The sequence below is a fragment of the Rhamphochromis longiceps genome, linkage group LG10 (assembly GCF_057381845.1).
Source record: "Rhamphochromis longiceps isolate RC_006_pf linkage group LG10, R_longiceps_female_GT1.1, whole genome shotgun sequence".
Classification (NCBI taxonomy): Eukaryota; Metazoa; Chordata; class Actinopteri; order Cichliformes; family Cichlidae; genus Rhamphochromis; species Rhamphochromis longiceps.
This window is the reverse complement of record NC_140566.1, coordinates 5524587-5812944: the sequence shown is the minus strand read 5'-3', so window position 1 is coordinate 5812944 and position 288358 is coordinate 5524587. Positions and strand designations below refer to the sequence as shown.

Sequence of the window (288358 nt, the reverse complement as noted above, 5' to 3'; positions counted from 1 at the left end):
GATGAGAATCTTACACAGGTAAAATATACATGATTGACATTTATCACTAACCCAGCGGTCCCCAGGCCACGGGGACTGGTCCGTGACTCATTTGGTACTAGGCCACAACAGTTGAGACTCGGGTATGAAATTTATGGTTTTCAGTCTTAATTTTTTTTAATCATTTTCATCATTAACTCAGTGTCCCTGGGTCTTTTCCCGTGTGTTATGAATAAATCTTCTTCTTTTTTGGTAACAGTACTGGTTTTATTTTGTTGTATTTATCTGCGACACCTTAAAGACCAGTCCGTGAAAATATTGTCGGACAACCTTTTTTTGCGGGGACCGCTGCTAACTTTTGAACTTTATGTGAAATGTATTATTTTACAGTAGAGCATGTGCAAAAGGGTGTAACTATCGTAGTAGTGTAAACACGTGTTTAGAGTGTATTAGACGGAGGAGATGTACAGGGAGATGGCCAAGGAGAGGAATGATTTCATGTGTCATTCAGTGGTGCTTTTAGTAATCTCAGTCTCTCACTGAACGTGCTCCTGTAAATAGCCAGCACATCATAGAGTGGTTGGGAGGTATTATCCAGCATTGTCCTTATCTTGGACAACATCCTCCTCTCAGACACCACTCTAAGGGAGTCCAGCTCCATTCCCACAACATTACTGGCCTTGCAGATCAGTTTATTGAGTCTGTTAACATCTGCAACCCTCAACCTGCTGCCCCAGCAGGTTGAGGGTCGTTCCTCTTCCTCTTCTTTTCTCTTTTTTCTGAACTGAGGACCTGATGGCTTTGAACTTTTCTTGTCCATCTTCTGTTGGTTTTAATTTTTCACTCCAGTATGAACACCCATCCCTCAACCCAAGGATCACCACATAACCTAACACACCTACACCTTAGTTCACAGATTCACTTTGTCTAGGGTGCATTTTTGAGATTTCACACAACCCAGGATTCAAATCATGAATACATAATGGACTTGGATTTACAACATTATAAATGAAATGTGCTCTATGTGGAAGCAGCCCCCCCCTCCCCTTTCGACAGGTTGTGTGTGAGACTTTAAATCATCAAACTGTAAATTTTAAATTGTTATTGATCCCTTTACCCCGAGTCCTAAAGTGTATATTTATTTTCTTACTCTTCATATATATATTGTTTGTTTACTTGCACTGCTGTAACTGGAGAATCGTCGTCTCGTCTCTCTATATACTGGACTGTAGCGGAGATGACAATAAAGTTTACTTTGACTTCAGCAGCAAGCAGGCGCACCGAGGGCTCTCACGCTCACTTTTCGTGTATAGAATTTCAAAAAAACATCGGTGCAAATTATAAGTCTGTATTATGTCTGGTGTTTTCGTGTTTGTTGGTTTGTTTTTATTTTGTTTTATTTTGGTTATCAGATGCTGCTCCGGCCGGTCAGAGAATCCCCCCGCCGCCTCGCCCCCTCCTCTCTGCACCGCAAGCAGCAGGCGCACCTCGCAAACGAAGGGTGCCCCTACTTCCACTAAATGGGCAATAGAAAACCGATCGGTGCCTATGCCATTCCCAATATGCACTGGCTGACGTCGGGGCAACATGAGTACAATCTTTTTTTAATTTATTTTTTGCCAATACCCATGATGCCGCCCCCCACCACGATGCCGCCCCGGGCAACCGCCCGTGTCGCCCGTATCTAAAACCGCTACTGACCCAAGGTGAGGAATATGATTTCTTGTGGAAGCAAATCCCAATATGAGAAATTCACACACGTAGGGTAAAAGTTTTGGATTTTGGATTTAGTTTAGACTAATCTGCTGAAGACTAACCCATGTGGTGGAGAGCCTGTCTTGGCAGACCCCTGGATTTTAAACCCCTGATCACTGCTAGTATCTCATGATCCGGCTCTAGGCCTGCGCACAAATCCCAGGAAGTGCAAGCTGCATCCTTCGCAAGTCATGACCTTTCTGGGCAAGTCCCTGGACTCCATTACGGCCTCTGTGTCCCTCACTGCAGAATGACGACAGGTTCTCAGGCCATGACTAGGCCAGTTTCGACTCCGCTCTCGGGTCAGCTGGGGATTGTGCCTACACCTCATGAGCTGCATGGCCAACACGATGCAGGTGGTACCACTGGCGCTCAATTCAACATCCTCTACTGAACCTGGGTCTGTTCCTCACAGGCTACAGTGGTGGTCTTCCGAGGGCTCCACTGGGCTCTCAGTTGGTGGAGGGACCTGTCCAATCTGGAACAGGACCTGTTGAATAAGTCCAGTAACTAGTTAATTTCCACAAACACCTCCCCAGTAGGGTAGGATGCCTGCAGTTCCAACAAATTGATCTAGCGGAATGCCCAGAACCCAGTCCACAAGACCCTATGGACCTCATGGACCAGCTTCTGCCTCGACTTCAGGGGATCCATGTTATCATTGGGATGGACAGCACGGTTGCGGTGCTGCCCAGGCCCTTGCCTCTCTTTTACAGGACAGGCATGTGGCAGTGGGACAGGGGTGACCTTGCTCCGCTTCCGTTAAGCCCCTCTCAACATGAGATGTTGAGGGCCCTGGCACGGAAATGGCTCTGAGCTCAGGGTAGCAAGTGGTCGACAAGATCTGGCCCTACTTCCAGAGGGCGAGGACGGTCTCTTTGCCTCCAGGGAGTAAACACACAGACGGAGAAGGCCTGGTGGCCCCTCTGGCCCCACATGCCCTGATTTTCAGCCATCCCGCTGCTTTTGGACAGAGGGACCTCCTTGGATACGTAATAAAGCAATAAACCTTTCAGCCTGCTCAGATTTGAAGTTTCATTTTTTGCTGTAGAAAGAAGTTTTCTTCCCACGTAGAGTGTACAGCAGACACTAATGTTTTTGTCACTTTTTACAGACTAAAACTGTTATGGTCCTTGTGCCTGGCCCAGTGTGGCCACAAATGTTTTTGTTTTTGCTCTGTCTTTTCTCTCCCTTCTCCAGCTCGATTTGCTCTCCTTCTCTCCTGTCTCTCTGCCTGGCTCAGATTGAGCTCCCACCCTTGGCCCCAGCACCTGCAGCTGATCACCTGCAATTCTGCATTTTTTTGCTGGCTCTTCTTAAGGCAGGGGCGCTGAGCAACTCGTCGCTGGAATATTGAGCAACTCCAGTTAGTATTGCCCGGCTCTGCAGAATTCAGTCGTTTCTCATTGTAACCCTCGTTTCTTTGAATAGGTTTCCTGCAACTATCTTGTAACGTGACCCTGGACTCCTGAGCGTTAGAGGAGATGCTTGATGTGGAGTTTGTGTGGACGAGGAGTGGCGCGAGTGTGAAGGCTTTGTGTTTCCCAGACCCTGATAGTCGTACTCTCTCCCACACTACATATTATTGTTATTATTAGCCATTGTTGATCTACACACGTTTGTTGCTGCCACGAAATTGCACATTCTTATGTCATTGTCATGAGACACTCTCACAAACAAAATCACGACATTTTATTAACGCAGTAACGCAGCTTGCTTATGGGAAAGCAATAGTAATCTAACTACTTTTTTTGCTATAGTAATCCCTTACATTACTCGTTACTTGAAAAAAGTAAAGGGTTTACAGTAACACGTTACTGTCTATCTCTGAGTGAGTCACTGTTCCACCCCTTCCCTGCAGAGCTCCAGCTGATGGCCTTATCCCTGAGAGGGAGAAGCTCCACGCATTAGGGCTGCCTGCCCCAGTCGCCTGTACAATGCACGAGTCTCGCCCACCATTCAATGGGGCTGGGGACTGTTTACTTCCTGGTGCGCGGTCCAGGGGTTGGAACCCATAAGGCTACAGTGCATGATATCCTGTAGTTTCTGCATTCTGCAATCCACAGGGATTTTTGACAGACAGGAAAGGGATGGTCTTCCGGCCCAACGCAGCTCCTCTGCCAAAAGCCCTGTCCCAGTTCCACCTATCCCAGTCAGTTGAGCTACGATCGGCTTCCCTTAAGGGCTTGGACTGGTAGGTGGCTCAGTGGCAGGCACCCCTGTGCCCTAGTTGTGCCTTGGTGGCATACATCAGGCTGATTAGGAGGAAAGACCAGCTGTTTATTGTCCTCTGGTATCCAGGGAAGACCCCTGTCTTGGTCTTGGTTGTCCCACTGGGTTTTAAAGGCCATTCAGCAAGTTAATCCCTCTACAGGGCTCCCCTTCCCTCTGGAGTGCGTGCCCACTCCACCCCGTTTGGCATTGTCAAGGGGCCATTTTTGATGTGACAACATGGTCATTGATCGACCTTTACTGGATATACATTCCCCGTACATACAGTGTTGCCAACTCCTCAGTAAGGAAAATCGCTATCCTAAAAGTCGCTAGAAGTCGCCAAATGACGTCATCGCCTAATTTGCATAATTGGTCATGCTAATCTAATTGTAACCTATGTTGTTGGAGAGAGAAATAACATCGTGGAAGAGACATAAAGTGAGTAAAAAACGTCCTAAATGCATTTAGAGTTTATTTAGAACTACAAATTAAATTTCTTTTAGCAATTATTGTTTTTTTAATGTCACAATTCCAACCCTGCTCCTTTACCCGGGCTTGGACTGGCAAAAGTGACCCGAAATAGGCACTCTGGTGGAGTTACTTTGTGTGTGTGTGTTTATAAGTAGTTTTAAACCTTGTGATCCACAAAATAGCATAAGAGTAAAAGAAGAACTGACTGCGTTACAGCACCCGCTGCTTGTTGAGAGTAAAAGCGATACGCACTTTCACGTCATTTTTTAGCGACTTTTTTTCTAAAAAAAGGGGTCTGAAAACTCGCTAAATATAGCGACAAAGTCGCTAAGTTGGCAACACTGCGTACATATGCAATACGTAACGGAATGGAGAGAGAGTCTCTCAGAGAACTAGCCACATGTTCTGTGTTCACATTTGTAAATCTGCAACACTCACAAAATACAGATACTTGGTTAACAAAGTACTGTTTCAAAGGCGCTTGTAATTAATATTTTTTATATAATCAACAGTACTAATTGAACTAATTATAATTAATGTCAAACTACAACCTAAACATGTAATGCAAACAGTGGTTCTGATATAATAATATAATATATAATATATTTATTTAAAGGCAACAATTATATTGGTTCATCATAAGGCAACTTAATAAACTAAAAAGAAATTGATATGTAAACATAAATACTTCTAATTATCTCATTAATTCAATATAAAAAGCCTTGACATAAATGAAAAACAAAAAATCCGTGTAAGAATCATGTTAATTTAACAATTAAAAATGTGCAGTTGTAACATAGAAAACTAATGTTGACTAAAGAAAATGTTCTTGCAATGACTGTTTGGGGTGAGGGGGGAAGACAGGACTATTGCAGTGTAACTGAGGGAGGCTTCAGGGTCACCGGATCCAGCCCAAGCTATGTGCTTTGTAAAAAAGGAAAGCTTTAAGCTTAATCTTAAAGGTTGAGCGGGTGTCTGTCTCCAAAATCTCTCTTTGTTGTCCCTGTCAGTAGGGTTAGGGTCAAATAAAGTTTTAGGAGATAATAAATTATAGTAGTCCATCCAAGAAGTAATAAATGCTTAAACTAATTTTTCAGCCTCACTCCGAGGCAGATGTTTCTAATCTTAGAGATATTGCAAAATGGAAGAAAGCAGTCCCACATATTTGTTTAATATGCATGATAAATGACATATCCTTAAGGGAAGCATGTATAGTCTAGACCGACTTGGTCCTTGCTATGAACCCTGTGGAACTCCATAATTAACCTTACTGTGTGAAGGGGGCTAGCCATTATCAAGAACAAATTAGAGTCTATTATATGTAATTTAAACCACAAAAACAGCTTTAGGAGTTAATTCTTTTACATTTTGAGAGAAGCCAATTGAGTCTAATAATATATTAAATTTGTGTTGAGGTTTTCAATCTTTTGGGTCTCTGGGTGTTGATTCATTGAAACTAACATAGTCATCCTGCTGTAACCACGTTTTTGTAAGACATAAAATCAATATATGGTGATCAGTTAATTAATTTACTAACAGGGACTTAGAAGAGGGAGACGCGCAATAACATTCAAAATGTGAAACCAAGACTAGACTAATTGACTAAATTGGGAAAACTAAAGCAAAACAAACACACAAAATGCAAGGAAACCAAGACGAGGGAAGTAGACCATTACGCGGGAGACACTGGGATAATACAACACCTGACAAAGGACAGCAGAAAACAGAAACAATATAAGCAAGAGTAATTAGGGAGAGTGGACACACACGCCGGACAAAGGTGGAATGAGTTGACCTGACAACACAGAGGAAGCAAAACTACACAGACTGAACAGAGGACGGGACACTGTCAAAGTATAACAGGAAATACCAAGACACAGACTAATTCACACAACATGACACAGGGAACGGGAAGAAAGAACACTCAGGGAAACTAGATGGACTTGGAAGACAACGGGAGGAGACACATGACGGGCTGGGGAGAAAGTACATGAAGCAGGGTAGACGTGGAAGATTATGTAAATCACAAGGGAGACGAGACAGAGGGAGACACGAGCATAATTTAAGAGACATACACAGAGGACAAGACAGACCTACACAGGAAACAGGGAATGACACATAAACAAGCAAACACGCATGATGGGATAACCTAAAACATAACTAAGACATGCTAACAGTAAACACTAGAACTTAACATTTCTCTACTACAGCAAAATAGGAATTAAAGTACAAAAACCACTCAAAATGCTGGGTCACTGATCTACACAGTTAATCACATTGAGTTAAAAGCAAACGTGTTTCTTAATAGAGCTATATTAAATTAAAAATTAGTTGATCAAGCTGCTTCTTGTGACATTTTTTAGGACATTCTGGTCGGTCTGTGGCAGAGGTGTCCAAACATACAGCCCGTGGGCCAGTCTGCTGGATAAATTTTGAAAGTAAAAGTTCATAAAAGTCGGAGGAAATCGGACAATTCATGGAGAAAAAAAGGAAATCAAGTGATGGAATTACAGCGTCAGGAATGGCTGCAGGATCTTGCATTTCTGATGGATATTACAGAGCACTTGAATATTCTGAAGAAAATGTTCCAAGGCCGCAAAAAAGTTGTCACACAGTTTATGAGAGCATACATGACATTCAAACTGAAGGTGACTGTAACAAACCCACAGTAGACCCGGGTGCACGTTCATGCTTTGCAGCCTGGTTGCTTGTTCACACAACTCAGCTGCAGCATTCCAGCTGCCAGCCATACACCAAAAACAACAACAACAACATGATAGAACCCCATTTAGTCTTTTGTCCCGGGGAGACGTGATTGTGGATGCCCGGCAGGTGCGTTCACCTACCCTGCAGTGGCGCCCCGCCACACTGACTTTGTGGGAGACACAGCTGTCAAGTGGTGACCCTGCACATTTCCCTTGCCTAAGAAAGGTATGTGTAAAAGGGATTAATGATGACATGAAATAGTATAAAGAAGAGATTTCAGGATTGCTGTGTGAGTTTGAGAAACGGTTTTAGATCTTTGGTGAATTCGAGACAGAATTTGCAGTTTTTCGCTCAATCTAAATGCAAAGATAGTCATCACAGGTTCAAAGAGTGGCGTTCCAGATAGTTTCAGCCAAAAAAAAAAAAAAAAGTAAACAAAGCCAGCAACAGAATGAGTTTTTCAGCAAGGCATATTAATAATGTAACACCATCCTCTCTCACACAGTCACAGTGACACACACACACACATACCATAAATTCTGTAAACAATTTTCTGACCAAAACACAACAACACAACACTTTTCAAATTCAACATAGCTGTCTCTATCAATACTGACAGTCAAATAGCTGATTCTGATACGGGTATGTAGAGAATACATATGAAATTGAACCAGGGCAATACTTTAAAAAGACATGTATATTCAGCAAAACCCAGCTCTGGATGAATAAAGTGGGGAAAGAAGTATGGTGGGGGGCGTTTGTGGGATGAGTTTTTTGTTGCTGTTGTTTTTTATGCACTATCCAGTAAAGCTATATCATATCAGCAATGATGTATTTTTTTTATATTTATATTTGTATCTTTTTAACACACACACACACACACACACACACACACACACACACACACACACACACACACACACACACACACACACACACACACACTTTTTGTTGTTGTTTTTGTTGTTGCTTGTTTGTTTATGTATTACATTATTTCCACATACACAATAATCCAATTAACATCAGGGCAAGTGAGGCGAGCAGTGCCTGTCAGATGAAATCTAAAAATAGATATTGATTAAAACATATCACAGTGAAAGAAATCTCTGCCCTTTTATCTCAACTAACATTCTGACATAAACCTTTTCTCATGCTATTTGCATCTACCATTTAAGATCTCTTGACATCTGCAGTAAATTGCTGCATATGTTCTATGGTCTGTGGTGGCAAATCTGCTTTTTTATTCTGCAGTGTGCTGGGGAGGCAGCATCGGAAACAAGGATGCAAAGAGGCTGGACAAACAGAGATACAGATTTCATTCAGCTATGGTTTAAAAAAAATTTTTTTAATCTTTTTTAAAAGCTAATGTAAAGCCAGTGACAGTAATATTTGATGAATAACTGTAATGTGATTCTTCTATTTAAAGAAATGCATTCTGATTATTCTGGTGTGCCAGAGAGAGGTTTCTTTAAAATGTTGTAGAACCTAAAATGATTTTTTTTCTTAATAAAATGCAAATGCACTTAGTCATATATCACATATTTCCCCTGTCAAATACCTCGCATAATCCAGTTCACATAATCCCTTTGAGGGGGGAAAAACATTTCTCTCACTACAGGTGCTTTGGGAGCATATTTGCATTTTGAGATGTCAGGCTGATTTAACATAATTTTACTACATCACGTTTCCTGACATCACAAGGAAGTTCAGTCAGTGGGACCATGTCCAGGGTTCGCTGACAGGAAAGTGTCATGTGTCAACGCACTAAAAAACTACATGTTTGCCTAATACCCCTGCAGCTATTTAAGACACTCTAAGACAACAACAACTTCTGCAGTCTAATAATACTGCAGATCCACTCCAAACATCTCCAAACATTAAAAATATTGACGTCTGCATACATTCTTTGGATGTACTAATTATTTCAGCTGAACAAATATAAAAAACAAACACAAAAAATGTAATTTTATTGGTGAGTGTAAAAAAAATTCTCTGTTCAACTCAGTCTTATACGTGTAAAGAATCATAAGTGTCTGTGGTGGAGGGAACTTTTTCGCTCTTTGTGCATGAGTATTCTTGAAGGAATGCAGGAATTTTTTTTCTAAATTTCTGATCTTTAGACTTCCACATAAAAAAACCTTACAAAAAGTTTTACTGACAGAATTTATTGACAAAGATGAGTAAGAAAGCAAGAGAGAAAGGGGCTATGACTGAACAGTGGACACCTGTGTGTTGACAGGAATAGGAAAGCCACATAAAAAACAGCAGCATGTAAAGACATACGGAAAACTGGAGAAAAAGAAGGTGCCTTACCTGGGAACACAAGCGCAGCAAACACCCATGACAGGATGATGAAGCATACCGAATTATACATGCTTCCCAAACAGCGCTGATTCTGATCTCTTTGGTTCTTATGTAGACACTCTTTTTGTATCTTCCGACAACAAAGCTTTCAGAAAGCTGCCCACTTTGCTTTTTTTCCCCTCTGCCTTTTCTTTGACTGTCAGTCAGAATAGCTTTTCATCCCCATTTGCAGGTTGTACTGAAGATTCACTGCAAATACTAGTTGGCGCCCTCATGTAGGGAGGCAGTGAGAGAGAGAGAAAGAGAGAGGCTGGTTCTTCAAGCAATGATCGCTCTCCCCCTCTTCCTCATACTACAGCGCATACAAGGATCACTACTCTACAAGACTGGGTGAAGAGGGGGGGGGGGGGGGGGGGAGGACAGCAGCCTCTGCTCATCCATAATTGGCTGATACCTCTGCCGATCAACAGCACTCAGTTGTAGCTCCGTGGGGTTTGTATTTCCTCACTTTGAATCTTCTATCCCCAGTTCTTTTTTCTTTTTATGAAATAATCAGAGTAGATTAAAATATAAAGATAAAAAGATAAGATGAGATATTTACAAAAAAGGATAAAAGATAATAAAGGACTGCTATTTAATACATAAAAAACAAAGCTGCCTCCACATGCAAAAGGTAATCTGGGAGTGGGTAATCTTGGATGCAGTATCTTCAAGAAATGTGATGTTATATTTCAAGTGATGTGACATTTATTTGAATGAGGGGCCATAATGCATACAAAAGCATAGCCAGACAAAAATGACCCTTCAAGATATGCTCCATAAGCGTTGTATTTCTCTATATAATTTTATGAATTTAAGATTTGTTGGAAATATGTGGCTCTGCGGAGGTCATCTATCGTCCATATTGCCCTTCCCCTAGTCTTCATCTACAAGCTTCTATCATTGTTCTATGGCTATGGCTATTGTTCTACAGCTCAATGTTACAGTTTGTGTATTTTGAAGCTCTATAGTAAGTTTGGTTGGTTCAAGGTCAGATCACGTTCTCTCCATAAGTTCAATCGGAGGACCACATTGAGTAAAACAACCCTTGTGTAGGTACATGTGCAATTACCATTTTCAAATCTACACACATTTAATCCCTCACATTTAACTAGGCAGGTAAATAACCATCATCTTGCAAAGAAAAAAAACACACCGTTGTTCCTTTCTGCAAGATTTATTCCATTTGATGCATGGTATGGATTTAATGAAAGAATGAATCGTTAAACTGTAAACAAGACACAAAATATCATGTGTGAGCTGACATGTGCAAACATTTTTTACAATTAGAAACATACAACAATTGGAACAGTGTCTTTGATAATCTTGCTAAATTTCTGGCAAAAAGCAACTTAGTTGCAGATGGTCTAACAAAGTTTACAGACAGAGCAGAGAACTACTGGGCATGGAGAGCTTTCTTTTGTAATGCTATTGAAGGGTTAAGTTTAAAGCCTAGAGAAAAGTTAGATGTGCTCACCCAGTGGCTAGGAGAAGAGTTGTCCAAAAACGCCAAACGTATACACTCTATCCATCTCAACAATTCAGCAGAGGGCCAACGGCAAGTTTGGACACGGCTACAGAACGTTATAGCATTCCAGAGGCTATTTAGAAGTCACTCCTTGAGAGACTTGAACGTTTTCCTAGGGTGTCAAATAAGACCCCAGAACCTAAGAGAACTTTGTGACCTGATGCAGCCAAATCTGATGGCTCTTTATCTGGACTAGTGTATTTAAAGTGTAAAGTGTAAAGTGTCCCCATAGGGAAATAGTTCCTCTGCATTTAACCCATTCACCCAGTGAAGCAGTGGGCAGCCACCAGTGCAGCGCCCGGGGAGCAGTGTGTAGGGACGGTACCTTGCTCAGGGGTACCTCAGGGTAGCCGTTCAGTGGAGTCGAACCCCCGACCTTCCGATCATGGGGCCACCACTCTACCTACTGAGCTATCCCTTTGGACACATTACGTGGCATTGCCCCAATAGTTGATAAGTTAACACTAATAGGGGGTGGCTGTAGCTCAGGCGGTAGCGCAGGTCATCCACTGATCGGAAGGTTGGTAGTTCGATTCCTGGCTTCCCCTAGTCTGCATGCCAAATATCCTTGGGTAAGATATTAACCCCAAATTGCTCTCCGATGCATCCATCGGAGTATGAATGTGTGTGAATGCTTCTTAGAAAGCACTTAGAACAATGTGCTTGTGTGAATGGGTGTGAATGGGTGAATGCACAAGTTGTGCAAAGCGCTTTGAGTGCTCAGAAGAGTAGAAAAGCACTATATAAGAACCAGTCCGTTTACCATTTACCACTAATATATGGATGTTTGAGCCATCTTTATTTAACATTTGCATCACACCACCACAACCCCACACCAACCCGAGTCCCCGTGTTTTAGCACGGCGGGCGTGATTGCAGATGCCGTGCAGGTGCGTCCGCACTGCACCGCAGACCACGCCCCACCACAACCTGGTACCTCATTATAACAAAGGACTTATCAACCTCTTAGATACCTTGGCTGCCTGGAACGTCTCTTCAGGAAAACGGGACTTACTATTCAAAAGGACATGTTTCTCAGTCATACACAACATTATAAAGACGCTATTTGTCATGCTGTCATGCTTACTACACTTCGATTATTGAATCGAAGAAAATTGAAGGAAACAGTTGCACTTTGTTTTCTACATTACACAATATTGTTAAACCTCCAGATACCTTAGCCACACATACACACTCTGCTGTAGCCTGTAACAAATTTATGGACTTTTTTTATACCAAGATTGTGAATTTTCATCAACAATTGCCCTCTTCTTGTGATATGGTCAGTTGTTCTATCTGCATTTTTTTCTCCTACTCAACTGTCATCTTCTCTATCCAAATTTGAACTTCCTACAATTATTCAGCTATCTGCCATAATTACTAAATTAATTAAATTACCTCCAGTAGTAACCTTCAAGTAATATGTATAATATACAACAATGTAGATGCTATTGAACCAGTGTGACAAAAATCAAATTTTAGATGTCTTCATGACTGTGCAGTTCTTATGACAGAAAAATTCTCCAGACTCATACCATTGTTTTGCCTGATTTGCTATAAGTGGTGTGGAATTTTTTTAACCATTCCCTTTGAAGCAAAAAGAAGAAGCAATAAAACACAACTCACCACACATAAAACTATGCTAATGGAAAATTGTGCAAAAGAAATATCAAAAGTAAAGATAATCATTCTGCATCACTGTTATAGGGATTAATGTGTTTATGATAGAGCTCATTTGAAACGCTATTCAGCATAACATCTAGCATCATAAAATATAAAGGATATGTTTTTAGTGGCTGTCCCTAGGGGACAGCCTCGCTCTAAAATAATAATAACAATATTACAATATTAATAATTTTTAAAAAGGCAGATGAATTAAAAGGCTTGAGGAGCGTGTGACAGGGTTAACTGTCAATATCTACAAGGCGAATTCAAAATATTAATGAAAAAATGAACGTGGAGTTTTGGCAAAACAGCTTGTTAATTAGATTACTTTCTGATATTCACATAGCTGTTAATCTGAAATCAATTTGTCTGTTTCACTAGATTGGACCTGTTGATAGTAGTGATGGGATTTCCGGCTCTTTTTGGAGAACCGGCTCTTTCGGCTCGGATCACTAAAAAGAGCTGGCTCTTTCGGCTCCCAACCGGATCTTCAGGTTGATTTGTTGCTTTAATTAATTAATTATCAACAACAATATAAAATTCTGCACAAAAGGAATTAGTAATGTAAAAAAACGTGGTTCTCTTTATGTATGTTTATATATAAATATTTATGGGGGCCCCTAGAGACGAAACACGTACAAACTCCAAAACACATTTCTAGCGTTAACTGAACTTCCAAAACAGAGCTACCTAGATCACTTAAATTACACAATCGAATTCATATGTCTATTGTTTTTGTATTAATACACAAACACTCATATTTATATATATATATATATATATATATATATATATATATATACACAAGTGTATTCTTGCTAAAATGGAGAGAATGTTGTCTCCGGGAGTTTAGCTGATTTGATTTAGAGCGGCAAGGTATGGTGGGTGTGTTCCGGTTAAAGAACACGGAGGCAGCTTCCAAGTTTAGGAGATTTATTCAGCTGTGGTCTGTAGTAACGATACATAAAGCAACTATCAGTACAGCACACATAAAACATTCAACATGCCCAGACATTATTCTAGCACAGAGATAGCACAAGGAACTGTATTCAACACTCACATCTATAACAACTTCAATAATTACACAAGATTTATAATTAGCATTAACTAGCTTAGTAGCTTACATAGCGTCTTAGCGCATTAGCATAAGATAACATTAGCATAGTCACGAGGGAACAAATACACACAATAGCATCTGACATACGGAACATCATGTAAACAGAACCCACCTTCCGGCATTCACACACAGCAATAAACCAAAACCCACGAAATGCTGATGAGAGGACACAAGGAGCAATGCTGGCTATCAGCAGCTACAAGGCAGACTAGCAGCACACGGCACAGAGTGGTGCATTCAAGGAGCGTCAGCATAGATATGGTGAGTTCAATGACGTAGGACATATCAATTTCCGCAGCGCAAACACTATCTATAAACAAACCACTACACTTCAACCAAGCAAATAATGTGTAAACAGTGGGCTTTCTAATACAGCCGCCCCCGACTGTCTGCACAGACAGTCGAATCCAAGGTAGAAAGCCACTCAGGTACGTGGATCCTTATCATCTTCAAGCATAGGGAGTGAGACCAAGCGGGCTACCGGTCGAATATACGTTCGATCTTCGACCTTAACGGCAGCAGTCCGGATGCGTCCATCAGCTCCAGGGTAAGTAGTCGCTATCTTACCAACAGGCCATAAAGCTCTTGGGAGCTGAGGATCAACTATGAGCACCACTTGGTCCGGTTTGAGGCACTCCGAATCCTTCTGCCACTTCTGTCTCTCTTGCAAGTTAGGCAGGTAGTGACGGATGAATCGGGACCAGAAATGGTCGACAAGAACTTGACTATGTCTCCATCTCCGACTCCCAATAAGGTTACTGGGATCGTAAACCACTTGAGGGAGTGATGCATCATAGCGTCCCATCAGCAGGATGTTAGGTGTGATGGGGTCTGGATCTGCTATGTCTGATGAGACGTAGCCGAGAGGCTTAGCATTTACGATGCCTTCCACTTCCACAAAGACCGTACGAAGCACAGTTTCAGGGACCGTCTGCTCCTTGAGTACGACCTTAAGAGCGGTTTTTACGGACCTGACCTCTCTCTCCCAGGCACCACCGAAGTGAGGAGCACTGGGAGGGTTGAAACGGAAAGCAATCTGCTGCTCTGCCAAACGCTCCCTCAACTGAGGCGCCATGGTCTCAAAGGCCTCATGGAGCTCTCGGGCTCCACCGACAAAATTTGTCCCATTGTCACACAGGAGCTCAAAGGGTTTGCCTCTTCTGGCAATAAAGCGCCTTAACGACAAGAGAAAGGAGTCAGTGTCAAGGCTCTCGAGGAGGTCTAGATGCACACAGCGGGTCGTCATGCATTTGAAGACTATGCCCCAACGCTTCTCTGTTCGACGTCCAATTTTCACGGTAAAGGGTCCAAAACAATCGACTCCAGTCGAGTAAAGGGGTGGTTTATACAGACGCAGACGAGCTGGTGGCAGATCTGCCATCTTTGGGATGGATGGATTGGCACGCCAAGCCTGACACTGCCTGCAGTCCCTCTGATACCGTCTGACTGCTTCCCTCCCCCGGAGGATCCAGAACCGGCGACGTAGTTCAGCCAACACTCTTTCTGGTCCAGGATGAAGGAGGGTCTCATCAAAATCTTGGATGATGAGCTTAGTCAGAGGATGTTTTGGGTCCAGTATGATCGGGTGGATCGTGTCTAGCTCCAGCTGTTCAACTCTTCGTAACCTTCCACCAACTCTGATGAGTTCCGTATCCTTATCATATTCGGGTGATAAGGAGTTCAAACGGCTGTTGGTTGGCAATGGTCTGCCAGACCTGAGTGCATTGGCCTCATCTGGGAATGACTCTGACTGGGCCTTCATCAGGAGGAGTTTCTCGGCTTTGATGTAATCATCTGCTTCACTGTGCGAGCTTGAATTTGGGTCAGCCGCCCCATGTAGGGACCGCGCTGTTGTCTTCATGAGATCCTTCCAGGTAGAGAACATGCTGATTTCAGGAAGTTGAGGGCAGGAGTTAACCCTAACCTGTCCACAGAAATATGATTTCTTCAGCTCACCATCCTCTGGCTCTGGATATACTGGTGGGCTGGTCGGCCAATGTTCCTCGGATTGACGTAAAAACTCAGGGCCTTGGTGCCACCGGTGTGGTCGTGACAGCTCCTTTAAGGTCTTGCCCCGGGTAATGTCATCGGCAGGGTTATTCGCGCTATCCACATATCTCCAGGTACTCCCATCTGTAAGACTCTGGATCTCTGCCACCCGCGTGCCCACAAAAACTTTATAGCTGCAAGATTCTGACTTGATCCAATGGAGGACGGTAGTAGAGTCCGACCAGAGAACAACCTTCCGAATGGGCAGCGTGAGCTCAGCTTGAAGGAGACCAGCTGGTTGTGCACCAGTGAGAGCGGCACTTAGCTCCAACCGTGGCATGGACAACTGTTTCTTTGGGGCCACTCGGGATCTAGCCATTACAAAGGCAACATAGACTTCCTTCTGAGCAGTTTCTGTCCGTGGGTAAGCGACAGACCCATACGCTCTCTCGGAAGCGTCGCAAAAGATGTGGAGATCTCTGCTCGAGGCAGATGAATCAGCAGACGCTGGTGCATAACATCTGGGGATTTCCATTTGGATAAGATCAGGAATCTCCTTTTCCCAGGCAAGCCATCTGTCACGAAGGCTAGGTGGCTGGATCGGGTCGTCCCAGCCGAGCTGGTCCTTCCAAAGATCCTGTACCAGAATCTTGGCCCGTGTGGTGAACGGTACTATATAACCTAGCGGATCATACTGACACGCAAGTTTTTTGTAGACGTTCCTCAGTATGGGTTCAGTTCTCTCCCCCAGTCGATGTCTGTATTTGAAGGAGTCACGAAGGCAATCCCATGTCAATCCCAGAGTTGGCTCCCAAAGGTCCGTGCTAGACTGAGAGAGCCATAGATCACTACTCTCAGATCTGACATTGGATGGAAGATGTTCAATGACAGCAGGGATGTTGCTGGCCCATTGATGTATCTCAAAGCCCCCGGTGTGGAGCAGCTGGCGCAGACTGTCGACTAGGGCCTTAGCCTCCTCTTGGGAGTGGGTGCTGCGGAGACAGTTATCCACATAGAACGACTGCTCTACACAATGGACGAGGTCATGATTGGACCTACAAGTGTCCCGGACGTGCTGCTGCAGTGCATAGATGGCGCAGCAAGGACTGCATGTAGTGCCAAATGGTAGCACTTGCCATTCATAGATCTTCGGCTCTTCATTCCTCTTCATGTCCCGCCAGAGGAAGCGCAGCACTGGTTTGTCTGCTGGCAACAGGCGTATCTGGTGGAACATACCTTTGATGTCGCCACTCACAGCAACTGGATACTGTCGAAACCGAAGAAGAACTCCTAGCAAAGATGGACCTAGGGCAGGTCCAGGGAGGAGAATAGAGTTGAGGGACTTCCCTTCGTACTGGAAAGAGCAGTTAAAGACGATCCTGTCCTTGTTATTGTGTCGCACCATGTGGTGAGGTATGAACCAGGATTCTGCAGTGGTTCTAGCTATCTCATGTGGCACCACAGCTACATAGCCCAACTTCTCTAGTTTCTGAATCTCCTGACAATACACTTCGGCACGTTGTGGGTCTTTGACAAGTCTCCTCTCTGTACTGCGCAGACTTGGCAAGACTGCTTCCATAGGAGCTTGAAGCATGGCGGAGTTGGCGCGACGAAGCAGTGGTGTGGCATACCTCTGTGTCCCATCGACAGTGACCCTGATAGTGGATGTCTGGAGTAGGTTCAGAGCTTGCTGATCTTGCTTTGATCGGGTTACCTGCTTCTCGCTCACATAAGGGAGCGTATCAATCTGCCAGAGACGCTCAACATTCCTGAAAAGCTCACTGGTTGGCACAACGGTTGTTGTGAACAGGCACTGCTGCTCAGTTGCAGGAGTCTGGTCGATACTGATGGGACCTTGGAGCGACCAACCAAGCTTGGTATGGACAGCGATGGGTCCCCCTGTCGGGCCCAGATGAACTGGTTCTGTGGGGGCCAGGAGATGAGGCATGTCAGAGCCGATAAGCAGCAGAGGTTGAACATGGTCTACCAAAGGCAGAGGTAAGTCACGCAGGTGTTTATAGCGGCGTTGGAGAATCCTCACCGGATAGGAATGTTCTGAGAGACCAAGGGCATCGGCGGTGAATGCCTTTTGTATATGATACTTCTCCCCAGGTTTGTAGGGGGAAGACACTTGGAAGGAGACTGAGGCGCCACGAAGCTGCACTACCTCTTGGTGGACAGTCCGCAGGGTAAGCGTCTCGGGCTCTGGGGTGAGTTTTAAGCGTCGAACAGCTTGTGGTAAAATGATGCTTCGTTCTGAGCCATCATCAAGTATTGCATGAGTCTCCAATGTTTGGTCCCTGTTGTACAGCAAGACCTTTACAACCTTCAGCATCACCTTGGGGGAACGGTTCGGCCTATCCAAGTACACTGTTGTAGTCGGAGCAGTCATCATGAGCACACTCTTCTGGATCTGCTGGACAGCATCATGCAGTACAGTCAGGTGTTGTTCTCTGCAGGTATTACAAGGTCGTTTGAGGGTGCAAACCTCCGGCTGGTGAGTTCTTCCACATTTCCAGCACCGCTGTTCATCAGTTAACCACCTCACCATCTGGTCGGTGGTCAGTTTCTTAAACTCTACACAAGCGTTCAGGAAATGCTCCTTATTCTCGCAGCGCGGGCAATATGGTTTTGGTCTGGATGAGGTCTTTGGTTGGAAAGAACTCCCTTCTGCGCTGGGGGTTTCCTGGGAAGTCAGGAAGAAGGCTGTAGATTTCTCCTTTGGTTTATTGGGAAGACGCTGGTCTTTCTTTGTCAGCTTATAAGCTTCAGGACTATAGAGTGAAGCAGCTCTACCTGCGATGCGCTTCGCTTGGGATTTCATCTGCAGCCAGGAACTCAGATCAGGCAGGGTATAGGTTTGGTCAGTACCTGTCCGAAGAATGCCTTGGTTCAGGCAATGCTCTACAAACCCATCGCGATAACTGGGTGGCATCTTACTCAGTAGTCGGTCGACATGAGACCCACATCTTAGCTCAAAGCCGTTCTGGCCCTCCAGTGTCCTAAGCATCCCTACTAGAGATTGGATAGACAAGGCAAATGCATCAAAGGCTTCTGCGTCGCCGAATTTGATAGCTGGAGCATTCAGAATTATGCCCAATTCGCTTTGGACGAGCTGACGGGGTTGCCCATACTTGTCCTGCAGGGCGTGCATGGCTGTGGTGTACGGCGTTGGGTCGTGCATGTATGCCTTAGCTAGCTGGATTGCACTAGGTAGCCGTAGGTGCCCAAGCAGCACTTGATATTTATACTGCTCATTCAGGTGTGGATGACTGTTCAACAGGTTGTCAAGGGCCATTTTCAATAAGGCAAAGTCACTTTCACGGCCACTCTCAAAGGAGGGAATCATAGGTTTGGGAATGCCATGACCTGTGGCGAGGAAAGGGTAGGCATTAGCTGTCGGTAGTTGATGTAGCTCGGACTTAGTCCGGGTGGGAGTGCAAGATAACTCTGCTTTGGCAGGGTTAGTGCAGGCTGCACGAGCGTACTGCGATGGCTGAACTGAGAATAGAGTAGATGCCTGGTAAGAGATATCAGGTGCAAAGGTAGTAGACCGAGGTCCAGCTGGAACAGTTGGGTGCAGCACTTGGGGCATGCATTGAGAATGCAATGGATGCGAGGCCATGGTTACTGGAGGTGGAGCTACCACAGGCGCTGGAGGCTGAGCCACAGTAAGTGTTGAGGGTGGAGCGATTAGCGGTACAGGAGGATGACCCACGGGACCGACTGAAGGTAGAGCTGCATGGGTGCTCGAATTACTATTCTCCGATGGGCATGATGAGACTCTGGAACCACTGGGTTCTTGTGCCTTCTCTTTAAGGAGAGAAGTAACCATCTTGGCTATCTCCAACTCGTTTACCCTCTTCTTTAGCTGTCGTCGCCTCTCCAGCTGTCTGCTCAATGACTCTTTGGTTCTAATGGCTTCTTCCTGTAGCTGCTGGGCCTCTCTGGCTTGAGCTTGAAGTCGTTGACACTCATATTCGACTTGTTGATCCTCTTCTAGGTGCTGTTGGAATTCCTCAAGTTCCATCTGCTTCACTCGCTCTTCGAGCTGGGCTGTTTCCAGGTCTGATAATGCGTGGGAAGGGAATCTGCCTATCGACGAGCGTGATGCTCTTGTGGATCTGGAGCTGGAGCTCCTCTGGGATGAGCGTGTTTTACCACTATGTGAACACTGAGAAGCAGTAGCAGGTTGCCTGGTTTGAGTTTGTCCCTCAAGAGGGAGTGTTGAAGCCTCATAATCGGTCAGGTAAGTAGGTGGCCGTCGCTCTCTCTGCGAAACACGTGGGGGTGCTGAGTCAGCCTGGACATCTGTCTGTTCCATACCTTAATCAGTACTCTACTCCGGCTCGAAGGACCATAAAATGGAGAGAATGTTGTCTCCGGGAGTTTAGCTGATTTGATTTAGAGCGGCAAGGTATGGTGGGTGTGTTCCGGTTAAAGAACACGGAGGCAGCTTCCAAGTTTAGGAGATTTATTCAGCTGTGGTCTGTAGTAACGATACATAAAGCAACTATCAGTACAGCACACATAAAACATTCAACATGCCCAGACATTATTCTAGCACAGAGATAGCACAAGGAACTGTATTCAACACTCACATCTATAACAACTTCAATAATTACACAAGATTTATAATTAGCATTAACTAGCTTAGTAGCTTACATAGCGTCTTAGCGCATTAGCATAAGATAACATTAGCATAGTCACGAGGGAACAAATACACACAATAGCATCTGACATACGGAACATCATGTAAACAGAACCCACCTTCCGGCATTCACACACAGCAATAAACCAAAACCCACGAAATGCTGATGAGAGGACACAAGGAGCAATGCTGGCTATCAGCAGCTACAAGGCAGACTAGCAGCACACGGCACAGAGTGGTGCATTCAAGGAGCGTCAGCATAGATATGGTGAGTTCAATGACGTAGGACATATCAATTTCCGCAGCGCAAACACTATCTATAAACAAACCACTACACTTCAACCAAGCAAATAATGTGTAAACAGTGGGCTTTCTAACACTTGCGCCTCTGGCAAGAATACCAGAGGCGCAAAACACCAGCTACTGGTAGACAGAACAATCAGCCAAGACTGCAAGACCAGACTGACCAACCTGTGCACTGCCTGGATTGATTACAAGAAGGCCTATGACTCAATGCCCCACAGCTGGATACTGGAATGCCTAGAATTGTACAAGATCAATGGGACCCTAAGAGCCTTCATCAGGAACTCAATGGGGATGTGGCGTACAACACTAGAGGCCAACTCCAAGCCCATAGCACAAGTCACCATCAAGTGCGGGATCTACCAAGGAGATGCTCTGTCCCCACTGCTGTTCTGCATAGGCCTGAACCCCCTCAGTGAGATCATTAACAAGACTGGCTACGGATACCGACTACGGAACGGAGCAGTTGTCAGCCACCTCCTGTACATGGATGACATCAAGCTGTATGCCAAGAGTGAACGAGACATTGATCTCCATCATTATCATCCCACCGTTCCTTGCTAATGTACGAAATACATTATTGACAACTTTTTCATCTTTCGTCTTATATACATCACACATGTTGATCAAGGTGGCTAGAGAAAGGAAAGTGTCTGTTACATCTGTTACTATTCTAAATCACTGAAGCTCATTTACTTGGTAAAGCTAGCTGTGTTTACATACCAATTGTTGGCCATAAGTGATGTCAGAGCAGTGAAAATGAAACCAGTGATAGCTTGCCTCACGTACTTGTAGAGCTTTGAAACAAGGACTGCTTTCAATGACAATAACTGAATGCAGTCACAAAATTTCAGTTATGTAAAGGATGGATGCAAATGTTATTTGACAGGTAATGAGTTTCATGAAGGCGAAAGACTGCTTTAGTTTGGAAAGTATTAATTTATGTCTATTTTTAGATTTGCATGTCGTGATGGAGTGCCCCTGAGACCAGGGGTATTTAATTACAATTTAAGGAGTTCAAGTTAGAGAAAATCTGCTGCTGCAATAATAGTTTTGAGCTGAATTGTTTTTGATCATTTTTGAGTGTTTTTGAACTCAGCCCTCTGTTGGTTGATCATTTTCATTTTCATCAACCGATGTAGCATCCTTATGTTCCTAACCCAGTACACAGTCCATATCAGTATAGATATTCAGTATGATTTTTTTTCACCCATTGAACTCTGATCTGATTCCCAAGTGTTTTATCCCTAAGTTCTTAAATTTTTTTCAGCTGTATATTTTGAAGTAGCCTAATAGTTTTATTGATCTCTGTATGTATTCAGCAACAGGGTCTCAAGTATATATAAACTTGAATTGTCAAATTAAATAATAACGATATCATTATAAAACAGATTCTTTTACTTTTGAAAATAAAGACCTTTTGAGAAAGTTGTCTTCAAATAAAGTGCTCAATTTAAAAAAAAAAAGAAAAGGGGTAGTTTCACTTTCCGTTTTCTTCTTTCTCCCTTTACAATTCAAATGTAAACAGTGCCTGCAAGTATTAAAACGTTCATGGTCCATGGGAGTGTCCACGGTGTTTGTGTTTTGTGGCTGTCGGTCTCCTGTCCACCCCTTTAGGGTGGACCCTCCTATGTCTCACCTGGACCTCGTGTACGTGCAATCAGCCGGAGGGCTTCTTAAACCCAGAGCAGTCTGCCATACCTTGCTAGTCTCTTGTGTGCCATCTGGCAGTAATTAGATCACTCTTTCTTGTAGTTAAAATAATTGCCTTTTCCTTGAGTAACCTTATCCTCCCTAGGGTTGACGTATCCATAAATCAAACCATCAGGAGTGAACTTACCTGCCCTGGTGATCTCTGGCTCCTTCTCCTACCTGGTTGCCTGCCCTCCAACCTGCCACTACACCCCACATTCTCGGACTGTGAGCTGACTTCCACTGACCTACCCTCCTTAGGACTCTCTAAAACTGGATCTGCAAATTAAGGAGAACAAAGCTCACCAGCAAACTCCCTTCAGTCAGTTGCTCCTAACCACAAGACAATAGTGTTGTGTTTACAAGGTTCTATAATAAGGGAAGAAAATTAGTACATGCTGTTACCCTGTCAGACCAGGGGTGTCGCTAATGAGGCTGGGTAAGAGAAAGAGGAAAGAAGAAAGTAGAGAGCGAGAACAAGATGGAGCTCCGCTGTAAAGCCTAAAATAAAGTGTTGAACCCAGACGTCGCCTCCGCTGCCTGATTACACACCCAACAAATAGCTGTTTCTCCGTCTCCTTGCAGAACCCCCCTTGTCCCTCCTTCCCTTGTCGCCACACTCCTCTCCGTAAATCCAGTGTCAGTCGCCGTCTTGTCACCTCAGTTATTTCCTTCCCCCTAAGTCTCCCTCCTTGTGTTTGTTTGGTTCCCCGGTTGAATAAAATCTCTGTAAATAGTTCACCAGAGTCTGTGTTTGAGTCCATCCCTTGGGCAAAACTGCCAGGTTTATGACAAACAGCAGCTTTAACCCTACTGTTCACTTGGGATGAGTTAGAATGCACGTGACTGGTTGGTGTGTTTCAAATGTGCAGGGAAAGAACTATGTAGCCTGGAATAACCCAGCCAAAAATATGAGAAAATGTGTGCAAATTAAAATAGGAAAGGTCTGTCAGACTCTAATAAGTCCAAAATGGCTTCTGAGCCAGGATCTGGACCATAGTCAACCTGATAACCCAGAGTCTATAGTGTTATTGTAAACCTTTGATACCTTGGATTTTTTTTCCTGATTTTGTTAAAATCTCTAAACTTTCATTGCATTATATTTAGTGTTCACTGACTATATTTACAAGCCAACAATAAAAGAGAGGCCTGCTATAACCTGTCACATGTAAATATTCATATTCACTTATGGATTTTATTATGCTTTAAATCTAGAGGTAGTAAGGAGTTATGGATGAAGTTATGTATTGAGAGTTCTATACTAGGTGCTAATGCAAGAGCAATGTCATCCATTGCAACAGCATCTATGTAAAACAGTAGGATCACAACAACAAGAGGGCAGGGATAGCTCAGTAGTTATAGTAGTCGCCCCATGATCGGAAGGTCTGGAGTTCGAATTCACTGAACGGCTACCCTAAGGTACCCCTGAGGGAGGTACAGTCCCTACACGCTGCTTCCCAGGCGCTGGATTGGTGGCTGCCCACTGCTTCACTGAGTGAATGGGTTAAATGCAGAGGACTTATTTCCCTATGGGGATTAATAAAGTATACATTATTATTACAATGGTTTAGCTAATTGCACACAATGCATTTTTACTGCATACCTGCTACAGTTAAAGTAAAAGTAAAGTACATAATACATATACTTGCTTTTGATTTTGGTGATCAAAAATATATTTTTGACCTGTTATCAACAGAGGAGCGTTAATCTCCAAAAGTTGATTCTGTTCATCTGGACGTCGCGTTTTGTGGGAGAAACGTTTCGTCACTCATCCAAGTGACTTCTTCAGATTAGTGTTAATTTTATTCAAAAACTGATTGGGTTTTTTTGTTTTTTGGTTATGGCAGTTGTGGTAGATCGGCACCAATTTAAAGACATTACTAGCCCCAAGTAATATGAACTTGTCTGAGAACAGTTTTGCTTTTTTTCCTGGCATGGCATCAAACTGTTGCCCATCTGCTGTAGTGCAAGTGACATATTTCTTGGTCTTAAACCCAAGTAAGAACAAAGTGCTGCAAAATAAACATACAAAAGTGACCACTGTGCAAATTAGCTGGTTTCCCACGGGGGATATCAAACATCAAGTGATGCAATTAGAGGAGAGATTATCTTTGGTTCAATAGAGAATGCCTGCAGAATTTAATCTGTCAGATATCGAGTCAGAACTGACTACAGGGGATGTCTAGGTCTTCACAATTAGTCTAATAGATTATTATCTCTGTCTTTTCATTGGGAAGCTCATTTGGTTCCAGAAGCTGATTATCTGGAGAAATAAATTAGCATATTTTGAGTCAAAGCCTTTTTCATAATATCAGATGCACTTATTCTTTGGGTGGTGAAGTTCAGGCCTCCTGTCACATAGTTAATATTGTCTTCTAACTGTTTCTTCACTGAAAACCCCACCCATTTAAGTCATTGTCTGTGAAATTCACACAGCTCACAGCAACACAGTTGAATGGATGGCAATAGACTTAGTATCATCATTTAGCAAAACAAGGTACAGTTGTGGTGCATTCAAAATGTCTGTATAAATCTATCTATCCACCTCTACTAATATTTAGTTAAATATAGTTACAGTGTTCTAGGAAAACTTGGTAGAGTTTGCATATTTTCCTGGAGCAGACTACTGCTTGGTGTAGCCTGCTTCACTGATTCCAAAACCAGTTTTGATGTGTATTTTTGGGTGGCTGTGGTTGAGATAGAGTGAGTTGTCTACTAATTGGAAGGTTTGTGATTCGACCCCTGGTTGCTCCAGTTTGCATCCCAAAGTATCCTTGAATTGAACCTGAATACCAAGTTGTTCCCAATGTGTTTAACCAAGACCAACCAAATTAGAATTATTGTTAATTAATTTAAAATGTTATTTTTTCATTCACTCACGTAGTTGTAAAAAGCATTATATTATATTATATTATATTATATCATATTTTATCATATTATATTAACTAATTTGTGTCTTTTTCACAAACACAAACTGGCTGGCTCATTTCATTTCCTCACCCCCCCCCCCACCTACTTTTATTTCTTACCTCCTATATCTAAGTCCTCTTTCATCTCTTTATTTAGTAGATTTGAGCATCACCAATAAATAAACTTGGATTCAAAGGATACACTATAGTTCTTCATACAGTACACAGTTGTCTACTTGGATAGCACGGTTTAATGTAATGGTCACAGAAGGAATTAGCCGGTGCAGTAAACCAAGGAAAATCCAAATCTTTTACCAGGAGGCTGAGGGCATATAGAGTGGGCAGTGTTGGGAAGGTTACTTTTAAAATGTATTCCATTACAGAATACAGATTACATGCCCCAAAATGTATTCTGTAACGTATTCCGTTACGTTACTCAATGACAGTAACGTATTCTGAATACTTTGGATTACTTAATATATTATCATGCTTTTTACAACAACGTGAATGTACTATTGCTGTGTGATTTATTACTGTTACTGAAGATCCGCGACTCCGAACTGTAGTAAAGGGACCTCTGGCTAATACGGCGGGGTCCCTGTCGGCTCGTAGCCGAAAACTAGCTTTACTTTGTTGTGTGGGTCAACTTTTCTTGCGAGAGACAGAGAGAGGCGTTGAAAGGCTGCTCCAACGGAACTTATTGTTTTCGGAGGAAAACACGAACACGGCGTACAGTCGAGTCTTAATAGCTTACTTACAACTGGGCTCGTCAGGCACTCTTCTTGGCTGCAGTGGTTATTATTATATTTACATGCTTCCAGCTCCCGTTTTTCCTCGATGACAGCTCGTACCTTTCCACTCCCCTTTTTCTCCCTCCTCGCTCACAGACACATAACGTGTATGGCAGTCCATTCTCCCTGCAACACGGACTACACTGCCCATGATGCTACATTCTTTAGAGCTATGCTTGTAGCATTCTGCCTGTTAGCTTAGCACAACAACAACAACAAGGAAAAGGCGCTCTCTCACCCAGGAAACACACAGTCGCAGAGAGAGAGAGAGAGCGTTGCCCTGTAACCATGGCAACTGCCGCCTGGAACAACAGCTGTCAAACGAAACCCAAACAGTCCTGACCCGCAACAAAATGAAACAGGAAAGTACCGCAGTGTAATCCATTTATTTCAACAAAGTAACTGTATTCTGAATACCACCTTTTTAAACGGTAACTGTAACGGAATACAGTTACTCATATTTTGTATTTTAAATACGTAACGGCGGTACATGTATTCCGTTACTCCCCAACACTGAGGGTGGGCAATAAGAAAAGATGGGGAAAAGCAAATCGAGATAAATTAAGGAAATTCCTGGACAGTGTGACTACTTGGAGGCCGAGAAATTTGGGAAGGAACCAAGGAAGTGTTTATTGATGTGGCCAGAGATGTGCATGGAGTAGCATGAGATGATTTTTATGTTTAAACTGTTAATCATTACCTGTAGTGTGGGAAATGCTGTAATTATTTAATCTGTACTGAATTTCTAAGTATGATCACTTACAAAGAAAAGTCTCTAACCTTCTCTAATTTTTATGATAGTTTCATTTTAATGGAAAGAGACACAATATAATTCACAAATTTAGAAAAAAAAACACATAAAAGTTAGGAAGGCACATGACACAAAACATTGGGATTGCGCACATCTCAGGAGGCATTTTGACCCATTTTGCTTTGTAGAAGCTGACTAAGCTTTGGGTTTCTTGGTCACCATATGGCAGGAACTGATGTTTTGAGCTGATGTATCTATGGGATTGACCCATGTAAGTGAAAATAAAGAGCCTTTCCAACCTTTACCAGAGCCTTTCCCAGATTTATTGCCATTAAGCAATGTTACAAAAAGAAATAATTGATCAAATGCACATTTTCTTACTTTTTTGTGCAAAATTTATGATAATAAATATTAACTTGTTGTTGATGTTTAAGATGAGCTTATGATGTTAAAATACATATGAATCCTTTTTACTTTAGCTTTTACTTATGTATACAAATATTTAAGAATATATACTATATAAAGTGTGGCATAAAAACATATTCCAATTTCCTGCTAAGCCATTCCAGGATCTAAAGTCTACATGAATGATGTGATGACTCCACATTCTGAACCCTTGCTGGCATGACTCTGAGGCAGATGACAGGAACATCTGGAACCAGTCAATTTGGAAAACTCCTCACGTAAGCATGGGAAATCACAGCTCTTGCACTTGTACGCCACTGTTTATAAATCAGTAGTTTTGTACTGTGGGCAGGAACAGGAAGTAAAGCACCATGGGAAAAGCATGTATAATCCCTTTGGCATGTGTAATTCCTTGGGAAAGATTTATTGGATGACAAAGACTGAGATAATAACTAGGCCGGCTTGAAGTGTACAACACTTAAATGCTATTAGTATTAATTTACTTATTCATATTGTCATATTTATTCATTACATGACCTGCATTTTGGGAATGTCACATTTTTGAATCAGGATAAAAAAAAAGAAGCATAGAATAAAAAGTCCACCCACCCATCCACCCATCTTCTTCCACTTATCCAGGGCCTGGTCGTGGGGTAGCAGCCTACCCATATGGAAAAGATATATATAAATCTTATAAAGTTTGTATCTGTCTTGTGTGAAACTTGTATGAAAAGCATAAAAGAGTGAAAATAGATATAAGATCCCTTGAAAAATTCTATAAATGAAACTTGTATGTTTTGGATACATACTAAAACAATATATGAAAGTGATGAGAAAGTAGGCACTTTCATGAGTAAATCATATAAGCCTTATATGAGTCACTATATGAAGTAGGCCACATCTTATGGAAGTCTTTTTTACTATTTCTTTTCCATATGGGTAACAGAGAAGCCCAGACCTCCCTCTCCCTAGCCTTTCCAAGCAACACCAAAGCGTTCCCAGGCCGGCCGAGAGATATAATCCCTTCAGCATGTCCTGGGTGTGCCCCGGTGGGACATGCCTTACTCTGAACCTCTCCCAGATGACCAAACCCCACACCCTATCTCTAAAGAAGAAGCTAGAGGGAGATCATTTCCACCGCTTGTATCCGCAGTCTCGTTCTTTCGGTCACTACCCACAGCTCGTGACCATAGGTGAGGTTAGGGACATAAATCCAACAGTAAATTGAGAGCTTCACTGCAGCCACAGCACCAATCCTCCCGGTCCATTCTCCAGTCACTCGTGAACAAGACCCTTGTTAAGATACTTAACAGTAGCATGGCTCAGATTTGGAGGTGCTGATTCTCATTCCCACCTCTTCAAACTCTGCTACAAACCATTCCAGTGCAAGCTCGAGGCCATCGCCTGATGAAGTCAACACAAGCACCTCATCTGCAAAAAGCAGAGATGAGATTCTGAGACCACCCAAGTAAAAGCCTTCTACCACTGGGCTAGCCTAGAAATTCTGCCCATAAAAAAATTAGTTCAGTTAAGGTCAGGAACAGAGATGTAATCCGATTACTTTTTTCAAGTAACGAGTAAAGTAAGGGATTACTATTGCAAAAACTGTAATTAGATTACCGTTACTTTCACGTAGGAACGCTGCGTTACTGCGTTACTAAAACCGTGATTTTTTTTGCGAGAATGTCTCATGACAGTGACGTAAGCAAGTGCGACGTTTGTGAAAACAGCTGTGTGCAGATCAACAATGGATAATATATCGAGTGCGGGAGAGAGTATGAGCGTGCAGCGTTTAAAGCGTGGAAGTACTGACCTTAGTTTGATTCCAAAAAAAGTGACAAAAACATTAGTGTCCGTTGTGCGTGGGAAGAAAACTTCTTTTTCCAGCGAAAAAAACCCCTAAACTTCCAAGCAAGCACCGAGTGCGCTATGATGTAATGGGAAACTCACAGAGAAACTAGCGGATTCTTCCACTGACCGCTGCGGCACACCTGCACCAGGGTAAACCTCTGCCTACGCCACTCCTGCTTTACAGGTGAAAATAGAGCAAAAGGGCCGCTAGTCTTTGACTTTATTTATTTTCTGCTGTGTTTTACTTGCATCTATTTGAAAGAGTGAGTGTAAACACACAAAAAAACAATTATTTTATGTGCTGGAATGTGCAGAAAATAGGTTTAAATATTAAACAAATTTCTTCCAGTCAGAGAATGTTGCATATAATTAAATTTTTCCTTGATGCATAAAGTTAAAAGATTAAAACTAATAAAACAAGTTTTAAAAAAGGAGACTTTTCCATTTGATTACATTTTGTATGATGGATTATGTAGAAAAAGTGGAATTGGGCTGAAAGATCTATCGCTTTATCACCTATTCAGGTTGTAAATCGTGTTTTTAAAAAGTAACTAAGTAACTAAGTAATTAATTACTTTTGAAAATAAGTAATCAGTAAAGTAATGGGATTACTTTTTGGGTGAAATAATTAGTAATTAGTTACTGATTACTTTTTTCAAGTAACTTGACCAACACTGGTCAGGAACCATGGCATGTCGTTGCAAGAACAAAAATAATTGATTATGCCATTAGCACAAAGACTATTTTATTTCCAAAAGACGTCTACATTTACATTCTAGATGTATTACTTTAATTAGTCTGTTAAAAAATGAATTATTCTCATTTACTTATGCAAAAACTTGGTAATATCACAGAACATAAAACATGTTTTACACTGAAATAACAAAATTTTGAGGTCAGTACAGTCAGTCTGAATATTACTGGATTAGTTATAAGTTATTATCTATAAATTTCAATTATGTTCTGGCTGGCAATATAAACTGCATCTGAGAGTGTCATGTATTGTCTGTATTTGTTCCATCTCCAGTTTTAATTGTTCATGAAGGTTGTAAGACAACTAGAGCAATTTTCCTTTGCATTAGTATGAGGCTATCAATGACAAATTAGACAGGACAATTAGGCAACCATCTAAATACAGCACTACAGATCAATTGGGTCCAATTTTGCAGCTGAATGCAGCTGATTATCAGTCTGAAGTAAACAAAATGTTTCCAGGGAAGCACTGAGGCATCCTTCATCTTTTATGAAACATCACTACAGCAGAATGATTTTCATACCACATTAATAAAGGTGATGATTACGATTCTAACTTTGCTAGATCAGCACCTCCTCTCATTCAACTCTCCAGTTGTTTTATGCCATTCTCAACTGTAAGAGCATAAGAAAATGAGAATAAAGAATTATTGCATCTTTATGCATTAATTTATGCCACATTTCAAATACACGTTTCTCACATCTATAAAATGTAGAACTGTTTTTTTTTTCATGCATTAAGCGCTGGTAATTTTTACATAAATGGCTAAGCAGTAACTGTGCATTCTTTAGTGTGCTTTTGAAGAGCATACAATATAAACCCGGATCACTCTGTCCAGACATGCATTATAGTTTGCAAACACTGTTCAAGATTCTTCAACTGTGACTCTCATTATGAAGAAAATACATTGAAAGTGGCCATAAAACAGATAAAACCAGCAAACAGTCAAAACAGAGTTACAGTCACCTAACTAAAACTGGATTTAAAACCTCTCTTACTCTGCTGTTGATCCCTGTGCGCTTTTCTAGAAACATTGATTTTTCCCTGTGGAATGAACTCTCTGTTAGCATTTTTTGTGCTGAGATTAATAATTTATGGTGGCCCCTAGAGACTAAGCACATACAAACTCGAAAACACTTGCAAACTCGAAAACACTTGCAAACTCCAAAACACATGCAAACTCCAAAACACTTGCAAAATCCAAAACACTTGCAAAATCCAAAACACTTGCAAAATCCAAAACACATGCAAATTCCAAAACACAACGGAAGTGCTCCAGGACGCTAGGGGCAGTGTTGAGCTTTTGTTACCTAGTAACTACACAAGCCAGGAAATACCAATGACCGGATTTGGGCTGTATCCCAATTCAGGGTCTGCAGCCTTAAAGGCCGCATTTTAAGGCCGATTACGGCACAGCGACACGACGAAGGCTGTCCCAATTCAAAGGCTGCTCGAAATGCGGCCCTCAAATGCGTCCTTAATTTCCCTGAATTTTAAGGATGGGCCCAACATATCCCAGATTTCATAGTGCGGTGGTGGTGTGGATAATTTTGCCGAAAAAAACGGCAGAAACGGAGCCGCCGAAGAGTAAGCTTTCAGAAGTAAGTACTGAATATTATGTCACTTATTTATGCGCAAATGTTTTTATAATGAAGAACATTAAAACATTACTGTTGGCCACATGTTGGGAAAGTTATGTGACATTAGCAATGTTTGTACTAACTTGGTTTTAAAGCCTTTACTTCAAAATATACGCCGTTCAATAGTTGACTTTAATCTTACAGAGAATGTGATGATTTTATGGATAATTAAAGTCAGTCATATATCCACAAAAACAACAAGCTGAAAGTCAGTGATGCTGCTCGGTTTGCAGCATCACTGTTATATTGCTGCCTCTGTTCGGTGGTGTCGAGCCAAACGGACTTTAACGTGTGTTTGAACGAGCTGATGGTTCACTCATTAAGCTGAAAGAAAGATGTTTTAATCACAGGAGCCACACGTGTCCACTGTACCATCTGGGAACTCTTTTTGTTTCGTAATAACACAAACACTAAATCCTTCTTCTTTTGTGCTGTTTTGTAGCAGTGTGTACACCTGAGACTGTCACCTGTCTGTCTGTCCTGCACTCTCTCTCTGTTTCTTTCTCTCTGATTGTGGAATAAAAGTATGAACATTCATTTATAAGTTACACTTGTGTTTGAATCCTGCAGCTTATCACACATTTGATTTCCATGTGTGACAACTGCAAGTGTCTAGAGTGAGGACAGACTGAGGGACCCACTGCTGTACATCATCTGTGAGGCTTTGCACCCATGATGATCCACCAGGACAAACTCAGCAGTGTGTGAGGAAGAGGAGGGAGAACACACATGCATCAACACTACAATGAGCGGGTGGAGGGAGGTTTGGAGTCTTCTCTCACCCTGTTCTCTGCGGCCTGCTGGAGCGGGGGGGCTAGGAGGAGTTGGCCGTCCGACTGCGGTCTGGAGTGTGGGGCCTCCCTGCTGCTGCGGAGTCGGGGCGGTCTGCCTCTCCCCACCGCAGGGAAAAGGGTAACACCACCTGGGTCTGGGTGCAGTTCCCCCCTCCAGGGGCAAGGGTACCTAGACCCGGTTCGTAGAGTACGCTTGGGGAGTGTGATCGTGTGTACAGCATGTCTTTATGTCTGTCTCCACGTTGGTTGAGTGTGGAGTAAGTGCATATGAGAGCATGAGGGTGGGAATGGATGTTTGTGTCTGTGTGTGCCTGTATGTCTGTGTCTATATGTCAGGTTGGGTATCAGACGCCACCTCTCTGTGGACATCTCAGGCCCTCCAAGGTTTGGAGGCCTATCTCCACCCACCACCACTTCCCCTGCCAGTGGCGGACTCCCTCAGGTGTCGGTGCGTTGGTGGGTCTTTGTGTCTGGGGGTGGGCGTCCGGGTACACACCGGCTCACTCCTTGGCGGCCACTTATCGGGGCCTGGAGCCTGGGGCTCGCTCGGGCCACTTCGGAGGTGGGGTGCCCCCGGCCTCTCGGCCTGGGGCTCGGTCACTCAGGCACAGCTGGCTGCCGGCGGAGCTCACGGGCACGTCACTGCAACTCCCCCTGGCTTCTGCTCCGCGGCTGCTGAGTGAGCCCTCATCTGGGACTCTCCTCAGCTCTTACTGAGACAGTGACGCGGCTGCCCCTCTGTTGGTCTTCCTTGGTCTCTTGTGTTCTGGGGGCCTCTGGATGTCTGGAGTTTTGATCTCCTCCATACCTGCTTCATACCCTGGAGGACGGGGCTGTGGCTCCCCACACTCCCTAGCAGATCGTTACATGGAGAAACCTTTGGAATGCAAGCATGCTGATCCACACAGGTATGCACACAGGTGTACACATGGGTATTCACAGACGCGGACTACAGCTTTCTTGGCTGCTGCCTCAAAGCACATTGTGCGCTGTCTATCTTGCGTGCTGCACAATATCGTTTATTACTTAGTATCTACTGATATTTACTGCTAGCTAGTTTATTGTGATGGTGCCGTTTTTTTTATTATGTTGCTCTTTGTTGTTTGCTTTCTCTTCTGTTTTTTTCTCCATACAGGTGACCCAGGTGTTTTGTTTTTTTTTGTTGTTTGTTTTTTTTCTTCTTTCTTCCCCCCCTTCTCACCGTCTCTTCTCCCCTTTGGTTTTCTTTCTCTCCCTCTCTTTCTTTCATTCTTTCTCCCTGTCCTATCCCCCAGTCATGTCTGTCCCGTTTGTAGCAACTGAAAATAAAATAAATTCATAATTATAATAAAGGTCAATCAAATGGACCAATATGGCAAGGCCATGATGATCCACTTGGTAAAATAAATCCGCTTGGCATCTTTCTTGGCCTTAAGACAACAATTCTGATGGCTAAAGATCCAAACGGGACACAAAAAAAAAAAAAAAAAAAAAGAGGAAGAGGAGGAGGAAGAGCCAGCAGCAGCTGACAGATGGAGAGAATAGACAGACTGTTCCCTGTTTGTGAAGGACTGAAAAGTTTAGAATCACTAATTGTCTGTCCTGAATCTGTCTTATTAGGTAATGTTCAAATAATTTTATCCTCCCAGTGTTTTCAGTGTGGGAGAAAGTACTCAGGGCCTTCAAGTTACACACTATGAAAGGCAGCAACAAGTTTAATATTCAGAAACCTAAAGTATGTATCAGCAGCAGAATGGACCTAAAAATCTAAGTTAAAACAACAGTAACCAAAAGTTCAAACTACATAAAATATTAATTAGGAAATGCTGAAATGCTTGGCACATTTAACCTACACCATTACAATTATTTGTTTTTAAATAATGGTGCAATTTACTTAATATTTTTAAGTTAATTTAAGCAAAAACGTTAATTACAATTAAGTGTTTATTTTATTTATACACACACACACACACACACACACAGGAAAAAAGAACCACGTCAATTCAACATTGTTCACAATGATTTATTTTAAACAGCTTTTTTGTGAATCACACATTTAGCAGATTCCTTCTCTGAACACAGTGAGCTGAAATCTGTTCTACATTCAGTGGATAAAACTTGGATAAAATTTCAGTCACAACAGCCTTATATAATAAAATTGCATCCAAATTGGCATGCTTGATAAAACTCTGTAAAACTGGCATATTGATGCTAACAACAAGAAAAATGTACCTGCCATACAAAGAATAAAAGTGGCTCAAGTGAACGCAGTGCTTTACCTTTTCAGAAAAGGTCAAATGACAAAAATAAAATTAAGATCCCAAAAAGATATAAATCCTGAAAAAAAAAACCATTTGCACTGTGACATAGTTTTTGAACATCTTATTTTGATTCCAAAAAATTGGGAAGATTATAACTAAAGAGTGACCAAAAAACATCCATAATGATACTCTCCCATTTACACCTTAATGTGAATCTGGAAAGTTAATACAAAAACACAGTTTATGGTACAAACATTATTTATGAACAGGAATGTCAAAACAATGTAATGTCGCAACTGAACCTTTTGATGAGCATTACATGTCACTTAACAAGTCTAACACTTTAAGAACAGCCCTGTGAAATTTTGTCTACAATGAACAGAGGTCATTTTTCAGTCTTTGAACCTTGACAGAAAGGTTTCCTGGATCCAGCTCCATGAACACTTTTCGAAATGCTTCAAATGTGCATTTGAAATTCTTGGGGTATTTCAGATCCAGAGCATAGCACAGTCCCAAAAGATAGCAACAGGCTTTGCTCAGATTCCCAAGTTTGCCCAGAACAGTAACGCCTTCAATAACAATACCCACATCAGTAGGTTCGCCTGACCTGTCTTGATTCTGCAGCAGGTAAATCTTCATCACCTCCTCAGCCAAAGCCTCTTCAACAAAGACAGCATCAGCACCGTCCTTTAAAAAGAGAAACAACTGTTTTAAGCTCACATATTTCCAAACATTGAAACAAAAAGTTTCATTTGTATGACATCACCGGTACTCATAATATGTAGACACTGTGCTCCAAAATCTTATAGCAATAGCAAATGCAAATGCTATTCTTTTGTATGCTTTGAAGTGTTTTTTTTTTCTTTAGAACAGTATCTTAAAACTTTTCTATGATCTCACAAGCTAAAATAAACTACCGTAATTGTCGGGCTATAAGCCGCTACTTTTTGCACCAGCTTTGAACCCTGCGGCTTTTAGTCAGGTGCGGCTTTTCTCTGGATTGTCCATGATTTTTGTCATATCGTAAGATTTGTTTTGTTTGTTCCGCTGTTGCCTGGCGGAAGGGCATGTGATCAGACACACAGTATCGGGGTTCAAGAGTGGTATGTTGGTCACATGTCCATCCGCCAGGCAACACAGTGCCGTACAAGTAGCGCGAAAAACAAACTTCAAAGTAGCGCTACGCGTTCAGCGGGAGGCGTGGATGACGAGCGGTGATAAACTTGCGAAAAGCAAGTTATGCTCAATTCCACCGGTGGATTCTGACAGCGTGGAAAAGTGTGAAAACATCCACGATCACCAACGGATTTGAAGGGCTGGACTGTTGCATGATGGAGAGGAGGACACCGCCACGGCCCTTCTGAGGGTGTTCGACTCTGACACTGACAATGAGGATTTCTTTGGTTTTGAAAGTGACAACGAAGGAGAGAAGCGGAGAGTGGATGACGAAGCCATCCTGAGCCTGTTCGTTTCCGACACTGGAGAAGAGGACTTTGGTGGTTTCAGTGCGCAGGAAGAAGAGAAAGATGGTGGTGAATGACTGACTTTTCTTCTTGTTAAAGCCGTGTCGCTGCACCTGAGCCTAAAAGGTAGTCTGAATCTATTTTTCTGGTGTGCTGCAGGTTATTGTTATGTACTACATTTGTTACTCATTTATGAAGCACAGTACATGTGTCCTACTTGTAATTACCGCTACTTGTACATATACCTAAAAAGTTATGCAAATATGTACCCATAACTTGTTTTTCAAGATATTAATAAAAGGGGTGTGTCTCCAAACAGCCATCTCTTTCCTGACAATTCCCTTTGTGCATATTCTCTTACATATGATAAGTCAACATTGAAACACCTGCGGCTTTTGGTCAGGTGCGGCTAATGTATGTACAAACCAGGATTTTCCCCTGATTTTAGCTTGTGCGGCTAATATTCAGGTGCGCTTTGTAGTCCGGGAAATACGGTACTAATATTCCTAAAACAGATTTATTGCACCAACCTCAAAGGTTTTGATTAAGGCACTTGGATCCTCTCCCAGATGGTCAATGAAACATCTGATGATGACTTCTCGTTTTTTCTCGATGGAATTTCCACTCTGTAAAACAGGAAGTCTCAACTGAGGCAAAATTTGCACATTTAAAACATGACTTACCATTTCTAGCTTAAACATAACTATTTTTTTTCTGTTGTTGACCTGTTTTCACACCCACCATCAAGGTAAGAACACCTGTGGAGCTAAAATATTGAACAGAAACCTAAGAAAAGCCGTTTTTAGTGGAAGGGCCTCTTCAATGCTGTGTTGGAACGTTTTTGTGGTTAGAAAATGCAATCTTCCTTACCTGAAGCAGAAGGTTTAACTGTGCCCTGTGGCGTTGTCCAGCAGCACCTTTCTTGGCTTGAAACAAGGACAGGAGTTTGGATGAATACAAGTCCAACGATGACATGAACTTTGGTTCAAGGTTCAGGGTCGTGATCCTATGAAACGCTGCACTGACCTGGATGGGAGAGGACAAAAAATCTGAAGGCCAAAATTCTGATTCAATCAAAAAAAAAAAAAAAAAAAAAAAAAATCTACCATTTTTTGCAACCTGGACCTTATTTTCTAACATGCAAAAGATTAATTTACACATCCAGACATAAATCCATATAAGTGGAGTTGTTCAGTATGCAGACTAAACCCTCAACATAAAGTATTATCTTCCACTAAGCTTCTAAATTTTATGTTATGAATTGCTTGCACTATTTCCCTGTGAGATTGTATAATCTTAGAGGGAAGAGGCGGAGCCAGGTTGCCCTCTGAACCATCGTCTGCCAGGCAGCGATGCGAGAGGAACACACCGCTGAAGTGGCGCACATATTCAGAATCGTGTCAGCGGCTTTACAGAGAAAGCCTTTCAGCTCCTCTGGCAGCTCTGCTTCCTCCACCTTCCTGGAGATGACAAACGCTAGCAAATCAGTGTTGTTAGTCAATGCAGCTGACTGAACAGTGCATTGATGTGCGCGATCAGTGAACCTTGCTATCAGCTGGTCAAGTTTGGCGGAATGGGCCGGTCGCTGTCCAATGACCTTGGTCATTTTGGTGCCGAAAACTGAAGCGAGGCTCGGCTCCAGAGGGGGAACAGGCGGAAAACTCCGGTCTGTGAAGCCCTCTGTGAAGCCCTAGGTAGAGACCGGCGCTCTAATCTTCGCTGGCTCTGCTGCTGCCTCAGAGAGGTTGGTCATCATCCCTGGGAACTGAGGCCAGATGGGATCTGGGCAACGAGAGTGAGTGGAGCCATACCTTCCCGCCAGATCATGGCCTGTATTTATATAGCGCTTTACTAGTCCCTAAGGACCCCAAAGCGCTTTACATATCCAGTCATCCACCCATTCACACACTGGTGATGGCAAGCTACATTGTAGCCACAGCCACCCTGGGGCGCACTGACAGAGGCGAGGCTGCCGGACACTGGCGCCACCGGGCCCTCTGACCACCACCAGTAGGCAACGGGTGAAGTGTCTTGCCCAAGGACACAACGACCGAGACTGTCCAAGCCGGGGCTCGAACCGGCAACCTTCCGATTACAAGGCAAACTCCCAACTCTTGAGCCACGATCATCAGATGGGGGTGGAGCAGGCTGAGGGACGGGAAGTTCCTTCTCACCAGCTGCCTCCTGGATGATGCCAGGCAGATCCAGGAGCAGCGCACCAACAACTGGGAGCGGCGTCCTTGCCGACATGTGAAGGCCAGGGGTGGATGAGCGTCGGCTCATCCACCCTTCTGTCACCAGGCTGCCCAGCTGGGAGGCAGTGGAGCTGCCACCACTGCCGTTTTCCTCACGGTGGGTGGAATCATCCAATTCCGGCCCACCATCGAAGAACTCGATGGCTTCTTCCAGCGAGTGCCTCTCTTAGTGGGAACGCCTCCTCAGCATCAGCCTTGAAAAAGGCTGACCTCCGCTGCTTTTCCTCTGGCGGGAGGAGCTAACAGGAGCAGCAATAGGATTAAGGTGTGAAGGCAAGGTCCGCATGGTGAGGACCGAGGCAGCCCACGCAGACGGCATGTCGGTCATACGACATGATGTAGCCGGGTCTGGCAGGATGGACACAGACGGATGGTCTCGCTGGACATCTTCTGGCTGGCTGAAGAAAAACGGTAGAGCCGATTTCCTGGTCTCACCGTAACTTATACTAGACCAGGGTGAGGCCCACACAGCAGGTGGGCGTGGACTAAAATACTTCAGTGCTGCGCGCACAAGGGGAATACCCACTTAAAGGGCTGCGCCTATACTCATGGTGACACTGGATGACAGGCCATGAACTCATCAATATATTTACCGAACTGAAAAATTCTCAAAATTTAGATTTGGCATTTGTATGACTAAAATAACCCACCACAAAACCAGTATAAATATTTAGGTGGTATCACCATCCACTACTCAGCTTGTATAAAACAATATCATATCCTTCCAAAATTTAACACATCAAGTCCTCTGAGTAAAATTACCTGCTTTACTTTGTAGTTGATGCAGATTTTTTTCCTGGTGGTGAAGATGGTGCTGAAAAAATACAAATCAAAACTTTATCATTACAAAACATGTCACTGAGTAATCTGCCATAACACCAATCTCTTATAAGAAAGTTTAGCTTGGATTGAAATAAACATTTATTTATGTAAATTGGGAGTAACTAGGCAAGGCAAGGCAAATTTATTTGTATAGCACAATTCAACAACAAGGTGATTCAAAGTGCTTTACAGAGAAACAAAAACAAATAAAAAGCATGATTTAAAATTGATTAAAGCAAGCAAACAAACAAACTAACAAACAAAACAGTATATAAAATCAAAACATAAAATCACAACAGTAGATAAAATCAGTAGTTAAATGTAAGTTTTGAAATTTAAGCTTAAAAGTGTGGATTTGGTGCTTTATTCAAATGCAGCAGAGAATAGGTGAGTCTTCAACCTGGATTTAAATAAACTGAGTGTTTCTGGAACTATACTATACTAACTATATACTAACTATACTGGAAATGATGGTACTTTTGGCTTGACCAAAAGGACCAAAGCTTTTTTTTTTCATTATTTTCTGGGATCTGAAAGGAAGTAGGGCCCCCAGTCTAAATTTACTTAAGGCCCCATAGTACTTTGGACCGGCCCTGGATGAGGTAATCTGCTGACCCGGGCGGTCCTGTCAGTGTTCTCTCAAAAACTGGCCCTGTTCGGGACAAAGCTGAAAGCAGCGTCTTATATGCTCTGAAAGACCCCACATAGAACAAGAAAGCTAAGCAGCATGGTTGCTGCTATGAACTGTTCCGCGGGCAGGTCTTCTTAGTTACCAAAGCCATTGATGACGTCTGTTCATCTCCTCCTGAACAACCTGACAGAGTGAGTCAGGCCGCGTGACTACCGCAGCTCCCGCACCGCGACTCAACAGGGCCATTTTCTAGAAATGTCTGAGCACACCTGCTTTCACGTGGTTCCTAAAATGCCCCCAATTAAACGGTCAGGTCGCTGGTACCGGGACATTCCGGTCAAATTACCCGGAACGCAGATAGCGACTCAGAACGTAAAAGGATAAAAGGGTGCGGTTTCCCGCCGCCTTGACTGGAAGACGGGTGGAAAACTTAAATTAACGTGCACAAACACGCTGCGAAAAGTGAGCCACCATGACAAACGCTTTCTTCAGAACATGTTATAAAAGAACGGTGTGGATAAAGACAGCTAATGTAAGAATTGGTCACTTACCTGAAAACGTTACCAAGTCTGCAGTGGATGTGTGTCTGTCTCGTTCAACGTGCAGAAAATCTCCCATGAGGCCATGCTCCTCGCGTGCGGTACATGCCAAAGGTCATTAGTCTTACTCAAAGTTTTAAGTTAGTATTGGGGGACAAAATTATATTGATTTTTGAACCATTAATAATTAAAGTTAAAGACAATGATAAGTATGAATACCAGTGTCTCAGTTATTATGAGTACTTTCTATGAGATATATTGAGTAGATTTAAATAATGCACCCTGTGTTTCAAATACAGAATTTTTTCTTTTAAATAAACTTGAACAAAAGAGCTCAGTTCAACTCAAAAACTGGTGTTGAAAATTTAAGCATTCTTTTCAGTATTTTCAACTCAAGATAACACTTTTGTGATTTTCAAAGATTTAATCAAGGTCATCTAACTTAGAATTATAATGATATTTACTAAGTCCCTGAATAATTTTTTAGGGTGTATTTTGGATTAGTAGTACTGCTGTGTTTGTTGCATCATATTGCTGTAATTGTTTATATGCTTTATATATTCTGAGGTAAGTTGATCTATAGTGTTATATCATATTTTATAAGGATGTTATGTGTTTGTATACTTTCTGCCCAGTTTGACCCATTTAGCAGAAGTCAGCCTGTTTAAGGCTCTGATATCTATTCTGTATGACTTAAAGCAGTTATGACATGGTCTGATTTTCTCACCCAATAAAGGAATGATTCACACTGCTGTAATAGCTAATAATGATTAATATAATAACTAGAATATTGGCCATATTATATTTACATTACCAAAGTGATATGACTTTAGTCTCATGAACAACATTAGCTAATTGTTATTTACTAACTAATCTTAAATGACTGTTCAGTACAGAAATGAAGCCCAAAAATCATGTTTTACTGTCCTGTGGTCTCAGCCTCAGATACTTATCAAATCACACAAAGCTCTTGTAGAAACAAACAAACAAATTAACAAAATATGTTCTCCTTCATTTCTGTCAAACAAAGTTGTATGACACGTTTCCAGTGGTTAGTATCATGGTTGCTAGGCAACCTGGGAAGCGAGACGGAGACTAGACCGTCCCATACAGACAAACTTGCCATTTATTTTGCAAATCGAGCTCAACACTGCCCCTAGCGTCCTGGAGCACTTCCGTTGTGTTTTGGAATTTGCATGTGTTTTGGAGTTTGCAAGTGTTTTGGAGTTTGCAAGTGTTTTGTCTCTAGGGGCCACCGTAATAATTAGATTGATGTTTATTGTATCTCACCAACAAGCTTGTTAACAGGTTAATTAAAAATGTTCACACCTTTTACAGTACATCGCATATGCCATTCTGATATTTGGCATTGCTTTTCAGAGTCATAGTTATGGCCTAGGAGTGTTATAGCACCTATAATAATTGAAGTACCTTCCTCTGTTCAACACTTTATACACTATATTGCCAAATGTATTCATTTGTCTGCCTTCACATGCATATGAACTTGGATGACATCCCATAGGTTTTAAGATAACGTCAGCCCACTCTTTCCAGGTTCAGCTCTTCTGGAAGGGCCTTCCACAAAGTTTAGGGGTGTTGATGAGAATTTTTGACCATTCTTCTAGAAGTGCATGAGATGGATAAGTGTGGATAAGAAGGCCTGGCTTGCAGTCTTTGCTCTAAGTCTTTGTTCCCAATGGTGTTATGTCAAGTTGACACTCCATGAGCACCTAGCAGTATAAATGAACCAGCTGCTAGTCAATGAGAGACACCCAGAATCGCTAACTGAAGGCCGGACGATCCTGATCCCCAAGGACCACCACACGGGATCGGTCCCATCCAGCTACCTGCCGATAACCTGCCTCAGTACCACATTGAAACTCCTGTTAGGCATCATAGCGACTAAGATGAATAGGCATATGGCTCAATACATGAGTGGGGCATAGGAAGGTATTGGCAAGAATATCAGAGGAGCGAAACACCAGCTGCTGATAGACAGAGCAGTCTCTGGAGACTGCAAGGCCTATGACTTGATGCCCCACACACAAATCCTGAAATGCCTGTAACTGTACAAAATCAACAGGACCCTAAGACCCTTCATCAGGAACTCAGGAACTGGGGATGTGGCATACAACATTATAGGCCAGCTTCAAGCCTATAGCACAGATTGCCATCAAGTGTGGGATCTATCAAGGAGATGCTCTGTCCCCATTGCTGTTCTGCATAGCCATAAACCACCTTAGACGAATCATTAACCAGACTGGCTACGGATATCGACTATGGAATGGCACCCACCTCCTCTACATGGATGACATCAAGCTGTATGCCAAGAGTGAACGGGACATTGATTCACTGATCGCCACAACGAGGACATACAGCAATGACATTGGAATGTTGTTCAGACTGGAAAAGCGTAGTCAGATGATAACAAAGAGATGGAAGGTAGTCAGAACTGAAGGGATTGCAGACATCGAGGACAGCTACAACCTGAGAATCCCACAGGCAAATGGGAACCACGAAGAGGCCGCTGGGAAAGCTGCAACCACTAAGTACTTGCAGGGGGTCCGGCAAGTCCTGAGGAGTGAATGGTAAGAACAAGATTCGAGCTTTCAACGCCTACACCCAGCCCTTGATCAGGTCCCCTGCTGGGATAATAACCTGACAAAGGAGGAGGTAGAAGCCACTGACATCAAGACAAGGAAGCTCCTGACCAAACATGGAGGGTTTCACTGCGAGTCCAGCACCCTGAGGCTGTATGTTAAGCGAAAAGAATGAGGCTGGGGACTAATGAGTGGCAGTACCACAGTCCAGGATGAGACAACGAACATCCACCAGTAGATCAGGAAGGAGGAGTAACAAGCAGAAGAAGACAGCCATAATAATAGATGTGGCTATACCAAATGAAAAGCAACATCAGGATGGAGGAACATGAGAAGCTCAAGAAATACCAAGGGCTGAGAGAGGCACTCAAGAAGATGTGGAGGGTGAAGTCCCTGTTTTTACTCATGTGTTTATATATTGTTCTGCATTTAATTATTAGTTGTCTCTGGCTCTCTTTCACGGCATGTTTCTGTCCTGTCCTTTATCCGCTTTATCAGTTACAAGAGATAGCCACTGCTCCCACGGCTAGTTCTGCTGGAGGTGTCTTCCGGTTAAAAGGGAGATTTTCCATCCCACTGTTGCCAAAACGCTTACTCATAGGTGGTCATCTGATTGTTATGGTGTTCTTTGTTTTCCTTTATTATTTTAAGTTCTTTACCTTACAATATAAAGTGCCGTAATGCAACTGTTGTGATTTGGTGCTATATAAATAAAATGAAATTGAACTGAACTGGTAGCGGACCTAAGCTTGAAGGAGAAAAAGACAGTCCACAGGTAAAATGGTAGTATACATACATGTCTTGACATCTTTAACATCCAGACAGAGACAACGAGATACACACAAATCTAATTACACTTGTAGACACACACACACACACACACACACACACACAAACAGATATTACTTCAGATGTAATATAAATTCAAACAAAGAATCAAGCAAAAATAGGGAATGACAGAAATTAGTACATATTTCTCAGTTCCTTTTACACTTGCAATAAGGCCTCAGCAGTACAAGAGCATGGCACAGTAACAAAAACAAGTTTGATGGTCTGAAAAAGACAAGTCTAAAGGTATCAGAGTAAACTGGGTAGCAGATACTGGTGAAAAGAAAAGAAATATATGAGAGGAATAGAAAGATGGAAGCAGAGAAACAGCAGAAGCGGCATTGCTGTTTTCCGCTTGTCAGAGTTAAAAGTGTAATATAAATGCAAAATGTAAAGGCTGTCTCCTGTAAAATTATACCTTCTAGATGTCTGGAGAACTGAGGTAAATTGTGTGTTATGTCTATTGCAATGTGTCCAGGCTAGAATCGGTGCAACCACAGTGGAGCAAAAGAACAGAAAAATCATGCTAAAGTTTTCAGCTGGAAAATAATGAGGTATGAGGAACTTGGATTAACCCTCTGATGCATAGCGGTCACTGGAGTGGACAGCTACTAAAACGTACATATCTCTTTAATGCATTGGTTTCTATGGTGGAACTGCATATTAGCCTCTAGAGTGCTCTCTGCTGCCATACTCCATTGAGGTCAATTCAGTGTTCAGTTAGTGCAACTGCAAGTAAATTTCCTCTGAATCAAAGATGGCAGACAAACTGCCACCCCTGCCGACCACTGCTGGCATATCCTATCAGTGCTTCTATGCTAGAAGAGCCCAACAGGTTAAAAAAATATGATGATATGCAGTAACATCTAGGGAATGATATTATCTTTTTGGAATAAGAAATTGTTATGAAAACTACGAGTAACCATGTGTCAAATAAAGTGGACATCATGCATTACCCACTATATTTTTTTAAGATTAGTCATAAATTGCTTCACTATTTCTTGGGACTGTTTTGGTTCTAAGTAAGCGTATAATTGTTACATTTATAAGCTACTCATTTAAAATATATATATTTTTGAGCAGATCAGCTGTAGGTTGAGTTACTGTAATAATTATTTTATCATATTTTGTAGACTTCAAATGCAGCAAAGAATAAGGCAGCGTACAGAATAATCCAGGAAATTCCATCCAGCTCCAGTGATGATGATTTCATTGATGAGTGCAGTGATGATGAGTTCAGTGATTAGTCCAGTGATGATGGGTGGCTGCCAGAGACGAACAGAGACATAGGAACAACGGATGATGAAGACACAGACAGTCAGGATACAGAAAGTGAGAATGATGAGGGGCAGGATGAAGAGGAAGTTCCGCAGATGGGCACATGGCACCTGACCATACTCGAGCTTGCAAAAATATTTGGAAAGTCCAAGAGAATGACTTTGATGGAGACTTGCCTCCTTTTCTAGCAGAGTGGAAATTGAATGTGGAGGGGAAGGATAACAGATTTCTTCAGACATCTGTTTCCAGCAGATCTAATTGATAATATAACATACAATATATAACAAGAAGAAAAAAAAGATGATGGTCCAAAAGCCCTTCTCTGTGGCCCTTTTCAATCAGCACATGGGTGGGTGTTGATCTTGTTGACCAATGTCTGGCAATGTACCTCCACAGACGTCAAAACAAGAGGTGGTACATCTGAGTATTTTTTTAATTTTTTGGATGTGACCATTGTAAATGCCTGGCACCTCTACCAGATGTCTGGTTTGGAAAAGATGATGAGACTCCTCTGTGGCTCGTGCACTGATAAATAGTGGCACCCTCCAGCAATGCAAAAGAGGGAGACCTAGTGGGACCCCACAACCCGTGAAGCGGAGAGCAGTCACCAAAGTAGCCCGTGAGGTCAGGTTTGCCACAGGATATCAATGGCCCCAAGTGACCGAGGTGAAAAATGCAAACAAATGCCATGATGTTGCGTGCACACGGAAGACCAAATACATCTGCATGCAATGCTGTGTGCCATTGTGCCCTGGATGCTTTGCAAAATTTCACACAGCCTAAGTGTGATGAACATAGAAGAGTTCGGAGATGCAGAGACTAAGATGTCAGTTTGTGTTTTCTTCCAGCATGCTAATAAGGGCTTGGTAATACTGTCCTGCATCGTTATAGAACTGTGTAGACTCAAATGTTTGTCTTGTTGGAGATAATTTGCCATATTCAGGTGTAGGATTCACAGCTAGGACTGTTGATTGGTTTTGTTGTTTACGCCTAAACATTGGGGCTATATGAGTTAAAAGTTCCAAAAAATTGCTGAGATGTTTTTCAAAGCATACAAGTGTTTGTATATTTACAATAGAACACAAGGTAATTCATTTTTACAATAAGTTCACAGTATTTCATGCTGAGTGCTCAGGTGCATGTAGTCCACTGGATTGGACAGATCTATAACTTTATAAATAAATAAATTAAAAAAAAAAAAAAACATATTTTGGAAAAAAAAAAAAATACAAAAACAAACAAAACAAAAGACTTGAACATTTTTTTCATGTCCTGAGAAGAATAAAAGCACTTAAGAAAAAAAAATCTTGACCAAGGATTTTATAATTCAGTCAGAGGGTTAAGTAGAGAGAAGAAGAAAAAACCCATTACGTACAATCTGGGGCTTAACACTAGGATCTCCAGAATTCCAAACTTCCAAGAGCTGCTGCAACAACAGCTGTAAAGGTATACAAGTCATATGTCTGTGAAGGTTCTCAGTCATCCAGGTCATCGTAGTCAAAGGAGCTTGCAAAGAAAAGCGTCTGGACTTCTTTAAGTTGCTTGAAGACGTTTCACCTCTCATCCGAGAAGCTTCTTCAGTTCTAAGGTCAAATGGTGGAGAGTCCCAGATATAAACCTAGTGGGAATAACCCCCCACAGAGGGACAAAAGGACCCCCTGATGATCCTCTAATCGCCTGAGCCATGGTGTGAAACTGGGCGTGGGTCCCAATCAGCCAGAGTTTCGGGTGTGTTCATTGTGAAACCTGGCCCCACCTTATCATGCGAATTCCTGAGGTCAGATGGCCCAGGATGTGAGTGGGCGTTAAGGCGTCTGGGAAGGGATCTCAAAACTAGATTATAGATGGCAGAGAGTTGGTGTCGTAAACCACCGCCTCTGTTCAAAGATGGTCTCTTTCAAACCATCTGTCCTCTCTGTCCAAAATGTGAACATTGGCATCCTCGAAAGAGTGTCCTTTATCCTTAAGATGCAGATGGACTGCTGAGTCTTGTCCTGTGGAGGTGGCTCTTCTGTGTTGTGCCATGCGCTTGTGAAGTGGCTGTTTGGTCTCTCCAATGTAGAGGTCTGGGCATTCCTCACTGCACTGTACAGCATACACCACATTGTTAAGTCTGTGTTTTGGCGTTTTGTCTTTTGGGTGAACCAGTTTTTGTCTGAGCGTGTTGCTGGGTCTGAAATACACTGGGATGTCGTGCTTGGAGAAAACTCAGGAGAGCTAAAATAACGATAGTGTAAAACAGTATGCTCACTATGGAATAAGATTAAGCAGCCGATTGCCTGCATGTTAAAAGTGACCTCACAGCTAGCTACAAAAACATAAACACATTTTAAAATATTTTTTGTAAAAGTCAAACAGTAAAACATTATAATCTCATCCACATCTGTAGCCCATCAACAAGCTTCCACACTGCTTCACCTCAGTCTGCAGATTCACCTCCTCAGCTTTCTGTGGCCTGAAACTCTTGGATTTGGTTCTACCAATAACGCCAAAGGAAATAATCACAGCAACAAAGGAAAAACTACCAAACAAATAAGGGAGGCACCTCCCACTTCATATTTTACTTCTCACCACAGGGAGACATTTCCAGGGCCCACAAGCCCATCTACTCACTACTCGCAAGGACGCTGTCTGTCCAAAACCTAGCAGAAAACCATGTAGCGCCACAGAGGGGAAAAACCACACTGCTCACAGCTCATCCCCAGCTTATATAGCCTCAGAGATGATTGCTGACTGGGCCCAGGTGGCAAACGAGGCTAATGAAAAGCAGCTGCCCTGGGGAGAGAGAGGAGAGTAGTTGGTGGCGGTAATGCACCTTTCAATTGTTTGCCAACCGCCAATATAACTGTAAGAAAGAAAGAAGAAAGAGAGAGGAGAGAATTGGACCACTTAGACATATGTCGGCAAGTGCCGAGGCCTGCAATCAGACCATACTCCATACCAGTTGGTGGCGGTAATGCACAACAACAACAACAATCTTTATTTATAGAGCACATTTAAAAGCCAAGGGCATGCCAAAGTGCTTTACATAAAAGAATAAAACAATAAAACAATTAACACTATAACATCAGAGTCATATAAGTGTGGAATTATGTTCACAGGTAAAAACCACTAATAAGAGTAAACTATAGCACATAGCTATAGCAAAGTAAAGCTGTACCATCAAACACAGTGATAGAGAACATAGACAACGCAAGACAACGCAAGACAAACAGAAAAATTAATAGAATAACTCACTGCAAACAAGGCCAGGATTTAACTGGTAGAAAAAGCAAGTTCAAACAGATATGTTTTAAGCCGTGATTTAAAAGATTGAATAGAATCAGACGCCCGGATGCCAATCGGGAGATTGTTCCACAGCTCAGGTGCAGCTAGAGCAAACGCTCGATCACCTCTAGACTTCAAACGAGATCTGGGCTGAACCAACAATAACTGTGAGGATGATCTTAAAGCCCTCGCAGGAGCATATGAGTTTAAGAGTTCCTTAAGATAGCTTGGTCCTGTGTTATTAGTAATTTTAAAAGTAAGCAACAGAATTTTAAATTGAATACGAAATTTCACTTTATGGTAAAAATTGGGAAGAGGATTAATAATGGATTGTCTGTGTTTACAGGAGAAATGATAGCGATTCTATTAGCAGTGCAGTGGGTGGAAGATTTGAGGCCATTGAACACAATTATTTGTTCAGATTCCAGTGCAGCCTTGGTTAGTCTACAGAATTGTCATTCGAAAGGTAGGTCAGATATTTTATTAGAGGTTCAGCAAACTCTTTACAGGATACATATGATGGGTCTATCAGTAGTGTTTGTATGGGTCCCGGCTCATTGTGGGGTAAGGGGGAATGAAGCAGCGGACAGGTTAGCAAAGGCAGCCACTAATCATGAGATAGTTGATCTGGCGGTGAATTTTGGTCAGGAGGAAGTAAAGAGTATTATTAAGCTAGAAATGAGGGGTAGATGGCAGAAACAGTGGGACGAAGACAGGAGGGGAAGGTGGTTATATAAAATTCAAAGGGGGGTGGGAGTGAGGAGATCCACAAGAAGGAGTAGGCGAGAGGAGGTGGTGGTCACACGACTGAGATTTGGGCATATGGGTTTGAATTCCACACTGTTCTTGATAGGGAAGCATGCCTCAGGGAAATGTGATTATTGTGGAGCGGATGGAACTTTGGAGCATGTTATTTTGAAGTGTCGGAAATATACGGTAGAGAGGAGACGGTTGGTCCGAAATCTCAGTAGCATTGATATGAAACTTGATCTTGTAGGGTTAGTACAGAAGGAGTCTGGGGATAAATGTTATCAGACATTGTTTCAGTTTTTGAGAGAAGTAAGGTTGTTTGGGAGGATATGAAGTGTTTTTTGTTTTGTTTGTTTTTTTAGCGTGATTTCTGTCCACACTCCATACCAGTGGTGGCGGTAATGCACCATGCAGTTGTTTGCCACCCGCCAATAATACGAAGAAGAAGAAGAAGAAAGTGAGAGAGACAGAGGGGAGAATTTGGTTGGACTCATTTGTGGTGGGTTGTGGACTTCAAGAGGGATTCCTTTTGTCACCAATTCTGTTCATAATTATTATGGGCAGAAGTTTTACACAGTGCCAAGTGGTGGAAGGCTTTTAGCTTAGATGCCTTGTTCTGTTGGCTTCCTCAAGTACCCGCCTTGCCATAGATCAGGAGATAGGGCAGATTATCTACTAATCAAAAGGTTGGTTGTGCAATCCCTGGCTACTGCAGTCTGGTGCCAGATATCCTTAGGCAAAATATTCACCCCAAGTTGCTCTTTCAAGCATTCATCAGAGTGTGAATGTTAGATTGAAGAAAGTGCTTTGAGTGCTCTGGTAGAGTAGAAAAACACTATGTAAGGACCAGCCTCTTTACCATTTAGCTCACACTCAATCTTTTAGTCCAGCACAAAAACAGTGACGCCATCCCAAAATTGTTGGTGTTTTCATTCAACACACATCACACTCATAACATTACCAGTATGACTGAGTAATTGGACTCCTGGGTTCTATTAATGTTTTGTTGAATTTAAAACTGTGCACTCCACTTCTTGATAATTTTCCTAACCAATTCATTCTATGCAGAAATAGTGGCTATTATTATTATTGTACTGACAGCTTAATGCTCTGCTAAAAATATTTGTCTGTTATGGAATGCAATTGCTAATCTTAATATGATTTCATAGATAATTAGGAGAGAATATACCAAAACAAATTGTGTCCTTATCAGCAATATCTTAAAGGAGGAGCTACATTAGAATAAGCACTTGTGCTAACATTATAGTGGATATTATAAGTTTTAATAAGGCAGCTGGATATTGGCTAATTAAGTGTGCAGGATTATCATTTATTGAGGGGCAGGGCCGGCCCGTGGCATAGGCCGTATAGGCAAATGCTAAGGGTGCCGTCCATCAGGGGGCGCCACGCCAGTGCCACAAAGGTTGAAAAAAAAACAAAACGTTGGTACTATTATTTCTAAATACAAAAAATAATCCGACGTTAATTAAAATGCAAAGTAAAGCTTATTTAATAGAAATATTATTTGTTACAACATTACACTACACTGCTGATGTAGGGGGGCGCCACCTAAAATCTTGCCTAGGGCGCCAGATTGGTTAGGGCCGTTTCTGTTGAGGGGTATTATTGTTGGAGAGAGAGGCAGCCTGTCAAGCCTATAAGATAATTAAAAAGCTCAATTTCAAATGGAACCCTTTTGAATTGTCAGATGCAGTACTGCAGAATTTCTGCACTACTTTTCCTTTTCCTTCTATATTAACGCTTTTCTTAGTTTTTACTCATTTTCTGTTAACACAGAGTAGCTACGTTTGTGCTAATTATATGTAGAGTTTGCATGTTCTCCCCATGACATGCAGTTAGTGGGGTTAGGTTAATTCGTGGATCTAAATTTGCAACAGGTGTGAATGTGACTGTGAATGTTTGTCTTTCTGTATTAGCCCTGCAACAGACTGGGTACTCTCCCTCTTTCCCTTTAAACTAACATAATCATCCTGTTGGAACCAGGTTTCTGTAAGGCAGAGTAAATCAGTTTGTTGATCACTTAATAATTCTGTTTTACTCTTTGGTGCTGTTGTGGATACTATATTGTTCTTTCTTTCCATTCTTTGTATTATTGTAGGGTCTTTCCTCGGCAATATAAAGTGCCTCAAGGCAACTGTTGTTGTGATTTGGTGCTGTATATATAAAAATGAACTGAGTTTTTTGGGGGATTTTTTTGTATGTTTAAATTGTTTTTGGTGATTTGTGGTCTACATTTTTTGAGGTTTAATAAATTTGGTCAGATTTCTAGAAGTGAGAGCTGCTTCATCCAAAGTGGTATGAATGCCAATTTATAGCATAATCCTTGCTATGGCGGTTGTTGTAGAACAAACAATTGTGGCTCTGATAATCTGTAGCGGGTGTAGGCTGTTCTCTGCTGTTTACCTCAGCTGTCAATATGTGTCCATGTCTATTTACTCAATGACAGTGATGCTAGGGTGAGTAAGTGCTGCTGTTGTTATTACTGTTAGCTGCTGCCAGCGTTAGTGAAACTTTCTTTGAATTAAATCACCACCTTCTTGGACTTACATACAACAAAATAATGTCAAGTATTAATAAATGGGTTTCAAGGGCCAATAACAAAAGCCTTCACTGTGTAATTATTTTTACTGCACTATACACCTTTTAAATTTACCGTTTACCCCCTTTTTTTTTTTAATAACCATCTCAAACTATTTACAGAACAATCAGCTGTTACTTTTAATGCTGTTACTCCCATCACTGATTATGACACCAATTTCTTACAGTCACCTCAAGGTTGTGTTGATTGGCTTTTTAGTTTGAGTAATTTCATAATATTTTGCTTTGGAGAAAACTGGAAAATGTAAGCATTTAAATCAATGAACACAATGAGAGGCTATCAGCACATATGTTGAGGAGTGACTTATCTAGGCGGAGTGCTGCTTTACTGATCCAGTGTCTACAGTGACAGTCAGAACATTCAAGTTTAATCAACACCTGTTGCAGCTCATTAACTACCAGCTATCTGCAAAATAGCATGTGTACAGTAGTTATAAATTAAATATATTTTCTGTTGTTGTGTTATTGTCAATATGAAATCGTCTTAATTTACACAATTTTAAAGACAATAAAAACATTTTTTCGGCCTAATCTTCACTTAATATGGTAGAACTACCAGTGATGCTTTATCTCCTCGAAAGAATCTTAGTATATGAAGATAATCTCCCCTCCACATTTGCTGCAACCGCAGCTTAGACAGGAACAAAACTACTGTATGTAAGATTTTTCTGTAGACAGTTGTTAAAGAGTTGCAGTGATCTTCAAGGTCATGAAAATGTTTGCTTTTTACAGAAAAGGCTATTGTTTGACCCACACTGCACAGATGGTAGTGTGCAAATTGCCCAAATCATTCTCCATTTTGGCCAAAAAATGGGAGTCTGGGGGGCAATCATCTGAAGTGGAGAAATCAAAGATTTGAAAGAGAGGAAAGGAGATAACAGATTAATCCATATTAGTGCAATACTTTGTTTTTTGCCTAACATTTCTAATATGACAATTAAGAATTTTGTCCAATCACATCCTGGCCTATATATTTATATCTTTTGGAAAATGCAGAAGAACTGATGGTAAATATGTAAATACATCTCATTTTCACATTTTCTCACATTTTCTCTATGATTCAGGCTTGCAAAACAAAATGGATTGGAAAATGTGGCTAATGAGCACAGACTATATCATATTTATAATTTTATGATCCTACACTTTCCTCGCAAAAATGCAGATTAAAGCAATTAATTAGCAAAACATTTGATTGCAGTAACTACACATAGCATTAACTCTAAGTTATAACTTATATCTAACTACCAGACATCAATTTTAACCTTACAATCCATGTATGTAAAAGATGGAAATATGAAAGTATATAGATGGGTCTATAAAGTGAACCCTCTGCTGGCTCTGGCACCAGAGGCATACATAACTCTGAGCCCTGGAAGACAGAGGAGGATGCTGACACTGCCCCAGCAGTAAACCTAAATCTTTCCCCCATATTCCAAAAGACCTTTTTCTATTTTTCTATAAACAGTATTTTGTATTTTTTTTTCTTGACCAGTGAAGAAAAACTGCACCGACCTGAACATAAATGCTGCAAAAAACAAAGGACTTTTGACAAAAATACAAATTGACTAACAGAGAGCGGGAAGATCTGTAGTAGTTTTTGATCTCCCGATCTACATGTCATTGGTTTCACTGCCAAGTCTCCAAGACTACAGAATCACATCTTGTCTGTGTCCCTTCGACCCAAAGTTATGATGCAACCCAGCATGGTGGCAAAATATGTAACACCGGTCTGCCATTTCCATTTCATGCTTTGCCTCCCCAAAACATGAAGCTGTGTTGCTGCATGCAGCTGCATTACCACCAGGAGGAAATAATATGTTTAAAGCCAAAAGGTTGGTAGTGAACAAAAACATACATTCCAGGGTCCTTAATCAGCAGAAATGATAAAGCTGGGCGGTTTACAGGGAGTGCAGAATTATTAGGCAAGTTGTATTTTTGAGGAATAATTTTATTATTGAACAACAACCATGTTCTCAATGAACCCAAAAAACTCATTAATCTCAAAGCTGAATGTTTTTGGAAGTAGTTTTTAGTTTGTTTTTAGTTTTAGCTATTTTAGGGGGATATCTGTGTGTGCAGGTGACTATTACTGTGCATAATTATTAGGCAACTTAACAAAAAATAAATATATACCCATTTCAATTATTTATTTTTACCAGTGAAACCAATATAACATCTCCACATTCACAAATATGCATTTCTGACATTCAAAAACAAAACAAAAACAAATCAGCGACCAATATAGCCACCTTTCTTTGCAAGGACACTCAAAAGCCTGCCATCCATGGATTCTGTCAGTGTTTTGATCTGTTCACCATCAACATTGCGTGCAGCAGCAACCGCAGCCTCCCAGACACTGTTCAGAGAGGTGTACTGTTTTCCCTCCTTGTAAATCTCACATTTGATGATGGACCACAGGTTCTCAATGGGGTTCAGATCAGGTGAACAAGGAGGCCATGTCATTAGTTTTTCTTCTTTTATACCCTTTCTTGCCAGCCACGCTGTGGAGTACTTGGACGCGTGTGATGGATCATTGTCCTGCATGAAAATCATGTTTTTCTTGAAGGATGCAGACTTCTTCCTGTACCACTGCTTGAAGAAGGTGTCTTCCAGAAACTGGCAGTAGGACTGGGAGTTGAGCTTGACTCCATCCTTAACCCGAAAAGGCCCCACAAGCTTGAAGACGTTTCACCTCTCATCCGAGAAGCTTCTTCAGTTCTAAGGTCAAATGGTGGAGAGTCCCAGATATAAACCTAGTGGGAGTAACCCCCCACAGAGGGACAAAAGGACCCCCTGATGATCCTCTAATCGCCTGAGCCAAGGTGTGAAACTGGGTGTGGGTCCCAATCAGCCAGAGTTTCGGGTGTGTTCATTGTAAAACCTGGCCCCACCTTATCATGCGAATTCCTGAGGTCAGATGGCCCAGGATGTGAGTGGGCATTAAGGCGTCTGGGAAGGGATCTCAAAACTGGATTATAGATGGCAGAGAGTTGGTGTCGTAAACCCCGCCTCTGTTCAAAGATGGTCGCTCACAGTGGACATAGATGGCTTCTTTCACTCCTCTTTCAAACCATCTGTCCTCTCTGTCCAAAATGTGAACATTGGCATCCTCGAAAGAGTGTCCTTTGTCCTTAAGATGCAGATGGACTGCTGAGTCTTGTCCTGTGGAGGTGGCTCTTCTGTGTTGTGCCATGCGCTTGTGAAGTGGCTGTTTGGTCTCTCCAATGTAGAGGTCTGGGCATTCCTCGCTGCACTGTACAGCATACACCACATTGTTAAGTCTGTGTTTTGGCGTTTTGTCTTTCGGGTGAACCAGTTTTTGTCTGAGCGTGTTGCTGGGTCTGAAATGCACCGGGATGTCATGCTTGGAGAAAACTCTCCTGCGGTGTATCAGAAAAACTCAGGAGAGTTTTCTCCAAGCACGACATCCCAGTGTATTTCAGACCCAGCAACACGCTCAGACAAAAACTGGTTCACCCGAAAGACAAAACGCCAAAACACAGACTTAACAATGTGGTGTATGCTGTACAGTGCAGCGAGGAATGCCCAGACCTCTACATTGGAGAAACCAAACAGCCACTTCACAAGCGCATGGCACAACACAGAAGAGCCACCTCCACAGGACAAGACTCAGCAGTCCATCTGCATCTTAAGGACAAAGGACACTCTTTCGAGGATGCCAATGTTCACATTTTGGACAGAGAGGACAGATGGTTTGAAAGAGGAGTGAAAGAAGCCATCTATGTCCACTGTGAGTGACCATCTTTGAACAGAGGCGGGGGTTTACGACACCAACTCTCTGCCATCTATAATCCAGTTTTGAGATCCCTTCCCAGACGCCTTAACGCCCACTCACATCCTGGCACATCTGACCTCAGGAATTCGCATGATAAGGTGGGGCCAGGTTTCACAATGAACACACCCGAAACTCTGGCTGATTGGGACCCACACCCAGTTTCACACCTTGGCTCAGGCGATTAGAGGATCATCAGGGGGTCCTTTTGTCCCTCTGTGGGGGGTTACTCCCACTAGGTTTATATCTGGGACTCTCCACCATTTGACCTTAGAACTGAAGAAGCTTCTCGGATGAGAGGTGAAACGTCTTCAAGCAACTTAAAGAAGTCCAGACGCTTTTCTTTGCAAGCTCCTTTGAATAGTATTTTATTGTTGTTGCATAGTATGCTATTCTACATCTTATCCTATTCTTTTATGTTTTTCCTAACTTTTACTGCTCTTAAACTTGTACTTTTTGCCATGAGCAAAAAATGTTCCACGTGTGGGACTAACAAAGGTTTATCTTATCTTATCCTTGCTTATTACTAACCTCACATTATCATGTTTTTAACCTTGTTTTTAGATTCATAACATTTTTCCTTAATCTTGACTTAATTTTGACCAAAGATGTCAAAAAAAGTGAGCTGTTAAAAAGAAAGTAAATCAGTGATGTGGTTTAGCAGACACACTAAGTATAAATATTTTATGATTTCCCAGATTTGATAATTAAAGGGGACTGTAACTTTAAAGGCTAATTTACACTATGAAGCCCTACTCTCAAAAGCTGACATAGATTTAACTCTGTTACTCTGTGTTACTGTAAGAAAAAATAACAGAAAACAAAACCATACAGTAACTGGAATAAAAAAGCTTGTTTTGTGTGTGTGTGTTCCAGAGGCAGACGGAGAAAGACCCAGGAGATCTGAGCCATCTGCAGTCCCCAAGAGTACCGTGGAACCCGAAGCCCAACATTTTGACACCAAATGCATCTCTACCCCAGCAGGAGAAGGAGGGAGGTCCCATTGAAAGAGTCTCAGTGTCAAGGCCTCTGTGGCGTTTGACACTGAGAAAAGTGGACCCAAAAGCAGATGCAAGCACAGGAAACAGACAGTCTTCTAATGAGTCTTTATTTACAAAAGCAACATGTAGCAACGTAAGTTAGTGGGACAAGTGACACGAATCGCAACGTGATTAGGGGACAGTTGTGGCTCGCGGAATGGGGCTCAAGGTCACTAAAACAGAAGGAGAGAGATGTCATGTACTGTGTGAGGTGAAGGGAGGTATGCACAGTATAACTTTCCAGGCCTACTTAGTCACAGCTGGAGTGTGACGTGAGGAGGAGGTGGAAAGGTCTGGGTGAGGTTCCAGAATGGGAAAGCGGAGTTTTGTGAGTCCAGTCTGAGTTATCCAGTGATCCAAGGTGGTTGTGGCAGGAGGGCAGGCAGGTAAGGTGAAACAGAGGCTAAGCAGGAACCAGAGCAATGAGGTTTAACGTGAATAACTAGCGTCTAGGTACGTATGAGTCTTGCCAAGTTGGTAGGAATGAGAATCCGTGGGTTAACTGAAAACACAAGGAACCACAAGATTAGCGTGTACAAGAATTTGCTGTAAGAGACAACAAGATAGCCAAGCACTAACATTGTTAGCAGACAAACCGCTGAAGACTAGTTGTGAGTGCTGGTCTTAAATACTGCCGGTGGATCATCATCAAGTGTGAACTGCAAGTGCACTCCACCCAGAGGTAGAGTCTCTGACACTCTGGAAAAAAACCCACAACCACTCAACCAGACCATGACACTCAGAGCAACAGACCGCTGGCCCCACCAGAGGTCAACCATCCTATCAGAAGGCAACAACTCAGCTCTAGAACCCCAGGCATCTATGAACCTCCTGGCACCCAGCAGAGCCCCGTCCCACACTGAAGTGGCCCAAGCCACCCCAGACCACCACTGCCAAGGAAGCTAGTCAACAACCATTAAGTTATCAATATCTAATACACTATCATTTGTATGGTTGCAAGGTTAGAACACTTGCTAGTACACCTCAGTAATAATGTGGTAATGGTGGGGTAACATGGTGGAAACAATAAGATAATAATTTAGAAAATTGCAAGTTATTATTACTCAATTACCAAAAACTAACCAGGTAATATCCAAGCAATATAATCCTGGCAACAACTGAGTAATATTAGTAAGGTGTAATTACACTGTAATTAGTACTGAGTAATATTATACTGAAATCCATTTAATTGGATAAAAAAGGGTCAAAAGCACAAGGTAATGTGGAAACAAGGTATGCCCATCAGGCAAAACCAATTACTAATAGTAGAGTTAACAATGTGATAACTTTCCAGCAATTAGAAGATAATGTCTGTGCATTAAGTGAGTGGTAATAACTTGCAAATTTCTGTTTCCACCTTGTTACACTACTATTAGCAGATTAGCTGTAATAGAAAGTGTTACTGAACAGCGTTTGAGAGAGAAAATAAAAAAACATTCCCGTTCAGGTACAAGAACTGGACTGAAAATGATTTTAAAAGCAAATTATGTCCAAGGAACAATTGTGAAAGAGCTTGATACAGCATGGAGAACACTTTAAAAAAATGACATTAGGTGAAAATCTGACCTCTCCAATGCGAAACATAGAGAAATAATGTGTGACTCAAGACTTGCTCAACATTTAAAGAAACTTAAAGGATTAATAAAAATATGAAGTAACTTTCTAACCTAACAGAAAAAAATTAGGTCATACTCATAATTCAAAATGGGAGTTTGAGCAAGTTACAAGCTACAAGCAATAAATGAAAAATGAAGTTCTACCAGCCTTTACCAATTACTGAGAAAACACCACCACTTAAATAACCTCCATTTAGGTGCTTGTATAGGTAGCTAAATAATTTTTTTTGTGAAGAAAGTACCTTCTCTTGGTAACACTCTGCAATTAAGTGAAAGTGGTCTGTTTATAGTGGAAAGTAGATACACCCCAGGGGAAGGAGAGAGGACTCCCAGTGGCTGGCAACTGAAAAAAACCCAGCAATCATACTCATACTGTCAACCAGCTGGGAGTGGCAATTCTAAGTGGCTGTATTTGTAAGGTGAGGTCAAATTTGCATAAAAGAAGAAATCCACACACATGCTGCTGGCAATTTCTCCTGAGGGGGGTACATATATATATAGACAGGTCGCCAGTTGGTCTGTAAGACTGTACATCGCCTAAGAGGAGGTCCTCACAAAATCAATACAAGGAATATGTGTGTCTTAAATAATCAGGCCCCATCTTATCTTAATGACCTTATAGTACCATATCACTCCATTAGAGCACTTAACTCTCTCACTGCAGGCTTACTTGTTGTTCCTAGAGTATTTAAAAGTACAATGGGAGCCAAAGCCTTCAGTTTTCAGGCCCCTCTTCTACAGAACCAGTTTCCAGTTTGGATTCAGGAGACAGACACTATCTCTACTTTTAAGATTAGGCTTCAAACTTTTGTTTTCTAAAGCATATAGTTAGTGCTGGATCAGGTAACCCTGAATCCTCCCTTAGTTATGCTGCAATAGGTCTAGGCTGCTGGGGGATTCCCATGATGTATTGAGTATTTCTTCTTCAGTAACCTTTCTCGCTCACTATGTGTTAATAAACCTCTCTGCATTGAATCATACTTGTTATTGTCTTCCTTCTCTCTTCTCAACCGGTCGTGGCAGATGGCTGCATCTCCCTGAGCCTAGTTCTGGAGGTTTCTTCCTGTTAAAAGGGGTTTTTCCTTCTCACTGTGGTCAAAGCGCTTGCTCATAGGGGGTCATATGATTGTTGGGTTTTTCTGTTTATGTATTATTGTAGGGTCTACCTTATATTACAAAGCGCCTTGAGGCGACTGTTGTTGTCATTTCGTGCTATATAAATAAAATTGAATTGAACTGAGGTAACACCAACACTTTTACAGTGTTACATTATATTTACATTTACATTATATTTTCCTTTCTATGTGTTGCTGTGTTTGTAAAGATATCATTCTTCTTTTATTTGGTCTTGTCAGTCTCTGTTTTGCCTTTCAAGCCACTGATTTTGTCTGACTCATGCCAAGGCAAGATGTATTACTCATACATTATTTTTCTGTCAGCTGTTTGTCCTATTTAGTTTTGATTGGATATTGACATTAGTAGTGAGTGACCTGTCATTAGTTATGACTTGTCATAGCTAATTTAAAATAAGACTGCCCTGTTTCATTATCTGAAGAGCAGGTGTGCTGCTTGTCGTAAATCCTATGACTACAAATTGGAGTTCTGTGTGGAAACCGTTAATTATTTTCCAAGGTTTCAACTTGCACTGAAGGTATAAAGGGGAGCAGTTCATTAATGCCTTACAGCTGAGATCACTAAACACATTATCCACAAGATGTGTTTTCTAAAAGTGATCCAATTATATCCCATAACTCCTCCAGATAATTGAACACTGTATTATTTAGCTTGAAATCAATTTACACTTCATTTGAGGATGGAACTGCTCAGGTAAAAAGGTCATATGTCTTTTTTATTGGATATTTAAGCTGATGGGCACAGGCACAGCATAATATACAAGTAACATGTACATGCACGAGTAGATTAAGGACAGAAGTCAACACTGAGCAAAGCAGCAGCAGCAGCAGCAGCAGGGGGAGAGTGTGTGGTGCATAAACTTCACCCAAACCTTTAGGGTTCTGTAGTAGTAATTGTAGTGAAAAAAACTGAACGGTGTATCAACCTGCAGTTGCATTAAATGGAAGATTAACTTATCTGCGATATCAAAGCCCCATGCCTCACTATCAGCGGGCAAACAAGGATACAGTTCCAGATTAACACAGAAGCACATTGACACAAACATGCTAATAGAATCAATTTGCTTTGAAGTGAAAAATGACTGTCCTGGCCCATCAAATAAATAAAAGACTACAAACCCAATTAGACCAGGCTTTTATGATGGATGAAAGGCACTCACTGTAATGGTTTGTTAATAATACGCATAACTGCTCCTTTGCACAACAATGGTCTAATTAGCAGAGACTGTTGGGATGTGACCTATTTATATAAAATATCTCCAGCCACTAACAATCAATTGTGATTGTTACTGATGTAATAATGCCCAAATTGTGACAGATGGCATGTAATAACAGTAAGCAGCAGAGTAGGCACTGAGTATACAGCAATATGAGTATCCCTTAGCTTATTAAAATATCATGCATCCCAGAAGTACTAACTAGCTACCATTATTAGTAAGCTAATGTGCACTTCACAAAAGTAGACAAAGATAAAAAGTAAACACAAAATGGAGTTTCTAAGTGAAAGTATTTATTATTAAGTGGTAAAACAAAACCCTGAAAAAAACAGAAAAAAACTGGTAGACAGCAGAAATCATGGTTCCATTCATCACAGCATGTCACTGTTGGTATGATGTTCCCTTTTTAAAATGCTGTGTTACTTTTACTGCAGATGTAATGGGACACACAACTTCCGAAAAATTTAACTTTTGTCTCGTCAGTCAGAGTATTTTCCCAAAAGTCTTTGTTATCATTAAGATGTCCTCTGCCAAAACTGAGACGAGCCTTCATGTTCCTTTTTTTAGCAGTGGTTTTTGTTTTGGAACTCTGCCATGCAGGCAATTTTTGTCTGTTCTATTTCTTGTGGTGGAGACATGAACTATGATGTTAATTGACGCAAGGCCTGCAGTGTTTTGGATGTTGTTCTGTGGTCTTTTGTGACCTCTTGGATGAGTTGTCGGTGGGTACTTTGGGTAAATTTGGTTGGCTGGCCACTCCTGAGAAGGTTCAGCACTATTCCATGTTTTCACCATTTGTGGAAAATGGCTCTCACTGTGGTTTGCTGGAGTCCCACACCTTTAGAAATGGCTTCTTGTCTAGACTAAGAAGAGAGAGCTCAATTACTTTGTTTCTCATTTGTTCCTAAATTTCCTTGAATCACAGCATGATGAAGTTTCTTCTAAATATTAATTGCAATGTATACTCATAATAGAGTTGATACACTAACCTCATGGTGTAAGGGGTTAAGAGGCATTAAGAGGTGAGTGTTGAAGGTAAATTGCTATACACATAAACAACACAGTTTCAAATAGGAGAGTCTGCCTTGGTCTTGTTCCAGTCAACAAGGAATAGAGACTTTATTGTGTCGGTTGCACAATAAAGCTGACATCAGCATAGAAATGAAACATCTGTGGTAACAACTAGAGATGGCACGATACCACTTTTTTATGTCCGATACCGATATCATAAATTTGGATATCTGCCGATACCGATATGAATCCGATATAGTGTGTTTTTTAATCAATAAAACTGTTTTTTAATATCTTGCTGCATTTTGTTTAAGTTCATACTCAAGTTTAAATAAACAACAACACTAAAGCTATTCTGTTATACCTGTATGTAAAAAATACACTGCACCCAAAATATTTCATAGTTCAGCAATACTGATCAATCTAATAAACTTAAACCTACTCCATCCTCCCTATTCTGGTATTTTAAAGAGTACTTAGCAGAAATATTAAGCAACCTAATTAATAGGGTTGCAAACTCCCAGCAAAAAAAAAATAGGGAACCACCCCCCCTCCACCTCATGATGCTTAATCAAAGTAATCAACTTTAATTTGATGCAGTGTGAAAAAAAATGCACAGAATTAAAAAAATTTTCAAGAATAATTAAATAGATTCAACATCTTTCTTCAACAAAATTGCAGACTGCACAGATGGTACCTTCCCAAAGGAAAAAGTACTATAGCTTACTAGGGTATATTAGACTTAACAGTTACTATATACAGTAATGGACTTCTATACATTTTACATCAGATTAAAACTTTGGGTGTAAGATTCAGATAATTATTTATTAAAAGCTAGACATTTTAAATAGAGATGGACCGATCCGATATTACGTATCGGTATCGGTCCGATACTGACCTAAATTACTGGATCGGATATCGGAGAAAAATAAAAAATGTAATCCGATCCATTAAATATCACGAAAGCACCTCACAAAACTTGCAACACGCCGTAACTCACCTCAGAACGTTAGCACGTCGGAGCAGTATGCATCACGTGATAGAGCGGCTGTGGCATGCGGTACCTGTCGGTGGTCTGGATAGCATTTGGAGCTTCGCTAGCAACCCGGCATTTCATCTCCGACAAAGTTATCCCCGAGAGAAGTAAAGCAAGTGTGTAAGTCCATCTCTGAATGTTTGTAAAGCATTCCTGCGTTAAGCTTAACAAACGATATATGGAGCGACTGCCTCTCCTGCTGCTACTTCAATCATGAAACTGCTTAACGATCAGCTGATCAGCTTTTCTGTCGCGAGTCCGTGTCTCTAGTTTGCTTTTGGCCCACTTTGCACCAGAAAGAGGAAACCAGCGGCTGAACAACAGCAGCATGTTTAAGCTTGATCAGCTGTTGTTAGAATGTATTTAATATTACTTTCTACTCCAGGATCTTTTTCTACGTAGCTGACGCTGGTAACTGTGCAGGGGCGGATCTAGCAAAGTTTAGCCAGGGGGGCCGATAGGGCATTAACAGGGAAAAGGGGGCACAAAGACATACTTTTCTTTCTTATTCTCATTTAAAATGTCTAGCTTTTAATAAATAATTATCTGACACCCAAAGTTTTAATTTGATGTAAAATGAATAGAAGTCAATTACTGTATATAGTAACTATTAAGTCTAATATATATACCCTAGTAAGCTATAGTACTTTTTCCTTTGGGAAGGTACCATCTGTGCAGTCTGCAATTTTGTTGAAGAAAGATGTTGAATCTATTTAATATTTCTTGAAAAAATAATTGATTTCTGTGCATTTTTTTTCACACTGCATCAAATTAAGGTTGATTACGTCGATTAAGCATCATGAGGTGGAGCGTGAGGGGTGGTTCCCTATTTTTTATTTATTTATTTTTGTTGTTGCTGGGAGTTGGAACCCTATTAGTTAGGTTGCTTAATATTTATGCTAAGTACTCTTTAAAATACCAGAATAGGGAGGATGGTGTAGGTTTAAGTTTATTAGACTGATCAGTATTGCTAAACTATGAAATATTTTTTTTTTGCATACAGGTATAACAGAATAGCTTTAGTGTAGTTGTTGTTTTAAACTTGAGTATGAACTTATACAAAATGCAGCAAGATATTTAAAAAACAGTTTTGTTGATTAAAAAACACTATATCGGATTCATATCGGTATCGGCAGATATCCAAATTTATGATATCGGTATCGGTATCGGACATAAAAAAGTGGTATCGTGCCATCTCTAATTTTAAATGAGAATAAGAAAGAAAAGTATGTCTTTGTGACCCCTTTTCCCTGTTAATGCCCTATCGGCACCGATGGCTAAACTTTGCTAGATCCACCCCTGCACAGTTACCAGCCGTCAGCTACGTAGAAAAGAATCCTGGTGTAGAAAGTAATATTAAATAAATTCTTACAACAGTTTATCAAGGTCAAACGTGCTGCTGTTATTCAGCCGCTGGTTTCCTCTTTCTGGTGCAAAGTGGGCCAAAAACAAACAAGAGAGACGGACTCGCGACAGAAAAGCCAATCAGCTGATCATTAAGCAGTTTCATAATTGAAGCAGCAGCAGCAGGAGAGAGAGAGAAGAGGCAGTCGCTCCATATATTGGTTGTTAAGCTTAACGTGGGAATGCTTTACAAACATTCAGAGATGAACGTGTCAATGTCATATGGTCCAATGTAACAGAGGGGGAGCTTGAGTGAGAGTGACTTAAGTGGAATGTCTTTAGCTGCTGGCCATACCTTTTGCCCTGGTTGTTACCTCGGAGTGGGTGTCCTGTGGTGGTCACGGTTGTCCTGAGCAGGGCCTCCCTGGCCCATGTCCAGACTCATTGAGATTTACTGCAAGTACTGTTGCACTGAGGAAATTGCCAGCTCAATCTCCATTTCTGGGAACAAAGGTGGTTGGTATTCTAGGGAAACTAGCGCATGCTTTGGGTGGATGTCCATTAAGCGCACATGTCGCCAGAGTCTGAAGACAAGCCAGGAAGAGAAGCCTGGCTTGTGTGCAAAGTGACAATATGGACAATATGGACTGCAATTGCTCATGAATGTTCAGTAGAAAGGCACACATGGTATGTTTGTGCCTTTACTTTGTGTGTACGTTTTATTTGAGTTGTACTTTTTATTCTGCTGACATAATATCTGTTTTTCATTGATCATTTCAGCATAGTCTTTCAAGGTGTTTGCTGGTGAAGAGAAGCAAAATGCTGGTTAAATATCAGTTGGAGCATGGCCCTTTATTCTACTCCGAACATGAAAAAGAATAAACTTCAGGAGCACTTATAGTCTTTCATAGACACAAAGAAAAAACCAGTACCTACCAGGAATGAGGACAATTTTTTTTTTCCCCATAGACTCCCTCTCCAGCCGGGACAGATTGTAGCCTGCTGGAAGGTAGAGGTGCGCCTGGAAAGAGGTCTATAGCACAGAGATCGTATCGAATTTACTGGAGCCTTTTGGTCAACCAGGCAAAAGACACTAAAGTGATCAGGAGAGCCACAGTATAAGCATTTCCTAAAACCAAAAAGTCAAAAGTGAAGAATACATTTTGCTCTATAAATTGATTCTATGATTTCTTTTGCTTATTTGTTTTCATTTCAGAGTGCAATGAACTTTTGACCATGAATTTATGTTTGGGATATGGGCCATTGCCCTTAAATACAACTAACTAAAGCTTTCAGACAGTTGTAATGGTCACTGATTGTTAATATTTGTCTGCAAGAATGTCACAGAGGTATAGAATTATATAAAAAAGAAACAAATACCTTGAATTGAATTGAAATGTAACTTAAATGTAATATTTGAGACAACTGAGTTGCATTCTGCTGTACGGATCACTCTCTGAAGAGCTTTTTGGTCCTTAACACAGCTGTTCCCAAACCAGGATGTGATGTTCTGTGTGAAGTCCTGAGAATCACTGGCGAGACCCTGAACTTCCTCAGTTGTCGGAGGTGGTACAGGCTCTGCCTAGCCTTTTTGGACTGTATCTAAATGTAGGCAGACCATATCAGGTCTGAGGGGATGTGGACACTGAGATACTTGAAGGACTGCACACTCTTCACTGGAGCTCCATTGATGATAATGGGCTTGTAGTCCCTGTGGTGACTCCTTCTGAAGTCCACCACTAGCTCCTTGGTCTTGCCAACGTTCAGCTGGAGGTGGTTATCCTGGCACCATGATGCCAGATTCTTCACTTCATCAATGTAGGCCGCCTCATCGTTGTTGGAGATGGTGCCCAACACCACTGTGTCATCAGCAAACTTCACAATGGTGTTGGAGCCACGGGTGGCCACACAGTCTGAAGTGTAGAGGGAGTAGCACACAGATGGCTGTTGAGTCCTAGATCTCTCAGTTTTGTGAACTGTCTGCTGGGCACTATTGTTTAAACTTTGAACTGTAATCAACAAATAGCAGTCTCACATAGTTACCCTGTTTCTTGTCCACGTGGCTAAGGGTGGTGTGCAGGACATAGGCTATGGCATCCTCTGTACATCAGTTGGGTCGGTAGGCAAACTGGAGCGGATCTGTGGTGTCTGGGATGGAAGAGAAGATGATGTTCTTCAGCAGCCTCTCGAACGCCTTCATTACTACCGAGGTCAGTGCAACTGGCCGGTAGTCGTTCAGGAATGAGGGCTTGTTGTTCTTGGGCACAGGGATGATGGTGGGTCTTTTGAAGCATGTGGGGACCACAGACTTCGCCAGGGACTCGTTGTAGATGGAAGTGTGCAGACCTGCTAGCTGGTCAGCACAGCAGCGCAGCAGACGACCGGTGATGCTGTCAGGCCCAGCCGCTTTCATTGCATTCACTCTCCTCAGTGTCGCTCTGCGATGCCGATCACCGGTCTCTCGCTGATGACGTCACTGTCCTCAGTTGTCAGGTGGTAGCTAGCATTAGCCGACTGGCTAACCTCGAAACAGGCGTAGAATTGTTTTAAGAAATAGTTGTTAGATCCTAGAATGCTCAATAAGTTGAGGGAGAATGAAGGTTCTTACAAGAAGTGAAACTGACCCTGCTACAGATCATCTGCCTAACACCCAAAATCTTGTTTGTTGTTTACGTTCCTAATTTCTCCAATTTTAGATTAGTTGGATCTCAGAAGTATAATGAAAACTAAGAACCACCTGTGATCAGTGTTGGTCAAGTTACTTGAAAAAAGTAATCAGTAACTAATTACTGATTACTTCCCCCAAAAAGTAATCCCATTACTTTACTGATTACTTATTTTCAAACGTAATTAGTTACTTAGTTACTTTTTAAAACATAATTTACACCCTGAATAGGTAATAAAACAATAGATCTTTCAGCCCAATTCTACTTTTCTTGCATAATCCATTATAATCAAATAAAATGTCTCTTTTTAAAACTTGTTTTATTAGTTTTAATCGTTTAAATTTATGCATCAAGCAAACATTAAATTGTATGCAACATTCTCTACACTGGAAGAAATTTGTGTAACATTTAAACCTATTTTCTGCATATTCCAGCATATAAAATAAAATGTTTTTTGTGTTTACACTCACTCTTTCAAATAGATGTACGTAAAACACAGCAGACAATAAATAAAATCAAAGACTCAGCGGTCCTGTTGCTCTATTTTCACCTGTTTAGCAGGAGAGGGGCAGGTGGAGGTTTGCCCTGCTGGTGCAGGTGTGTCGCAACCGTCATGTCAGTGGAACGATCCGGCAATTTCTCTGTGAATTTCACATTACCGTGGCAGCGTACTCGGTGCTTGCTTGGAAGCTTAGGGGTTTTTTTGCTGTAAAAAGAAGTTTTCTTCCTAAGCAGTGCACAGTGGACACTAATATTTTTATTACGGAATCAAACTCAAAGTAAGATTAGTATTTCCACGCTTTAAACGCTGCACGCTCATACTCTCTCCAGCACTCGTTATATTATCCATTTTTGATCTGCACACAGCTGTTGCCGCGAACATCGCACTCGCTTACGTCATTGTCATGAGACAGCCTCATAAAAAAATCATGTTTTAGTAACGCAGCGTGCTTACAGGAAAGTAACAGTAATCTAATTACCTTTTTTGCAATAGTAATCCCTTACTTTACTCGTTACTTGAAAAAAGCAATTGAATGACAGTAACGCGTTACTCGGCGTTACTGCCCATCTCTGCCTGTCATGTTTTTAAAAATGTGTGCTCAAATGAGGACGGTAGCTAGGTTTGTCTCTTTGTCAGGATTAAGCTATCCCCAGCTTCCAGTTTAGGAAAAATGGAACAAGGGATACTCAAATACATCTGTCCACAGCTCTTGATGAATTCTATAAGAACAAGAAACAGTTCTTCACGGTGGGAAGCTTGCATGTAGAGACCACCCGTTCAACTTTTCTGCATCACACAAAGACACGCCAGGTCATCTGGTTCGCGTTGTCTCAGATGTGTCTGCTACTGGAACTAGTGATTGGAATTTCGGCTCTTTTTAGAGAGCGGCCTCTTTCGGCTCCCAACCAGCTCTTCAGGTTGTTTTGTTGCTTTAATTAATTTATTATTAACAATATAAAATTATGCACAAAAGGAGTCATTAATGTAAAAAAACAAAACGTGGCGTTATTTATAGATGTTTATATATAAATCTATAACCTCCCCCCTCTTCCCAGCGCAAGCACAAAGCTCACATACGGAGTGAAGCAGAAAAAAAGTGTGAGAGAAAGGGTGAGAGAAAAAAAAAACCCCAAAGAGTCGGCTCTAAGAGACGTTTCGTTTGCGGCCGACACATCACTAACTGGAACTGTGTGCCTCATCTGGACTCGAATCTGATGTGATGTTCACTTGCGATTTCTGAGGCTGGTGACTCGGATCAGTTTATCCTCGGCAGCAGAGGTGACTCTTGTTCTCCCTTTCTGTAGCGCTTGTTCTGTCCTCACTAAGTGTTTGCCTCATGAACATAGAATCAGCTATTACAGACAGCTAAACATTCTCTTAATAAAAATCCAAGGAAAAGACCGATGTGCTGAGTCGGATGATTTAATAAGGATAAAGTGTGAAACTGTTGCGAAAACCAGAAATAAAACCCATAAAAATGTCGCTGTCATGACTGTCTGCAGGCAGGCAGGAAGAGAGGACCCAAAATGCAGGACTCACGGGAGGCAAACGTAACTCGGAATCCTCAGCTTTAAAACTTTTAAAACTAACTAAACTGAGAATACAGAACAAACTAAACAGGCAGGCAGGCTGGCAAACAGAACATACAGTGAAAGTGAGGGTACGACGCGACAATGAGCAGGGGAAGAAGCAGACACTAAATGCAAGAGATGAACAGAGCTAAGAGGAAACAGCTGGGAGACACGGTTGACGCTGATTACACTGACGAGACAGGAAGAGCACAAAGCTGAATGCACTGACATAAGGCACAGACCCTACCTACAAGGTTCAAGGTTCAAGGTTCTTTATTTGTCACATGCATAGTTATACAAGTATAACACACGGTGTGCAAAAATTGGGGGGGGTGTAGAGGAAGAACATTATCTATCTATATATATATATATATATATATATATATATATATATATATATATATATATATATATATATACACACACACATATAGTATATACTCTGGGTGAATGTGCAGTAGTAGCAGCAAGCAGGTGAATTCTGTACATTAATATGAATAGACATCTGACTATTTTACAGGATAGACAATATAAACATATTTAAAATTAAAGGAATTTGAAATGTACATTGTGCCTTGGTTTAGAGTGTCTGGAAGAGAGTCCTGTCTCAGTCAATTATAGATGATGTTAGAGGGCGGGTGTGTGTGTTTAGGGCACGGATGGCTTGGGGATAGAAGCTCCTCTTGAGTCTCTCTGTCCTTGCCCGGAAGATGCGGAACCTTCTACCAGATTGCAGAAGTTGGAACAGTTTGTTGCCAGGATGGGACGGGTCCTTCAGTATCTGCGCTGCTCTAGTCCGGCATCTCCTGGTGTAGGTGTCCTGAAGCGGGGGGAGAGCAATCCTGCAGCAGCGTTCTGCTGTACGGATCACTCTCTGGAGAGCTTTTTGGTCCTTCACACAGCTGTTCCCAAACCACGATGTCATGTTCTGTGTGAGGATGCTCTCCACAGCGCCTGTATAGAAAATCCTGAGGATCTTTGGAGAGACCCTGAACTTTCTCAGTTGTCGTAGGTGATACAGGCGCTGCCTAGCCTTTTTGGTCTGGACCTGAATGTGGGCAGCCCATGTCAGGTCTGAGGAGATGTGGACACCAAGATACTTGAAGGACTGCACCCTCTCCACTCTCCACCCTCTCCGTATGCTTTGTTTATACTGGGGAATGAGGAAGCTGGCGTTGTGGTCAGACTTCCCAAAAGCCGGGTGTGAGACAGCTTTGTAGCCCTGCTTGTATGGCGTGTAGCAGTGATCCAAAATCCGATCCCCTCTCGTTGGACACGAGACATGCTGGTAAAAGTTTGGCAGGACTTGTCTGAGGTTCGCTTTGTTAAAGTCTCCTGCTACAATGAGGGCTGCGCCTGGATCCTTGTTTTGAAGCGAGCTCAGCACATCATGTAATTCGGACAAAGCCATACCTGTGTCCGCTTGGGGTGGGATGTAGACCACCGTGGCGATGACTGAGGTGAACTCACGGGGCAGATAGAAAGGGCGGCACTTAATACAAAGTAAAACAGGAAGTACACGACGATGGTATATGAGCTAAATCAACCTAGAATAGTGTAGGTTGCATACCCATTCAGATTAGATTTAAAATATATCTCTCTTCCACAACAAAAAATAATGCTAAATCTTGCAGAATAACATACATAAAACAACCACTAGAGGGCAACTGCAGAACAGAAAACAGCTAATTCCGTTGGAGCGGTTGATGGTTGATGCAACTGCACTTGGGGACACATTCAAAATTTCAGCAATTTTCCGGACAGACTGACCTTCAGTTGTTAAAGTAATGATGGACTCTTGTTTCTCTTTACTTAGCTGATTGGTTCTTGCCATAATATGAATTCTAACAGATGTCAAATACAGCTGCTAGTTGTGTACCAACGTGACTTCTGCACAACACAACTGATGGTCCCAGCCTCATTAAGATGGCAAGAAATTCGACAAATGAGCCCTGACAAGGCACAGATGTGAAGTGAAAACCATTTCAGGTGACTAAATCATGAAGCTCATTGAGAGAAGGCCAAGGGTTTGCAGCACTGGCAACAAAGAAAAGGGTGGCTACTTTCTGCAAACACATGAGATTGGTCTGTTTAAATTACTTCCAGCATCTACAGAACATCCCCTCCATCAGGGCATCCACTACGGTCTCGGCATCCTCGTCAGGCAGGTGTTACAAAATAAATATATATTCTTAATGCTTATTTTCTGTTTATATTGTTTAGGCCAGCGTAGGAAAACGCCCCTGTGAGTTAGAATGTGTGCCAAAGGTACTGATAGGAGACTCCACGTCTTGTGCAGAGAACAAGAAGTTTAGTGCAGAGCTGCAGAGGCATATTAATAAAATACAGGAAACCAGACAGAAAAGGCGGAACTAAGTAACACACATACACATTAGTCAGACCAGAAGGAATTGTTTTGATCGAAACGGTGTGTGACGTATAGCAGAACTATATATACGTATTTTAGCTTGTAAATGTTTTCAGAACTGGTGGTACGTGCTCGTGTCTACAGTTCTCCGTTTCCGGAAATGTACAGTAAAGATCATTTTTTTGAGCTTTGACCACTCTGAGTCCAGTCTTTCTCTGTCGCCAAAAGAATTCAAAGGAACCCAATTTAATACAGGCTATATGGCTCTGGCTATTTTGTGAAATAGTCCATCCCAGGTCTGTGTACAACCCAAAAATCATAAGCCTATAGCTCCAGTGTGCTGGATCTTTAAAAGGCATGAGTCACTGCAAGGCAGCATAGTCAGTAGTGACTATGAAGAGGAGCCCCTTTAGGTAGTACCTAAAGAGCTGTACAGCACAGACCACTGCAAACAGCTCCCGCATAGTGACAAAGTAGCGGTGTTCTGCCTTGTTTAAAGCCCAACTGTGGTAAGAAAACTCCCCACTTGGTGTCATCTGAGCCGACACTACCTGATCCGATACTGCTGGTATTCGTATCAAGGAAAAGGGCAATTTTGGGTCTGGGGGGGAAAGAATCAGGGCCTCCACCAGGGCTGTCTGTAGTGAAGTGAAAGCTCGGTTATAAATTCAAGATGTTGTTACAAAGTTTGCAGATGCATTAGCAACAGTTTTGGTAACATATTGTGACTGCCTACTTTTAAAAAAGTAGTATGTAAAATGTAAAAATCTCTTGTGATTCATTTTATTAAAGGACAAAACACATCAATGGCATTCAGTGAGATAATTTTACAGACAGGCAGAGATGGGGGGCTGCTGCTTGTCTGTAGAAGTCTCCTATTAATCATTAAAAGGTGACGATATGCAAATGAAGCATGGCAGCTCAATAACAAGCACTAAAATAAAAAAAGGAAAAATCCCTCATTTGAACTTAGTCATAAAGTTCTGGAAAAAACACAAAGAAAATGGTTGTTTTTATAACAGTATTTTGTAAATACCGTTTACCGTATTTTTCGGACCATAAGGTGCACGGTATAAGACGCACTGTTGATGAACGGGTCTGTTTTCATACATAAGGCGCACGCAAGCGAAACAAAACAGTCAGATGAGTCAAACTTTACTCAACTCATTCTTCTTGGTTCCTCCACTTCCATACATTGCTTCATTAATGTTGAATTCTCTCACAGCTGCTCTGTTGTTGCAGTATATTAATGACTAACCTCGTATGGATTATTTCAGTTGTTCTCCTGACTGAAGTTAAGGTGTTATAAATGGCGGCGCGTGTAGACGCAGCGACCTCACGCTCTCCCGAAAATGCGATGTTTTGTTCGTCAAGTAAATGTCTTTCTGCAAGTGTTTCTCGCCAGTCCACGTCGGAATATGTGTACAGTCGTCAGGCTCTCTTACACATTCGGAGAAGCAAGATTTGCCAAGTTTTGAACACTAACGTTGAGATGCTAAGGGAGATAGGACTTCTGCGACAGCCTGCTAGCTGGCCTAGCAACTCACCGGACTCGCCTGCTAACCCTCCCCGGGCAAGGAGGCGTCGAAAGCGGTGTGCTAGGACAAGGAAGCGGGGCAAGCGCGGAGGTGTCCGAGTCAGGCTTGAGGCTAAGCCAACTCGCCCAGCCATACCATCGATCCTCTTAGCCAACGTACGATCTCTGGACAATAAAATGGACAACATACGACTTCTGAGATCAGCGAATCGCAAAGTAAGTGACTGTTGTGTGCTAGTTTTCACCGAGACATGGCTTAATGACAACATTCCGGACTCGGCCATACAACTGGAGCAGCTAGCATGCTACAGAGCCGACAGGGCTCTCGTAGACGGAGGTAAGACCCGAGGTGGCGGGGTCTGTGTTTACATCCGTGACGAGTGGTGTCGGGATGCCACTGTAGTACGCAAACACTGCTCATCACTGGCGGAGTTCATGATCGTGAAGTGTCGCCCTTTCTATTTGCCCAGGGAGGTAAGTTCGATCTTGTTGGTCGCTACCTATATACCTCCATCTAGCAACAACAGCGATAGAAATGCGGCGCTGAACGAACTGTATCAGGCCATCAGTGAGCAACAAACAGCACACCCAGACGGTTTCATCATCCTCGCAGGAGACTTTAATCATGCTGATCTTAAAACTGTTCTCCCAAAGTTTCATCAGCATGTACATTTTCCAACAAGGGGAGACAACATATTGGACTTGGTCTACACACAGGAAAAAGGAGCATACAAAGCCATCCCCCTCCCCCACATCGGCACCTCTGATCACCTCACTGTTATGCTAATGCCAGCATACAGACAGAGAGTGAAGGTCATCAAACCTGTTATGAAAGAGGTAAGAGTGTGGCCACAGGAGGCCACCTCTGCTCTTCAAGACTGCTTTGGGTCAACTGATTGGGACATATTCAAGGAAGCAGCCACCTACAATAACATCATAGACATCGAGGAGTACACAGACACGGTGAGCTCATACATCACCAAATGCATTGATGATGTAACACAGGTGAAAAGTATCACAACTCGAGCCAACCAGAAGCCATGGCTAACAGGAGATGTCCACAGGCTGCTGAAGGCCAGAGACAAGGCCTTCAGAGCTGGGGATGAAATAGGCCTGAGAACAGCGAGAGCCAACCTGTCCCGTGGCATCAGGAAAGCGAAACAGGACTACACACACAAGATAACCTCCCACTTCAATGATAGCAAGGATGCAAGAAGCCTATGGCAAGGCATCCAGGCTATTACAGACTACAAGCCTGTAGCGCGTAGCTGTGAGAGCGACACCACTCTGCTCAACAACCTGAACAGCTTCTTTGCACGATTTGAAGCACAGAACAACACACGCCCACAGAAAACACCACCACCTCCACACGACCAGCCTCTGTGCCTGTCTGCTGCCAGCGTGAAGAGGACACTCATCACCATCAACGCCCGGAAAGCAGCGGGTCCAGATAACATCCCTGGTAGTGTGCTGAAAGACTGCGCAGAGGAGCTGAAGAATGTCTTCACAGACATCTTTAACACCTCCCTGAGGCAAGCCACTGTCCCATCATGCTTCAAGACTGCCACCATCATACCTGTGCCAAAGAAACCATCCCCAGCCTGTTTCAATGACTACCGCCCCGTGGCACTGACACCCATTATTATGAAGTGCTTTGAACGACTAGTCATGTCACACATCAAATCCACCCTACCTCCCACCCTGGACCCACACCAGTTCGCATACAGAGCGAAACGATCCACAGAGGATGCAATCTGCTCTGCCCTCCACCCAGCCCTAACTCATCTGGACAAGAAAGACTCATATGTGAGAATGCTGTTCATAGACTTTAGCTCAGCATTCAACACCATAATACCACAACAACTCATCTGTAAACTGGACAGACTGGGCCTCAGCACCTCCCTCTGCAACTGGCTGCTGGATTTCCTCAGCCAGAGGCCTCAAGCGGTGCGTGTGGGCAACAAGGTCTCAAACAGCATCACCCTGAGCACGGGGGCTCCACAAGGCTGTGTGCTCAGTCCTCTGCTCTTCACCCTGTTGACACATGACTGCACACCAACCTACAGCTCCAACCACCTTGTGAAGTTTGCGGACGACACAACGCTGGTGGGGCTCATCACCAAGGGCGATGAGACCCACTACAGGAAAGAGGTTGAGCTCCTGACCACGTGGTGCAGAGACAACAACCTCCTGCTAAATGTCAGTAAGACCAAGGAGATTATTGTCAACTTCCAGAGAGGCCACACCTGTCACCCCCCATTGACCATCGACGGCGCTGCGGTGGAGAGGGTGAGCAGCACCAAGTTCCTGGGGGTGCACATCAGTGAGGACCTCTCTTGGACCACCAACACAGCATCACTGGCCAAGAAAGCACAACAGCGCCTCTACTTCCTGCGCAAACTCAAGCGGGCAAGTGCTCCACCACCCATCCTGACTACATTCTACAGAGGAACTATTGAAAGTATCCTCTCCAGCTGCATCACTGTGTGGGGCGGTAGCTGCACTGACTATAACAGAAAAGCTCTACAACGCATTGTGAGAACAGCTGAGAGGATAGTTGGTGTACCACTCCCCTCCCTGCAAGACATTTACACCACTCGCCTCACCCGCAAAGCCATCACAATTGTCAACGATGCAACCCACCCCGCGCACTGTCTGTTCAGCCTCCTGCCCTCTGGAAAGAGATACAGAAGTCTCCGCTCCCGCACTACCAGGCTCACCAACAGCTTCATCCACCAGGCTGTGAGACTGCTGAACTCTCTTCCCTCCCGGCTCCCAGCCAGCAGAATCACCAGATTGGCAGAAGTATAGTAGACAGATTGGACTCTACCCCCCCACACTCTCCAACAAGGAAACACTCTCTGAACCAAGAACTGAAAACATTCCTGACTTGCATTGCAATTGCACACACCTGCTGCTATATATATTTTTTTAGTATTCTTTTAGCACTATTTATATTATTATATTACTATTTATTATCTTATTGTTAGGGCTGTTTTTGTTTTTGTTGTGCATCTGCACCTTATTGTTGTCAATGCCTACGCATGGGACAGTGTGAAACGTAATTTCAATTCCTTTGTATGGCAAGTACATTTGAAGAAATTGACAAATAAAAGTATTCTATTCTATTCTATTCTATTCTAAGTTGTTAGGGGTTCCGAAAGGATAATAATAAGAAATTCTCAAGGTGAAGGTTAGCCGAAACACAAGTCTAACTGACACTGATAGCTCAACGATCCAGCGAAGACTAGTGCAGACTCGCCATCTAAGTAGTGCAGTAATCAGCTGGGATCAGCGGCCGGTGTGGTGATGAGCAGGTGTGTGGGCCAGCAGCGGGAGCCCGCAGTGAGCATCGCCGTGGCGAGAGAGAGAGAGAGTGAGAGAGAGAGGGCGAGAGAGCAAACAAACCACAAACATATTGCCCAATAGAGGATTGACCAGCGGGGCACAGGGACCATGACAGTACCCCCCCCTCAACGGGAGCCCCCCGGCGACCCACCAGGCTTACCAGGATGAGACAGATGGAAGGCCCGCAGCATACGCTTGTCCAGGACAGCGGCCCGCGGAACCCAGGACCGCTCCTCAATGCCATAGCCCTCCCAGTCCACAAGGTACTGGAAGCCACGCCCGCGGCGGCGAGAGTCCATAATCCGCGTGATGGAATAGGCGAGCAAGCCGTCCACAAGCCGGGCGGGCGGAGGGGGCCCGGAAGGAGGGCACAGAGGGCTATTCCGGACAGGTTTGATTTGGGAGACGTGGATCCTCATGTTGCGCGGCAGCCGGAGTTTCACAGAGACGGGGTTGATCAGCGCCGAAACCTCAAAAGGACCAATGAAGTTTGGGTTGAGCTTCTTGGACTCAGTCCTGAGAGGAACAAAGCGTGTGGACAGCCATACCTTTTGTCCCACGCTGTATGCTGGAGCTGGTGTGCGGCGGCGATCTGCGGTCTGTTTGGTTCGGTCCTTTGTGCGCAGCAACGCCGTCCGTGCGGCCCGCCAAGCTCGTCGGCACCTACGTAGATGGGCCTGGACAGATGGTACAGAATACTCACCCTCGACAGAGGGGAAGAGAGGTGGCTGGAAACCCAGTGAGACCTCGAAGGGAGACAGACCAGTGGCGGAGGAAGTCAGACTGTTATGGGCGTACTCAATCCAGGGTAGTTCATCACTCCAGATGGACTGGTTGGAGGACGCTGTGCACCGCAACATTGCCTCGAGCTCTTGGTTAGCTCGCTCACACTGACCGTTGCTTTGGGGATGGTAACCGGAGGTCAGACTGACCTTTGCTCCTAATGAGGAGCAGAATTCCTTCCAGACGCCAGACGTGAACTGGGGGCCTCTGTCAGACACAATGTCTTCCGGGATCCCATGCAAACGAAACACATGACGGGTAAGCAGTCGTGCGGTTTCCATGGCCGTGGGAAGCTTGGGTAGAGCTATGAAGTGGGCAGCTTTAGAAAAACGGTCTACGATGGTAAGTATGACAGTGTTGCCTGCTGATTGCGGCAGTCCGGTTACAAAGTCCAAAGCTATATGGGACCACGGCCTGGACGGAGTCGGCAGGGGATTGAGCTGTCCAGCGGGCGGCTGATGAGACGGTTTATTCCGGGCACAGGTCGTGCAGGCGGAGACGTACTCCCGAGCGTCTTTAGTCAGAGAGGGCCACCAGAAGTAGCGCTGGAGGAAGTTGATAGTGCGGTGGACCCCTGGGTGGCACGTAAAGCGGGCAGTGTGGGCCCATTGAAGTACTTGAGAACGTACTGATTGAGGGACGTAGAGCCGTTGGGCTGGCCCACCTCCCGGATCCGGTTCCGACACCTGAGCCTCCCGAATGGCTGCTTCGATCCCCCAGGAGATGGCGCCCACGACACAGGTGGCGGGGAGAACGGGAGCGGGCTCAGTGGTGTCCTCCGAGACTGAGAACTGACGGGACAGGGCGTCGGGTTTGACATTCCGGGAACCGGGTCTGTAAGAGATGGAGAAGTGGAAACGGGTGAAAAACAGGGCCCACCTGGCCTGTCGAGCGTTGAGCCTCTTAGCTGATTGTAGGTATGCCAGGTTCTTGTGGTCTGTCCAGACGAGGAAAGGCTGAGCCGTGCCCTCCAACCAGTGCCGCCACTCCTCCAGGGCTAGTTTTATCGCCAGCAGTTCCCGATCCCCGACATCATAGTTTCTCTCTGCAGGTGACAGACTGCGGGAGAAGAAGGCACAAGGGTGGAGCTTACCGTCCTTCCGTTGCGACAGAACCGCTCCAACCCCTGAGTCGGACGCGTCGACCTCGACCACAAATGGCTGCGTGAGGTCGGGTTGGATCAGGATGGGGGCTGAGGCGAATCGTTTCTTCAGTTCTTGGAAAGCTGCCTGAGCTTCTTTGTTCAACTGAAAAGGAAGCTTGGGAGAGGTTAGCTGGGTCAGCGGCAAGGCAACTCGGCTGAAGTCCCGAATGAACCGCCGGTAAAAGTTGGCAAACCCAAGGAAACGTTGCAGTTGGTGCCTATTAGGAGGTTCCGGCCACTCAACAACGGCTTTTACCTTCACAGGGTCCGGGCGGAGGTTTCCTTGGTCGATTATGTACCCCAGGAATGCAACGGTGGAGACGTGGAACTCACACTTTTCTCCTTTGACGAACAATCGGTTTTCGAGGAGTCGTTGCAGGACCTGTCTGACATGGGTCTCGTGCTCAGATTGGTTTCTGGAAAAGATCAGGATGTCATCTAGATAGACAAAAACAAAATGGTTAATGAAGTCTCTGAGCACGTCGTTCACCAGGGCTTGGAACACCGCAGGGGCGTTAGTGAGACCAAAGGGCATGACAAGGTACTCGAAGTGGCCGAGGTGGGTGTTGAAGGCGGTCTTCCACTCATCGCCCTCACGGATGCGAACCAGATGGTATGCGTTTCGCAAATCCAGTTTGGTGAAAACAGTAGCCCCCTGGAGGAGCTCGAAGGCCGAACTGAGGAGCGGCAGAGGGTATTTATTTTTTACTGTGATGTTGTTTAATCCGCGATAGTCAATGCATGGCCGGAGAGTTTTATCCTTCTTTTCGACAAAGAAGAAGCCTGCCGCGACTGGAGAGGTGGAGGCCCGAATGAGGCCGGCAGCCAGGGATTCCGTGATGTACTTGTCCATAGCGTCTCGTTCTGGAAGAGAGATGCTATATAGCCGACTGGTGGGTAAAGGAGCTCCCGGGAGCAGTTCGATAGCACAGTCATAGGGTCTATGCGGAGGAAGTGACTGGGCGCGGGCCTTTTGAAACACCTCAGCTAGGTCGTGATAAACAGAGGGCACATTAGTTAAATCAGCTGATTTCAATACCCCAGGAGAGGGCGTTTCAGTGCTTGGAGGCGAGGCTGCTTTAAGGCAGGTCATGTGGCAGTCCTCCCCCCACCCAGTGACACGCCCCTTTAGCCAATCTATGTGAGGGTTGTGCTGTTGTAGCCAAGGATGGCCAAGAACTAGTGGAGTGCGAGTTGCTTTAAACACGAAAAAACAGATTTCTTCAGAATGATTGCCAGAGAGGGTGAGCTCGACAGGCTCCGTCACCAGAGTGATGTCTGGAAGGCGTTGACCTGACAATGCCGTAACATGTAATGCATGAGGCAGGGGCTCCAATAGTAACCCAAGTTGCCGGGCTAACTGACAGTCAATAAAGTTTTGTTCCGCCCCAGAGTCGATTAACACCGATAGGGAGCGGCTCTTAGAGTGAATGGAAAGCGTGGCCGATAGTGTTAAACGGGGAGGAGCTTCTTCCTGGCTCAGCTCGCCCACCAGTACTCCTACCATCACTGGCGGGCGCGCCCTTTTGCCCGCGAAGGGCAGGTAGCCACAACATGTCCCCTGTGACCACAATAGAGGCACTCACCGGCGGTAATCCGGCGCTGACGCTCCGCCGCGGTGAGATGGGAGCCGCCCAGCTGCATGGGTTCCTCTCCGTCCCCGCTCTCGTGAGTCCGGGAGGGGCCGGCATCCGCCATGGCCCCGGTGCCAGAGACTCCCGCAGCCTCATGGAGGTTGTAGTTCCGCTGCGACCGGCGAGCCCGTAACCGCTCATCCACCTTAATGCACAGGGACATTAGCTCATTAAAGGAGGCAGGGAGATCACGCATGATTAGCTCGTCCCTTAATTCTTCTCTGATATTGTTCAGCAACGTGCTCCGTAGCGCCTCCTGATTCCACCCTGCCTCTTCTGCCAGAATCCAGAAGTCGATAGCGTATTCAGACATGCTTCTCCTACCTTGTTTGAAGTTGAGGAGACGGAGAGCAGCGGCCTCTGCCCCGGTGCCTGGGTTAAACACATTCTTAAATTTGGAGAGAAAGTCAGCGTAGGTGATGACAGGATCAGAGTTTAACACAACCCGGGCCCACTTTAGTGCACGGCCCCTCAGAAGTTGAACTAAATAAGTGATCTTCGCCCCATCGTTGCTATGAAAACGCTGCAGCTCGCGAAACGTCAGAGACACCTGAGCCAAAAAACCGGCACATTTGTCAGACTCACCCGAGAATGGTTCCGGTGTGGGTAAAGGTCCGTCAGACGGCGTACCGACCCGCGGTGAGCTACCTGACGCTACGGCGGGCGGTGCCGCCTGGGGAGCCGGGCTGGGCGGCTGGGGATTCCCTGGTTGCGCATTTCCCTCCAGCGGTATTAACTGCGCCACCGCCAGGGTCAATGCGGCGACATCCTGCCGTAGCTGCCCGAGCATTTGTTCATGGCGGGCCAGCGCGGCTTCCTGGGCGCCCAGAGCCCGGCCCACGGGGTCCTGTCCTGCTGAGTCCATAATGGCTGGATCGTTCTGTTAGGGGTTCCGAAAGAGACTCAGGCGCAGGCCAGGGTTTTCCTTTAAGCGAAGGACAGTGCGTTTATTTACAGTGAACACATACACCAAGTGGCTATATACAACGTGCAGGGGAAACGGGTCCGGGTCGCCAGGGTCCGTGGGAAACAGGGTTGGGAGAAGGGTGTTCCACACTTTCTGTACAAAACGTTCCCCCTTCAATCACTCCTCTCCGCATCGGGTTCCAAAAACGATCTACACACAAAACGTCGGGTTAGCAGGATAATAATAAGAAATTCTCAAGGTGAAGGTTAGCCGAAACACAAGTCTAACTGACACTGATAGCTCAACGATCCAGCGAAGACTAGTGCAGACTCGCCATCTAAGTAGTGCAGTAATCAGCTGGGATCAGCGGCCGGTGTGGTGATGAGCAGGTGTGTGGGCCAGCAGCGGGAGCCCGCAGTGAGCATCGCCGTGGCGAGAGAGAGAGAGAGTGAGAGAGAGAGGGCGAGAGAGCAAACAAACCACAAACATATTGCCCAATAGAGGATTGACCAGCGGGGCACAGGGACCATGACAGAGGTTTGGTCCATTTACAGCATCCTGCCATGCGATTGCATTTGTCCCTAACCATCAGCAGCCCTCATGTAACTTCTATCAAGTGGAAAAAAGTTAGCATTCATCCTCCAGCTTCACTGTGTTTATTCTATCGCTAGCGATCACATAGTACATAATTATATACCAGCTAGCCCAACTTCAATAACCTTACAGACATAACTGCGGTTTAGTTTTCTGTCATCGTTTATGTTGGAAGTGATAGCAGAGCTGTACGTTTGGATTTCTTCAGAAATCTCTCAGTCAGAACATGCTATATCATGTTTAGATGGAAACTAGCGAGCTAGCTTCCCGCTAACTTCTAACTCCATTAAATGTAATAAATTCTGTTTTCATTGACGCCTGGATGTTAAACTTAATTTTTGAACCTGGTAAAGCAACAATGCTGATCATTTTATTAAACATGAAAGAATTTAGACAGTTTTTATCTCTCAGTGATGCTGCAGTGTTTGCTTGACTTTGGGACCTGAAGCAGATGGAGTTTTGGACCCAGGTCACTCCGCGAGACTCCTGACCACTGTAGCCATAATGATCTGAAAATCCATCAAGCGGTGCGTCTTCATAGCTTACCAGAGTCGTAGTAAAACATTTTTGACAGATTTCTGAGCGCGGTGTACCACATAAAATTGGTTTGAAGTCAGTAAGCACAACCAGAATTCATACATAAGGCACGCCAGATTATAAGGCGCACTGTCGATTTTTGAGAAAATTAAAGTATATTAAGTGTGCCTTATAGTGCAGAAAATAAGGTACATATGTCAAAATCACAGCCGGCATACAGAGGATACTACATTTTCCTTATTGTTTGCCTTCTGTGGGGGGTCGGAGAGCTGTTTGAACAATCACCTAATGTGTGACAAAGGAATCCCCCTGTGATGCTAATGACAGTCTGCACTCTCTTACCTGTCTGTAAAAGTTGTTTCATTATCAGGGAAGGAGAGTTTTAAAAAGCATACAGGAGATTCATAATTATAGAATCCCTGAACAAATTTAAAAGGTATAAATATATTGTTGACGTACCTGCACACTGCTCCACCTGGTGGATACACAAGACTTTACTAATGGTTTTCCTAAATGTTGCTTAGGGGTGTTACTACTCACGGCTGTCACAGGTAGGGGATATCGTTACATCCGCTCATCAGCCGGGAATCCATGATGGTCCTTTCACTGATGAGGTGGCCATTTTAAGTGACTGTGTCTGTGGTATGATTTGTTTTTTCAATTTATTATTATACTTATTATAAATTTTAGACTATTAAATAATAAATATGTAAGTAATGTGTATGTAAGTAAAAGGAATAAAAAAAATCAATTCATAATTGAATTTACTAATGCATATTTTATTGCACAATTTATTATTGAAGCACAAAATTCTTTGTTTTGATGTGCGTGTCTCTTCTGGTTCTCCATACTAGTGCTCTTGAGGAATAAACTAACTGCACAAACTAACAGTGCATAATAAATGTTGGCTGCAGCAAAGTTTTTGTATCTCCATACTCATTGATCCTTGTTTTGAAATATATATTGGTTTAAACTACACAGGCAGAATACAAGGACATCTCTATTTGTATAGAGTGGCTTTTATTTATGTAACTGTTCCAAAGTAACAGCACTATACCAGTAACATTTGTAGCTCACTCTTAGCAAATGTTTAAGAGTTCTGTGTGTTCACATTTCACCAAAATATCTTTCACATTAAATAGTAACAGTAAACAGCGAGGGTACAAGCTTGAGCAAAACTCAGAACTGATAATAGGGAAGAGAGACTCTTAATTAACAATTTCATTCTCTGAAAGGGAATGAACTATGTATAATTATCTAACATTAAAGCGACACTTTTAAAATTTATGAAAGTAAAATGCAGATATCTGTGGAGCCATGTTTAGTGCAAATATCAAAGTTTAGAAATTCCTATGAATTATATAACAGAGCCACAGCTGAAACATTTTCTGTCACATCACGTCATGTTTTTCTAGCCATGTTGTTATTCACTGACAGCAGTACAGCGAGTGGCAATGAAGGACAATCAAGGGCAAGCATATCTCGGAGTGAAAACAGTCTGCCATTTGACATTTGAGTGTTTGGTGTGCAGTCCCACCATTCATCTGACATAACCTCTGTGGATATTTCCATGAGGAAATTTGCGATCAAACGTGCACCATGAGATGTTAAAAAATCACATTTATTACTTTATACACCTTCAGCTATGACCAAATGATATCTCAGTAGCCATCTTTGTGGGAATTCAGAAAACTGTCAGAAACAAATATATCAAACCACTTTAAAATTGTAAAATTCCGAGTTCTAATGGTTTTGAATGGTGGGCAGCCCTCAAGAATCCATAACTTATAATGATAGGTGATCCTCCGACCTCCTCAGTAGTGATGTGCGATACCACTGATTTCCTTTCCGATCCGATACCAAGTAAAATTCAGGGTGGTATCAACGATACTGATCCGATACGTTGTACAAAACCTAATGTTTTATTGTATTTCAAATTATAGCTACATAATGATTACATTCTGTGCTTCAATAATGATTACAGGACATTAGGCTACTTGTTCTTATTGCTTAATAATGCAGAATTATTATATAGAAGTAAAAAACCTGAAGTTGTGTTTGAACACGTTGCCTGCCTGCAGCACTAAAGGACTCTGTGAGAAACGTCTGTCTCACCCTAGCAGCACCTGTCCGTGTCCTCTTCTACTCTTCAGTTCGTAGTGATGGGATTTCCGTATCTTTTTAGAGAACCGGCTCTTTTCTTTCTCACTAAAAAGAGCCACCTCTTTCAGCTCCCAACCAGCTCTTCGGGTTGTTTTGTTGCTTTAATTAATGTATTATTAACAACAATACCAAATTATGCACAAAAGGAATTACTAATGTAAAAAAACCCTGTGGTTTTATTTATATATGTTTATATATAAACATATACGTTGGCCCCTAGAGACAAAGCACAGACTAACTCCAAAGCATGTACAAACTCCAAAACACATTTCTAGCCAGGGGCGATTCTAGGATCAGAGCTTTGGGGGTGCTGAGCACCCAGAGAGCTGCCCAGCCAGGCAAGATAAACTTTACTCGTAAAGTCCCTGCATCCCTAAATGTCTCCAGTTGTCCCGAGTTCTCTCTGATTGTCTCCTTGGTGCATTTAAACCCCTGTTCCTCCCTGTCCTCGTCGTCTGTTCATCTCCGTTATCAGTCATCATAATTTTACCATCTCTGTACAAGTCTGCAGATTTCTTTATTAAATCATACGACTCTTAAATTCATCAAGTCTCTCTGTGCCTGGGTCCTCGTCACAAAACATGACATCACTGTTTTGTACATTTTAACACAATTTAATCCCCATATTTGTGAAAGAAAAGCAAAACACCTTTTTGAAAAGTTTGTAACAAAACCATCAAATCAAATCTAATAAAGATTGTTTAAATGCTGCAAAAGAAGAATGGATTGGAATAAACCTATGGTCCTTCTCAGCCAGGTATGGAGCCGACGCAAGACACTAAATGACCTCTCACAGCTATAGCTGCTAACTGGGATTGTCAGGGCAACCTGAATAACCGTTTTCAGTGTGGGGAAGATCTGATTATCCAGAAGATTATACACTGTTAACATATCTGGAATGGCACCAGCCTCACTCTTGAGCTTCAAAAAGTTTTTGGCAACCATGACTTCCTCTGACTGAAGTTCAATATGGTAATGCAGTGCCAGGGATGACAAATGAGGCTCAGACAAGAAGTGGTTTGAGGTTGGACTACATGCCTGAATCCCATTAAGCAATTCCTGACTAATACCAGAAAAACGCTTCTCAAGTTCAGAGATCATTCTGTCCAGACAAGGAAACAACAATTTCCTTTTAAGCTCTTCTGACACAGAAGAGCCACAGACTTCACTGCCTGCCCCACAGGTTGACTCAACAACAAATCCATTCATTCTCTTTTTTTTCCTGCCTCTGTCCAGAAGACTGCTCCAAAACAGCTATCTGGTTTGCCTCACACATAGCCTTTGTTCTTGCATGAAGATCTATAGCAGTAGCATCACTGCGCTTCTGCTTCAGTGTCTCAACCACCGCATCTTTGTATGTCTGTGCCTGGGCAATATCTATGGTCTCCTTCTGTAGGTATCTGTGTAAACATTCAGTTAGAGACAGTAGATCCTTTAAAACAATCAGCAAATACACTGAGAAGAATTTACTGAGTTTTGCCTTCAATCCCACTGCAATAGGTGTGTTGATAGAGGAGAGGCACTCAATGATGGCAGGGAAATTGTTAAGCACAGCCGTTACTGAACGAACCTGGCATGCCCAGCCTGTGTTTGACAACTGCGCAAGTTCACTTTGCTCCAATCCTAATTTCTTGAGTGTCCATGAACTTATGATGGTTTACAAGAGAAGCACTAAAGAAGGAATGGAGACTTTCAAGCATGTTAAAGAACTATATGGTTTCGGTAACAGCTCTGCATGTGTGACATAGGATGAGATTTAACTCATGTGCATAGCAGTGAACATATATGGCCTCAGGGTGCTTCTTTTAAAAATGGGTTTGCACACCTCCAACTGTTCCGCTCATGACAGCTGCTCCATCATAGGTCTGTGCCACACATTTCAACCGCTCAATTCCCTTCTCTTGCAGCTGATAGCAGTATTTATCGATGCAGCATCAAACGTTGGCATTTCTGTCAGGGCTAGGAACCTTTCTTTAACTACACCTTCCACAGACACATACCTCACACAGAGTGCCAACTGTTCCATCCTTCCATCTCTAGCCTCATCAGCCATATTGGCATAAATCTGTGATTCCTTCATCTCACGAACAATAGCTGCAGTTACTTCTTGTGAACAACATTCAATCATCTCATTCTGACTACTACAAGAGATGTATGTGGTGTTTGATGGGGGGGGGGGAGTGCATAAAACTTCCAAAAGTTTAATGCACTCGCGGAAATTCCCTTTATTGTCACTCTCTTCTGTTTCGTCATGACCTCAAAATGATATTCCTTGCTTCCCCAAAAAGCAGGTCACTGCCACAATACGTTCCAGGTACTCCCTTCTTTCACTTACTTCAGTGGCACTTGCTGCCTCTATCTGTTCAACAATATTGCCTTGTGACAGACTTGCTTTGTAGCTGTTCCAACAAACTACACTGTCCTTGTGTGACTGGTTGGCTTTATGTTTTTGAAACTTGCTCAGTGCTTTTTGCCAGTTACTGACTCCATCATTCACTAATGTGTCATACCTAAGACTTTTGCCAAAGACTCGACAAGCAAAGCAGAAAGCAGCATTTTTTTGGTTAGAATATTCTAACCATTTAAAGCTTTTGAACCAGTTTTCTTGGAAGGATCTTTTTTGTGTTTCAAATTGAGTGAGAGGGTACTGGGACACTTTCAACTGTTTAGGACCAGTAGTCTTATCCCCTAAATCAAGAGCCATATCTTGAACTCCTTTGGATTGCTGACTGGAATGCTGCTCTGTCTGCCTCTCCTCATCTTGTTCCCTGGTCTTCTCTCCGTGTTCTTCTCCTCCTTGTGTAATGAAATTAACCAAACAGTAAATCATATAGACAATTAGGAAAATGTAATGAAGGTGTCCTGTTCAGAATGAAGTCTAATGATATAAGGTCATGATTCTCAAACTGCCAGTGGTACATGAACTCCCCATTGTGGTACTTGGAGGAAAGTCATAAATAACTTTTGAAAATAAAAATACTTCAAACATGTACAATTCGATCAAAAAAAAAGTACAAAGCTTTGAATTAAAATACTTAAAGTATACTAAATTCATATTTCAAATATCCTAAGCATTGTCTTCCCTTTTCTTCTTGTTTCGGTGTCAGCCTGCTACATTTTCACGTTCTTAGGCTGCTCATTCTGACTTAATGCGCTTACTTTTTAATGTGACTTTTCATTTTAGTAACAGATTGGAATTTTGTCTTGTAAGATTTATAGGTTTCATGCTTTCATAGTGGTACTTTGGAGAGCTTGACATTTTCTCAGATGGTACACACTGTAAAAAGTTATAAAAGTTGTATAAAGTTATAAAAGGCTATGCTAAAGACCATGCTGGATGAGCACAAAGCCTCGCTTTCGTCAGATTTTAAAACATCGTTCAGCGATTTGAAAACAAGCTGGACAGCATCCAAACTCTGAACAGCCATGACCAACGGATTTGGGAACCACGGCCACAGCTACGAATGCAGAGCTCCAGGACGTGGTAGCTAAATTAGCGGTAGTGGTAGAGTGAGGATAACGATAAGCTGAGAGCTAGGCTAATCGACGTTGAAAGCAGAAGCCGCCGCAACAACATTCGCCTCTTGGGGTTCCCTGAAAATATTGAGTGGCCCAGGCCAACGGTGTTCTTTTCTCAGATGCTTGTGGACATATTTGGAGTGGACATTTTGAAAACGGCCCCGGAGTTGGATCAAGCCCACCGGGTGCTCGTACAACGCGAAACCCTGGGTGGTTGTTGTCTGTTTTCATAGCTACCAGACCTGTGAGCTTGTTGTGCGCAAAGGAAATACGGGTAAACTGAAATATAAGGACACCCCCATACATATTGTCGAGGACTATTGCCCTGAGGTGCTGGAACAACGGTCCGCTTACCGGGGAGTCATGAAGGAGTTGTATGACCTGGGACTCAAGCCTCAGCTTCGCTACCCACCCAGTTCATTATGACTGACGAAGGGAACCGTCACCAGGCGACGCCCGGAGCTACATCCCCTCACACTGATCTCTGAGTTCTAACATTCTAACAGTGTGTTCTAACATTCTGGAGACATGATCTGAAAACATGGTCATGGTTGAATCCTGCCACCTCCGTAGAAGGGCTCATGACATTTTAGTTTGATGTTTGGTATCTAGAGGACAACACAGTATGAGTAATTCTAAACTCATTGTTTTCCACTGTTTTTCTCTCATGTTCCTCTACATGCCACTACATGCCACTGTTGACATGTTCATTAGTCTGCTACATACACATATATGTATATACTGTTTTACTTTATACAAACACATATTCTTTTATTATTATTACTACCTCTCCTACAATTTGATTCCTGCCATGGAGGACAACAATACCTCTGCCTGCCCTTTTTTGTGTTTTTCTTTTGTATGTTTTTGTATAGTAAGATACATCCTAGTTCCTCAGTTTTTCTAGCAGAATCTTGACATGGTATATTTTAATAGTGAGACCTTAGCGGGAAGCCATTTCATAAAGTTGGAATTAAAATGAAATTTAAACTTTATTACATTTTCTGTGTTGTGGCCATTTTTGTTGAATGTTTATAAAATGCAATTTGTATTCATTTTTGTTTTTTCTTTAAAGGTGTAAGAATATTCTGACCTGGTTTTGTTATGTAAATTTGTAATTAATTTTATTGGAGAAGCTTTTGGAAAGTGATTGGTTTATTAGCTTATGGACCCTCCCATTAATCAAGAGATTAAGAGCACCCTGGATGGGTGTGGTAAAGAGGTTTTTCGTTTTTTTGTTTGCCAAATGTCAGATGGGAAGACGGGAGGGTTAGAAAATGATTTTTTGACCACTTTTGAAGTTGTTAAAGCAAATTAAATTAACTTTCGTTTAATTTTAAGTTTTAAGAAGTTATTTGGTTGATTTTTGTTTATAATTTTGCACGAAATAAACCACATATGATTTTTAAACAATGGAGTCAGAAGTGCATTCTAAAACAAACCTCCCGTTGCCACCCACGGCCTTTTCTTGAACTTTTTTGGTGTTTGGAAAGTAAAAGGCCGCGACATTTAAGTCAAAAAATCATTTTGACTCACTTGGATGTCAACTTGGAAGATGGGAAAACTTGCAAGATTGGACTTGGAAGATTGTATCTTCGCAGAATGGACTGAAAAAATGACGCAAAGTTTGTGAGTAAATGCGAAACTTTGTTTGGATCAACCGAGATGCTGAGCTGCAACATGAAACATTTGTATTAAACAATTATCTTTTGGACCCTGTGAAATGAATTTTCTGGTTAAAATGGAGGAACAAGAAAGAGAGCTTTTTAATTTAATTAAAAAACGCAGAGCGAAGCTTGGCTTTCTGACAAGAAAACGAAATGACATTAATGCTCTCATTGATGCTGGAGAATCAAAAGCCTCCATAGATGAACACATGAGAACATTTAACGATTATTTGGGAGAGTTTATGGACTTTAAAAATTGCTGAACGATGATGAAAAGGAAACAGATCACAGCGATTGGTATGAACCTAAGCTGATCAGTTTTAAAGACTTTCTGCATGAAATCGACACTTGGATAAATGCAGACCCTGATCCACAAAAGGATGAAGTTGCAGCCTCTAATGTTGAATCAAAGGTAGCATCTCATGACAGTGACATTGCGCCGCATGATAGTGTCTCACAAACAGCGCAAGAAGCGAGCGACATGATTTCTGAACGAGTTGCTAAACCTGGCAGCAAGGGCTCTAGTAAAGCGCCCAGTAATGTTACTGCAGCCTTAAGTTTAAGGAGTAAAAGCTCGCGTGCGGCTTCAATTGCGCTGATGGAAGCTGAAGTGGAAAGAGCCGCTTTAAAAGCGGAGGTGGACGCACTGCAAGAAAAACATGCGCTCGAACTGGAAGAAGTTCAATTAAAAGCAAGAAAAGAAGCATTGGCTCTAAGAACTAAGTTGGTTAAGGCTGATGCAAAAAGGCAAATTCTCACCTCTGCTCAGGATCGGCAGAGCCTTGCATCCAGGGCTGAGGTTGAATCAGAAGGCGGGATTACAGCGCCTTCTGGAACATCTACTGAGTTCATACCTGCTGCTACAGCTCGAAAGGCTCCAAGAACAAAGAAAGCCCCTTTAGTTCATTCTCCTTTGTCAATGCCCCTAGAGACACATGCACCTGCTAAGGTCAAACCAGAAGGGGAAAGCCCAAGGCCAATCTCTTCACAGGTTGATGTTCACAGCAGTGCCCTAATAGAGATTATGACAAAGCAAAGTGAAATTACTCAGATGCTTGTAAACCAACAGAGGTTGTCACTGCTTCCAGCTATAGACATTCCTGTTTTTGGTGGTGATCCTTTGCGTTTTAGATCCTTTCTTAAGGCTTTTGAACAAGGAATAGAGACTAAAACTGATAATATGCAGGATAGGCTTTATTATTTAGAACAGTTTACTTACAGGACAGCCCAGAATTTTAGTGAGAAGTTGTATGCACATGAGTCCACAGACAGCTTATGTTGAGGCAAAAAGGCAGCTTGAGTGGAACTTTGGTAACAGAGCAAAGATAACGTCTGCATTTATAGACAAGGCTCTTAACTGGTCAGTTTTAAAGTCTGATGATGCTTCAGCATTACGTGCTTACACATTCTTTCTAAGAAGCTGCTTCAACACAATGGATGAAGCTGGGTTTCTTGATGAGCTGGAAAATTCAACCAATATGAGGATTCTTGTTTCAAAGTTGCCTTTTAGACTTCGTGATAAATGGCGACTAATAATCGTTGATATAACAGAAAAGTGCGATCGCAGAGCAGGATTTAAAGATCTTCTTGATTTTCTTGAAAAGCAAACAAGAGCTGCATTAGATCCTGTTTTTGGACAGAGTCAAAACACAAAAGAAAAGATAGCTTCAAAACCATCAAAGACACTGCTTAAAACTAAAAGCAGTAGCTTTGCTACTTCTGTTGCTGTAGTTTCAGAACAGATCAATGACAAACACAAACCGGAATGGATTCAGATAAACCATGAAGATACGTATGTGACTCATTCAAACTAAAATTCATTCAAACTAAAAGCCAACAAAGAAAAGGTGACATTCCTTAAGAGTAAAGGTTTATGCTTTGGTTGCTTACAGAGAGGCCACATGAGTAAAGCTTGTCCACATCGTTTGACGTGCCACACCTGTAACAAAAATCACCCTACTGTTCTTCACATAGACTCAAAAGAACGGCAGTGGCAAGCAGCTAAAGCTGAATGTAAAGAATCATCAGTCTCAAATGCTCTTGTTTCTTTGAACTTTGGTAGCCATACTGGGGCCGGGTCTAATGAATGTGCCTTGTCAGTTGTTCCAGTAAAAGTGAAGTTGGAAAATGGGACGAAGGTTGTGGAGACTTACGCCTTTCTTGATCCGCAACTTTTTGCACTGAGGCGTTGATGATGCAGTTAAATGCATCTGGAAAAAAAGTGGAAATCATGTTAAAGACTATGGGTCAGGAAAGGCCAGTAGCTATAAACTTTTTGGTATGTAAGTAGCTGCTTTGAAACAGAATGAGTATTTGAGGTTGCCTGTTGTGTACACCCAAAAGTTTATTCCTGTCACTAAAGAAAATATCCCTAAAGAAGAAAACTTAAGAAAATGGCCTTACTTAAAGGATGTTGAGTTGACACCGATAAATGCTGGCATTGGGCTGCTTATTGGTGTAAATTCTCCCAAAGTGCTGGAACCTTGGAGAATCATTAACAGTGAGGGTAATGGACCCTATGCTGTGCTAACTCGTCTTGGTTGGGTTGTCAATGGGCCACTCAATCAGGGTAGTGACAAGGATGAGCATGATGCTAGCTTTGTCCAGGTAAACCGCATTTCTATAAGTAGTTTAGAGGAAATGCTGGTTAAGCAGTATAATCAAGATTTTGTGGAGAACCAGTGTAATGAGCGTGCAGAAATGTCTGTAGAAGATAAACAGTTCATGAACATAATGTCAGAGTCAGCTGTACTTAAGGATGGCCATTATTATTTGAAATTACCCTTTCGTAAACCTGAAGTAAGAATGCCAAACAACAAGCAGGTGGCTCAGCAGAGGGCGCAATATCTGCTAAAACGGCTTCAGAAGGATCAGTTATTCTTTGAAGAATACAAAGAATTCATGCACAATGTTAGTATGGAGGGACATTCAGAAATCATACCACAAGAACAGTTGAAGAATGAGGAAGGAAAGGTGTGGTATATACCTCATCATGGGGTCTACCACCCCCGCAAGAAAACACTGCGTGTTGTGTATGATTGTGCTTCAACATTTTCTGGAACATCACTGAACAAAGAGCTATTACAAGGCCCAGATCTGACTAGCACTTTATTAGGTGTGCTGATTCGCTTTCGGCAGGGTCTAATAGCGCTTATGACAGACATTAAAGGGATGTTTCATCAGGTCAGAGTAGCTGAGGAACACGTAAACTTTTTACGTTTTCTCTGGTGGCCCGATGGTGACATCACAAAACAGCTGGTGGAACATAGAATGCTAGTCCACATTTTTGGTGCAGTATCCTCCCCCAGCTGTGCCACCTATGCACTACTAAAGACTGCTGATGACAACCAACATCTGTACCCAGAGGAGGTTATACATACAATCAGGCATAGTTTTTATGTAGATGACTGTCTTAAATCTACTCAGTCTGTTGAGCAGGCCATCTCACTTTATCAGCAGCTTACTGAAGTGTGTGCCAAGGGGGGATTTAAGCTCAATAAGTGGGTATGTAGTGATCGCTCTGTCCTCTGTCAGATCCCGGAGGAAAATAGAGCCACAGGTGTAAAGATGCTGGACCTTAGTCGGGATCAGCTACCCACAGAAAGAGCTCTCGGTGTGCAATGGGATATTGAATGTGATGTTTTTACATTCAGTATTGTGAACAAGAACAAACCACTTACAAGACGTGGTATTCTGTCCAATGTCAGCTCCATTTACGACCCTTTGGGTTTCTTAGCTCCAGTCATTCTGCCTGCAAAACAAATTCTGCAACATCTATGTAAACTGAGGTTTGGCTGGGATGAGACAATACCAGCAGAAATGGCACAAACTTGGCAAAAATGGGTTGAGGATTTAGTTCTTCTTAACAAGTTTAGTATTAGTAGATGTGTCACACCCAAAGGATTTGGGGAGATAAAAAGTGCTCAGCTGCATCACTTTTGTGATGCCAGTGAAACTGGGTATGGTGCTGTATCATATCTTAGGCTATCTAATAGCAAGCAGGAAGTGTGTGTTTCCTTTATTATTGGTAAAGCAAGGGTGGCGCCGTTAAAACAAGTCACCATCCCACGTCTTGAGCTGGCTGCTGCAGTTTTAGCTGTGCGCTTGGACAAAATGCTATCAGTTGAACTCAATCTTAATCTGAGTGAGTCAGTCTTTTGGTCTGACAGCACAACTGTGCTACAGTACATTGCAAACACAACCACACGGTTCAAAACGTATGTAGCTAATAGAGTTTCCACCATTCATGCTTTGACAAAAGTTGAGCAGTGGAGGTACATCAGTTCAAAGCTGAATCCAGCTGATGCAGCCTCTCGAGGAATGACAGTTGGCTGTTTCCTGAAATCTTCCACCTGGATCAATGGTCCAGAATTTCTCAGTAAACCTGTTGTTCACTGGCCTGTAGGCATGAATTGTGTATCTGTCCATTTGGAAGCTGACCCAGAAGTAAAAGTGTTGTGTGCAGCTGTGCTGAAAGAAGATGTGTGTCCCACTACTAAGCTGCTGTTGTACTTCTCCAGCTGGACAAAATTAAAAAGGTGTGTGGCATGGATCCTGAAAGTAAAAGAAAGACTTAAACTGCAAACAAGAAAAAGACAGAAGTTGCTGGGCACGCACTGTGGAAGTCAAATAAGTGTTAAGCAAGATGATAAATGGAACACTCTGCTCAAAACTGAGGATTTGTCCAAGGCTGAGGAAGCTATAGTGAGCTTTGTGCAAAGAAAACATTTTGCTGATGAAATGACTGCCCTAAACTCTGGCACTGTAAGGAAGTCAAGTCATCTGTATAAGCTTGATCCTGTAGTTGCTAATGGTGTCTTGAGAGTGGGTGGAAGACTGAGCAAAGCGGATTTACCTGAGGAAACAAAACATCCTGCAATTTTGCCAAAAGAAAGCCACGTTTCAAAGCTTATTCTTCAGCATATTCACGAAAAGATTGGTCACAGAGGAAGAAATCACATGCTTTCAACACTTCTCCGTCAGTACTGGATTCCTCATGCTAATTCAGCAGCTAGAAAAATAATCAGAGATTGCATAGTGTGTCAAAGACAACGGCAAAAGCCAGGTGAGCAGAAAATGTCTGATCTTCCTATTGACAGAATCTCAGCTGATCTTCCACCATTTACTTATGTTGGTGTTGATTATTTTGGACCAATAGAAGTAAAGAGAGGCAGGAGTCTTGTTAAGAGATATGGAGTTCTCTTCACATGCCTAACCTGTCGTGCAGTCCACCTTGAGGTGGCACATTCTCTTGATACAGGCTCCTGTATTAATGCCATCAGGAGATTCATCTGCCGCAGAGGACAGGTCAAAGAAATCCGGTCAGACAATGGAACCAACTTTGTCAGCTCGAATCGTGAGTTAAAACAAGCTATGTTAGAGCTAAACCAAAGTAAAATCCAAAAAGGCTTAGCACAGGATAGCATAAAGTGGACCTTTAACCCGCCCTATGGGGCCCATCATGGTGGAGTATGGGAGCGCTTGGTGCAAGAAATAAAGAGAATATTATGCTCTATCACAAACCAGCAAGTACTAGATGATGAAACCTTGCATACAGTTTTTTGTGAAGTGGAGGCTATACTGAATGACCGCCCAATCACACCTTCTTCTGACGATCCCAATGATGTAGAAGCTCTTACTCCAAATCACTTGCTCCAGTTAAAAGGCAAACCTGTGCTGCCACCAGGTTTATTTAAAAAAGAGGATCTGTATCTGCGAAGACGATGGAAACAAGCCCAGTATATTGTGGATCTATTCTGGAAAAGGTGGGTGAAAGAATACCTTCCTATGTTGCAGGAACAACAGAAATGGAACAAGATTCGTAGGAACTTTTGCATTGGTGATGTTGTGCTTGTTGTTGATGGAGCTGCACCAAGAAATTCTTGGCCCATTGGCCGCATCACTGAAACCATGGCCGATGCACACGGAGTAGTTCGCCGTGTTAGAGTTAAGACACGAACAAATGAGCTGGAGAGGCCAATCAACAAAATATGTCTCCTGGTGGAGGCCATCTAGAGGAAACAATGAATGTTTGCCTCCAACTGAGCCAAGTTCTGGAACCTCTGGCTCTACATTTACACTGACACTCACTTTGCTCTACACTCCATTATGCAACATACACCTTTTTTGAATACACACAAAGCAAACACATGAACAACAGAGACTTGAAATCATAGAACATTGACCTTTCCTTTTGTTTGGTTTTTAAGAAGACTTATACGGATGGACTACTGAAGAAAATTATTGGTATTGCATTTTGTGATGGCCACTTAGACAGATATAATTCATGTTACACAGGAATTAGGGGCCGGAATGTTGTGGCCATTTTTGTTGAATGTTTATAAAATGCAATTTGTATTCATTTTTGTTTTTTCTTTAAAGGTGTAAGAATATTCTGACCTGGTTTTGTTATGTAAATTTGTAATTAATTTTATTGGAGAAGCTTTTGGAAAGTGATTGGTTTATTAGCTTATGGACCCTCCCATTAATCAAGAGATTAAGAGCACCCTGGATGGGTGTGGTAAAGAGGTTTTTCGTTTTTTGTTTGCCAAATGTCAGATGGGAAGACGGGAGGGTTAGAAAATGATTTTTTTGACCACTTTTGAAGTTGTTAAAGCAAATTAAATTAACTTTCGTTTAATTTTAAGTTTTAAGAAGTTATTTGGTTGATTTTTGTTTATAATTTTGCACGAAATAAACCACATATGATTTTTAAACAATGGAGTCAGAAGTGCATTCTAAAACAAACCTCCCGTTGCCACCCACGGCCTTTTCTTGAACTTTTTTGGTGTTTGGAAAGTAAAAGGCCGCAACATTCTGCAAATGTACTCCTTATTATTAATTCAATCACATATGAATACTTAGTCACATATAAATATTCTTTCTTTAATGTCTCACTCAGTTTATGCTAATATACTAATTATCCACCACAAAATGCCCTTTTTACCAGGCAATTATTTCTCTTTCAGCATATAAAGACGATTTGGTGATAAGGACGATGACAAAAATACATATTTTAAGTAACTAATATAGAATGTGTAGTGTCTCTGGCTGGTCATTTTCTTGAGCTGGCCCTAAACCAGGGAAAAACATTAAAAAACACAGTACAAAACATAATCTTGTTACTTAACCTGAGAATATAGGAAAAGATCAAGCCCAAGGGCCCTCCCAGGCAGCAGTACCCTGGTTTCAGTGAGACAGAACAAATAAGCATCCCTTACAGACAGAACAATCATAACACATACACCTTGTATGATGTCAACCCTCAGTTAACATTAGTCTGTCCATATGATAGGAAGGGCGATTATGGCTCAAAGAGTTAGGTGTTCGTCTTGTAACCGGAAGGTTGCCGGTTCGAGCTCCAGCTCGGACAGTCTCGGTCGTTGTGTCCTTGGGCACTTCACCTACCGCCTACTGGTGATGGCCAGAGGGGCCGATGGCGCAATATGGCAGCCTCGCTTCTGTCAGTCTGCCCGAGCTGTGGCTACAACTCTGGTTTGCCTCCACCAGTGTATGAATGTGAGAGTGAATGAATAGTGGAATTTTAAAGCCCTTTTAGGGCCCTGAAAAGCGCTATATAAATGCAATCCATACATACATATAGTTAGTCCACCTGTTACCAGTCCAGCCAACAGTAATTCTGCCTCTGTGAGGCAGGGATATCCTCAGAGGGGTGACCATCCATGCCGTTATCCAACAGGGTCATGAGTGAAGCTTGAGGGAATGCTCCAGTCTCTTCCAGGCTCCTGGAGAATTTTTACAATTCTTATTTTCTTTTCAAGCTGACTAGAAAATGTGTGCTTTGATTGATGCACAGGCATTCTTTATGAGAAAGCTATCAAACAATCAGAGAAATTAATTAAAGCCACAAAAGCAGTGCAATTTGTTTGGGCAGCATGTCCCTACATATCAAAATGCCTGGGGTGATTCCATAATCTGACTACAATAGTGGAAAATCTCACAGAGAAAAGCTGCTATTTGTTCTTTCCAACTTAATAAAGTCAACAAGATTTTTCACCCAGTCGTTCATGGTCAACAGTCCCCCCCTATTAATGAACTAAAGAAAGAATTTTTTTTTAAGGACACTGTCAAATTCACATATCTATTTGATTTCGTCAAATTAGAAAACTGTCAAATAGGTCATTTTGGAGGGAAAGGCACTTGTCCTTTTAAAAGGGATGCTTGGGCTTGGTGGGCTTGTTGAGACTTGTAGGCCTTTACCACGTAAAGAGCAATGTCAAAGAGAGAGTGTTTATTTTTATTGTGAAAGAGAAAATGTGGGTTATATGGAGAAAACAGTAACGGTTTAATTTCACCTGGCTGCAGCTCAGGTGGTAGCGCAGTTCACCTACTTACTGGAAAGTTGGTAGTTCGAACCCGTCTGCTCCTGTCTATATGCCCAATATCCTTGGGCAAAATGCATCTCCACTGCATCTATTGGAGTATGAATACAAGAGAATGTTAGACAGCATTCTAAGGAGCTTGGGGAAAAAAGTGTCTGGACTTCTTTAAGTTGCTTGAAGATGGTTCATCTCTCATCCGAGAAGCTTCTTCAGTTTTAGGGTCAAATGGTGGAGAGTTAGACAGGATTAGAAAGGGCATAGAAAAAAAGTGCTTGTGAATGGACAAATGAGGCATGTTGTGTGAAGCACTTTGAGTCCTCAGTGTAGAAAGGCGCTATATAAAAAACAGTCCATTGACCATTTAATTTGAAACCATATCAAAGCCAAAGCCAAATTGGTGTCTCAAAAAAAGAGAGAAAACTGTTAGTATTCATTAGTTTGCAGGCTAGCCTTATTATTATTATTATTAATAGTAGTAGTAGTATTAAAAAAAATTATTTTTAGCTGTTCCTTTCCGTACTGAAAGAGTGTGTTTCTCCTTTTAATCACACAAAAATGTGTTGCCTCACATTTAATGTGAGAGATTTAAAGCCTATCCCATGAAACATGTAAATAAAAAGAATTGATGTAGGTCCTATTGAATTTCATGGTTGAACTCAAATCTAAACCTGTGTTCATTCATGAGATCTCTATGACTTTGTAAGCTGTTCTAAAAACAGAACAAATGTCAGGATCCTGGGTCATTCGACCCAGCGTTCTTAGTTTTTCCTGTGTTCCTGTTTCATGTTAAGTTCATTTGTTATTGTTGGAGTTATTTTATTGGTCCTAAGTTGTTTAGTTTATTGGCCTTCCCCTCCTTGTATTTCATTCCATGTTTTCCCAGCCCCTCATGTCTGTGCTTCCCCCTCATGCTTCTCTGTGCTTTTCTTTCCCCCTTTGGTCTGTGTCTCTGTGTATTTCCTGTTTTACACTGAAGGTCAGTTCTGATTTCCCCCAGCTGTGTTCTCCTTCTGTGGCTGTGTCCCAATTAAGTGACTGCACGCTTGAAGTACGCATTTTGAGTGCGATTACGTCACCGCCACACAACGACGGGGAACGCTCTCTGTTGAGGAGAAAAGCATGAATTTGTTTGTATACGGAGGTATCCATTGTTTAAATGTCCCGGTAGTCGAAAAGGAGGCAGAGCTGTTGAGAAATGCTAGGAGCTAACCGGGCGCTAACTGTATCATTCAAATATATTGAGTGTCGCAATGTTGGCAAAGAGAGGAATTGACGTAAGATTTGCGCATGCGGGGTACGGATCGGGTAGTGACAGTCCGGTGCACGCTTCGTGGTCCCATATATCACACAATTCATAGCGCGGTGGTGGGTGTGGATAATTTTGTGGCAAAATACGGCAGACGGCAGAAGGGAGCGGCCGAAGAGTGAACTGTCAAAAGTAAATACTGAATATCATGTCACTTATTTATGTGCGAATGTTTAATAATGAAGAACATTAAAACATTACTATTGGCCACATGTCGGCAAAGTTATGTGACATTAGTGATGTTTGTACTTTCAGCGTTAACTTGGTTTTAAAACCTCTACTTCAATATATATATATATATATATATATATATATATTAGGGGTGCAACGATACACAAAATTCACGGTTCGATACTTTGGTGCCACGGTTCGATATTTTTTCGATACCAAAAAAATGTTCATGCCTTTTCAATTTGTCATTTATTAAAATTATGAATATAAATTTTAACTCATGAGTACAGTTTTTAAATTTAATGTTGCTGAAACAACAAAAATAAATCTATCTGATCGACAAAGCACTCATCTTTGGAAAAGAGAGTTTATCAGAGAAATGTCTCTTTCCAAAATAAAAGCTATACTATACACTTCTTCTGGGCTATATACTCAGCAGCATATTAAACATATCAGGTCCCCATAAGGAGAATCATGTGCTAACGGCTGTCTAAATGACTCGGGTAAAGTTTGTAGCATGCATGACTGGTTGTTTTTGTCTGCTTCCACTTGTCTTTGCACTAGGATGATGTCGGAGTAAATGTGCAGTCATATTCATTGTGTTCCCACTAGTGCTGTCAGCGTTAATCTTGTTGAAATGACATTAACGCCACAACACGTCAAATCTCCATTAACGAGCTACCGCGGATCACCCCGTGGACGGTGTCAACACATTAACGAGCTAACTGCGCTAACGCACTAGTTCCCACCCATGTAATTGAGCATTGCGTGGCACATCCAACATACTGTTTGACTTTTGTCCATGACGCGCTTACCTTCAGGGTCATACATCACATGTTTACCAAAATAGTTCCAAACACCAGATCTGAATGAGGGTGGGGGAGGTTCAAATTGCCATGTTGCAAGGAGAGCTTAACTTCTGTCTTGCTAGCTTGCCCTGCGCTCAGTGAATCTGCGTTCGACTACGCCTAGGCTGCACTGTCGAGTGCAGATCCACTGAGCGCTCAACACAGACAGCATCGTCAGAAGAAAAGTTGATAAAACAATTTAAAAAATTTTGTATTGTTTGATACATATGCATACCGAACCGAAAGCACTGCATTGAACGGTTCAATATTGATACGAGTATTGTTGCACCCCTAATATATATTTATAGTTGACCCTAATCTTACAGAGAATGTGATGATTTTATGGATATTTAAAGTCAGTCATATATCCACAAACACAACAAGCTGAAAGTCAGTGACGCTGCTCGGTTTGCTGTCCTGAATATCACGGTACAAGCAGGATTCACTGCACTGTTAATGTTAGCTATGTTATATTGCTGCCTCTGTTCGGTGGTGTCGAGCCAAACGAACTTAACGTGTGTTTGAACAAGCTAACGGTTCACTCGTTAAGCTGAAAGAAAGATACTTTAATCACAGGAGTCACACATGTGTCCACGTACCATCTGGGGACTCTTCTTGTTTAGCACTCGTAATAACACAAATACTAAATCCTCCTTCTCTTGTGCTGTTTTGTAGTAGTGTGTACACCTGAGACTGTCACCTGTCTGTCTGTCCTCCATTCTCTCTCTTTTTCTTTCTCTCTGATTGTGTAATAAAAGTATGAACATGTATTTATAAGTTACACTTGTCTGAATCCTGCAGCTTATCACACATTTGATTTCCATGTGTGACAACTGCAAGTGTCCAGAGTGAGGACAGACTGAGGGACCCACTGCTGTACATCATCTGTGAGGCTTTGCACCCCGGATGATCCACCAGGACAAACTCAGCAGTGTGTGAGGAAGAGGAGGAGGAAGAGCCAGCAGCAGCTGACAGATGGAGAGAATAGACAGACTGATCCCTGTTTGTGAAGGACTGCTAGAAAACTTTTTAACATAACTAATTGTCTGTCCTGAATCAGTCTTATTAGGTAATGTTCAAATAATTTTATCATTCCAGTGTTTTCAGTGTGGGAGAAAGTACTCAGGGCCTTCAGGTTACACACTATGAAAGGCAGAAACAAGTTTAATATTCAGAAACCTAAAGTATGTATCAGCAGCAGAATGGACCTATAAATAAATGTTTGTTTCAATTATTCTATGAAGCTTTGAGTATTTTGGATCAGTAGCACTGCTGTGTTTGTTGCATCATATTGCTGTAATTGTTTATATGCTTTATATATTTTGAGGTAAGTTGATCTATAGTGTTACATCATATTCTATAAGGATGTTATGTGTTTGTATACTTTCTGCCCAGTTTGAACCATTTAGCAGAAGTCAGCCTGTTTAAGGCCCTGATATCTGTTCTGTATGACTTAAAGCAGTTATGACATGGTCTGATTTTCTCACCCAATAAAGGAATATTTAGTATATCAGTCTACTCTTCATTTTATCAGAAACAGTTATCACAGCTCGTACATTTTCTTTTTACACATGTATGTAAGCATTGAGCCAAATTTAGTAATGCCAACATATTAAATGAACAATATTTGTCTCTTATGTATAATGCATCTATATATACACTGTCAAAGGTACTTGTCTTTGAGTGAAGATTGAAGGTGATAGGAAATATAAATAACTGCAACTTGAATCTTTGACCCAGAGTTCAAGCTCACTGCTGTTGTGTGTGTGTGTATATATATATATATATATATATATATATATATATATATATATATATATATATATATATATATATCTCAATCATAATAATCTGACAATACATATAATATTGGCCATATTATATTTACATTACCACAGTTCATGATTTTAGTCTCATGAACAACATTAGCTAATTGTTATTTACTAACTAATCTTGAAATGACTATTCAGTACAGAAATGAAGCCCAGCAATCATGTTTTACAGTCCTGTGGTCTCAGCCTCAGATACTCAACTAATCAAAGTGATGTAATGACAGAAATGAATGACCAACAAAACATTTTTCTTCATTTCTGTCACACAAAGCTGTATGAAGCGTTTCTCGCGGTTAGTATCATGGTTGCTAGGCAACCTGAACAGCGCGATGAAGGCTAGACCGTCCAATTTCACAAGCCTCACACTTCCGCACTTCTCGTACTTGCAGTACGCACTGTGCGTAGTGCGCGTACTTCACACGTGCAGACCCTGAATTGGGACACACCCCCTGTGTTTCTCTGAGTCTGTGTCGTGTCGTCCCTCATGCTGTGTGGATCTCCCTGTGTGTTTAGTTTGTTATTCCCAAGTTTAGTTTAGTTTACTTTGTATGCTTGTTTTCCTGTGACCAGCAAATAAAGCTTTTAAGTCCATCCCTCGAGTCAGAGTGCCTGCATTTTGAGTCCAACTCCTGCCTGCCACACAGCGCTTCTTGACAACAAAAGTGATTTCAGTCTTTATACGGCTGGAAAAAATGTAATTACATCATTCTCATTTATGAGATGGTCTAAGCCTTTCGGTTCAGAACATTTATATGCACGAGCCACACAATCAGTGCATCAGATTCATAAAAGCCTCTGTCATTTCCCTGTTCAGCCTTTTGTGGATTTACAAAGAGCATACAAAGGCAAACACAGTCAGTTAGATTTCTAGCCTGCAATCATCTTGGCTTCCATTGTGTTTAACTACCATGTCATACCACTTAGCACAATATTTACAAGTAAAAAATGATTCTACGGCTCCACACTGAGTTTAAATGGACCACAATTTCAAATGAGAGGAATGTGGACAATCTCTTTGTCTGCTGAACGTTTAAGTGGGCCGTCAACTTGGATGAATTTTAAAATATCTGACAACTGGCTAAGTGTCGGAACTGACTTTTCTCCAAGCTAGGGATATTGGCAACAAGATTAGCAGCTTTTTCTTTGTCTTTCTTTTTTTTTTGGGAGGGGGAGGGGGGGCACTTCATATTGCCACCCAGAATTCTCAGCTTCTCTGGGGTCATATAACAAGATATGATGTTAAAGTTTGAGGAATTACTGAATGGGTAGAAACATAATTATGAGTTATTGTTTTTGGTTTCACACTAGGGGATTAATATGATTTTATTGCATTAGTTTTATTTTTCATGTTCTGTTCAAAATTCATTGTAAAGGCTGAAGGGCTAATGTGCTGATGATAGGACACACACACTGTCAATCCATTTGGCATAGAAGAAATGCAAAATGGTGCCAATGATCAAGTTTGAGACATGTCATCATGGGTGTCTTACATTCTCAGGAAAGTTTAGCTTGCCTAAATGTTTTGCATTTTAAGGGCAGCGATTGCATGCAACAGGGTTGCAGATAAACATGCTGATGACCCAGTGAGTGATGTTATATAACATTGAACATGAAATCTGAAAGCACATTACATGCTTTAAAGAGGTGATAGACACCGCCTTTAATAAGATATTTAAGGCCTTGATAGCAAGTGTTGAGCTCTGTTTCCATCATATTTAGTGAGAGGGAAGAGGTGAAGAGGTCTCTGTTAATCTCCTTGCAAAGCACAAAGACAGCTGAGACTGACGTAAAGGACAAAGTAGACTGAGAAGTAGAGAAAAACAAGTTCTGCCAACAGTGCAAAACAATAACTAGCAGATTGCAAGAACCATGTGGTCGTACTTTATATTGCATCCAAGCAACTAACATCCACATCGACTTGCCAGCCATGGATTTGCCTTTCAAGTTTTGTTTTATTTATACTTTAAATGAATAACTTAGCAGTCAAATATTGTGGGCAGTCTGATGATTTTTCTTATGTTTACATTTTGTTCTGTTCATGTGTGATTTTAAGTTAAGGGTAAATGAGGTTTTTTTGTATTTTTGGATTATTTATGAGATGATGTTAAGTTTTAGTAGTATTATTAATTCCCTTGAGTTGCAGTATAGTTTAGGTCCTTGCATGTCTCCTTAGTTATGAGTCTCTTCATGTCCCCTGGTGCAAATCTGTCCTGGTCTTCTGTGTCATGTATGTTTTGTCTGTGTGTTTTCATGTCCAATAGAAAAGAAATAGAAAAAACTTATAAAAGACTTGCATCAGATTTGGCCTACTTCATATACTGAATCATATAAGACTTATGTGATTTACTCATGAAAGTGGCCACTTTCATATATTGTTTTAGTAAGTATCCAAAACATACAAGTTTCATTTATATATTTTTTCATTAAGTTTTTCATTAGGTCATTTTTCATCAAAACATTAGGTTGTCATTCAGTCTATAAGTTGTTATGGCCTGTGGCCATAAGAAGTCTGTGGGAGCTGCTGTGTTTCTGTCTCTTTACTGTGTCTTAAGATTCTCTGCAGGTCCTTCCCCTAATGAAGAGTAGTGGGCTGCTGATTGGACCATGGAGCACATGACTGCGTTCAAAAAGCTGCTCTGGCAGCTGCTGGGAGAGAGAGAGAGAGAGAGAGAAGCGAGCAGTTTTGACAGCAGACACGAACCTGGCCCTCGTTTCTAACTTTTTGGGTTACTTTGTATCTGTGTAAGCATGCTCTGTGAGAGCCGCCACTGGTGTACAAACTCAGTGCTTATGCATACATAGGCTGAAGCTGAAGGGGTGAGCGGCCTTTTCATTTGAACTTTTTTCTCCTGTTTCTGGGCTAGGAAGCGAGGGATAATATTGTCATTTCTTTGTTTTGTTTTTGATCTTAGGGTTTAGTTAGTTTTCTCTGGCGGGACTTACACTCAACAAAAATATAAACGCAACACCTTTGTTACTGCTCCCATTCCCCATGGGATGGACGTAGAGACCTAAAATTCATTCCAGATACACAATATAACCATCCCTCCCAAACAGTGGTCACAAATCAGTCCAAATGTGTGGTAGTGGGCACATCTGCTATATTGAGATAATCCATCCCACCTCACAGGTGTGCCACATCAGGATGCTGATCTGACATCATGAGTAGTGCACAGGTGTACCTCAGACTGCCCACAACAAAAGGCCACCCTGGAATGTGCAGTTTTTTGCGCTATTGGGGGTCTGGGGACCCAGAACCGGTCAGTATCTGGTGTGACCACCATTTGCCTCATGCAGTGCAACACATCGTCGCATGGAGTCTATCAGATTGTCAATTGTGGCCTGTGGAATGTTGGTCCACTCCACTTCAACGGCTGTGCGAGGTTGTTGGATATTCGTGGGAACTGGTACACGCTGTCGTATACGCCGGTCAAGCACATCCCGAACATGCTCAATGGGTGACATGTCCGGTGAGTATGCTGGCCATGCAAGAACTGGGACATTCTCAGCTGCCATCTGCCCTGAACAATGTGAACCATGATTCATCCGTGAAGCGCACACCTCTCCAACGTGCCAGACGCCATCGAATGTGAGCATTTGCCCACACAAGTCTGTTACGGCGACGAGCTGGAGTCAGGTCAAGACCCCGATGAGGACGACGGGCATGCAGTTGAGCGTCCCTGAGACAGTTTGTGCAGAAATTGTTTGGTTGTGCAAACCAATTGTTCCTGCAGCTGTCTGGGTGGCTGGTCTCAGACGATCTTGGAGGTGAACCTGCTGGATGTGGAGGTCCTGGGCTGGTGTGGTTACACGAGGTCTGCGGTTGTGAGGCCGGTTGGATGTGCTGCCATATTCTCTGAAACGCCTGTGGAGACGGCTTATGGTTGAGAAATGAACATTCAATGCACGGGCGACAGATCTGGTTGACATTCCTGCTGTCAGCATGCCAATTGCACGCTCCCTCATTGCTTGTGGCATCTGTGGCATTTTGCTGTGAGACAAAACTGCACATTCCAGGGTGGCCTTTTGTTGTGGGCAGTCTGAGGTACACCTGTGCACTACTCATGATGTCAGATCAGCATCCTGATGTGGCACACCTGTGAGGTGGGATGGATTATCTCAATATAGCAGATGTGCCCACTACCACACATTTGGACTGATTTGTGACCACTGTTTGGGAGGGATGGTTATATTGTGTATCTGGAATGAATTTTAGGTCTCTACGTCCATCCCATGGGGAATGGGAGCAGTAACAAAGGTGTTGCGTTTATATTTTTGTTGAGTGTAGTTGGTTTTGTTTATTATTTTGGCCTGGGTTCACCCTGGAGCTATGCTTCCTGACATTAAATAAAATCACCTTTTTACTCATAACTGTTTTTGGCTGTTTGGTTTGGGAACCAGGGCGGGTACTTGCTTCTCTCTCCTCCAACCTTATGTGTGTCCCTACGCACCTAAACTAGGGGCGCAACAAAGCTAAAAATATACAAAATAAAAATCACTTCATATGACTATTCACCTTCAGCACAAAAACAAGCTCTCTGTAATTTCAAATGATAATTAAATATTTGGAGGTCAGAAGGATTATTTCTACCAAACATGAACTATTACAAGGATCTATAGCAACAACATCAGAGTGTCATTTGGACTGTTAATTGTAGCTCAGTGGTATCTAGGAGAGGAAATGTAGTCAAAACCTGGGGGATTGCACTACCAGAAGGTAACACTGCAGACACTGAGCATAGTACCTTGGACTCCTACAAGCAAATGGGAACCACAAGAGAGACCTAGGAAAGCCACAACAAACAAACACCTGGAGAGATTGAGGCAAGTCCAGAGGAGTCAGCTGAATGGGAAGAACAAGATCCAGGCAATTAACACCTAAGCCCTGGCATAATAAGCTGGCCAAAGAAGGATGTAGAAACCTCAAGAAAGCGCCCTATGACTGTACACTAAGCAAAAGGAGGGAGGCCAAGGACTAGTGAGTGTCAGAACCACTGACGAAGCAACCAAGTTCCATGAGTACATCAGGAAGATGGCTACTAGTGATGGTAAATTTGATTCTTTTTACTGAATCGAGTTTGAATGAGTTACTCATCAAAGTGAATCGGGTTTTTTGAGTCACTGAGTCAGTTGACCAGAGAGTGCAAAAAAATTTACATTTTCACTCAAACTTAATTTGTTTATCTTTTCATGTAAATCCTACTGCTAAGATGAGTGATTGAAAAAGAAAAACAACTATTTTTATAGAGCAAAAAAGAGCAAAAAAAAAAAAGATTTCTAAAGGAAACATTTATTTTATTTTTATTTTATTAGCATTTTCCTCAAATGTGTCAAATATACATTTTCTCATCTAAATGTCCACTGACCTGTTTGCCAGGGGGCGGTAATGCTCCTTAACATTGGTTGCCAACCAAGAAGAAGAAGAAGCAGCTGTGAGCCAGGAGTGAGTGAGTGAGTGAGTGAGTGAGTGAGTGAGTGAGTGAGTGAGTGATTTGCTTACACTACGATTCAGCACAGGAAGGGAGGGGGTGAGTGAGATGTGAGTGAAGTTGGCCCCCCACCTTCTTCAAATCCAACAAAAGTGGTATCAAACATTTGTGCTACGCAGACTGGTGCAGCTACAACAACCTGCCCCTGAATGCGGAGAAGACCAACAGCGACTCTACTTCCTCTGCAAACTGAGAAGCACAAGAGATTCAACCCCCATTATGAGCACCTTCTACAGAGGCACCATTGAGAGTATCCTCACCAACTGCATCACTGTGTGGTATGACTCCTGCACTGGGTCCTGCAGGAAAAAAATGACAACGGGTAGTGAGAGCAGCGGAGAGGATTTTGGGGACCTCTCTTGCCTCCCTCCCCAGGAAATCTACTGCGCCTGCCTCATCCAGAAGGTCCTCTCCATTACAGGTGACTCCACTCATCCCTTCAACGGCTTCTTCAGTTTGCTGCCATCAGGAAGGATACTGAAGAGCCTCCGGAACAGAACCCGCAGACTGAGAGACAGCTTCGTCCATCAGGCTGTCAGGATGCTGACCATCTCTGAATCGAGAAGGGGGGCCCAAGGGTACATCTTTCGCCATCTTACAATGCTGTGATTGCAGCCATTCCCCAACTCTCTGTGAATTGTACTCATGGCCATTCAAGAATCTTTGTCTTTGATTAGTAGTCGTTGATCAATGGTCATAAGAATTTGCATACTAACAATCATGGAACTATCCCCCCAGCCCATTGTTCATTCAGTGGTGCTAGTTTCCTTCACTATGCAAATGTACTGTTTATAAGGTTGGGGAAACCTGCAGTTAGCTGCAACTGAAGAAGTCACTTGGATGAGTGACAAAACGTTTCTCCCACTGAAAATGTCCAGATGAACAGAATCAACCTTTTGGAATTTACTTACCTGGATGATTGAGCATGCATCAAGACATTATTTTATTAATATTTTTGAAATGATAGCAGCACAAACGAAAATTTTAGCAGCACAAACCAGCACAAACATAGGACAGTTGAATGATACCAGTTTTGTTTGATTCCATTAATGTGGGAGGGCTGGTTGACCGCTGATGACCTCTAGAATTTTTTATTAATATCTTTAAAATGATAGCAGCACAAACAAATAATTTTGCAGCACAAACTAGCACAAACGTAGCATAAATGTTTGATATCACTTTTGTTGGATTTGAAGAAGGTGGGGGGGGGACAACTTCACTCAAGTGTGAGTGAGTCCTGAGTGATTTGTTCATGCTACGATTCAGCACAGGAAGGATGGGGGAGAGTAACTCAAATTTGCTGGTAGCATGTTAGCAGAGCGATGGTACTGTGAACTGAGAAGCTATTGTCTTGATGTGAGCTTTTTTTTTTTTTTACACATTTTTAATTATAAGCTAGATATGTTTCTACTAATGAAATTAGTTTGCTAATAGCAACAGGGATGAGTCAGTGAGTCAGTTGGGCTTGTGAATCATGATTCACGAGTCAGTAAAGTGATTCTCGAGTATTGAACGATTTGTTCATGATTCGCACATCACTAAATGCCTACAACTGATAGGGCCCATGCATGGGCCTGTACCCCATTCTGGTGGTACAGGCCAAGTATGGGCCTGTACCACCAGGAGATAGAGGACGTGACTGATATTAAGTAATTCTTCCAGTGGCTAGACAAAACTGGACTGAAAGACAGCACAAAGGCACTAATAATGGCAGCACAGGAACGAGCTCTAAGCAGAGAATCAGTAGTGGCTGGGGTGTGCCACACCGGGCAAGATTCAGGCAACAATGAGAAAACGCTGATATTAACAGGCTGAAAAATTCTAGTAACCAGGACATGGCATCATGTGTATGGCATACACATGATGCCATAACCAAGTGGCTGGCATAGTATCAGGAACATCTTTTCCAAATATGCCTGGAAGTCTCAAGGTCAAAATGCAATACACCCCCTAGGGTTGTTGAGAATAACCAAGCTAAGATCATGTGAGACTTTGAGATACACAGAGACAAATTGGTGATGGCTAAAATAGCCAGCCATAGTAGTGGTGAATAAACCAGAGAAGTAAGGACATAGTGATAGATGTAGCATAGCATAGCATAGCATAGCATCTTTATTTATAACGCACTTTACATCCAACAATGTTGACCAAAGTGCTACAAATATAAAACAGAGAGGAAACAGTTTAAATTACATATGAAATATCTTAAAATTAAAAATAATATAATTAATAAGAAACGTATTAAGAGACATCAACAAGTCCTGCTGTGCTAAAAGCCAAGGTAAATAAATATGTTTTAAGACGTGATTTAAAAACAGATAATGAAGGTGCCTGTCTAACATGTAAAGGCAACTCATTCCACAATTTTGGTGCTGCCACAGCAAACGCCCGATCCCCTCTGAGCTTACGATTAGTCCTGGGCACGCTCAGGAGGAGCTGGTCTGCCGACCTGAGGGACCGGGAAGGTATGTATGGATACAAAGAGCTATACAAAGTGACAGCAACATCAGGAAGAAGGAACACAAGCAGCTTGAGAAATACCAACGGCTGAGAGGGGAGCTATAGAAGATGTAGAGGTTGAAGGCAACAGTGGTCCCTGTGGTAATCGAAGCACTCAGGATACTGACGCCCAAATTGGCCAAGCAGCTCCAGCAGATTCCTGGAATGACATCTTTGTCCAGAGGAGTGCAGTCCTAGGAACAAAAATGACACTGCACAGGGCCCTCAAGATCCCAGGCCTCTAGTAGAGGACTCAAGCTTGTATTATTGAAATACACTAACAGATTAAACTTTGCTTGACTAGTTTTACATAATTGGGCAATCACAGAAACCTGCGCTTTCAGCAACTCCACTGTGCACTCTGTGCTCCTTGATTAATTTGGTTTTGCGCTTGTCTACTGATACCACTGGACACCACAGCTAATTGAATTTGCAGCTACAATTCAGAGGTCAAACTGTTTCTAAGTGCTCTATACATGCAAATGAGTTTAGGCCTTTGAAAATCATCTGTCTTCAAACAGAGCACATCAAACATCTTCTGTGATTTGTCAAGGGCTGGGTAAAACAGTACCACACTCATCGTGAGCATCTACATCACAGGCACATGAAGGCTGAACAGGTGTCATCTGAGTACTGCTGTGGTTTATTCTACTGGATGTTTTTGAGGCTTAGGAACATTTTATTTTGTGTGCATGGAGTGTTTACATTATTAATTGCCAATATTAATACATACTGATTCTGTGAAATTTGGCACTTGTGCATGCACTAGAAAAATTTATTTTCAACAGCCACTTCTCAAATTCATTTTATCATCTATTTTGATCACATCACCAGACTTTTTATATTACATTTAGACATACTGGCAGTTAAAGTTAAAGCAGTAAGGATTTAAGTGTATGGTTGCATAATTAGAATCAATATTGTTTGTGTAAACGGATGGAATCAAATAAGTTGCACTGCTATTGCATAAGTTATATATAACTGGTCTGTCTTTTGGCAGGAAATATCAACAGCATAAGAACAGACATCCAATGAAATCTGCTGGACAGATGGGACTGATTACTAGATTTTGGTAGTAATCTGGGTGTAAGTACTGCCATTTAGAGACATTCATAACTCCATTTATGCAAATAAAGGAGTAGAGTTGATTTCCAAGCCAAAGAATATGTTATCAGAGTCCAAAAGCTGTTGAGTCCTTCAGTTCTTTATGTGCATGTCTCACTTAAGACTTAAAAATAAACACAATGAACAAGATAAAGTATTCATTAAACCATAAAACTAAACATAGAAAAGAAATTCCCAGAGCATTACCAATATGTAGATGGTTTTCAACCCTGCATTTCGAGTTTGGATTTTCAGGTTCTGTTGTTGAATATTTATTCTCGTTATCATAGATTTATATAAGTTGTGTCTCTGACCTTGGTGGTTCCCATCCCTTGATTGCCTCTTGTATCTATTGTTGTGCTTCCCTGTGTTTATGGTGTTTCTGTATATATTCTCACGCACTTTGTTTTCTGCTGTACTCCTTTGTCTTGAACAAAGGTTTGTCTTTCATTAAATTTGTCTTTGTAGTCTGCAACATGTATGCACTGACAGCGTCTTGTTATGACACTTGCAGTTAAAAGATTGAAGTTTATTATTTTTTTCAAGCAAGCTGCTTATTATTTTGAAATATGTAAATGACTGACTATATCTGCCAAAAAGATGCAGTATGTTGTGCTCTGCTTCTGAACACTGGAGTAGAGAAGACATATATCTCCATTTTTCAGGATACTATCAGTGTCAGGGGCTGACAGTAGTGACTGAAATACAATGTAAGCCCTCCCCCACACCCCATTTTTGTGTCATCCTACATCCTTACCTGCTGACAGCTGTACTTGACTTTGACACTTGAGATAAGCAGCTTGTCAGTGTCAAGAGTCTGGAGTAAAGAAATGGCTCGAGTTAGGGAGGCTTGGTGTTCTGTAAATGACATCTCATTTATACATAAAATCATGTATGTTAATATAAATTTATTCAATAGTAGCCTGCTTAGAGGTTTGTGGTTTGTAAGGAATTCACAAACAACTAAACTGTTGTATTTTTAAAAGGAGAAAACATGAAATGCTGTTATTGTGGCTTTATATCAGCAAATGAATTGATAAATATGGAATTGTAACTTTTTTTTAGAAAACAAAAAGGTTTTCTGTTGCTGTATTTTATTTAATTTTTATTTTGTATTTTAAGGCTGGTAAGATAGTCCTGTAGTGTGTCTTTCATGAATATGGTAGTTTTTTTACTTGCCGAATAAAAAGAAAGTCGGAGACTGACAGGCGGATTGCCACAGTATCTGTAGTAATGTAAATACTGTACATTCCTGTGAACATGCAGAAATTAGTAGATATTGGCATGTCATACAGCTATTTTGTCATACTGACAGCCCAGTTCTGCAATATATCCTGCGAGGACAAACCAAGGACAGAAAAAAAACCACATTGTGCTTCGAGTAGTACTCTCTCTGGTTCATAGTAGAATAGCTTTTTTTTAATCCAATGGAACAATAAAAGTGAAAAGGATTGAAGATTCAGCATGCCACTTTTAACCTTGCATTAATTATGTCCTTGATATTGTCACTGCATCTTTTTCAATGAAAAGTAAATTGTTTTTGAGAACCAAAGTGTCCTTCACATGGGCAGAAAAGATATTAACAGCTTTCAGGGTTGACCAAAGGTAATGATCATTTGTGAGAAACCTGCTTCAGATCAGTCTTCTGCTTGTGATTCACCATCCAATAACCTTGTACGTTTAGACAGAAAGTGTATACCTCTGGGCAATTAAGTTGTTGAAAAGTTCCAGTTTCATAGACATTATTTTTTTTAAATCTCCTGCTGACAGCTGTACTTGGCTTCAAAGTTACTCTTTGTTGGCATAGACTGGTAAGAAGAAATAATAAAAACTGCAGAATATATATTATGAGCCAAGTAAACAATAACATTATTCATCTTGTTCTGGATATAGCTTATCAAGTTTATTCAGCCTATTGCTGTTTTAGATCATTGCATAGCTTATTACATTACATATTATTGCAGTCTTAAAGACCTTCAGTAGAATAAAATGTAGAAATTGTGGCTATGTCACCAAACCGTTAAAGATTTTGAGAAATGAATCTCTAATAGCTCAGTCAACACTACATAGTTCAATGTATAATCAGTTCATAAAATCTAATTTAGCAGATTGTGCTGTCACATTGTATTAAAAGCAGTGCAGCAGCAACTGTTTTTTTTGTGGGGAAGAAGGACTGTATGTTAGCAGCTATACAAAGAAATTAAGTGACACTTGACTAACTCAATGAAGAAAAAAAGACACAGATTAGTCTCTTGGAAGAAGGGAAGCAGGTTTGAAAGGAAACCTGAGTTAAATGCAAAGTGAAGATTTACACCGCCTTCTGAACATGAATGGCTCTTCAATCTGAGAGGGCTCAATGAGAACTACTGACTACACTGAAAAAAAGGGACTGGCCATCTCTTGGATTTATGTAAGCATCTTGCATGTATTTAACACAATTGCCTCATGTTTTAAAGATAAATGTAACTATATAGTGTAAAAACTACATGATATGCAGAAAGGGTGTATTAAATTGTTCATATCATGTTCAGGTGAAGTAAGTCAATAAGATAGCAACGTTAAATCTCGTGAAACCACGCGTGATTTCATCTCGCGGGCTTTGGATCGTGGTTTAAAAAAAGGCATCCATCTCAGTCAAGTCGAGCAGCCAACTCTACGTTTTTTGGTATGTCTTGATTTTTTGAATTAATGTTTACCATATTTCAGCCAAATGTAGTTAAACGTCTAGAGTGCCGCCATGTAACATGCTAAAAAAGAGCCGTTAGCTTATTTGCTGTTTTATCTGTTGTCAAAGAATTGGCGCTTTTTCATTTGAATTTGTCTTTGGCACAAGAGCCGTAATATCACATTAAACCTAATTACGAGGCACTCACAACATAATTTGGTTTTCTGTGTGAATAGATTTGCCAACTGACTCTTCAGTTACATTGTGTATTTACTGCACCGTGGTGTTAGTGAGATTTTGGACATTGAACAGCTTTAGCTAATATCATCAGTGGCATTATGCTAGCTTACATCCCTACCCCTCCTGCCCTCACCTGCTGTCCTTTTGTTTTTGTTTTTTTTGCTGCACATTGAGAGATGACCTCTATTCTGCATTTCACCAGAAGTCAGCTGATGGATTGTGGGTTCAAGGTGTTATGGTAAGAAAGTATATTCTATTTTCGCTTAAGGTTTCTGTAACTTAATTATAATAGGTTTTTTATAATTATTAGGTGCATGCATACTCAAATAGACCACCCTATTAATACAACTGAGAAATCCAAAATCTGCCATAGGTTTAACCTGTATGTATTGTCAGAAAGGTGATTACTGGACCCACATTAATGCACACTTGAACTAAAATGAGGTTGTAACTTGTGGGTTCTTGGGTTGCAAATCAGAAACAAACATCTTTGGATTTTTTTAATCCCATAAGATCTGGAAACACAGTTTTTATTCAACAAAACATTACTGATTATTAACCAAGCACAGTGCCTGCTGTTATTTCAAAATAATTTTATGTCATTTTAGATGAAATGCAGCATTCCAGTGCATCCCAACCTTGCCTTTACAGTCAAGGTTTCTGACGGAGCTGAGTTTCTCTCTGACAGTCTGCTGAAAGTGTTTGCAAAGTGATCGGGGGAACAGGGCACAAAGCTAAAGGATGTAGCTGCCATGATGACAGTAAGAACTTTAAAATTCTTTAACTACAAAGTGTATATGTATTGCATTAGGTCAGTAAAAGATTTTTATGCTGCATCCATTGAAACAGTCAACTATTACCCGTGAGTACTGATTCCACCGAAAGGATGCCATAATTTTCGTTATGCATTTACTGGCCCACTGAGAAAAATTTATCTTTTAAAAAAAATAAATGTTCTGGAAACTATATATCCATAAAGTTGATGTCAAACAGGAACTTTTGATATTTCTTTGTAGATGCTGGTGTTGCATGTTGACTGGTTTAAGTTTTTGTCTGGGATCATTTTCTTCTGTGCTACTGAAAAGTTCACAAATCTCTGTTTTCTTTGTTATAATACTTTAGGATGACATTAATGCTCGAAGGGAGTCCCTCATCAAAGTGCTCCGCATCTGTGTGAAAGACAATTGCAACATCTTGGTGCAGGAGTTCATGGTGAGTGTTTTATGAGTAGATTGTGGCTTTGCAACATTTAAAAATGCATTTAGTTATCCACTTGATCCTCATTGGACTGGTTAGGACCAGTAGTCCTCTTTAATAATTTGAAGTTCACATGAGGCCTGGTAGTGAACTCGGCCGCCCCCCCTTGAGGCCCCACCCCCCTATATTAGGGGTCACATCAGTGTGAAAAAACTTTACATTTGTCATTCTAGTGAACAAAGGAAAATCCCACCAATATTTACATTAGCTTTTGTTTGAAAAAAAAAAAAGACCAACAGCTAACCAAATTGTGGGGCTGAAAGTCAAAATTCTAACATCTTCTGAGTGACATAACCTGGATTTCTGATGGGCCGGTGTCTTTCTAACAAAAACGAATGTAAAGCATTTGAAATTATTATGTTTTTCACTCTGTCTTAGAAACTCTGTTAGACCATAAGATAAGATAAGATAAGATAACCTTTATTAGTCCCACACGTGGGAAATTTGTTTTGTCACAGCAGGAAGTGGACAGTGCAAAAGTTATGAGGCAAAAATTAGAATACAATAAGAATAAATACAGTACACAGCTGTACAGAATAGAATAAAATAAAATACTATATACAGTAGAATAAAATAGAATAAAAATATACAATAAGATAAAAAATAGAATACGAATGCTATATACAACTGAGTAAAAATACAACGATGCCAGAAAAGATTATTGCACTTAGTGTTATTGCACATGTGTGGATGTGTGTGTTTGTTCAGTTAAAGTCTTTATTATGGAGTTTGACAGCAGTGGGGAGGAAAGACCTGTGAAATCTCTCCGTCCCACACCGTGGGTGCCGCAGTCTCCCACTGAAGGAGCTGCTCAGTGCTGTCACAGTCTGCTGCATGGGGTGGGAGACGTTGTCCAACAGGGATGACAGCTTAGCCGCCATTCTCCTGTCACTCACCACCTCCACTGGGTCCAGAGGGCATCCTAGAACAGAGCTGGCCCTTCGGATCACCCTGTTCAGTCTCTTCCTGTCCCCAGCAGAGATGCTGCCGCCCCAGCAGACCACACCATAAAAGATAGCAGAAGCCACCACAGAGTCATAGAAGGTCTTCAGGAGTGGGCCCTCCACTCCAAACGACCTGAGTCTCCGCTGCCATGAATGGCAGCATGGCAGGCAACTCTTTGGCTATAGCTATTTACTATGTTGCTTGCATTGGTTTAAATTACTCTAACATTAGAACTGGTAGATTCAAAAGAGATGAGTTTAAAAAGGAATCTTAAAGAAATGTTTTGTGTTTAACCAGGACTTGACTGAGGCCACTGCACAGATTGAGAAAACCACAATGAACATCTGTCTCCAGAGGATGCACCAGGCAATGACTTTTCTGATGTTGGCATCATCATCGAGGGTATAGTAGTTCTTCAAGATCTGGATAACGTGACCTTTGCAGTAGCCATGCTGTTTGGACCTTTTTTATTCCTTCAATATGAGTTACCCATCACAACTCTGCTACACTTTTGAGGTGATTCAAAGGGTGGTAATGGAGTTGGATGCAACTCAGCTCTCAAGAAAAGCTCACAACTAAGACAAAACTGCTCCTGCAAGGAAAGCTCACTGTTATGCATGCAAGCTGATCAGCTCTAGGTGAGAGGAGATTTAAATCTCACACTTGTTCTGCTGCATTTTTGAAGCTCAATTCCAGGAACAGATCGCAGGGTTCATTTTTATATACTCTGCAACTGCCATGAGGATGAGCCGTTTTTGTTGTTGTGGTTTGTTTTTCCTTTTGCTCTGTACAGCATTTTGGCAGCATTTTAAAATTTCTCTTTGTATTTTTTCTTTCTTTTACTAGTGAAGAGATGTAGCATGAACAGTTATGCAGTCTAAATATCCCATATGGGTCGTGTGAAATGGTATTTTCAGTTTCATTCAGTTGAAGTAAAGAACGTTGAATATTTCTAAGTGTGCTGTTTTGAACCAAGATGTCACAGTATGATCAGTGCTGTAATTTTTGACAGTCACTGTATCAATGTTATTTTTGCATCTCTTGAATAAAGGGTTTGACCTGCAAGTGCTAATTTCTTTAGTTATTGGGGTAAAATGGGTAATGTTAATAGGAAGGTGTTTGCCAATTCAGTAACCTAATTTAATGTTAATGGAAACTAACATTACCTCAAATTGTTTAATAATAATTGTTGTTTAACTGAATCTTGACGTCAGAGGCCTTAAATAGAATGTTTTGATTTGTTCTTTCCCAACATTTTTCAAAAGAAACAGTCTAATTTCTTTGCTGTGATTGATTCCAGAGAACACGGAAGAACTGACATTATTTAACTGTTGATTTATGTAGATTCAGTGGAGGAGTAATGTCAGTTTAATTCTTTACCTACTGTCAATGCAGTGAAATTAGACATTTTGTTTTGAAAGGTTACTCTGGTGGATGCCAGCAACCATCTTGGAAGAGAACAATACAATCTGTTATAAGGCCTCCATTTGAAAATTGTGTATTTGATACTAGAATATAATAGCAAAATGTAATTTGAAGATAACATGTAGCATTTAAGTGACCAAGTAGTATTGGGTAAAAGTTATTGAATGGTGTTGGGATAAAGTGAGAAAATTGTGAAGGATTAAAATATTTCAAGAGCTCAAATTACTTCATCAAAACATGTTTAAGTCACATTTTATCAACACAAATTGCACAGGTTTATTGAACATGAATAAATTGTGTTAATTTAACTCAATTGTTTAAGTTGCTGCCAAAGCAAAACATCTGTGTGCAACAAATGTCCACCATTGAATTAAGTAAATCCAACAACATATTTTTTTCAGTGTATTTGGCTCCTTTCCTGTTTGGAAGACTTCTTCTAATTGGCTATGGTGTGTACTAATTTATTGTAAAATTGAGGGTACAGTATAGTAGTAAGTAATCAAACAGTAACAGTTTGAAATATTACAGGTTAGGTTACCGGTTGCAGGGGCCGATCCTTCCATGATGATTCCTCGTCTTCCTCCTCTTTTTTGGGTTTCTACTGTCTGAGGTATTCAATGAGCACGCAGTCGGTTGGGCCATCTTCCTGATGTATTCATGGACACAGCTGGACTTTTGCCCGGTGGACCGATGGTGATTTTTTGTTTTTATGGGCTGATGGGTTTTTTTTGGGGGGGGGGGGTTTGTAACAGTAAAAACAATGAAAGGTGGTGGATTGGCCAAAGGCAAGTTATGAACTGTTTCTGAGAGACAAATAACACCAGGATTCTTTTCTACATAACTGACAGCTGGTAACTGTGCAGGGGCGGGTCTACCAAAGTTATCCCAGGGGTGCAGGTAGGGCATTTCCAGGGAAAGGGAGCACAAAGAAATGCTTTTCCTTCTTATTCTCGTTTAAAATGTCTAGCTTTTAATAAAGCTGTTTTTTTTTTTCTGTTCTCAAACTGATCTCCCTGTTGGAGCTCAGTCTGAGGGGAGTTATTTTTTTCTCCTTATCTTTCCTCATGTGGTGCATTTTCCATTGTTATACCTCTCTGACCTGTCTTCCCCATGTGATGTTTTGTGTCTTGTATGTATGGTCGGAGGGTAAGATGGCGCCGCCATTGCGTGCAATAGGTCGGCAGCCTTATGAAATTTCCCCTTGTGGGACTAAAAAAAGGTATATCAAATCAAATCAAATCAAATAATTATCCGAATCTTACAACCAAAGTGGTCATCTGGTGTAAAATGTATAGAAATCATACATATATCCCAACAAGACAGTGAACGTCACTGTCACAACAGCGTTTGCTTTCATTCAAAGGCATTATGGCTTTTCCTATAATACCTGATGGGCTGGTCTCTAGTCAAAATGCCCGGGACGATTTTTTGTCCCAGTCCAGCCCTGGTCATGGATCTCTGTTGTGTCATCCTGGACCGTGGTACTGACCAATCCCTGGCCTCCTTCCTTCCTTCCTTGGCCTTCCTCTTTGAGATGTAAAATGGTGTAATGACCCCATATCATGTGCTTCAGCTTCTGCTTGAAGTGTTACCTCAGTTGACATCTCCATCAGTGATTGATAAAATCCCTCAAGAATTGTGCATAATCTTCTCCCAGAAATATTTTGTTGAACATTATTCATTAGCATTAGAAATGTTGCTAAATAAAAATATGATGTTCAAGGTAAAGACTCCAATTTATTTGTACCATTTGCAGTTTGAACAGTTGTCAAACTCTACAAAGTACTGAAATAGTTCAGCTGATGCCATTTTGTAGAGGCAGAGAATTCAGAAAAACCTAACCCCCAAACATGAAGTTCATTCATTCTATATTATCAGGTTTCATTCTATATATTCAGAATTTTATTGTAATATATATATAATATTTTAGCAGCATTATTTCAGCATCATTTTAGTATGACTCAATGGTGCCCTCGAGTGGCCTGAATCAGAGAGCTGCTTTTCTACACAGACAGAAATATACTAAATTACTTTTGCTGTCATTTAGTAAATGAAATTTCATTGCAGTTTTCTCAACACAGGATGAAAATATTAAAAACTGTTTTAAGCATAATAAAACATACAGAAATCTATAGCAGCAAAAATGCTATTCAATTCAAAATGTATTTGTATAACACGTTTAAAAACAACAGAGTTGACCAAAGTACTCACAATTGGTTAAAAACAAGAGAAAACAATGGAAATATAGATAAATTAGAAACTAATAGAGACAAATAACAAGACAGTGAATTAACAATAAAAACATAAAACAGGGCCCTGCGACAGATTACCCCGCCTCTCGCCCTATGACAGCTGGGATAGGCTCCAGCGCCCCCCGCGACCCTGAAAAGGAGAAGCAGAAGCGAATGGTTGGATGGATGGAACATAAAACAGGCCTGATAGTACTCATGCTGAACTCGAATTAAAAGCCAAAGTAAAAAAGTGAGTTTTAACACGCGATTTAAAAGACTGAATAGACTCTGAAGTACAAATCTCCTCTGGCAGATTATTCCAGAGTCTGGGTGCTGCTACTGCGAAGGCCCAATCTCCTCTATGCTTCAATCGAGACCTTAGTTGTGCTAAGAGCATCTGGCTAGAAGATCTCAGTGCTCTTTTGGGGTCATACGTGTTGAGGAGTTCGTTTAAATAACAGGCGCCATATTATTTAAAACTTTAGAAGTAAGTAAAAGAATCTTAAAATCAATATGATATTTTACAGGGAGCCAGTGTAAATTTGCTAAAACTGGAGTGATACGTTCATACATTCTAACACCTGTTAAAAGATGTGCAGCGGCATTTTGGACTAACTGCAAGCGATGGAGAGATGAGTGTTGAAGACCCAAATAGAGAGAATTGCAGTATTCCAGTCTAGAGGTGATGAAGGCATGAATAAGTGTTTCTAGATCTCTTAGAGGAAGATAAGTGCTATGAAGTGCAATGGTTAAACGAGACGAGTTTCTGAGCAAGCCAGCCTGATGAAGGTTCATCTGAACCGAAACGTCGCGTTTTTGGCTTGCGCTTAAATATTATTGTTCGCTTTTATTTCTTGTATTGCGCGAAAATAAAAGCGCTCAGTTATTATACGAGTAAACGTGAGTGTCATTCATTTGCGCACAGTGACTTAGTTAAACGAGACCTGTGGAATTAGCATACAGAAACCTGGTATCCAGTACAAGTGGCATATTTTATTTAAAGTCAGAAAGCCTATCCAGCCAGAATATATGAAAGCTGAAAAGTGTCTTGACTGAAAGTGCTCTGTGATCCATGACTTTCTGCTTCAAAGAACAGGAAGAAAAACATTACATTCTGCAGTCGTCCCAAATCCTGAAACACACTGTTTATAATTGGACTTCCAAAATGGGAGCTTGTTCATTATAAGTCTCAGATCTGCATTGCATTCCTTTGAACCCATGGTCTCCATTATCCACCCAACAACCTCCCTGCTTTTGTCTTTGACTATATCAAAATAATTGCATTCTTTAATCTGTGGAAAATTCACCTCAGCAGTAATTCTGGGTTTGTCTTATAGAACAGTCGGTCAAGGTGACACAACTCTTCTTGTGGGTCTTTTGGTTGCTCAGAAGCACACAGATAATGATACTCAAAGACAACTCTGGGTAAACTACTTGCTTTGTTGAAACACTGAAAGTTTTTCTGTACAATTACTCCACCATCTCATTCTAAAGAAGTTGTTATGACCCAGGAACATCTGGGTCATATATGTGTGTGTGATTCCTCTCTCTCCTCTATCTCAGGTGGGACATGGGTGTGTCTTGATCAGTGTTGGGGAGTAAAGGAATACATGTACCGGCGTATTTAAAATACAAAATATGAGTATTCCATTGTAAATAACTGTAAATAGCTTTGTGAAATAGGTCATTTGTAACCCTTTCAATGTATATATTTATTGTCTACTGCAGCAGTCTTGTAGGAGTGAGAAGCTTTTTCTGTTGAACTCAGTTTTCTCCTGTTTTTCAAAGTAGAAAAACATTAGAAAAGCAAATTGTTTTTTGGTTGACTTTTGTTTGGTAGGGAAGCTTAGGGACCTTTAGAGATAAATAATTGACTAAATAGCATTTCAAAAGAGAGAGATTGCTACAGTTTTGGCTCTTTCTTGGGTGGTGTTGGAGAGGGGGGGCCACGTTTCTTGGAATGTTCAATTTACCTAAGAACATAACACAAGTATACGAGTATTGTGTGATGCCTGTAAGAACTGGTGCAATAATAAATAATGTAAAGTCTAGAATCTAATTACATTTTGGTAATTTTATACGTTACGATTTCCATTTCATATGAATTGGCTTGGACCTCAGTGTAATTAATTTGTGTGTGTTTACTGTTACTTACAAATCTCTGTTATTTGTGCATTAAGAAAGAACAGAATTGTGTGAAATACAAATAAAATCACTTTTAAAATGAGTGGCTCTCAGTCAGCCTTTAATAAAGAGCTCAGTAGGACTTTGATGTAGTAGAGTAGAAGCTCTTCGATAAATGCAAAATACAAAAACTGCAACTTCGTGTGGTTTCATTGTGATTAAAAAAACACACAACTAAATAAAAACAGTATTTATTTGTTTGGAAATATATAGAATACAAGTGTCTGTAATTCACAGAAAACAAAGGATAAAAGACAGGAATACATCAAATAAAATATTCAATACCCTCACCTTGTATAAAATTATGCAATGGAAGTTGCGGAAAATGAATAGCACCCATAGCTGCCACTGAATATGTTCTTTTGTGTCTTGATGGAAATCAGGAGTGTACAGTATGGACTGTATATTTATGGAATTCTGATTTCTGACAAATGTCATGTTGTCAAAGAGTGTTCTCTTGCACACTGTCCTTTAGTAATTTAGTCGCCTATACTGAGACACAAAGAAATTCAGTGGCAGATATTGTAGAAAACTGACAAATCCTGCTCCATTGACATTTACAGCCAGAACTTTTTGCATTATAACTCAAAAAATGTTTTTGTTTTGTTTTGTTTTCAGCCCACCCCTTCCCTTTCTTATTCCCCCATGTTATCATATTGATTAAGTCCATAGGAGGCCTAGTAATGACTAAATGGTGCAGTCTCCTTCAACTCATGGTACCCCTGGTGGTTTGGCTCTGTAAAGAGACGGAGAGGGCAGTTAGAGAGATTAGATGAAACTTTATTAATCCCTCGGGTGGGTTCCTCCAGGAAATTCAGTAGGACTAGGAAGTACCACAACTCTATAACTACCTATCTATCAACGTATCTATTGATGTAAGCATAAGCCAGTGTTTTGAAAAGACTCTTTTAGAAACGTAGGTGCTCTGCTGTGGTTACATACAGGAAGACAAAAACCAGTGCAGTTTAAAACCACACAGAAAAAATATTGTGACTTGGATTCTTTAGTTGCCACTGCTTATCAAACTGCTTCCTTAAAGTCCTGTTGGACATGACCTTCATTTCTATGCAATGAGCACTGTGAAAGCCACCCTACTATATATGTAAAACATTTGTTATTCCCTTTTTAGAACCTGCGTCTGTAGGTCACTTAATGATTTTCTGTACATCCCAAATGACGTAAACAAAAATAGCCACTAGCAGAAGGCGTTTGAGTGTGTAGATAAGTGTTACGGTACCGAGACTCATGTTCTCCTCCACCAGAGGCCTCTTCTCATTGCAGTTCACCACTCTTCCCTGTGCTGCTCCCAGAATAGTCATGATGTCCACTAAGTTGAGTTTCCCTTCCTCCCTGGCCTCCCCAACTTCCTCAGCAAGCTCCTTTGCTGCCTCTTCACGCTCCTCTATTTCCTCTTGGGTCAGCATTGCATGTAAACCTTGTTGTGCTGTGGTGTTTCCCACCTGTGGGGGTGCCAGAGAACACAAAGCCCTCACCTGCCCATAGGACTTCAAGTGAGCTATATTGGCACGTAAGAAGAGCAAGAGGACATTGAGGTCGTTCAGTGGGCAACCTAGCCGTCGTCTGTTGATGAGGTCCAGCGCTGGGAGGACCTCATAGATAGAAATGAAGGTGGTATCCCAAACAAAGAGTCGAAGGAGGCTGAAGAGGACGATAGGTGCCAATAGGATATAGATGGCACCATTAGCAACACTTATCACCTGAAAGACTAACTGGCCAATCATTTTACACTGAACCAATTCAGGGATCCAGTTCTGATCTCGCAGCATCCCTGTGCGTACAAAGCAGCTAAACTCATCCTGCAGGAAGGCAGACAGATGGAAGTAGGCCAGGTACAGGCAGGCAGCAGTCATGAAGATCAGGAGGAGGAAGCCCCGCAAGAAAAGCATGCTAACAAGAAAGTACGAGTTTTGTTTGCACTGCATGTGTCTCTCCAGAAGGGGGTACTCAAAGTACCGCTTCTTTTTGGCCCTGCAATGACACAAGAACAAACTCAGCATTATAACCATAGTCGTACTGCTACAAATACACACAGCTGGGAGCCACCCAACACAACCACAATGTTCTACTTTTGGCTCCTAGGAGTTCCTGACCACAATACCAACAGTACTGAGACTGTTGGTAGCTAAGCGCTTTGCTTAAGGGTATAACAAGGGTAGTTGCTGTGGGAGAGGAAGCGATCGCTCTTAGCTTTCCTAGTTTATCAAGAGACAGAAGAGCATCACTTTTGTATCCTCTGAATGATAGATACTTTTTACTGCTGCTGCAATGACCTAGTTTTATCACATGAGTCCTTGGAGATTTATGCAACTAGACATGTGAGTGAATCAATATTCATACGCTGAAGCTACTCAAAGCGTATGAACACTTGTGTTTACAAACTAACAATCATAAGTCCCTTACCGCTGCAACTCAGCCTGAAACGTCAGCGGGTTCTTAGTGTTCTGGCGCATATCCAGAATGTTTTGGGCCATTCGGACTGAGCGGTTGTAGGACTTGTCTAGTTCATCAATTATGAAGAGCAGGTCTGATCCCAGTGTGGGCATGACAAGCTGGCGCCAGAGTAGAGCTGGGAGGTACATCAGCACGGCCATGGCCAGAAGAGAGTAAGGGAACATCTGGACAGACAATGACAACAGAAATTAGGAATAAATGGAGAAGAAACACCCAATCATATAGATGAAACAAAAAAACAGCCAGTCTCACTACTGATCTTTTATTAATAAGTCAGTATTACAAATGAAGAAGCATGAATGATTTGTAAAGGGTTTTTAGAAAAAACTAAACTAAATCAATCCTTAACTCAGAAATGTGGTACACTGACATTTTTGACTGAAATTTTGCAGGGGTTTCAGCAGTTTATCATCCACTCTAGGCAGGAATAACATTCAAGAGTGCTTGATCAGAATCTTTGAACTCACTTTGTGTACCCAGAGGGAGCGCTCCTCGAAGTTCCCATCACTGTCAAACTCATGATGCATGAGAGAGTCCCAGCAGTATGTGTCTATATAGCTGGCCTGCTTCACAGTGAAGTTACTGGGAGGAAAACAGCTGATCTGAGGCCCTGCAGAATATAAAAATATTGATCTATAACCTGATGTGAAAATGTGGAAAATTACTTCATGCAACATCAGTTGATTCTGTTTTGTCAATATGCCTGTAAGCCACTGCACAGTAGCAATCTCTCTCTCTCTCTCTCTCTCGCACACACACACACACACACACACACACACACACACACAGAGTTTTCCATCCTAAAAGTCCAATGCTAGACACATGCTGTACATCTGAGGTGCTGCATGCCCTTTCCCTTTCACTGGAATAGATCTCTGTGGAAATCATATGTTTCCAAGTGGCAACATGGCATTTAAAAGAAAAAGAAAAACTCTGGGTGACTGTGTTCCAAATTTATGCTCACCCACCTTATATTTAGTTCACCTTTATATTACCACATATTGTCCACCCACACCCATCTGTCATTTCTCAAGGGTGCTCCACCCTTAAACAGAGAGCTAGAGTTAGAAGACATCAAAGTGTGCCCCACCTACTTGCAGCTTTGCAAGAGAAAGAGTCTGTTTTATCCTTGCACCCTCCACATTTGGCCAGCTCAATATAAGTACAAATATGCTGCCACTACTCTACTGCCAGGATATAATTTCTCTCACCACTCCACCTCACGATATAGTGCATGGCCCACTTATCTCATGGGTGTGCATATTTTTGTAATTATTCAGTCCTAGTTAAGTGCTAAAATTAAGAACCCAAGCAGACATGGGGAGAACATGCTCCACACAGCCACATGGTGGATTAGAAACCAGGAGTTTTTCAATTCAGTTCAATACAGTGTTATTTATACAGCGCCAAATCACAACAACAGTCACCTCAAGATACTTTATATTGTAAGGCAGACCCTACAATAATGCATACAGAGAAAAACCCAACAATCATTCAACCAGGTATGAGCAAGCACTTTGGCGACAGTGGGAAAGACAAAGTCCCTTTTAACAGGAATAAACCTCCGGCAGAACCAAGCTCAGGGTGAAGCAGCCATCTGCCACGACCGGTTGGGGAGAGAGAAGGAAGACTGGATAAAAGACATGCTGTGAAAGCATTATTATAATTATTATTATTATGTACTAACCATGCCAGTTATGGTTTCATGCAGCTTCTTACATATTGCTAAATAATTCCTAAATAAAAAAATATATAAACAAAAACAACAGAGCATGCCTTCTCATGAAGTCTTGTAACAATATTTTCCCCTTCAGTTCCCTACCTGTGCAAGCCATTTGACAAAATGAGGGAGTTGAAAAAAGTTCTGTCCCTGCTTCTAACACCTCCTTTCAATCCTCACTTAATATTGGGAGATCGCCTCCACATTTGTGCTTTAAACAAGGCTTCTTGGCTAAGAGCACAGGTGCAAGTAAACCAGGCTCCAGACAACAGTACACTCAGGCACTGTTGTGAAACTGACAAGCCAGCAGATAAGCAGCCAAGATGCAGCAGATAAGCTGTGAATCTCAGGACCATGTCATGTCCTACACACACACTCCCCATCTCCTCCTCTGGTTAATCAACACATCCTCTCATTTGACTTAAATAGAGGGGAGCTGCTAGAGAAAAACTTTGGCTGGTAATTACAGCTTGCCACCGTTAGTGAACACTCCTCTCAATCATCCCTTGTTTCAATTAGTATCAGGCGCATCAGGCTGATTGCACACCGGCTCTGTAGAGAAGACGTTTAGTTCAAGGTCAAGACAGTCAGTCTCTGCAGCAATACACTTGTGGACCTGCCAAGTATATTTATGATTGTCAGCTGTGCTCTTTTTGTTATGAATGGCCGGGGATATAGTATCTGTGTGCTTGTTCCACTTAAATTATATATTTTTTTATTTTCCCCTCTGACAGCAGAAGAAATGGCAGCAAAAACAATAAAGTGCTGAATGGAGTTTTAAACCCTTTGTTATTTTTTGTTTTCAGTAATTTCATGATGTCTTGTCAATGTTGCATAACATGTACTGTTGAGGCTTTGAGGGGGTCTTAATGGAGTCAGCCGTTACAATCCTCCTTTTATGACAGATGTTTAAATCTTTCCTCTTCCATGACTGAGTAATTAATATCTTTGTTTTACAGTTCTTTATATTAAATTTCCTTGTATATTTATTGTAAGAGGGAATGTGGGATAAAACTCTGTTTTATCGAACCTGCAAATCTGTAGAGATTAAAAAAGTTAAGAACCGTATTGGGGGGGGGGTAGTTTGAAGAGCAGCAGAAATATTAGTAATATTAGAAATATTAGGTCTATTTCGCTAAGTATGAGACTCATCCTTATCATGAATTCAGCTACATGCAAATGATTAAAAAGACATTTAGGAACAAAAAGTACAAGATTCGTGTACAAGGAGGACTATTAACATTGCTAAAACAAGGACCACAAAATCCAATAAGAGCATGGAGAAAAAAAGACCTATAATATTCATGAGGGTATAATTAAGGGCAAAAGCAAATGGAATACAAAACAAATGTCCTGACATAGTATTAAAAAAAACAGTTGCTCACCCAGGGAGATTTCACGGGCAAATGCCATGCACACCAGCATCAGCGGAAGGCCCACAGACACAAACTTGATGACCTTGTCAAGAGGAAGCTCCAGTTCCAGGTGGCTGATACGGTGTATCCCAGAGTCATCCCGCAGCAGGGCATCAGATAGCATGGCCTTGGCCGCTGCCTGGGCGATTGACATTTTGAACACCTAAGCAAGAAAAAAAGATGACTTTTTTTTTGTTTGGTTGTTTGTTTTTTACCTCATATATGACTGCTTTCCTTAAGCTTATGTTCACTGCTGTTCTTCACTACATGTGACAAAATACAGCAATAACTCTGATAAATCTTTAGTAATAAAAGAAATCCTCTAGAGTAACAAATCAGAAATGGAATTAACATTAACCAAAGTATATTATCCAAAGACATCTGATGAAAGCTGTTACCACCTTACCTCAAGTCTTTCTGCTTTCTCTGCTGATGTTATTTGAAAATGTGGTTGCAGAGACTAGAATTTCCATAAAAATCTGCACAGTGCTGGAAAGCAGCTTAAATAGTCAGGGAGGGTCTCAGCCTGGACCAGCCCAAGATCCAACCTCTCATTTACTGAGTCTAACTGTAATTACAGAGAGGACATCTGGAAGCATGTATTCTCCCAAATGGCACTGACTAAAGCAGACCTCCAGTTCTCAACAGCAGGTCTAACAGCCGTGTGTGTGTGTGTGTGTGTGTGTGTGTGTGTGTGTGTGTGTGTGTGTGTGTGTGTGTGTGTGTGTGTGTGTGTGTGTGTGTGTGTGTATTTCTACACTGGCTGTAGACCACTTCAAACAAGTGAACCATCACCAGTGGCTTTTTCAGCCTCTATCATTCAGATTCTATTTTTTACTGCACTTCAGCCCAAGAGCTACTGCTAAGATACTGTTGCAAATAACACACCAGATGGCTTGTTTCTGTCCCTGGCAGGCTGTACATGCTGTACATTGTGCAAAACTTCTATTTGACTCCATGGGAGTGACAAGAACACTGTGACAGGGTTTTGTACTCTAAATGTAAGAAAGCTTTTATTTTACTTTATTTTTGCTTTTGCTTTTATTTTACTATAGATGATTTGCTCAAGTGGTTCTCAATTCTGACACAAAATTCCCACAACCACACACAAAGAAGCTTTGGTCACATGTTTGAATTCCTTAAGCATGTGCTAAGATTTAAATGTTTGTTCTTTCATGCAAGCCCACTGCTAGAATTCAGCAATGAAGGTTGGTATGGGTTAAAACTCTATTATAACTGAAAATCTTTTTTTATTATTTCATACTTTATTTAAACTAAGTTCTTCAATAATTCAATTTTCAGTTCAATTCAATTTTATTCATATACATCACAACAAGAGTCACCTCAATGTGATATGATCAAGCACTTTGGCAACAGTGGGAAGCAAAAATTCCCTTTTAATAGGAAGAAACCTCTGGCAGAACCAGGCTCAGGGAGAAGCAGCCATCTGCTGTGACCAGTGATGACGGTGATGAAGGGAGAAAGACAATAAACATACTATGGAAGACAGCCAGAAATTAATGCTAACATGTGGTGAGTGAAAAGAGTTCAGAAGAGGAGAAATGTTTAGTGCATCATGGGAAGCCCCCAGCAGTCTAACTCTATTGCAGCTAACTAAGGGTGGCTTCAGGGTCACCTAACTATAGGTTCTGTCAAAAAGGACAAATCCAAATTCAATTCAATTCAATTCAATTTTATTTATATAGCGCCAAATCACAACATAAGTCGCCTCAAGGCGCTTCATAGATACAGAGAAAAACCCAACAATCATATGACCCCCTATGAGCAAGCACTTTGGCAACAGTGGGAAGGAAAAACTCCCTTTTAACAGGAAGAAACCTCCGGCAGAACCAGGCTCAGGGAGGGGCGGGGCCATCTGCTGCGACCGGTTGGGGTGAGAGAAGGAAGACAGGATAAAAGACATGCAGAGAGACAGAGGTTAATAACAGATATGATTCAATGCAGAGAGGTCTGTTAATACATAGTGAGTGAGAAAGGTGACTGGAAAGGAAAAACTCAGTGCATCATGGGAATCCCCGGCAGCCTACGTCTATTGCAGCATAACTAAGGGAGGATTCAGGGTCACCTGGTCCAGCCCTAACTATATGCTTTAGCAAAAAGGAAAGTTTTAAGCCTAATCTTAAAAGTAGAGATAGTGTCTGTCTCCCAAATCCAAACTGGAAGCTGGTTCCACAGAAGAGGGGCCTGAAAACTGAAGCACTGAACCATTCTACTTTTAAATACTCTAGGAACAACAAGTAGGCCTGCAGAGCAAGAGCGAAGTGCTCTAATAGGGTGATATGGTACTACAAGGTCATTGAGATAAGATGGGGCCTGATTATTTAAGACCTTGTATGTGAGGAGCAGGATTTTGAATTCAATTCTGGATTTAACAGGAAGCCAATGAAGGGAAGCCAAAACAGGAGAAATATGCTCTCTCTTTCTAGTCCCTGTCAGTACTCTTGCTGCAGCATTTTGGATTAGCTGAAGGCTTTTCAGTGAGTTTTTTGGACATCCTGATAATAATGAATTACAGTAGTCCAGCCTGGAAGTAATAAATGCATGAACTAGTTTTTCAGCATCACTCTGAGACAGGATATTTCTAATTTTAGAGATGTTGCGCAAATGGAAGAACGCAGTCTTACATATTTGTTTAATATGTGCATTGAAGGACATGTCCTGGTCAAAAATGACTCCAAGGTTCCTCACAGCGTTACTGGAGGCCAAGGTAATGCCATCCAGAGTAAGAATCTGGTTAGATACCATATTTCTAGGCTTTTCAGGGCCGAGTACAATAACCTCAGTTTTATCTGAATTAAGAAGCAGAAAGTTAGCGGCCATCCAGGTCTTTGTCTTTAAGACATTCCTGCAGTTTAACTAATTGGTGTGTGTTATCTGGCTTCATGGACAGATAGAGCTGGGTGTCATCTGCATAGCAGTGAAAATGTATGCTATGTCTTCTAATGATACTGCCTAAGGGAAGCATGTATAATGTAAACAGAATTGGTCCTAGCACTGAACCCTGTGGAACTCCATAATTAACCTCAGTGTGTGAAGAGGACTCTCCATTTACATGAACAAACTGGAGTCTATTAGATAGATATGATACAAACCACTGCAGTGCAGTACCTGTAATACCTACAGCATGTTCTAATCGCTCTAATAGGATATTATGGTCGACAGTATCGAATGCTGCACTAAGGTCTAGCAGGACAAGCACAGAGATAAGTCCACTGTCAGAGGCCATAAGAAGATCATTTGTAACCTTCACTAAAGCTGTTTCTGTGCTGTGATGAGCTCTGAAACCTGACTGAAACTCTTCAAATAAACCATTCCTCTGCAGATGATCTGTTAGCTGTTTGACAACTACTCTTTCAAGGATTTTTGATATGAAAGGAAGGTTGGAGATTGGCCTATAATTAGCTAAGACTGCTGGGTCTAGAGATGGCTTTTTGAGTAAAGGTTTAACTACAGCTAGCTTGAAGGCCTGTGGTACATAGCCGATCATTAGAGATAGGTTGATCATATTTAAGATCGAAGAATTAATTAATGGCAGGACTTCTTTGAGCAGTTTTGTAGGAATGGGGTCTAAAAGACACGTTGATGGCTTGGAGGAAGTAATTATTGAAGTTAACTCAGAAAGATCAATTAGAGAAAAAGAGTCTAACTTAACATCGATGGTACTAAGAGTAGCTGCAGATAATATTACATCTGTGGGATGATTACTGGTAATTTTTTCTCTAATGATAAAAATTTTATTTGTGAAGAAGTTCATGAAGTCGTTAACGTTAAAGGGATTGTTGGCTCAAAAGAGCTCTGACTTTTTGTCAGTCTGGCTACAGTGCTGAAGAGAAACCTGGGGTTGTTCTTATTTTCTTCAATCAGTGATGAATAGTAAGATGTTCTGGCTTTGCGGAGGGCTTTCTTATAAAGCAGCAAACTATTTCTCCGGGCTAAATGATGATCCTCTAAATTTGTGACACGCAATTTCCTCTCCAGATTACGAGTCATCTGCTTTAGGGTACGTGTTTGAGAATTATACCACGGAGTCAGGTACTTCTGATTAGAGACCTTAGTTTTCACAGGAGCTACAGTATCCAGAGTCGTACGTAGTGAGGAGGTGAAATTATTAACAAGATAATCGACTTCTGTTGGGGTAGCGTTCAGATAGCTGCTCTGCTCTATGTTGGTACAGGGCATTGAAGATGATAACAGTGGGTGGATTATATTCTTAAACTTAGTTACAGCGCTTTCAGAAAGACATCTACTGTGATAAAGTCTTCTCTCCACTGCTGTGTAATCAATTATTGTAAATGTAAATGTTATCAGGAAATGATCAGACAGGAGAGGGTTTTCAGGAAACACTGTTAAATGTTCAGTTTCTATGCCATATGTTAAAACAAGATCTAGAGTGTGATTAAAGTGGTGGGTGGGTTCTTTTACATTTTGAGAGAAACCAATTTAGTCTAATAACAGATTAAATGCCATGTTGAGGCTGTCATTTTTAGCATCTACATGGATGTTAAAATCACCCACAATAATTATTTTATCTGAGCTGAGAACTAAATCAGATAAAAAGTCTGAGAAATCAGACAGAAACTCTGTGTAGGGCCCAGGTGGACGATAGATGATAACAAGTAAGACTGGTTTCTGAGTTTTACAGCTGGGGTGGACGAGGCTAAGCATCAGGCTTTCAAATGAATTAAAAGTCTGTCTTGGTCTTTCATTAATTAATAGGCTGGTGTGAAAAATTGCTGCCACACCGCCCCCTCGGCCTGTGCTTCGAGATTTCTGGTAGTTAGAATGACTCGGGGGTGTTGATTCATTTAAACTAACATAATCATCCTGCTGCAACCAGGTTTCTGTAAGGCAGAGTAAATCAATTTGTTGATCAATTATTAAGTCATGTACTAACAGAGACTTGGAGGAGAGAGACCTAATATTTAATAATCCACATTTCACTGTTTTACTCTTTGGTTCAGATGTGGATACTGTATTGTTCTTTCTTTGTAATTGTTTATGTTTAAGCTGTTTGTTGATGGTTTTTAGTTTGTTTTTTGTCTGTTTGGGAGCTGACACAGTCTCTATGGAGATGGGTTTTTGGGGGGGTAGCAGGAGGAGAGAAGCTGCAGAGAGGCGTGTAAGACTGCAACTCTGCTTCCTGGTCCCAACTCTGGATAGTCATATTTTAGGGGGTTTAATAAATTTGTCCATATTTCTAGAAATGAGAGCTGCTCCATCCGAAGTGGGATGGATGCCGTCTCTCCTAACAAGACCAGGTTTCCTCCAGAAGGTTTGCCAATTATCTATGAAGCCCACATCGTTTCTGGGACACCACTCAGACAGACAGCAATTTAAGGAGAACATGCGGCTAAACATGTCACTCCTGGTCTGATTGGGGAGGGGACCAGAGAAAACTACAGAGTCCGACATTGTTTTGGCAAAGTTGCACACCGATTCAATATTGATTTTAGTGACCTCCGATTGGCGTAACCGGGTGTCATTACTGCCGACGTGAATTATGATCTTACTGAATTTACGTTTACCCTTAGCCAGCAGTTTTAAATTTCCTTCAATGTCGCCTGCTCTGGCCCCTGGAAGACAATTGACTATGGTTGCCGGTGTCTCTAGCTTCACATGTCTGAGAACAGAATCACCAATTACCAGAGTTTGACCCCCGGCGGGTGTGTCGCCGAGTGGGGAAAAACGGTTAGACACATGAACGGGTTGGTGGTGTACCTGGGGCTTCTGTTTAGGACTATGCTTCCTCCTCACCGTGACCCAGCCGCCCTCTTTCCCCAGCTGCTTGGGGTCTGCCGGGGAACAGCTAGCGGGGCCTACGCTATCTTCGGCTGCACCAGCTACAGGGGCCTGGCTAGCTATGGGTGAATGAAGGGTGCGAAGCCGAGTCTCCAATTCAGTAATCCTGGCCTCCAGCGCTGCAAATATGCTACATTTGTTACAGATATCATTACTGCTAAAGGAGGCTGAGGAGTAACTAAACATCTGACACAATGAGCAAGAAAGTGCAGGAGGGACAGGTGAAGTAGCCATGGTGCTAACGAGTCGGCTACGAGCTAAGCTAAGCTAGCGAAACAGTACAGAGACAGTGAGTGAATACTTTGGCTATAAATTAGGTAGTGAGTACACAGAAAGTGTGCTTCGGATGAAGCACGTGAAGATTATACTATGAAAGAAGAATGTATTTAAAAGTTGTTAATTAAATTGCTAAGCAAATAAGCTACTCAGAAACACCACTGTGTTTGAGCAGGAACAGGAAGTGATACTCTACCGCAGAGCGAGCGAACACCAAGTGACAGCGCCACCAAATCCAAGCTGGGACCTAGTTCCACTGAAGAGGGGGCTGAAAGCTGAAGGCTCTGCCTTCCATTCTACTTTTAACTATCCTAGGGACCACAACTAAGCCTACAGTCTGAGTGCTCTACTGGGGTGATACAGTGCTGTAGGGGCTTTAAGATAAGATGGGGCCTGAGGAGAAGGATTTTATATTTGATTCTGAATTTAATGGGGAGGCACTGAAGAGAAGCTAGTAGTAGTTGTTGTTGTTGTTGTCAGTAGCCTACAAATAATAAATACATGAACTAGTTTTTCAGACAAGGTAATTGTAATTTTAGAGGTATTGTGCAAATAGGATAAAGCAGCCCCACATATTTAGTATGCACACTGAATGACATATCCTAATCAGATAACATATTTCTAAGATTTATAAGGAGAAAATTAGAGGTCATCTGAAATTAGTTTTACACCAGATATAACAGGACGCACATCTTCCAAGAAGTTCAGCTTCATGTCTTGACATTTTCACAGAATATTGTCCCAAAAATCTTGTGAATAATCAAGATGTTGTTTTGGGTCATCAGTGGTTTTCTCCTAGGAACTCTCCCATGGATGACATTTTTACATGGTTTCTTTTGATTGTTGGATCATGATTCAACAATCATTCAAGTGAGGCCTGCAATTCTTTAGAAGTTGTTCTGGGTTCTTTGGTCAGCTCCTGGTTTTCAGTGTGTTCATGCAGTAATTTTGGTATGCCAGCTACTCGGCAGAAGGTCCACCCTTTCCCTGGCAGGTCGCGGAGTATGGGGGTGCCTACTGGGGTCAGCAGAGGAGCTGGCCCCAGGGAGGGGTCCCTTCTTTCCCTCCCCATCTCCAGCTGCCTCCCTCTTCCCGCTCCACCACAACCACCCACACATGCAGGGCCTTGGAGTAGGGGTGTGTCACCAGGGTGCAGAGGAGGCATCCCCCCTTCTGTCCCCTTCTGGCTGCCTCTGCCTCAATTTTATCCCACAACTTAGACATTCACATTACTCACACTCTCATTACACATACATATAGGATCTTGGGGGTGGGCACGATACACGGAATCCAAATTACCATCAGGGTGTACACCTCACCCCTGGCGTCGTTGCCCACCTCTCAATTTTAAATACACGTAGACATTGAGGGCTAGCAGGAGGGGCTATGCGCTTACCTGCTGCTCTCTGGCAGGTAGCTCCATGCCCTCCTGGGTTTTAAATGCACCTTAGAACACACATGCATCAACACTACAATGAGCGGGCGGAGGGAGGTTTGGAGTCTTCACACACCCCCGTTCTCTGCGGCCTGGTGGAGCGGGGGGGCTAGGAGGAGTTGGCCGTCCGACTGGGGTCTGGAGTGTGGGGCCTCCCTGCTGCTGCAGAGTCAGGGCGGTCTGCTTCTCCCCACCGCAGGGAAAAGGGTAACACCACCTGGGTCTGGGTGCAGTTCCCCCCTCCAGGGGCAAGGGTACCTAGACCCGGTTCGTAGAGTACGCTTGGGGAGTGTGATTGTGTGTACAGCGTCTCTTTATGTCTGTCTCCACGTTGGTTGAGTGTGGAGTAAGTGCATATGAGAGCATAAGGGTGGGAATGGATGTTTGTATCTGTGTGTGCCTGTATGTCTGTGTCTATATGTCAGGTTGGGTATCAGACGCCACCTCTCTGGGGACATCTCAGGCCCTCCAAGGTTTGGAGGCCTATCTCCCCCCACCACTTCCCCTGCCGGTGGCGGACTCCCTCAGACATCGGTGCGTTGGTGGTTCTTTGTGTCCGGGGATGGGCGTCCAGGTACACACCGGCTCACTCCTTGGCGGCCGCTTATCGGGGCCTGGAGCCTGGGGCTCGCTCGGGCCACTCCGGAGGTGGGGTGCCCCCGGCCCCTCGGCCTGGGGCTCGGTCACTCAGGCACAGCTGGCTGCTGGCGGAGCTCACGGGCGCGTCACTGCAACCCCCCCTGGCTTCTGCTCTGCGGCTGCTGAGTGAGCCCTCATCTGGGACTCTCCTCAGCTCTTTCTGGGACAGTGGCGCGGCTGCCCCTCTGTTAGTCTTCCTTGGTCTCTTGTGTTCTGGGGGCCTCTGGATGTCTGGAGTTTTGATCTCCTCCATACCTGCTTCATGCCCTGAAGGACGTGGCAGTGGCTCCCCACACCCTCTAGATTGTTAGGGGGTTTCCCATGGCAAATTGGTCCTCGGTGAGGGAGCAGACAAAAAGCAAATCAGAAGACGCCTATGAGTAAAAAGTCTAGGGAACAGTTCATCCTGCCTGAATAGAGTTACTAGGGCTCTGCCCTGGAGCTGGGCCTTGGAAGGGTGCCCAAGGGCGAGTGCCTGGGCCCCTTTAGGCAATGGGGCCCAGGCTGGCGCAAGAAGAAGGAACATGGGCCCACGCTCCTGTAGTCCTGTAGGGGTCGAGTACAGTGTGTGCCAGGCGGCAGTCAAGGGGGAAGACCGTGGCAGGCTGATACTGGCTACTGAGAGTAGCGACTGGGATGTGGAATAATTCTGGGACCAGTCTCCTAGAGACTCCTGCATGTACATTCAGGAATGGTTCCGGTGGCTGTATGTTCTGGATACTCGGTGAAGAAAGGGGCTGAGTTGGATCAGGTGGTGGAGAAGGATGCTGGACAGACCTAGCTCACCTAAATGTATATTGAGGGTGCACTGGGAATGTCTGGTAGAGGCCTTGGTCTGTGAGATCTTCAACTCCCACCTTTAGCAGAGCTAAGACTGCATTTCATGGGAGAATGGGGACATTGAGTATGAATGGACCATTTTTACTCTGAGTCGTGGTCAAAAGCTGGTTGGTACCAACAGGCCAAGCGGAACGTGGCTTGAGCAGTGGCTGAAGCAAAAACTCGGGTGTGGGAGGAGTTTAAAGAGTCTATGGAAAAAGACTGTAGGACTGTGTCGATGAGTTTCTGGCAAACCCTCAGGTGACTCAGGAGGGGAAAGCGGTGTTTTACCTGCACAATGTATGGTACAGGTGGACCGTTGCTTACTTCAACTGAGGATATTGTCAGGCAGTGGAAGGAATACTTTGAAGACCTCGATCCCACTGACACGTCTTCTGTAGGGAAAGCAAAGTCTGGGGACAAAGGGGACAACACATCCATCACCGGCGATGAGGTCACTGAAGAAGTTAAACAACTCTTTGGTGTATGAGGTTTGCCCTGAGTTCCTAAAGGTGCTGGATGCTATAGCCTGTCAAGGTTGACACGCCTCTATAATGTTGCGTCGAGATAAAGGGCGGTATCTTATGGTTGGTGGTTCCCCTCTTCGCGAAGGGGGGCCAGAGGCGTGTGCTTCAACTACAAGAGGATCACACTCCTTAGTCTCCCCGCCCATTATTTGAACCTCAGATACAGGAGGGTAGGTGCAAAACACTGCATCAGCTCTTTACCCTCTTGAGGGTACTTGAGCATGAATGGGAGTTTGCCCAACTAGTCAACATGTGTTTTGTGGACTTCGACCATGTCAGTTGGAGAATTCTGTGAGAGATGCTTCGGGAGTATGGTGGTTGGTACCGACAGGTGTCTGTCAGGGCGGTTGCTCCGAGCCATTGGATCCTTATACAACTGTTACAAGAGCTTGGTACACATAGGAAGTAATTAGCCACACTTGTTCCCGGTGGGTGTTGGACTCTGCCAGGACTGCCCTTTGTTCATAAAAATTATGAAGAATTGGTGACACAATTTGATGAACTTGGGTGGTCTCAGAATCTCACCTCTACAGAACCACATCATCTGCAAAAAGCACAAATCAGGTGGTGGCCTCCAGCTCACTGGAGTCATTCACAGCCGAGTGTGAAGCGGCAGAAATGAGATGGCACCTCCAAGTCTGAGGCCATGGTCCTCAGTGGGAAAAGGGTGGAGTGCCCACTCCAGGTTAGGGACAAGTTGCTGCCCTAGGAGTTTGTTGGGGTTTGCAAGTGGGGGGAGAGGGGACGGGGAGATTGTTAGATGGATTGGTGCTGTAGCTGCAGTGATGTGGATGCTGGACCTATCCATTATGGTAAAGAGAGGGCTGAAGGTAAAAGTGAAGCTCTTGACTTACCAGTAAATCTATGCCCTGGTCACCTATGGTCACCAGCTTTAGGTAGTGGCAAAAATAACGAGATTGTGGATACAAGAGGTGGAAATGAGCTTTCCCTGAAGGGTGGATGGGGGAGTTCAGCCATCTGGTAGGGGCTATAAGTAGAGCTGCTACTCCTTCCACATTGAAAGGAGCCAGTTAAGGTGGTCTGGCATCTGATATTCCATGCCATGTAAGGGAGGTGGCTAACAAATGCACCATTCTGTAGTCGGTATCTAAGCCATTCTTATTAATGATCTTACTGAAGAGGGAGGCCTATGCAGAACAACAGTGGGGGTAGAGCACTTCCTTGTTCCTTGTCATTTGATGGTGACTTGTGTTATTGGCTTGAAGTCCACCTCTAGTGTTGTTTGCCACATCCCAATTGAAATCCTGATACTCTAAGAGTCCTGTTGATTTTCTATACTTCTAAATTTTCCCGAATCCATGTATGTGCATTGAGTTGTAGTTGAGGCTTTCTTGTAGTCAATCTAGGCAGTGCACAGGTTGGTCAGTCTGGTCTTACAGTCTCAACCAACTGCTCACTCTACCAGTTGCTGATGTTTTGCTCCTCTTGCATTTCTGCCAATTCTCTTCTGTGTCCTGTATTAGTATTGACCCATGTGGCAGTTCAACTTAGCCACTATGATGGCTGACAGGAGCTTCCATGTTGTGCTGAGACAGGTCCCTTCTGGGGAACCTTAGGGATCAGGACTTTTGGGCTTTTGGTTAGCAAAGGCCCAACACTTAGCAGCTGGTTCATTTATCCATGGAGAAGGAGAATATGTAATTTACTCATTGGAAGGTTAGCAGTTCAATTCCTAGCTGCTCAAGTCTGTGTGCCAAATATCCTTGGGCAAGATACTAATCCACTACAAGAGAGTAGAAAAGTGCTATATAAGTGCTATATAAGAATCAGTCAATTTACCATTACACCCAGATTGGATGATTGATTTGCATATATGGACTGTTACAGGCTTCCACCACATATACATATAGGCAATACTTCTACTGTAGCTATATCCATCCATTCTATGATAAATTCAAATGAATCTATCTAGATTCTTACATTCACATTTGATTCCACTTGCTCTCAAATTGGTATTTGCACTGTTCAGAAAAGACCTCTGGCTATTGTACTCATCTAATGTGTTGCGCATGAACTCCATGCAGAATAATTATTGAACAAATGCTATAATGTCTGAAGCACTTTTTTATTAGACCACTTGTGTAAATATGGCTGTGTCTTCCCTCCCACATATTTCCTCTCCCATGCATTTTGACCATTGCTCCCTCAAAAAAAAAAAAAAAGTCAAGTAGCTAATCATCTCACTACATGTTACCTCTGCTAAGTAGGTCCTATGTGACTGCTATAGTTCACATTTCTCGTGCCATAAAATATGGCTAAAGGTGGAGTAACAAAGGTGAACAATAACAGAGATTTAAGTGATGCAATTAGAGTTTGACCTTCTATGGTGAGGTTGAAAACAATGCAGGAAGGCAATTACATATATAAGCCATGTCAAAAAAAAAAAAAAAAAAAAGCAATACAGTGATTTACTCAAAGAGGCCACAATTCAGGAGATTGTGGGTTTGTTTATGGTAGCTGGCTGAGAAGGTAGGCGAGCATTTGGGTGGGCATTTTCCAGCGAGTTAAATCACAGGCTTGAGATATAACGAGTGGGTGGAAGGCTATACATGATAGGACAGGCAAGTGGGAGAAGTTAACCAATAATTAGAATTTGTAATCTGAAAATTATTGTGAGGATGGTGAAGAAATGTTATACTCTCTTTTGTAAAAATGATTTACAGGTTATTGTATCGAAATATTAATGAATCAAACTGCCTCCCTCTATGAAAAGTCAGAGCCCTGCATGTGTTTGCTCAGCTCAAACAAATGCAGAACTTCCACGAGTCAAAATCAGTACCTTTACATGTTTAATTATTAAAAGTGATCTATTGAAACACAATAGATTATGACAACAACAAAGTTTACAAATGAAACAGAAATATTCCCCTAGTCTGTTGCTTGCTCTGGAAGATTCATTTAAAACTTTTTAAAAAGTAAAAAAAAAAAAGAAGAATAACAGGAAACATACTTCACAATGAACACTCAGAACATTCAATATAACAGTTTTTTTCTTTTTCTAGACATCTTCACATTAGAGATGAGTGATTCCATTTGTTTTAATACAAAACAGGGGGCTGAAATCGATTCACAGCTTCTTTAAAAGCCTTCACATAAAATGGAAAGATAGGTTACTACTGAGTCTCTTCCCTTTTTTATGTTTTTCTCAAAAATGTCTTCCATCAAAAAGAAGTCAGTGTCAGTACATGACATTTTTTTCCAAAGTCACTAGGCATCTCTGCGTGATTTCTCTCAGTGTTGAGTCTGTATGACCGGCACGCTCTTGATCTCTGACAGAACTGATCAAGGTCACAGAAATACGCAAGTAGTTTTCAAAGAGTTGGTGGTTGGAGTTAGGTACATATGTGCATGGCCACCTGCTTTTTCAACACCCTTATCCAGAAAATGTCATGGACAACATGAAGTCTGAAGCTACACACAAAAAATTGAATAAATATGCAAACCCTCAACACCAGAATACAAACATAGGAAAAATCCAATATACATACTATATGTGCAGTCAGTATACACTGGTTTAGTACAGCTGTTTTTGCTCATGGGGAGAGAGAAAATAAACCAAGAGTGTTGTAAAAGTCATGCGGCAGCAGTAAGTCAAGTGTTTTGCTCATGAGGAAGAAACATGTCAGATGAGAGTGCTGTTAAACCTGAGAACCTATGAGTCATTTAAAACGTGTGAATGATGTCCCAGAGTGGAAGCCAGCAGTCACTTCAACAAATATTTGAAATGTATTACACACACATCCTTTCCTTTATTTTGTCTTCTCACTCTTATTTTAGGAAGTGAAATGACACATTAGCTGCAAAGTGAAACTGTGGTCTGTCAATTGAAAATAAAGGGCACTTTCAGATGAAAAAAAAACTGATAAAAACGGCTGCAGCCCTTTTAGTAACTAATTTCAGATGACAAAATATTACATTCAATTAAGTAGTTGCTAAAACATACAGTCAAAAGAGATTTTCAGTTCTTTAATCCATGTAATGCTTTTCCTCATTGTTTGTTTCAAAAAAAGAAAAAAGAATCAGTTCCTGTAAAAGCACCAAACATCTTTAAATGCTGCTTTTAAACGTACTCAATTTCAAACCTATTAGTTCCTGTGTCATTCCTCTCCATAAATAACCAGAGCTATAAAAATGTGCTACTCTCCAGAAAGTTCATGAGTTCACTACATAGGAACATACTGTGTTAAAATGCAATAACACAATTCAGCATTAAACTAATATTTTTCCTATAAACATGATGGTCATTGTGTTTGATTAGAGTCTGTGGTAAAGAACTAATACGTGCGTAAATGCTCTCTAGAGTCACTCGGCATTAGAGGCGTACTATTTGAGTTTCAATGAGGCTGTATTAAGTTCACAACTGAGATCAGCGTTCATAAAGTCTGTCAGTTGCCCCTGGCAGACTACTCCAGTTCCTCTCTGTGCTCCATGCTAAGATCTCTCCTTCCCACTCCCTGGCTGGACAGCTGCCTCCCCCTGTCATCTTCCTCCTCTCCATCCTCTTCCTCATCGTCCTCCTCTATGCCTTCCTCCTCCTCTTCCTCCTCCTCTTCATCCTCTTCCTCAGTGCCGTCCATTGAGTCATCGGCTCCGAGCATGGCTTGCTGCATGGCCAGGGTGGCTGAATCTGAGGATAGTGACTGCAGACTGTCCATACTCAGTGGGTCTGAAGCGAGGCCAGAAAGAGGGTAGGGAGAAGAGGGGTTATAATGTGACAGATACATTTAAAAAATAATAATGTAGGCAGAGGAAGATAGACCTTTTTATTTGTCTGTGCATGCTTCAGTATTATTTAGAAATTTCACTTAGCCAATATTCAGAGTGGCTACAGGGCCAGAGACTCAATTTTGGGAGCCACCTGAAAAAAACCATCCCATATGGAAAAGATATATATAAATCTTATAAAGTTTGTATCTGTCTTGTGTGAAACTTGTATGAAAAGCATACAAGAGTGACAACAGATATAAGATCCCTTGAAAAATTATATAAATGAAACTTGTATGTTTTGGATACTTCCTAAAACAATATCTGAAAGTAATGAGAAAGTGGCCACTTTCATGAGTAAATCATATAAGCCTTATATGATTCACTATATGAAGTAGGCCAAATCTTATGCAAGTCTTTTATAAGTTTTTTCTATTGCTTTTCCATATGGGATCCTACACACCAGTTTGATCAATTTTACCTTGCAAAACGTTACGTAGACTTTGTCTGCCACTGAAATTAATTCTTACCCTGCCTTTTATCTATATTTGCACTCCAGTAGGGAAGCTTTCTTTTACTTGTCTATACTCGTACCAGCTGCAGTACTGTGACAGGAGATAACAAATTGCATAAGTAACTGAGGTCTACAGCCTACCGTGTAGCAGTAAAAGAAAACTATTCCCAAGAGACTTGTTTGTACACATGAGTGCAGGCTGAGCTATTGATTGATTTAGGACACATTTTTAAAGAAACTGATAGTCTAAAAAAAATTAAACAAAAGAGTGGTAATAGTGCCATCTAGTGGTTTGGATTCAAGCAGACACGCTTTTAGTTTGTTTATTTTTTTGTACAATGTGTACAATTTTACCGTTTATCAATATTCCCTCCAAATTCAAGTAAATATCATAGCTATAGTGATCACTGTAGGACAAACACATCATAGTCAAGCAAGCAAAATCACAGACATTAAATTTAGACTGTATCCCATAACAGCCACAGTTGACGGCTGCTGTGTTTCTGCTGTTTGTTTTTACTGTTTCTACTACTATAATTGATTGTGTATAAAAATATTTTTCCAAACACTATATTTCAACTATATTTTAAGAGATGACATGTAAAAATTTAAATGTTCATGTATAGCTAGAAAGAGCTATTTGTGATCTTTAAATTACAAGTAAGCATCTATGGCTGGTAAATGGTAAATAGTTCTTATATGGCACTTTTCTACTCTCTTGGAGCACTCAAAGTGCTTTACAAAACAAAAATCAAGAAGACATTAAAGAAAAATTAAAAAGTAAAGGATTATTTAATGCCCAAAGAAAGCTGTTTGCTTTGCTTTGCTTTTCTTGGAAAATGTAACTGTTGGCATACTGTCTGAGTTGCTTCCTGTCTGAGATCTGTGCGTCTGCAATACACCAGCCACAATAGAGTCGGGCCAAAAGCGCTGTGTTGGACGATGCTGGGACTTCATCTTCTTCGCTTTAGGAGCTGGGTCAGGATTACTGGCATCTAACATAGGCTGAAGGATACGTCGACGAGCATTGATGAACCTGTGAAAATACCAAAGAAGTCATATTAGGAAAAGTAACACCTATGAATCCAACTTAATTACTCTGCATGTCTTTCACATATCTAATTAGTTCTACTAAACAGTACCGAGATTTAAGGAAGACATAAAATGAAAAACAAGTACACACAAAACTTTGAATATGACCATCAACACTTCAAAATGTTATCATTTGATTAAACCATACCCTAATGAAAAATTTTAATGCACTTTTATATCAAATTGTCTTTATTTATTTTTTTCTCTCTTTCTCTCTCTCTCTCTAAGGATAGACTGAAAGTCAGGACCCTCCACAGTACCATGGGAAGATAGAAGTGGCTGACACTGTGAAATTCTACTTGTGGAGAAAGCTGGACTGAAAGATAGCACTAATCATGGCAGCACAGGAACAAGCTCTAAGCACAAGATCCATAGAGGCTGGGGTCTATCACAGCAGAAAAGACCCCAGGTGGAGGTCTTTTCTGCTGTGATAGACAATTCTGGACATAACAGCAGGGTGTAAGATACTACTAGGTAGAGTATACATGAAATGCCATAACTAAGTGGCTGGCATTGTATAGTTGTACATTTGTGCTGAGTATGGTCTCCTCTATATCTCAGAAGGTTGAGCAAAGATCCTGTGGGATTTCCAGATACAGACACACTGGTAATGACAGCTGTAGTGATAGATATAGCGATGCCAAGTGGTAGCAGTATCAGGAAAAAGGAACACAAGAAACAAGAAGAGAGAGAGGGAGAGAGGGAGAAGTTGTTCCACATGTACTTGGTGTATACAACCAGGAGATGGTGCCACTGTATCAATGATGTACTCGGATATGCCAGCATAGTCAAGTTCAATTTAAAGCTTAACATTCATGCTCTGTAGAAGAAGGGCCAAAGTTTGTTCGATCTGATGTGCAGGCTGAGGTCTTTTAGTGTATGTAGGACCTTTTATGACACAGTGATTGCTACTCCAAGCTTTTATATGGTTGTCTGCTGGGGAGAAACAGTACATGGATTAAAACGCTGATGAAGAGAGCCAGTGCGCTAGACTCCACAGAGGAAGTGGGTGAGAGGAGGATGTTAGTCAAACTGATGTCTATTATGGACAACACTTCTAAAAGACTGTGGGGACCCTGAACAGGTCCCTCAGCAGTAGGACAGATCACTGTCACAGGTCCTTCATCCTGACAGCAGTCAGACTATATAATACCCACACAGGATAAATACTGTTTAAAAAATGCATATGTATACATTATCACTTCCACTGCATTTTAGCTATTTATATAAATGTGTGCATATAATAGCATTTTGGCTTTTTTGTACACTATTTTTCATTTATTTCAATTAATAATTTTCTAAAATATCTCTAAAATATCTTCACAAAACGAATTCCCCTTGCGTCGGATTAATAAAGCGTATATGTCTATGTCTAAAGAAAACTTTGTCTTACTTTTTTAAATAAAAATATGAAGCCGTGTTTTGCTTTTACACATGCAACATGAGGCCTTTTTGGGATTACAAAATCTTACCAGTTGTTTACTTGCAAGAGAGTCAGACTTGTTTGTGCTGCAATCTGTCTTTTCTCATCTTCTGTTGGATATGGGTGCTGCAAGAAGTAGGAAACGACATTTCAGTTTTCAAGCAGTTTCCAGCTGTTAAAATGGAATGTGCCGCACCATAATTATGTTAAACACTGAAAAGTCTTGCCCTCAAACACAGTGTAAATGTCTGCCTGCGTCTCACCATGAGATGCTGGAAGAGCCAGGAGCGCATGATGTTGGTGGCGTGTTTGGGCAGGACTCCCCTCTTATTCTTAGACTTCTTGTCTTCACTGTCCAACAAGGAGGACAGGTCCACATTTACCTTTATTCACAGACAACAGAAAGGAAAGAAAGAGGAAGAAAAGAAAAAAGGGAAAAGACCATAGGGCTTAGTTATTGTTGCCACGGAAACAAACTCAGACTACCAATTACCTTTTTTTTTTTCCTATGGCAAGGGCAGAAACACCTCCTCAAGTGTCACCATGGTAACTGAATTTGAGTAATGATACTTAAAATATAAAGAAGCAGTACCCGTGACTAGTCTGTTATATGTGTGGTGCTTGGACTTTGAGTTTCACAGTTTGGCGTCGGTGAGCTAGAGTGACGCTGATGCAGAGTGGGCCTGTGTTTGCTTGGATTTTCATTGGTGTTGACCTGTAGTACACCAGCCTTTGTGTTCAGTGAGAAATCATTATTCAGATGTTACTGTTTGGAGTGTGAGTGCTGAAGGACGAGATGCTCTCAGACTATTGACAGTCTTTGACAGCCTGCATATGGATGTGTGTGAGTATGTGAGTTCATGTCTGGCTGAGACAACTAACTGCAAATATTTTTAACTGTTGTAAGAACATTTAGGTTTGCTATTTGGCGAAGAAATCATTTTTATCACAGTCATGCTTAAGATAAAGTTTGCACATGGCTTATTAGATAGTAAAGGGAAAACATCTAGTGATATTCTTCATTATTATGTTCTAATTAATGATAAATAATTCACTATTTCTAATTAAAGCATGACTTATATTGTTTTGTATTTTTTCTTTTTTTTCCCCCCGTGGTAATTTGGGCTTTTTAATAATTTCTTTGAACTGTTTTATTTATTTTTATTTATTTTTTTTTAGGATGATTGCACAGCATATAAAAAACAAGTATTCAATATTTAGGCTCAAACATTTACATACATTCACTTAAATCTTAAAAAGTGGTGCTCAGGGTTCCATCCATCTTCATCCGCTTTATCCGGGGCCGGGTCGCGGGGGCAGCAGCCTAAGCAGAGAAGCCCAGACCTCCCTCTCCCCAGCCACCTCCTCCAGCTTATCGGGGGGAACACCAAGGCGTTCCCAGGCCAGCCGAGAGATATAATCTCTCCAGCGTGTCCTGGGTCTGCCCCGGGGGCCTCCTCTCGGTGGCACATGCCCGGAACACCAACCCCAGGAGGCGCCCAGGAGGCATCCTTGTCAGATGCCCGAACCACCTCAGCTGGCTCCTTTCGATGTGGAGGAGCAGCGGCTCTACTCTGAGCCCCTCCCGGATGGCTGAACTTCTCACCCCATCTCTAAGGGAGAGGCCAGCCACCCTTCGGAGGAAGCTCATTTCCGCCGCTTGTATCCGCGATCTCGTTTTTTCGGTCACTACCCACAGCTCGTGGCCATAGGTGAGGGTAGGGACGTAGATCGACCGGTAAATTGAGAGCTTCACTTTTACACTCAGTTCCCTCTTCACCACGACGGACCGGTGCAGCGTCCGCATCACTGCAGCCGCCGCACCAATCCGTCTGTCGATCTCCGGCTCCCTTCTCCCATCACTCGCGAAAAAGACCCCGAGATACTTGAACTCCTCCACTTGGGGCAGGAACTCATCCCCGACCCGGAGTTGGCACTCCACCCTTTTCCGGCTGAGAACCATGTGTTATGAGTGGCTGTGTGCAGACAGGAATAGGACCCAAGGTGCAGACTCCGGAGCCAGATGTGAACTCAAAACAGCTTTAATGTTAAACTCAAATATAACATAACTGGGGGAAAAAATCAAAATAAACTTACATCGGAAAACTGACAGAACACACAGCTAGGTAAGCGGTAGATCGCGACACAGACACAGAGAAACACAGGGCTTAAATACACAGAGGGAGCAATCAGGGAATGGGTAACAGGAGGGAAACACAGCTGGGGCAAATCAGGCCTAACGAGACAAGGGGAAGCGAAACCAGATACATTAACCTCAGACAAGGACCTTCAAAATAAAACAGTAAACCTGACACAGACTGAACTAAAGACACAGACTCGCACGCACTGCAACAGAGGGAACAGAGACTGACTGGAAACGGGGATATAGCAACTAAGGATACACAGAGACGCGAACTAGACAAGGGGATACAGCTGACAGGGGAGACAGAGCAACTAGAGAAGACAGAGACATAAACCATAAGACAGAACTCAAAGAAACCAAAGACTAGAAATTATAAATAATATAATAAACTCAACAACCCTGGGTCAACGACCCAGGCATCCTAACAACTTGGCCTCAGATTTGGAGGTGCTGATCCTCGTTCCCGCTGCTTCACACTCGGCTGCGAACCGTTCCAGTGTGAGCTGGAGGCCTTCACCCGATGAAGCCAACAGAACCACATCATCCGCGAAAAGCAGAGATGAGATTCTGAGGCCACCAAAGTGAAAGCCCTCCACCCCTTGGCTGCGCCTAGAAATCCTGTCCATAAAAATTATGAACAGAATCGGTGACAAAGGGCAGCCCTGGCGGAGCCCATCACCAACCGGGAACAAGTCCGACTTATTGCCGCCAATGCGAACCAAGCTCTTGCAACGGTTGTATAGGGATCGAATGGCCCGTAACAATGGGCCAGACACCCCATACTCCCGCAGCACCTCCCACAGGACACCCCGAGGGACACGGTCGAATGCCTTCTCCAAGTCCACAAAACACATGTAGACTGGTTGGGCAAACTCCCATGCACCCTCAAGTATCCTTGAGAGGATAAAGAGCTGGTCCAGTGTTCCGCGACCAGGACGAAAACCGCATTGTTCCTCCTGTATCCAAGGTTCGACTAGCGGACGAACTCTCCTTTCCAGTACCACAGGCTAACCAAGCCCGATAGGACTCCCTCTTCAGCCTGGTGGCTCCCCTCACCTCTGGTGTCCACCATTTCGTTTGGGGATTACCACCACGCCAACCACCTTGCAACCACAGCTCAATGCAGTAGCTTCGGCAATGGGGACTCAATGTCCCCAGCTCTGCCGGAGGTGTGTGTTGAAGATCTCGCGGACTGCAGCCTCTGCTAGACGTTCCCAGCACACCCTCACTACGGGTTTAGGTGCACCAGGTCTGTCCACCGTCCTCCCGCACCACCTGATCCAACTCACCACCAGGTGGTGATCAGTTGACAGCTCAGCCCCTCTCTTTACCCAAGTGTCCAGAACATATGGTCGCCGGTCTGGTGATACGATTACAAAATCGATCATCGACCTGCGGTCTAGAGCGTCCTGGTGCCACGTGCACTTATGGACACTCTTATGTTCGAACAAGGTGTTCGTTATGGCCAAACTGTGAGAAGCACAGAAGTCCAATAACAAAACACCACTCGGGTTCAGATCAGGGAGGCCGTTCCTCCCAATCACGCCCCTCCAGGTCTCGCTGTCATTACCTACGTGAGCATTGAAGTCTCCCAGTAGGACAACAGAGTCTCCAGGTGGAGCGCCTTCCAGCACCCCACCCAGGGACTCTAAGAAGGCTGGGTACTCCGAACTGCCACTCGGCGCATAAGCGCAGATGACAGTCAGGACCTGTTCCCCGACCTTAAGGCGCAGGGAACAAACCCTCTCATCCACCGGGAAAAACCCCAACGTACCGGCAGCAAGCCGAGGGGATATTAGAATACCCACCCCAGCCCACCGCCTCTCACCGGGGGCAACTCCAGACTGAGACAGAGTCCAGCCCCTATCCAGGAGACTGGTTCCAGAGCCCAAGCCATGCGTTGAGGTGAGCCCGACTATATCTAGCCGGTACCTCTCAACATCACACACTAACTCAGGCTCCTTCCCCACCAGAGAGGTGACATTCCATGTCCCAACTGCCAGTCTTGGCAGCCGGGTATCAGTCTGCCAGGGTTTCCGCTCCTGGCCGCCGCCCGGCACACAATGCACCTGACCCCTAAGGCGCCTCCTGTGGGTGGTGGGCCTGCGGGAGGATGGGCCCATATCCCCTTTTCGGGCTGTGCCCAGCCGGGCCCCATGGACTAAGGCCCAGCCACCAGACGCTCGCCCTCGGGCACCCTCCCCGGGCCTGGCTCCAGGGCGGGGCCCCGGTAACCCTATCCCGGGCAGGGTAAACTGTTCCCTCGATGTTTTCTCCATAAGGGTCTTCTGAATCGCTCTTTGTCTGGTCCCTCACCCAGGACCAATTTGCCATGGGAGACCCTACCAGGGGGCAAAAGCCCCCAGACAACATAGCCCCTGAGATCCCCGGGACACACAAACCCCTCCACCACGATAAGGTAGCGATTCATGAAGAGGAGCTCAGGGTTCTACAGTCTATTTTAACTTAACAAGGCCAAGGTCATTTGGGGGGATTTATTTGACAGCAATAAATAAAGAATTGTAGATTTACACAAGTTGGAAGGCCTCCTGGAGTCATTAAGTTATTAATACAAATTATTTAGATCTATCAAATGAGAGGAAATTGGCTAGGATGTTCAGAAATAACACAAAACCCATTAATGCCATGAACTGAAAGCATCCCCAGAGCAAAAATAATTGATCATTGCTCTGGAGCTATTTTGCTGCTAGTGCTACATTGCACAGTGCTACATTGCACAGTGCTACATTGAATAATGAAGTTCTAGGACTACCTCCAAATTCTAAACTTCACCCCAAATGAACAGTTGGATGGTTGAAACTTGGGCACAGTTGGCCTTTCTAATAGAACAATAATCCTAAAGATCAAAACTGGTTTTGAAATACATGCAGTAGCTAACATTAAACTTCTGGAATGGCTTACCCCAAACCCTGACCTAACCCTATTCAAATCTTGTGGACTGTGCCTAAAAGCTCAGTCAGTGCCAAGAAATCAACCAACCATTTTCCTAGTATCATTCATTCCTACTATTTGGAGCCGTTTCAGTCCCCAAGACAGAGTATATTTTGTATACAAATGGGACATTGCTTGTTTTTTTCTATTAATAAATCTAACACCCCCATGGGTTAAATCCTCCTGACTAGGTCCTCTCATTGGTCCTCTAGTTTCATGTAAGTTGTATATTTTGTTGGAGGGAAATCATTATGCCCCACTATTATTAGGTTCCACGCAGAATAGTGTGGAAAGAATCCACAGACACGGAGATGCTGACCCTCACCCACCTACAACCCACATAATGCCCATAAATAGACATTCACACAGATCCCCCCTCATTCTCCCAACACAAAACAAGACTCATTACAGTTGCAGCTGTGTGTCACGTGGCTCCTTCTGTCCTGGGAGTGTGTGTGTTCCAGGAGAAAGCGAGGTTAAATTAATTGGCAGCACCGAGCCTCAGAGTGTGATTACTCGGGGCTTGTCGGCAAAGTGGCGAAGGGGCTGTGTTCAATTCCCAGCACGCATGTAGAACTCAGCACCAGCTGGGTCACTGTTACTGTCACAGAATTACATGAAACTGAGCCGCTCTTCAAACCAACACAGAACACTGTTAAATTTCTCTGCCCCATTTCTTTTCTTTTCCCCCCATTCAGAAAAGGCAAGTGTACAGCCTGTTGATTGGCTCTGCTTGTAGCCTTGGTTCCAGCATGGAGCCGTTCTTTGTCATAAATTTGTTTGAAATCTCCACAACAACAGAGTGGGCGGAGATTGTTAAAGTAAACCTTAAATTCCAAACACAATGAATTTGTAATAATTAAACTGCTGTTCATACAGATCGATATATAGCCTCTTACACCCACAACTCTATTTTCTGTAATAGAGTTATGCTATGAAATCACAATCAAGGTTAGATTACCGCTAATGCCAGACACACAATTTATTAAGAAACCACATTTTTTTTATTCATGTTTTTATGTTCATCCAACTTTCATCCAATATATTTTGTCTGTTCTTCAGCTGTTGGTGTCTTAAGTCTTTGTTGTGACTGTATCTTGTACATAGACATAGGAAGGGTTCAAGTACCTGATACTCTATGCTTTAGAGGAGCCTTTGTACTCCTTCCCAAACAGAGATGAGGCGCTACACAACAAAAGAAAAGTCATAAAGGTTTGAAAAGGTGATAGTCCTCTCCTACCTAAACCACTCAAAAATTAGTCCCTGGGTATCACTCCTACAGTAAAATTATGATGATAAAGTATTTTTGCCTATATAATGACTACTTTAAAAGTCTTAGAGAAAGACAAAATGTTATACAGTATGAGTAATTTGCCAGCTTGTAGGAAGGCTGATACTGAAGGCTACTAAAGAACCTAATACTGAATGTCCTAGTCTTTTATATACGTCATAGTCAGTGGCTTTAGTAGTAGTAGTAATACTGTCATACTGTCTGCTTTGTTTATGACTACTTTGGTTAATTTCTTGTGCCTCTCTGTATTTTTTCTTGTATATTATGTGCTTCCGTGTCTATTTTTGTAGTTGTCATTATGTTCTGTCTTATTTTGATACTTTTCTTGAAACCATTTTGTTATTTTGCCTTCAGGCCTTGCCTGTTTTCTCTCTTTAAGTGTTCTCTAATTGTTGCCCTGAATTTAAGAACAGTAATATATTACTGTTAGGATACTCCTTTCTCAGAATGATTTGTTGATTCAAATGCTACGGTGAGGGTACTGACAGAGACTAAAAAGAGAAATCATTGTTAACTTGTTAAAGCAAATATCTAGTCAGCCATACACTCAGTGGCAGCAACTCAGTGCATTTAGGCATTTGCATTTGGGTATGGTTGTGGAACTTGTACAATTGTTTCACACTTGAACAATTTCTCAAGGTGTTCCAACTTGTAGAAATCTGCAATTATCACATTACTGATTCAATGTGAGGTAGATAATAAGTGTTTTGTGACTTGTAGACTAAACTGACTTCCAAGGTGCACACAGAAGAGTTGAAAGAGGCTAAAGCTCTGGCAAATTTTAAAACAATTTAAAAAATCATCAGGGTAAAAAACAACTTTTTAAATAATACATTTTAAATAAGGCTAAAAAATAAGATATCCCTAACACAAACATAAGGGAACCTATAATATACATTTGCACGAGCCCTTCTTGTCTAAAATACTTCATCTATTAATTACAAGGCGTTTTGTCCTAAACATACAGTTTGGCTAACTAATTTGACACATTGTCCGTATTATTCTTATGTTATTTACTGTGCATAACAGCAAGCTTCAATGTTAATATTCCATATGATATTCATCACTATTACTGTGTGGATCATCTGTTCACTTTTTGGCATTCACTTGTGAGTCAACAGACCCTTCCTTTGAAGGTTCTGTTGCCTTCAGAGTAATGATTTTCTAAAATAAGTATCCTCATATTTACAACAAACCAACAGTCACAGAGCAGGCATACAGCAAATGTCCCAGCTATTCTAAACAATTCCAGAAGCTTTTTGACAATCTAAATTGAACTAAAATACTAAAACCAGAAATCTGCCCCTGTGCAATAAAAAAAAATTCAGTCATTCATATGAGTTTCTAAATCTTTTGGCGATAAAACATTTGTGATCCTAATATTTCCTGTTCATAAAAATTCTGAAATATTTTACTTCTGTTCTGTTCACATCTCAAATGTCCTGTACTTTTTGTTTTTAACAAAAGGTTTTTGAACAATGAAAAATGAATGACTAAATGAATTAGTCTTTTGTATGAGATCCGAGATTTATTTCTTGTATCTACCTAAATCACATCATCCACAAATTTGTCTTTAACTGATATTCATCTGCAGTGGCATGGTATCACAAAGGCTCCCCAAACATCAGGGGAATAAACAATTTCTATTTTGTTTAGCAGCAGGAGGCTATGTTCAGACAGACAATGAAAAGACCCACTGGGGAGGTCTGAGAGATGTAAAGAACAAATTGAGACCATAGGTGGTGAGGGCACAAGGAGGAGTGACAACGTTGGCCAGAAAGCATTGTGGTTCAGACAGCTTTACCTGTGAGTTCTGGATCTGAATGGTTCCCGGAGGCAGCGCCTGAGTTAACACTTGCCCTTGCGATGTCACCATGGCAACTGGCTGGTACAGGGTCCCACCTGAGGGGATAATTTGCTGCCATGAGTATCAAGTGTCTTCAGCAGCTACTAGAAGCCAGATTCTACACTAGCACCAGAGCTTATTAACTGCTTGTCAGCCTTGCAATCAAACACACAGCAAACAAGAGACTAAATGATAAATTCAAAGTGCATTACTGCCCTTTAACCCAGAAAAAAAACACAGAGAACAAGGAGAAGGAGGAGTGTGTTTTTGCTGCTGGCTTAATTAGCCTTGATCAAGACACTCTTATCACAGTCTGTTTGAGCTCTTCAGTATGTCGTGATCAAAGGGAGAGACATTGATTTATTTTGGGTTAAAAGGATTTTCCAGAGGGCAGGATTAACATTTCACTGTACAGGCTTGACATTACAAGAACCTGCCAGCCAAGCTCTCTGTGATGGATACTTATCATGACCCTCTGATACCAGCTATACAAAACACAGCCACAAACATGTAGCTAATGATATGTGTATATAATAGCAATGGAATAGTAAACATGCGTGTATACTGATTGATCAAAAGCATGCTAATGACTATTTTTATTTGTCATTATGCTCAACAAACAATTGAGTTTTATACTAATAATATGAAAATGCTTTATAATGATAACCCCAAAATGACGCAAAGAAAAAAGATCAAAGTCAAACTGATAAACACAATGCAAATAATAAGAAAAGTATTCATTTGAATATGATAGTTATTAAAAGTCAGGAAATGGTGCTTTGGATAGCTGGTGTCAAATATTTCCTCTGATCAGAACGAGAGAGAAAATGTGGAGTACTATTTGAAAGTGTTGAGAGTGATTGGGCTAAGGCTCAGGTAAGTGTGCAGAAAACAACAGAACCACCTATGCGATTTTATTTATTTATCATTAGCTGTATGTCACTGACTGTCCCAAAATCTATGGAGACCCTATTTAGAGGTGGTAGTTTACTGAATAAGTTACACTGAGTTTTACATTTTTGTAGCACCTCTTCTTCACACATTGGGTCATAGAGCCATATGGAAAAAAAAGGTCGATAGTGTCAGGCCAAATTTTGTTTTATAGTGCTCATGTGAATTGACACGCTTACCCGAGACCACTTGAGAGTTGATGGTGGTCATGGCGACATTCCCCTGTTGCAGCCCTCCAGCAGGCACCACAATCCCTGAAGGGTTAACAGAGCTGGAGACAGAGGTCATGGATGGAGAGGAGGTCTGAATTAGTTCCTGGGGGATAACAGAGGGAGACACTGGTGAGCAACTCTAAGGGGGGGAAAGCTATTGCTTGTGTGTGATAACCAACAGCAAAATTTACCTGCTGATGAATGGCGTATCAAGGGAAACACTACATTATTGCATTATTACGCTAGGTACCATTAAGGAACTCTAAGCTCCACGGTGGGTCCATCACTGACCTGCTGCATGCTGAGACTGGTGTGTGACGGAGAATAGGGCCCTCCGAGGTCATTACGGAGGAGGTTATCGCTGTGCATCTTGGTCTTGAGACAAGTGATGTAACGGTTGCAGAAGTCCTTACAAAGCTCATTGACCTTCTCTAGTTCGAGTAGGTGGATTCGCAACACCTGAATGGCCTTTACCATCTGAGAGCAGCAAAGACAAAATATGAAACAGATCACATTCACCTTCTAAAACACTGATGACTTTTAGCGAACACCTTACCTTTAAAACACCAGGTTAACAACCATGAACAGAAGAATACGTTTGATGTTGGTCTCATGGATATTGCTGGCATTTGGTTTTATTGCAATTTATGTTACAAAGATCTGTAACGTCTAATGTCAAAATCAAAAATCATTGGTAATGGTATTTACAGATGCAGACTGCTGACTGACCTGCATCACTGATCCGTATATATATTAATACATTTTGGAATAAATGCAAATCTTCTGGTTTCTTGTTGTAATTATTTAACTTCTGGTACCCATCCGTAATGCTGGGTAATGTCTTTAAAACAGAGTCCAGGTAACAGATTAAAAAATCCTTAATACGGAAGACCCACGGGGGCCTGAGTGACTCAATAAACATTTGGGAAGTGCATCACATTCAGTAAAACAAACTAAAAAAAACATCTGAAGCCTTTCCACTCAATGTCTGTGGACTACAAATGTTTTTACATTAAGCATCATCATCATCACAGTAGTGTGTGAGTGAAGTGTATGTGTTAAGGCTGTCAAGGTTTAGTTCTATTTAGATTAGTTAACAAGCTGCCATGTTCTTCATGCTCTTCTAATTTTACCAAGACATGCACCAGTATCAAAGTGCATACTGCACTCTGGCTGTAAGATTAAGTTTTTCTTGGTCTGCAACTTTGCAGTACATTCCTATACAGGGTTCTAGTGGCTGTGCTTTTAAGATTACATATCCTGGCTAAGTCATTCACCAGTGTCTTGGCAGTTGTTTTGGGGTCTTTATACACATCTCACTATTTGTCTTTTCAGACTCTTTAAATTATTTCACTTGCTAACTCTGTCATGTTTGGTCTGTAATTTCTTGATGACACATCTCACTCCAATCCTTGGCACTTGGAAATGCTGTGATAACTTTGTATATCCATTTCTTCCTTTGTGAGCAACTATTTTCTCAACTGTGAACTCATTTTGTTTGTTTTTTGTTTTCCTTGTCAGGTGACAGCTCAAACCCTTGCTGAAGTTTTTTTTCTGTGTATGATTTGGAAGATAACCCTCGGGTTTCACTTGATTTTACAGCATTACAAATTTAAAGCGCATGACTGCAGCGCAGTGCACGGTGGTTGGTGCTTAGTTTTTCAGGGTACTCATAATATCGACCCAGCTAAATTTTTGTTTTTAAATAGTTATATTAATTTATGCAAGTAGAAATACTGTATGCTTTGTGAAGAAAATAATTATATTTAGAAGTTCTATAAGAAGTATAAGACTTTGAAAGCCATTTACACAGTTTTCAATAGACCAGTGTCTAATATTTAACAACTCCAATTCGTTGCAGTTGTGTTGCTAAGGAACAGCCTATTAAAGGATAAACTGCTGACAGCTACTGAGAAGAAATGAGAAACATGATTTTTGTTTTGCGTTGTTTTTCTACTAAGTTATGATCTGTCATTGAGTGAAATTTGGTTTGTTGGTTTGGCTGAAGTGACAACAGGAATCACTGACAATATATATATATCATCAGCTGCCTGGCTTTTCTTCACTCTGTGTGATACAAGATGGCACACCTTCAAAGTTGCCATCCAAGGTCAACAGAATGGTCAGAAAAGCACTTGGCCAAGGAGGAGATAAATCAGCTAATTAAACTGCACTTGCTTAATCAAGGGACCAGTAACTCTTGTCCTCATCGCAGCCAGTCAGGCCCAGCGTAGCATTACTGCCCTATGGAAGAGTTAGTGTCCTCTGGCAGAGACGCCTATTCCCATTACCTCATAAAACACACAGATGCAGGGTTAATTGACTGTTCAGCACTTGTCAGCCTGCAAGTACTGTAATGAGAAGAGTGCACTTTTTTCCTAATTCCTTGTCTGTGTCTTTGTGTCTGTCTGGCTTCAACTCCTCCCCCCCTTTTGTCATAGAAGATTATCAGCTTCCTCCTTCTCGTAATTTATAATTATTTCTAACTGTTGTGCACAGAGAAGATGGGAAAATTACTTTAAAAAGGACTGAATACTTGGGAATAGCAAAAATGGGATTCAATGCAGACACAGAGCCACATCTGTTAAGATTTATGTTACAAAAAAGAGGTTCAGGAACAGAAAAGGTGGCCGCCAGTAGGAAGACAGGCAGTAATTGCTTGAAAATACTTAATTTTAGTGAAGTTTTTTATTAGTTTTAGTATTAGTTTGAGTCTTTAAATTTTATTGTATGATTTAGAAAAATCAGTAGAGGCCTTAGAATACATTTTTTTAAGGTTGTTGACTCAGTCTTGTAAACATCCAAAGTCTCAGTTAACACACCCATTAATGCCTCATCAGGCAAGCCGTAATACAATTTTTACCAAACTAACAAAAAAAAAGAGAAAGAGAATTTTTTCTCTTTATTTTTATATTTCACAAAATCATTTCATTTAGTTCTAGTTTTATTTGAGTTAAATAAAAAGTTTTTAGTTTAGTTTTAGTTAAATAAAAATAACCTTGGTTATGGCATCAGTCTGCACTCTGTTTAAAAGGAAAAGAAAAGGGTGAATTCAAAAATATATTCACAGTCTATTCATACAAAAGCATACAAAACACAACAAGACAGAATAGCTGTGGAAGTGACAAACTAAAGAATTCTTAAAAGAAGTGGAGGACTCTTCGGTGTGTGAGGGAGAAAAGGTTCCAGTTAATGTGTGTTCTGTCGCATGGTTCATATAATACTGTAGCTGTATGTTTGTTATAGGTTTTTCATTTTTCTCTTCTTTAAATCACCTCTGTTGAGTTTTCTGAACTTTTTTAAGAGTTTTTTTTTCTTTTTACTTCCATTGTTCTTTATTCAACCTTTATTGTGAGCATCTTTCCATTTGCTGGTGTTTCCTGAAGTTGCAGTACATGCAGTGTATGACCTCTTAGGGCTACTGCAGTTATAGTTGTATATAAAAATATAAAAGGCAGCTGTGGCTAAAAAGGTAAAATAGCTCATGTACTTATTAAGGATAATAAAAAAAACTGTACTCAGAAGGTAAAAAAACAGTAGAAATTACTGCATTACGTATTAATTACTGTTACATATTCATTTGAAAGAGCATCGGTACCAACAGTGCCATCTTCAGACACGCAACTTCACACAGCAGGCACACTGACCTTCCCCTCATTAGGAGCTGTTTCTCACAATAACACTTTGTGAGAAATTTTGAGAGGTCACTAAAGCTCCCATTTGAACAATATTAAAGTTTGACCAGCATATACACTAATGTTAGCTTTTTCAACTATTAGCAATTACCTGATAGCAACCGTAGCCATCTGTTATCATTAAAATAGCAGCTAGCAACTGGCTAATAATAGAACCTTAACATTAGTCTGCAATGTTAAAACACTGTGTTAGTTTAACAGGATAACACCTTTATTTGTATCTAAAAAGTTCAACATCAACTGAGAAAAGTTTATCAGATACTCCAACAGCCTACTTCATACATTCTATTGGATCTGGATCATCAGCTGGATCAGCAATGTAATATACATAAATATATCCATCCATCCATTTGCTTCCGCTTCTCCTTTTCAGGGTCGTGGGGGGAGCTGGAGCCTATCCCAGCTGTCATAGGGCGAGAGGCGGGGTACACCCTGGACAGGTCGCCAGTCTGTCGCAGGGCCAACACACAGGGACAGACAACCATTCGCACTCACATTCACTCCTATGGGCAATTTGGATTAATCAATTGACCTATCCCCACAAGCTGCATGTCTTTGGACTGTGGGAGGAAGCCAGAGTACCTGGAGGGAACCCACGCAAACACGGGGAGAACATGCAAACTCCACACAGAAAGACCCAGGCCTGATGGTGGAATTGAACTCAGGACCTTCTTGCTGTGTGGCAACAGTGCTAACCACCGTGCCACCGTGCTGCTATAAATATATATAAAATATAAAAATATAAAAGTCACCGCGATCGTGGCTCAAGAGTTGGCAGTTTGTCTTGTAGTCTCAGTCATTGTGTCCTTGGGCAAGACATTTCACCCGTTGCCTACTGGTTGTGGTCAGAGGGCCCATTGGCGCCAGTGTCTGGCAGCCTCACCTCTGTCAGTGCACCCCAGGGCAGCTGTGGCTACAATGTAGCTTGCCATCACCAGTGTGTGAATGTGTGAGTGAATGGGTGAATGTAGTGTGAAGCACTTTGGGGTCCTTAGGGACTACGTAAAGTGCTAAACAAATACAGGTCATTTACCGTTTACAGTGTATAAGGCAAAAATAGAGTCTGTACAAATAGTATAGTGAGCTTGAAAATTAATATTTGGAATGACAACCTTTATTTTTCGACACAGTCTTTGGCTAACTTTCTTGTACTTAAGGAATTGTTCCCCAGGTTCTAAAGTTCTTCTTCATGCACTGCTTCAGTAATGTTGAGGTCTGAATTCAGAGGACACCGATTCATGACTGATGCTTTAACACATGTGATATGTTGACTTACCAAGTTGTCCAATTCTGGATCTTCGCTAAAGAAGGGTTTATGTTCTCGTTCCTGCTGGTGCACAAAGTTTTCTATGTCCACATCAAAGCTGGCTGACGTGATGCATTCAGATCCCTGTGTGGCCTGTTCACATTTCTCAAACAGCAATGCTAGCAGGGGAAACAATGGATGCCTGAGGAAAAAAGATAAAGAGGCACAGTAGGTGTCAGTTTCTAAAATTGTTAATATTATCTTTTCTGCTGTGAACAGAATCTTTCTATAAAGATCAATATAATTGCTTGAAGGTGAGGTCAGTGCTGAAGAGACTCTCTTTTCTACCACTCTAGTTGTTAAGGATGTCTTAACTACATAAAAAAACAACTCTAATCTTCACTTAGTCCATCATTCAATCAAATTTCAACTCAATTTAACCTATATAATGCCAAATCATACCAACAATCACCACAAGGCACTTTATATTGTAAGGTAAAGATCCTATGATAATAAAGCGAAACCCCCAACAAATAAATAACCCCCTTTGAGCAAACATATGGTTATAGTGGAATGGAAAAACTCCCTTTTAACAGGAATGGACCTTGCAAAATTTTAGACCTTTAACTTTAAACAAAGTGCTTCTGCTATTTTGCTTGTACTTTAGCTACTCCAGGCTTAGCCACATGACAGCTGTGTGGTCACCGTGCTCATTCTCACGTTCCTCCAAACTGCAACAAATTATCTGTGATTAATTGCTTTTGCTCTGATGAAGATAACTGTTTTAGTTACAACACCAACAGCATGGTTTACTTTTAGAACCGACTTGCACCTGCATAATACAATTGAAAAATTCAATTTGTGTTAATTTCAGTCACTTTATCTTACATCTTGATAAAGACGTTTTCCAGTCAGAATGCGGACAACTATCAGTTGTAACACCTACGAGTTTGTCCCAATTCAGCCCCATAAAATAAATCACTCCCTGTTATAATCTCTTACATTGCACTACTGCCAGCTCCTCCATAATCTCAAACTCTTTTGTTATCCCTCATACAGCCTGTGTTCAGAGTCAGGAAGTCTTGCTCTGACTTGATTTTGACTGAGTACCAGTGTGAGGGTGTATACTGGGTGTATTTCTAGGTTGACCCACGGAGACTGATTTAGGTGCTTTCAGTTGGAACTATGTTGAAGTCAGTACCCTGGATTTCGAACACCATACCTTTCCAGGTGTGGGTTAGATTTAATGACTAAATCACAATCTGAGAAAAAAAAACTTAACATGAAATGTTGTCACAGCACAGCACAGGCTGCATATAAAACATTACTTTAAAAAAATAATTTGCTGCATTGTACGCTTTGACAACAACATTATGAATGAGGAAATGAATAATCAGCTATCATAATAATTCAGGTGCAGCAGGAGGGAAGGAGTTCGAGAGAAACTTAAAGAATATCTGACAATCAGTAGGTTTTTGTAGAGTCTGTTACCTCAGTAACTGACATAAATTGAAGTTAAATGTCTTTCTATAGCAGAAAACCTGGAGTTGCCCTCAGCAACTCCTGGGCAAACAAACTCTGTGTTGTTTGCTAATCCTACTTCCTGGAATAGGGCCCAAGTGTAACCCAACTAGAAAATTGTTCTTTTTCATAACGTCATATTGTTTTTCATGTTTCATAATAATAATGTTTTCATAATGATAACTGTGTGCAACAAGTAGAGGTAAGGCATTAATTTGGCACACCAATGGAAAATAGTTTTCAGTAAGATATGCCCATGCTTCTTTGCTCATAGCTACTCCAGGGTGAGGTGGCAGCACATTGGAGCACCGTAACCGTTTAAACATTAAAGCTTACTGTCTAAAGGAGACATGGAAGTCACTTTAGTTTATCATCAACGGGTAAGAAGAGACCAATCAAGTCTCCAGAAATTAACATTACAATTTCTAAAAGATCCCTCAGACCTCTGCAGGGAGCGTAGGAGAGTCTAAAGTTTTTCAGTCACGAGTTTTGTCTTTCTCTAATGTCCATCAGTAACAAATATGGATTTTTAGATTTTTTTTTCCTGTTGGTAGCACCTATGTTGTAGAAGAATACCTGTTCAATCACTAAAATTTCACTTTGATCTGCAAAAGCTAAAGCGATTTATATGTCTTCTATATTTTGCAATGGGACAGGTGATTCATTTTCTGTGTAAGAATAGTCTGTAAAATCATTTTAGATTGATTAGACTGTAGATTGCTAAGTGGTTAGTTATATTGTATATTGTTATAAGACCATACAATAATACAGAGAAACCCCCAACCCAACACATGACCCCCTAAGAGCAAGCATTTAGCAATCTGCACAAACAACGCTAATGCAACTAGAAGCGCAGAACCCGAGAGTGATGTCAAAGCTAAGTCTGTCCTGACCGTAGCCAAGCAGAGCTTCCACTTCAACAGAGGACATCACTACTATCATTGCGATAGTAGTCATGCTTGGTTTATTTCAGCCTCCATTTCTATCTGTAACTGGTTCTACAAAAGACTAAATAGTCTGGTTCTTATATAGTGAGCATTCAAAGCACTTTATACAACTTACATCATTCACACATATGTGTTTTCTAACGTTCACACTATGAATGCATCAGAGACCAACTTGGGGTTCAGTATCTTACCGGAGGATACTTAGAGCAGGTCTTCTATCAATTGGAAGGTTGGCGAATCAATATCTGCTCCTGTTTACAGTCTGCAAACCTCTCTTCTAAGCTACAGTCAGCATGGCCACAACAGTTTTCTGCGATGTGCTCTTTGATGAAGTTTACAGGTTTACACTGTTAAACGGTAATTATATGGCATCTCAGGTCATGTTAAAATGTACCCCAAAAAGGATGTATGCAGCAGTGTGACCTGGGCTCATGGCCAACTAACTCAAATGGCAATTAGCCAATGGTACTGTGAACAATTTGCCACTCGATACCACATACGCACACATTAGACTTGTCAATAGGGACAAGAATTTAAAACATATTGTAATATAAGCTGTACTCCAAGGACTCCTAATGCCCTTGTCCTACTTTTAACAGTGTGGTAGCTCTGTGAAGTACTTATAGTGGACAGGATATGGTCCAGTAACGGCACAGGGTTTCAGAGAGTTATCTAAATTGTTCCATTCTGTCTTTCACAGAGAACGACATTTGGATACTGTACAAGGATCTATAGTGTGCTGCTGTATACAGTACATGTTACATTATTGAACACATCCACTCGCCCCACTTTGATTCCAGGGGTACTTGGGAAGACAAATGGATTATAACAAAAATTTTGTGTAGCTAATTATACAATCCTGAAAGCTGCTTACACATGGCATATTTTATATTCATATTCCATGGTTTTAAATGTACAACATATATGTGAAGGCTTGGGGGAATGGTGATGCGTTTACTGTTTTAAAATACGAAAAGGCATTGATTTGATTGATGGCGTCTTGTATTTACTACATGCATAATAAATACTGCTTGGAGCTAAAAGCCACATTTAGGAGTGAAGAACTTTCATTCTTACATTTAAGCACATTTATGTAGAATCTGAATGTGGCTGTATAACTTTTAAATTAATATTGATTGCATAAAGTTTTGTTTCATAAAGACACAATGATGATGAAAATTGATGCAGTATACTTTTTAATTCCATTCAACTGTAAACCATACAGGCAAACATATCAATCACAGATCCTATCAGCTTTCACATAATGATGTAAATGTTGATGTCCCTCTGGGGACAAGTGGCAAAATTTGGGTGGAGACATCTAATATTTTATTTTTAGTATTTTCTTGATTCATACCACAACAAGCAATTACTCAGGAAACTTTATAACAGATATGCAAGTTACAAAAAGTTTTCATTTTAAGCATCATCAGCAAAGTTATAGATAAAGTTGTAAAACAATAGTAATGGGATTAGTTATTGTTGCATTTGACTTAGGAGATATGCAAAGTGGTTCACTGCTATGACTTACAGAAGCACTTAATTATACTCATTCACTGTCTGTATAAGTCCATCATACTTCCCGTGTTAGCTTCTTTTGGTTTACTTTTATACTTTCTCCCTTCTTTTCCTATCATTGTAAAAATGACTGTATTCAATATTTTCTCTCCGTTCTAATACAATTTGCAAATTCTGATCAATTTAATTTATGTTTTAATCTGAAAAAATATACAAACACACCGTTCGGCCTTAAAGGTGAAGTTGTTAATGTTTTGTTTTTTAACCATCACTGGTTGAAAAGTAATAACCCTTGAGAATTAGAATTCAGTGTCCTTAGCCAAGGAGCCTCATACTGGAAATGTTTAATGTATTTCTATCTGCCATTGAGAATCACACAAAACTGGCACTCCACATGGAGTTCCTCTGGAGTCAATTAGTGGTCGTTTGTTGTTTACTTTCAATATAGAACTCAGGATTGCGGTTTCACCAACAAAATACATTATGGGACTGTTCTTCATGAAAATCTGAGTGAATGGATTAGTGGAACATACCAAGATAAAGGTATGTAAGTCTGATGTCATTAGCCATTTCTGGGTCCAAACTCCTCTTCAGCTCTGAAAGTCAAACGAACACTGCGGCATCACTGAGAATTACAAACTGTCTAAATTCTTTCATCTTTAATAAAGTGATCAGTGTGGCTGCTCTACCAGGTGTAACAATTAAGTTTAAAATCCAGGCATCCATGAAAACAAAATTTGTGAAATTTATGAGTTAGAAGTTAGCTCACTACTTTCCACCTAAACATAACATACCATGTTCTGACTGAGGGATTTCTGAAAAAATTAAAACGTACAGCTCTGCTATCACTTCTGACATAAACGATGACAGGAAACTAAACAGCAGGGACGTTTGTAGGGTTACTGAAGTTGAGCTAGCTGGTATATAATGATGTGGTACACGGTGGCTAGCTATACACCTACAGTATAGTTAGCATGGCTGCCCCACATATTAGCATAGTGAAGCTGGAGGATGAACGCTAACTTTTTTCCACTCAATAAAAGTAAACGCGAGGGTTCCCGATGGTTAGGGACAAATGCAATTGTATGGTAGGATACTGTAAATGGACCAAACTTCACTCAGCAGAACAAATGAGATAATCCAGACACAATACAAGGTTAGTCATTAATTTACTGCTGCATGGGCTGGGCTGTAGTTACATTGTAAGGTTTAAAAAAATGAGCTTTAAAATTAATAGTGGCAATAAAAACCGAGAGAGAACGACAGTGATCACTGATGTTTTTAGAACAAAATGGCACATATTTCTGGCAGAAACACACGCATATATACACATTATTGTGTAACTGGAGTGCAAGTGTGGAGCAAGCCTTCAACTGAATACACCTCCAGGCTGGTCCCCCTGGTGGATACACAAGACATTACCACTAGTATTCCTAAATGCTGCTTAGGGGCGTTACTACTCATGGTTGCATGGTCCATGTCACAGGAGTGTCATCTATCAGCCGGCAATCGATCAGGATTCCACTAGGCATCCATCATGGTCCTGTCAGGGATGAGGCAACTATTTTAAGTGGCTGTAACTGTAAATCTCAAAACAAGGTGACTGTTTCTGGTGAACACTGTGAACCTTTCAAACAATAAATGAACTGATTCTTACATATCGCTTTTCTACTCTTCCATAGCACTCAAAGCCCTTTATACAACATGCTACATTCACACCCCTTCACAAAAGCACTTTCTTAAGTGCTTTTCAGTACTTCCCAGCTAACATTCACACTCTGATGGCTGCATTGGAGAGCAACTTGGGGTTAATAACTTGCCCAAGTATACTTGGCGTGGAGACCAGGATCAAACCACAAACCTTCCAATCAGTAGATGACCTGCTCTACCTCCTGAGCTACAGCCAAGTTGATAGGATTTTAGTTCAGTGAGTGAGAACAAATGCAGTCAAACACAAAGCTTCTTTATATAAAGATTCTACAGTTCCAGTTAACTGGATAGCAAGCTAACCCACGAGTTTTGATGAGAATGTCCAGCCTGATTCGAAGACTGCACTTTTGTTGCATTTCATTTGCCTTGGAAACTGGATGACAGATCTGGGAGTGATGCTACTCCTTGCTGAGCATGTTCCAGTAGTAAAGTCAGAAAGGCAAAGAAAAACAGGATTTGTTTTGCTCATTAGCAAGGCAGAGGCATTCATACATCACTAGCAATACAACACTGCCAAAAGAAAAACCTTAAACGCAGCACTGCAACACATTCACAGACAAAGCTGTGCTGTGCAATACTGTGCACAAATACACAGTAGTCGCAGTGTAGATTACAAGTTCTTCAGTTTTACTAATGTTTACACACACACACACACACACACACACACACACACACACACACACACACACACACAGAAGATGAAACAACTTTTGGTTTCATACTATCTTATTAATAAATATGACTTGTTTTTCTGATTGTCTATTTGACTTTTACAATTCCTTGGCTGGTTCTTTGCTTAATATTTATTGCTATTATTTTTCACTTTCATTCTATAGACTATAAACGGTAAATCGACAGGAACTTATGTAGTGCTTTTCTACTCTAACTGAATGCTTTGAGCACTTTTAAAATTATGGTAGGGAATTGTGGCGGTATGGACCCTACTCAGGCTCTAACCCATGGCTCTCATTTCTAGCCTTTAATAGTCAACTATATTATACTCTAATCTCCCTGATCCCAATTTAATACTGCTCCCTCAGCCTACGTGCCAGGAATATTAAACAGGACGGTCACGTGCACACTGGAGAGATGCTGCATTTTTTGTCTGGTATCTGCTTGAGTTGGTTTGGAGAAGAATCCAGGTGGGGGAGAGAGAGAGGTTTATTTAGTCTTAGATGTAGTGTTATTTTTATTACACAATCTGATTAATTTTGACAATTTTCTGAGTTTATTTAAACTCATATTTTTACTAAGCTCCGATATCTACTCAAAGATAACGCAAATGACATATTAGCCCACAAGTGTCAGCAAACTGATACTTTCCTTGTCTTATTAGACATGCCCGTGTGATTTGTAAACATCAGACACAGAAAAAAATACTTGACTGCATCTATTAGCACAGTGCTGTCAAGGAGATCTGGCCTTACGGGGCTTAAAGCCTCAGGAGCATTGTGGCAAGAGCTAGAGAGTACACAACACCTTTAGTGGCTGGTAAATAAACAGGCAAATTGAAAGAAGTGATAACAGTAGGCAAGCTAAAAACAAAGCGAGCACGCCACTTAAAAGTGTTAACCAGATGACAGCTGAATTTCTTGCATGTCCAAGACAAGAAATTTAAATCACTTTGCATCAAGCTATTTCTTCAAATAACCTTAACACGATAACATGAGAGAAATATTTGATTTTGATCTCTTTCTATTGGTGAATACTTTAATAACAACTAGAATGTGATTATGCTTTTGTAAGGAGCTAAAAAAAAAAAAATAGTGTCAGTACCCAAAACTATAAGCGGTGTTCCATCAGGAAAAGGAAAGCAGGCAATGCTTGCCTTATCAGATCTAAAAACAGACATAATGTTTTAACAGACATTAAAACGTATCACAGCCTTTCATCTCATAAAGCTCCTAACCTGTTTGCATCCATCATTAAAATTACTGTAATCTTGTGACTGCAGCTGGCTATTATTATTGAAAGCTCCGCTGTTTTGTACTCAAAAGAATGTAGTAGCTGTCTCCATCTCCTGTTCACAATGACCGGGGTGAGCAAGCTAAGAGGCCAGAAGCTTTTTTCTGGTGGTTTTGCGCATGAGCATTGTGGATAAACCTTTGGTCTCTTTGGTAAACTGATAGCAGGCAAGCAAGGCAGAACAGTACAAATGCAGACCACAAAGTGGTACTACCACTTTGTACTGTGTACAAAGTGGTCTGGAAACAAAATGGTGTGGAAACAGAGCAAGCACTCAGTTATTTATCATTGTAACAGATCAGTTTCGTCTTGCTTAACCACCTTGGCCAACATATGTCATGATAAATAAAACTAATAAAACAGGGAAGTTGAACAGAAATTATTAATTTGTTTTAATATATCCAAGGCCTCATGATGAGCTTTTTCAGAGACCTCTGTTAATTTGGGGGAATATTTTTCTGCAGAATAATTCTTTTTATTTTCGATACTTTATGCACTTTTCATTGCTACAGTTTTATGTGCAATGAGAGTGTTTTCATAATGTTTTATTGCTTCTTTTCTTAAATTAGTGGTTTGAAAATGTCCTTGCCACTGTCAGATAGTAGTTAATTTTGTTTTTAGTAATATAATAGAATATAATAGATTTACATGTCTTCAGTCAGGAAGGAGTGCAGAAAGGTGAAAATGTCCATGAGAGTGCAGACGGCAGCACAAACGGTATGTTTTAATAAATACAGGTGAAACAAACAAAAAACAAACTTGCCAACTTGTACAGTAATTACATTTCATCTGAATTGTTGTTCCGAATGTGACATGTTTTGTTTTACTATTCATGCCATGTGCTGTAATTTTCAGTGACATTTGTAGTGAATGAGTAATAAAAAGCTCACTTGCATGTTAAAAAAGAAAACAGAGAGACATCTTTAACTGTACAGTTTTTATAGCTGATGATGCAAGCTATAGATTGAGACGTTTCATTTATCTGTTCTTCCTGCTGTTTGCATGTCATGTTTAATGACACTGACTCTAATTAGGATTCGCAAACAGTAAAGTTCATTAAACTGTTATACAACAGACTTTGTTGAGCTAAAGTGATAATGAAATCTAGAAACAAATTGTTTATGTATATGGTGAGATCTATATCTAGACAACAACAGCTTTGTAAAACCCATCCATTTGCATTCATTATATTTCATTTGCATTTAATTTTTCATATATTTTCTTTGCCTGGCTTCTTGGCTTTAAACCACATTTCATATTGTTTAAATAAACACTTTTGTAGAAATCAAATGTTAGAAATTTCAGTCTAACATTTTGCAGTGTTTTTGGCAAAACAGATCATATAAAGTCTTTTGTTAAAGCAAACTACATCTGTGCGTTCTCTTGTGTAAAATCAAGTTCAGTGGATATGACAAAGTAATTATGGGTTTTGAGATTACTTTTGGAAATTCTAAGCTAACCGTTGCTGTCAGCAGTTCAATGTTGGTATATTCCAAAATCATGTAAAAGCCTAAAACTATCAAGGCACTATTGGTCTGCATGAGGAAGTCTGTCTCTGATGATGTTACACAATTGCACGCTGTTGGAGCTCACCAACTTTGAGTGAGGTCAAAACACCATCCTTCGGCACTTTCTATGACCTTTACACAGGAAGTTGGGATTAAGGTAGATGGGGTGTGAAAAGGCATGCATTTTTATGAATGTGAACATATGTAAGTGTGTGCCAGTGTGTAGTCACACAGTGTGTGCTTTCCAGTCTCCCGCTACCTCCTCCAGCCATCTTGAGCACCCTCATGTTGACTGCCAGAAGCAGCGGTTCCTATCTGCAGTGCGACGGAATCGAGATTGCTGGCTGGGGGATCATTATGAGGGCCATAAAAGAGCGATTTACAGGACGGCCAGTGAGTGGAGTCATCACCAACCCCCCACCTCACCCCAACACACACACACACACACACACACACACACACACACACACACACACACACACACACACACACACACACACACACTTTTTCCTGCACTGCACCATGCTGGATCACCAACGAAAAGCCCAAAATGGAGAATCAGAGGCGAGCGGAGAGCATGATGACTTAAACATGAAGGTGAGGCACGTGGCAGCTTTAGTGGAATCTGCTTTATGACCTGTGGATCTAAGCAAGGGAATAAGGTGCCAGTACATTTTTGATCAGATAACAGAACACAACAAAAGGTAGAGCACTTTCAAAAAGCACAAAAAATGTCTTGTCTTAAAGTGAAAAACACATACAGTATGTGGTACTTTTTTTTTTTTACATTTATTATTATTTCTTTGGGGTTTTCTGTTGTTGTTGTTGTTGTATTTTCCCACATATCCATAGCCCTGAACCCCTTAATCATCACAACCTATGTTTAAATTATGATTATTTTAACCAATTATAAAATGTGTAATACTAGTCCTAGTTTTTAACAGAAAAAATGACCTTGTTGATATATATTGTTTTAAACCACAGTTTTCACATGATGTCAGATCTACTGGGACAATGTAGTGGACACGCCCACCTGGCAGGCATTTATCTAACTGTATTAAATAGTTTTTCATTACACTTTTGCACTGTGTTTTCAGCAGTTATTCTATGAATTAAGCTTATGATTTCAACATTTTAATGACAACTATTGCAACTTTTTTCTAATTAAATATTTAACCTTAGCTAACTATTTGGAAAATCCCTTCATTACATTTAATTACTTTTACATCAACCATTTGATCTCTACTTTTAACTTTTTTTCATTGCTTCAACTGTCTACCACAGGTATGGTATGTGATATTGTAACTGTGTTATCACAACATCAATCTACTATTCATAATACAATCCTTTACTTATTCCTTGCTAGTGCTATATTTGGTCATATATAAATAAAGCAGAATTATTATTATTCACTATATTGTTAAAAGTATTCACTCACCTATTCAAATCATTGAAGTCAGGTGTTTTAATCACTTCCATGCCTACATAAATATAAAATCAAGCACCTAAGTATGTAGACTGCTTCTTCAAGTATTTGTAAAAGAATGGGTAAATTTCAGGAGCATGGTACCATGATAGCCACTTTGTGATATTTCCTTGCTACTAAATATTCCACGGACAACTTTCAATGGGAATGACAGCAACTCAGCCACAAAGTGATAGCCCTCCTAAAATAATAGAGTGGTAGTACTCAGAGGTCACCAACTTTCTGCTGAGTCAATCACTACAGACATCCAAATTCCATGGTCCCTAGAAATTAGCTCAACAACAGTGTGTAGAGAACTTCATGGAATGGGTTTCCATGATTGAGCAGCTCAAGCCTTACATCTGCAAGCACGATATAATTCGGCAGATGCAGTGCTGTAATCACCATTGGCCACCATTGGACTCAATAGAAGTGGAGATGTGTGGCAGTTGCCAGGAGAACGGTACTTGTCTGCATTGTGACAAGTACTGTGTAAAGTGTAAAGTTTGGTGGAGGGGGGATTATGGTGTGGGGTTGTTTTCAGATGTTGGGTTTGGCCTCTTAGTTCCAATGAAAGGAACTCTTACTGCTTCAGCATATTCTGGATAATTTCATGCTTCCAACTTTGTGAGAACAGTTTGGTGTTGTCCCTTTCTGTTCCATCATGAGTGCAGGCTAGTGCACAAAGCAAGGTCCATGAAGACATGGATGAGTAAACTTGGTGTGGAAGAACAGAATTCTGACCTCAACCCGATAGAACACCTTTGGGATGATTCATAGCAGAGACTGCAAACCAGGCCTTCTGGTCCAACATCAGCATCTGACATTACAAACATCTGGAAGAATTGTCAAAATTCCCAGTTCTAGATGCAGTGAAGCATTCCACAGCATAATCCTTCCACCACCATGTTTAATTAACGGTGGAGAAAGTGTTCTTTGGCTTGTAGACCTCTTTCTTTCTCCAAACATAAGCAGTGTCGCTACTGCCAAGATATATACTTTTACCTCATCTGACCAAAGGATGCATTTTCAGTATGTTCAAAAAGTCATTTTATACAAAAAGATCATAAATGTCTGGACATGTACACTCTATCCAGATTTGAAACTGGTAAACAGAAACAGGGAAAGTGAGGTACTCAGAAGAGGACTTTTGAACATCCACTATTCCATCACATGTTTAAGTACAAATCCATCTGCCGAGGAAGACTGTGTTATATAACTGGAAGCTCCAGGAGAGCTACTGAATGGAAATGTGGTGAGAGGTTCACTGTCTTTCAAGGAAAATAAAAGAAATGTCAATCCCAGTTGAAAATATTCTTTACATTTGAGTTTTAGCACTTAAATCTACCAAGTTGTCTACAGCCTATCAAAAACATTAAACCTGCAGATGAAGAGCAGCGCATGAAAACAAGCACAAATCAAAGCAGCGTAGTCATCTAAGGAACGAGTCATGTTTACCTGCATTTGCAATAATCTGTTAGGCCACCAAGTGGGTACAGAAAGACGACGGGGTGGGGTTTGAAGGTACCGCTGTGTGTTTTTGCGTGGGGATGCGTGTGAGTTGGAGAGAGAGAGGAAGAGACAGAGGTCCTCCTCTCTCTCTCTGCTCCCCGTGTTTGCCAGTCTAATCAGGCCTGCTGTACCCCTGTATATTAGAAGCCAGTTTGTGGTGAGCCCTGCTGTGTGTGCTCCCAACAAGGCCCCATTTCCCCAGGCTACATGTCTGAAGCACACCCTGTGTTAGAGAAAGGAGTGTGTCACACATTCACACACATACACACAAAGAACCTGCGGCATTATCTGAAAAAATCCAGTCTCCTTTTCTGTACTTCTCAATATTGCCTTTTATTCTTATGTCTGGTCTTGAAACCCTTCAACCAATATGTCATCTGTATTTAAACAGTCTACCTTTCATTTCACATTGTATCCCTGTGTGTATGTACATCCTTTCTGATTATCCTGCATTGGCAGATGTTCTTTACTTGCGCTTTTGGCAATACACACACACACACACGCACACACACACATACATATATATATATATATATATATATATATATATATATATATATATATATATATATATATATATATATACATATATATATATATATATATATATATATACATATATATATATATATATATATATATATATATATATATATATGCGCGCTTTTTAAAAAAGCTGACAAAATACGTGACTTCGCCTACATTCTGTAAAAAGGTACTGTTATTTTCAATAAAGAAATAAAGATAAAAATTGAGGCTGACTGAATGAATGTTGTCTTTGCACAGAGTGTGGGTTAGCAGCTGTGAAGTGTAAATTATGTCCTATTCTGTGTTTGCTGTAGGCCACTCGTGCTAACAAAAGATAACATGGATCGCTAAGTTGTCCAAGTAAGAAATTAAAAAAAGGTAAAATTTGGACTTTCATTCTCAACTAAAGTCAAGCGGAAGGATACTCATAAAAATGAGTATCTTAAAGAAACAGCCAATAAAGCCACTTGAGCTTTGACACAGTTTCTTGCATTCAGAAGCAGCTGAACACCAACACATGCTGACCCGGTAAATGGAAAAAAGCACAGCCTGTTTTAAGCCCATCAAATGGTGAGAGACTTTGGGTTGCTGGAATAGCAGCACAGTGGTGGAGAACGCATTGATGCATTGTGGCAGTGAAGATAAATAGACTTTATGGTGCATTAGAGACTCACACAAACATGGAGGCTATAACAAAATGTGTCAATCCTAGGATGTATCAAATTAAAAGTAATCTCCTCCTGTGTATATTGTCATGTTGTAATGTTGTCAACAACAACTGCAAATAGAGGCTGAATAACTCGCTTTAGCTTTGTGAATTAAGGAACTAGCAGCATGGCTAACTGCTAACCTTTCCAGAAACACAAAGAAACCCCATCAATTCAAAATACAGGGGCCAGGACCAGCATGAGAAGGGCTTTCAGCAAAGATCCACTATGGAGGCATGTCAGTGGTAATGTGCACCACATACAGTTCTGCATTTGTACGGCTGTCAAAGACAAGAAGGAATCGAATTTTATTTCTATTTTTCTCAGATTTTTTGAAACGTATAAAATGACAATGACTACTTCTCGTAAGACAAAAATGTGTTTATTTGATTTTAGAGATTTATGAAATAACGTGTAAGTAACTAAATGTAGCATATGCTTCCATTTAATGTATACAGCAGATGTATGATACAGCCTGTGAGAACTTTTGAAAAGCACATTCACCCTGTTGTTTATCATTGATTCTCTACTCCAAGTTCTCTTCATGTAAAGTAAGTGAGCTGTTAAGTCAAGCATAAAAGTGTCACCTTAAAAGAGCGCATTGGTAAACACATCTCTTCTACCCGGGCTGGTTCTGAGAATTACAAGGACATTTCTGTTGAAAACAGAAACGACTATTATGATGTCTCTTTCAATTAAGCCCGTGTTTCCATCTCAGCCGCAAATTCTACATTCGCAACCTAAAAAACAAAAGACTCACCCGCTTTTTAATAAGATGCAGAGAATCCAGAAGGATCTTTATAGTAAATGCCACAACTCATTAGGCTAATTACCCTATCACACATTTACTCTGCTGCTAATAACAAAGTAGGCAGAGAGACAGAGAGACGGAGAGAGAAAAGCACACATCTCCTCATAAAATTGGCATTCCAGCAATTAGTGAAAAGAAACATTAAAGCCTGCACAGGCTTCCTGAGCAAAATAATTAAAGAAAAATGGCAGAGATGCTGATTCTCACTGCTCTTCTCCTTTCAAAGTCTACAGCCCCCATATGAGCACAGCACAGAAGCATAAAAACAAAGTGCTATTTGTGTCTTTTTGCATAATTTCACTCACTGTGGGAGACGGAAGTGAAGTCAAATTTAATTGTGTTTATAACAAGGTGCGTTTAGTCATTAGTTCCTCACAAGGGCAACAGTCATGCCAAAAATTCTAATCTGCTCAGCACTTCTTTGAGTGCTTAAACACAACTATTTCAATAGGAGATTTTAAACAGCACATGCTGGTGAATTCTTAGGGCTGCCTCTAAAAGCTAATTACTGCATTTTAATGACGGGCCATTATACATATTAACTGACTCATTCGACATTATATTCTCCGTAGCACCATTTACTCTCATCTCAATTTACCCTTTAGCCCACTGCTTTTTTATCACATAAAGACACTGATCATCTACAGCTATGTTTGTCTGTAACACTACGTTTCACAGACCCTGCCATTCTGTGAAGGTTCATAGTTGGAAAGGAGATATCTCAAATGGAAAACTTTTCTCAATTTAATGATCATTTTTTAAATTTTAATCCCCTTATAGGCCTCTGCATGTATCCCATTCACTCAGTGAAGCAATAGGGATCTACTAATCCAGCACCCGGGGAGCAGTGTGTATAAAAGGGTACCTCCTTCCTTAAGGGTACCTCAGGATAACTGTTCGGTGGATTCAAATCCCCGACCTTGTGATCATGGAGCAAACCCTCAAACCTACTGACCCATCCCACCCCTAGGAAGACTCCTAACAGAGTAAAATGACTAAATATTTACTGAGCACTACTAAAGAAGTTCCACTCTCTGAACTTTCACTTTCATTTGGGGAACTACAAGACCATCTAGCTATTTATTATTAATAAGTGCCACTAAAGTTTATGAGAGTGTTTAATTTCAGTATACATGTAAAGTATTAACAGACTGCTAGTGTTTTTGTTCGCAACTTATTAGCTATACTGTGTTTGTGAAAAAATCAAATCAAATCTGGAATATTCTTGCCCAGAAACAAGTGTAAAAGATTACTTTATAAGGATTGTAAAGATTACTTCCTTTGTGCAAGCAGAGTCAAAACTGCAGAGAGAAGAGCAGATGCAAATATCAGAGCTAAACAATACAGGTTCTTCCCATCACTGTCTGTTTGGTTTTAATCACTGCTACCTATACTCTGGAATACCTGATTCTAATCTAATCTAACCTGATGGACTGGAAATTATAGTCAATGCAGGGGTGCAATTCAAATGGGATGCACATATTTTGTCTTTATATGATTAAAGTGCCAGTTTAGGACAGTCAGTTCATATAATGCAAGTCTATTCTTGTCAGCTGTAGCTTTTAGCTTAATAATAAAAGCAAGTAGTCAACAAACAGGTTTTATAACTGAGATCGCATTTTAATAATTTCAAATGTTCTATATGTCACAGCTAGAATTAGTAATTCGTATTGTATATGTGGTTGAGAACTGTTAAAGGAGGAAACCAAGATCCAAAACTCCCCAGAGGAAATGAAAGAGGGGCTGATTCCACCACCACAAATACACCCGGAGCTGCTCCAAACATGGTGCCTCACATCAAAGACAGCCTTGTATCTCAGTGGATCAACCAAGGACTTTACAGTGGCTTGCCTCAGGTCTGCACATGGGGGGGGGGGGGACTCACATCTCCAGCAGTGGCAGATACACTCAGGTGGGACCCTAATACCATACAGTGCTGGGCAGCCTTCACTCAACAAATCAAGTTAGTTGCTGATAGTCTGGCAACACCAGGAGATCAGCCAGCTTGATTAAAAATGCCTGTATATTTTGAATAATTTACTTCATAAATAGATAATATAAACTCATTATAAGGGTTTATCAATATTCTAGTGATGAGCTGAGAGAAGAGGGAGGTGTAATTTGTATCTTTTTTTTGCTGGCATTTTTTTTTTTTTTGCTGGCATTCTGGGTTTTCCCCAAGCAGTAATTTTCTTACAAACATATATATATATATATCAATATTCTATTCAAAATCAAATCAATATATATATATATATATATATATATATATATATATATATATATATATATATATATATATATATATATATATATATATATATATATAGAGAGAGAGAGAGAGAGAGAGAGAGAGAGAGATGTAGACTTTTAAATAAAAGATTAGTCAAATGGTGCTGAAAGTGTGACTTGAGATTTATTTGCTGATCATATGATTAATTTGAATTTTGAATAATTTGAATACAGAACTTCCACACAATCTGAAAATGTAAAAAAGCAATTCACTACACAGCATAAATGTCAACTTAATATATCTACCAGTGCCAGGCAGCTAATATAAAAACATAACCTAAGCAGCAGCGTAACTGTGGTAACTACTTTCTTTATTTCCTGTAAACAGTATAACCTTTTTCTTTTGTAATATTGCTGCACTTTACACAGACATTGGCCAGAACATAAAGTAAAAGCCTGTAAAATAAGTATTACGAGTAATTGTGACACATGATGAAATCCATTTTCACAAACATCTCTATTATCTCTATTAGTATGGTTCATGTGTTTCTACTTAAATGAACATCTATTCACAAGTGTGATTCCAAAAGAAGCTCTCTTTCATCTGAAGAGTGATGCTTACCTTTGAAAATGGCTGTTGGCGTGAAAGAGAAATAAATTATGTTTTACAATGTTGATCTGGAGTCAAGCTAAAACCTCACACAAAACAAATGGCCAATAAAATTTCAAATATCACTTTCAACAGCAAATAAACAAATGATTTAAATTTCTTTTTTGTCCTCTTCTGGTCTGCTTTATTTTTGTTGGCTGTTCGTAATTCAAAACAGTGAGTTTATAATGAGTGATAATTATAACAATTTAGAGCCCACCTCATTATACAGACAACTGCTGCACTATGAGATACTTTTTTTTAAAGTCTTGTAACATTTACACAGTTCAAAGCAGAGAAAACTGAACTGCCTATGAGGAGTCAAGGAACAAAGGTGCTCTCTGGTTTATAAATGAAATCTGAAGAAAGCCCCTTCAAGTATAATTCCAAAAGCTTTTATGTCATGGCTAGTTTGAGAGAATGCATTAAAAACAACACTAGTGCCTGTGTCCTTCATCGTTGAGTAACACATCAAGTTAATTTACTACAGTCTCTTAAAGTCAGCATGAAATGAAACATTTCTTCAAAGGGGAACAATTGAAATGTAATTCAGAAGCAGAAGGGTGCACACTGCCAAACTTCATGACACAAACACATGGCTAAATAATCAAAACAAAAAACCACTGATAAACAACATGGTCTTTCTCTGCTTCTTGTCCCTGGTCATCTTTACATATTTATGTTTTCAGACTGGCTTATAGCCCTTACAGTAAGAGATGTCTCATGAAAAATGTAACCAACCTGTAAACAGCCCTCTTGTCAGATTCAAGCTGGGCCTGGGGGTCAAGGGTCACACTGACAGAGCTATTTGGTGCTGCGGAGGCTGCTGGGATGTGGACCTGTGGGGTCTTGGTGTTCTGTTGAGTCGTGCCCGTCATCTGGTGATATTTAAAATAATCACAAAATGACTTAATGATAAATTTATGTTCTTTTTTTCTTACATTGGCAATTATGACTTTGAATATTGCTTTTGTTTTAGTATCATCTGTGATGTTGCATATATACGGTGATTTAGGATGCTAATACGCTCACAGTAATACTCCTAACACGGCAGTGCTAAGATTTAATGATTATCATTCATTTAAAGCATGCTGACATGCTCATATTTAGTAATTACCACTAATTAAGTACTTTCAAAATCCTACATCATCTCAAGTTATCGCAGTTTCATTCCGATAACTTGAGACGACGATTTTCAGAAAACTTGACCTCTGACCTCTAACCTTGAGGTTTAGGTCACTGAGATTTGAACTTGTTTGTTTTTAGTATGTGGCCCTTTGGTATCAATTTGGAAATCCTAGGTTATCACACTCACAAACTTGGGTGTCCATGTTGACTGCCAACCCACCCACCTGGCAGGGTGATGACAGCCCCTCAGATATATATAAAAGTCATTTTTTAAAAGTAATTCTTGTAATTGCTTTTCGAAGCAAGTAAGGCCACAACATGCACTGAATTCTGTCAGACGCCAAATGAGGATGTCGCTGGCATGAATCATTATGGCTTGACAGGTCAATGGCCTGATGATGCTGTTAAGCAAATGAATTGTGAGTGAATGAGTGAGTTAGGACAGGTTGAGTAATTGAACAAGACACTTACAGATCTTATAGACTGCTGTTAAATGATAAATATCCAGTTTGGAACAAGAAACTGAACAGTGAATTAATCAGAATATAGAAAAGGAGTACAAAAGATTTTGACTGCCTCTGTCAGTAAATGTTTAGATTTTATATATGTCTTATAAGATGCACAAGTCTCATAGGATGTTTTTGCTTCTTTTGAAGGTATTTGTATTGTGGGTGAGAAAGAGGGCTAACATGTTTTACAAACATGACCACTCGTCTCCTTGATTATCTTCTTCCTTCATTCCACTTTTCTCTCTCATTCGTTTTTTATGAGGATATGAATGTAAAAAAAACCCCATCCCCCTTCTGTTTTTTTTTTCAGCAGGGTGGGGTGGAAGGAAGCTTCAAGTCTTAATCCCAGCACCAAATGGGAAATAAATTAGGTTCTTCACACTTAACTAGCTCTAATTTGCATTTACCGAGCACACAGGCTGCAGCTCGGGAGCTCTCCCCTGGCACTAATCCTCTGGCGAGAGCAGACAGAGGTGCTATGAACAACAAGCAGGGTTAGATGGTCAGATGAACCTACTCTATTCCACCATCACAGGATGTCTGTGGCGCTGAACAAAATATTCTCTATTCTAATATTTCTGTACTATTATGTATTATCCTTTCTGGTGATCACTCGGTATAAGCTGTGTATTTTTACACAGGTATCACTGTATCTGTAAGTTATTATTTAAAGCTAATGTTCAGCCAGGGATTCTCTTTATGTGCTTTATCATCTTTTATGACAGCATCTTTTTTCATGTTCACCCTTAATAATTCTCATAAACTTAAGGAAAAGTTACAAACAGATATGATTTTGAATAGTAGATTTAGAGGCTGGTTCACTACAAATAGCTACACATTTGTTTTACATCTATGAATGGTGCTGTACTGTAGTTCTCACAAAGGATCACCCATCCAAAATTCTATACAAGTCTGTTTAGAACATATCCTTGTAAAGAACATCAGTACATCTGCTGATGCATGGCTTGTGAGTTTACCAAACTATCAGCCCACAACACAACAAGCCAGCTCCACACTAGTTCCACTTTATACGTTTTAGGCTAACACCTGGCCTCCAGGTGGCTAACACCTGGAGGCCAGATAGCAAGTGTGGCCTTAGTAGGTTGGAACTGATTGGGCTAACGGGTGAGTAGACAGGACCAAAGGCAGGTCATGATATCATTGAGTATACGGTTTAGATTATATGTCATAGAATATGAAATGATTTGTAATTTAGCAAAACATTTTATGTCATTTTCATTTAGTTAATTTCTGTGTTCTCACAAAAATCAAAACAAATTCAAAACCTCAGCTCCTGTTGAAAAGAACAGCCTAATGCATACTGAGAAAAGATAGCTAGATAAAAAACAAGGGCATAAATCCCCTGTCAACAAAACCCCAAAGGTTAAACGTTACTTTAATTTTTTTTTCTTTAACTCCAGAAGTTGTTTAAAATGACACTATGTATGAATCATGAGAGGCTGCTCTTAAATGTGTACTACAAATCATCTTAGAAATTCAACTATAAAACAGTAAAAGTTTCAGTTTAGGTAAAAATTCAAAATGATTATTTTTCAAATCTTTAACCTTCAATCCTTCTCATCACATCCGGATTTATGCTTGTTGGCACATCCCCAGTTAAGTAAGAGCTCAGATAACACAGAAAACCTCCATAAGCCAAGCTGTGTGTTCACATTAGACACAGGGGTTACTGTACAGAGGTTTGTACCATATGACAAGTCTTTAAGTTGGCGCTCTAACCTGTTGGCTCTCCTGGTACGATGGCGGAGGAGCGCTCTGGGTGGCCATCATTGTCACTGCAGATGCTGGGGACACATGTTGCATCATGGGATAGTTTCACATTGAGACTGGTAAAGAAACAGACAAGAAAGAAAAAATCATAAATCCAGTGCAAGCAAGCAGTGATTGCAAATTCTATGACAGCAGCCACCACCAGGTGCTGCTATGATTAAATCATATGAGATGGGTTTCTCAAACACATCATCTCACACTTCTATCCCTTCTGCACTTACTAATTTATTTCTTTGCTATATTTCTCTTCAGTCTACTTCTGCATGTGTTGCATAGAGCTCACAGAACAGTCAGTATTAACACTGAGTGATCTAACAATGCTGACAAGTAAAAAGAAAACAACCTGATTAAGTGTGTGCAGCCCTTTTAATGAAATACCTTACATAGCAGCAGGTTCATAAGGATACCACAAATAAAGCCCACTACTTGTTTACCATTTACAGAGAGCTATGCTTGTTTGCTAATTACAGATGGCTTTACATGCATTGTGGCGGAGTCACCTTGGTCGTCTCTATGTTTTGGCTGCTGATGTTGTTGCTGTGCTGTAACTAAGCCAATCAAGAGGGCTAATTAGGGCTCTTGTTGGTAGGCTAATTGCTATTGGCCAAGACCCCACAGGGCTGAGGGCCGTACCCTGTGGAACTCTGTTGTAACCATTGCCCCCACCCCCACTGAAGGAAGCTAATTGGTTTGCAGAGACACACATACACACACACAGCACAGCTGGATCTCTTTCCTTAAGTTACATTTAACCTATGTGTATACTGCATGAAAACGCCTTGTTAATGTGAGCTGATGGCAGAAAATGTGTTTTAGATAAAGGTGTGGTTAAACTTTATTAAACCTTTTGTGAGATTTCAACTTTTAAAAAAAGGCAGGCTTTAAACTCTGATCTCACAAATCATGTGAGATCAGACACATGGGATGTTTCAATCTGTCACTTTAAACAATCCGTTTGCTCGGTACCCTGAGCTGGGAGAGTTATTGGAAAAATGCACTCTAATGCCACATAAAGCCTTGCGTGGTTGTGAAAGACAGGCAGCAGTTACAATGGACTGGTGCACTTGGACTGAATGGTATTGACCTGGAGGAAAAGCACTTGATTACCAGCTAGTGAAATGAAACTGGAACATCTGACCAAAATCTCTGTAGCGCTTGCAACATCCGCTCAGGAGATACCGCCTCAGGAAAATGGAGCAAATCAACCAGACTGTTAAAGCCAAGGATTTGCAGTATTTGACAGTGAAGTTACAGACTATAATAATCATATAACACTGTTTACATGATAGTATAAACGAGGATCTTGGACAGATTACAAAAGAAAAACTGCAAAAATATGTAATGAATAAGTATATAAGACACAACAAGTTGGACTATTACAGAAACATTAATGAGATTATGTTTGAGTATTATGCGGCATTCCTCCTTCCAGCACTATAAAATCTCCTCCTATGGCCTCCTGTGTGTTGAGCTGAGTGAACAAAAAGGCTCCTTTTGGGTAGACTTCAGTATCTTCAGGAGAAAGACGGGAAGCAGCAAGAGCAACTTTTTTCTCCTCTCTACTCTGGGATATTACATGACAGACATTTCACTGCCAGTCAGCTCATCACCCACTGAGACTCAGACCCTGACAATGTCTCTGAATGGGAAAGTCAGAGAAAAGACAACCATAGTAGACCTTTCTCTGTTTGAGTGGCACCCCTATCCACCACCGCTGCCAGCATTTTGATTTCAAATGGTGATTTGGTTTCTAATTTGGGGTTTCAGCTGTAAATCTGCATGTTTTATTGTGTCATTCTGTTTCAGTGTGTATGTATTCAGTGCACCCATATATAAGCAGGACTGTTTGCTCTGCGTGCGTTCACACTTGTTTGTGTGCCATGCGCATGTCTCAGTGAGTCGTGTTGTGTACCGATTGTGTCTTCTGGTTTCTGTTCTCATTCCAACTGGTATCAGCTGAAAGGCATCTTCTCTGTTATCAGTCCTCATTTTAATTGCAAATGAAGCGAGCGTGTTAGTGATTAAATGGAAAATTGCACATTAATTGATGAGACTGAAGATAAAGCAATTCCAATTACCACACAGTATTTTACGCAGCCTCTCAAGTTTTGCCATCCCTCAAAGGAACAAGCCACCAAATGGTAAATTTGAGCAGGCAATGGTGCATCCATAAATATACACACACTGAAACATAACTTGTGCACAAACACATGCTATACCAAGGCTGCTGAGGCGTGAATGTACATACAAGAGCAGACAAGAACACTGGGGAAAAAAACCCAGAAAAACACCAACAAGATATTTAATTTCAACCCAGCAAAAAAAATTCTCTCATGAATTTGAAAGTACAATTTTTGAAGACAATAAGCATCTGTCACCAACCCTTTCCAAAGTCACCAAAGGTGTGTGGTTACACAATAAGTTGTGAAATTAATTTCGGGGATAAATGACATGTTTGTTCCTCAACAAGGCCCTTTCAATTATTGCAAAGTTCGTAATGCATATCAATTGAAAAGTGCCTGTAGTCACAATCAAAATTCAAGAGCAAGCATAAAATAAAAAATGAGAAGTAGGCATAAAATTATTTCAACAAACATCAAAGGGTTTTGTGAATTTGGATTGGAGGCAGACGTTCTCTTTCATCGGATTGTGTGCAATAAGGAACATTTCTATTCAGCATTCAATTTTCCAACAATTCTCAGGCATAGAATGGGCCTGTGCTCTATTGATGCAAGGTTAGGCTGCAGTGTAGCTGCGGTTTCACCCCGTTTACCTCCGGCATTGAATAAATATTCATATCTAGTCACACATGATGTGATCACTGCCTGTGGACTTCACAGTTCAGCTATGTCTGAAGTGTTTTTTCTCTGCTTTGGTTTAAAGGTGAATTTCTTACAAAGTGTCCAGCTTCTATTATACATGGGATGAGAGTGTTTCGTGCCACTGACTACGGTGATAAAAAGAAACTTTGCGATTTAAACACACAAAGCAGCACCCTGGAGAACACTTCTTGCATGCCAAACTGTGACCTGGTAGGGGGCTTACACTGGTTCATTAATAAAAACAAGCCTGTTGTAGACAGAGATGCGGTATTCTCTCAGGTTGACTTATCAACACTTCACAGCAAAGAAGTGAACAGAGGTGATGGTGTTGACAGTCGCACAAACTGTGGAGTACAGGTAATGTGAGTCCTCACATGTAAAACTGAAAATAACCATGTTGCTGAATTGGTGGTTTGATGTGAGGCTGTGATGTTCAGATTTTTATAGCACTCTTGAATTCAGTCTCCAAACAGATTAAAGCTGAATGTTAACATTAGCATGCATTAGTGTGCTGTATATGCATACCTATATATATAATGTAAAAAAGTGACCAAGTTAAATATGTTTTGTTAGCATGTTTGCTCCATAATATTATCCATTATCATCTTATTTATTTTACTTTAGCATGTTAGCCCCACAAGCCAACAACACGGCATAATCTTACATTACCAAGTTAACCGTGACACTTTCTATCACTTGACGCTGTACACATGTAGACTCCACAGTATCAACCATTACCATCCATCAATCCACTTTCTTCCACTTATTTGAAGCCACTTTCTCTAGCTTATCCGGGGGAACACTGAGGTATTCCCAGACCAGCCAAGAGACATAATCCATCCATCTTCTTCCGCTTTATTTGGGACCCGGTCGCGGGGGCAGCAGCCTAAGCAGAAAAGCCCAGACCTCCCTCTCCCCAGCCACCTCCTCCAGCTTATCCGGGAGAACACCAAGGCGTTCCCAGGCCAGCCAAGAGATATAATCTCTCCAGTGTGTCCTGGGTCTGCCCCGGGGCCTCCTCCTGGTGGGACATGCCCGAAACACCAACCCCAGGAGGCATCCTTGTCAGATGCCCGAACCACCTCAGCTGGCTCCTTTCAATGTGGAGGAGCAGCGGCTCTACTCTGAGCCCCTCCCGGATGGCCGAACTTCTCACCCTATCTCTAAGGGAGAGGCCAGCCACCCTTCGGAGGAAGCTCATTTCCGCCGCTTGTATCCGCGATCTCGTTCTTTCGGTCACTACCCACAGCTCGTGGCCATAGGTGAGGGTAGGGACGTAGATCGACCGGTAAATTGAGAGCTTCGCTTTTACACTCAGCTCCCTCTTCACCACGACGGACCGGTGCAGCGTCTGCATCACTGCAGCCGCCGCACCAATCCATCTGTCGATCTCCGGCTCCCTTCTCCCATCACTTGCGAACAAGACCCTGAGGTACTTGAACTCTTCCAGATATAATCTCTCCAGCATATCCTGGGTCAGCCGCAGGAGCTTCTCCCGGTGGGACATGCCTGGAATACCCCAGCCAGGAGAAAGCATCCATGTCATGGCCGGACCACCTCAACTCGCTCCTTTCGATGTGGAGGAGTAGCGGCTCTACTCTGAGCCCCTCCCAGATGGCCAAACTCCTCACCCCATGTGTAAGGAAGAGGCCAGCCACCTAAAAGGTGAGGGCTGGAACAAACATTGACCGGTAAATCAAGAGCTTTAGTTTTACGCTCAGCTCTCTTTTCACCATGACAGACTAGTAGTGCATCCGCATCAGTACAGCCACAGCATCAATCCATCTGTTGATCTTCCGCTCTCTTCTCTCATAAACAAGAGTGAACAGCCAGTACCCATTTAATTATATTACTTTAGCATATCAGCTCTATAATTTAGCTTATTAGCTTCTTATACTAGATATACATGGCACATGTAGTGGCATTTACATAACCTTCAGATCAGAAAATAAATGTAATAATCTGCAATCTTTGTAATACCCATTAGGAGTTTACTTCACTAGTTCCACCTTATACTACCTCAGTAAACAAATGTACAAAAAATGTATGGTCTTAATAAAATGAAGACCTTTAATTTTATTGAATTCATATCTTCTTCACTACAGCATGATTTCAATAGAAGTCAATGTGTTTAGTGTTTCCTTCAAAAGCTAAGACTGTTGCAACCAATTACCAAACTAAGGAAAGATGAGTTAAGTGGCCAACTCACCTGTAAAAATCATTACAGTTAATCTTGAGGATGTGAATGTTTGTTTGAAATGCTATGAAATTCCTCTATCAAAATCTATATGGCCCTGTGTGAAAAAGTGTCTCATGTCAGTCTGGAAAGGCCATCTCTAAAGCTGTGGGACTCCAGTGAACTACAGCGAGAGCCTTTTTTTTTTACATATGACAATAACATGGAACAGTGGTGAACCTTCCCAGGAGTGGCCAGCCAACCAAATTTACCCCAAGAGTGCAGTAACAACTTGTCCAAGAGGTCACACAAAACCCCAGAACAACATCCAAAGAACTGCAGGCCTCACTTGCCTCAGCTAAGTTCAGTGTTCATGATTCGACCATAGGGAAGAGACTGAGCAAAAAAGGCCTGCATAGCAGAGTTCAAAGATGCAAGCCAATGCATCTCGAAGGCTTGTCTCAGTTTTGACAGAAAACATCTTGATGATCCCCAAGACTTTTGGGAAAATACTCTGTGGACTGACAAGACAAAGGTTGAACTTTTTGCAAGGTGTGTGCCCATTTACGTCTGGCTAACATAGCATTTCAGAGAAAGGACCATTATACAAATAGTAAAATACAGTGGTGTTAATCTGATGTTAATCTGGGGCTATTTGGTTGCCTCATGACCTTGAAGACTTGCTGTGGTAAATGGAACCATGAATTCTGCCCTCTACTAAAACCTCCTGAAGGAGAATCACCTCAAGCTGAAGCACACTTGGGTTCTGCAGCAGGACAATGATCCAAAACACACCAGCCAATCCACCACTGAATAGCTTAAGAAAAATAAAATGAAAACTTTTAAGTGGTCTAGTCCAAGTCCTGACCTGGATCTGATTGAGATGCTGTGGCATGACCTTAAAAAGGTGGTTTGTGCTCAAAAACCCTCCAATGTGGCTGAATTACAAAATTCTGCAAAGATCAGTGGGTCAAAATTCCTCCACAGCCCTGTGAAAGCCTCATTGCCAGTTATCACAAACGCTTGATTGCAGGCAATTACTTTTTCACACAGGGCCAGTAGGCTTGGATTGTTTTCCCCTTATTCATAAACACCTTCTTTCAGAAACTACATTTTGTGTTTACTTGTCTTATCGTTGTCTAATATTTAAATTTGTTTGATGATCTGAAACATTTAAGTGTATCCAAAAAATAGGAAATCAGGAAGCGGGCAAGCACTTTTTCACATATATTTGTTCACTTATATGATCAGCACTGATTAACCAATGAACCAAACAAAAATCCTTATGTGATTTTCAACAGACTTGTAGAGGCTTATCAAATACACATACGACAGTCTTATTTGCTTTCATTATCAACAGAAATAATGAAATAATCTCACAAGGGCAGGATGCAATTGGAAGAGAAATTAGCCCAGTCCCCATGATACCATTTTCTTAAAACCCCAAAATAACAACATCACTAAAGTTTGACTGACTTAAATAGTCCAGTACAATTGGACCTGCTTTTAGTATCCAGCAACTTTTCAGACATAATATCTTGTGCATATTGATGAAAATAGGGACAGTGTGCCACAGTTTTACACCAGAGGATAGCTTCTAAGCCACTTACCCATAGATTGCAACACTTTAACGTAGTCTGATATCTGAACTGGTACTGTATGTACATGCATCAAAGAGGCAGTCCTTCCATGCATATCCTGTCATAAAAATCTCATTTAATCTGTCTTGGGTTTGTTGGTGAAAAGGTTGACCTGCAAAAGCAATGAATAACATTTGGAAGTGGGTATGTCACCTTGGTCAGATATTATGCATCTTGATGCCCTGCAAGGGGGGGAGATGAATAAATAAATAAGATGTTTTTGAATACGAGTAGGATCTAATCATTGCCTTATTGTCAGGCCTGATTTACAATGCAAACACCAGGAGGCAAGGCCTTGATGGCGTTGAGTAAAACGATGGAGGGAAGGGTGGAATGGTAATGAGATTTGGGGCCAGGGATGGGGGATGCTATGTACACATTTGTAGTTGGACTCGATACACAAAATCACAAAACACACAGATCCAAGTGCAAATACACCGCATGCAAGCAGGAATGGGTACGCATGCAAACACAGGCATGTATATTAATGCACAAATTCCAACACTAAACACAGAGATCTCAAAGCTTCAACCAGAGTCATCCTGAGGGCAATATTACAATCACTGTCTCCCAGCATACCACCATACAAGCACGCATACATCTGTATACACACACACACACACTCACACTCAAAGGCTTGAGTGGATACATGGCCTGAGGCAAAAAGAGTCTAACCAGTGGTCTTAGGGCTACAAATCCCCCCCAGGCTAAAGTGAACTCCATGCATACTGCAGTCAGGACCCGGTCCATGCTCCCAGACCACCTCATTAACCCAATCCAGCAGCAGCTCCCTCCACCCAGCCAACCTCACAACTTTGCTCTTCAACAGTCCATACTTACCATTCATACTAGTATCATTTATTCATCTGCTCTTGTTGATTGGACTCATCCTCGCCTGCATGATAAATAAGGCATGGATTTGTAGTTTACTGAAGGATGTTACAGCAGTGTTGTGGTCAGTGGAAGGATTTAGCTAAGATCAAAATGTCAAAATGACAAGGCGTAGAGGGGCCCACGATGTGGGACTCTTGGGTCAACAGGGAAGTATTGGTATGTAATTCTGCATTTCTGCAGTGTCGGGGAAGTTGCTCAGTCTTGCCTCACCGCAGACAGTGTGGAGAGGGACAGAGAAGGATGTTCTGTTGCTGAAATAAAACGTGCAAAAGAAGGAGAACATGGTCCAGTGGACACTGACTGAAGATGTTTGCAATAAAAATAGGTTATATAGGTATTGGCTACGATATGTAGTCATTTCATTTTAACTAAATCACTAAGCTGCATCATAATTATCAACAAGATGCTTCTTACCATTAAGTCTTCTCCCTCTCTTTACTCACTTCACTCCAAAGGTTCCTCCGACTTTCAATTTCCAATGACATTTTGTGCTTGAATTTAAATGTCTAACCTTTCTAGTTTATTCTTTCATGCTGAACTTGATGAATGTCCTTCACAAATTCAAATATACCCCACAGTCTTAATGAAGACTTGGGATTTCCTGTGGGTGTGACAGTTTGCATGATTCGCCACTTTCTTTGAATGTGGTGAACAATGGCGCCAGCACTCCACGCTGACTGCAATTCTTTTCTTTGAATTTATGCAAATGTTTGTTTGGATATTAAAGATTCCAGTTTGATTCCATTGCTTCCTGCTTTTAAAATTAGATTAAAAAACACAGACTAAAATGGATGGTGGTGAAACTACAGTGCAGTGGAAACATTTTTGGAATCCCCCGTAGGCAGGTGGTTTGCATGCAAATAGCCTTATTAACATAGCTAAAAACCCTTCTTGTAATGAGGTGAATTTTTAATCTAAAGAGACTGAACACATAAGACAAAGAATATTCTTGCAGCAGGTAAGTCATTCTACCATCGTAAATTCAATTCAATTTTATTCATATAGTGCCATTTCACAGGTACAGTCACCTGTACATTGTAAAATAAAGACCCTGCAATATTAGAAAGAAGTTCCAACAATCCCACAACCCACTCAAGGAAGGTCAGCCATCCAGCACAGTGAGTTTAAGGTGAGGGGAGAATCTGAAAACTAGTCTAGAAGAGTATTTATTGTAAGTTTCAACTTTTGCTGTGGTTTGGATAATGGAAGGTGGATAAATGAAAGTTTTGTGATAGACAAAATTAAGTATTTTTTTCTGATTAAGTATTAGAAAATGTTAATTAATTATTTCCATGATGCTTTAAAATGTCATAGTAACATATTTGGCTATAACTCAAATGTGTTACTGTGAAGGTTTGTTTCGACGCATTAGGCTCCAGTGCACACCTCAATCTTCCATCAAAATAATTATAAGACGAACATGGATATTCTCTACTACATATACAACACACACGGCAAACATGGCATGAGGCCACCAAATGGTTGGCGGGCCGACTTCAGTAAACTTATTTTTGTTTCAGCTGTGTCGTGGATAAATTTACACAAACTGGCTCTGCATCATTTCCTAAAACAAACATATACACAGGCACACACACTCCTGGGAAGAGTGGGTGGGTTGGGTGGAGAGTGCCAACAATGTACTCCCCTCCATCAACAGAAATAGCAGTGTAACAGCGTCTTTCTAGTGGAAAAAACTCAGAGAACCAGAGATAAAATGATGGTTGGTGGATTTCAAAGCAAATTCAGCTGTGATATTCTGTACCTTCTTGTTTGTATATAGGACCAAAGCCAAGTGCACTTCCGCCAAGTGGGATCGATATCACATGTTTCTGTGGCATAGAGCTCAATGAAACAATAGTTTTGCACCATGGTATTCAAGAAAATACTAAAAATCACTCAAATATATGAATGAATACCCTCATCATTCATTATTGTCTGCAAATTTAAATGAAACTAGTTTGATGAAGTGAAACTTTTTAACTTCACATAAACAGTGTAGGGGAGTAACGGAATACATGTACCGCTGTTATGTATTTAAAATACAAAATATGAGTAACTGTATTCCATTACAGTTACCATTTAAAAAGGTGGTATTTAGAATACAGTTACTTTGTTGAAATAAAGGGATTACACGGCGGTCTTTTCCTGTTTCATATGTTAGGTTATGCCCTCTCTATTTTTGGTAATTCCACACCGGTGGAAACCCAAACAAAACACGCATTAAGAGGCCCAAATGCCTGTGTCTCAATGTCAAGTCTCATAATGACGTGAAGAAACATTTTTTAAAATGATTTAATATGAAGGCAATCCGGTTGTTCAGTCTGACGTCACTAGCCGTGTCTGGACCTAAACTCCGCTGCAGGTCCACAAACGATCACTATGGCATTACTGAGAGTTGAAAAACTGTCTAAAGTCTTTCATCTTTAATAAAATGATCAGCGTTCTGCTCTACCAGGTGTAACAATTGAGTTTAACATCCAGGCATCCATGAAAACGGAATTTATGACATTTAACGGAGTTAGAAGTTAGCAGGGAGTTAGCTCGCTAGCTTCTATCTAAATACAATATAGCATGTCCTGACTGCGGGGTTTTGGAAACAAATTAAAACGTACAGCTCTGTTATCACTTCCAGCATAAATGAAGACAGAAAACTAAAAAGCAGTGACGTTTGTAGGGTTACTGAAGTTGGGCTAGCTGGTATATAATGATGTGCTACGTGACCGCTAGCGACACAGCTATGTTAGCATAATATAAACAAGCTAACTTTTTTTCCACTCGATAAAAGTTAACGTGAGTGTTCTCGGTGGTCAGGAACAAATGTAATCGCATGGCAGGATGCTGTAAAAGGACCAAACTTCAGCCAGGAGAACAACTGAGATCATCCATCCACAATACGAGGTTAGTCATTCATATACTGCTGCATGGGCTGGGCTGTAGTTACATCCTAAGGTTTTAAAAACTGAGCTTAAATAAATGATTAGCGGTAATAAAAGCCGAGGGAGGTCAACAGTGATCACTGACTGTTTTAGGAGCTTTTTGAGATCAAATAGAAGAAAATACAAAACATTAAACATGTTAACAACACAAAAGCCATATTAAACGCAGACTACTTTAGGCCCGGAAGTAGGATTCGTCAGAGGTGGGACCAAGTCATTGTTTTGCAAGTCTCAAGTAAGTCTCAAGTCTTTATCCTCAAGTCTCAAGTCAAGTCTCAAGTAATGTCAGGCAAGTCAGAGTCGAGTCTCAAGTCACTGGTGTAAAAGTCCGAGTCAAGTCACAAGTCTGAAACTTTGAATTTCAAGTCCTTTCGAGTCTTTAAAAAAAAAAAAAAAAGAAAAAAGAATGTTGCAGTTATGCTAAATGTAAATATTACACCATGTAATTTTAAAATCTGTGTTTTTCTCAACACATGACAAAATAGTGAACTTAGAAAATATACACAAATTGTGAAATTGCACCTCTATAAAATGCAGCTCAATTAAACCTAGCTCCAAGAATAATTTTCACCGACAGTTCTGAGATAAGCTGCATGTTATTCTTGGATGCGGTTGTAGGACCGGCTTTAAAATCGCATGACAAAAATATCATACACATTAAAAAAAACTGTATCACCAACGTAGCCTGGACAACATTTGCTAGTTAGATGAAGTCAGCTATCTCATCGTAGCATATTTATATGCATATTTATAATTATACGGTTCTTGGAGTGAGTGCACACACTCATGAAGTTTAGTAACTTCAGGTCACTGCAACAAGCCCAGGTACAGTTTACCGACGGATGGGTACAGGACCTTGAAATGCACAGTGTAGAACGAAAGACCATCGTACGTATCATAAGTTTACCAGTCTCACAAATTGTCTTCATAAATACACATTCCTTAACCGTTTATTAATAGGACCTTTGAGCTCAACGGTAATTAATTAGTAGTGGAAATAATTTCTGGTACGCGTTACAGAAATGTAGCAGTGACAACAATATTGTATGCTGTAATCGTACTGGGCAATTAGTGATACATAAAACCTGTTTTATCCTGTGAATAAAAGTATATGTTTTTGTCAATGTACCATAATAACAGAGGCGAAACGCAATATTGTGTCAGGACAATTCACTATTTATGCACAATAAATAAAGGAGCATAGCGCGACAATTTCTGTTCAGCGCCAGACTTGCTTGTAACCTATATCACCAATTATGTTAACTACAACAGCAGACTGACCTTTGTGTAAATGCTTGGAGCAGACTAACCTGTGAGCTGGAGGGTTCTGGGACGTTATATTTGATCTTTGAATGGCTGCAATCCAGGCCATCCATCGCGTCTTTGTTACTTCGGAAACATGGCTTGAACAATTTCTCTTCAACGACGTAATCCGATAACAACCGATCTCTTTACCCGTCAGCTTCTCGTGGCTGTCATGCGACCGGCTATTGCAGTTAATAATACAACGGCTTCTTGACATTTTTGTGTTTCTTTTTATCGCTGTGTGACTGATTTCAATTGAAAGCCTGCGTGCGCTAGTACCTCTTGCCATGAGTTCCCAGAATCCTTTGCGGTTTACCCCTGAATGACGTCACATTTTCAATCTCTATATAATATGCATGTTAAATTTTATATTTGGGGTAAAATATCAAGTCTTTTCAAGTAAACCGGTTCAAGTCCAATTCAAGTCCCAGGTCATTGGTGTAAAAGTCCAAGTCAAGTCACAAGTCTTAGAACATTTTTTCAAGTCAAGTCTAAAGTCATAAAATTAATGACTCGAGTCTGACTCGAGTCCAAGTCATGTGACTCGAGTCCACACCTCTGGGATTCGTCGTGTCATCACTGAACAACCGGATAGGCAGAGTGTTACAGGCATCACCCTAAAGAATGTAGCCTCATGGGCAGTGTAGTCCGTGCTGCAGGGAGAATGGACTGCCATACCCGTTATGTGTCTGTGAGCGTGAGGAGGGAGAAAAAGGAGAGTGGAAAAGTACAAGCTGTCATCGAGCAAAAACGGGAGCTGGAAGCATGTAAATATAATAATAACCACTGCAGCCAAAAAGAGTGCCTGACGAGCCCAGTTGTAAGTAAGCTATTAAGATTTGACTGTTCACTGTGTTCGTGTTTTCCTGCGAAACAATAAGTTCCAGTGGAGCAGCCTTTCAACGCCTCTCTCTGTCCCTGCATGGAAAGTTGACCCAGACAACAAAGTAAAGCAAGTTTTCGGCTACGAGCCCGACACGAACCCGACGTATTAGCCAGAGGTCCCTTTACTACGGTTCCTAGTCGCGGACCTGTTTTATATACGCGCGGAATAGTTTTCTATACGAGATCGCTGCAAAAAGTGCAGCCTTACTTAATGTCCACCTACTGTTACTCATTTTATATTAAGATTTAAAAATGTAGCTGGTATTGGTATGGCAAGTAACCCTCAGTAATAGTAATAAATCACACAGCAATAGGACATTCATGTAGTTTTAAAAAAAGCATGATAATATATTAAGTAATCCAAAGTATTCAGAATACGTTACTCTCATTGAGTAACGTAATGGAATACGTTACAAAATACATTTTGGGGCATGTATTCTGTAATCTGTAGTGGAATACATTTTAAAAGTAACCTACCCAACACTGCACATAAAGAAGAAGCACAGAACTCCACCTAAATGTACAGATCTTAGTAGCTGTCATTTCATTTGATGACTCTAGTGAATTCCATAAGTGGATGAGTGATAAAAAAAAATGAACATTGTGTTTTACTTTATATAGTGTATGTCACTGCAAAATGAAAATTGCTTGATTGCGTACCCAGTTTCTCAGTAGCTACTGATAGCGTCCCATTAGGTCAAACAGCTGTCAAGCAGTTATTCTTTAAACCAACTCACTTTAAATATAAATCAAACAATTTCATTTCTTGCTTAAATGTATGAAATTTGGGTCAGCTATGTGGTAGATTGAACTCAGAACTAAAGAGGTAGTTCATAGAATGAAAATATATGAAACAAAAAAAATATATATTTATGTATGTGTAGTACATATCAGGCAAATGGGGATTAAAAATACTCAAAAACTGCTCAATTAATGTCTCTACTTTTTTTGGTCTTAAGATAAAAGTGATGGAATGAAAACTAAATGTATACAACATTGATTAATGTGTTGGTCTTTACGTCTCAAGTTTTTCTTCTTTAGCTACTGTTCTGGGCCTGTGTAGGGCAGAATTCATGAGACATTCAACTCAGGATCACATTTTTGAGGAATGCAGAACATGTTATGTCACACTCTCCAAGGGTTTCAGCTTGGACCATGGTGGTAAACCAAAAACATCGTCTCACTTCCTTTTAACTTACCAAAAGAAACATTGTATTTACGATTTATGCATGAGTGACATTCATTTGTTTAAACTGAAACGCGCTGGGCATGCAAATCACGTCTGTGAAACAGTTCCAAAATAATCAAAAAAGGAAATTCAGAAACCCTTAAGATGGAATGACTAGAAAGTATAAAACCCTGATGGCAATATCCTAAATTTAGAGGGAATGATGAAGGCAATATGAGGCCATCTAACAGAGTTCCTTTACCTTCTTATTGATACATTTGGGTTACTTAAATAATCATCCAATAGTAATTATGTTAACAACTCCCCTCAAGTCCTGACTTTGAGCTTAACAAAGTTATTCATAGAGGTTTTAGTATGAAACATACATATACAAATGCATTTGTGCCATTGAGCTGTTTTCCAAGAAGAGCATCTGAGACATTCTGATGTTGAAAGGTGTTGCGTGGCCGAGTGTCTGCACTTGACACGCAGATGCACATATGGGAGCAACATTTCCTCTGCTAGCTGATAACCATCAGAACACTGAAGGTAGAAAATTCAAGCTGAAATTGGAATGCCCAAGCTTGTGTAAATGTAATCTACAAGACTTTCCCCACTGAATCCTTCCCCAACACTATGCTTGTCTTCTCTCCTCCTCCACCACCACCACCATCTTTTCACTCACTCCTCCTCATCCTCCACTGTCATGTTTTCTGGCACATACATTGTGTAGATTATCTGCCATTGCGTCTGTCAAGTTCTTTTTTTTATGGATACCTCCCTATCACAGTGAGGGGGGCCATCTGTGTAATCCTAGAACAAGTTTAGGTACTGGCAGTGTAACGCGGCTGATTAATAAATTGTACAAGATGCATGGCCACTTATTTGTTTGAAAACTTAATTGGCTACAGAAAAAACTATGTATATGTGTAATGCAATGTAATGTAAGTTGACCACTAAAAACAAGAATGGGTGGAATAAAAGTTCTATTACAATGACTATTTTTTCTGGTATTAATCATAAGTAGAGCTTGCTAAACTGAACAGATAGAGCGGTTGGTTATTTGACAATATTGATTATTACTAACAGCAGGCACTAGAAAATATTTTGCCAATTTTCTCTAAATTTCTCCTAAAGATCCATTGCTAAAGATCCATTGAGACTAAGTAGCAAGCTAATTTTGGGACTGAATAATAAAGTCAGTCCAGAAGTGCCGGAAAAAATTCAGTTCTTAGTTATGTTTATATCTTTACCCACCATTTTAGCAAGGGATCGAAAAGGAGCTTTTTGCCGTCGATACATGGTTGCAATACCCTCAGCATAGTGCGTGCATTCTCTGGATTAAGTAGCTTAGACCATTACTTTTTCAAATAAATAGCTATGGTGTTCTTGCGCACATTGTGAATGTTGACTCATTGGCTCATTCACAATGTTTCGATCTCCCTCTGACTCTTGTACCTTATATATCTTGTTAGCTAGAGAGAACTACGAGGAGCTTGCACTTGTAATTGTTTCTGCTACTGTCTCCAACAATGTTGTTGGATCTAACTTCAGTATTGGCACTGACATTGTCCTTAACACTGTAACTAGTTTAGTTAGGACAAGTTTGTCTTTGACTGAAGAAAATATAAGAGCATCCTTGAACATGTGCAGCATGGTGGAAAATCCAGACAGGAATTTTGCCACAAAGATTGGGATAAAATCTGCTGACAAGCTGAAGGAATGCTACAGACATGGTCACATGTTTGCCAACTCTCATCTCAAGATGAGGCCTGTGACATGAGAAAGATGGCTTTGGTTTTCCAGCCTCTGGCAGAATTGGTAGAACAGACTGACATTGAACATCATATTCCAAAGGCCCATCTTGAAAATCATGTACAAGTACAAAGTCAGCCTGGATACCTCTAAAAAGGGCCACGATGGAATATGTTATCAAAATGAGAGATTTAGTTCATCAGTAATTTATATATGTCATTATTTATTGATCAGGCATGGTCTGATGACCTGACTGTCTTCTTTGAAAACACTTTGTAAACAGGGTGTCTTTGGTTCATGAGGTAGAGCAGGTCATCTATTAATTGGAAGCCAGCGAAAAAGAAGTTGTTGATTTCTTCAGTCTACATGCCAAAGCCAAAGTATCCCTGGACAAGATGCTTTCATTGCATGTTAGACACGGCATCAACGCGTTAGCGCAGTTAGATCGTTAACGTGTTAGTGCCATCCAGCCCCACGGACGGGGCAATTCACTATTACTCGCTAACGGAGATTTGCCGCGTTAATACGGTTATGCCGTTAACGTAATTTTAACGAGATTAACGCTGACAGCACTAATAAAAATTAGTCAGCTACTAGATTACCAGCTCTCTGTTTGTGTCATTGAGCATGTTTAGGTCAGCTAGTGTGATGACAGAGAAGATGGCCTTGTGCAAGTATTTGCATATTTATTCTGTGTCTACAGGTGATAATGAAGTGTATGTCAGCAAGACTTTAGGGTCATAAATTCAAACTGATAGTAAACATGGTTTCTTTTAGCCATGGTCATTAACAACTCCAATCACATGTATAACTAAGCTCCTAAAGGTCATGTCGGAATGTAGAGGCAGCCTTTATCATTTTTAAAGTCAAGGACTTGCTGTCCTATTATTTACTATCCATCCATCCATCCATCTTCATCCGCTTTGTCCGGGTCCGGGTCGCGGGGGCAGCAGCCTAAGCAAAGAGGCCCAGACCTCCCTCTCCCCAGCCACCTCCTCCAGCTTATCCGGGGGAATACCAAGGCGTTCCCAGGCCAGCCGAGAGATATAATCTCTCCAGATTAATATCCTCACGTTATTTTTTCTCCTCCTTTGTTGAAAATCAGCCTCCTTCTGAAAATTATTTACTAATTACTAATATATGTTCTATCAGTATAAAAGTTTCTCCAGTGAAAACACATGGATATGTATGTTTAAATGTGACTTGTAGCATTTCTCAATATTTTTCCAAGCAGCCAGACTTTCTTTTAATTTTTATATTGGCTTCATCGGGTGAAGGCCTCCAGCTCGCACTGGAACGGTTCGCAGCCGAGTGTGAAGCAGCGAGAATGAGGATCAGCACCTCCAAATCTGAGGCCATGGTTCTCAGCCGGAAAAGGGTGGAGCGCCCACTCCGGGTCGGGGATGACTTCCTGCCCCAAGTGGAGGAGTTCAAGTATCTCGGGGTCTTGTTCACGAGTGATGGGAGAAGGGAGCCGGAGATCGACAGACGGATTGGTGCTGCGGCCGCAGTGATGCAGACGCTGCACCGGTCTGTTGTGGTGAAGAGGGAGCTGAGTGTAAAAGCGAAGCTCTCAATTTACCGTTCGATCTACGTCCCTACCCTCACCTATGGCCACGAGCTGTGGGTAGTGACCGAAAGAACGAGATCGCAGATACAAGCGGCGGAAATGAGCTTCCTCCGAAGGGTGACTGGTCTCTCCCTTAGAGATAGGGTGAGAAGTTCAGCCATCCGGGAGGGGCTCAGAGTAGAGCCGCTGCTCCTCCACATTGAAAGGAGCCAGCTGAGGTGGTTCGGGCATCTGACAAGGATGCCTCCTGGGGTTGGTGTTTCGGGCATGTCCCACCAGGAGGAGGCCCCGGGGCAGACCCAGGACACACTGGAGAGATTATATCTCTTGGCTGGCCTGGGAACGCCTTGGTGTTCCCCCGGATAAGCTGGAGGAGGTAGCTGGGGAGAGGGAGGTCTGGGCTTCTCTGCTTAGGCTGCTGCCCCCGCGACCAGGTCCCGGATAAAGCGGAAGAAGATGGATGGATGGCACTACACAAATGTAAATTTTTATTATTAGTACAGTTTTCGAGGCTTAATGAAGGCCATTCAAAGTTGTCTTTGGGACACAGGCTGCTTCTTCACTCATTTTCAGTCCCTGTACTTTTTTTTTAAACATTTTCAGGAGACAGTTTTTTCTTTGTTATGCACCCTAACACCGAACTATTAATCGACGGATGAGCTACGGTTGTGCCCACAAATAATAACAACTTACCAAAGATTTTTAACACTTTGTTTCTAACAGCTGGTCACAAAAACACTAATGATTTGTTCTTATTTCTGTAGTTAGGTATAAAGTAGTATTTTTGCACCAATAAGGTGATTCCTAAAGCGCTATAAGCTCAAAACCAATCAGAATGGTGTGCAGTGTGTGGACAACTAGAGGACCAAAGAGGAAGTGACATCTCAGATAACCTGTATCTGACCTAAGAAATCATAAAAAACAAAATGAACAAAGACTTGACACGGGACCTGAGAGATGGATCTGGCTCTTCATTTGAGTGTTTACCGAAGCCTCATTAGAAACAAAAGCACTCAGAGAGTGCAACTCCCTGTCAAAAGGGCAAGGGCTGTACTAAAACTATGATATTCGATTCTGTATTCGGTATTTTTTTTTTCTTTATTTTATCAGCATTGGTAATATGGAAACCTCAATAATGATATCTGCATTGTTTTTGTAGATCACTTGTGTTGATGTCAGCATTTTTAATATGAAAAGGTAGTGTAGCATATTAATGTTTTTGTTTCATTGTGAGGTCAATTATTTCTTGTATTGAAAAAAGAATATTTTAAAGGGATATATTGGTTTAAAGTACGATTCAATGGAAACTAAATTGTTTCCTAAGTCATGTGAGCCTGACCTTTGACGTATGACCTTGAAGCATTACATACTAAGATGGTGAATTTTATCATCCGTATCCATATGATTGGAGCAGCACTGGATGAAATCTTTGGCGTCTATAAACTGTAAATGATATATTCATGCAGTGTATACTTGGTGGCCTCATTGTGATGTCATTGTGATGTCAAGTACAGCTCTCTCATTCCCCTTATGATACATTACTTTATTTTTTTTTTTTTTTTCAAAGTTAATTTTGAACTTGGGATCTAACAGTGAAGGTCAACATCAAATACTCATGTCCCCCAAGGCCTAGTATATTGTTGTGAAGTTTGAAGACAAGCCATACAAAACTGTGCAGAGTAGGATCATTTTAACAGACACCAAAATAAAAGGCAGTCAACACTGTAAAAAGAATGTTTTGCTTCTAGAAACCTGGACTACTCAAAGAAATTACAAGAACGGTTGTCTAAATTTGCGTACACACACATACACATTCGCTTGTCACACATTGCTATGAAGCTGCCAGCTGGTTGCTTGTAGACATTCCAGGCTCTGGTTGCTTGGTGGTCACTACATTGCTGCAAACTGTTTGCAGTGTGTACAGAGCTTACGACAGTTCAGGCGGTGTTGAAGAATAATGGTTTATGACAAAAGCAGTATTTAAAATCATGTATATTTACACGTTTTAATAAATTATTCCACTGTTCCTAGTAAAATATAAGGAAATGAGGGATATCTCACAGCTTTTGCACAATGCTCTTTTTGTGCAATAGTGCAAAGATTATTTAGTTATTTTCTCCCACATGTCATCATTTAATTTTGAGTTCTGCAATCGAATACTTGTGATACCAGCTGTGGGCAAATGAGCAATGAGCACGTTTGACTAATTATAATGTAATGTGTTTGTAATCTACAAAAACTGACTTTACTATGAAAACTGTGAAGTCAATTTTACTTGAAGATTTAAAAAATTTAGTTGAGGTTAATCATTTTTTTCTAGCTTCCACCTCCATAGATGTTGTAAAACCTTCAAAAAAAAGTTCAAGTTTCCATGAACTAGCACTGATATCTTTATTTTGTTAAGGAAATGTGTGGACTCAACCATACAGAAAACAATGGAAAATAAAATAGGTAGCTGACTATTACTGGTCAGAGTCTTCTGAGAGGCTAGCTAATGTTTGAAAGTGAAATTTAATGAATGGAGCCACCTGCAGAAGGCCCTGTTGCACAACCACCCCCACAATATACACACACAAACGCCCTAACAATGAGATCAACAGAAGGGAATATTTGAGGAGACTAGTGGGGGATTAATGAGAAGGGGATTAGAAGGTGGGTGGCTCTCTCTCTATGTATTTGTGTGTGTGTGTCTGTAGTGTTAGCCACTTGAGTGTCAGCATAGCTCTGGTTAGGGACAGGATTGTTTTGAGTTTGTCTTAGCGGGACAAGGCTAGCAAGCAGTCAGAGACAGGAGTAGGTTTAAAGAGAGCTGTTGGTGGCCAGACTGAACTAGAGACTGAGATGAGTGAGCAGACTGGTATGTGTGACAGCTCTGCACTGAGAAGCCCGGCCAGAGTAATGACAGGTCATACTCTCTGAGCATGCAAAGCAGAGAGTGAAGCGAAGGCAACTGGGATCTTGGTTTGGTAAACCTGTTTCTATTTTATTTTTTTCAACAGTAAGCCAGTTCTGTATTTCATGTAGTAGTAGATTGTAGCAGATAAGAGCTTTGATTTCAATGTGAATTTACTTTGACTCATGTAGACAAAAAGGAAGTGATAAAAAGTCTTGATGCATTCTCAATCATCCAGGAAAATAAATCTCCAAAAGTTGATTCTGTTCATCTGGACGTAGCATTTTCTGGGAGAAACGTTTCGTCACTCATCTAAGAGACTTCTTCAGTCTCAGCTGACTGCAGGTTTCCCCAACCTTATAAACAGTTTATAAACTGACTGCAGGTTTCAGTCAGCTGGAAACCTGCAGTCAGCTGAGACTGAAGAAGTCACTTGGATGAGTGATGCAACGTTTCTCCCAGAAAACGCTACGTCCAGATGAACAGAATCAACTTTTGGAGAAGTGATAAAAAGTATTTATCACTTCTTCACTTCCAGTATTTAACATTGGATTTTTGTTTGAAAATGAAAACATTGGCGAAAAAAACTTTTAAAGTACAAAAAAACAATACAACAAGAATTGGAAGAGTTAATTATCTCCTATGTGAAGGTCTGATGACACAGAATATATTTTAACTGAAGCAGAAGTGAGAATAAAGCTTAGTTATGGGAAATCATTTTTAAACTCGATACTTAAATCGAAACCTAAATCCACTAAATTCTAAACAAATGTGGATTCCAAGAAATTCAGCTGAATTAATTTTAATTGATTTTAATTCATTTCCAACAAAAGTCACAGAAGAAAATGCTCATTAATACTTAGTGGTAAGTAAACCACTGTTTTTCTCTAGCTGAGCACCCAAAGCACTTTCCCACACAGTGGATGTATGAATGGGTGAATGAGGTAAGTTGTCTAATGTCATACCAGCACAAACAGTCTGTCCAGCCAAACATTCGTCCACATTCATACTCTGATGGATGCATCGGGGAGCGACTTGGGTTTAGCATCTTGCCCAAGGATATTTGGCATGCAGACTGGAGCAGACAGGGATCAAACCACCAACCTTCCAATTAGTAGATGACCTGCTCTAGCTCCTGAGCTACAGCCGCCCCACAACACCCCACTGTTAAATGTCAAAATAAACAAGAGAAGGTAGAGATAATATCACTGAAATAATTTCAATCAGACTTCCATGCTTTGATGTGAGGAAGGTTACTTTGCTCAACACTTCACAAATCTAATTTTTTCATTGTCTTTTTAACATTTCTCTCTCTCCAGAGTGCAAGCTTCAGTGCATCACACATTTATCTTAGATCATTTAAGTGTATTTCCATTGGACGTGAGTAAAAAGCAAAAGAAAGAAACATACATTTTGCATTTCAAACTTTTCATCAGGTTTCATTACTTCCAGTTGGGAGCTTTTAAGTGCAAAGTGAAGAAGGGAACAGTGGGGTGATCAAAACTTCATAGTTTTATTTTTCTTAAACACTGGATTAAGAATATAGTGAGAACATTTAAAAGAAAACTGCAAGGCGCTCATGTTTTGCACTTTTGGGGCAGTCATTTTGTATTTAAGTTTGGACATTTCCAACTGAATAACAGGGTATCAGGGTACCACAAGCGTATCAGAGCTTCAAGTAAAAATAACAGCTGCACATCATCAGTGAAGCATTACTACTCACTGCGCAACAACTCTGATAAAAACTAATGGAAAGCAGAGGATGAACATCCTGTTTACATCCTAAGACGGTAACATATGAAGCTGTTTTTAATGTGCAGCAAAACTGTCTTACATGCACTTTATAAACTGTAAATACCATATGGATGTCATCTAATTCCTTTCACAGACCAGCTCACATAAGACATGCAGGTGCAAGTAGATCTAAAACTGAAGCTATGCTCATAAGAAGGGAACAAACAGAAAATGAAGTGCTGTTGGATTCATCTGAAATGTGAAGACCAAATAATGAAGCCAACACCAGCAGTGTTTGCTGCTCTTGGCTGGACAGACTCTGTTTGTCTTAGTGTCGGGGGGCAAAGAGAGCTGGCAGCTGAATGGAATTCTTCGAAACACCAAATAAACCCATATTAAATTTCCTCTGCAATGCTTTAGGGAGAGGGCTGAATATGACAGGGAGGACGGACAGAAAGGAGGACAGCAGGAGCTCATTGTGTAGAGGCGAAGGTACACTGCAAAGTAGGTAGGTAAAGAGCTCAAAATATAGAGATGGGAAGGTGAGAAGAGACTGAGAAAGATGTTTGCAGGCTGTGAAGGGAGGATAGGGAAAAGGTCCAGAGGGAAATGGAGAGCGCAAGGTCGCAAAGGATGTAGAGGAGAAGCTGTGAAAAAGGTGAAAAAGAAAAGAATAAGAACGGTCATAGTAGAAAGACACGCCGAACAAATGAAAGTCACTATGTAGGCCCCAAACTGGATTCCTACCAGAAGAGAGGCACTCTGGGCATTTACCAGTCATAGTCATAGCCCTGCTTTTGTAATGGTTAACGTTACTGTGCACAGGTCTGAAATGAAGTTGAGTATCACACAGCTTTTTGTGGCCACTGCTGCAAAAAGTGAATATCTCATTCATGCAGAACAGATGGTGTGAAGTCTACGCACATCACAGTTTTGGCAAAGTGCAGTGCTGTGAAAAAACAATTGCCCTGTTTCTGGGTTATAGCTGTCACATGTGCATGTTTCAGATGATCGAACAAATGTTAGATTTAATATCAGACAAAGATCTTCTGATGTTATGATGATTACATTACATAGGGCCAATCTACTTGGCCCTATGTGAAAAAGTAATTGAATTAACTACAATTAACAACATTTGCTAGAAACCTTAGTTCAGTCTTACCGGCCACACCCAGTCCTAATTACTGCCAGACCCACTGAATCAAGATATAAAAGTAGACTAAAAAGCAACAAGTCACGTCACGATCTAAAGACACTCAAGAACAGATGAGAAACAATATAACAATAACACATCCAGGAGGTGAAGAACCCAAAACATCATCTAAAGTAGTTAAAGATACATGTGGATGTCTGACAATCTGGAGCTGCTTTGCTACTTAAGGACCGGGACAACTTGCTGTAATTGATGAAACCATGAATTCAGCTCTATACTGGAAAATCCTGAGAGAGAATGTCTGGCCATCAGTTTGTTCCCTGGAGCTCAAGAAAACTAGGGTTGTGCAGCAGGATAATAATTGGAACACATCAGCAAATCCACCTCTGAACAGCTCAAAAAAAAGAAGGTTTTGGATGGACAGGCCACAGCTGAGGCTTAAGTCAGATTGGGATGCTTTGGCATGACCTTAAACATCTTGTTCATACTTAAAAAAACAAACAAACAAAAAACTTTAATGTAGTTAAATTAAAACAATTCTGCAAAGAAAAGTGGGACAAAATTTCTTCAGAGTACTGTGAAATTCGCATTGCCAGTTATCGCAGGTACTTCATAGTCCCCTCAAAGCATGCATGGGGTTACCCATATGGAAAAGATATATATAAATCTTATAAAGTTTGTATCTGTCTTGTGTGAAACTTGTATGAAAAGCATACAAGAGTGAAAACAGATATAAGATCCCTTGAAAAATTATATAATGAAACTTGTATGTTTTGGATACTTACTAAAACAATGTATGAAAGTAATGAGAAAGTGGCCACTTTCATGAGTAAATCATGTAAGCCTTATATGATTTACTCATGAAAGTGGCCACTTTCATGAGTAATCACATATAAGTTTTTACTATTTCTTTTCCATATGGGTAGGTTTGTTTGGTGATTCTAAACTGACTGTTGATGTGACTGGTTGTCTCTATGTGTTAACCCTGTCCCAGACTTGCTGACACGTCCATGGTGTATCGTGCCTGTGGCCTTTATTGGCTAGACAGAAGAAAATTGATATCTGGATCTGAAACATGTAGCTGTGACTAACATGTAAAGAAATCAGAAAATACTTTTCACAGCATTATAAAAGTGAAACCTAATACATAGATGTTGGAAAAGACTTGTTACAGTTGAATTCTCCAGGTGTGATATTTAAAAATGAGAGCAGATTAACTCTCACAGTTAGTGAGTTGTAAAATAAGGTTTCCATGGAACAGTTCGTCCAGTGGACCCCGGGGGACTTTTGGATGCAGAGAGTGTGATAGAGTAGACTGAGGAACCTGGTCATTCAAGAGGGCCCAGAGTATAGCTGCCGCTCCTCTGCACTGAAAAGAGCCAGTTGAGGTGGTTCAGACGTCTAATTAGGATGTCTGCTGGATACCTCTTAGGTGAGGTGTTTCCAACATTGACTGGAGTCTCCAAAGCAGACCCAGGACACTCTGAAGGGATTTTTGGCTGACAGGCAATGCCTCAGTTTCACCACAGAAGAGCACGAGGAGGTGGTTGGGAAAAGTCTGAGCTTAGAATGTGTCGCCCACAACCCTGCCCCAGATAAGATATCAAATACAAGGATGGATGGAAAACTCAGAAACTTCTCCGAAAACTGCACTCATTAAAATTAGCAACCAGAACAAGAGTACCATATGAGTACTGTGTTAAATAACTGTCACAGTTCCACAACGCCCCCCCACCCCCACCCCCTTAGCAACTATATACTTAGCTGTTTGTCTGCTGATGACATGGGAAGGAAACAAAGCTAAAGTCAAAAAATGATATATGTAATCACTATTATTTTGAAATGAAACTCAACAGCACAAAGCCCCAGGTGCACCGGCAAGAATCCCCCAAACCAGAGCTATAGGCTGTGAGACAGCTAGAGGTCTGCTTTGAGGATTATAGCCTCCAATTCTCTCTCTGCCCCCCTCTCACTTCTCTCTCTCTGTCTCTCTTTCTTTCAGCTGAAGGGACATCTGGAGTGCATTACAGCGTTGAGGACATTGGATCTCCCCAGAGCGCTCAACTGGATGGGTGGCCCACTGTAGCCCCTTTTCAGCAGCAGGACCCAACCCTTCCTGATTGATAGAGGGAGCCCCACATGCACACTTAACACTCACACACATCCTACATGGCTGACATACACCATAGACCACTGAAACACCGGTAGTGCTGCTAACGTGGATTAATTTGAACACATGTTTTTGCTCTTTTCAGTGTGTGCAATTTGGCCTATCAATCATCCATTGATACATTTTATGTGCTGTACATTCCTGCAGATTTAGGCCATATATTAGTGAAGTGACTTTGAAGCAAGCATGTCGACACTAAACACAAACCAGCTTGGTTTAATGGAAGCTCCTGACATGTGGAAGTAATATAGGAACACGGATACTCTGATCCTCACTGACAACATGCAGTGACTAAGGCTTTTTACAGCAATCCTCGACACCTCATTCACAGACATAATGAAGCAAATCAAAACCCAGAATTGTACTTTCTCATTAAAGTACAGGATGGACAATTCTATAAGAGTCTTTCCTACACACGATTAGAAAACACAAACTTTCTCAAAGAGGGAAAGTTCAAAGAAGCTCCTCATTTCCAGTAAATTGCTTTGCCTGATTTGCCATTTCAAATAAATTGCAGCGTTGGCCAAAATTTGCAATTCACTGGAAGTCGTCCCCTCAGCCACACAGAAGAGGTTAATCCATATTTCGCGTTTGAATATAAGACGGAAAAAGAGAAAAAGGGAAGATAGGTAACTCTTTGCCCGGAGATGGGGAGCTGAGGGGAGGGGAGTAGTGAGAGAAACTGTGGGAGTGGAGGAAAAGGCGAGAGAATGGGAAGAAACAGGCGTCATTTAGAGTAAATGGCATCCAAAAACCCTCTCCAATTATCTTTGCCTACCATGCCAGTGAGACTGACTTAATTAAAATGACTTGAGAGGGAGGGGAGAGAAGAAGAATCTGCCAGTGATTGAGGGGGCAGGCAGGCGACATATCTGCACTGAAACACAAAGCTCAGGCATCGTGCAGGCTGTCGACCACTCTCCCTTTTCAATTCTCGACTTCAAAAGTGAATAAAGAAATACTAATAAAAAGAGAGGGGCTCTCACCATTTGCAGCCATGTAATTGCGCTATTTAAATCCTACATTTTTTATCATTGTTGGAATATTGGTCGGGAGGGGGGTTGAGTGTATAAAAATGGATAGTGAAACAGCCCCATACCCTCACCACCTATAATCTCCGTGCCTTCTTTCTCAGAAAATCCTCTGACAGTGACCTTTTCGCATGAGGTCTGTTTCTATGGAAACAACGTCCAGCCCATCTACGTTTGGTGTTTTCCTGTCACCGGTCTGCCAGAACTGGCCCACTTGTGACTAAGAAGAAGAATGTGGCACATTTCAAGATCCGTCTCCTGTTTGTTGTTTCCACTGGTGTGCAGCCACAGGCCTGGGAAGCAGCATGGAGCATCTGCTATGGTAAACACACGTGTGTGATGTCTGAAGCCTAAAATGTTGCAGTCCTGTGGATGTGAAATCATACAAATTTCATGTTTTATGATGATTTCATGTTTGTTTTTTGTGCATCACACTGCAGCAAAAATTTTGAGTTATTATAAAAGTATTTTCCAAAACAACAATTACCAAAAAATGGATACTAAAGATATCCAGGTTGACAAAGATATAGTGACATAGTTACTCTAGCAGTTTTACAAATAGATCCCTCAGTTTATTATTTCAACTCTACGTCTTCATCAAATAAGATTTACTGTGGGTTACCCACTTTTCCTTTCTTGTCTTTATTTTTGCAGCCAGCTGGGGATGTATATGTGATTTATTTGAAGTGGCAGTTCATCTTATCAGTGTAAATCTAAAATAAAGCCAACGTTTTGCAGTTGTTACCACAGATATAACATACAGAAGAACAAGACGTCATTGTAAGAAGCCATTTGAAATCTGATATAGGTATCACCAACAAGGTGCACTGCAGAAATACTACTTAGCTTATTCCAGTATTATTAAAACTATTATGACATTTACTAACTAAATGTCCGTTTTTACACACGTTCACACTTAGCATTAACATGTGCCATGGATAATTGGTAGATAAATCTATTGTGTCTGTTTAGGAAGTGCAGTCACGAGCATTTTCGATAGCTCTGTGTAAATGGATCTCATCTTTCTCTTTTGGTTTGCAAAGACTAACTATTCTCTTTTCAACTGTCAGAAGGCAACAATTCAACTTCTGTTACCATTTTGTCAAAAGAAAACGAAGAAGCATACATCCATCTTCTTCCCTTTATCCGTGGCCGGGTCGCGAGGGCAGCAGCCTAAGCAGAGAAGCCCAGACCTCCCTCTTCCCAGCCACCTCCTCCAGCTTGTCCAGGGGAACACCAAAGCGTTCCCAGGCCAGCAGAGAGATATAATCTCTCCAGTGTGTCCTGGGTCTGCCCCGGGGCCTCCTCCTGATAGGACATGCCCGGAACACATTAGCCAGGAGGCGCCCAGAAAGCATCCTTGTCAGATGCCCGAACCACCTCAACTGGCTCCTTTCGCTGTGGAGGAGCAGCGAAAGGAGCTCTGAGCCCCTCCCAGATGTCTGAACTTCTCACCATATCTATAAGGGAGAGGCCAGCCACCCTTCGAAGGAAGCTAATTTCCGCCACTTGTATCCACGGTCTCATTCTTTCAGTCACTACTGACAGCTTGTGACAATAGGTGAAGGTAGGTCGACTGGTAAATTGAGAGCTCTGCTTTTACACTCAGCTCTCTAGAAGAAGAAGCAATCCATTGATTGATTTGAACACGCAATCAAAACAATATAATTCATTATAAAATTGTTGGCATATCACTGAGTACTTCAACTAATACACTGTACATCAAAGGGTTAGGCAGAACATTAACACAGCCCATGATACATTAATATACACTCTAAATAGCAACCTGCAGGCTTCAAAAATTAATAGCAAAACTGCACTTTCCATAATGGCCATTGCTTAAAAAATGCTAAGAGTACAGTGGGTGTTTTTTTCTCCTTATAGCCTGTGCACTGGAATGTTGGTGTCTGCTAGGCCTCAGCTCTCCATGTCAACGCGGTTTATTATAAGAGATTAATGAGCATATCAGCTTTGGGCATTGCCAAATAATAAAAGATTTGCTCTTTTAGATTTCATGAAGTATCTTTTGTCCATCCTATAGACATTCTAGACTTTGCATCTTTATCAAGAAAATACAGCTAGTGCGCTGTGGCAGCTGCTCTTTTGGAATTTAAGGCTCAGTTTGCTTGCCAGCAGATTCAGACACACTCTGGCTGATGAAAGAAGGTCGTTTTGTGGTGTAGTGTACACTGGGGACACGTAGCAATGTTAAAAACAATGTAAACGCTGATTTGAACAATATGTTCTCTTTAAGTGTTGTCTTGTTCAAATGACAAATGCTTTAAACACGTTTGTCACAGCCACTGCAGAAATTTCCATTTAAACATGAGCATTGTGCCATTTCAGTCTAAAATGTGCTTCTCTTCATAAGTTGCTGGCTTAAAAAAAGGAAGCAAAGAAAGAAAAAGTGAAGTAAATTGAAATTCATTTTGCACCAAAGTACAGTATGTGCTGCCAGTGTCAATAAAAAAAGCACTTCTCTGTCGCAAATACACACACATTCACAGACACACACACACACACTCCTCTCACACCTTGATCAGCCAATACACAATACTGCTCATGTGTCACAGCTAACACCTGTTACTGTGCTTTTGCCTTGTGAGCTTATTGTAACGGACTGTACAGAATCTTCCACTGAACACAATACAAACTCGCACCTGTCTCAACAAATGTGTTTGCACAGAAGGTTGGTGGGCGCTATAATTTCAAGTTAAAGTGCCAGGATGCACTGTATAGGATAATTGCCAAGACTCAGCAACCACTGTATCAATATACATTGACTGGAGTGGGCACAGACAGCTTGGATATAAATCAAAGCTTAGAGGAAAAAGACACAAACACACACACACACACAGCAGTGACTAAAACTTTGAAATCACCTCTTGGAGCATATGTGTAAAAGTTAGTGCATTTTCAAGTCAATGCAAAACATGACATTTTAGCAAACAGAAAAAGAAGAAAGAACTCTTGACAACAAACTAATCTAAGGCAATATACTTGTTTCCACTTATAGTAAAAGATTCATTCTTAAAGGTATAGTAAGTGATTAGACAATGTCTGAGAGCTCTGAGGCCCGGAGATGAAGGAGCACCTCAGTTTATGTGAAACAGAAAGGGAGGAAAGGGGGTGGAGTTAGCATGACAACTGCTATTTTGATGGGGCCAAAGCCAAGTACCATCATTGTCCATCCCCCTGCTTTTCCATCTCCAGAGCCCTCTCGTCTCCTCTCCTCTGCATCCCCTTGTTTTCTTTCTCATTCTCGTCAATATTCTCTCTTCATTCTTCTCTAAATTCACATCTTCCTCTTTCCACTGCTTTTCTCCTCCCCCATTTTCTCTATTCCTCCCGTTCTCAGTATCTTGGTCTTAGAGAGCTTCACATTCCCTTATGTTGAGAAACAGAGGGAGAGACCGAATATTAATCATCCCTGTGTGGTTTCAGCGGGCTTGTTTGTTGTTTTTTTAGGGAAGGAAATTTTACACTTCATGAACTCTGTTGACCTCATTCCATATCATCTTAGGGAAACATTTGATGATCGTTATATTGAAGGTGGTACTGAAAAAAGTAAGGAACAGCTCGGCACCTTTACCGCATGCACAAACACACAGACACACACACGAGACCGCAGTCAGTCTCAGCTCTGGTTGCCAGGGAGACCGCCATACCAGGGCTCTGACCCAGGAGGTTTGGGACTGTTTTTCAGCCTCCCCACTGGCACCTCCCCCTCTGAAGCAGAAGAGATGGCAGCTGTAGGACAGCTGTTCCTACCAGGATCGAGCCTGAAACCACAACCACCATCCCACCATGAGCGCAGCCAGGACAACATATCAGGGGACAAAAAACACTGAAAAGGCCCAAACGATTACACACATCTGTTTGTTTCACGATAAGTCTGTGGAAAAGATTCACACTGAATTTATTCTATATTTCAGTATGACTCAGTATGACTTTTTTCTATCTGGAAAATGATCCTTTTAGCTTTTGTTTACATTGTTAGTCACTATATTATTATATAAATAATGTAACCTGGTAGCTCAGCTGACTGTGAAACTTTAGGACATAGTTATATTTCTGCAATTACTGCATTATCCTAAACTGGCATCAGTTCACATGTCGCTTTAGATTTGGTACCGGTAAGTACTTTAACCCTTACCATGGGCCTTTTGCTGGGCCCATTTTACAAGCTTTATTTAACTGGCTGTAACTCCATTAGTGTTTGTTGTAGAGACAAAATTCACATGGTTTTGCAAGAAGAAGATGAGTTTCATGGGGATATTTAATGCATCATAGTCACACAAGGCATTCACGAGGTACTGCTGTCTGAACACAGACAGAGTTTACCATCTGTGCTTCACATTACCTTACTCCTGAACCATTTTGACCTAGAGAGAAACTTCTACTTGCTACTGGAAGATGAGCATTTTTTTATTTTAAAGCAAAAGTAAAAGTAAAGTAAGTCCATTAGCTTGTGTGAATCTTGGTTAATAAAGAGATAAGAATAAAAAGTATAACAGAGTAGTATAATTTTCAACTTTGGCAGGTTCTGTTCTCAACTGTTTTCTTAGTATTATTATTGTTGTTAATTATTGTTTATCTTACAATATACAGAAAAGTGCCTTGAGACAGCTGTTAGGTAAAACTGAGTGAGAAAAGAAGAATTTAGGCAGTTTGACTGAGGCAGATCATGATTTTCCTTATATTGTGGCTGTTCAGACTAATACAGGATGGATTCCTACACTGTTCCAAAAAATACTAATGTCAAATTATTTTACTGTGTATTTTACAGTTGTGTACTGTTTTTCTAGAACATCATTACATTTACATAAGTAGACTGTGATCTGACACGTCAAATGTAAAATAACATAACATCACTGTAAATGTAATAAAACACAATTTACTTGTTTGTTAAATATATTTTGTTGTACATATGCATATTTAGATCGTAAAAATACATCCAGGAATGTCTCCCATCATGCCTTGGGACATGTGCTGCTGTTTAGATGTTCTTGTTTTATTGTTTATGGTTACGTTACTTTAAACTGTTATCTTGAATGTTGTGTTTACGCCGTGGTGCAGCGTCACTGATAGTTGTTGTTTTGTAGCGAGAGTGCTGTACCATGAGTGACTTCTGTTGTGCTGTTGTTGAACCTTGAGGCACATTGTAGCACTGCAAGTGTTTTAATAAGGAGCTCCCCCTACCAGCTTGGGGTTAAATAACAAGCTCAATCTCTCTCTATGAGCTTCTTTGTTAAGATTTCTCTGCATGCCACAATGTAAAACATTGCACGGACACGCTGTGCTAATTATATATTTTGAAAAAGAAATGTAGAGGTAGGAATTGCAATAATATAAATAACATGACGCTAAGCATCGGCCAATGAATGTGAACTAACAACAAGGTCGCGGGTATGGCTGCGACCGTAGGAAAAAAAACCCTAATATGAAGGTATTTTACTGTGCATTTTACAGTAATGTTCTGTTCTTCTAGAATATCATTAAAGTTACGTAAATAGACTTTGACTTCACATTTTGAATGTAAATTAACGTTAAATCACTGTAATGTAATACAACATAATTGTCATGATTATTAAATGTATCTGTCTGTGCATATGCATATTTAGATTGTTAAAATACATTCACAAATGTATCATGATTTCACAAATATCTGTCCGTTATTTGAAAGATTGAACTGTTGAATTCAAATGTAATGCTATGGAAAAGTATATAACATGATCCCTATAAGCGTGTGTTACATCACATAAGTATTATTATCGTTGCTAGTTAGGGCGATCGTGGCTCAAGAGTTGGCAGTTCGCCTTGTGATCAGATTGCCGGTTCGCGCCCCGGCTCGGACACTCTCCGTCGTTGTGTCCGTGGTCAAGACTCTTCACCTACCGCCTACTAGTGATGGCCAGAGGGGCCGATGGTGCAATATGGCAGCCTCGCCTCTGTCAGTCTGTCCCAGGGCATGCAATCAATTATTATTTAAACCAAATGTTAACTGTATATTTCTGTACATTTACGTATTATGATTCATATTTCCACATTCAGTGACCTTGTTTATAGGTAATTTCATTGTTTGATCGCGTAAAAATGTTCCTAATTTAATGTCTAAAAGCACTTGGAAAAGGCAGGATCCCATGTAAAATTAGCGCAACAAACTGTATTTTCATTACTGAAAATGACCGTATTTTTATGGGACAGTTATTTTCTGTTATTTTACGGTCGTATTTTTGGCGCCCCAGCTGCCGGAATATTACCGTTTTTTTAAGATGTTTTTTTTTCCTATTTATAGATGGTTTCATTGTTTCATCACATTAACATGTTCCTGATTTAATGTTTAGTGGCACTTGAAAAAGGCGAGATCCCATGTCAAATTAGCGCAACTAATTGTATTTTCATTACTGGAAATAACCGTATTTTTATGGGGAGTGATTTTCTGTTATTTCACGGTCGTATTTTGGCGCCCCAGCTGCCGGAATATTACCGTTGTTTTAGGATGTTTTTTTTAACAGTGTAGATCAAAAATATGAAATAGTAAGAAAATAGTGCTTTTTGCTTGAAATGTCAGAAATGAAGGTCTGGCTTTGGAGTAAATCACATTTTTCTCTATGGAATTAAACATGTATTTAAACAACATTTTAAAAATAAGGACAATTCTGAAGCTTTTTGTTATAGCAAATTTATCAAGTTGAGAACAGGAATTCTTCCCAGCACTTAAAATTGGCAGATTTATAAACCTCTTGGAGGAAAACGGGTCATATGAATATATGTGTGACGAGCTGAGGATACATATTTGATGAAGTGTTTGAGAATCTAGAAGGGTTTTGTCAGATAATCAGATCAGATATTTTAACCTTAAGTCTATTAACTGTAAGCTACATTTGAGCCTAAAGTCTAGAGAACAAAAACACAAGGATCGATGTATTTTACTAAAAATTTTCATTTTATTGTAGCTTCTATGGAACACTGTTTTTAAATTATGGTGGTTTATAAACCTGGCTGGTGATTTTTTTGTCCATGGCACAATAATAAAACCAACCAATTCAGTTTACTATGAGCAGACTTCTTTGCAGTGTATTAACACAGGTTTAGTTCATCATTACTTGATTATGCTTGCTCTGACTTAAAAACACCTTGGGTATATGTCACACCTGTATGTATATATAGGCAGTACACCTGTAGAACTTAAAAACGCATGATTCATTATTTAATATGTCAGTTTTAAACTAAACATTATGTTCTTAAAATGAAATAAAGTCAACATTGTATTGTTAAAAAATGAAATAAAAACTCAGTTTTACCTTTCTGGAATCCACAGCAGATCTAGCTTCTGGATAATTGGCCTTATTTCCACTGTGTCCACATACACTTTGCAATTCTTCACCACTATTTATATCACTGAATTTCCCTGGATAGCGGTTCTGGGATTCATATTTGCATGTTGTCGAAAGAACAGATACATTTGCATTGTCTCTGATCTAAAACAAGATGACTAAAATTAATTTAAAAAAAGAAACAGTCGACCAGTTGACAGCAGATCTTTCAAGAATTGCTTGTATGTCTCAGTGCAGCACTCACAACCCCACTATAAAGTTTATGCTGCATAATGTTTGATTTGTTTTGTAATTGTCGTTTTTCAGAAATTCATAATAATTACCCCTGCCTGACCCACACACACAAACACACACACACACACACACACAAAAGAACCTCAGAAAATAAAAATGTTTCTATTGTGTAAAACTAAGTAATCAATTGAACCAATAAATTAATCAGGATAATGTTTAACAAGGTTACAGATAACATTAGCTGAAGAGATGTTTTTATATGGATTTCCACACAACTGGACTTTTTTCCAACCAGAGGAGAGGTGAATTATTGGTTAATTCTCATAAACCTGGAATTTATCAACTAAAAATACATAGGAGGGGGGCACTGGTTTTTGAAAGCTGCCATGTTGCTCGACCATCTTGAATACAGTGACTCAGATGGATATTGCAATTCTACCTAATCAGGTTCTATGTAGGTGATGGGTCAAATATGTATTACGTTAAAGGCAGAGAAGAGAACTTGTAGGCGATCACGTGCCGTGGAGGCACATTTGAATTTGTTTCTGCACTTTCCAAGACAACATATCAAGGATCATATCTACGATTAGTCATTTGTAATTGAGGTCCTTTTTACCAAATCAAACATGTGAAGGAAAGAAACAGCATGACCAGTATCATCTTCTTCCATACATAGGTGCATTCTTCAGGAGGAAGATGCAGGAGACACATCTATTCTGATATTTAGAAAGCGTATCTATGCACTTCTATATGTGAACATGATAAAGAATGCCTGAGAGCCTTACTGTATTTTATTATATGTTGAACTGTTACCTGTTTCCTTCTCCCAAATGTAGAGATTTTAACCACTACATTGATGCAGAAAAAGGAGTTGCAGTAAAAATCCTCAGAATGTAGGAAATAGTGTTTGATCTTTAACGTTTCTTGGAAAAGGACTTCTAAGACCAACTTAATGTACATTCCCCAATGATGAAGTGAAACCTGCACCCAAGTACATATGTTTACAACAATACATCATAAGATAATCACAATACCAGCTCTGAAATATTACGCGTGCCCTCTCTAGTTTCTGGTTTCGTGATTTAACTTGTATGCAGTTTTCCAGTATTGCTTTGGTCTCATAACATGGTTTTGTGTGCATGCTATGCATTCGCATCTTTCTCTGTGAGAATAACGTGTGAAAAATGTGGGAGGACTTGACCTCGACGTTCTAGTCTATCCACAAATATATCATTTATATATACGATGTTACTTTGCCAATAAAGAAACAGTTGCCTTGAGACTGTTTCCAACAGCCTGAGATACATAAAATTGCTGCTTTTTATGATCAACTGGACAACCAGAGAAATGATGCGCACTTATCTCTTTAGCAGCGTCTGTTTTTTCATTGTAAGGCACTGTGCAGTTTTCAGTAGCACTGTATTTCTCTATAATTAGGTAGTATTCGTGTGCAAGAAGAGTAACCTGTTCTTTTTTGTCATCGGAGTGCCATGGAAAGGAGCAAGCTAAGTTAGTGTGGTGGTGATTTGGTTCTCCCCCTCCATCTGTTTTGTTTTCCTTCCATCTCCCTCTTTTTGATGAGCTGGGTCTTCAGTCCCCCTTATAAAATCCCATTAGATCTTAATGAAGTCAGGCTCCTAGCCTCTCGGCCTCACCTCATTTAGCACGATTGTCTGGCGGCCATTAGCATGGAGGCAATTACAGCCGCACGACAAGAGTAATTGGAAATGCCGACAGGGACCCTGAGACATTGGAATAAATAAATATAAAAAAAAATATTCAAACTAATAAGCTTCCATTCAGATGGCAGGGAGGGAGCCGCATGTGTCTAAGTTAAATCAACGTAATTACAATTAGGGTTGGTAGGGTAAAGAGCCCGGGTGAGAGAGAAATGGATATGGATGGATTGGAGGATGTTGGTTAAGCACAGAGGTAGCAAATGTGATGGAGGGGAAAGCATAGTGAGGATATTAATGAAGAACTTAAGTGTCAAACACATTCAAGTCACAGAAGTTTGGAAGAAAATATCTATCTGAAGGTGAATTTTGTATTTTGTTGCCCAACTAGTACCTAAAATCATTTCATTACTTCTTAAAATATCAGCATTATTATTTGTAGTCTGTTGTGAAAGCTATAGTGCATATATACAGCTTCAGATCTGTCAAAAGCAACCAGCTAAACGACATGAGGTATACCTGTAATAGATACAGTGTTAACATTTTTGTCCTTTTTTTCCCCAGTTACAGTAACTGTAATTATAAAGTAGATATGTATAATATGCACTGTCTATTAGCATCTCCATGCTAGTTTAACTAAACCAGCAACAATCTATAAGCACCTAATTCATAATAAATATGTTGGGCTACTGAGAATGACTTACACCAAGGGATAATTATTAATAGTATAATATTTTTTTGGAAAAGGATGGCCAAAAGAAAAACCCCATCTAGATTTGCTAGGCTGCAATAAAAAGCCTCTGGCCATCATAGCAAATACAACGTTGGCAATAACCAACATGGATTTTTCTTTGAGTCCACTGAACTGCACTGATTGTGTTCTTTCAATCATAGAGAAGATATGTACCTTATTGTGCAGGAACTTTAAGAAAAAAATAAACTGACCAAAAAGGACCGCTTGAGTCTGAGAGGCTCTGAGACTACTGAAACAGCAGTGGGCTGCAGGACCTGAGCCAGATTGCCATGGCATCTCTCCTGTGCTGCCACCCCCCAAGTCCATCCCCAACCCTCTCACTCCACACCACCCACTAGCAATCTTGCCCCCTTTCCTGCCTCCTAAACTGAATGACAGGTGGCAGAAATCCGATCAGCATGGGCCTTCATCAAGGAAGCACTCACATCTGAAACGGGCACATTGCCCACTCGCCCACCCGAGGGCCACAGCACACATGTGAGGCTGTTTGGTGTGTATGTGCATGTGCATAAATCAGACAGAGGATGGGGGAGCAGGGCTACAATGGACACAGAGGCTTCAGAGGGAGAAGATGGGGGAGTGTTAGGGGTATAATGGACTTCTTGGCCAGGGAGCCAAGCGGCGAAGCTGGCACTAGGTGTCCGGGACTCAAACGGGAAACAGGAGGTTGGCTCCCACTATAGTCATTGCAAGAGTCCCATTGGGTCATCCACAATAGCAGGGCAACCGGCTGCTGTCAACAATGACCTCCAAGGCCTCACTGCTTGAACTGAGAGAGTCCCACCCTTCAGCACTTCCCTTTTAGCACTCCAATGCAGCTAAGCAGGGATTATTATTAGGGACATGTATTTGGAACATGTGTGCATGGTTGTGATGACCTGTCACTTGGAGTTGCTTTAAAGCTTTGGCTACTGTGCTTCAAAATATGGCTGAAGAACAGCAGTACTGAAGTTAATACACATAAACTGCCACTTCTATTGTATTGCAGCTCATCTTTTCCTGCCCTTACAAACCCAATCAAATTTGAAAAACTCCCACTGTCCTGTTTCTCATAAAGAAAGTTTATTTGTCTAAAACGAGCACAATCTCCATGGGCAGCAGTGGTAGTAAGTGGAAGGGGGGTAATGTAAAGGGAGGTAGGGGGTCTCCTCCAACCAGGAGGAGATTTAATTAGTGAAATCTCATTAAGTCTAACAAAATTAAGCGTAAAACAATCCTTGGTGGGGAATCGTGGTGGAGGTTCTGGGTGTAGAGGGTAGGAGGTGGGGGACACTTAGGGGCTGAGAGGACATGAAGACTGGCTGTGCGATTAGTCTTGCCTGTGTGTACGAGGAGACAAATGGCTTAGTATAACCAGACACCGCTTGGCAAAAAACTAGATTGCCATGTGTGTACAGCTCCTCCATTGTTTTAGTTCTTAACTCTTAACTTCTTAACTAAGCTCTTCCTAGGGAAGGTACATTTATAGAAATTGATACATAGAGTAGCTACAATATAGAATCAGACATTTCAAACTGGAGGCTTGATGAACGATATCAAGAGTGACTCTGAAACCTTCCTTTGGTGGAATACAGGTGGCTGGAGAGGATATCATCTGGACAGCCTGCCAATCTGACATACAACTAACACTTAGAGACAGGCATTCATTCACATTCACATTCACAGCTGTAGCCAATTCCCAGTACATGTGACAGAGAATATGCCGACTCCATAGAGAAGGGCCCCTGGGTCAATCTCTTCTTGACTTGAGCATATAGTTCTACCCACCATAACAACATGCAACCCTCAGATACTACAATCCTATCCTTATATGGACTATGACTATATAGGACTATGACTTTCACCATTTGCTTCACAAACATTTTAGAGTTGATCCTGCGTGAAATAGCACTAAACTACTGCTGTACTGGGTAGCAGTAGTACAGCTGTAATGTAATGCTGTAGCATGCTGTGGTGCTATGTGATCATTTCCATTCTTCCAACGTACGAAACTGACAAACAAAAACACCAGTTAGTGTATTTTTTACATCAAAGAGAGAGATAGAATCTGAAATTATTCCAAGGGCAAAGTAACTTAAGCCACTGGTAAATGTAGCCTACTAGCCAAAGAAATAATGTTACAGCTTAAAGCGTTGTTACCCACTATGGCAACATTGTTGATTGTTGGCTTTTTTTTTCCAAGAAGTACATGTCTGCTCTGTTTTAAAACCATGAAAGTTCGACTTCTTCGTTATAGGAAGTACCTTCACAGCACAAATAGGCAAAACATAGTCTTTACCTGCCTTAGAGTAAAAGCTGTCCAGTACAGAATGTACTATACTGGCTTTGGTGTTATGCTACTGAGTTTTTCCATTTTCCTCAAATAATTCTAAAATAGCTAATTAGAAAATAACCTAACCTGTTTTTTTCTCCCAACAACCCCTTTGATATCAATGTCCCCAGTGAAAAACTAGATAAATGAACTGTACACTAATGAGTGCCTATAATTTACTAAAAGTGGAACGCTACAATTTTACTTTGCTGTCTCAATGACTCGGCAGCAAACTAAGTGTTTTGTGGGAAGAAGTTCCAGTCATGAGGATCTAAAAAACAATTTGAGGGCATTAATGGGTTGTTTTGTCATGTAAATGTAATATAGAACCACTATCCAGCCCAAAGTAACATTCAAAAGCCAGACAATTGTTTCTTAGAAACCAATGAAGTGCCCTATTCTTGGTCTCCGGGAGGTCCAGGTATCATTAGAAAGTAATGGTCTTTTTAAAGATGGTGGTTTCCATCGCCACATAATTTCTGCTCAACATTATAAACAACATACAGAAAATATATGTTTTTCCCATCACCTGATTTTTCTAGTTTATCATTCATGACTAGGACACTTTAACACACTTTATATTTAACTAGTATAACTTTAAAGAAAATGAAGTCACATTTTTACATGAGATTGCTAATATAAGCCTGACCTCACCAGTAAAATAACAAGAGCAATAACTAATTGTGGTAAATGGCTACTCCTCAGGTGACCTCTTGCTGTCTTCTTAGTGCACATGCACCTAGGGTGGTATGTCTCAAAAGCCTGACAGAGGAGGCTGATAATGGGTAATTTAAGTAAAACTATCTGTTCCTAAACTTCCTACTTTTGTTGACTAACACTAACTAAACAGTAGCTAAAGACAACAGTAATAAACAAAAAAGGAAAGAACATGGAATAAGTGAGTTACCTGAAACCCAGGTCTTCTTTTGTGTGGATGTGTCATTGATAACTGACTCTATTGTTTACTTGTAACATGTGCACAAACAGTTCATTTACTAAAGGGTTAATCATAATAATCAACAACTTCAAAAAACAGAACCACAGACAAACTACAGCAAGAAGCGAGTAAACATAACAATTCAGGGGTTGAAGAAATAGGGATAAAGTTTGCTCAGGTGATTGAAATTCAACTGGTTAAACTGAACTTCAGCAGGGTAATCAGTCACAGTGTACCCAACAACAATATGCCACCATGTGTAAAGTATGAATTACATGTGACTCTGTGCTCCTAAATTATTACAAGAACTGATCTTGATGCCGCTTTCTCAACATTTCTCTACAAAACAAAACCGCACATAGATTTGCTTCTGATACTTATAATAATATCCAACATCACACAACAGGAAAATGGCACCTTACAATTAGCTTGCCCACAACAACGCAGCACCTTGTTGTATTATCTTCTGTCTGTCTGTCCTCCACTCCCAGCCTATTGAGACATTATAGAATTATTAAACATTTAGCAAAAGTTATTATTAATACTGAAACACTATTAAATAATAGGAGCAGGAATGCAACTGGTCAATCGTTTGTTTAAGAAGGATATAAAGTTGTCATTCAAACCAGATTTAACCTCTTAAAACCAGTCTGCATCATAAACTGTCACATTAAAATAATAAAGCCAGACTGTTCCAGATTCTAGATCGACTTCTACGAAAACTGGTCTAAAACAAGTTGTCCTTTTAAAAACTAGTGAAACTATATTGTATCCAAGATGGCCGACTTCTAAATGGCCACCATGGTCACCACCCATCTTGAGGAGTTTGCTCCCTCACATATACTAATGTGCCACAAACAGGACTTTAATATCACCAACCATTCCCATTTTATGACGGTGTATCCATATAAATGGCCCACCCTGTACAAATGTGATTATAATTTTGAAGAGGTGAAAACAGGGAGGTCAGTAAATGGCTGTGGTTAAAATTCCATTGAATAGTTGACTGGCTGGCTGTGACTGATCCACACGGAGCATTTTTGGTGCACATGTAAAAGATTTAAGTTCAATCAGGCATTCAGGCCTGGACACCTGATCTTTCACTTAAAGCTCCCCCAGAACAGTGGGAGTGTGGTTCGGCCTCACAGCAGGCCACCTACCTCCAGCAATCTGTGAACACAGAGCTTCTTAAGGGATGGTATTTATCCAGTTCTACACAGCTCAGTCGGGAGTACTCTGTGTGGTATGCAGGTACCACCCTATGAGTAGGGAGGACTGGTATGAAATCTGCTGATGTCTGAGCCCAGATACTTTTCTCACTTTAAAGTTTATCAGTCTCACTAAGAAAATGGAAAGAGATTTTTTATTTATTTATTTATTTTGAGGATGCAAACAAAGTGGTTAATTTAATTTAACATTTAATTTTACTGGGCAAATTGCCATGTCATCCAAAACCCATTTCATTTCCATAATCCATCTAGTTTATCGCTACCTATGACAATTCAAAAAGGAAGAAAATCCTGATTATTATTGTTGTTGTTGTTTTAAATTGTATAGAACTTGTTATTTCTATTAGCTCTTTCTCAACTTGAAAATGTCAAGCCTGTTAATGTAAAAAGGACAATGTGGGGATGGGCTGTGATATAGATATAGGCATAGGGCCACTCCAGTGATAAAATACATCAAAATAAGTTGAACACATTTACTTTTTATACAGGAAAATGAAGCAGCAAGACTTTAATAATGCTGCGGCCTTCGTTTTTCAGCTGCTCCCATTGGGGGAACATGTGCCTCCATCTCACAATCTCTCTACTATCCTGTTCTTTCCCTGTCCTCCTTCACTGCATCCTTGAATATTTTCTGTGGTGTTTTTCTTTTCCTTCTGCTTGGCACCTCAAGCTACATAAAACCTTTGTCAGCCATGTCACTATCCCTCCTCTGCACGGCCATACCATTTTAGCTTTGCATCTCTCATTTTTTCTGATATACACTCAACCTTAGCGGCCCCTCTGTTAGACTCATTTCTAGTCTTGTCCAGTTTTGTCACTCCAAATGAAAACTTTAACATCTTCAACACTACCACTTCCAGCTCCGCCTCCTTTCTTTTGGTTAATGTTCCTGTAGGTCTCGCTGCCATCTTATAAACCTTTGCTTTTGCTCTTCCTGCTGTCCTTTTGTCACATAACACTCCTGATGCTTCACTGCATTTTCTTCTACACCTTTGACAATGTTACTGTTGTTACTGCGCCAAATGTTATTTTCAACAAAAGTCAACTTGGATCATTTATAAATTTCAAAACTGTGTGTAATTGAGTATCAAGTTTTTGGGGTTTTTTGCTTCTGAAAGGGGGCGTATCAGAAAACAGAGATAGTAAAGAAAAACTTAAATCTGGGGGGAAACAAATATGTTGAGGATGTACAGTGCCAAGAAAAAGTAATTTCCCCTCCCCCTGATTTCTTTGGTTTTTGCATATTTGTAACATTTAAATATGTCGTATCATCAAACAAATTTTATTATTTTGCAAAAATAACTTGTGTAAATACAAAATGTAGTTTTTCAATGACGCTCTCATTCATTAGGAAAAAATATTTTAAAAAGTAATTGCTGCCATATTAAAACTGCATTTTATATTTACATGGTGGCAGATATTTTTCACTAATATTAAAATTTGTTTGCTGAAACATATAAATGTGACAAATACTGAAAATTTGAAGAACTCAAGGGAGGAGCAAATATTTATTCCCAGTACTATCGGTTGAGTTTCGCTGTCAAGCAGCCACTTCAGACCAGAGATTTGGGTAAGAGCATTTCTTAGATTTCCTTCAGCCACAAAGAAAACATTTTAGCCTTACGGTAATCCTTCCCAGAGCCCTCCCTAAGCTCAATGGCTCTTCCTCCCTAGGTGATCCCTCTGGCCCCTGTGTGTGATCCTAGAGGGGAATCTCTTTATACCAAAACCCACCGTGCACACCATTCCCCTCCTCTCGCTCCATGGCCCTTCTGAGACCCAGCTGATCTTCCTGTCGACGTCAAAGAAAAATCAGAGTGGAAGCTAGAGCAGTGAGGGTCTCCACCCAGGAGAGTGGAGGTCTAATCACCCTGTTCCTCACGAAATCCACAAGAGAAACATTAGCATTCCTTAATCTGCCCAGTATCAGGTACAATCGCTGGATCTGTACTTGCGCTTTTCTACTTCCATTTTCCTCTACGGAAAATAACATTTTACTTCAGTATAGATTTATATTTCCCAAGAAAATTATTTTTGCAACCAGACATTATAAAACAGAAAAGTTTGCTCTCAGTCTTGGAGTCTTGGCTGTCCAGGCATGTAAACCAAGCAGCAAAGTGAAAACGAAGCAACACCGAACAGCCAAAAATTGTTGTTCCTCTTCCTCTCAGGGCAATTTAAGCTTGGGTCCAAAGGCAAGTTAATCCCAACAGACTCCTATGTTAAAATTCCAAAATTTACACCAGTAAAAATCATTATATACAGCTGAAGCTTAAAGTTGGTTTGACATGTGGAGCAGCGGCAGCCAATAGCTAGGCCCCACCTCTGCTAATTCATGTTACTGAATTTCACCTGAATGTGTTTGCGCTGTATATACTTTTCGGAGCACTTTTAGTACTTTTAGTACCTTTAGTACTAATCAGCAGTTTTGTTTTGTTTTTGTTGTTGTCTCTTTTTTTTTGGGGGGGGGGGGGGGGTCATTTGTTTCAAGGTGTTTTTTTAGGATTAAGGATAGCTACTAATACTACTACTACTACTTAGCTACTCCATAATGTGTGTCTGTGGATTAGTCATTAATCATATAGTAGGGGACAAATTGTTAATGCTGAGGTTTTGTCCAGAAACCAGTTGGTTACATCATGTTGGCTATGTTCATTTTTTGATGTTTTTTTCAATGAGTGAGAAGTGATAGCTCTCATTTTAAGAATTTCCAACAGGCTTGTCGCAATTTTGCAAGGAAAGTGCAGCAACACATCCTATTTTTTAATAGGATGTGTTTTAAATGTATATTTAAAAGGAACGTATAAAATATTAAATATCCAAAGCACTAGAATTCTCACCATTCCCCTTTATCCATTATAACTGATATTCCCAATAACCAACTCAAAGCCAGAATGAAATTTAGATTGCACCTGTTTACAATTTCTGTTTGTAAGGGGCAACCAAAAAGAACTTAAAGGGCCCTTTTCGCAAATTTAATCAGATGAAATAAGGATTATTTTGAACTGGGAATCATGCAAAGCTAGTCTAGCAGAGTCCAAAAAGATAAATATGGAGTACAATTACTGTAAATATGTAAAGATTCTGCCTTGCTTTCAAAAGAGTCTATGTGCAAAAGCATTGTAATGCTGAACGAGTTACAAAAAGGTAGTATTCGATGTAGTGATAGGTTCACACCACCCCAGTCAGCTCTGCATTAAATCAAATAGTGGGAGGATGAGTCTTTGCTGTTGGTTCACATTTCAGGGTTTATTATGACTGAAGGAGTGGGGCTCACAGAGTGCTACTCCCTGGACAAGTTGTGCTCCTTGTAAAATGATTGCTTTATTGTTGCACTGTGTACAACATTTGCTCATATCAATAATGGGATATGCTCCAATGCATCAGGCAAACCCTGGGAGAGAATGTAGCCTCATTTGGTTCATTCAATTTTCACTGTTCGCTTTCATGGCAAAGCAGGTTTTGGGTAGCCACAGGAATGAGTGAATATTCACAACTTCTTGACTAAACTTTATCTCTAATCATATGGAATCTCTGTACAGGGAGCAAAAAAATTCCAGATGGGCATCTTTAAGATATCTAAATCCCCCTCCGTTTGCTAGTAGGTTCTGGGGTCAAGGTGTGAAGGGAGGACCAAAAGACCTGTTTCCCACAATCCCTCCACAGCTATAGCCCCCCAGCTGTTCGAGGGCTTTCATAACAACAGCTGCGCAGAGGTTTAGTGGTTCATGTTGCTATGACAACAGCAGGATCAATTGGCATGCACAGACTCTCGGTGCTAATAGCAAAAGTGACATTATGGCATAATTTCATTTCAATAAAACACAGACAGCATTTTTGGTGCACAGAGATTCAGGGGCACATAAAAGGATAAAAGGAAATAATTAATTTTGCACGACAATTCTAGCAGCTCATATGTACAAAACTTACAAGAATCTCCCACACATATTGACAAGCCAGCAACATCTCATTTCAAAAACATTCCTCTGCGTTAAAGATAAGCTCAGTACAGAGCATGACTGTGTCCAAACTCATACAATAGAGGCTAAATATGTCTTCATGCCCGGCAGCTGTATTTGCCACAGATCGCTAACCGGCAGGATGTGCAACAATCAGAAATATTTCTGTTCTCCTGACAAACAGGATATCAGGTCACTTGGCCTCCTCAACAGTGAGGAATCTGATTGTATGGGGAGATTAAAGTATTGCGCAGAGTCAAGAACCAGCCCCAGTTCTACTTGAGGTTTACCAATGGAGGACATCTTTATTACTTAAATACACTCATTGTTCCTTCACATATATTCAACAGTTAGTTAGAGTTTAGTTTTATAGCTTTAATCTGGCCAGTGAATGACAATAGTAGGTATTCCCGAGGGAGTAACCGGAGCTGGCATGGCGTCACCACGGATTTAAGCCCAGCATTTAATGAGCATGCAGCAGATACAGGCAGCTGTGCCAGACAAAACACAGCACAGGCAGCCTATTCGCACACTGATGTGAGCATGTTATCCAGCTGCTACACTGTGAAACACAAGGTTTTTTAACTTTGTATGTACACCACTAATCGTCATTCGGCTGATATTTGACATTGATTATTCCTCTCTGTCTCAAAGAATATGATAGGCCTTGTGAACGGTGTGGGGAAAGCCAAACCGGAATTTACAGCTAAAAATACCCACAGTGATGAGTCAGGATGGACTGAGCAAACAAAAAGAGACCCGTCTAATTTCCTACAGTCTGGCCTTTCAGTGAAAAAACTTCCAGAGTCCTTTCTAGTTAATGAGAGCAGCATCGAGAAGAGAGAAAAGATAATCTATAGACTAGTGGAATAAAAAGAGATTGTCCAATTTCAGTTCAATTCAATGCAATTTGATTTATAGAGCACCAAATCGCAACAACTGTTGCCTCACAGCACTTTACACTGTAAGGTAAAGACCTTAAAATATTTGAGAGAAAACTCCAACAATGAAATAATCCCCTATGACCATGCAGTTGGCGACAGTGGAAAGGAAAATCTCATAACAAGAAAAAAAAAAGAAAAAAAGAGCAGAGTTTAAGTCAAAGTTTAAAAATAATTACCCAGTTTGTTATCATATTGTATCTAGAATTTTCAGGTGAAAATGAATTTAATTAATTTTTGGAATAAAGCTGTAACATAGTAAAAATGTGGAACAATTTGACCTGTGAATACTTTCCAGAAGCACTGTAAAGCAGGGTATCATCTGCATAGCAATGAAAGGTGATCAGGTATAATGTAAATAGCAGTGGTCCCAGCACAGAACCTTGTGGAACTCTGTGACGAACTTCTGTGTGCGAAGAAGCCTTCACATTTACACGAACAAATCCGTTATTCTTTTACATAGATATGATTCAAACCATAATTCCTTTAATATGGTGTTCTGCTTTGTAATTAAATATTATGGTTAACAATATCAAATCACTGCACTTAGGTGAGGTTTAACATGAAATGCACAGAGATCCACTGTCAGAAACCATAAGACTGTCATTAGCAGCTGTCTGTTTTGATAATGAGCTCTGAAACTTGACTGAAATTATTCAAATAAGCTATTCCTCTGCAGATGGTCAGTTAGCTTTTTTACAACTAGTCTTTTAAGAATTTCTGAAATAACAGGAAGGTTGGAGATTAGTCTATAAATCGCTAAGACAGGAGGGTAAAGTAAAGGCTTTTTAAGTAATAGTTTAATACCACCATCTTAAAAGCATGTAATCTGTTGTGGCAGGGCATGGGCTGTGGCACCGCTGCGGGGGAGGCGGACTCACCTGAGAGGCATCAGCGATCACGTCTCACCGGCTTAGAATGATTAACTGGGTCCTGACTGGGTTGTTGTTGTGTTGTGTGTGGATGGCAGCTGAAAAAGAGCCAACAACCGGGAAATAAAAGTGTGTAAAGTGAACTATGTGGTTGGGTCCATCGCAATTTCCATTCCACCCGTTAACAGAGATAGATTGACTACTAATGGTATGACTTCTTTCAGCAGTCTAGAAGGAACTGAGTGTAATAGACACATTGATGGTTTGAAGGAAGTAATTACTGAACAGAACAATCAGAGAGAGTTTAAATAAATATCAGCTGTTTTAAAAGTTTTGGATTAGCTGTTGGATTAGCAGTTGGATTAACAACTTCATTTTAAAAATCCTGCGACTATTCAAATTAGCCACACCGTGGGCTGTAAGGAGCTCTCTGATTGGTTGGACAGACACAGGCTGTCTGTCTGGATTTTTCTAGCTCATAGCTTCGCCCTGCTAAGTAGCGTGTGTGCTTTTACAAAGGCCGTTCAGCCTCAGGATTTACACTCGACTTGACACGGATATGTGAAGACCCTGCAGCAAAACAAACAGCGCAACCTCTGACTGAGTGCCTGTTTATTCAGTCTGACCACCTGTTGAAGGTAACGTGCTAACATGGCTAACGATAGCATCACCGCACGTCGCCACGTTATTTTAAGGTCATCTTAGCTTATGAAAATTTTACGTCACATCTGTACGAGCTGGCTACATGTTTTGTAAACTGCTGTGCTCTTCACAAATAAAGCTGGAAGCAGCTCAGACTATTAGAACCAGCACTGAGCCCTGTTACATTTACACAGTGTTAGAGCAACGGCTGCAGCCTACAGCCTTTAAACTAGCGTGTGCAGTTCCTGCTTTAACCTCCTAGGACCTGGCGTCCACATATGTCGACATCACATTTTCACTCACTACATCCCACGGTGTGGCTAATTTGAATAGCTGCAGGATTTTTAAAATGAAGTTGTTAATCCAACAGCTAATCCAAAAGTTAATCCCTGAGCGAACAGGAAAGGGAAATGGATTTTGAAATGAGGAGTGGAATCGCCATTTTAAAAAGCATTGTGAAAATCACTTTATTAAAGTGCAATTCGAAAAAGGGTTTTGAAATGAAGTTTTTAAAAAGCATTTTAAAAATCAGTTTACTAAATTGGAATTCAAAAATGAATTTACAAATGCAGAATTTATTCTACAACTCATTATTTAAGCACAGAATTCTTTATTTCCATGCGCATGGCTCTTGTGGTCCTCCATATTTGTTAACCTGGCTACAGTACTGAAAAGAAACCTGGGATTATTCTTTTTTCTTCTATCAGTGATGAATTGGAAGATGTCCCAGCTTTACAGAAGGCTTTTTTTATAGAGCACAAAACTATTTTTGCAAGCCAGACAAAGGTTTTCTAAATTAGTGAAACACTATCTCCTCCTCTTCAGCTAAAGGTTATCTGCTTTAAGGTGTCCATTTGTGAGTTATACCAAGGACTTTGATCTGGAGCTTTCTTTTTTAGAAGACTCATAGTATATATGTGTGTAGCTCTGCTTTGTGTGCCCAACTCTGAATAATCACACTTTGGGGGCTCAATAATTTGATGAGATTACTAGAAAAGAGAGCTGCTCCATGTAAAGTGGAATTGATGCCATTTCTCCTAAAAAAGACCACATAAATTTTTTGAACATGACACAGCCAGTGGTTTAAGAAAAACATGCAGCTAAGCATGTCACTACTGTTCTGAATGGAGAGGATGAGTCTGGTATTTTTTAAATCAAAATTACATACTTTGTCAGTTTCAGTATTAATCAGTAATAATTTGAGTGACTTAAGTAATTTCAAAATTAATGCAAACAGGTGCTTTACTGCTAAAGTGAATTCCAGTCTTGCAAAATCTAATTTATTCTTAGTTGGCAGTTTTATATTTCCTTCAAGGGGGGCTACTATGACCCCAGGAACAGAATCAACTATGGCTGCTCAAGTCTCTAGTGTTATGTTTCACAGACTAGAGTTTTTAGCTTGGCAGGTGTCTCATGAGAGGGTAAATTCAATTTGAAACATGAACAGGTTAGTGGAGTAGCAGGGGTACAGCTAACTGGGGTTAGCTATCTGGGAGTCCAAAGCTACAAGTTTTATTAAAGTACCACTGATGCTAAAGGAAGCTGAGAAGTAATTAAACATTTGAAAAACTGCACAGCAGCACGAGGGTGTGCTGCTGGTGCTTCATTTAAAGGTGTTTCTATAAAAGGGGCATCATTTTTAATTCTTCTTATCACCAAACTATTCACTGAGCTGTCGTGCCCTATGGATTGGTGCCAGTCATCTCTGAAGAGACCAGACAACTTCAGAATAAAACTGCTTCATCACAAGATGAATATGATAAAAGTGACTGCCCTGAAAAACATAATATTAATTTCTGTATTGAATTTGAGAAACTTGCCTTTAAGAAACGATACTAGTAAAACGCCTCTTATCAACTGTCATTATAGGTATCAAAAGTTAATACCACTGTTCTCTCGACCTACGTCACACATCTGCTTGTCTAGTTGAGAATATAATGAAACTGACTATATCTTTACTCTTTGCTTATGTACGAGACGTCAAAAGGAAGGCAAAAATGTTTTTATTTTTTTTAATACCATGATATTACTTGGCCTTGCCTCCATGTACTGGGATAAATATTTTTACTTGAGAATACATTTATGTCCAATTCAAAACTTGCCCAAAAAAGTTTATATCCCAAGGCACCAAAGTGCATCTGTTATGCAAAATGTATATCAAGATTTACATGCATTATCTTTTGAGGCAAACACACAGGTAAAAACACACTGAAAACATAAAGGATGTGTTTTCACTTCATTCCAGCTGTCAGACTGTCAGATCTAACACACAGAGAGGAGACACAAGAGGGATTTCCCAGGTGGAATCCTGCCTTGATTCTCACAAAAATGAATCAAACAATCCAGACAGACAGCAGGCCAGTTAAAAGAAGTTGTCTTGGCTCATATTATGCAATATCCTGCAGAGGTATCTCTATAATGTGACTGCACAAGTTTAGATATATTTTGAAAAATATATATTTTGAAAACTCCTAACTGATGTACATGTAAGTCAGTGAAATGAATCACATCTTTAAGATGTGGCCTCTGTGATAAATCAATGGAACTGCTGTGTTCTGTGGTAAGTACAAAGCACTGAATGGGAAGACTGAATGGATTAAACAGCCAGTGACCACAATTTACATTATTTTATATGGGTACATTCATTGTCAGATGAAGTGATGAACTGCAGTACGAACATCACTGATTTCTGATTATCTTTTTATGAAACTACAATCAGTGTTCTGCTTGAAAACCTTTGGCTGCTGTTACTCATATCCTTTCCCAAACATATAAAGGTAGGTTTTACTGCTTAAACCTATGTTAGGGACTAGAAAGGTGCTCGTGTAGTACCTTTCTAGTCAGTTGAGCATTCAAAGCACTTTCTTACTATAATCTCAACCAGTGACACACACATTCATACAACACTTATTTACGCGTAAGCACTTTCTAACATTCACACTCCATTGGATGCATCCGGGGCAACTTGGATACTGCCCGATGGCAGTTGCCCTTACACAGCATCAAAATGCATGTTATTGGGTGTATTGGACCAATACAAGTGCTCAATACTTTCACCCAGCTTCTCAACAAGCACATTTGATCAAGAGGTTTGCTGGAATATGCCCAATCCACAGCGCTCACAGGATCCACTGCCAGCATCACAGTTCCAGACACTACAGGGCACGCACAGAGGTCCCAGGCCCATGCCTTAGGGCTGTTTTGGTGGCACAAAATAGAACTAAAATATTAAAAGGTACTTTTAAATTTGTTGCTAATAATACATCATAAAATGACTTACAGATTACAGATTTTCACATCTTGCACATAAATGATATAAAGCATGAAGACATGATCTGTTATTTTAATGTCCATCTTGTATAAAATGTCAGAGTCATGTGGTAGAATGAAATTTATACACTACAGTACACGCTGATGACAAAGTCATAAATGTAGTGAAGAATGTTGATAATCTCCTCAGCCTGGTGCTGTATAGCAGTAGTAAATTTTGCACATAATCTTTCAATGTCTCTCAGACAGAAAAAAGTGCTTCCCATATGTACATTAAAGAAGATGGATGAAGGAAGCACAAAGAAAGCTTCGGTTACAGCAGACTCATTCTCTCTGAATTTAAACAGCCAGTGTCTGCCCATTATATAAATAATGAGGCCATAGTAGGAATAAAGGTAACACTTTTTTTTGCTGCAAATTTAAACACTCTTTCATTGTCTGAGCATGAAACAGCTCGGGAAGGCAGAAGCACAATGGACTTGGCAGAGGCGGCAAAGGCAGAACAGACAGAGAGGAATTCCCCATCAGTGTCTGAAGCAAACTAACCTTTCTTTTTTCTTTCTGACTCTTCCCTCCTGGTGAGAGTCCAAAGGAAGAAAGTTAACTCTTTCACTGGCACACTGAATGTCTGCTTCAGTTGTTTGTTCAGAGTGCACAGCTCCTAATAATAATTCATGACATTCCTGTGGACTGAGGCTGCAGAATTTACTGACACCCTGGTTCTCTCTGTAGCCTCCACAATGTTTTTCCACACATTAGAGATGCACCACTTAACCCCCCCCCCCCCCCCTTCGCCACCACCACAATCCAGCTCCATATCCAGGTAGTTAAATACAAAGTACTTTCTGTCCTTTTCCCAGTACAGAAAATAGTGTCTTGAAGGTGCTTCTCTGTCTGTAAATGTCGGCTGGTGATGGTTTATAAATACCACTGACCACGGGGGAGAAGAAGAACAGTAGCATGCCATTCACTGAGATTGAGAGATTCACACAAAAGACTTATAAGAAAACCTCAAAACAGTAAACCGCTTTCTCAATTTCCCAGCCCTAGCTTGTACAAACACACTCTCATATCCTGGAAAGATAAGCAGGCCTGTTTTGAAGAGGGCATCAAGAAGGCAGGTGTAAGTCATCCCTCATCTCCTGTCATGGTGGGTCTCACCTTCACAGTCCAACTGACACTACGCTGCAGCCAATCCTTTCTGAGAAGCTTAACCACGCGTCTCTTTTTGAGAGTGGCCCATTGGTCAACTTTGCTCTGAACAAATGGGGAAAAAAAACAAGAACGAAAGCAACCACAGGTAAAATCACGTGTTCCACGTCCACATTTCCAGCAATAAGTCAGATTCATTCCCAGTAGATGCCGGACTTCACCAGGGCTGCCCTCTGTCACTGATTCTATTTACAATTTTTATTAATGCCAAGTGGTTTAAGGCTTCCACCTTGGTGGCTGCAGGATCACGTCTTTGCTTTTTGTGGATGATGTGGTTCTGCTGAATTTATTAGACTGTGGCCTCACACTGAAGTGGTTTACAGCTGAGAGTGAAGTAACAGAAATGAAAATTAGCACCTTCAAGTCTGAGTCCATGGTTCTCAGCAGAAAAAGGGTGGAGTGCCAAATATAGGTAAGGATGGATGGATGGACGTGTTACAAATGTTCTAACAGAAAAGTTTGATATTTTTCATAATAGCTAGATAAGAAGACTTATCTAGGTTACCACTAGATCTATAAGAGACTGGCAGCCAGGCACTGAACTTAGTTTGGCAAAATCTGTAAAAAGCAACTCACAACAAGTTTTTGTGTTGTTTGTGAACAAAGACTGCAGTCTTGTCGTCATCAGCTAGCAGGAGATCCAGGATCCAGGAGACCCACATGATTTTATTCTGTTTGTATGCAAGCCCAGTGTCCCAGGTGTCACATGCCAGTTTTGATGTCACATCATGTCACCTTGCCCAGTTGTGTAGCTCTTGATTTTTGTAACCTGGCGTGTTGCGCCACAAGACTTTGCAACAACAACAACAAAAAAACACTTGGCAAAGTCTTTGCTTACAGTTTTGAGTTTTTCTCTTCCTATAACATCACTTACATGGCAGTATTGTCTAAGTGGCGACACCTATCGTTCTGCAGAGGCTTCCTGTGCCTTAACAGTGGGCATAAATAGACTTCAAGATGATATTGCAAAGCAACCTTAGCTGTCAATTTCCAAATGGGAATGAGGAGTGAGTAAACCTGAAGATGAATTTTGCAGCATGAAAGAATTTTAAATATTCCAAATTCTATCCTTTGGTGAATATATCATTTCCAACATGAGTTCTCTGACGGAAAACCTTCAGTTGATCCAAATGCTTTAAGAGGGAGCATTTTTCTCTAATACTGGGTTCTCTTCCCTGTTCATTTCAGAATCAAATTTCAGCTCCTACTCCTCCCATACAAGGTATTGGATAATCAGCCACCGTCTTATCTTAAGGACCTTACAGTACCATATCACTCCAATAAAGCACTTCACGCTTAGACTGCTGGCTTGTCTACGGCTCCTAGGATATTTATTTACAAAGGTAGAATAGGAGGCAGAGCTTTCAGTTTTTAGGCCCCTATTCTGTCAAAACAGCTCCCAGTTTGGATTTGGGAGACAGACACCCTTGCTACTTTTAAGATTAGCCTTAAAACCTTTCTTGTTGAAAAAGCCTAGGGCTGGATCAGGTAACCCTAGGCTGCCAGAGGCTTCCCATGAGTGTTTCTTCTTCACTTGTTTGTTTTCACTGCGTTTTTATACTTTATTTAATCATTCATTATTAGTAATCTCTGTCTCTAGTATGTCTTTTGTCGTGTCCCCTGTCCTAATTCCCAACCAGTTGCAGCAGATGGCTGCCCCTCTCTGAGCCTGGTGCTGTTGAAGGTTTCTTCCTGTTTAAAAAAGGGAAGTTTTTTTTCCTTTCCACTGTCACTAAGTTCTTGCTCATAAGGGCTTGTCTAAATTTTGGTAGTTTTCTCTGTATCACTGTAGGGTCTGTCCCTTACAACATAAGGAACATCTTGGTAAGACTGTTTTTGTTGTTACTATATAACAGGTAATAACATGGAACAGAAATGATTGACCTATTGCAGAAAAACCTATCTAAAAGGCTTTTTCCTAACAAGAAGTTTTTTTCAGAGGAAACATTGCAATCTAGAAAAAAAGTCTTCCATAATGAGGCCAATTGGATTAGCAGTGGTGTGGTCTGAATCTGTGCAATTATTGTTTTAGACATAATGGCGAGTTGAAAGAGGCATACTGCAGGCTTCAGTTATTAGAGCTAAAGGCTCATTATTGGAGGCATTAACTCAGTTATTGCTACCAACCAGAATGGTTGGGTTTTCATACATCTTGGATAAACTACAGGACTTGCTCTGGCTACTTAATGCTTCCCCAACCAGGCCAGAGAGACATTTTTAAAAACTTCTGTGCCACCAAATCCAAATGATAAATCACTTAACAGGAGCCTTATGAGTCTATGAGACTGTTGTTGCTGAACTTGTTCTAAAAAGATAAAGACTGAGACACGGTCTCCATTTGAACCATTTGGAGAATCCCCTTACAGTCCTGGTACAAGACTAGTGTTAAAGTTCAGATGTGTGGTACTAATCACATTTAAAAACAATGTCACATACAGCAATCTTTAGGTGTGAGCACAGAGCACTAATGAAACACTGATGATTTCAGTGAGGCTGTCGAAATTACTTATCCCCTCTGAAAAGCTCTTTAAACTAAAAAAACAAATTTCATCCACAATCAGCACTATCAGATTTCAAATTCCCATTTACACCACACTAACATTACAGCAATGCCAAGGCAGTGCCAGCAGGGATCCAGGCATAGATACAGCAGAGCGGTATGGAGACCTTGACCAGATGAGAGCAGCCAGGGGGAGGGGGATCTGGATAGCTGTCTTTCTTCTCCCAGACTCGAGCCCAGACATACAGAAACACACTTGACTCTGTACCGTCTCCAGACGACGCCAGTTCCACAGCTGTTTATAACTCACTTTTAGCACAAAACCATCATCACTCTTTGGAGATGAACCTTTATGAAGTCACATAGTGCGTGGGAGAGCTGTGTGGGTGCGTGACTATGTGTCATTTTTCATTCTTTTACTCAATTTTTTTTTAGTCGCTTTCATAGGAAAGTGCTCTTTCCTATGAACTCCTCTGAGGTGCTTTTTCACCTCTTAGGCTGAAAACTTCTCTGTCTGGATTGATCTCAGTGGAGTTTGTCAGATTCTAATGTTATTTTCATTTAGAAATATAATAATGTATAATAGTGTGGGTTTTATGAATGTCTACGTGGAAAATAGGTGGGAAATTTTTTCTCAGCTAGGTATTGGAAACATTGCATGTTGCACCACCCACACCCACAGCCCGACACATGCACACACAACATTTTATTACAGAGTTAATTATATCTGATAGCAGAAGACACGCTGATTTTAATTGTACAAACTCTGAAACTTTCAGGATTTTGTTTGTTTGCCTTTCTTCTTTTTTTTGGGATTTTTGTTATCGGGGGAGGGGAGGGGTCAAATAAAGCCACTGGGCACAATATGGATATGGCTTTTTATTTTTGCTATGGCAAAATATAACTCCTTATTACGGTGTATTGCAGGTTTTAGGCACTTATCAGTGACAGGTGTTAGTGCCAAAAATATTGCAGGACAAAGTATGTACCTGAAAGTATCCACAATGTCACTTTCAGCCTTGAAATACTGATTTATGAGCACATACTGACACATTAAACTTTTTGAATTAATGTAGCTGCATGCTTCCTGCATTTAAATACATAAAACTATTTTAATACCGTAAACGAAACAGTCTAAATTTAGGCTCGATGATGGTTTCTCTGCAGAGTAGTGACATCACCTGTATTTTAAGTTCACGTTTTTTTCTCTGTTTATTTACATGACAGACACTGCATTTTAATAACACTTTTTGAAAATTGGACTTTAATTGAGTAGTAAAATTTGTAGCTATTGCATTTTCACAAATCCCAGTGTCTTTATAGGCAATTCAAACTGCCGTCCTGATTGGCTCCCCTTATTAAATAATAGCTGAACTGTTTCCAAGCAGGCAGCATTAAACTAGGATGCATCCAGCAGCAGGTTTACTTATTTCAATTGAAAGAGTTGCTGTTGTTCATGACTAACAGCTGTATCACAATGTTATTTTTTAGTTAGCCTTTAACTGACTTTCATTTATTTGTAAAAGGCAGGATAAGTAATGTTGTATTATAATGGAAGCTTGTTTGAAGACAACCTACAAATATTCTGAAAATGTCAAGAAGTTTAAGAAATATTAAATGCCTATTATATTAACAGCACACTATAACCTACTTACTGAAAGCTTGACTGAAGTGCTGCACATCTGTCCTTTGGACTGAACAAGATCTGTACAGCAGACTGCTGCCAAAGTCAAGCATTTACAGTAGTCTCCATTTTCCTGCCATGTCTTTTTGCATCTTACGCATATTAACTACTCTGTGTGAAACCTGGAGTCCAAGATAACATTACTTCTTATGAGAAATGTACCCGAGATGTGAGTGCAAACACACACAGAGAAAATAAATAGACACTTTATAGAGTGATCATCCAATATTTCTAGTTCTTTCTGCATTTCTCACTTTTCAGGAATGTCTTGAACAATAGCCTCTTTGAGAGAGCGAACCTCTTATCGTGGCACATATCCTAACATGCTAATTACCCACACAGTTTGAGTTCATTTATTATGCATGAAATAATCTAATATGATGACTGTGATAATTATGCGCACATAGATAAGATAAAAGAGTAGTAACCAATTATGGCACGGGAGTTGGGAAAAGTAATTATTCTTTGTAGTGGAAAGAAGTCTCGGTAGAGAAAAAGGGGGTTCGGTCTGTTTTTCTTTTTTTCTACTTAGTACTGGATTTAACATGTGAAATCATGTCTACACTCCCAGATAATGTTTAAGGGATATTTTCGTGATTTAAAGTCTTATTTTTTAGCAGGCATTTCATTGACCAAAATGAAAAAGTAAAACTGCAGTAGACCAGAATTTGCTTCAGCTGCTGATATATCCACTTACAGTGATGTTTCTGTTATAATTGCACACGCTCACCCCCCCCCCCAGCAAACTCCATAAATCTGACATGTTTACATTAAGACTTGAAAGGCAATGCAACTAAATGTCTTGGTTTTCATCGGCAGTAGCAAATCAGAAAGGACACCAAAAGGAAGGAGTGGTGCTCAGAGTCAAGTACTCACAAATCAGACGGGTGTTGTAGAGTCATTAAATATTACCACTTCTAAAATCAGAGCTGGCATGCGGTTAGCCCGCACCACTGTACAAACACACTTAACACAGCACAGCTTTCTTTGACAAATTATGTGCCTGCCACCACAAATCACAGGAAACAGAGACTCAGCAGTAATTTTGTTTCTCTGTGACTGTTTTGGCTCAAATCTTCTTATGAATTAAACTTTTATGTAACGGAATGTGGCAGCCTGGAAACGGTGCTGAATGTGGATTAATGTGTCGGCATGCTCACACAGACAGAGAAAGAAATGTTTTACGGTTGCTCGTAATGTCTTTAAATGAGAACCAAACTTGACTGAGTCACTGCTGCAGGCCAAAATAATGAGATACGGGAACGATAATTAAATGGGGGAAAAAGAGAAATTTTAAAACAGGTGCTAATTGCAAAATTTGTGCTATGTAAAGGAGGACTATTGTCTCTGACCTCAAACTAAAACCCAACTGAAAGTGACTCAGAAGTGCACACGTCATGGTCACACTCATCAACCGTCAACCGTGTCCCGGACCAAGTCTCCTGTGGACTCCTGTAGCTGACTCATAATTATTTGCAGAGTCCAAGCTTCAGGCCAAACACGAGTCCAGAACCATCCAGAAGACAGCTTTTAAAAACAATACTGCATCAATTTCGACAGGTTTTTCAAATCAGCTCAATTTCCATTTCCATCAGTGTCGATCCCGCCCTGTTTCAACTACACGCAGGTCTGAACAAAGGGACTGGCTCTCTGTGTGCTCTGTCACTTTAAACTGGAGGTTAATGTCAGTGGTGCTCATGTTTCCTTACACACTCAGCAAAGTCATAATGTTCTAAATGCAATGAAGTGAGGAAAGGAGAGAGCAAGGACGATGGATACGGCTAAGACGGAAGCTACTGCATATCATGCATTTCATATGAACAGCTGATGTTTGGAAAACATTTTCATGGATTTTTTGATGGATATTTTTTAGGGGCATTAATCCATGTTATTACAAGCTTGCAGTGAAAAAGAAGATTACTTCAGCTCTCTAAAAACAGGTCATTCTTTGGTCCAAATAAAACAAGAAAGACGTATGGACCATAAAGCCAGTTTTAACTGCTGCCTTAAGTTAAAGTTCAACAGGAGTATGAATAGACTGTTCTTGGTTGACTTCACTAAATCATTGATCATCTCTTAGACATCATTTTCAATATACTGCCAGGAATAAGTTCACCAACATGTTTTCAATATGCAATTTTAGAATAAGGCTGTTGTAAATGCTTGGGGTGTGTAAAGGACAATTTGACTCTAGATCTATCATATTGGTTCCCAAGTGTGGTGGGGTTTAGGTCCCAAAAGCTCTGGTTCAGATTAGGAAAGATGCAGGTTTCCACATTAATAAATAGACTTGTCCTTTCCAAGTTATTCTTGGACTCTTTGATAAGTTCGCAAAAACCCGATCTTTCTAATCTGCATGTTTTTCTCCAAAACATAACCACCAAAATGAATATTTTATCATGGAAAGGAGATTACTCTTATGAGCTGAAAACTCATGTTTTGTCATTGTCACTGGACAGTGGTAATCAAGGAAGTGCTTAATGCAGTAATGTGTGTTTAGCATTGTAAAACTATGTACTTTTATTCAAACTGTGGTTTTTCCTTCTATAACCGAAAAAGCTATTTTGGTGCCTAAACCCAACCAAACAGAAAAAGAAAGAATGTGGAGTTAAAAACAAAAGTGCAAAACCAGGAGAACAGAAGAGTTTCCCAGGAGAACTCCTGTCTGGCTGTTTTCTTCTCTTTAGAGGGTGTGTAATTATGTCATCCATCGCCCCACCTAACACAGATTTTTGTAGGTTTTTATTGTTTTCCATGTTGAAAGCTGAACACTAAAGAGTTGTCCCAATGCATCAGAATTGAGGCTAAGTGAGGGTGAGTTAAAAAACAAATACTTGGTCTTTTTTTAAAGTGAGACAGGTTTTTACATCTACACATTTCCCCCATATCTAACACTCTGACTAATAAGACTCGGTTAATTATTTCCACACCCAACTTGTTTAGTCCCGACTTTGAGAATTTCCACGTTGATATCAACCAAAAATGAAGTGTGAGCACTCAGTGGACTGAGAAGTGGATCATGGTCAAATGTTGGTGGCTCCCAAATCAAACTCATCCATGATTTATTATTTTTCTTTTGATGTTTCAGCCTTTCACCAATTACAGGACGTTACAGCCGGCTATTGTTAGACTTGGAAAAAAGAAGCACAAGAGCAGAGGATGGAAACAAGTTTTATTTGAAATATGGTCTGATGCTGGTGGGGGGAAATGGTGAATTGACCGATGAGATGGACACTTGGTTTTGTGGGGTTTTTGTTTTTTTGTTTTTTGCTTGTTGAAGACGGATAACAGTTGGGCTGCAGCTTATTATTATCTTATTATTATTATTTTAACAACTGGATATTCTGTTGATTATTCCATAGGTGAATCGAGTAATCGGATATGTTCTCAGTGGTTTCCATTTTAAAAATTTTAAGGTTTTTAATAGTTTATCTGCATACAACATCTGTCAAAAAACTAAAGCCTTTCATTGTCTTTATGTAAGCTGTTAACTTTCTTAAATGCAAAAATAAATAAATGATCGTAAGTGCGGTAATGTCAAAGAAAATAAGGTCTACATGAAATCTAAACTAAGGCATAAAATAAAACTGCCTTTGCTCTTTCTCCTTGGAGAGCTTTCTTACATTAGTACGAGGCAAACAGAGTTCTATGTTGCATCTTTTTGATGTTCGTTCGTGTGTGTGTGTGTGTGTGTGTGTGTGTGTGTGTGTGTGTGTGTGTGTGTGTGTGTGTGTGTGTGTGTGTGTGTGTGTGTGTGTGTGTGTGTTACTGAAAACAGAGGCTCTGATGATTAATCTTAATAACAATTCTGTGTCCACCCTAACAATAATAGGTCACAGGCTCAGAGTATTACTGGCACAGGTACATTTTTATCAGCCTGTGAAGAACCACTTTTAATTCTATATTTTAAGATATTTTTGTTTACTTTAAATATGAAAAAAATGATGTAAAAGCCTTAAATATGGTTTAGTACACCCCTGCTTGCTGCTGGTATCACTACAATAGAAAGCATGACGCCTGTAGTCGGCCTTCAGCAAGCTCATTTAAATATCGTATAGATATTGGAGCTTGCTAAAGATGTGGTTTGATCACGGACTCCTGCTGACTGTTTCTAGTAAAGTTTTTAATAAGAAACAACTATTTCCGTGGTGACAACTAAATGCTACAGAGCCTTGGATTAAACAAAGCATGAAGCAAAGAATTTTCATAGAGGATTTTTTTTAATAGTCGAATTATTCAAGTTACTGGATGAATCACTGCAATCCTGGAATAGAAAAAAAAAAAATGAATGACAGAACACCTATATCAGACATGTCTGTCTACAAAACCAGTCAATATTAGCATGTATAGTGTTGATGACAGAATGCAGTATTTCACTCATATGTATATAGTTAATAGTTAATAATTAATAATTTAACATAATGCATTTTATGAATGTAGTTGCTAGGGGACTGGCCATTTTGTTAGGTTACCGTGTAGTTATATATATAAAATGTTATTTCTACTTTACCATTAGCATCCCTTTGGATGAAAAAGCTGCTGAAATTTAGCAGCAGTTCGACATCCAAGATGGCTGATGTTTAGTGAAATATAATACAGGAATGAAAGAGTGTAGTGCTCCTTTCACATTTTAGGAGTGACAAGTCTTGTGAAACACTGTGACAGATATAGCCTTCCTGTGGAAAATGAAATGCGCCTCGACTCAAGCCTGTACTGTCATAAAATCATGGCACTTTTATAGCAGGGTACTGGACTATGTAAAGGAAGTCATTTGCAGCTAATAAGAACGATTACTAAAAAGCACTGGGACAAATCATTGTGTCCTTGCCACTGCATAATGTCTTTACTAGTCTTACTAGTCTGCTGATAAGTCACAGTTTTAACTAACGACTTGTGCATTAACAAGAATTTCCCCGGGTGCCTTCAAAGACCTCTTAGAGATTAACAGCAAAGTATACAAATGGATTTCAAGAGACGACTGCTTTTGTTCAACTCTAATGCCAAGAATAAAGGAACAGCTATAGACTGAGTGAAAATATTGTCCTTCAGATCAATGGTGTCCTAGAGTGCAGTAGGCTGAAACATTCAGATGAGTGGCAGAAAGAGCAACACACTTGAATAATATCTTTGGAGAGGACTGTGGAAAATGGAAGTGTACTCCAGTAAATAGCCATTTGGAGGTCACAGCTTTAGCGTTGGTGTATTTCTATTCACAGCGCAGCAGACTTCAATGAGCTGCTGTGCCAACAATCAAAGGAAGCTGATATCTAAAGATCATCAACCACCATTTCAAAAAGGCTAATTTCCTCATCTTCTTGCCTATTGCCTTGTATCTCAATGTGTTGGGTTTTTTTTTCATCTGTATATTAATTTAGCTGTAAAACAAACAAACAAACAAACAACAACAGTGATCTGAGATAGCTTAGTGCTCACAGAAACAGCCTGAATTCTTGTGTACCTGGTTGTAAAACTAATAAAAGCAGATCTGCATCACATAGAGGAGACAACGCTTTTCTTAATGGCAACTGCACTGCAGTGCCGAAAACCAGCTGGAGCTGTACCTGCAGTAAAAAGACGCTGGAGTTTCAATAAAAACAGCAATTTTTGAAGCGACATCAATATAGTTGCATTAAGCTAATTGAAGCTCCTGCCTCTGTATCAGTGCATGGTGTGAAGATGGCTTCATCAAAATAAGTAACAGTTCTGAGGAAACTTAAATATGTTTTATAGAATATTGCAGTGTGTGAAATTCCCAAAAGTGGCAACAGCATTTTGGCCAATGCATTTATTCATGTATTCATTCTCAATATGCAGCCACATAGTACTTGGTCGGATTTACTCTGCTGTGATCTACTGTTGAATTCAAATCAAATATTTTGAACCTCACCCAGCTCAGCTGTTACCAGGACTCTGAAATATAATAAATTCAGGATTTGCTGGCAGGATTCATATTTCTCTGTGAGAAGCTCTACTCATTTATTCGGATTATCTACATTCCACCAGAGATAAGAAGCAAAGGCACAATGAGGTTCAGAGTCTTGCTAAAGGTCTTCAAATGCAGAATATATAATGTGCTGTAGCTAATTTGATTGCACGCTTGATCTTTGAATAGTAAGCACCAATGTCTGAAAATATTATGTTTTAATTGTTTTCACTGCAAAAATAATGACATCAAAAGCAGCTGATATTAACACTACTGAATACTGACGACGTGAGAGAGAGGCCGCAGCCTGTTTCTGAAGAATCTTTGAAATACTTTTCACCCCCAGTAAACAATGCACATGCATCCTGCTGCTGGTGGAAAAACTAAGCTGTATTGGACTTTCCATTCTAAGCCACAACTTTGACTCATTTTAGGGAATGTGTCCCTGCTGGGCTTTCATTTCCTCTGTCTGAAAAAAGGAATGCAATCAGAGAACTGATGCTAAAATCATTATCTAATGACTAAAGCCCTTATTTGACTCCTTCCATGCTGTCGTGTTCACTGTTCAAGCACACATCTGTGATTGTTATGTGAAGAAGAGTATTTCTAAAAGTTTAAGAACGATCTGCAGGGTAAACTGAATGTGCTACACACTATCATTCAGTGAATAGCAGTCTGGAGGCAGACATGGATTTTTCTTACTTTTTTCCAGCTGGAGATGAGCAGTGCTATACTGAGAGAACATTGTAATAACATTTTGTGGAGTAAAACAACACAAGAAAAAAAGAGTAGCCTGTGTCGTGTAGACAAGTATGTAATCCTCCACATGCTCATGTGCAATGGAATCACTTTTAGTTCATATTTTAAAAAAATAAACGAAACAAAACAATCTATGCATTTAAATAGTCATTAGGAATACTGTTTTACATCAAGACTTGTAAGTAATGTAATGACTGCCTTAAAAAAGTGACTATGAAGTGTAAATGGTATCAAATATATATTAATTCACATTTTCTCACTAACTTTATCTTAAAAATGCTTCCTTAATGTTTGCTTTTGCATTGCAGTTATTTGTAAATTCTACAAGACATACATCTGGAAACACTCATTGCTAAGGCACTAAGAGGATGTCTGTTGTTATACCGATCACCAACTGGCACTGGGGAGGAACCAGCTAAATGTACTGCTGTTTGCTATTTTAATAAAAATGAAAATAACTACAATTGTGCTCAGATGCAATTATGGGGCAAAAATGTTAAATTACATATAAATGTCAAAATGTTATTGATTACTATGGGGTTATATACCACTATTCAGACTACATCATTTATTTATTGTTATTAAAGTAAAATGTTTTAATCGCTTTTTCTGCCTCACACTCTTTTCATTGTTGAGCGTTTAGATTAAAATACATTTCAGCAGTACTGTATGCCGTTACTGCCTGATTCCCTTTTTAAATTAAATTACAGTTCTAATCAACATGCCTATTCATTATAGTTTGTTTATGTCTTTCCAGAAACAAAGTCTGTAATGTTGACACTATATGGAGAATCGCTAAATTTGCCTGCTGTTCCTCTTGAAGCATAAATCAAGCCAATCCATCTCTCTCCGAAGCCCACTCCCCGGTGGCTTACTTAGAGCCGTGCCAGCACAGCACTGGCTGCGGAATGAGCATGGGTAAGCATGCAAGGGCTGTCTTTAACCTGTGCTATCTGACGATATAAAAAGGTCTCTGCCTCCTCCTGAGAGCAATAGGGATCAAGCAGGCTTAGTGGGCATGACCTACGAGGGCCCAGACAGGACCAAAACATGCAGCGCAACACAATTGTCTAAAGAACTGCCGTGCTATCGAACATGAGAAAACTAGACTACATCACTTTGCTCATGGGCCAGAACAGGAGCTATATTCACTTCGCTGAGGATACCCAGCAGACTAAAACCCTATGAATAATTCAAAACATCCGCTGTTTTTCCAGCCTGATTTTAAAAAGCCGGGCCCTCAAAAAAAACAACAAATTAGATATTTCACAATTTGATTGCTAGAAAAAAGACTCCTGCAAAGTAAGCCCTATTAGTCTTACAAGAAACCCTGTGAAAAAAAGAGAAAGAAAGGAAAAAGACTGTCTCCAAAAATGATTCCACTGGCACCATGCAGGGAGGAATTAGCAGCAAAGGCGAAGAAAATGACAAGACATTCGCTCATGGTTTAATTTCCTCAATTGCTTTATGGCCATACATAAATGCTTAAATTGGTTTGTAACATATGCTCTCCTCGCTCTGTTTACTTCCTTCATTTAGTGTGACTGACTCACTTTATTAGTGATTATCCCCCAAAAAGCTGTAGGAATGCACAGCATCACATCTCATCATGTAATTTACCCATATAGTAAGAATGGGAATATGCAAATGGTGCCGGAGTATTGTGCAGCCCTAAATGTGCCCCTGGGCTGCTTGTCCAATGACACAAATCATCAATTAAGATCTCAGCAGGGTTTGGTGGATAAACTAAATTGGCATTATCGCCTTTTGACAATATGTAGAGCTGCGTGGGGTACATAACAACAAAGAACAAACATCTCTGAGGGTGACTAGTGATGCGTATCAACTCGTGTGCTTGCGTATTTGTGTACGCCGTCTCGATCCATTCGCAGGTAAATCATCTACTGACAAAGGGTGATTTGAACGGTGTAAAAGGTAAAAGGGCTTCTCTTGCTCTTTTAACAGCAATTCACAGAACAACAGCAGTATCTTACAAAGTGTTTACTTTCACAGTGGGTGCAAATTTAGCCCCTCGTGGGATTTCATGCTCAGCATTTTGCACCTGGTGAATGTGTCTGACAAAGGGACCTAAAGTGGTCCAAATCGCCATCGTGATTTCTCAGGGAAGCAGATGATTAGTAAACAAATGGTTCAGGCATATTTAATTAAGCTAATGTACTCTTGATGTTCACACTATGGCCTTAGTTATTAGGCCCTCAGTTAGCTTTGTATAGCCAGAGCATTTTACCACTGAGAGAAAACAACTGTGTCAGTTGTCAGTTTAAATTTTATATCAAGAAAAGCGTTTCTGTTTTTAAGTCACATGTGTTTATCAAATCTGCGCCTGCCTATATGAAATACTGCCCAAAGGGACACAGGAGTTGGCTGAATTTGACTCAAAAAAAACTACTAAGACAGAGCAAAAGACCAGCAAATCTGGGCCTCTCTAACTCAAGGATGTAAGTCAAATCATACAGGCTAGCAGTGCTGAAAACTAGCTGTCTCGCAGACAGTGTTTTGTGCCAGTCAAACAAGCTCTACGGTGAGCAAAACCGTCATTCAAGCAATTGTGGAATAAACAAGTCATCTGAAATAGAAAGTGGTGAGCGGCACACAAAGAGGGCCAGTGTTCAGACTAGGGAGGTTTTTGCAGGGCTGGGTAGGCTGAGTGTAAACTTTAGAGCTCACTTCAGTCAAACATTGATTGAGAAAATAAGAAGTCAAACATGCCCCTATATGAGGACAACTTAAATTACTACATGTAATATTTTAGCTTTATATATTGTTTGTTTTACTTTAAAATACTGCTGCTACACTAATTTCACTGAAAAGCTTGGGTACTTTTGTAAGTCATCAGCAAAAAAATGTAATTTTAAAGGTAACTATAGTTCACTTTTTTCAGTTTGAGATTGAAAAACATGCAACCATCTATTTTTCCTGCAAACCAAAATAATTACACACGCAAAACTCACGAGCATTAAGAAAAATAATAATAAAATTCAGTGAATTACATCAAATTGCAAGTGTGCTACATGACACCCCCCATTTACACCTCACCTAACTCGGTCAGTCAAAATAAAAGCCTTTTTAACAGCGCAACAACGAAACTTCAACATCAAGAAAATTGCATTACATTACAACACAACACGCCTTTTGCACGTTACAGACACGCCGTAAAATGAAGTGTTAATTTGCGATTAATTAGAATGGGATGAGGCGTTCCGAAGCTTTTTGACAAAGAAATCAAAGCAAACAGAACGCCAGCTTCCTGCACGCTTTACTGCTTTTATTCTCTTTAAACTATTACATTTGCACTAAAACATCCGCTTTATACATTTAAAAAAAAATCTGAGATAACCGCATCACAAACATTACCGCGACAATTTCAAAAATCCAAATGCCGCATCAAGCAAAGGAAAAAAAAATCCACTGGTCTTTGAGTCCAGCACAAAAATGCTTCTCCTCTCCTTTCCCTCTCTCTTTTTTCACCCCCTCCTCTAGGCCCCCTCCCTTCCCTCAGTCTCTCGCTCTCTCTTTTTTTTTTCTTTCTCCCTCCCTCACTCTCTCTCTGTCTCTCTTTCCCTCCCTATCTCTCTCTCCCTCACTCTGGCCTGGCTGGCTGTCTGACTGTATGAATAATGTCCTGCCTTTTGTAATGAAGGGGGGGAAAGGGGGAAAAAGGACGCTGGAGTGCTGAAGCCCTGCTCCCATGCACTGACATTGAAAATGAATGACAGCTTACCTGCATGCCAATCTTCATCAGACTGACACTGGGCTGACAGCACAGCCTATACTCCTCCACACAGTCGCTGACGTCAGTCATGTCAGGCCCCTCCCACCTCCATCTTCATCTCCGCTCCCCGTTTTCCCAACACCGGGCTGCTGATGCCTTCCAGTGTCCATGGGAAATACCGCAATCAGGTGTAGGGCTCCAAACACACGAAACCTCCAAGAAGAGCGCATTGACATTTGCGGTCGAGTTACGGTGGTGCAACTCGTTTACAACAATCACAGTAACAACAACAGCAAACAACAGTTCATTTCAATAAAAAAAATCTAAAGAATTTAGTTGATTTTGAATCAAGAGAATCAGTCTGGACCAGCTTAAAACGCAAAAATGTGAACATTTAAATGACATTTTCAAATGATTTAATATATGAACACATTCATTGAGCTCGGGCGGACTCTGTTATAAACCTGAAAAGTAAAGTGACTTACATCTGTTCGGTCATCCTCTTTGCTTTCGGTCTTTATACAAACATAATGTGACAGCCTTTGTCAGGAAAGTGTGTCCAGTTACAGGCAAGCTTGAACCTTTTTAGTATAAGAAACCTAATTCACTGCGTGTTGATTTCCTGCTGTTCTAATCCCTACAGGAATCCCCAGTTTTATATTCACTTCATTGGCTGCCCGTGCATTTTAGGATCCATTTTAAGCTGCTTTTATTTGTCTTTAAGTGTTTGTCAAATGCTGCCCCTCTGTATCTCTCTGAGCGTCTTCATCCATACATAACTTCCCGGTCCCTCAGGTCGGCAGACCAGCTCCTCCTGAGCGTGCCCAGGACAAATCGTAAGCTCAGAGGGGATCGGGCGTTTGCTGTGGCAGCACCAAAATTGTGGAATGAGTTGCCTTTACATGTTAGACAGGTGTTAGGTATTTTAGCACTACGGTTAGCATTTACTGGATATTGTTTTATAGTGACATTATGCAGGAAAACTCTGTCATTCAATAAGGCCCCTTTGTTTTAGTTATTTTTCTCTTTGACCCAAGAATTGATGTGTGAGAATCACAGGCTGGTACAAGGTTGAAATACCACAGAGATCACTCCCTCAGCTACATTAGTTTCTTAATCTTTTAGACGCCTGTTGAAGGCCAAATGGTTTGTTTCAGATTTCACTAATGAAAGAACTCTTTGTTTTGTGCCTTGAAAATATGTCGCTGAGATAATCACAATTGTAGCTGAACTGATACACTACACAAAGGATGCTTCTTCACCCATGGGCAGGAAGACGCTGCCTTATCTTGGTCTGTACTGGTTTAAACTGATAATCTGCTGTCTCATGAATTTTACCCTCTATATAAACTGTTGTACTTGTGAATAAAGTTGAGTCAATTTGGGAAGACAACCTGAAGCAGTCTCTGTTTTCTTGTTCTCCCAAGCTGCTCCCGAGCTCGTACTAACACGCTGAATGGCATGCTTGAATATTACTTGAGAATATATTTGACTGTGTTACAGACTAAGGGACATTCTCTGCTGATAGGTGAAGGTACATTCTCTGCTGATAGACGTCCACGCCTCGGAGGAAGCCGATCCACGGAGTAGGCCCTGGAAACAGTTTCCTTCAACAGGCACCTTCATTATCTGTTTTTAAATCACGTCTTAAAACTTATCTATTTACCTCGGCTTTCAGCACAGCAGGACTTGTTGATGTCTCTTAATATGTTTCTAATTAATTATATTATTTTTAATTTTAAGATATTCTATATGTAATTTAAACTGTTTTCTCTTTGTTTTATATTTGTAGCACTTTGGCCAACATTGTTGGATGTAAAGTGCGTTATAAATAAAGATGCTATGCTATGCTACAGCTGTAGGTAGCTGCTTCAATGTTAAATGTCTCAGTTGTAGTCACCACAGCTCCACTTATCCTCGTTCTTTTTGTTATATCCTCACTTGTTCAGGTTTACCACTGATTACAGTTCTTCGTTCAAACAGAAAAGACCTGAGTTTAGACCTTCTTTATCGGGAATGTTCAAGCACCCCTGAATTTGGACATAGAACCCCTAAAAAATGTTCTGTTATCATTGTCTAATTTTGCATTTATATTCCCACCTGGTCTGCTGGAGACAGTGCAGGTTATAACAAGCACAGATTTAGATATCCAGTGTTCTTAATGTCATGATGTTACAGTGCACTCATACATGCTTCAACATCAACAGTGTGGATTTTTATTAATAGATTTGTGTTATTTTGACAGAAAGAAGATGAAGAGGTCATTCCACGACACCACTCACTTGTGAAGATTGAAAACACACATTACCTAAATATGTAAACATGCAAGGAAAAGTGTAAATTGTCCTGATAAAACAGGGTCATTACCATCAAAAATGTTAATGTAGGCTAGATTGTTAGAGTCTATTAGCTAATTTTAGCTTTCTGAGCCTTAGGTCTGCTGGTATATATGCATGTGCTTTATCAATTTCCTATTTCTGTTCTGGTGAAATCGGGGTGCAGTGTTTGTTTACAGCAAAGCAGACCTCTAGACAGAGAGAAAACAGCTAAGAGTGAATATGTAGTGAAAGCCAACAAAAGTTACAAAGCCATGGTAGCTTCTGCTTTGCTCACACTCATTAATAATGATTTCACATTCTAAATAGAACATATTAATTGATACGAACTGAATAGGGTTCCCATCGCTAAACATAGCTTGAACAGGATGGATGCCATTACAAATCTATTCTCCACTCTTGGATCAGGGGACCTGATATCATGTGTCCTGCAGAATAAATGAAGGGTTTGCATGAATTTGGAAACTTTAGTGTAAAATAAACTCTACCAACTCCAGGTGTATGGGGTGGCAGAGTGATGTTTTTTTTTAATGTTTTAATTTTAATTGCAATTTAATTGAAGTAAACTGAACTGCCTGTACGTGGTTAAGAGACTGAAAAAAGAGAGTGACAAAAGGCTGTGCATGTTTCTTCTCATATCTGCTTTGTATAGTTCTTTAATGTACCGTGGTCATTTCTGGTCAACAATTGAACACAATTGAGTCTTTGCCTTCAGTTTGCCCGCTATAAGACTGGTGTTTCATATGGAAAACTGTGATTATTCATTCCAACTAATTGGGTTGCTTTGAATGTAATATTGTAATGTGCATTCCTTTGAACTGAGGGTTGTAAAGGGGAAAAGGACAGCAGCGCATGTTTACAAACAGAATATTCCGCTAATATTAATTGCAAGGAAGTCTGTGCATGTCATTATGATAGGGGGCTGAGCCCCCTTCAAGGTCTAATCCCAGAATCGCCCCTTCCTGGACACTTTGATACAACATTGAAAGTGAGACGTTTGTGTGCGCTTTAATCTGTTTGATTGCAGTGAAAGTGTAGAAAAGATCAAATCGCCCGATGGAAAGTCAGGCAGGCACAGGCAAAACACAAAGAGCGGTTTAAACTGCTCTAAAAAAAATGTAAATATCTAATAAGGCGACATATTCATAATTTCTCTCACACACGCGCGCTAGAATGCACATGCCTTTGAATCGCGGACCTGGCTAGCCCCCTGTTGGTCACCATGAATATTACCCATGATAAATCTTAGCTCGGAGTGCACGTGAGACATTCAGTCACTACTATTAATACACTTTGTAGATCAAGGAGCAGAATATTGTTACGAATAAAAACAGGAGTTTAAAATACGGCGGGATACTTTATGGACACGTGTGATAATCCCTTGAATTAAATGTGTTTTGTGCAAGACTGAATAATACTAATACTCCTTTGGGCTTACTCTGGGGATACCTTCAGATAAGTATTCATACAAGACTTTATGAGTGTTTCAAACACCGCCGGTTCATAAACTTTAAGGAAATCTACCTCAGTGAGCCGAACCTAACATAAGGCGCTGAAACGTGGCCTGGCTATAATGCAAGGACCTGGCTGTAAAATGGGACCCTTCCTCGGAATAAATGGGGTAAAGTTCGACATTCGCATAAGAAGGCTCTACTTCTTCTCTGGTGTTGTGTGGCAGCTTCACAGTGGGGCTTAACGCTTAAGTAACGACGCATTTGATTGGTTAGTCGTCTGGCTCATTTACCCAATTACATTACAGTTTGTTGTTACCAGGAAGCAGATGAAGCCATAGAGAAGGCTTAACCGATGCTAAGAAAAAAAATAAAAGGCTTAACCGATGCTCGGCTCGTTTTTATGTGAGAAATGGCGAGTTAGCTGGCAACATTAGTTCGCAACTGTGTCGGCCTGATATTTTAAAGCCTTCTGTCTCAGCGCTAGTAGAGACAGCGAACTTACTTGTAAGGCAGTGTCTCGACTACCTTTAGCTGCTGCAGCTGTCGGTAGTTCGATACCGCACAGCGTTGTTAAGTGTACAATTAGCATTTTTCATAAATACAAAGGATTGGGCGTTCGGTGTGACGAGTTAGCTCCCTTAAAAACGTTGCTTTAAAATGGCAAATACTGTCCTTGAAGTCGGTACCGGCGTTTTCGTTATTGTGGCGGTCTGGATTGTTGCTCTTGTGTTTGGGATTTTGCTGCTGAGAGCGCCAGGGTCCGCAAAGTGAGTGGCATAACAGCACACACACAGGCTTAACTCTGATGGAATATAGGAATATTTATAACGAAAAGCCGGGATAACATTTATCTCAATGGGCGCCGCATTTCCTTGAAATGCGCGCCACTTGTCTCATAGCTGGGCTCCAGTGCACCTAGGAGATAACACGTTGTAACCACTAATGAGGCTTCCTTGTAAATTCGGCATACTTTTGCATCACACAGTAACCACAGTGTAATCCCAAAAAATGTCTTCTGCTTTCCGCTGCTCCCTTTAGGGACCTGCAGCGGGTTATCTGGCTCCATTTCAGCCTTTCCCTACCATCCTCCTCTGTCTTTCAGTCCTCTTTCACTACATGCATGAAGCCGAAGATCTTTTTTTTTGTCCTGCCTGACAGCTCCATCTGAAACATCCTTCATCCAGTTTATCCACTGTCCCTCCACTGTACATGTCCCAACATTGTCAGGCGTGCCTTTCTAACTTTGTCCGTCCTGGTCACTCCTAAAAAAAAAAAACCTCAGCATCTTCAACTCTTTCACCATCTGTTCTGCCTCCTGTCATTTTGTTAGCACTGGCGTCTCTACAGCCAGATGTATGTGATGTATAGCAGGTCTACACCTACACCCCTCCAGGCTCTTTTCCACCTGTTCTCTACTCTCACTTTAGATTACAATGTCTTCTGTAAACATCATAGTCCATAGAAACCCCTGCCTGACCTCGTCTGTCGGCTTGTCCTACACCAATGCAGACAAGAAGGGGCTCAGACCCCATCTGTAATCCCTATAATACCTGTAATACATGTCCTGCACCACCCTCACATACCTCTCTGTCACTCTTGACGTCCTCATGCAGTACCACAGTTCCTCTCTTGGAACCCTATTATATCATTTCTATAGATCTAAAAAAACAAAAAAACACGGTGCAACTCCTGATTGTCTCTATACATTTACTCCCCCCCCTTCAATGAAGCAGCTCATCCTTCATGACTACTCCTACTTCAATATACTCTCGGCCTTGCATTCCTTTCACCTGGTCTCTTGCACACACAATATATCTACCTTATGTCTCTCTATTCTGTTAGCCACTTTACCAGTCATTGTCCCCAAATTTATAGTTCGTAGAGTCATTTCCAGATTTCTGTCTTTCCTTTTTCTGCCTCCTAAGTGCCCTATTATACCTGCTTTTTGGTCCCTGGAGAAAAGCACCGTATGTTAATGTTGACTTAATGCGTTAATGCCATTATTAGTTCACTGACTTGCGGCCACGTCCCACCCCCGTCAGCTGGGTTAAAATTACAAAAATTATAATGTCTCAAATATCATTAAGGGCTGGAGCTGGATGTTTGAGAGGAGGCGAGGGACAGAGGAGGTGTTAAGTGCTCAAAAACAATCTAATTAACACCAAGGGAAGGGATTTTTGCACAGTCACCATGAGACATGCTGAGACATTGTTTTGCTTTATAGGCTACTCAGTGAGACCAGCAAAAATCAACTTTTCCATCAAAGTTTTAACAAAACACACGCTGCGTCACTGGTTGAGTGCTGCAGCGATACACCTTGCACTCCCTGCTGATTAACATTTGTGCAATTACTCAACATTGGACCATTATACCACTAAAGTCAGTAAAATTTGAACTCCTGTAACACCAAACACTGTGCAATTACAGTAAAGTTTAAATGTGTGAAACATGGTGCTATTTACTTGATTGGAAAGTTAACAACTTTTGAAAACCACAATAAAGGCTGCCATTGTTTAGATTGCTATTGGCTATGATGACATTAGCCCCAGGTAACCCTGCATGCCTTACAGATCATTAACTCAGTAGTGGAGACCTCATCCTCAATCCTCTGTCTTTGAATCCCATGTGTCTTCTCAGGTTAGGAGTTCTTCCTGTTTTCCTCTTGGCTCTCACGATCACTTTGGTGTTGGTGTTTTTCCCCCGCAGCCCAGAGACACCTCTGCCTTTCAAAGATATAGAGGTGAGCTTAATTCACTAATCACAGACACGTTAACATAATATTAAAGAGTGTGTCAGTGTCTGTATCTTTGTTTATTGGGTAACTCAACTCGACTCCAAGTCTCATGTGCCACCTGGAATAATAATTAGTATGATTTTGCTCATCATTTTGTTCACTAGTTTTTACTGTAAATCTGCTGCAAAATCGATGTCAGGAAAACACAGAACACGATACCATTTATTGAAAATGTATTCATTAAAACAAAAACACATTTGCTATTATTATAAAACCTAGCTAGGGATGCATTGATTGATCAGTCACAGATCAGTACTGCAGTTATCCACCATACTGAACAATATTCATCTCAGTGGCTTCCCGTGACGTAAATATTGCTGATTTTCACCAATAATATTTCACCAGTAGCTGAATTTGAGGCTATGAGTTGAGGGCATCTTTAAAGAGTTTAAGCAGAATTGAATCCTGCAACATGACACTGACCTAAAACATACCAGTAAATCCACCAAGAACTGGTTGAAAACTAAGAAATTGAGAGTCCTGGGGTGGCATTGTAAAGACCTATTAATTGTTGAGATGACTATTGAGAGTCTGCCACCACTGATGGTATTCTGCTATATTGCAGACTGATGTCAGAGACTGCTGGATGACTACAAAAAGCGTCTCTGAAGTTATTTTAGCCCAAGTCAAAGGGGGAAAACTGGCTATTAAGTGGTGGGGTAACCCTTTCCTCAGTTAGAACATAAAACAAGGTTCATTTTTGTTGTTTAGCTGTGATTAAAGCACTTTTCCCCCAGAGATAAATAAAAACAAGATTAGATATTAACATGTAAACCTTTTTAAATAAAGTGCTGAATGTTCACTGAGGTATCCAAATGTTTTCACATTGATGTATTTCAGCTGGCCAGTGTAATGTCGTATAAAAACTTGCATGTCTTCTCACACAGAGATTGCAGTTTTTGAAAACACATGGTATGGAAAGAGTGACACACATGTAAGAATATTTTGCAGACAAGTAAACTGGTAACAAAGATGGTGAAGAGGTGAATCACATTGCCCTAGAGCAAATAAGAAAGAGCCAGTCATTGGTGGCCATGACAAATGGTTTAAATGAACAGCTTATGTTGTTATAACCCACACTTATGCACAATAAATTTATAGTTTGGCAATAAAGCCACTGACAGCACTCTTTACACTACACCATATATATTTGAGTGCTTATGATATTGTGGGCTAGGCTAGACATTCAATAGTTCTGTATTTTTTAAATTTTTTTTAGTATCCCTCAACTGTAAAAGGCTGATACTGCTGTCACCCTGCTGGGTGGGCAGTGTGGACAAGCAAATTTGTAAATGTGATAACTTGAGAACAAAGTGACGTAGGATTTTCAAACTAATAACAGAGGTAGATCTACTAGGAGGCTGCTCAGTTTCAGTTAGCCTGCCAGAGTATGGTTTGCTTGTTTTTGTTTAGTTTTTGTTATTAAAAAATGTTTGCTTCTGGTTTGGTTTTAATAGTTCAGTACAATTCAGTTCAGAAAATCAGTACAGTTATTACAAAAAACTCTGTATAATGGCTTTTTTCGAGCAGTTGACTCACAGTCTTATAGACATCAGCAGTCGCAATAAACACATCCATCAATTCCTTTTTTAATTTTTAATTTTATTTTACTTCCTTTTCCAAGTTCACAGAATTTTTTGTTTTAATTTTTTTAAGAATCTAGTTTTTTATTTTAGTTATTTAAAATCCTTTGTTTCAACATCTAGTTTTAGTTTTATTTTAGTTTTAGTTAATCATAATAGAAAGTTGTGGCTCAGAGAGTCTGATTGCTGTAAGCATGGAAGTAGTGAGGTGACACTCATACGTAATACTGCATAATGCCTGCACTGTCACAGACAGAAGGCAACGTGACTAAAAGAGCCCCTGATCAGTAGGTTCATCCACACCTGGTTCAGTCGGAGTCAGATTTATTAAGAGAACAATGCATGCAGGTATGTGTACATGTGTTGTAGAAATCAGATGTACTTTTTTTTTTTAAATAAATAAGGTCCCAGAACTTTACAATTGGTGTGTCCCTACTTGTGTTTCCTGCTTAATGACAACATAATGTAGTTCATTTAGAAATGATGGGGGTCTGCGATGTCATCAGTCTTGATGTAAGGCCATGTGGCATTCATTTCCAGCCAATATATTGGGTGCAGAGGGAAAAATGAGGATTTAGAGCCCACAAATTAACAGCAAGCTTTAGCTGAATGTTTATCTCATGTTCAATACATTATGTTATTTATTCAGTTAATTATAGTGCCTGCAATCCTAATTCTCAAAGACAATTTTATCATAGACGGTGTTATTATGTAGAAAGGTGAGTTATATTTAGTTCTAAATGGCAAAGCTCTGATCATGCAGGGTTGTAAAGTAAAGCATTCGCTACATTCATTTGTACTAATTAAAGATCTACGTTCTACTTAGCTTTAAGATGCAGTGAGTGTATATAAACAGCCGATGCAGAATGAAAGCTTAATTTTACTGTAATGTAAGGCAGTATCTGCACAACACTGTATGCCTGTAAATAGTGTCAGTGTGTGCACTTCTGTGCATGTGCTTGTCGTAAAAGGCCTGGTCTGCTTTATCTTAGACCAGCAGCAACACAGAACAAACACTCCCCCATGCTGCCTCGGGGTCGTGCCAATAAGCCGGCTAGATCTGCCAAGCAAGCTGCCACCCCATAGAAATAGCAGAGCGGAGCAGCATTCTGGCCAGCTCATGTTTTATATCCTTTGTGCAAAGGCAGATACCAGACCAACAACAGAGAGAGGGGGAGGCAGCAAAATCAGACTTCCTGGATTTCTGTACAAGGTTTCCAAATAAAATGAACCTATGCTGACTAATTATCACACACAGGTTTTCTTACTTCTCAAGTCATTATTGAGACGCACATTATTTCCCATGATTTGAGATAAAGATTTTTAAAAAATCAAGTCCTAAAAAGGGTTCTCTCATCATCATTTTTACAAAAACCTCAAAACAGAAAGATGCCACCAGAATTCAAATATTATAATAGCAAGACGCAAATTGCTTAAAGAAAAGAAAAGAAGAAAAAGAGGCGTGAAGAACGTCTTCATCTCCGTTCTTTGGAGTATGTAGTAACACCTGTAGAAAACAGATCATCTACCCTCCCCCGTAGGATCCAAAACGGTATTTAAATGAAGGCAGATATGCATGTTAAGGTAATAAATTGATCTACTGGGCACAGTTAGTGACTTTTTGTGTTTGTATCATGTTGTGATGTACACTCATTTTTAGCTAATACACACAAAGACACACAAAACTTTGTAACCTATCTGCAAGCAGAAAGATAAGTGAGAGAAAAGAATGTCTAGCCTCCTGTTAAAGAAAAGTAAAATATCATAGTGCCAATTAGGCCAGTCTTAGAGCAGGAGTGGGGGTGGTTTGTACCACACCCCATAGTTCTCCCACCTCCCCCACCGCCTGCATGCTCACACTGTGCGTCCTGTGGCACATTAATAAAACATGGGCCGCTTTTTGGGCTCCTGCTTGCTGCGTAATTGGCAAATTAAAAAGTGAGATGTGTTAAATGCACCTATAAGAAACAGCATACATCAACCCCACCTCATGCACACCAGTGGGTTTACACGCGTGCACACACACACACGCACACACCTTCTCTCATTTCACAGCAGACTCTGTGAAATCCTGTTTAAGACTGCAGTAGAATTGCAGCTCTCCTCCCATTATTTAGCTTAAGGGCGTTTTCTCCGTTTGTCTTCTTGTATTCATGATCCAAATTATAACATGCAGCCATTAATGACGTGCTGATGAATCTTTTTGATGGCAAATTTTAAAAATCCAAACTTCCCCTTATCCACGAAACAGCATCATCAGTGTGGCAGATGTGTTGTTTTTCTGAGCCCTGCATCTTGCTCGCTTCACATCTCTTAATTGACATGTTGCTTGGGTGAGCTGCAGTGCTGTGTTGTTGGTGTCCCTGCTGATCATCTGTCTAGATAGGGAACAGCAGGATTCCAAAATAAAGAGAAGCCCGAATCAGCATTAAGTTGTGTGAGAGCGAAACAACAAACATGTTTTCAATCACAGCTTATTCCGTGAACAAACATAGCATCAGAGGTTTGATGACCAATTCTCGGCCAGTGGTTTAAAGTGACATGACCCTTCCAGCATGTTCAACCTATTCCACCTATTGAACGGATTTTCTTGTTATGCTATCTGGGATCATTTTTCTATGTGTAAGATAATAACGGGCTGTGTGGCTGGATAAGTTCTAAATGTGCACAGGACTTCTTTTAATGAGAGTCTCTAAGCTTATATAATGGCAGCTTTGTAACAGCAGGGACTCAGAGACAGCATTTAATATGAAAAAGTGCAGCTGGTTGTTGTGCAGTCTGTTAAAGAAGGTCAATTTACCACAGACACCCGTGCATTACATCAAATTAATTATTGCACTAAAAGTGTCAGATAGTGAACTATTAGTATGGGGGAAATGATCGTTTCCAAATGCAAAGAGAAACAAGAGTACAGCAGGGATTTTTTGTCTACTGTTTGAACCCAAAAGTGGCTGAACCCATAGAAGGTCACACTATATCACACTATATACTGAATACTGTACTACCTGCTGCCTTTAATAGCCAGCCAGTGGTGAACACTGTGAACACACAAAGTGTTCACCACTGTGAGTGAGCGTAGGCCAGAGCCAGCAAGAAATAGATCTGTCTCTATGCCTGCGAGTCACAGCCTGCATCATGGTTTTCTCCCATCTGCCATATAACGAACTAAACTGAATGTTCACCAACACCAAATTAACTAGAAAGAGATCTTTGAATACTATATGTATTTATAGCATCACAGTTAACCAAATGTTTCAGGCTTGTCTGAGTTATGGAGTGATGTAGTTGTCAGAAAAGGCTTTACTGTTCAAGGATCTCATTGTTGTTTCCATGGATGCTTTTAACAAATAGGGCTTGACAGATACTAATAAACTTCAAGTCATTTTTTCAGCACTTCTTCATAAAGAGAGACTAAAAGCTATTGTGGAGCCATATTTGCTCTGTATATGAAGGGAAAATGTATAGCATATGGAGCAGTGGTTTGTGCTTAGTAAGACTAGAAAAGCACCATACAAATGCTAGTCCATCCCACTCCTTTGATACAGGTGCTCTTGATTATTGCTCATCGTTCTTCATGTCACTGCTTACAACACTCATCAAACTTGTCTGAAGTAGGTGAAAGCACAGATTGTGCCAGAATATGCAATGCAATCTGAATTTGGGGGGAAAAATGTGAAAATTGCAAAAAATAAATAAATCCAGCACCGATTTGGGGAATTCAGCGATTTCCGGCCACCTGAAGCCAAATCAAACTGTGTTTCCTGTCAAATGCTCAATTTTGCTCTGCCTCCATAGTTGACAGCAGTCATGAGGTTGTTGGTAAAGAAAGCCAGGTTAAGCTTAACTCGACAAAAAGAAATCCAGATAATGTTTTACTATCCATAGAACAATTTAAGAAATGTTAAATGAGTGACCTTCTAAAGTTGATTTCTCACTGAGAAATTTGCACTTGAGCCTTTATGAAAGCCCTGCCATGACATCTAGTGGCTAATAGAGGAACTTTATGTATAACCCTGTGTTTTCCATACACTAGAAACTACAAACTTCTAATGGATTTACTTTATTTTGCTCTGTAGATAGTGGACACCTTGTTCATCGGCCGCTACGTGCTTCTGGCTGTGGTGAGCACCATCTTTCTGGTGGCATTCTTTGTGCTGCTTCCCTTTCATTTCCTGGAACCCGTGTATGCCAAGCCCTTAAAAACACACTAGAGTTGGCGCCTGAATCACAGGCTGATTTACCCAGTCTGACAAGTCCTGAAGACCCCAGCCTGCCTTCACAATAGATTGTGGAACACATGTGAATGGAAGATCCAGTTTTGTCTTAGCACTGCTGTTTGTGTCTTCATGATTTTGTATACAACAATATAAATTGATATATTTGGGTCAAGTTTTCATATTTTGTATCACTTAGCACAAGTAATGACCACATCCTTTAAATTTTGATGCATGTATGGAACAAGCCAGTAATTCTTTGTCATTCAACTTTTTCATCCAACAATAAATAAATAATTAAGTATGTGATTATGACTCTCAAGTTTTTGCTTCTGATTAATTTCTGCAGTACTCTCAAAGTACGGTAACTGATAATTGTGATGGTACATGATGCACATTTAGCCCAGAGTGAAAATTGCTCAATTTTCCACGATCTGCCATTTACAGCTGCCTGAAGCTGGAAGTTCTTCAAACAGACCGACTGTTGATATACCACATTATTTAGCTTGTTTTTACAGGATCTGATTCATGTGGTGCCAGTAAAAAAAAGTCTATAATTTGACTGATAACCAGAAAAGAAGTCATGGATTATATATTTGGCAATCAAAAAAGTACTGTGTGGATTATTTTTGCCTTTTGTTCTTTTGCTTTAAAGCTCAAATGTATGCTGGCGTAATATGACTTGTGTTTTCCAGAGAAGCGTTCCTAAATTGGACAGTTGAAAAAGCTTAAATAGGACAAGGCAAACTATAATTAGACTTCGCAATGCAAAACATAACCTTGTAACTATATTAGGCAGAGCTTTTTTTGCCTGTAAAACAGGCCAGTTGGGTTTACTTTAACCTAGCACCAGTTGCTGAACATAAGCATGCCCAGCTATCAGGGAACACCAAGAACTGATCGTGATGCAGGCTGGTTGTTGGAGGATTTTGCTGCTGCAGTGTCTAGTGACCACAGACGTGGACTGAGTGCTCTGATGTTGAACAGACATTAAAGAAAGTTGGGTTAGGAAAAAAAGACTCCAGACACGCTCTTGGAGATTAGCTGTTGAGGATAGCAATGATACTCTTCTAAACTAAGATTTTCTAAATACACATTTAAATGTAAGTGTTGGATAAGTCAATCATGTCATATCGTGTAAAGTGTTGTCAGTACATTGAAGAACAGGGGGATGCATTCACACAATTCCACAGGGTCGCAATAAGCGGATGATTCCATAGAGTAATGAGCTTTTGCAGTCCAGAGGCTCAATTATAAACACTTACCCCCCTCCCGCCTCCATTTTAAAAGTGTGAAGCCTGAGGAGACATGGAGTGGAATTCCAACCAGGCCGATGAAAGAGAATCTAATGAATCAAAACCAATCCTATTAGTTCCAGCCCACATCTCCATACTATGGTCCTTTTTCTGCATAACAATCCACTGCATGATTTCGCACAACCTGGGGAACTGGGGGGATTTCATCACGATGGGGTAAGGGATCCGAAATCTTTTCAACCTGGAGGGACTTGTTGGCTGTAATTGACCGCATGAATACCGCAAAACATGATCTTAGCCCCAGTAGAAAGTGCCACCGAGTGTCTTTAAAAGCAGTGAAATTGAAGAAGAGGCTTAGCTGGCTGACTTTAACTTGATTGAAAACTTTTTGGATCTGTTCCTTTTACTTATCAACAGAATGGTCTTTTTGAGAATATTCCGCTGCAGTTTCTGTTTCAAGGTCATAATGCAAAAGGTATTTACACCAACTCCTCACTGCCTTTGCAGCCTCCACGCTCAAGGTTTTACATTCCCTGAAGTCTGGGCCTTGAAGAAGCCAGTATTCCCTGGCTCTCATTTTCACACACCCTCTCACTCTACCTCACCTTTTTAATCTTTCTCTATCCTCTATCCTTTCCTCATTTTAATTTTTGCTGTTAAACTCCATCTCTGGGGAGTGGGAAAATGAGCAGAACAAAGGATGTGGGGGTTTAAGGATCATTTGGAGCTGGGAGATGCAGTCTTTGTGGCGCAGCCAGCTGGACATATAAAGAGATGGGGGGTGGGAGAGATACAGAAAGAGAAAGCTATGCAAGGGCAAAGAGGTGTGAGCATGGTTTTGAAACTGCAGAGGGGCTGGTTGCTCTCCTTGGGGTAGATCCTGCATTTAGATGCACTCAAGCAGAACTTCTGGCTTGCCCTTCACATCCTTAGCCATCTTTGTTTGTGATATGGACACTGTCACCACCCCACCTAGCTCCCACAACATTCACAATCCATTAAAGATTTCAGGCAAAGTTGATGCACTTATCCCAAAAGAATGACATTCAGTTCGTGTTAAATCAAGCAGATGGCAATGTTTGCTATCCTTTCAGCAAGTTTGGTAAATAAAACCTGATGAGACTTTCGAAGGGAAACACAAGCAGGGTCATTTTAAGTCCTTATAAAGTCTTGAATTAGATAAGGACTGATTTGCCAACATGGGTGTCTGGCAGTGTCTGTTGAAGACACTAGAGTTCACTGTCTGCGGCTTTCACTGAGGTATGAGAGAGTTTGTGATAGAATGTGAAAATGAACCAAAGCCTTGTCGCCCAAGCAACAAACTATGCCGTTTTGGGGCCAAGAAGAGGGCTTTTTTTTCTCAGCACTGCCTGGTTGTGCTCTATTGTGCACTTTTGTATATCGCTAGGGGATGCTATAATTGCAATACACACTAGGGGGGCAAAATCCTCAAACTGAGATCCTAGTGTGGACTTAGCCTTTTACCTCTTGCTCAGGAATGAATTAATGCATAGCTCTTTCCTTTGGTAAGAGGATGGTGGCCCAAATTGGGGGTCAGGTTGCCCACGAACAGCCCTTTGCTGTTTGGACATGACATCTCCTTGAGGGCCAAAGCTTGGCCTATTTTCCATTCTGACAGTGCTGAAGACCTTATTGAATATTAGCTGGGTGTAGAAAGGCAATGGCTGCAGAGATCAAAGGCCACACGGGTGGCCTTGGTATTGCACAGAACATGCTTAGTTGTTACCAAAGTCACCTATGTTTGAATTTATCTAGATCTTTAGAAGCTATTCCAAAAAGTTGATTGTGTTCATCTGGACTTGGTGTTTTCAGTGGGAGAAATGTTTCATCACTCATCTGAGTGACTTCTTCAGTCTCCATTCTGTTGGCTATATATAGCCAGCTTTAAGTTTTTAACTGCCTTGTGGCACACATATTCTGATATTCCAGGGTTTGTGGGATTTTAAAAAATGTATTTTTGTAATATAGGAACAATTTTTAGTCACAAAACAACCTTTGATCCTTCATGTTGACTTTTTGGGATGTTTTTTAAAGCCAGAAATGAACACATTTGTCAGGATAGAGGTGGTGATTGATGTGAAGGCCAACAAAACGCACATCAGAAAGATGTTGCAATTCCCAGTAATTCTGGTGTTTCTATACAATGTATGATTGGTCGTAACAGAAAGTATAAAGATAACTTTTTTCTGTAGGAAACACAAGTGACAGGTGCACTTGTACAGTGCAGTCCGGGTCTGACGGAGAGCAGAGTTTCCAGTCAACTTGAAAATAATTATAACCAGCCTTCTGGCAAAGCTCTTTATTTTTATTCACGCAGTATTTTTAGACTTGTGCATAGGCAATGAAAGGCCCATCACAGGCATTAGATAAATACACTGAATATGTCTGAGATTGGTCACAATTTGAGATTTGTTTGTCACAAATTACAGACATACTGAAAGGAACTGGTACAGAGCAGAAAAAAATGGCCCAAACTGCTACCTATCTGTGCTTCTCTGTTTGGAAGCCCATTTGTTTTTGTTGATAGGTTGATGTAATGCAAATCAAATCAGGAGTGTATTCTTTGTGCACTCTGGGAGGCCACTCAAAGCAGGCGAACTGACTGCGTTTGAATTGCAAGCAGAACATTCTGACAAGGTTGACTTGGTACTTTTGTTTGCCTCTTGTGGGCGAGCCAAGATGATGTATGAGACTCATACTGTGCAGACAGGCAACTACAAATTTGCTTGGCTACTTGGCTGGTGGGAGGTTGGGTAGGGAGTGTACGGTGGTGTTGATGGTGGTATGGGATGTGTGTGTGTGTGTGTGTGTTTGGGAGGGGGGGAGTGTCACTTTAAAGCAAAGCAGTGAGAGAAAAAGGAGCCTTTGTACCCATTTTGTCCTTTTTTAAGCTATTGTTTGTCAAGCGACGCAGCATTCCTCTGGTGTTATAATTCACAATTGAGCATGTGAACTTAAAATAATATTTCAGATGTGCCTTTGAGCAGTCCAAATAAAGGTTCCTCTGAAATCTGACGAAATGAAATAACTTTCTGTCTGTTCTTGTGCATTTTCTGAAAGTTATAAGCCTCAGCTTCAGAATGATCAAAATAGGTCCAGTTATTCTGTTTATGAGATGATCTCCATATTTAGACACTGTTACGCTGCATTTCATCAGTCAGTAGGTAGACATTTGATTGATGAAAGTGACCTGACTTAGTGAACACAGGCCTCACTCTCTTACCTCCCACTTATTTCATCTTTCTCTCCCCTCCTTCCTGCCCTACACTGAGCCCTGTTTTCTGTTCCCTCTTTATCCCAAGACAGTACCCCCTGGTCCCCTTCTCCTCACTATGTGCTCAGCATGAGGTCTGAAACTTGTTTTTTTTTTTTTTTATCATTGTTTGCCCCCAACCCAACCCCACATCTCCCAATTTCTTACTACTCAGAGGGGGGGGTGGAGACCAAAGAGGAGGGAGAGAGTGAGAGCAACCAGAGTAAGAAGGGAGGGAAGAGGAGCTGAGGAATATGGAGAAACATAAATCTCCAAATAAGAAGTGGGGCGTAAGATAGGTCACATGTTGAATGTCTGTGGAGTGCCACGGTAGAGAGTAGACTGAGGGGATGGTTGATACAGCCGAACCACAGTAAGGAGTTGGGGAATTGCATCCTGGACCCGTAGCATGAAGATGCGTGTCTGTGTGTGGCTCCTCTGGGTGTCCTGGTTCTGCACCTGTGCAGAGTACTCCAAGTGGTGCAAGTGTCATGGCATCGTGCCGGCAGAGCCAGGTTTAGACAAGAGGTCAAAGACCCTGTTCAAGGAGCGTGCTCATCACAGTGGGGGACACCAGCACACACCTCACAGGAACAGGGCACACCGGAGAAAAGGTGAGTGCTAAACTCACAGAGCTGACAGACAGCACTCTGCTGCAGAAGAGCTGAAACTTTTCGTGCAAGACCTTTAAGTGAGAAGGTAGATGACAGCACCTTATAGGCTGGCATGTAGCGCATCTGACAGGCTTAGAGCTGCAACTAAATTTGTGATTTTAAAACAGATAAATATCTTCTATGTTACTAACATTGCCTTTTGCATCCTTGTTACATAAAGTGTAAGTATTGAAAATCAAAAGTCATCATAACTTTTCTTCAAAATGTTTACTTTTTTTTACTCTTTTTTACATTTCAAACTCTAGATCTATAAATGCATTAAGTTAATGACCAGATAAAGTAATGTAACTGTAAATGTAATCCAATGTTTATTTAAATCTAACTGTTTTACTAAACAAAACATATTTAAAATTTGTGATGTGTACTATATATGTCACAGCAAAAAAGTCAGTTCACAATTATGTTTCAAAGTAAGTCTCATCAAAGAGAAAACACATTGGCTGTATGTAATAAAGTCTCATCTATATTTTTTCTTCATAGTAGTTACATCAGCTCAGATTTATTAAGTGTATTAAGATCGGCATTTCGTTGTTGTCTTCAGTCTTTAATTATTATCTTAAGCCGCCAAAAAAGACAACCTATTTTGGGTTAAATTAAGTTAATTCAGCCTTTTGTGTTGACAGTGATTGTTAATTCCTTTACAAGCGAATTTACTCTGAAGTCACATTTTGTCACATTCCTCACTACAGCTGACACATTCTTTCTTTTTTCTAATGCCTTCCCACCCTCTTTTCCTCATTTCCAACACCTTTGCTGACCTTTTGGTCTACAGCCTGAAAGAGGTCCCTTCCCTCCGCACATCTTGGTCCCAGCACCATTCCCATGGGCTGTGTTTTTGCAGGGGCGACTCATCCTTCATCCTCTCTAAAGCCTTTGTTGTAGGCTGAAAGCTTGCCGATGCCGAGGCCATCCAGCCTAAGTTGTTGGATCAATATAAACATCCATCACTTAGCCCCGGGCCTTTCTGACCTTCACAATGCACAGTTCACTACACAATGCTTTATTTATGTGCGCCATTAGAAAGAATGAACTAGTGGTAGTCCATTTATTTGGGAGTTGTCCTCACTGTGGAAACTTGGAAGTAACTCAGCATCAGGACTGTTTTCTGTCTTTAGGAGATGTAGTAGAACTTATTCTTATATGGCATGGTTTTTTTTATAATCAAAAACTCAATTTATTGTATATTTGTACAAAATCTCTAACCTGTTTTTAGTTCAGTAATTTAAGATATCTACAAAAAGCTATAGTAAAACCTACTGTGACAAAGCCTTCAAGCTGAATTGCTGGACACAATGAATGAGGAGCAGATGTACAGTTTCCTTCTATTGTTAAATAAAAACATGGAGAGATTCAAAACTTCCTGCCACATAGGAGTGCTAGCACAAAAGCTGAAAATGGACAACAGCTCATGATTAAATGGAAAATGTAATACTTCCTCCTCCGTTCCTTTGATTAAACCTAAAATACAATATTTAAAGGCAAAACCAAACTCTACTGTTGAAATTGATATTAATATTAGTGTGAAGTTTTGCTTGTTTGTTTATAGCAGTGTTTACAGTGGTCATCAGAAATGTATTTTCTTTTATTCTATTTATTTTATAACTGACTCCACAGAATATAAATTAGTGCTGTGAGAATCACTGGCAAATATATTTTAATTCGACAAGGTTTTCATTTATTCATTACTTTTCTTTGTTCAATAGCTGGTTATATTCTGTAATATTGTGGCATGTAAAAATCCAAAGAGCGTTGCTGGTCTCAGGTATTTCTGATAGTGTTATGCGATTTACATTTGGTTGTAAGGCAAGGCAAGTTTATTTGTATAGCACAATTCAACAACAAGGTGATTCAAAGTGCTTTACAGAGACATTAGAAACAAAAACAAATAAAAAGCATGATTTAAAATTGATTAAAACAAGCAAACAAACTAACTAATTAACAAACAAACAAAACAGTATATAAAATCAAAACAGATAAAATCAGAACAGTAGATAAAATCAGTAGTTAAAATGTAAGTTTTGAAATTTAAGCTTAAGTGCGGATTTGGTGCTTTATTCAAATGCAGCTGAGAACAGGTGAGTCTTCAGTAGTAATGTAGTAATTAAACGTTTCTTCCACGATGACATGTGACTTCTTTTTACCCTGAATTTCTTGCAAAGTATCTGCAATAGATACAACGAGAGAAAAGAACTTACTAAAACATAAACACAGGGGACACAGATTCATTAATCTAGATAGTAGTTTGCTTCATATAATGTAGCGGTTAACTTTCTGTGGTCAGAAAAGCGGAAACAAACCTTGCCATTTTGAATACAAATTAAAATCACATCAATTAAAATCACAGAATGCAGTTTTATGGACTAAAGCAAATAAATTTATTATTTATTTCCAAATAATAATAATAACAATAATAATATTTATTTCTACACTAATAATAATTTCTATACTAACATTGCGGGTTTTTTTCGTGGTCTTCCCAGGAAGTTGATTCTGTTCACCGAAAACGGAATGTCCCGGTGAACAGAATCAACTTTCAGGGACGATTGAGCCTTGTGCCTCGAGACCTTTCGTGGTTTTATTTTGAAAACCATTCCATCAGGAAGCTAAATTTCACTGCACCTCCCAGCTGTGTGGAGTTGGGACTGCGAGGGAGTAATCGTTATAGAGCAGTAATTAAGTTTAAGATATATATATATAGTTGCGGTAACTTTAAAACAAACAACAAAAAAAACAAAAAAAAAAACCCCAAAAAAACCCTCAAATGGCAATTTTGTGAAAATGAGGCGTAAATGCTACGTAACAGGTTAGCTTTAAATTTAATATCAGAGGAAAGTATCCTGGTTGTTGACTTGGCTGCTCAGAATGATGAGCAGAAGTTATTTGGAGAACATATTTCTACCCGTGTTTGGAGTTCTCCTCCTCGGTAAGTACTGTTGGAACTCTTCCTGTCAACTAAACAACCTGTGTTAGAAAAGATGAGCATGCCTTTTAACTGTAATGTGTTACTTTGAATCCTTGACATGAAATGAAAAATCTAAAAAGACCTAACGTAGAGTTTTGAGGGGGATGTTTGTAATACTGCTGCAGGGTCTGTGTTCAGGGTTCCACTTGCTTTAATTCTAGCAGCTTCACCAATGCACAGATAAACTGTAAAAAACTGTAAGACAATTAATGTGTCAAAGTCACTAACGAGACCTCACAGACCAGTTCCACAAAGAAGTGTAAAATGATCTTTCGGCCGATTTGTTGTGTGACCTCTCCTGTTGAGTTTATGGTCTCAAGTTACTCACCAGTTTGAAGTGTACATATATGCATGGATGTTGTGTAATTTCCACATCCTGTCTGCATTGTGCTTCTGCTGCATGAGCTGAATGGATTTGTTTTTTTAAATATAGTTACAATTATAATGAATCTGTTGCCAGCTGATCTTTGGGTAAACCTCTAACAGTTTATGAATTCATAATTTGTTACCCAGCTTGTGCAGCTTGTTTGAATGGAAATGTTGGTGACGTTCAGGAGCGTCCTGATTACCACCTACCTCCCAAGAATAAAGCATTTTAGAAATGTCCTGAGAGTGTTTTGACCACGACATGCTGGTATTTTGACTGCATCCTGCCTTTGCTCTGAATGTGAAAGGACACAGTGACAATGAGGTTGGACAGCTTATTGTTAGCTGTAATGGGAAGGCATTTCCGCCTATAGTAAATGAAAGAACAGCTCAAGAGGGACAAGAGCCGTTTTGTTGATTGTCCTTTCCCATTTCAGACTCCCAAAATGTTGGGTCAGATTAAGATAATATTCAGTTTAGATGTGAATTCAGTTTCCTGTTTTCCTGATTATTTTCTTTAAACACAGCTGGTATAAATTACATTGAAAGCATGTGTTTTTCATAGTCTAAATTAAATAAGAAGCAGCGTCTGTGCTGTAACTTGCCTTCCCAAACCTTGCTAACCTAAGATGATTTAATGATGTAATTTAACACACTTGTAGGACTTTGTTTCTTCCCACATTTTAAGTTTTCAAAAGTGAGTATTAAGTGTCTCTTGAAGATGGTCTTTTGTTCTGTGGCGGATGTCCCGTTGATGAGGAAGTTCCCGTCAGCTTTTGTTGGCCTGGATGTTCCTGAGAACCTCTGACTTCCGCTCCTGTCAGGAAGCTGATCACCATCTGTGCACCGTCTTTGGGTATCCAGTCCCATGGGAAGCTCAAACAATGGCATTCCATTGCAACTGGCTGCAAATACACATTGTTTGTTGGTAGCAGAGCATACGTTTGTTTGTTGTGGGTTTTGCTAGTGGCTGGAACTCAGGGGTGGCGATGTGTAGGGCTGAGGTTTGCTTCTTACAGAGAAAAGTGCTGTAATTTACACCAAATCTCCTGTTGTGAAACACACAGAAACAAACTCAGGAAATCAAAGCTAACATGAGCAGCATTGCTTAACCAATTCTCTCTTTATCCTCCTCAGGTTCCAAGGTTCGAGCAGAAGAGAGACCTCCCCGCATTGTCCACCACCCCTCTGATGTGGTGGTGAAAGTTGGCAATCCTGCCACCCTCTCCTGTCGCGCTGACGGAAGCCCGAAGCCAACTATTGAGTGGCTACGCAACAATCAGCTGCTAGAGACCGCAAAGAGAGATGGCCAGCTGCAGCCGATGATCCTTTCAGACGGGAGCCTCTTCTTTCTGAGCGTGGAAGGGGGAAGACGGGGGCAGTCGCATGAGGGTGTCTATACCTGTGTGGCTAGGAACAGTGCGGGGAAGGACACCAGCCGTAATGCATCGCTGTTTATCGCAGGTGAGACTGGGACATGTGTGGCTACTCATAGGACCTGCTGTACCACAGAAAATATTTCCCTACAGGCATAAAAAGAACTGTCTGTCTAACTGACAACTAAAACACTTTGATTAGATTAGTCTTTTCATATACAAGGCTCCACAGAAACATGATGTGCACGAGGTAACCAATCAGAAGAAAGTTGGCTTAAAGGGTGGTTGGCCTTATAGATAAATGAGGGTCTGCAAGAACATCTGGTGTCTGCGTGTATGTATGAATCATGCAAAGATGTAGTCCTTAAATAATCATATCGTAGTGCAACTACACTGTAGTCATATTTCGTATTTATTTTATATTTTTACAACGTATCAATAGTTGTTTGCCTTAAACATGAGTAGTAACAACCTTAATAATTTATATAATACATTTAAAATACAAGACCTATGAAGTGCATTACAAGACACCACACAACATAGAAACACTGAATTAAAAGCAACATAAAGTTAAATGAAAACCAAAATGACACTGAATGTTCAAATATACAAATACTGCAAAAAAACTGAGAGTAATAATAAAAAATAACCACTCAAAGTATAAAAACTGGTGTCAAATTTTTTGCACACTCAGAAACAAACTTGTTCTTTATAAGCAGTCTGTTTTAAGGTCCAATCATGTTTTCTTCTGTGGGAACATCGGCCTCCCAGAGGCACAGAGTTCAAATGTTCATGACCAGTGTTGGTCAAGTTACTTGAAAAAAGTAAACTGATTACTTCTCCAAAAAAGTAATCCAGTTGATACTGATTACTAATTTTCAAAAGTAATTAGTTACTTAGTTACTTTTAAAAAACATGATACACAACTTCAATAGGTAATAAAACAATACACCTTTCATTTTCCATCATATAAAATGTAATCAAATGAAAAAGTCTCTTTTTAAAACTTGTGTTATTAGTTTTAATCCTTTAACTTTATGCACATTGCATCAAGCAAAAATGTAATTATATGCAACAGTCTTTGACTTGAAGAAATTCATTTAACATTTGAACCTATTTTCTGCACAGTCCAGCATATTAAAAAAAATGTTTTGTGTTTACACTCACTCTTTCAAATAGATGCAAGTAAAACACAGCAGAAAATAAATAAAATCAAAGACTTGGCACTGAGTCCTGTCGTTCGTAAATCTATTTTCACCTGTTTAGCAGGAGTGGAGCAGGTGGAGGTTTGCCCAGTGCCGCAGCGGTCATGTCAGTGGGGGGATCCGGGGGTTTCTCTTCTATTTTCTATTTCACATTCCCGTGGCAGCGTGCTTGGTACTTGCTCAGAAGTTTAAGGGTTTTTTTGCTGTAAAAATAAGTTTTCTTCCCCCGCACTGTACAGCAGACGCTAATGTTTTTGTCACTTTTTTCAAAATCAAACTCAAAGTAAGGTCAGTACTTCCACGCTTTAAACGCTGTGTGCTGGTCATACTCTCCCCCACTCTATATATTATCCATTGTTGATCTGCAAATGTCTGTTACCATGAACGTCGCACGCGCCTACATCATTGCTATGAGACACTCTCACAAGCAAAATCACGGTTTAGTAACGCATTAACACAGCATGCTTACGGGAAAGTAACTGTAATCTAATTACTTTTTTTGCAATAGTAATCCCTTACTTTACTCGTAATTTCAGGATTTTACTACTGATAAGCACCTCGCACACAGTCATTCACATTAGAGTAATGAAGTAACAGATAAGCAATTAGTTCCTTTTGTTTCAGTCTCTACTTTATCAGTGTCTGTTTTTTTACAATGTATCCAGTTAAAGACATAAATAAATAAATAAAATAGGAAATGTTCTTTGAATTAAGGAAATTAACTAAACTTCTCTAATGTTACGCATTTATTTCATACAATTCAAGCCCAACAGTCATGCTGACAGAGTTTACTTCATTACTTCATTTACTACAGCATCATTTCTTTATCACGTAGAAAAACGGCATAGTAAGAGACGCTGTTGAAATTGCACTTTTGTTTCCTTCTTATATTGAGATATGTCAGGGACTAAATGTGCAGACAAACTGCTTCACACTGCAAGAAATGAGATTTTCACAGGTCTGGCCCACTTTTGGGCAGTATGTGTAAAATTAATTTGATCTAGGGGGTTTATGTCTATATTTTTCACATAGTTTCATTACTGAACCAATCAAAACACATTTCCTGTCTCCTGTTCTGGTTTGTCTCTAGACTTATTTCCAACTCCATTTTTAGCAAAAATAGTAATCAGTAATGAAGTGCTTTAGCAGCTGAGATATTTGATATTCTCAGTTGCTAAAGCACTTAATTGACAGTAGAATTTCTTCCAAGCACATCAGCCTTATTTCCACAGGAGAATTCTGTGTCTTTGAACATCGGAATGCTTTTTAAGCATCCATTCTCAAGTCTCGCCCGAGTACAGACAAGTGTTTGGCTGGATGCATGCATCTTAAAAATAATTTCTAGATGCGCTTATAATTTGTTTTTCTCTAAAAAAGACAATAGATGAAACCCTAATCAGAAAACAGAGGTGGGGCAATAAAGACATCACACAGACACTCGTACAGAGAGGTGATGAAGACGTGCGTGGTTACAGTCACAGAGAGACAGTGTCAGTGTTTGCTGGAGTCAAACAGTGTCCCAGTGAGCTGTTGATTTAATTCAGTTCACTTCAGGTAAATTCAGCTCAGCTGGATTTATACAGCACTACTTCACAACAACAGTCCCTACAGTATGAGGACCAGAACTCCCAACATTTCAAACCACCTGGCTCAATATCACTCCCTAAGCCACCCTGTTACCTATTCATCTTACTCCAGTCTCACATGGTAGGTCTGACTCATCAGCCTTTATATCACAGTCAGATTGATGGTTGTTCATGAATGTTCATTAATGCATTATTTGTAGTTAAAATAATGTATTCCTTTTTGGAGTTTATTTTATAAAACCTTCTATGTTTGTATAGCTTTTCACTATGTTCATAGAATAGATATAATATATAATGATATGATTAATATAATAGATAATATCCTTCATATTCTGGCGTCTAAAATTGCAAAATGTCATGTGGGTCAACTGTCTGATTAAATAAACAGACTAATATGATTTCTGTTTAAATAAAAATTTATTCAAAATAAATTAAAAAATAAAATGTGTTAATGAGAAAATGTTAAAAATGTTGAGATCAAACAAATTTTCTTAAAAAGTAAAAAGCAATAAGAATGAAGAGGATATTTCCCCATTCAGAGGATGGCCATTTATGGTAGATGTCTGGTTATTTTACTTGGGAAAAAAGGTTCAGTAATGATGAGTAAAGCCCACAGAAAATATGAATTGGAGTTGATGGGAGCAGTGAGACACATGAATTTGTCTTGCTGGAAAAGTTGCAGTACAGAGAGGAATGCCTCTCATAAAGGTTTCCGACACATTCACAAGCTCAAACTGAGAGAAAATACACTGCATGCTTGTTGCATATCTTTCTTACATGCGAGTGAGTCAAGGCTGTTCTGTGGTTGAATATGAGGAAATGTCACTTGTCCAACCCTCTGGGCTGAGGGTTGGACAAGTGCAGAAATAGACATTTTATCTCATGCAGACAGTTTATCTCTCAGTGTATTCAAAGATATAGGTCTCAGGTAAGCTTAACCTGAACTCTCTGATTTTGCAGTGTTGAAGGAGGAGTTCAGTATGCAGCCTACTGATGTGGAAGTGGCAGAGGGGGAAATGGCTGTTTTAACCTGCAGCCCCCCAGTGGGACATCCGGAACCTAATGTTGTCTGGAAGAAGGATGGGCTGCCCATCAGCAGTGCTGATCATCATTACACTGTGAGCTGTCTGCCCCTAATAAATCTATTACAGCTATATAACCTGTGTAAAATAGATTCTTACAACTGTTTGAAATGGAACTTCTCAACTATTAACAAATGCATCGGGCACCGTCACATGATGTTTCCTCTTAAGAACTTGCACTCTGACCTTTAGCATCCACACCTTTGTGCATGTTCCAACCCTTTTAATGACCCTGCAGGACCTCTTTCAGGGCAGTTTCTATGGTAGGAAAAAGCTGGATCCAAATAGGTGAATGTCAAAACAATCCAGTATCAGTGTGAAATTTGTCATGTCGGCTAAACCAACAAACAGCAACACAGCAGCCAGCTCTTGGAGGAATTCTCATCAAATTGACAACAATATTACATTCGTTTGACAGTAACGCTCTAGAGGGTAGAAACGGATCAGATGAGGAATACTGGCACTGAAATCAGCCTTGTAGATGCAGGTGCAGACATCGCTGTCAGATTAACATAACAGCAGCAGCAGGAGGTAAATGCATAGTTCTTAAGGTAACACTGTTTGCATTGATAAGAGCATAGTACTGGATTGAATTCATTCACTAAAAATCACCATTGTATTAAAAAAACTGGAAAAAAGTCAGATTATAAATTCTCGATAAATGCATTTGCAGAGGTTTGCCTGTGAAAGAAGGTCAGTACAAATCAATTTAGCTTTGAGGTCTAAAAAGTGCATGCTTTTACATTTCCAGCAGGGAGTTACTTCTGGTTCCACAAAGAAGTCTGATGGAAAATCTTCTGGCTGTTTTGTTGTGTGACCTCTACTAATGAGTTTATGGTCTCAAGTCACCAGTTTGAAGTGTACATATATGTATAGATCCTGTGCGGTTTCCACATCCTGTCTGCATTGTGCTTCCGCTGCAGAAGCTGAATGGGAAGCTTATCATCGGTCCTGCAGAGAAAAGTCACTCTGGTGCTTACGTGTGTGCGGCCATCAACACTGTGGGGGAGAGGGAGAGCAGGGCAGCTCGGCTCTCTGTGCTGGGTGAGACAGGAACTGAAAACAACTTATCACTGTGTTAGCATCGCTAGTTTCCAATGCAATGTCAGGATTCCAAAGCAATATTACCCTATGCAAGTTTTCCTTCTGCAAACAAAACACTTTGATACATGCAAAGCATAGTTTTGAGTTTCTCTTCTGTTGTACTGCAGCCAAGCCTGTACTGGTGCTGAAGCCAGAAAACGTATCAGTAAGAGCGGGAGAGTCTGCCCAGTTTTACTGCCAAGCTAAAGGTGACCCTCCACCTGCTGTGGTCTGGAGCAGAGAGCAGGGACCACTGCCCAATGGCAGGTAATATAGAACCCTTTCACATGGTCACTGGCTAATATTCATTTATGCTTTATGGGTGTGGAAATATTGCAGACTGTGGCGATTTTAAGTGTTAACATTTTATGTAAAACAGACACAAAACACCAAAAAGCACTGCGCTTCAGAGCAGTCTTTGTTTTTCAAATTCAAAAGTCCAAATTATTCTTAATCTTTGTCTACATCAAGCTGTTAAGTTATATGGAGGCTTGTAAATGAAATCAGTTGAATCTATGCTATGTCTAAATGTTGATTCTTTTAGACGAGATGAGGGGGACGTGAAATTTCAAATCCATGTGTGCACATGGATTTGGCAGGGATAGCTCAGTAGGTAGAGTGGTGGCCCCATGATCGGAAGGTCGGTGGTTCGACTCCACTGAACGGCTACCCTGAGGTACCCCTGAGCAAGGTACCGTTCCTACACACTGCTCCCCGGGCGCTGCATTGGTGGCTGCCCACTGCTTCACTGGGTGAATGGGTTAAATGCAGAGGAACTATTTCCCTACGGGGACTAACATGCACACTTTACACTTTACTTTACTTTACACAGGTACATCGTAAACCCAGACCAGACTCTCCAGATCCATTATGTGACAGCCCTGGATGCCGGGAAGTACACCTGCACTGCTCTCAATGATGTGGGTGTGGTCACTGCCAGTGCACAGCTACTAGTTGAAGGTGAGGTTACATGATAATGCTGTTAAAATATATCTGGTGTCATGTGTTTTACAATCACTCGATGAATGTTAAAAACACTCTGCTTCAGTGTGGGCCGTCAGAATGTTTTCCTACGATTACTCTAAGTGTAGGAAATGAGTGCTTCCTTCACACAGTGACATTTCTGTTTTACAGCAGTCAGAGCCACAGTTTAGACATGATTGTTATGATTTGATATGCTGAAACTAATTCATTTCATCATGTGGTGTCTACGACTTTAGTTGTAGTCTTCTGAATTCTGTAATTTAGACGCGATTGTAGTAAGTCCACACTTGGGAAGTAGGTTTGTGATTAGATTATTGTTCGTCTTTGTGCAAAGGTCTGCACATGAAGGAGAGAACAGTAATTTCCCAGAACGTGCTGTAGGTTTTTTATTAAAACAAAGTGACATTATATACAGGATGCAAAGGCAGAGGTGTTTTTCATAAATTAGCTGATTTGGTCAGTAAAAAGCTGAAGAATAGCAGAAATGTTAAGCACAGCTGCTCATTCTGGAGTAAGATCTTATAAGCTGTGGGCGTGCTTTGCTGCATGCATTTGCATTTGAATGAGTTGAAGCAGTTTTTGAAACTCGTGTTGGAGTTGTCCATGACAATCAACTGTGTTTTCTGTCATCGAGTATCTGTTGTCTAACTGAAAAATAACTTACCACAATTGTATATGCAAAAATATGATGCAAAAAATACCTTAGTTCAGCTTCAGACATTATAATATGCTCACTTGCAGATACTAAAGTGCTTATGCATGCCACAGTTGAAGATATTTATTCATCTCATACACCTTTCTTAAACACCTCTCCATAAAAAAATCCTTATCTTTGCACTGTCCAATGCACATGATGTTAAAATGTTTACTCATAGATTTGAGCAGTTAATGAAAAATAACAGAGAGGGAACCATGTGAATCATATGTTATGGTCTTCATAACTGCAAAATCTCCGTCCATCTGAACAGCTGTGAGGGTTTAGCAATCTCCCTACCATCATCATTGCACCAAATGAGGGTGAAGAATGATGTTTATCCTTTGGTTAGCAATTGAGGGATTTGAAGTATCAGTGGAAAGACTTTATGAATCTGTAATGTAAGTTTAGAGTCTTTAGGAACATGTTTGTGTTCAAAGAAACCTTGCAGTTCTATGTCAGCGGTAGATTCTTGCTGTGTGAATGAATTCATGAAACAAGTATGCTCTAGGTTAACGTTGGCTAGTGAATTTTCACTGCACAATCTGGCCAGCAACAGAGAGGTCCTCACACACTGCTGCAATCATCTGTGGTTAATGCAATGGGTTTGAATAAACCACTTGTGTTTCCAGAGGCTGCCAACACTGAGCAGAAAGACCTCCACAAAGAGCTGTCATCCCTGCGTGTGATTCTGGAGAACGTCACCGTCATGGCCCCTGATTCTAACATGTCCTTCTTACAGTGGAAGGTAAGGGAAAGCTGTTGCACCACGTGTCAGAAAGAATGCAGGAGTATGACACGTACACGATCCACATTGTATTTTCTCCCTGACCAGCTCCAGTCACTCCCAGCGCAGCCGCATTACCTTGATGGCTTTGAGGTTCTGTATCGCTCTCTGCTCACTGCCAGCTCAGACTGGGCAGCAGAGAAGGTGACATTCCCCAGCTTCCAGGCTCAGGTGGGCCCCCTAAAGAGAGGCTACAAGTATGATTTCAAAGTTCGGCCTTATGGCAGCGGCTTATATGGGAGGGAGAGCAACACCCGGCACCTGAGAGTTTCTGAGACAGGTGACAAAGGTTTTTACTTTATCTTTGTGATGTGAGAATATTCATTGTGTTTTGCTGGTAATAATAAGTGCTCTGTTTACAGTGCCCAGTGCCTCTCCTCGGGCTGTGTCAGTAACAGTCAATCATGAGCAGAATAACACCATCCATCTGAGCTGGGAGCCTCCTCCTCCTGTAACCCACAATGGGATCTTACAGGGATACCAGGTAATTACAGTAGGACTGCACGACACAGTTATCTGCTCAGCAGACTGTTGAAACCCTCAGGGAAACATAAATCCTTACAGATTGTAATGAATCATGCTGGAGTCATTTTAAGAGGGAAACATGGGATACAAACAGTCCTGCATACAAATATATGGAAGAATTAATCAGCAAGTGGAACAAGAAACAGATTAACCAATCACTGTGCACTAAGATTCTGAGGCAAACTTTGTGATGGAAGAAATGTGTTGTATTGTAGACATATTAAATATTTAATAAAGAAGAGCACATGGTTCTTAGTAGGAATGTTTTATTCTGTTATAACTGGAGTCTCAGTTACTGGTATGTCCATGTGGAGCAGCTGATGAATTGTTTAGTGATTAAAGCTTTATCCACACAAATGATTTTGATCATGTTTGGGGTGGATACAAGCTTCAATCTCACTCTTAAAGATGCAAACTTTCTTCAGGTGTGGTGTGTGGAGCCCGAAGAGCAGCAGTACCAAAACTGGACTGTGGATAGTAGCCAACTGAGCCTTCATATCTCTAGCCTCAAACAAGGGAAGCAGTACTGGGTCACCATAGCAGCAGTCAATGGGGCTGGAGTAGGAATGCTGAGTGACCCTCATGGATTTGTCATCAGTGAGCAATACAGCTGTCAACTTTTTATTTCTGTATCAGGACAGATAAAGACCAGCGTGTGTTCTCAGACTGGGTTGTATTCATTCATAATGTGCTTCCATTCTGCTGCTCAGACTCACAGTTAGGTGGACTACCCGAGGCAGATAGCCAGAGGCGGCGTTTGTCCCCGGTCCTGGCCTTTCTTCAGGACCCTGTGTTGCTCGGCAGCATCGGCGCCGTCTTGTGGTGTGTTCTGATGGGTGCAGCGATCTGTCTCTTCAGACACCACAGCAGGACCGGTCAGCTGATACCAAGACCTGGCAAGGCTAAAGGTATGAGTTTAAGGCTTTAATGTTCACCATAGTAAAAAGAAAAAGCTGAACCTCCAATACACCCACAAAGGCTTTGTGATAAACAATAATATGCATATTTTGTTGATACTATATCTTCCTTTATTTTTAGGTTTGCGAAGACTAGCCGGTGAAGATCTCATTATAAAACACAGGTAAAATGAAAAGAAGACGCATATTCGATTCTGTTGCGACAATAAAGTGACAGGAATACATTCAAACCACTAAAACCAAGTGTGGATGAATCAGCTTTACATTCATTCAAGTAGTGTCTTGAATGTATACAAACCACTTTGAATTATAGTCAGCAAGTCAGCTTTTAAAGTGTTGGTAAGACAGCTGGTTAAATGTATTACATTCATTCTCTTAGATGTTTGTTTACAGACAAAAAAACACCTGCTTTTAGTTGATGGCGCGTTGAAGAAGCACAGGAAGTAAGCAGTAGGCGGAACAGAAGCAAAATCTGTTTTCACCACCTAAAAGTATTCACCTGGAAAAGAAATGTTGGGGGGGGGGGGGGGGGGGGGGGGGTAGTATAGGTACAAGGTAGAGCAGGTCTTCTGCCTATTGGAAGGTTGATGGTCAGATCCTTAACTTAATGACTAAGCATTTTTGGACAGGATACTGAACTCTCTGTAATGCGTTCATCTGTGAATGTTAGTGAAAAGCACTACGTAAGAACCAGTCCTCTTTGCTTTTCCTCCATCCAGTACTTTCCTAAATCTATCTGTGTGAGCTTTAAAGGGAACGACTCCTTTTACTGACTCAATACTTTACACAGGAATTACTGAGTGACCTAACCCTTCGAAACACGAGCATCACAAAATATTGAACAGAAACCACCAAATGGTGTTACAACTTTTAGTAGAAAATAAACTCACCAACCCCTCAATTCAATTCAATTCAATTCAATTTTATTTATATAGCGCCAAATCACAACAAAAGTCGCCTCAAGGCGCTTCGTAGATGGCTGCATTCACTCTAAAAAAAGTTCAAAATTGTTCCAAGTTACCTTCATTTTTTTCTCTTGCTTCCATCATTGCATGGTTTGCCGTACTGCTGCCTTCTTATTCAAACTCGGGATGTGCCAGCCTCTGACATGACTATGGTTAGGTAAATACTAGAGCACCACTGCTTCTTATATAACGCTTTTCTACTCTGAGCACTTATGGCGCTTTACATAACTCGCACAAGCACTTCTCCTACCAAACATTCACACGTATTCATATGAAGCAGCTCGGGGTTAGTAGCTTGCATGCAGACTGGAGCAGACGGGGATCGAACATGCTTCATCTTCCCCTCTACTGTCAGAGTGTTTTGTACTATTCAAAAGCAAAAAGCCATTTGTTAACAAGAATTCCACGGTATCCATGGTAGAGAACACAAAGTGAGATTCTTATAAATATTATATGGAGATAATGAATCTATGCTACAGCATAAAAACGTCTCTAATATTTGACGTTTGGTTACAGCGAGTTCATTTTGGTTTGATTTGGTTTCTCTCCAGGATGGCAGCTCCAGATTCACCGTGGATCCCCGGAGGCTGGAGACCTTCTTTGAGTCAAAAGTACCATGACCTATGGGCCCAAGGTCAGCATCACCCAGGAATCCGAAGCACCAGTGAGTATGGACTGCAAAACAGTAGACTGATGATGACTTCTTTCTCCCAAACTGCTGTCCTACAGCAGACCTGACTAGATTTACTTGTTTGGGTTCGTGGTGACCTCTTAAAATCCACCAAAGATTTTTTGCTTACAGTTGAGGAAACAAAAAAAATCAACCAATGATTCTGATGATGCTACATAAGCTGTTTTCAGACGTCATGTAAAACAATCTGGAGAATTAGGTTAGGACATTGTCTGAAATTGTGCTGCTGGATTGAATTTACTGGACTACAACATGTGCTATTCTCACATAGACATTACACTGTGTGTAACATTGTATGTACACGAGAGGCGTGTGGTGACTGTGGTACAGAAAGGCAGTTTAGAATCAGAATACTTTATGAATCCCTGAGGAAATTATTTGGCTACATTTGCTTCAAGACAATAACAGTAACAGACTGAACTAATTAAATAATACAATATATATTACACAGTTTACAAAATATAAGAAATGGCTTTAATATATACAAATTGCTCAAACAAAAATGAAATATATATGATTGATATTCTATTTTCACTGTAAACACTCCATCGGTGTTAAAAGAATTACTATTAATCCTGGATATGTTTAATATTGAGCTCATTTTAAGTACAGGTAAACTGTCAATATCTATGCGGGGAATCCAAATATTAATGAAAATGACTGTGGAGTGTTGGCACAGCAGGTGGGCAGACATTTAATTGGATGTTAATTTGAAACTGTTCTGATGCTGAATCACCAAAGCATGTTTACTGGCTAATGCAAACTGCGTTTTCATACAAAGCGGAGATCCTAGCTGATTCCAGAGCAGTGATAGCTGAGCCGGTATACTTTGTGCTCAGTTTCCAGTGAGCATAAGCACAGCTTTCAGTGACAATACCTAAATGTAGCCACAAGATGGCAGTAATGTAAAGACTGGATCCAAACATGGGAGGAGCTTTATGACAGCACTGTTTGAGATGAACAGACACATTTATGCAGAGCTTCTTTTATTGACCATCTTTAGCTTCCTCACATCCACAGTCATTTTAGAATATCCAGTTAACCCAGTATGCATGCCTTTTCACTATAGGAGGAAGCCAGGATACCTAGAGGCACAGGGAGACCATGCAAACTCCACAGAGTTGCAAACTCCAGTTGAGGTTCAAACCAGGAAGTGACACTGCTAACCACCTTATGGCTGTGCCACATGAAGCTGCAAGAAGGGAAAGCAGCAGCAAGACCCAGAGTAGAACAGAACAGGCCTTAATGGCCACAGCTACTACAGTGATTAGAAAGACAAAGCCTGAAAAGAAGTGATGGTTGTAGAACAGCTTGAAGGTGCTACATCTGTAAGATTCTTAGGCATCTGTGTGCAGGCTAAAGCCGCTCAGATAGTTCGTCGTATATAAGATTTGACAGCTGTGTTTGTTCAACTCATTTCTGGGATTACTGCCGAGCTTGACTTTGTGGCCCAATGCGTGAAACATAGAAACCTTTTAAACCCATGCAGTATTTTGCAATTTGGGATGCAGCCTTTTGTTCTACTTGTGTTCTTATAAATCTCTCTGTTTTCTTAGGCCTCCCAGTCTCATCCAAGAAGGACAGCAGCTGCCTGGAGTCGACCGTTCCCATTGTGACCGATAGCTGCGGTGTCTACGGCACCTTTTACGTGGACCTCATGGGCAGTGGTCTTAAGACCTTCAACAGTCCGGGACGTGTCACTAAAATGTCTCATGGTTTGCCCCACAAAGAAGGAGCCGAAACTATCCAGATATTTACTCATCCTGCCAGCAAGCCCTCACCCATCATCAGCAGGGAGGCTCTGCCATGGAAACAGGCCATACGACCCCAGCCCAAGATGGGTGTGCTAAGGGAATCATGGGAAAAGAACCACAGCAAGCAAGGTAGATATGGAACAGTGGATATCTGGAAATGCAGTGTTAATTTCTTTCTTTCTTGAGTAACGTGAATTGGCCAATTGGTTTTCTCCACAGAGCTGCATGCAGTGAGCAGTGTCCCTATACTTTCAACAAGAACCCAGGGACATAGTCACATACCAGCTCTCCAGCACGGTACTTTCAATCTGTGTAATTAAATCATTATTGTCCACAAACCTCGTGGAAGTGTAAAAAACATTTTGTACACAGATCAAACTTTTTTGTAGTCCCGAAATTTAAAAATATGCTTATAGAATCTGGAATAAAAGGAATTATTGGATAATTATACTTTGCTATGGTTTGCTATGGTGTATCCAGGTGGACATCCAGACAGTGGTAAACCTGTGGGTTGTCCTCGTCTGCTGCATTACTCAGCATCACTACATCTTATGAACATGTTGCTGCCCCCTCCCCCAGTACCCACCGAGGACGCCACTGACACGCAAAGCCTCACCTCAGATGGAGGGTGAGATAAACACTCAGACTGGGTGTTAGAGGGTTGAATGGAGATGTTGTTCTGGGAAATGCAGGTGTTGTGTAGAAGGGGAATAATGAAAAAAAAAAACAGATTTAGTTGTTTCTGACTCCTCATCAGCAACTGAAAAATTAGACTTGACAATGCAGGTTTTCAGATAACCCTATAAAAACCAGTGTATACGTCAGTCTTTAGGATAGTTTAGTTGGCATAAAGGTAGTACATTATCTATATAATACAGGATATTTCCTTCCTATAGTGCAGCTAGAATGCAGACTACCTTTAACTCTAAGGCTGTGAGTTTGTTTGTTCAGGTACTTTTGAAGAGTAACAGTAAACTCTTCAACAGTAAAACCTCTGTTTTTGTAACCTCTCCAATTCCACTGATAAAAACAGAATGTATTTACTAATCTGTAGCAGACACTAGCTGTCACTGTGACAGCGATGTGAGATTAACCTTAATATGACCCTCAAGTCAGTTTGGGACACACTGTTCAAACTCTGAAATTGTTAAATAGATGTGATTGTGGTTCACTCAGTTGGACAGTAGTATGCTTTAGTTTTGTCACAGTGGGAACTTTGAGCCCTCTGAAAATGTTAGCTAGCTAGTCCAGAATGAAAGACTGAAATTCAGTTCAGTTTTATTTACATAGCACCAGACGACAACAACAATGTCCTCAATTCACTTTATATTGTAAATATCCTACAACAGTACAAATCCTCCCACCTTCTCTCATACCTCCTGGATATGTCCTGCCCCTCTGGTTGCAAAGCATTACAGTAGTGTGTATTTTAATATTTCTTTCTATGCAATGTTTCAGTTGTTTTATGCAAATAACCAGAAGAAATGTTAAAAAATCTAGCAAAGTTTTCCTGCTTCCTGCCATGTATCTTCTATTTTTTTAGCCATCCATTAATGGCCAGCGATGACTTAGACTTCGGTGCTTTGAGTATGTTTCTGTCCCAGAAAGTGCCCACTTTAGTGGAAACACTTAAGGAGAACAATGATAAGGATCCTATTTGCAGATATGTGTAACACTGAGTTTAAAACACAGGACACAAGAAGACTGCTAGTTTGGAAGTGTAACCAGTAAAGTTGTCATTAATTTATGACACCTTGTATATTTATAATTGTGGTTGTTACTGATCCCAGTACTTCCAGTAATTAAGCTGCCTGATGCAGAACATTTTGATCAGTTCAACTACTTGTTTATTTTTGTAGTAGTCTATTCTGTATTAGTCTAGTATTGAAGGACCTCAGGGAGTTGTTTCAGATATTGGTTTGCATGGACATAAATGAGGATGAACTGATTTATTTTGTTAGTTAAAGGCTTCTTTGACATCGTGTCACATATTAAAGGATTAACTCAATATTTCATAATTAGGAAGAAATTCACTAAATTGTTGAATAGAGTCAAATATTTGTTTTGTTTTTTTAATTTGCAGAAGTCAAACGCACAGATCAATGTTCAGCTGCATGTTAAACAAATCTTTTATATTCTCTGTACTTGCTTACAAAGCATTACACTATATCACAGACATACCAGGTTGTTTTTGCCCTTGTACTAGGTACTCGCTTTGAAACATGGAATAGTTTAACGTGGTGGTCTTTTCTTGTCACTGACTTCTTGTGCTCTCTGTTTAGCACTCTGTTACAAGTCACTTCCTACAAGTCACTGTGTGAATGTGTGTGTGAATGGGTGAATGACTGAATGTAGTGTAAAGCGCTTTGGGGTCCTTAGGGACTAAGTAGAGGGCTATACAAATACAGGCCATTTACCATTTACCATTCCTGTGTAGAACCTAATTACTATACAGAGCAGAAAAGTCAAAGCTCTGAAGTTTTTTTTCTTTTATCATATTTGAATGGTTATTCTTTTCTTTATGTAGTTGGTAGACTTTTATGTATAGAAAGGTACAAAGATAAAGACAGCTAAGAATAAGCTTATTGGCATGAATAGTGTTTGTGTCTGACCTCTGCTTGCGAATTGATTAAATAAAGGAGATAAAGACAGCAACAACAATTTTTATGAACAAGTGGTGGTTCACTTTATTAACTTAGCTATCTAATTTCACATTTTCATAAATATATTTTATGTAAAAAAAAAACTTCCTGTGACAATGAATTGCAGCTACGAGCACTTCTAACCTCAATAAAATCATACATTAAGTCTTACATGATATATTTTGTTAAGCTTGTGTTACGTTATGTTTAACAAAATGTGAGAAGAAAGCATAAAAATCAGTGATACCATTTATACAGTGTGATGTATACAGTGGTTTCCTGTATTTCTAAAGGTTGTTTGACAGAAAAAAAAAAAGACACAAGTCTTACAGTCTGTTTGCGTCTCCCTCAGCTCTAGTCGTTCCACAAAGCTAACAATGGACATGGGCTCTCTTCAGTCAGTGTGTCCTGCATCAGGCCCCCATGGACAACTGGGACCCAGCAACAAGAACATCTGCCCATCCTACAGCCACCTGTGCACTGCATTATCTTCTGTGTCACAGAGTGATGAACAGGGCAGCATGCTGACAGCACAGGAAGCTGCTGAGTACCTGGAGCTCACTCCTAAACCAGAGAGATGCAGGTAAAGCCATAATGAATCCATTTACAGTCAGCACTGAGCAAAGGTGAACACTATAATGACTATTCCATGATATTATTCTGCGTATCGGCTTAGTTTCTCCTGTATGCAGCCTACATACAGATGCATGCACAGTTACTGTAGCTGACCATTCTGCTCCTTTGTGTCAGCAGTGCCCTGCCAGAGCAGCGTCCTTCCCTGTCCCGTCATTTTGCCTCGACGCTGAATTACATCTGCGGGCCGACTCGCTCTGCTCAGGTGCACGACGCCTTCACTGAGCCCGAACCTCCATTAAATAGTCTCCGTCATGCCTGCCGTCAGAGCTCGCCTTCCTCCTGCTACAGCGAATGGGACAGCTCTCTGTGGAACACGATCAGCTCAGTCATGGACAGCAACCTGTCCAGTGCCCGAACCAGCCTCATCAGCTCCGTGGACAGCTGCTACACTAATGACAGTGCTAACTTTGCTCATCTCCTGGCCATGGCAGCGGAGAGCATGAGCGGAGCCTCTTTGTCAGGTAAACAGCAGAAATGTCACTTTTGAAATAGGAAAATCAGTTGTGGCAAAAAAATGTATAAAAACATCCGTTTTCATGAGATGATGGTGGAAATGAATGAGATTTAACTACGCACAGTTATGTGAGCTTTTTTGAATGACCAGCTAACCTAACCCCACGGCACTTAGTGGGTGGGGTTAAGTTATAAAATACTAGTAAAAATACTATTTAAAAAACTACAGAACTCCCACAAGTGATCCTGTGGAGTTGTTTTTTAATCTGCTACTTTCAACAACTTGTAGTCCTGAACCATCAGTGTGTTCAGTGTTGTCACCCATCTATATTTTGTCTGTGTTTTAAACTCATTTACTCACAAAAACATTTGTTTTTAAAAAGTTTATATTTTAAGAAAACAATTTGGAGGCTGCTTTCCGAAGGATTCGTTTAAGTTTTTATAGTATCAGGACAAAAGATACGTAAGAAGGAGAAATACCTAAGTCAGCATAAACTGTGGCTTATAGTTTTTACTAAAAGATAAACAGACTCATGTTTATGTCGTACTTTTTAGTTCATTCATTCATTTAGCACTTTAGTCTATGCCATAAACTTTTGCTAATTATTAGACGCACACACTCTAACAAGTGTGTGTCTCATTTTAGCATGTGGACTCGAGAAAACAGGGGATCAAACTACAGACCTTCAAAATAATAGAAGGTCAAGTGTACCTCCTGAGGCACAATGGAGCCCTGTAGCACACAGAACTTATACAGAGCAGTGTCTCAATACACTGACAAGTTGGTTTGGTTTAGTTCATTCCTACCAGTGGCTCCTCATGAACTGCTCTATCCTTTGGAGCATTATTATTTATTTATGAATGATAAATAAACAAAGATCAAATGATTCAGTTACTAAAAAAACAATTTGAACTTTGAAATGATAAAGTGTAGTTGCCAGCTGATGTGCTGTTGTCTCATAGCGCAAAAGTTCAGGTTCCATGTGCAGAATCACTGATTTTTCATGTGACATAAACAAAGCTGTGAGCTGCTGCTTTTAGTCTCTATTGGAATGGATGAAAACAAACAAGTGCAAAACCACTAACGCTGTTGTACTTACCACTTTCCGCCACTAGATGGGGCCTTTCATCTATGAAAGATGCTCAATGGTAAGGAAGAGCAGCCCTAAGTTGGTATGGAGGGTTACAATGTTGTGAAAATGCTTTGTGGAAGTAGCTTGGCCTCTCTGGCCTTCTTCGTATATTTCTGATGTCTCACTGTGTGCAGAAACGTGTCTGAGCAGACTTTCTGCTTTGGTCCACGTGCCCCCTGTGCAAAGACAAAAACTCATTCAGTCTAATATCTAGTGGCACCAGGCAATTACTTAGGGACCTTTCAACAGATTGAACCTCCAGATGAGTCATCTACTTCCCTCTTTGTCAACTCATCAGTCACCCTGCCCTCCCTCGGGGTCCGTGCAGCTTTATTCCACTCACTACACTCACTTTTGGCAACGTTCTGCCTTGCATGATTTTCACTCTATCACACAGTATGAAAACTCTTGAAGTGGCTTCTCTGCAGCTGATTATGTTCCCTCGCAGTTACTCTGAGTTACTTTGAGTACAAAGCTGTGGATCACATGCAGCCAAACCGTACCCGTTTTTAACATTTGTGCAATGATGGAATCAGGTCATGGGTTCATTTTATTGTATGTCAAGTGAAATTTTCTGGGTGTTCAGGACATCCTATCAGTTGTGTTTTCAGTAACATTTAAAATGTTTTGCTTTACAGTTACCAATAAAAAAAAAGTCTGTGCAGTTAAGTGCACACACAGGTTCAGTGTACTTATCTGAGACCTAGCTTGAAGGGTACAGTGTGGATTAATCCTAAGAAAACAGCAGGAAGAGGCTTGTCACAGATTGGTGCACTTTCACACTCTCACATTAATTGGCAGAGCCTGTATAGCTTCAAGGCTTCAGCGTCGTTTTTGTGTTTTGTTTCTGGACGTGAGCTCGGAGCTCTTTGAAATTTGTTGCTACCACTGGACTGCACAAAGCGGTTGGTGTGAATTGGCTCGGTTTGCTTCAGAGCCTCAAACAAATTAGAAAAGTTTTATTTTCAGGGACAAACTGCTGCTTCAAAGAAGCTTCGAAATGTTCATTTCACCCCTGAGAATCATCATGAAAGGTGCTCCTCAGAGGGCTCGAAATGTTTGCTTCTCCAAAGGCAAATAAAGTTTCACACGCGCACACACAGACACATGCTTGATATTGAAATGTCAACATGTTGTCCTCTCCTGTGTTTAGATTTCTCTCCGCCTGCCTCCCCCCTCAGCGCCTTGTACCCATCTTTCCATGCAGAAGGCGACTCATTCGGCGAACTGGAGCCTGTTTCTGCTTGGGACTGGAGCATGGCCTGGATGGAGGAAATGGAGGCCCAGTACTCAGAACACTATCCTGACAGAAACACCAGACCCTTCAACAGTTAGGGACTCTGCTACAATGGTGACTGAACTACCACAGCTGAAGTTTAAGAGCTGCAGATACACCTCCCAAGACCAAGGGACAGACACTGATCCATTCACGTTCTCAGAAATGTTGGTAACAGTTACGCGGTTGCGTTTATTCAGGTTTTTATTTTTGTTTTTGTCTGATCTGGTTTCATATAGCTCATACTGTATATGTTTGGGACACCTTCGCAGGCAGATGCATGCCTCTCTTTTTTTAAATACTTCTCCCCACTTATCTCAGGGTAGCATCCTTGAAATGACTTCCACAGAGTCGAAGAAGTTCTCTTTTTTCCTTCTCTACATCCTTTCCGCTCATTAGAGAAACAATAATGAGATACTTCCCTCAGGATATTCTCACCCAGCAAAAGGCCAGAGAGATGCAAAGGCAGGATGCTAGATGGTCAGAAAACAGTCATTAGGCAGAGATCCTGTGCTGGAGGTTCCCTCTCAGCACATGTCTGTATTTTTTGCAGGACATTTTATTTGGTGCTGAAGTCGTATGACACAGAGGATTTCACTCACTGATCAAACATGTGTATATATATCTATATATATAAATGCAGCATATTAAGCAAATATTATTTAAAGAAATCCAAGACACTGCATGTCCTGAGTTTATTGTTGTTTTTATAAACCCTGTTTGCAATAAGCTGTAGGTACAGAACTAGGAAAAAAAGTTAAAGTAATTAATCGAGTTAACCTTTTATCACCAAATACCTGGAACTGTAGTAAGATTTGAAGTATTTGAAATGAAAATGCTGCGTGCATAGTTTATCCTTTTATATATGCAGGTATTTCACTAATTCTAGCAGAAATGTACTTGTATTTTGAATTTTATTTTGTTCACATTACATTGCAGATGGTTTTATAGTTTGGAATAAAGTAATTTTATTGATTGAAAGCCACAAGAATAAGTTGTGAAATAAAATCATTTTTCTACTCAACAATATTTCACTGAAGCTGCTTTTCCTTTGACACTAGTAGTAACAAATCAAGCTAAAATGATCTTCATATGCTCTTTAAATAGTATATTGATGAAATTGTATTAATACCAGTACCATTATTGATTCTGTTTATGGCTTCCCTCATTGATTCCTGTTCACAGACACATTACAAACACTAAAAGTCTTGCTGTGTGCATGTTCTCAGTCATATGACGACTCCGTGTATTGGTTCTTAGTCATCAGAAATTTGAGCAGCCTGAGTGTGAGTTGGCTAACTTCAGACTGCCCCTCTTTGGCCTGTGGGCTGGATTTTTAATTGACCTCCTGCTGTTCTTCATAGCTGTGCAGAGCAGGAAGGGTGATGTATAGAACTCATCTGTTTGGCTTGAGTAACCAATAATGCTGCTCTACCTGATATTGGCTTCTAATTACAAAGCCACTGGAGAGAATAATTAAAGCTTAATATGTCTGTGTTTAGACGGGAACAGGAAGAGTGTAATTTTTAACTCTCCCACACTCTTCCTGTGGTGTCTCCCTGGAGATTGTGGAGATTATGTTGCAGCATTTTGACTTGATGTTTCAGTCAAAGTTCAGCTTAGTTGACGAGGAATCGGATTTCCTCAACGACTTTTGAGTTCTGGATGAGCCAATAGAGCCACAAATCACAGCGTGCTCCTTTTATTTGCTTTTTCAAATGTAACCCGCGCCTGTATCTGTGTTGACCCGGTCAAATCAAACTGGGACCGCAGAACGCTAAGAGCCGTTTTGTTGTCTGTTCCATTTCTAAGCTGCACAGTAGCAAGTGCGTCGGGAACAGAATTAATGTGTGGAGTATGAAGAAAAACGTGTGGGGCATGAGGCACAGGGGTCATTTATAGTGTTTCCTTTATGCAAAGAATGGGGAAGGCTCTTTAGTTCCATCCTAAAATCTAAAAGGAAGAAGCTGGAGCTCTTCTCATGTCAGCCTGCTTGATTTACTGTCAGATAAAGTGCAGCAGAGCAGCAAGCTAAAGCAGGCTGAAAAAACAAGTAATTAAGACAAAAAGCAGACCTTCGAGGACCAAGCTTTAAACGGTGTTAAACTCACAAAGCACACATATGCAGGACTAGATTATATGTGTGTGTGTGTGTGTGTGTGGGTGTGTGTGTGTGTGTGTGTGTGTGTGTGTGTGTGTGTGTGTGTGTGTGTGTGTGTGTGTGTGTGTGTGCTAGACTGCCAAAGGGATTATCCTTCATCTGTCTCCCTCTCTAAAGACCATATGTTTTCTACATGAAGCCCCCAGCTCCACTGAGCGGTGCAGGCACACATTTCCTGGTAGAACAGACCACACAGTACTTACATAGTAATGAATCAAAGCCTACTGTATGTTTTCTTGTCTTATTAGCTCACATTCACACACACACAGGCACACCGCCTTTGGGATTTGTGCATCACAGATTTTGGCCCATGTCAAAATACCAGCTTTATATAGCATGTCAGCAAACCAATGACCCATATTACACATGGCCTGTAACCACACACACACACACACACACACACAC

General features: G+C 40.8%; 4 protein-coding genes and 1 long non-coding RNA gene across 9 annotated transcripts; 3 read left to right on the top strand and 2 right to left on the bottom strand.

The window, feature by feature from the left end:
• The first annotated feature begins 113850 nt into the window (after positions 1 to 113850).
• LOC146660213 (uncharacterized) lies at positions 113851 to 116166 on the top strand. Its single transcript, XR_014913438.1, has 3 exons — positions 113851 to 113987; positions 114349 to 114438; positions 115726 to 116166. It is a non-coding gene; the product is annotated as an uncharacterized LOC146660213 (long non-coding RNA).
• Positions 116167 to 121473: 5307 nt separating this feature from the next.
• Positions 121474 to 127415, bottom strand: LOC146660212 (pannexin-3-like). Of its 2 annotated transcripts, XM_085419980.1 has the most exons (6): positions 127282 to 127414; positions 126846 to 127038; positions 124208 to 124350; positions 123690 to 123904; positions 122506 to 123257; positions 121474 to 122004 (listed from the first exon to the last, which is right to left on the bottom strand). In XM_085419980.1, exons 2-6 carry the CDS (start codon positions 127027 to 127029, stop codon positions 121946 to 121948), a joined length of 1353 nt encoding a protein of 450 aa, XP_085276106.1. In that variant the 5' UTR covers positions 127030 to 127038; positions 127282 to 127414; the 3' UTR covers positions 121474 to 121945. The 2 variants fall into 2 exon arrangements, with proteins under 2 accessions (XP_085276106.1, XP_085276105.1); XM_085419979.1 differs by lacking the exon at positions 121474 to 122004 and having other exon boundaries at positions 122032 to 123257; positions 127282 to 127415.
• Positions 127416 to 138529: 11114 nt separating this feature from the next.
• Positions 138530 to 245169, bottom strand: pknox2 (pbx/knotted 1 homeobox 2). 2 transcript variants are annotated; one of them, XM_085419977.1, is made up of 12 exons: positions 245100 to 245116; positions 225377 to 225465; positions 178932 to 179038; positions 176296 to 176432; positions 158512 to 158683; positions 153832 to 154017; positions 153508 to 153643; positions 152336 to 152433; positions 144409 to 144528; positions 144195 to 144271; positions 142488 to 142666; positions 138530 to 141078 (listed from the first exon to the last, which is right to left on the bottom strand). In XM_085419977.1, the coding sequence occupies exons 3-12, from the start codon at positions 179016 to 179018 to the stop codon at positions 140816 to 140818; spliced, it is 1455 nt and encodes a 484-aa protein (XP_085276103.1). In that variant the 5' UTR covers positions 179019 to 179038; positions 225377 to 225465; positions 245100 to 245116; the 3' UTR covers positions 138530 to 140815. The 2 variants fall into 2 exon arrangements, with proteins under 2 accessions (XP_085276103.1, XP_085276104.1); XM_085419978.1 differs by lacking the exon at positions 225377 to 225465 and having other exon boundaries at positions 245100 to 245169.
• Positions 245170 to 249203: 4034 nt separating this feature from the next.
• tmem218 (transmembrane protein 218) lies at positions 249204 to 257773 on the top strand. Its single transcript, XM_085419976.1, has 3 exons — positions 249204 to 249647; positions 251518 to 251620; positions 257334 to 257773. Exons 1-3 carry the CDS (start codon positions 249538 to 249540, stop codon positions 257466 to 257468), a joined length of 348 nt encoding a protein of 115 aa, XP_085276102.1. The 5' UTR covers positions 249204 to 249537; the 3' UTR covers positions 257469 to 257773.
• Positions 257774 to 262181: 4408 nt separating this feature from the next.
• robo4 (roundabout, axon guidance receptor, homolog 4 (Drosophila)) lies at positions 262182 to 286839 on the top strand. 3 transcript variants are annotated; one of them, XM_085419973.1, is made up of 19 exons: positions 262182 to 262615; positions 267141 to 267467; positions 271131 to 271288; positions 272176 to 272296; positions 272464 to 272602; positions 273168 to 273295; positions 274646 to 274761; positions 274849 to 275080; positions 275163 to 275284; positions 275751 to 275922; positions 276036 to 276233; positions 276364 to 276406; positions 277759 to 277871; positions 279455 to 279781; positions 279872 to 279949; positions 280133 to 280280; positions 282647 to 282877; positions 283048 to 283391; positions 285724 to 286839. In XM_085419973.1, exons 1-19 carry the CDS (start codon positions 262411 to 262413, stop codon positions 285849 to 285851), a joined length of 3330 nt encoding a protein of 1109 aa, XP_085276099.1. In that variant the 5' UTR covers positions 262182 to 262410; the 3' UTR covers positions 285852 to 286839. The 3 variants fall into 3 exon arrangements, with proteins under 3 accessions (XP_085276099.1, XP_085276098.1, XP_085276100.1); XM_085419972.1 differs by having other exon boundaries at positions 262186 to 262615; positions 285670 to 286838; XM_085419974.1 differs by lacking the exon at positions 262182 to 262615 and adding an exon at positions 265263 to 265598 and having other exon boundaries at positions 285670 to 286838.
• Positions 286840 to 288358: the final 1519 nt, after the last annotated feature.

What these genes read in the sequence shown, in the direction of transcription:
- robo4 (XM_085419972.1), top strand. Translation starts at nt 262,411, where the DNA reads ATGAAGATGCGTGTCTGTGTGTGGCTCCTCTGGGTGTCCTGGTTCTGC. An exon ending in CAGGGCACACCGGAGAAAAG is followed by an intron (nt 262,616 to 267,140) that starts GTGAGTGCTAAA and finishes TATCCTCCTCAG; the next exon opens with GTTCCAAGGTTCGAGCAGAA. An exon ending in CCTAAACCAGAGAGATGCAG is followed by an intron (nt 282,878 to 283,047) that starts GTAAAGCCATAA and finishes TTGTGTCAGCAG; the next exon opens with TGCCCTGCCAGAGCAGCGTC.
- LOC146660212 (XM_085419979.1), bottom strand. Translation starts at nt 127,029, where the DNA reads ATGTCAATCGCCCAGGCAGCGGCCAAGGCCATGCTATCTGATGCCCTG. An exon ending in GCTCCCTCTGGGTACACAAA is followed by an intron (nt 123,905 to 124,207) that starts GTGAGTTCAAAG and finishes TTGTCTGTCCAG; the next exon opens with ATGTTCCCTTACTCTCTTCT. An exon ending in TTTCAGGCTGAGTTGCAGCG is followed by an intron (nt 123,258 to 123,689) that starts GTAAGGGACTTA and finishes GTGTCATTGCAG; the next exon opens with GGCCAAAAAGAAGCGGTACT.
- pknox2 (XM_085419978.1), bottom strand. Translation starts at nt 179,018, where the DNA reads ATGATGCAACATGTGTCCCCAGCATCTGCAGTGACAATGATGGCCACC. An exon ending in ATCCAGAATTGGACAACTTG is followed by an intron (nt 154,018 to 158,511) that starts GTAAGTCAACAT and finishes TGCTGCTCTCAG; the next exon opens with ATGGTAAAGGCCATTCAGGT. An exon ending in TTCAGATCCAGAACTCACAG is followed by an intron (nt 144,529 to 152,335) that starts GTAAAGCTGTCT and finishes CTGTGAATAAAG; the next exon opens with GTAAATGTGGACCTGTCCTC.
- tmem218 (XM_085419976.1), top strand. Translation starts at nt 249,538, where the DNA reads ATGGCAAATACTGTCCTTGAAGTCGGTACCGGCGTTTTCGTTATTGTG. An exon ending in AGAGCGCCAGGGTCCGCAAA is followed by an intron (nt 249,648 to 251,517) that starts GTGAGTGGCATA and finishes GTGTCTTCTCAG; the next exon opens with GTTAGGAGTTCTTCCTGTTT. An exon ending in TGCCTTTCAAAGATATAGAG is followed by an intron (nt 251,621 to 257,333) that starts GTGAGCTTAATT and finishes TTTGCTCTGTAG; the next exon opens with ATAGTGGACACCTTGTTCAT.